We start from the raw sequence: 288,358 nt of genomic DNA on the forward strand, positions 1-288,358 counted from the left end.
ATAAAAAGTAGCAGTGTCCCACCTGGATTCCAAGTGAATGCACTTACTGCCACACAACTGTGTAATGTCCCTTAGGATCTACAAGTCACTAATTGCTCTCTAATTGTCTTAGTTCAGTCTAAGACTCAATAGATAGAATACAAGCACAGCTTAGGAGTCAACAAGTTCAGTCAGAGACTCAGCAGCAAGTATAACATTAGATTGAGATTCAGTGGCAAATACAATAAACAGCCTGATACGTAATAATAATTACAAGAAGCACAGTCTGAAGATCAAAACAAAGTAATACAGACCTAAGTGTTAGATCCGTGGTTCAGTGGATAAATAATTACACGGATGCTGTACATAAACAAATAACAGATCTTTACTGGAGGAGGGCAATCTCTAGACTGGAGTACAGAGGCATGCGCACAGCTTATATACCGGTGTGGTTACTGCCGGTACTACAGTATACAGGAGCTGTAAAAAGTAGTTCTGACTTAAAGCACATACACTACAATTCCTCCCTTTTTAGATTAATAATACCCCCTTAATATTCAAATAACAATTACATTTTTACATGTACATTCAATAACAAAAGTCCATTTATAGATTCAGTCTTTGGGGCGGCTTCCTGACCCTTTCGGGATAGCGCCATTCTGGAGGTTCTTGTTCTTGGTGCAAAGGCGATTCTGACCCCCTTTCATCGGGTAGTTCATCGGGTTCCACTGCTACTGGGTCTGAAGTAGATACTACCGGTATGTCGGGTTCATCCCCAGGTACTCGAGACATGGGGTTGACGCATTCCTGTGATGCTAAGATCTGATCGACGTGGCGTCTCACAATGTTCTCCCCGACATCCACTGTGTACATTAATGGCCCCTGCCTTGTACATATTGTTCCGGGTTGCCACTTCTCTGTTCGATAGTCCCGGGCCAAGACTGGTTGCCCTACATTGAAGCTCCTTGTCGGCTTCTCGTTGATGTGCTGGAATTGTTTGTCCTCAACATTTCTTCGCACATTTGGTCTGAGCAAGTCCAGACGAGATCTCAACCTTCGGTTAAAGAACATCATGGCCGGGGTCTGGTTGGTAACTGCATGTGTCACGTTTCGGTAGGCTAATAAGAAATTGTCCATCTTATGCTGTAGTGGAATTTCCTCATCGCACATGGCCTTTATCGCCTTCTTAAAGGTTTGTACGAACCTCTCAGCCAATCCATTGGTGGCTGGATGATCGGGGGCGGATGTGTAATGCCTTACCCCATTCCTTTTCATGAATTTTTAGAACTCATCGGACACAAACTGTGCTCCATTATCAGAGCAGATCTGCTCTGGCAACCCGTTTCTGGCAAATATGGTCCGTAGGACTGCAATCGGTTTTCTCTGTAGTGGTTGAAGACATCTTTATCACCTCAGGCCACTTTGAATGAGCATCCACTGCTATTAAGAACATTGAGTCCATGAATGGACCAGCGAAATCAATGTGCACCCGTTGCCATGGAGAGGAGGGCCACTCCCATGGGTGTAGAGGGGCATTTGGTGGTGCATTTTGGACCTTCTGGCATCCTAAGCAGCTCTTAGTTAGGTCTTCGATTTGTTGATCGATTCCCAGCCACCACACATAAGCCCTAGCTAGGCTTTTCATTTTCACTCCCCCCAGATGACCTTCATGTAGCTCATTTAGCACTCTCTCCCTTAACTTGGGTGGAATCACCACTCTGGATCCACACATCACTGTTCCCTGGCATACTGACAGCTGTTCTCTTCTGGATGAGAATGCTGGCAACAGTGAGTCGCCATGTGTTGGCCATCCCCTCACCGTCAATTCACATACCCGTGACAGCGTCGGATCATTGCGGGTCTCCTTCTCGATATCCGCGTTTGTTACTGGCAATCGTTCAATTATCGACGAATAAAATATCTCGATAGGGTCCACTGCTGGTGCTTCCTCCACAGTAGGCAGTGGCAGGCGCGATAGCCCATCAGCGTTCCCATGCTGTCTCGTGCCTTTATATTCTATTTCATATTGATTCGCCCCTAGAAACAGGGACCATCTTTGTAACCGCTGTGCAGTCATTACTGGCACGCCCTTCTTAGGATTAAAGATGGAGACAAGTGGTTGGTGGTCAGTCAGCAAGGTGAACTTCTGTCCATGCAGATAGTGGTTGAATTTTTTTACTCCCCATACTAGGCTGAGGGCCTTCCTATCAAACTGGGCGTAGTTGCATTCGGCTGAGGTTAGTGACCGAGACGCAAAGGCTACTGGCCTCTCCAAACCGTCCGGGAATTTGTGCGACAGCACCGCTCCAATGCCGTAGGGTGATGCATCACATGCCAAACGAATTGGTAGTGCTGGGTTGAAATGGGCCAACACCTCTTTTGATGTGATCAATTCTTTACACTTCTGGAAAGCTCGTCTACATTCGTCATCCCACTTCGATGGTACCCCTGTTTGCAGTAGGGTGTTCAGCGGGTGTAATACCGTAGACAAATTTGGTAAGAACTTGTGGTAATGGTTTACCAGCCCGAGGAACGACCTCAGTTGTGACACATTTTCTTGTGCTGGAGCCTTGACTACTGCCTCTATCTTGTCAGGTGACTTATGTAACCCCTCTTCATCGATGACGTGGCCGCAATACGAGATCTGTTTCTGGAAAAACTCGCACTTGTGGTGATTAGCTCGTAGCCCATATTCCTTTAATCTGGCGAGCACCTTCTCCAAGTTAGTGAGGTGCTCACCTTCATTTTCGCCCGTGACCAAGATGTCGTCCAAATAACACTGGGTCCCTGGAATCCCTTGCAGGACCTGATCCATCGCCCTTTGCCAGATAGCCGGAGCCGAGGCTACTCCAAACACCAGCCGGTTGTATTGATAGAGACCTTTATGGGTGTTGATCGTAAGGTAATGTTTCGAAGCTTCTTCTACCTCCATTTGCAAGTACGCCTGGGCTAGATCAATTTTTGTGAAGCGTTTACCACCAGATAGTGAGGCGAAAATATCCTCAATTCGTGGAAGCGGATATTGCACCGTGTGAAGGACTGGGTTCACTGTCACCTTAAAATCCCCACAGATGCGGACCTTCTTTGGTTCCCCAGGCGTATTACTCAATGACCTCTTCATTACAGGAACGATGGGTGTAGCCCACTCGCTCCAGTCCCCTTTGGACAGTACTCCTGAACGTTCCAACCCTTCCAGCTCTGCTTCAACCGCTGGTCTGATCGCATAAGGCACTGGTCTGGCCTTCAGAAACTTTGGGCTTGCATTATCCTCTATTTTAATTGTTGCTGTTATTCCTTTTAGTGTTCCTAGTCCCTCCTGGAACACTTCTTTTGCGTCAGTTAGCATTTTTGATAGTTGACCAGGTGTGACCTCGTCATCCTTTTTGGCCTCCACCTTCAGTGCCTGTATGGAATGCCAATCTAAATGTATCTTCCGGATCCATTCACATCCTAGCAGTGGTGGTCCTCCATTTAGCAATACATATATATCCATTTTAGGTATTTCCTGACCTTTATATGTCACTTTCACCCTTATTTTTCCTTTGGGGTAGACTTTTTGCCCCGTATACGTCTTCAAGACAATCTCTGTAACTTTCAAGGGTATGTGTGAAAATAGCCGCTTGTAGTCTCTTTGATTTATGACTGTTAGAGCTGACCCTGTGTCCAATTCCATTTCCACTTGGACTCCGTCTATCTTGAGTGTAACCCAGATAGTCTGGTGATCCTCCATTTCAGTTACATTATGTAGTTTCAGACAACCCAGCTCCTTGCTTCCGGAGTCTGTGTCACTTTTCTGTTCGTCTGAACCACTGTCCATCACCCGGTGTACCTTTTTGTACTTCTCCTGTGGAGATTTCTTACTGTTGGTTTTCTTCCCAGACCTGCAGACTCTTGCTATGTGTCCTGCTTTCCCACACTGTCTGCACACTTGGTCCTTGAACCAACAATCTTTCTGGTCATGTGTTGTTCTGCCGCAGCGATAGCACTTCCCTGTTCCATAGGTCATTTCGTTGGTGCCATATTCTTGCGGTCTCCATTGTATCTCTGCAGTGCCCCTTGCGGCTGCTTCGTGTGATACTGCCATACTGAAAGCTTTGTCCAGCATAAGGTCCTTTTCTGATAGAAGCCATTTCTGGGTTCCTTCACTTTGTAGCCCACACACAAACTTGTCCCTTAACGTCTCTGCTAGTCCCGCTCCAAACTGGCAGTATTTCGATAGCTTGCGCAGTTCTGTTAGGTACTCAGCATTGCTTTCATCTTTGTGTTGGCTCCTTTTATGGAACTTAAATCGTTCTGCTATCAGCAGCGGTGTGGGGTTTAAGTGGTCCTGTAGGATTTCTACTATGCTTTCAAAATTCTTGTTTACTGGCTTCTCTGGGGTTATTAGATTTCACAGTAACCCATAAGTTTTTGCACCCATGGAATTTAACAGAACCAGTGCTTTATTAGCATCTGGCACTTCATTTGCCCTGCAGTACACCTCAATACGTTCCACATATGCCGCCCAATCTTCGACTTCTTTGTCGAATGTAGAGATACTGCCACTCTTCGGCATCCTTGGTTGTGCGTTAACTATCACCAATGGCGCCTCCCGCGCTTCCCCTTCTTCTCCGCTGGCGCAAAATGGCATCTCCCGCGCCTTCCTTCCTTCCCGCGCTCACCCGTCTTCTCCGCTGCGGCTTCGCAAAATGGCGTCTCCCGCGCTCTTCCTTCTTCTCCGCGGCTCAATGGCACCTCCCGCGCTCTCCCTGCTTCTCCGTGGCTCAATGGCGTCTCCCCTTGCTTCGCCCCGTGGACCCTGATCAACCCGTGATCCCTGGCTGTGCTCTGCACGTTCTTCTCTTGATATTTGTCGACGCCGCTCAGTCTAGAACCCGGCTGTTTCTTACCCTCTCTCTCTCCGGTTTTGCAGTATTTTTCCTCGACGCCGCTCGGTGATCAACCCCCGGCTGCGCCCTGCTCTCTTCACCCTTTTTCTTACCCCGTCGATGCTGCCCAGCTCTCTCTCTCTGCCGTCGGTCGGCTCCAGCCGCCGCTGCTCGGGAAGGGTCTGCTCTGGACCTGTCGTCGGTCTCTTACTGCTCGTTGTGGCTGGGGAACCAAGCCCAGCTCTCCACAGCCTCCCCAGTGAAGTTGGATCTCTGCCTGACTGCTGGGCGGTTGCTCACGGTCGACGCCCGTGTTCCTGGACTCGACTATTTTTTTTTTGTTTAATGTTGCAGGTAGATTCGCATCAACACTCGTCGCCACTGTTAGATCCGTGGTTCAGTGGATAAATAATTACACGGATGCTGTACATAAACAAATAACAGGTCTTTACTGGAGGAGGGCAATCTCTAGACTGGAGTACAGAGGCATGCGCACAGCTTATATACCGGTGTGGTTACTGCTGGTACTACAGTATACAGGAGCTGTAAAAAGTAGTTCTGACTTAAAGCACATACACTACACTAAGAATTCTAGACCATAACTCCTTAGTGACACAAGCAGCTCAATTGGTACTCAGTATAACAAAACATGTGAGTTAAGCTTTGAATAAACCCAAGTCAAGGCTCCAATAAACATAAACCTAGATAACTAATGTAGCAGATGGAAAGTGAGATAAATGTCTAAGTAGACTAATACTACATATATGTTAGAGATACAATAGCCTGAAAATTGCAATTGCTGCACTAATTGGGGGTTTAACAGTGCGTTATTGATGATTTTGGGAAAAATGTTAAGCCCAATGTTTCTATTTGAAGCTAATTCTTCTGAGCTCAGACCTGCACAGATGAGGTGGCCAGTGGAGTGATCACACTTACTAAGCAGCTCAGCAGTGGCTTCAGTGGCCTTTTAAACTATTGCCTTTTCACACAGAAGAGCAGGATGTAGATAGCGCTGTGAAATGCGAGGGATATGGAAACTTTTTCCTGTGATCCGCTTGCTTTGATGATGATGTACAGGAGCTGCTGATTCAAGAAGTGAAGGAAAGGAGGTGCCCCATCCTCAAAAGCAGTTAGTGCAACAAATCTGGCAGGAAATGGTAGAGAGGGCCAATGCTGTCTGCCAGGGGACTTGGATACAGGTCAGAAAGAAGAATTCTACCAAGGTACTGCTACAGAAAGCTTGCTATACCAATTAAGTGCCCCAATATACGTCGCAAAATGTTCCTTGTTAATCTGTAACTCATTTGTTGCTGCCCCATCCAAAGTATTCACATAAGCATATCCTGTACAGTCCTGCTAGGAGAGACACAGCTCATACTGCAGCACATCACAAATAGAAGCAGCAACTTGGAACTCAAACAGTTGGCTGCAAAAACTGACAGGCCTTTGATCCTGGCGTAAAGGTAGGGGCCTATCACTGGGCGTCCGAAGTGCCTGCCTGTTTCAGGTGGTAGGCCCCATTTCATATGAACATCGGGGTCTTATGAGATGCATTAGACCCAAATTGCCATTTTAGGACAGAACAGGTTGGACCATGCTCCACGCACTCTCTGACCAATTTTACCGGTGGTAGCGCCGAAGAAGCCCCAGAAAGGTACGTTTTAAATTAACTTTGTGGAGCCTGGAGGAGTGGGAGTGCTCCTCCGGGCCCCACAATAAGAACCTGGACCGCTGCTGCCGCAGGCTTCTCTATCTGCCCCTTCCATGATTGTGACATTCCCCCCCCACACCCGTACCCCGCCACCCCCGTACCACCCCCCACCCCCAACCCCACACCCCCCACCCATTACTTCATGCCCCATTCATGCTGCTGACCCACCTGGCACCATTTCCATCTGGCCCTGGAAATATGCATCCAGAGTGCCCGATTGTTGCAAGTGGGCATCTCATTAAGGTAGGCAAATTGGGGTTCTATGACATATATAGGACCCGCATACTATCCTTAAAGGGACTGCTGCAGGTGCTCAATAAATGGTAAGATAAAGTTTTTAAAATAATTTTTATGGGATTAGGAGGAGCACTCCCGAATTTCCAGTATTCTCTATTAAATTGTAAGAGCATCATGGGGAAGAAATTTGAATGGTTAACACCTCTGGGGAGGCGATAACGGGGCGCTAACGACTTACCACCCAGGCACGGCGATGATACCGCCGCCTGCGAAATTCACCGGGCAGTTTGCAGCGGTGGTAACCCCAAGTGCCATGATCTCCTGCGCCCGGAGATCATGACATCACCCAGCTGCGCAGCACCTCTGTAGTGCTCCAGACCCAAACTTCGGTTCCGCCCCCCCTGCAGCATCACTGGGCAAAAACACCGGCAGCTGCAGGAGGCTTTCATCGGGAGGCCGGGCGCTTCAGGGGCGATACTTAAAGGCGAGGTGGCCGAGGTAAGTAAAAAAAAATTCTGAAATGCTCTCTCTTTTTTTCCCCCTTTGTCTTTGCCAGTGATCGATCAGCCAAGCACTCTGCTGCAGTGCATTGGGCTGATCGGGCCGGATCGCAGCTGCCGTCGGGGACCAGATAAGTTTTCCCCTTGCAAAGCCTGCAGCGATGGCCCTTCCCTTTAAGGGAGGGAAGGAGCCTTCCAACGCGGCAGCGCTGCACGGCCCAGTGTGCAGCGCTGCTCACCTAACGCCCCGCATGCTGCCTGTTGCGCTCCTAGAAGGAAGTGGAGCACTTGATTTAGCACTCCACTTCCTTTCTGGAGCGCAAAACCCAATTTTTTAAAAGCTGGGAATCATTAGAGTCTGGTGCTAAGTTTCCCAGAATTCAAAAGTTACCGCCACCAAACAGGGCGATACTGAATTTCTACCCCCTAGTTGGAAAGTCCCATTTTGGGGAGTCTGAACCTGTTGGGTAACTTGACATTTTCCTGGAACCTTTATGTAGAAGTTTTGCACACTCCTAGACTGGGTTATTGAACTTTTCATCGCTTATACCTGTTAAGTGGCAATTTCGCTACATAATCAGGTATGAAAGCAGAATTATTAAAGGCAAATCATGATTGTTTGGTTATGTCATTCCCACTATTAAAACTTCATAAAACTGACTACAGTGAAATCTCGCCCAGCTTTTGATAGGTAGCTTAAAATTGACAAAATCTTTTAAGAGGAAGCAACTATCCGCAATTATTTTTTTATTACACTTGTAATCCCCTGTTGAGGGGTTTTGTTTCGTTTGTTTCTAAACATTCTGTTTCTGAGAATCCGGGCAAGCATGAACAAGGAGGAGAATGGTTTTGGTTTTCTGTGTTGGAGATTGAACAGTTCCTGTTTCATGTAATTTGCGTTGCCGGCCAAGATTTGTCCCATAGGGAGAGCATTGCATAACTGAAAATTGAGAAAATTGAGAAAAACAAAGTTGTATGGAACAAAAAGTCAAGCAAGGATATTTTGTGCTTTTAAAAAAAAATCTGGGAACAATTAAAGGGTCAAGAGAATAGATTTGGGGAAGAATGGATATCAAACACCATGGAAAGCAACAGAGCTGGAAAAAAACAAAAAGAGTCAAACTGAAATAGAGTAGGTAACAACACAATGTGATAGTTCAAGGGGAAGATAGTGAGAAGCACTCAAACAATAGAACCCAGTCAGAGAGCAATGGAAGTGGCATTGATTAAGGACTCCTTCAATCCTTTTGTTTGCTTCCATTCCCAAACTAGTAAGCCAGACAAACAGCTCTTTTGAGATGCCTTTTACCGCAATGTGTAAGTTTTCTGACTCCACCTCCTCCACCACCCATTGATACGTTGTTCATCTGCCCCCAGCAGTTTTTGACTTACTGAGAACTGCTATGGGCAGATTTCTATTTAACGAGGATGATATCAAAACTTAGAAATTCTGCTGTGTGAGTAGTGTATTCATGCTAGTACAAACTTAATTTGTCTGCTATGTTAATGGAGGCGCTAACCCATTTAAAATAAATAGGTTAATGCCTGCATTAAGCATCTAAATGTTACTATCATACAGTATCATTTCTAGGCTACAAATTTCTGTAGCAACTATCATGAGAAACATAGAACTCTGGACAACTGGCTGGAGTGAAGGAAAACAAAGGGTCTCAGTAGGATTTCTACCATCGCTGTCCAACTGCTTGGCTTTTAGTACAGACATGATAGAAAACAGTGCACTGGCCAGAAAGAGATAGTAATAGATGCATCACTCTTCATTGGCAAACCCATCCCCACTCCAGCGCATTAGTCACAGTTAGTAAAAATTGCATAAGGATAAATTCCGAACAGGACAACCATGGAGCAACGAGCTTACCTCTCACCGATTGACTGGGCCACCCTCGTGAGATTTTCCCAGGTCGGCCTCATGAATTATTCATAGAGACCTCTTGGCCGAGATTGCGCCTGTATGCCAGAGCTTGGTGGGCAGGAAATAACGTGCAGGTGCAGTTCTTTAGAAGGTGCAAGCAACTACTATTTAAAGAGGCTGCTTCATTGCTACTGGGCAGGGAAGGAATTGTGGCGGAGTACCTCCATTTCCAGATGGAGCTTTGTTCTTGCTGTTGGAAGGGGTTACAGTCTAAGGATAAGGGGTAAGCCACTTAGGACAGAGATGAGGAGGAATTTCTTCACCCAGAGAGTGGTGAACCTGTGGAATTCTCTGCCAAAGAAGGCAGTAGAGGCCAATTCATTAAATATATTCAAGAAGGAGTTGGATATATTTCTTAAGGCTAAAGGGATCAAGGGATATGGAGAGAAGGCAGGGACAGGGTACTGAATTTGGATGATCAGCCATGATCTCACTGAATGGCGGAGCAGGCTCGAGGGGCCGAATGGCCTACTCCCGCTCCTATCTTCTATGTCTATGTTTCTATGTAAGAAGTGCAGCAAAGGAAAGCTGCCCTCTTTGGAATTTCTGGGCATGTACCTCACAGGAGAGATATCCAGGATGCTTAGGGTGAGGTAGGTACCAGAATAAATGCAGTGACAAACACCCAGAACACTTGGGAGGGAAAAGGTCAATAACCTCATGAGGTTTACCAAGCTAAAGCTAGATTACATTGCATTCTACCAAATAAATGGAAAATGTTTCCAGGATACTAAGGGACTGACTTTCACCAGCCTCCATTCTCACTTCCCCGGCCCCCGGCCCTGCCTGGGCACATTATACAGAATGCACCCGTAGTTGAGGGTTCATGTCATTAGCCTAGGCCCAATGCACCTAATGAAAGGTTTTCAAAAGTGACAATTGATGTCGAAAAGCACCAGCCCAAAGACTGATGGTGTATTCTTAAGAAATACACAGATGAGTACATTGACTCCAGGATGGTATGTTGCCTCTCTGCTGCCAGGGTCAAGGATGTCACTGAGCGGCTGCCGGACATTCTGAAGGGGGAGGGTGAACAGCCAGAGGTCGTGGTCCATATCGGTACCAACGACATAGGTAGAAAGAGGGATGAGTTCCTGCAAGCAGAATATAGGGAGCTAGGAAATAAATTAAAAAGCAGGACCTCAAAGGTAGTAATCTTAGGATTGCTCCCAGTGTCAAGTGCTAGCGAGTGCAGAAATAGGAGAATAGACCAGATGAATGCATGGCTGGAGAGATGGTGTAGAAGGGAGGGATTTAAATTCCTGAGGCATTGGGACCGATTCTGGGGAATGTGGGACCTGTACAAGCTGGACGGATTACACCTCGGCAGAACCGGGACGAATGTCCTCACAGGGGGGCTTGCTAGTGCTGTTGGGAAGGATTTAAACTAGTTTGCCAGTGGGCTGGGAACCTAAGTGTGGGCCCAGAATGGAGAGAAACAAAGCTGGAAGTGCAAGTTAGAAAAGTAGTCAGCAAAACTAGATGGGAGCTGTAGTCTATGTACCTTTAAGAGGAACTATGTTTTTGAAGCCCCTGTATACTGTAGTACCAGTAGTGACCACTTGGGTATATAAGCCTGTGTAGCGTCTTGTGTAGTTAGTTCACCTCCAGACTTTGTTCAGTAAACACTTGTTAAATCAACTCCTGCATTCCGTGTCTCCATTAACACACGGATCTAACAGTGGCGATGAGTTAGAAACAAACTTACCTGCAATTCGGCAGCACCTCAAGGGGATCGATTCCTCAGACGAAGGTCGAAGCCAGAAGCAAGAAAAAAAAATAAAATAAAAAATAACTCGAAGAAACTCGAAAACGAGGGCCAGGCTTGGTCTCCAGTCTGTGGTTTCCCCAGCTAAACGGGCTGGTGGCAGGTAGTGCACTGATCCTTCCTAGGCTGCAGCGGGCTAGAGCTCGATCGGGTGGCTCTGCAACGGGGCCGGGCAGCGAGTCGGGAAGCAGAAGCAAAGAGAGAGAGAGAGTGGAGCACTCAGGGCGCGGCCGGTGTTGCGAAGCAGGTCGGCGTTCGGACCGAGCAGAGGGAGGGGAAAGTCCCAGAGGGTCCGCTCCACGACGGAAACGGTTCTTCAATTACGGAGAGAATATTAAAGCGATATACAAAAAAATAGAAATACTGCGAAAAGCTGCAGGTCGCAACGGGAACCGCGGAGAGCAGCGTTGGCAGCAGCGGCAGCGGCGGGAAAGCACGGGAGGCGCCATCTTAACTCGGCGGGGAAGAAAGAAAAGCGCGGGAAGCGCCATTTTAGATTTTCAAGATGCCGAAGACTGTCAATATTACTGCTTTCGATAGTGATATAGAAGATTGGACCACATATGTGGAAAGAGTGGAGGTATATTGCAAGGCGAATGAAGTAGCGGATGATAAAAAGGCATCGGTACTTCTAAATCTGATGGGTGCAAGGACATACGGGCTGTTACGAAACTTGATCACTCCAGCCAAACCAATGGACAAGAATTTTAATGAGCTTGTTAATACCTTACAGGAGCACTTAAACCCAACACCGCTGCTGATAGCGGAACGATTCAAATTCTTCAGGAGGAATCAGCACAAGAATGAAAGTAACACTGATTACCTCACCGAATTAAGAAAGCTGTCAAGGCACTGCCAATTCAGGGCAGGACTGGCAGATTATGAGACAAATTCGTCTGCGGTCTCCTAAGTGAAGGAACACAGAAAAGGCTACTTTCTGAGAAAGATTTGACACTGGACAAGGCTTTCAGTGTGGCTGTATCATACGAAGCAGCAGCAAGAAGAGCTGCAGAGATACAGCAAAAGCCACAGAACTTCGGCACCCATGAAATGACACAGGGTTTCGAGAGATGTTATCGCTGCAGCAGATCCATCCATGACCAGAAGGACTGCTGGTTCAAGGACAAAGCATGCAGGCAATGTGGAAAGATGGGACACATTGCACGTGTATGCAGGTCTGGAAAGAAATCCGCTGACAGTAAAAAGGTCAATAAGGAAAAGTACAGAAAGGTACAAATGATGACGGACATTATCTCCGAAGACCAGAAGAGCGATAGCGACTCCGGAAACAAGAGACTAAGCTGTCTCAAATTACATAATGTAATTGCCAAAGAAGATTACCAGACCATTTGGGTTACCCTCACGATAGCGGGGTCCCCAATCAAATTGGAGCTAGCTACAGGATCAGCTCTGACCGTCATGAGTCGACGGGATTACTAGCGGCTATTTCCGCATATACCTTTGAAAGACACATCCATTGTCTTGAAGACATATACAGGGCAGAAAGTATACCCCAGAGGGAAAATAAGGGTGCCTGTTGTATACAACGGCAAGGAAATACAGAAGTTGTATTTATACGTTCTGCCAGATGGTGGTCCACCGTTGTTGGGACGTGAATGGATCAGAAAGATACGTTTAGACTGGCACTCCATTCAGGCACTGATGGTGACCAGTAAGAAAAAAAACGATGATGACGTCATACCTGGACGATTAAAAGAAATCTTGGCTAATGCCAAAGAAGTGTTTCAATAGGAACTAGGAACCCTGAAAGGCGCCACCGCCTCAATAAAAGTGGAAGATGCGGCAATTCCCAAGTTTTTTAAGGCAAGGCCGGTGCCATACGCAATTCGTCCAGCCGTCGAGGCAGAGCTGGAGAATTTGGAAAAAGCAGGCGTGTTATCCAAGGTAGATTGGAGCGAGTGGGCAACACCCATCGTCCCGGTCATGAAGAAAACGTTGAATAATGATAAATCTGAAGAACAGAGAAAAGTTTGCATCTGTGGGGACTTCAAGGTGGCGGTAAACCCGGTTCTTCACACGGTACAGTATCCTCTTCTGAGGATAGAAGATATTTTCGCCTCATTATCCGGAGGGAAACGTTTCACCAAAATTGACTTAGCACAGGTATATCTACAGATGGAGGTTGAGGAGGCCTCTAAAAAGTATCTCACGATAAACACACACAAAGGCCTGTACCAGTACAATCGACTGGTTTTCAGAGTGGCATCAGCTCTGGCTATCTGGCAATGAGCTATGGAGCAAGTCCTGCAAGGGATTCCGGGGACTCAATGCTACCTAGACGACATCCTTGTAACAGGAGAAAACGACAACGAGCACCTTGCCAACTTGGAGCAGGTGCTCACGAGGCTGAGAGAACGGGGCCTACGAGCAAATCGCCCCAAGTGCGAATTTTTCCAGAAACAAATATCATATTGTGGCCAAGTCATTAACGAAGAAGGGTTGCATAAGTCACCTGAAAAAATTGAAGCGGTCGTAAAGGCCCTAGCGCCTGAAAATGTCTCACAATTAAGGTCGTTCCTGGGATTAGTAAATTACTATCATAAATTTTTACCAAACTTGTCGACGGTTCTGCACCCGCTTAACGCACTGCTACAAACGGGAGTAGTTTGGAAATGGAGCAAAGACTGTAAACGTGCCTTCCATAAATGCAAAGGCTTGATCACGTCCAGGGAAGTGTTGGCTCATTACAACCCATCACTGCCAATCAGACTGGCGTGCGATGCATCCCCTTACGGCGTGGGAGCGGTATTATCGCATAGATTCCCTGATGGTTTGGAGCGGCCGGTAGCTTTTGCGTCACGCTCATTGAACTCAGCTGAGCGCAACTATGCCCAGATCGACAGGGAGGCACTCAGCCTGGTGTGGGGGGTGAAGAAATTCAACCATTACCTACACGGACAAAAATTTACCTTATTGACTGACCATCAACCCCTCGTCTCCATATTCAACCCTAAAAAGGGCGTTCCCATTATGACAGCGCAAAGGATACAGAGGTGGTCCCTTTTCCTAGGGGCACACCAATATGACATAGAGTACAATGGAACAAAAAAGCATGGGAATGCTGACGGGTTATCGCGCCTACCGTTGCCAACAGTGGAAGAAGTGCCTACAGTGGACCCAGTGGAGATATTCCACTCGACCATAGTGGAATGTCTACCGGTGACAAATTCTACCATTGAAAAGGAAACGAGAAATGACCCGAGTCTACGATTTAACGGTGAAGGGATGGCTAGCACATGGCGAACCACTGTTGCCAGCATTCTCGCAAAGAAGAGAACAGCTGTCAGTGTGCCGAGGAACCTTGATGTGTGGATCCAGAGTGGTGATTCCACCCAAACTCAAGGATAGAGTGCTAAAGGAGCTTCACGAGGGGCATCTGGGTGGAGTGAAAATGAAGAACTTAGCCAGAGCGTTTGTGTGGTGGCCAGGTATCGATGGAGACATCGAAGAAATGACCAAGAGCTGTCCAGGATGCCAGAAGGTCCAAAACGCCCCACCACAAGCCCCTCTACATCCATGGGAGTGGCCCTCATCTCCATGGCAAAGGGTACATATCGACTTTGCTGGTCCATTTATGGACTCAGTGGGCTAGATTTTCAGTTGATAGCGCCAGCAGTTAGCGCCTTATGAGAAGTGATTTTCGGGCGCTATGCGTGTAGTGCCCGTGCGCAGCGCAGTTTGCGCCCCGCCCCAAATTAAGTTGCCCGTTAGCGCCGGCGCAAAGTTTAGCGCCCGCCCGGATGCGCGCGCAGAAAATGACGTCACATCCTCGTGCAACGCCGTTTGGCCGCCCCGAATCGAAACTTCAGTCGGACCGCCCCATTGTGCGGCTGGCGTCCAGAGCGTTTGTAAAATGGAACGCAACACACCCTGGGGAGCGCAAATTAAAGGGCACTCCTCCTGCACTATAAAAGGCGCTCTGCATGTGTTGTGTGGAAGGCTCCAGTGTGTTGTTGTGAACGGTGTATTTCTGTGTCCGACCACCACCACCACCTCCGCCTCCTCCTCCTCCTCCTCCTCCTCCTCCTCCTCCTCCCACACATGCACCTTTCCCCTTTAAGAGCTCACTGGCACCAGAGTGTCCGCCGTGCGCTGCGCCCGAGCTCGGGCGCTGCGCTTTGCACCGCCGGCTTAGCGCCTAAAGATAGTAGTGGAACGCCTCTTTTAGCGCTCCACCAACCTCTTAGGGCGAAGCCACTGAATTTCCGGCAACGGGGCGCTACTTTGGGGCGGGCGCTAACTTCGGGCGGGCGCTAAGGTTAGCGCCCCAAAACTGTCTATACTGAAAATCTAGCCCAATGTTCTTAATCGCGGTGCATGCACACTCCAAGTGGCCGGAGGTAATAAAGATGTCCTCCACCACCACGGAAAAAAACATCACAGTATTAAGGACCATATTCGCCAGGAATGGGCTGCCTAAACAGATCTGTTCTGATAATGGACCGCAATTTGTATCCGAAGAATTCAGGAAGTTCTTAAAAAACAATGGGGTTAAGCACTACACGTCCGCCCCATACCATCCCGCCACCAATGGATTGGCTGAAAGGTTGTCCAGACCTTCAAGAAGGCCATAAAGGCCATGGGTAATGAAGACATAAATCTACAACATAAGGTAGATAACTTCTTGTTTGCATACAGGAATGCAACACATGTGGTTACAAACCAAACCCCCGCCATGATGTTTTTCAATAGAAGACTAAGATGCCGGCTGGATTTGGTCAAGCCAAACGTCAGAAGGGACGTAGAGAACCGGCAATTTCAAAGCATGAATGAAAGGCCAACTAGAACCTTCCAGATAGGTCAACCAGTTTTGGCCCGGGACTACCGTACCGAGAAATGGCAGCCTGGAACTATTTGCACATGACTAGGACCGCTGATGTATACCGTGGACATTGGAGAAAGCATAATAAGGCGCCATGCTGACCAGATCATAGAGTCATCCGAAAAAGGACAACCTACACCACAACTCTATATGCCTAGTGATGAAGTAGAGATACCCATAGTATCTACCTCCGATCCGGTGATACTGGAACCAGATGAACCCGACACTGGCCTTGAAGCCGAATCAACCTTGCCAAAAGAACCTACTACACCACCGAGGTGTTATCCGGACCGAGTCAGGAAGCCTCCAGAGAGATTGAATTTGTAATTGATTAACTTCAGTAAATGTGTATATTATTGTTCTTGTAAAAATGTTATTTAATGATTACTTAAAATGTTATGTGCTATTTATCTAAAAGGGGAGGAATTGTAGTGTATGTACCTTTAAGAGGAACTATGTTTTTGAAGCCCCTGTATACTGTAGTACCAGTAGTGGCCATTCGGGTATATAAGCCTGTGTAGCGTCTTGTGTAGTTAGTTCACCTCCAGACTTTGTTCAGTAAACACTTGTTAAATCAACTCCTGCTTTCCGTGTCTCCATTAACACATGGATGTAACAGGAGCAGAAACAAAGGCCAACAGTAAAGAGGGTCAAAGTGCAGAAAAATATTAAACAGGCAAAGTTGATGGCACTTTATCTAAATGCACGTAGCATTCACAAAAAGATGGATGAATTAATGGCACAAATAGAAGTAAATGGGTATGATGTAATTGCCATTACAGAGACATGGTTGCAAGGTAACCAAAGCTGGGAACTGAATGTTCCAGGGTACTCAACATTTAGGAAGGACTGACAAAAAGGAAAAGGAGGTGGCATAGCACTATTAATAAGGGATGAGATCGGTACGGTAGAGACAGAAGATCTTGGCTCGGCAGATCGTGATGTAGAACTGGAATCAGTTTGGGTGGAGCTAAGAAACAGCAAAGGGAGGAAAATATTGGTGGGAGTTGTGTTTTGGCCACCAAACAGTAGTGGTAATGTAGGGCACAGTATCAATCAAGAGATTAGAAGTGCATGTAACAAGGGCAATACGGTAATCATGGGGGACTTTAATCTACATATTGACTGGGCAAATCAAATTACCACTAATGGTGTGGAGGACAAATTCTTGGAATGCATGCGAGATGGTTTCCTAGATCAGTATGTGGAGGAACCAATCAGGGAACAACCAACCAACCGTTTGGCTCTTCAACATTGTTCATCTTCATTACTTCCAGTTTCCCAGCCCGGCCTCTTAATCTATTTCATTCCCTGTGCCTCTTTAGTCTTGATAAAGGGTTTTGACCCAAAACGTTGACTCTAATTTCTCTCCACGGATGTTGCCTGGCCTGCTGAGTTTTTCCAGCATTTTCTGTTGTTATTTCGGATTTCCAGCATCTGCAGTATTTTGCTATCGTACTAGTGTTTGGTTCACTGCCACTCCTCTTCTAGGAATGCCTACCTTGAAGAAGTTCTGCTCTTCTCTTCGACGGGATCTCCGTTTGGTTCTTCAACCTTGTTGACTCTAATTTCTCTCCACGGATGTTGCCTGGCCTGCTGAGATTTATAGCATTTTCTGTTGTTATTTCAGGGAACAGGCTATTCTGGATCTGATTCTGTGTAATGAGAAAGGGCTAATCAATATTCTTGTGGTAAAGGGGCCTTTAGGGACAAGTGACCATAATATGATTGAATTTTACATTAAGCTTGAGAGTGATGTAGTCCAATCTGAAACTAAGGTCTTCAATCTAAACAGAGGAAACTACAAGGGTATGAGGGACAAGTTGGCCATGGTAGATTGGGAGACTACACTAAAAGGTATGAAGGTGGACATGCAATGGCTAGCATTCAAGGAAATAATGCATAATTTGCAACAAACATATTCCTCTAGGGCATAAAAACCCAAAAGGAAAAGTGATCCAACCATGGCTAACAAAAGAAATTAAAGCTAGTATTAAGTCAAAGAAGGAAGCTTATAAAGTTGCCAGAAAAAGCGGTCAGCCTGAGGATTGGGATCTTTATAGAAATCAGCAAAGGTGGACCAAGAAATTGATAAAGAAAGGGAAAATGGAATATGAGCACAAACTAGCGAAAAATATAAAAACGGATTGTAAAAGCTTCTATAGGTATGTGAAAAGGAAAAGACTGGTGAAGGTAAATCTAGGTCCTTTACAGTCAGAGACAGGAGAATTTATAATTTAACTGGCAGAGAAATTAAATAAATACTTTGTTTCTGTCTTCACGGAGGAAGACACAAAAAGCCTCCCAGAAATACGAGAAAACCAAGGGTGTGGCGAGAATGAGGAATTTAAAGAAATTATTATTAGTAAAAAAAAGTACTAGCAAAATTAATGGGACTAAAAGTCAATAAATCCCAAGGAGTGGATGACCTACAACCTAAAGCTTTGAAAGAAATGGCCATTGGAATAGTGGACGCATTGGTTGTCATCTTCCAAAATTCGATGGATTCTGGAATGGTTCCTGCTGATTGGATGACAGCAAATGTACATTTAAGAAAGGAGGGAGAGAGAAAACAGGGAACTACAGACCTTTTAGCCTCACATCAGCAGTTGGGAAAATGCAGGAATCTATTATAAAGGAAGCAATAACTGGGCACTTAGACACTATTAGTAAGATTGGGCAGGGTCAACATGGATTTATGAAAGGAAAATCCTGTTTGACAAACCTATTGGAGTTCTTTGAGGATGTAACTAGTGGAATAGACAAAGGGGAACTGGTAGATGTGGTGTATTTGGATTCCGATAAGGTCCCACACAAGAGGTTGGTGAACAAAATTAGGACACATGGAATTGGGGGTAATATACTAGCATGGATTGAGAATTAATTAACAGACAGAAAACAAAGAGTAGGGATAAACGGGTCCTTTTCAGGATGGCAGGCTGTGACTAGTGGGGTACCGCAAGGATCAGTGCTTGGGCCCCAGCCATTCACAATCTATATCAATAATTTGGATGAGGGGACTAAATTTAACATTTCTAAATTTGCTGATCATACAAAGCTAGGTGGCAGTGTCAGTTGTGAAGAGGATGTGAAGAGGCTTCAGGGGGACCTCGACAGGCTCAGTGAGTGGGCGAGAACATGGCAGATGGAATATAATGTGGATAAATGTGAGGTTATCCACTTTGGTAGAAAAAACAGAAAGGCAGAATATTTCCTAAATGGTGAAAGATTGGGTAATGCAGACGCTCAAAGGGACCTGGGTGTCCTTGTACATGAGTCAATGAAAGTGAATGTGCAGGTGCAGCAAGCCATTATGAAGGCAAATGGTATGCTGGCCTTCATTACAAGAGGATTTGAGTACAGGAGTAAAGAAGTCTTATGCCAATTATATAGGGCCTTGGTGAGATCGCACCTGGAGTACTGTGTACAATTTTGGTCTCCTTACCTAAGGAAGGATATACTTGCCATAGAGGGAGTGCAACGAAGGTTCATGAGATTGATTCCTGGGATGGCGGGACTGTCGTATGAGAAGAGATTGAGTAAACTAGGCCTGTATTCTCTTGAATTCAGAAGAATGAGAGGGGATCTCATTGAAGCATACAAAATTATTACAGGATTTGCGAGGGTGGATGCTGGGAGAATGTTTCCCTTGGCTGGGGTATCGAGAACCAGGGGCCACAGCCTCAGGATAAAGGGTAGGCCATTCAGGACTGAGATGAGAAGAAATTTCTTCACACAGAGGGTGGTGAATCTTTGGAATTCTTTACCCCAGAGGGCTGTGGAGGCTCAGTCATTGGGTATATTCAAAACAGAAGTCGATAGATTTCTGACTAGTAAGGGCATCAAGGGATACGGTGATAGGGCCGATGAATGGAGTTGAGGCAAAAGATCAGCCATAATCTCATTGAATGGCGGAGCAGGCTCGAAGGGCCAAATGGCCTAGCCTGCTCCTATTTCTTATGTTCTTATGTTCCTATGATACAAGTGCAAAACCCAAAACATTGGGAAGTCACCAATGGCAAATTGCTTTGCTTTTGACCAAAACATTTCCTTTGCTTTGCAGTTACCTTACTGCTAGTGACTTGAAAGCTCGCACTTCAGTTCTTCTATGATTTCAGCAAATCATTCACCACATTATCTGCCATCAAATCTGTCCTATCTGCAGTCATTCAGATGTGGTTTCAGACTTTGTGATCAGCAAGATCCTTCTCTTGGGAAAATCACTTGCAACACAAAGACCCTTTGACCCCCTGCAAGATACCAATGTGCTGATTGGAAAAATCCGACTAATACTGCAAAAAGCAAAAAGACATGGCCTTCACGATAAAGGAGAGCGACAATCTTTGACATGGAAGCGGACTTTCCGAATCCAGCTGCTATCTGCCAGCACCCCCCCGCTCCCCCCTTGGAGCAAATAAAGTGTTTGAGTGCTATCTTGAACATTAGAAGGTCTTGACAAGGAAACTAAATGAAAGTTTAATGATGTTAGAAAGATAAGAAAATATAGCATTCAACTGCAGGGCAAAAAGATCCCCTAGGGGAGTATCATATAGCAAATAAAAATGCTCAGATCACTGAATCAGTATGTAGGACCTGGTGTCAGATGTACTAGTATTTAATGTTTTTCAACTTCATGGAGGAGATTCCCTTAATTGAAATGGGTAGTAACCAGATCCTCCTAAACTCTTGCTTGTTCTGGCCTTCCCCTGTACAGATGCTGGCCACCATGCTAGGAGCAAACACCATTATCCTATCTTATTCCTGGGTTTGCTGCCCCATACATCTAGTTCAGTCTTGCTTTGAAAGTGACTTACACCTTAGCACAGGGCAAATGCAATGTGGCTGAAATATATTGCTCACCTTAATTCTCATTTCCAGCCCACTGGCAAAAAACACACTCGTATTGGAAACTAACATCAACTATGACTTTATGCCTAGTACTGCAATTTTTTTCAAAATGGCACACCAGTGTCGCACTTACCCACAGACGGAAAATCACCTACTAATTGATATCAGTGTAAAATATGTATTCTCACAAAAAATAACTGCAATATATGTTCTCAGATTGCTTTAAAGAGAAATTAATTAAATAAACACCTATATAGGCTCATCATGCCGACTCATGAGCTGTGAGTGTTTTAATGAATGGTCAGAGCCCTTTTTATTGATTGCGTGACTCGGTGGTGAAATCGGAGGGTGTTAATTGCATTGTTGATGCATTCACCCATTGCTATCGCAGGCTTAATTTAACAAGCTGGATTAAGACGTCTTTTACAAAAATGCTAATATACAGCATATAATTAGCTGATACTGAGGCACTTGATCAGTCACTTTTAAATCGAGCCATTAACCAATTCTTGTTCTTTGCTGCCTCCTGCTACCTATTCATCATACATAATGTTGGAAACCAGAAGATGATCTGTGCCAAATCCATGTCTCATTTACACAGTTAACACCACAAATGGACTGTTTGTTCGAGAACCATTCCTTTTAATTAGTGTACTTAGGCCCCTATTCAAAAACTTTTTTTTTGTTTAATGATTAGCTGACAGGTACTTCCACTTTTAATTTTTGCAAAATAGGTTCCATTTTTCAAGCTACTTTGACCTTTAAGTAATCGGTTTATATACCTCTTGACAATTTTTCTGGGAACTAATACCAAATACAAAGGGCAGTAATTCCAATTAAAACATATGTATGAGTCAAATTGTTAATATATCTATCCACATACTCTGCACGTAAGAAAATCCAAGCACGAACAGACTAAAAATTGCTGTTGCTGATATTAACAGATGAACATCCATATGACATCCCTCTGCCGTCTATTTTAACAGAGATATTAACCCACTTAAAGTAATAGAGAAAGGAGCACCATATAAATGCATTGGGGGCTAAATTCGATAGCCCCTGGAAACAGGTGCAGGTATCGCGATGCACGATTAACCCACGCCTGTTGAGTCCGATGCAGGCATCGTGCTGCCTGCTAATTTAAATGATAGCAGCATGCAGCCCAGTGCTGAACGCGCTGTTGAGTGACTTTATGTCTTGGCAGGAGCCAAAGTTTCGTGCGAGGCTAGCACCACTTAAAAGCTAGCCTGCACTACTTTAGGCCAGCCTACACTTCTTAAAGGGAGGTGCATTCTGGCTAAAGCAGCATCTGTGAGTGGCTGGGGAAGACATTCTGTGCAGGAAGACGACATACTAATGGCACAACAGGGGAGAGTGGACTCCAAGACTTTCCGACACAGCACTGGAGGCCTTGGTGCAGGAGATGGACAGGAGGAGAGAGGTCCTCTTTCCACAGGGGGCCAGGAGGCCCTCCAGGCAAACTGTGAGAAGGCAATGAGAGCAGATAGCCATTGCGGTCAATGCCAGCAGTGTAGCACCGAGGACCTGGATGCACTGTTGCAAGAAATTCAATGACTTCACACAAATGGTCAAGGTCAGTGATTTCATCTTCAAATGCCACATCCATAAAAATGAACTACTAGAACTGAACTGAACTCAGACACTGCTCAATTCCTCACACCCTCTTCACTCGCCTACCAACAATCTCTTATCAATCAAAACTCATACCTTATATTCATAACTTCACCTCAACATCACACACTTACCACTGCTGCAAGCCTCACACCCGCACCTCACAGCTTGCATACACTGCCAGCTATTCAACCATGACAGGCACATCACCCAAACACATTGCATCACACTCGCTGACACACTTCCCTCTCTCTTGTAGTATAAAGTATCTCATAATTGGAGGCAGCAGGGGCTACCCACAAGAAGACAGGCGCGCCTGCATGGCCTAACCCCCATGGAGGAGACGGTGCTGCAGATTATTAGAGCAGCCATGGCTGAGCCCGTAGCCAGTGGTGGGGTGAAATAGTCGAAGATTACAGTATTGTCATACCTAATCCTCCTTCTCAGATCTCACTTTCCTCTCATCCCACAATCACTTCTGATTTACAAGCGGAGATCGCGGAACCATTCACCTCTTGCTTTCCCTCCTCCCCTCAATGAAACCCTACCCTTGTGCCTTTCTCCTTTCAGATAGCCACGTACTGCAACCTGGCCAGGCAGTGGTGGAGGAGCAAGAACAGGAAGAGGAAGAAGGCAGTGATGCAGAAGATACAGCACCTTCACTCAATTTCACACTCGCAACCACCAGCTCAGATACTGACACTCCACGTGCTTTAGAGGATAGGTTAGACACAAGATCTACACAAAGTGAGACACCGGGTACGAGTGGCCTGCAGCCTGGGCAGGGGGCAGGGCTAGTGCAGGTGCCAGCTCCCCGGAAGGCAAGGTTACACACAAGTTCTGCTGCCGAGGACTCAGATGAGGACTTCAATGTGGCGGCCTACAGAAGGCTGATGGGTACGCACAATGAAATGCTTGGTGCATTGGCAGGCCTGCCGGAAAGTCTGTGTTCAAAGTCAAAGAGCATGGAGGAGTCCAGCACCCAGCTTGCACAGAGCTTTGCGAGGAGCTTGGACCCTCATCCTTTTCAGCATGGAAGTGATGGCCAACTCCATTAGCACACTTCATAGAATCATATGGCACAGAAGGAGGCCATTCGGCCCATCGTGTCTGTGCCAGATGAAAAAGAGCTATCCAGCCTAATCTCACTTTCCAGCTCTTGATCTGTAGCCATGTAGGTTACGGCACCTCAAGTGCATATCCAAGTACTTTTTAAATGCGATGAGGGTTTCTGCCTCTACCACCCTTTCAAGCAGTGAGTTCCAGACCCCCACCACCCTCTGGGTGAAAAAAGTTCTCCTCAACTCCCCTCTAATCCTTCTACCAATTACTTTAAATCTATGCCCTGTGGCAGAACCACCAAGAGACACTGAACAACCTGTAATAATTCCTTTAAACACTCTGTAGTGCAGTTGTGGACTGCACCTTTAAGCTGTATGCAGCTTCTTGTATTTTCACGTGATGACGTCATGACGCCGATCACGTGACCCCCAGTTGGCGCGGAAAACGTGATGACGTCATGACGTCAGGTTCCAGTATTTAAAGGCAGTCTGAGAAAGGCTGGAGACCTTAACAGACCTGCTGACCTTTGCTCCTGTAGTTTAAAAGTTAAAGTATTGAGTTTATTAAAAGTTGATTACTTCGTTTATCTGCATTGGAATTCGTTATTTGGATAGGAACTTCCGTTCCTACAGCCCCCTGGTTATTGACCTCTCTGCTATGGGAAATAGGTCCGTCCTATCCACTCTATCTAGGCCCCTCATAATTTTATACACCTCAATTAAGTCTCCACTCAGCCACCTCTGTTCCAATGAAAACAACCCCAGCCTATCCAATCTATCTTCATAGCTAAAATTCTCCAGTCCTGGCAACATCCTCGTTAATCTCCTCTGTACCCTCTCGAGTGCAATCACACCTTTCCTGTAATGTTGTGACCAGAACTGTATGCAGTACTCTAGCAGTGGCCTAACTAGCGTTTTATATAGTTCAAGCATAACCTCCCTGCTCTTCTATTCTATGCCTTAGCTAATAAAGGAAAGTATCCGGTATGCTTTCTTAACCACCTTATCTACTTGTCCTGCTACCTCAATGGACATGCACTCCAAGATCCCTCTGTACCTCTACGCTTCTCAGTATCCTATCATTTATTGTGTATTCCCTTGCCTTGTTAGCCCTCCTCAAATGCATTACCTCACACTTCTCCGGATTGAATTCCATTTGCCACTTTTCTGCTCATCTAACCAGTCCATTGATATCTTCCGGCAGTCTACAGCTTTCTTCCTCACTATAAACCTCACAGCCATTTTTTGTATCATCTGCAAATTTCTTAATCATGCCCCCTTCATTGAAGTCTAAATCATTGATATATACCACAAAAAGCAAGGGACCTAGTACTGAGCCCTGTGGAATCCCACTGGAAACAGCCTTCCATTCACAAAAAATCCCTTTGCTTCCTGCCACTGAGCCAATTTTGCATCCAACTTTCCACTTTCCCTTGGATCCCATGGGCTTTTACTTTTCTGACACGTCTGCCATGTGGTATCTTGTCATAAGCCTTGCTAAAATCCATGTAGACTACATCAAACGCGCTACCTTCATCAACCCTCCTTGTTACCTCCTCAATCATGATGCAGTGGACCCAACCACGATGCAGCGTTTGATGGCCAATGTCTCAGCTTCCATTGAAGCACTAGCAGAAGCCATCCAATGTCTGAGTGCTGCAGTGGAAGCTGAACTTTTGTCAGTGCTGGACTTTTGTCTCAGCTTACTGCCATGCATGCTCAGACTGCTACCATCATGGCTCTAGGTACCTGTGTTGAAGGGGGCTTGCAGGGTGTCACAGCAGTCTAGCAACCGGTCCTCCAACAGATTATTAGGATTGCTGAGGCGCCACCCCAGGTGTGTGGCAGTGGCTCCGTGGAGCACGGACCTGTTGTTCTCTCTCAGCATGACTACATTCGTCTTCTCACCACAGCCACTCTGCCAGTGCCAATGCTTTTGCCAGCTAGCCTGGACTGCTGCTGCCTATGCCGAGATGGTGCAGTCCGAAGCCAGGCCTTCTAAGCCCAGAACTGCTCGAGCAATGTCCCCTCTAAGCTGCGCAGCTGCGCAGCAGCGCAGCAATGGGAAAGATCCCGTGCAGGCCGCTCACTGTCTTCTCTATTGTAAATACTGCGCATGCACGGAAATTTAAAGGTACCACGCACTATAAAAGAAACAGGCCACGCAGAACAAAGTGCAGCTTACAGGAAACATTGTGCTTGAGATCGAACAACAACAACTTGTATTTATATAGTGCCTTTATTATAGTAAAACATCACAAGCAGCAGAATAGCTGAGGCAGAGTCGGAGATGGACAATGTTACGGAGGTGGAGATAGGCGGCCTTAGATATGGCGCAGATATGTGGTCTGAAGCTCATTTCAGGGTCAAATATGACACCAAGGTTGGGAACAGTCTGGTTCAGCCTCAGACAGATGCAGTCGGTGGCTAGGGAACTAAGTTTCTGGCGGGGACTGAAGACAATGGTTTCAGTCTTTCCAATATTTAAATGGAGGAAATTTCTGCTCATCCAAAGCCATCTGCAGTCTCCCCAACTGAAAGTCAGCAGCCTGCCACCAGCCATGCTGCAGCCACTGGGGAACACTGCATAGGAGCACTAGGACAGGCAAAGGCACACTGACGACAGGCACTAAGGGAATGCCCAAGGGTGATTAGTTATTATTAGTATGTAGTATTGGATGGTTTGATTTATAGATTTGGTTTAGAATATTTGTTTAGTAGTGGCTTTTATTGTAGCATTGCAGCCAAGAGGATGCTGTGATGGTCAGTAACAGAGGAAAGGTAAGGTGTGGGACTGTTGGTGAATGGGGAATTGGGGTTACATTCACTGGTACCTCAGTCGAATGGACAGCCCGGCCAGAACGTTGCTGTGTTGGTTGCCTCCTCCTTCCTCTTCGAGCAGCTTGTCCTCCTCTGTGTCGCCTTTGCTCATTCTCCCTGCAGGCCAAGGGCGATACAAACTACTGCACCTATGTTTGGAAACAAAAAGTCTGAGCAGAAGCCTTGACGTAACCTGCCACGTCACTCCCTGGAGACTTGAAATAAGATAACAAACCACCAAACACTTCTACAAACTCACTAAGCCAGTAGAAATCAATCAGCAACTAACCTGAAAGCAGTTGATGATCCCATTAAATAGAGCTGGAGGGGAGGTCCTTCCTGGTGCTGAATGCATGTCTTTAAGAAAGAGCTTTAGCTGGAGTGTTTAAGTCGAAAATGGCAGCGCAGGTGTCAAATCAGTGTTACACCCTGACTGATATCACGATCTGTCTAATCTGCCTACTTCTGGGACACGCTCCCAGCCCCCCCCCCACACGCTCCCAGCCCCCCCCACACACGCTCCCAGCCCCCCCCCCCCACACGCTCCCAGCCCCCCCCGCACACGCTCCCAGCCCCCCCCCCCACACACGCTCCCAGCCCCCCCCACACACGCTCCCAGCCCCACCCCCACACACGCTCCCAGCCCCCCCCCCCCACACGCTCCCAGCCCCCCCCACACACGCTCCCAGCCCCCCCCCCCCACACGCTCCCAGCCCCCCCCGCACACGCTCCCAGCCCCCCCCCCACACACGCTCCCAGCCCCCCCCACACACGCTCCCAGCCCCCCCCCCACACACGCTCCCAGCCCCCCCCCCACACACGCTCCCAGCCCCCCCCACACACGCTCCCAGCCCCCCCCACACACGCTCCCAGCCCCCCCCCACACACGCTCCCAGCCCCCCCCCACACACGCTCCCAGCCCCCCCCACACACGCTCCCAGCCCCCCCCCCCCCCCCACACGCTCCCAGCCCCCCCCCCCACCACACGCTCCCAGCCCCCCCCCCACACGCTCCCAGCCCCCCCCCCACACGCTCCCAGCCCCCCCCCACACGCTCCCAGCCCCCCCCCCCCCACACGCTCCCAGCCCCCCCCCCCACCACACGCTCCCAGCCCCCCCCCCACACGCTCCCAGCCCCCCCCCCCCACACGCTCCCAGCCCCCCCCCCACACGCTCCCAGCCCCCCCCCCACACGCTCCCAGCCCCCCCCCCACACGCTCCCAGCCCCCCCCCCCACACGCTCCCAGCCCCCCCCCACACGCTCCCAGCCCCCCCCCCACACGCTCCCAGCCCCCCCCCCCACACGCTCCCAGCCCCCCCCCCACACGCTCCCAGCCCCCCCCCCCCACACGCTCCCAGCCCCCCCCCACACGCTCCCAGCCCCCCCCCCACACGCTCCCAGCCCCCCCCCCACACGCTCCCAGCCCCCCCCCCACACGCTCCCAGCCCCCCCCCCCCACACGCTCCCAGCCCCCCCCACACGCTCCCAGCCCCCCCCCCACACGCTCCCAGCCCCCCCCCCCACACGCTCCCAGCCCCCCCCCCACACGCTCCCAGCCCCCCCCCCACACGCTCCCAGCCCCCCCCCACACGCTCCCAGCCCCCCCCCCACACGCTCCCAGCCCCCCCCCCACACGCTCCCAGCCCCCCCCCCACACGCTCCCAGCCCCCCCCCCACACGCTCCCAGCCCCCCCCACCACATGCTCCCAGCCCCCCCCCCCACACACGCTCCCAGCCCCCCCCCCACACGCTCCCAGCCCCCCCCCCCACACGCTCCCAGCCCCCCCCCACATGCTCCCAGCCCCCCCCCACACGCTCCCAGCCCCCCCCCACATGCTCCCAGCCCCCCCCACCACATGCTCCCAGCCCCCCCCACCACATGCTCCCAGCCCCCCCCACCACATGCTCCCAGCCCCCCCCACCACACGCTCCCAGCCCCCCCCCCCCACACACGCTCCCAGCCCCCCCCCACACGCTCCCAGCCCCCCCCCCACACGCTCCCAGCCCCCCCCCACATGCTCCCAGCCCCCCCCCCACACGCTCCCAGCCCCCCCCCCACACGCTCCCAGCCCCCCCCACCACATGCTCCCAGCCCCCCCCACCACATGCTCCCAGCCCCCCCCCCCCACATGCTCCCAGCCCCCCCCACCACATGCTCCCAGCCCCCCCCCCCACCACATGCTCCCAGCCCCCCCCACCACATGCTCCCAGCCCCCCCCCCCCCACATGCTCCCAGCCCCCCCACATGCTCCCAGCCCCCCCCCCACACGCTCCCAGCCCCCCCCCCCCACATGCTCCCAGCCCCCCCACATGCTCCCAGCCCCCCGCACACGCTCCCAGCCCCCCCCCCACACGCTCCCAGCCCCCCCCACATGCTCAACCCCACCCACACGCTCCCAGCCCCCCGCACACGCTCCCAGCCCCCCCCCCCACACGCTCCCAGCCCCCCCCCCCCCACATGCTCCCAGCCCCCCCACATGCTCCCAGCCCCCCCCCACACGCTCCCAGCCCCCCCCCCCCCCACATGCTCCCAGCCCCCCCACATGCTCCCAGCCCCCCGCACACGCTCCCAGCCCCCCCCACATGCTCAACCCCACCCACACGCTCCCAGCCCCCCGCACACGCTCCCAGCCCCCCCCCACACGCTCCCAGCCCCCCCCCCCCCACATGCTCCCAGCCCCCCCACATGCTCCCAGCCCCCCCCCCACACGCTCCCAGCCCCCCCCCCCACATGCTCCCAGCCCCCCCACATGCTCCCAGCCCCCCGCACACGCTCCCAGCCCCCCCCACATGCTCAACCCCACCCACACGCTCCCAGCCCCCAGCACACGCTCCCAGCCCCCCCACACGCTCAACCCCACTCACACGCTCCCAGCCCCCCCCACACGCTCCCAGCCCCCCCACATGCTCCCAGCCCCCCCGCATGCTCCTCGCCCTCCCCCCACACGCACATGCCCCCCACACGCTACCAGCCCCCCCCCCCACACGCTCCCAGCCCCCCGCAGGCTCCCAGCCACCCCACACACTCCCAGCCCCCCGCACACGCTCCCAGCCCCCAGCTCCCCGCACACGCTCCCAGTCCCCGCACGCTCCCAGCCCCCCCACACGCTCACAGCACCCCCACATGCTCCCAGCCCCCCACAGGCTCCCAGCCCCCCCACACACTCCCAGCCCCCCGCACACGCTCCCAGCCCCCAGCTCCCCGCACACGCTCCCAGTTCCCGCACGCTCCCAGCACCCCCACACGATCCCAGCACCCCCACATGCTCCCAACCCCCCCACACGCTCCTGCCCTCCGCACACGTACACGCTCCCAGCCCCCAGCACACGCTCCCAGACCCCCGCACACGCTCCCTGCCCCCCCGCACATGTTCCCAGCTCCTGCACTAACGTCCTCACCACACCGCCATCCAGTGCAGCCCATGCCAGAAACGCGCACGCGGTGCGGATGCCGGTTTGGGCACAAAACGGCACCCGTAGCACAGAAAATAAATGGCGCTACAGAGCCAGATTTAGCAGCCATAGGGTTTTTGTCTGTTAGCAACAGTAATTTCTAGCCTGTTTTTGTATTTGGTAAATCTTTTCTGTTTATTTGCCAAACACTGTGACATGAAGATGATGCAATTCGTATTAAAGTGCGTCACTGTACCATGAAAATGTCATCATACTACTTGCCCATGAAGTCACTGTGACATTAATGCAGATTTTTCAGCTGCTCTCCCTCCTACTCACAAAGTAGTGCTCTCTCAGTACTAAAAGTGCTGCAAGATCAGACAAGTGACTAACGTATTTTCTTATTTTTAAGAGCTAAAAACAGCTCCTTTAAATGTCAGCATTCCATGAAAGAAATGTCTGCTTTCATCCTACTCTTCAAAAGCCTGTAGCTTACAGACCATGTAAAGTTTTAGAAAGCAAAATGATAGCGAATTTGAATAATAATTTAATAATAATATACCATGAACAGCTGAGCCCTCACTTTTCACCGACCTTTTAATTGGACATTGAACAAATGTCAAAGCCACTAAAAGTCACCCTCTTTGTCAATCTAGTACAGCACATTCCACGATGTGTGCATGAAGTCAGCTGCTTCCTCAAGATAAAATTCTAAATGACATTTTACAGCTCTCAGTCTTAATAAAAATCTATATAGCTGCTATACCGGAAAGCAGTAAATACTGTATTTCCTGCATTAATCTCATGGATTCCTATTTTCTCTCCAGGCAGAGCATAATGATAAAATAAAAAAGTTCCTTTACTGACCAGCAACAGTCAATATTTTTGCATGTAGTTCACTGACATTAAGACTTGAAGTAAAGAACAAACTAAATGTTAGACTTGGGCTTTAAATAATGATTGAATGTTATTTGGCTGCACTCTTGTTTTATCCAGTGTTTGGATTGGACTTCTTTTGTACTTGTATTGGAATTCTTAGTTTGAGATGAATGGCTCTGTGTCCCACGCATTCTATCAGATGTTTCATTTCAACACCAAAAATGGAGGTGTTATCATACACACTTTAAAATAAACAGTTTATTGAAAGGCTCAGTTTCAAAATATGCTTCGTTTTTCTTTCAGAAAAGAATTGCTAGAGATGAATGTTACAGTTCATTCACCTGTTCTAAGTGAATTCACTTTGCTACCCTTGAGCAGAAAATAGCTTCCCTTCTGAAGCAAGTGGGAGACTGGAAGTACCTTCTGTAGAAATTAATGGCGATGTGGTTATAACTGGGGTTATTGTCTCTGGCCAGTCAGAAGTATCTGAGCTGCTCCAAAGCCCCGTGTGGGTTCAATCGCTCCCCTTTTCTTGGTTCTGACCGCCGGACTTATTCAGTAGCAATGTAGACAAAACGAGACTCATGGTTGGGTGCAAAGAAGACCAGAATTTATTGAAATAAAAAGAAATAAATTGAAAATAATACAGCACACCTATGCTTAATACAGCACTTTTACTTAATACAGTTAACTTTTGCTTATTACAGCGCTCTTTTGTTTAATACAACATTCTTTTACTTAATACAGCAAACTTTTACTCAATACAGCACTCTTTTGCTTACTACAGCACACCTTTGCTTAGTACAGCACTCTTTTGCTTAATACAGCAGACTTTTCCTTAATGCAGACCACATTTACTTAATGCAGCACACCTATGCTTACTGCAGCACACCTTTGCTTAGTAGGGGAGGAGAAAACGGACACATTGAGCGAAAATCTGACTAAAATTACAATTTAACAAAAATTCCCCTTAATTCCCACCCCTAATACCTATCTAGGTTGTCTTGTAATGGGCCAGAAAAATCTATGCTCACCAGTCAATGCCTGCTCCGTGCCCTTGCGGTCTTAGATTCTTCACCGCCCCGAAGTAGAGATACCCCAGTATTTAAAAGTAACTGCTGGTATTCCACTTCTATTGGGCGGGCTGTTGAGTTGTTTTTCTTGCAGGCAGAGCACAGAGGCGAGGCGGCAGAGAGAGAGAGAGATGGCTTCCTGAGAGGCTATTTTATACCCATTGGGAGCCATAATCTTCACGCCCAAATCCGGATGTATCTGGGCTATACAAAAGGGAATCGATCTGTCCCCATTGACTGTGATGGGTTGAATGTATTCCCCATTCGTTTAAACCGGTATTCGCTCAGTTTAAATGTCTTACTGATATCTCAAGTGCTGGACAAACGAAGTCAATAGCACTAAGTGGTTTGTAAACAAACCCATTGTCCTGTGGTCAGTCCAACCGCAATTGATTGACAGCTTTAAGTACTTAAGCTTTTGTGTCAGCATTGTAGAGAGTTCTGTAAACAAACATCCATTGTCCTGCGGTGAAACTTCCTAAACTGCAGTTGATTGACAGTTTCAAGTACTTCATGCATTCACACAGGCTGGAGTTTTTTCCAAATCCTTTGTAGATACACAAGCAGGCGGTCTTTTGTCTCCTGCCACGAGGTCTGACAGCCATTTTTTTATGCCCTGGATTTTTAAGGTATTCCCCCCAGGTTTTCTTTAATCAAAACAAAATCTTCGGAGCTGTAGAGATTTTCAAAATTCTTGCAACACCTTACAGTCCCCCATTGGATACTAAAACTTGCTTGTAGTATCCTGTCCAAAGGTGAGCAATAATTTCTGACCACCCACAAACAACCTTCCCTTATACTTATCTATATCTATCTTTGATCCCCCAACACCTCCATCTCCCCTACCCAGAGAGAATGGCAGTACACGGTAGGCATCTATCGACAGAAAAACAAGGTTAGTTACAATAATTTAAACACACAGGGGGTCCAATGCCCCTGCACCACTGAGTATTCACAATAATTCAAGAATGGAGGGGCCCAATGCCCCTGCACTACTGAGTATTCACAACAATTCAAGCATGGAGTGATCCAATGCCCCTGCACCACTTGTGACATAGTTTTAACATGATACAACATCTTCAATGGGATTACCACCAGGCCAAAACATATCTGTTAAAAAATACAAATGGAGGAACCGAGCTTCCTTTTTTGTTTTAAATGCAATGCCTGACACACCCACTCTTAAGTGTAGGTCTTTTAGAACAAAAAGCCAGAGTAAACCTGTTGTTAATGATAAGATCTCAGTTGCATCAAACCACTGGAATCAGGGTTATAAAGGAGAGAAGGTTTACAAGCAGCAAGTAAACAAACCCTTAAAATGTTTTTATATTAATATTAGGAGTATTAGAAATAAAAATTAGAGTTATAGTCATATGCAACTATGGAATAATTAGACATTATTGTGTCTCTGAAACATAGGTAGATGTATATGATGGACCTGAATTTCAGTTAAAATGTTATAAGGAATATCAAAGTATAGGCTACTAAAAAGGGGAGGGGTGTAGCTCTATTTGTTAAGGAGGATTTGATTGTTATGGAGATTGGTCTGCAGGAAGGAACTGAAGCAATTTATAATAATAAAAACAGAAAATGCTGGAGATACTCAGCAGGTCAGCCAGCATTTTCTGTTTTTATTTCAGATTTCCAGCATCGGCAGTATTTTTTTTTGTTGAAGCAATTAACAGCTGGTCCTAAATTGATCACTGGTCCTTGCTATAGGCCATCACGTTAGAGGCTGACCAGAGCAAAGCATTTTGTGCAAACAATTAAAAAGGTTACAGGATTAGGTAGTGTCTATGTAATGTGGGATTTTAATTACCCAATTAATCAGCAGTCTGATAAAGAGCAGACAAGTATTGAGGGAGCAGGGCTGAAATTGTGGATGTGATTAATGTCTGTTTTCTCACTTTGCATGTTAGACAAAGTACTAGAGAAAATGATTTACTCGACCTAATCTTTAGTGGGTTCTGGAGATGGCATTGACCTTCTATGTGGGAAAACACCTGGGCAACAGTGATTGTAATATTATCAGATTTAATTTGATTAGGTAAGTTATTACTTTAGATAATGTAATATCAGTGCCAAATTTCAGAAGGGCTAAATTTGTAAGAATGAGAGGGGATTTGAGTAAAGTGGATTTGGGGAGACTATTCGGGGTAGCAGTAACTACAGTGCAGAAGACAAATGAATTATTTTTGATTTGGGTTGATGACACTAGGGCAATCCAGTGTCATTCTAACTGGCAATTATGAAGAATAGAAGACAATGGAGGGCTTTTTAAACCATATTCATGGGCAAGGAAGCTATATCTGTCCCTCAGATTAAAAGGAGGGTGCATGGTAAACTGAAACCAAAATGGTTTAACGGTGACATCTGGAGACAAATTAAGTTAAACTAAAAGTATTTTCAGTTTCAAGGAAAATACTCAAGAGAATAAGGGTCAGTTGAGGGTAACAAAATCTGTTCTCAGAATGACCTTAAAAGCAATGAAAAATGGAATTGAGGGAAGGTATACCAGTGATAGCAAGCCTTTTTTTAGTTATGGTAGGAGTCATCGAGTGAGTAAAAGATGAAATCAGAGCAATAGTGAGAAAGGATATTGGCTCAGATTTTCAAGATGTAGAATCAGTCTGGGTGGAGCTAAGAAGCACCAAGGGGCAGAAAACATTGGTGGGAATTGTCTATAGGCTTCCAAACAGTAGTGGCAATGAAGGGGATGGCATCAAACAGGAAATTAGAGATGCATGTAACAAGGGTAATACAGTAATCATGGGAGACTTTAATCTACATATAGACTGGCCAAACCAAATTAGCAATAATACTGTGGAGGATGAATTCCTGGAGTGTGTACAAGATGGTTTTTTAGACCAGTACGTTGAGGAGCCAACTAGGGAAGAGACTATCCTAGATTGGGTATTGTGCAATGAGAAGGGGTTAATTAATAATCTTGTTGTGCGGGGTCCTTTAGGGAAGAGTGACCATAACATGAGAGAATTCTTCATTAAGATGGAAAGTGAAGAAGTCCAATCTGAAACCAGGGTCCTAAATCTAAACAAAGGAAACTATGATGGTATGAGGAGTGAGTTGGCTATGATAGATTGGGAAGCTTAATTTAAAAGGCATGAAGGTGGATTGGCAACGGCTAACATTTAAGGAACGAATGCATGAATTGCAACAGTTATACATTCCTTTCTGGCGCAGAAGGAAAAGAGGCCCAACCATGGCTAACAAAAGAAATTAAGGATAGTATTAGATCCAAAGAGGAGTCATATAAAGTTGCCAGAAAAAGTAGCAAGCCTGATGATTGGGAGCAGTTTAGAGTTCAGCAAAAAAGGACCAAGAGATTGATCAAGAGGGGAAAAATAGAGTAAGAGAGAAAACCTGCAAGGAACATAAAAGTGGACTGTAAAAGCTTCTACAAGCATGTAAAAAGAAAAAAGATTAGTAAAGACAAATGTAGGTCCCTTACAGTCAGAAACGGGAGAATTTATAATGGGGAACAAGGAAATGGCAGTGCAATTAAACAAATACTTTGGATCTGTCTTCATGGAAGAGGACACAAATAACTTCCCAGAAATGCGAGGGAGCCAAGGGTCTAGTGAGAAGGAGGAATTAAAGGAAATTAGTATTAGTAAAACAATAGTGCTGGAGTAATTAATGGGACTGAAAGCTGATAAATCCCCAGGGCCTGATAATCTGCATCCCAGAGTACTAAAAGAGGTAGCCATCTTCCAAAATTGTATAGATTATGGGGTCGATTTTCGTGGAGCCGACAGGCAGGGTTTCCGATTCAGATTCAGATTCAGATTAGATTTATTTGCCATATGTAACAAGTACAATGGAATGCTTGTTCCCCATAGGGACGCGTCAGCTATACATACAGCGCCACGTTCAGAGTCAATACAATGGCTTCCCATGGCAGTGGGAGCACGATGTCCCTCAGCCGCTCCGTCCTCCTCTTCACCGCGGCCTCCTCCTCACTGTTGCCGGCTCCACGTGTGGTGGCCTGCTTCTCCCGCTCTGGCCACCATGCCTGGCTCCCCTCCTCCCATCCGGACTGCGAGTTACCCGAAATGGAGCTGCCGGCCGACGTGCTGCAGTGTGTCGTGAGTCTGCTGCTGCTGCTCGTTGCGCTGTGCTCCTCTGCCCGACTCGCCGAACACATCGTCGGGATGTAAATGCTCCAAGGCGGCCTCTTCACCGTCGCCGGCTCCATGCTCCACGGCCCGGGGCCTACTTCTCTCTTTTCACGGGTCGGCCTCTGGCCGCCATGCTCGGCTCCCCTCCTCCCAGTCGGAATTCCTTCCCGCCAAGGAGCTGCCGGCCAATGTGCTCCAGCGGGTCGGCTTGGCTGCTGCTGCTGCTCACCACGCTGCGCTGCCTCTGCCCGACTCGCCGAGCACCTCGCTCCGGTTGCAGGAGCGAGTGGCGAGAGCTGGCCACCTGAAACAGGGAGAGCGATCTCAGCACCGGACCGTCACGGCCGCCATCTTACATGTGGGGGGTGGGGTGGGAAACCCGATTTTGGGGGTCCTGACACCATCCCGCCCAAAACCCCACTCCACGCAACTTTCAGAGGCAGCGGGTTCCCACCCCGCACTGGGACCCGCCGACCCCAGGCGGGAAGGGATTAGTGCCAATTAACTGCCTGTTAACAGGTAGTTAACAGGCAGTTTTTAGCCTAATCCCTATTTTGAGGGGCTTCATGAGGGTTTCCCAATGGCTCCAAACCACGCCAAGTTAGAGCAGGCGGGCCGTCGAGTTGAAGGACTTGGAGGGGTCGCGATGTCAGTGTTCAGGTGAGTGATGGGTGCATGAGTGCAAAGGTAAGTGTGTTTGGTGTGTCTAAAGTGTGTAAAGAACTTTTACTTACCTGTACTTACATTCACAGCCTTTCCTCCTGTAGCCGTCGGGAGCCCATCACTCAGTCGGCACTTAAAGCTGAACGGCTGCGACCTGTGAAAAGTGACAGCCTTCAGCTTTGAGTGCCGATGTGAGTTCTAACTGAGTCTGTGCAGAAGGACTCATGTCAGAACTCAGACTGTCAGTGGTTCACAGCTTCAAACAGCTGTGAAACACTAATACTTCATCTGTCAAGAACTCTTGACAGATGAAATTGCAGTCTGCGACGTCACCTGTTGCCGGGTGGCCCTTAATTGGCCTGCTGAGCCCGCTGGGTGGGCTCAACAAGGTCAATCAAGGGAAATTCGCATGGATTGGCCGGACGTCGATGTAGGCGGGACTAAAACCCGAAAGTTGTAGTCCCGCCTTCTTCCCGACAGCTTCGGGAAAATCGACACCTATGTATCAGTTCTGGCAGATTGGAGGGTGGCAAATGTAACCCCACTATTTAAAAAAGGAGGGAGAGAGAAAACCGGGCACTATAGACCGATTAACCTAACATCAGTAGTAGGGAAAATGCTAGAGTCTATTATGAGTACGAGAGTGATAACAGGACACTTAGAAAATATCAACGGGACTAGATAAAGTCAACATGGATTTATGAAAGGGAAATCATGTTTGACAAACCTACTGGAGTTTTTTGAGGATTTAACTGGTAGAATAGATAAGGGATAACCATTGGATATGGTGTATTTGGATTTTCAGAAGGCCTTTGATAAAGTCCCACATAAGAGGTTAGTGTGCAAAATTAAAGCACATGGGATTGGAGGTAATATACAGGCATGGATTGAAAATTGGTTAACAGACAGGAAACCGAGAGTAGGAATAAATGGGTCTTTTTCAGAGTGGCAAACAGTGACTAGTGGGGTACCGCAGGGATCAGTGCTTGGGCTGCAGCTATTCACAATATATATCAATAATTTGGATGAGGGAACCAAATGTAATATTTCCAAGTTTGCTGACGACATGAAACTAGGTGGGATTGTGAGTTGTGAGGAGGATACAAAGAGGCTTCAAGGCGATTTAGACAAGTTGAATAAGTGGGCAAATACATGGCAGATGCAGTATAATGTGGATAAATGTGAAGTTATCCACTTCGGTAGGAAAAACAGAAAAGTAGAGTATTATTTAAATGGTGATAGATTGGGAAATGCTGATGTACAAAGGGACCTGGGTGTCCTTGTACACCAGTCACTGAAAGCAAACATGTAGGCGCAGCAAGCAGTTAGGAAGGCAAATGATATGTTGGCCTTCATTGCAAGAGGATTTGAGTACAGGAGCAAGGATGTCTTAGAGGGCCTCGGTGAGACCACACCTGGAGTACTGTGTGCAGTTTTGGTCTCCTTACCTAAGAAAGGATATACTTGCCATAGAGGGAGTGCAGCGAAGGTTCACCAGACTGATTTCTGGGATGGTGGGATTGTTGTATGAGGAGAGATTGGGTCGACTAGGCATGTATTCACTAGAGTTTAGAAAAATGAGAGGGGATCTCATTGAAACGTATAAAATTCTGACAGGGCTAGACAGACTGGATGCAGGGAGGATGTTTCCCCTGGCTGGGAGGTCTAGAACGAGGGGTCACAGTCTCAGGATAAGGGGTAGGACATTTAGGACTGAGATGAGGAGAAATTTCTTCACTCAGAGGGTGGTGGACCTGTGGAATTCTGTACCACAGAAAGCCGTGGAGGCCAAGTCACTGAATATATTTAAGAAGAAGATAGATGGATTTCTCGAAACAAAAGGCATCAAGGGGTATGGGGAGAGAGCGGGAATATGGTATTGAGATAGAGGATCAGCCATGATCATATTGAATGGCGGAGCAGGCTTGAATGGCCTACACCTGCTCCTATTTTTCTATGTTTCTATGTGATCAAAGACCAAATAGAGCCTTTGTGTGTTTCTGAGTGCATATTGGGCAGAGTTCCACGATATGACAGAGGTGCTGAATGCTTATTTTGCATCTATTTCCACTACTAAAGATGATGCTGTGTTGCCAGAGCTGATAGATAGATGCAATGTCAAAATTGAATCTAATGAAGTTTATGGAAAGTTAGCCCTTACTAGGATGAGGGCTCTTAGAACGGACTAGACTGTTGGCCCTGACATATTTTGAAAAAAGGCTGACTGGATAGATGGTCAGCATAGAGAAATAATTTGACTCTGTTCCTCAGGTAATAGGAAGGATGGATGAATGGTTGTCTATATGGAGCCTGCTATTGGTAAGACACCAGAACCATTTGTGACAGCAGTAGCCTGAGGCATGAAGTCTACCAATGAAAGGCTACAGGCATCCATAAGGGAGCCTCTGAGATGCATGTTCTTCAGTTCTCCAATTGATGTATCCAGAGGAGATGGTCTCCAGCAGTGGCCTGTGAGCACAGGCATAGGACTAATCACATGTCCAAGATGTTGGCATGAGCTCTGTACCAGCAGAAGTCCTTGGGATACCTCTAAACCAGGATAACACCAGAAACTCAACAGGTTGCACCATTTTCTTGAAGAGACACCTTCATTTAAAAAAAGTGATCAACCTTTTCTCATTTCTTTACAAACACACAACACATTGGTATAAATCAATTAAAATAGCCTGATCATGCAACTCACATGTGATGCTATCTTTGATGACAATGGTGCACAGGTCTTTTGCAGCAGTGCCCAATAATTACTGTGGCATGAGTTAGGCCAGCTAAATCAAGAAGATCTTAGCCCTGCCATCACTTGCACTGAGAAAGAAGAAGGAAAATCAGATGGGTTGGTATTTCCATAGATTTACTACCTCCCTCAATTCCCAATAGTGCTCGCTATCATTGGTGTTGGAAACCTATAGTAAATTTGAAGCATTATAGTTGGCCTTTCCTTTCATTAGCAGCAGGATGAAAATAATTCCACTGACACCAATAGTAAACTCTAGCTGAACGTTGGCGTGGTCTTGAGAATGGCCTCACACTTACAATTATTTCATGCCCTGAAAAAGTGATATGCAGAAAGAGAAACTCTTGGGTCTAATATTCAAGTATTTTCAGCTGTTTGTAGAATTTTCTGGTTTGCGAGGAGTCTTTGTGAAGTTCTTTTGGTTGTGGGTTATTTTCAGCTGTTGTTTTCTGCAGAATGGATTACTGTATATGGAGGAGCAGGGCTATTTTTAAAACATTTATACTCTGCAGTTCTTTGTTATACGGCATTTGTTGCCATACTAGATGTCACCAGACAATTTATATTGCATGTTACTATTTCCCAGTGGCCCTGCAGCCTATCCTGGGTGACTAATAAACATTTTTCTAAAGATTGGCCATGGTTTTCTGTTGTTGAGCTTGCCAGTACATGGTTTTCCTTCCATTCATTTTAATGGGCAAAAAAAAACAAGGGCTGGCAGAACTGTATTTTCAAAGTGCCTCAAAGTTGCCACAGTAAGCAGGTCTTGTGTTGGGAATAATATTTATTTTTTTACATGTGCATATGACCTACATATTTCTGAATTACTAAAGTAAATATACAAAGGCTGTATCACAAAAATTAGTGCTGCACAACTAGCGGGTAACATGGTGGAATGCAAATTGGGTTTTCAGAGTGGGTTCCTGTGCGGTTTCAGCAACAGCCTACTCTGATAACTGGCCCTGTTGCCCACCAATTGTGTAGTACTAACTTTTGGAATGCAGCCTTTAGAAAAGGTGCTGCACAATTAACTGCAGCACGAGTTAGTTGTACTACCTGACTGTGAAATAAGTGAGGTGTGTTGCATAAAGTGATGTTGCTGCTACATTATGGAAGTTTTCAGATCGAAATAGATGATGTACAGGAAATGGAAGATGTAGCAATTACAGAATGATTTAGCTTAACATGATCTGAGAGTCTGGTATACCCAAGACCAAAAGCTAAGTTATAAAGGGGCTAAAGTCAATAAAAAGAGGGAACAACTGGCCTAGAAATTCGTCCCGGGCGGTGGCACAGAACGGGCGGTATCGGATCGGCTGCCGTTATCCGCAGCGCCTGATATTCAGTTCTATTGCAGTCAATCCAATTCCTCCTGTTCTGCGCCACCGCCCAAGATGAATTTCTAAAGGTTGTTTAAGACCACTTCAGTAGTGGACAAGTGAAAGATATAAGGCTCAGCAGGCAGGATAAATACATACCAAAAACAAGCAAGGTCAGACAAAACAAATGTGACCAAAAATGGATTAATAAACTAAGTAGAATTGACATAAAGAGAAAAAATGGCCTCTACAAATCCCTGCAGGGAGAAAAGAGAAGGGGTTCACTGGGGAGAGTATAGAAACCAGTTGAGAATTGGGTTAAGAGGGCCAGCAAAAAAATTCTCTCATAATGATAACAGTAAGCAGGCAGTCAGAAAACGGGTGAAAATCATAAAATATGCAAATAGAATTGAAACTGAGGATGAGCATAAGATAATTAATATTCTAAATGTTTGCTTCCTCCAGATAGTCATAAGGAAGACATGAGCAGCATGCCCTCCCCAGAGTTTACCAGAGTAAAATCAATGAGGTCGATTTTCACTGCCTTCGCCTAGCGCAGTGGTGGGCAATTATTTGTGCTGGAGGGCCACTTAACAAGTTTTGGTGAGCTGTTGAGGGCCGCACACAAATATACCCACTAAGGTGCACACAAAACAAAGTTAGTGGGCACATTGCATAAATAATCATAATTTCAGATAGTAGTCAGACACTATCTTAAGTTGTAAAATCTTCCATTAATAAATGAATGAAATGATTGATCAATCGATTACATGTTGTACTGAAAGTCTACGTGGCTTGAGTCTACGAGGCCTCTGACGTGAGAGGTGTGTTTTTTTTTAATGTGCTGAGTACGGGAGCCTGAGGCTTCACAAGGCCTGAACTACAATTGCGTTACCTGGAGTCCTTCTCCAGCACCGATCCCTTTCTTCAGTAAAACTAAGAGTCATCAGGGCTGGGAGTGTGGGGCGAGTTCTGGGAGAGGAAACTCACAGCGCCGGTCTCTTCGGTAAATCTAAGAGTCGTTAAGATGAGCAGCCATGACTCGACAGAGAAGGAGCGTCCAATCTGCATACACAGCTGCGCCTACACCAGCCAGCAATGAGTGGCGGGTTTTAGGAAAGTGGTTCATGTAACCAGAGTGGACGAAAGCCGCAGTCAGATGTTGGGCCGGCTCTGAGACACAAAAGGGAAGCAGATCTGCATCAGACATATAGCAGCAGTCCCAGCAACTTTATTGTTTTTTAATTGCCCCAGTTCAGGGTCGCAGGCTACTCCTAGGCTGCAGTAACCCTGAACGAGCTCTCCTCTGACCCCCCTCACAAGACACAGATGAATGTGCAGCTCGAGGTCTAGTGGGCAGGATTGGGCCATATTTTGCCCACCACTGGCCTAGTGTCAATGGGGCAGCAACGGCCTCAAAATGGGGTTGTTAGCCAGACTGTCCCATAAACTCCGGCAATGCAGCCGGCTCCATTTTGAAACGGGCCTAATGCCAGGTGTTCAAAGTGCCTGCCTGTTTCAGGTGATAGGCCCCTTTTAATATCAATCGGGGTCCCCATGACATAAGTAGGATGCTGATTGCCATTTTTGGGCGGAAGTGGTGGAAGCCTATAGCGTACACACTGTGACCAGTTCCACGAGCGATGGAACTGAAGAGACCAGCCAAAGGTATGTGGATAATTATTTTTATGGGCCCTGGAGCAGCACTCCTGCTCCTCTGAGAGAAATGAGCCTGAGCCTGAGAATTTCTAAGATCATTCCATAAACGCATCTGGGACCAAGATGTACCAGTCCACCGCAGTTTTTTCTTTTACAAAAATAACTGGAGTCAGAAACTTAATGCAAAGACTTGCTGATGATACCAAAGCAAGAAAGGGTAGTGGAATCGGAGGAAGTGGCTCATCAATTACTAATTACGTGTGTGGGCAGAGAAATGGCAGATGAGGTTTAATACAGACATGTGTAAAGTATTGCATAAAGGAGGGTCAATGGGCAACACATGCAGACCATGAATGGTGTTGGAATAGCTATGGATGAAGTGGAAAAAGTACAAAGGGGGAGAAATTGAGCACCTTAGCGCCCCGTTAGCACCTCCAGGGGGTGGGAACGGGGCGCTACCGGCTTTGCGACCGGGCGTGGTGATAATACCGGCCTTTCCCTAATCTACTACTTTGACGCAGGGCTCGATTTTACCAGCTCTGAGGAGGCGGGTTTGGAGGCGGGACTGCTGGGAAAATGGGAAAAATTGCGAGCGGGTCCCAACACCGCTCCCAACCCGCCTCCGAATCATCTTCCTGGGAGGTGGGTCCCAGACTCATGCAGGGACCTGTCTCCTAGCGGCATGAAGGGGATTATAGCCAACAGGTAGGTAACAGGCAGCTAAGAGGCTTTTCCCCATTTTCTGCCTGCTGATGCAGCCTTCCTGACGCCGAGAGCTGTGGGTCTGCTGCACTGTAAGTGTGCAAATGACAGCTGCAGAGGTAGTGTGATGGGTGCAATGGTGCACAGGTAAGTATGACAGGTGAGAGATTGTAGTGAGAAATATTTTTATTCTGTTTATATGTATCTGCAGGTGACAAGATTTGGTGTTTCTGGGAAGCCTCATCTGATCGGGAGAATTGACAGATGGCTTCTGCAATCTCACATGCAGCTGCCATTTGTTTTCTCCTAAGGAGAGAGTCATTGGTGAGCCTGGGTGCAAGGGCTCACCTTTGGACAGTGATTTTCAGTGTTTGACAGCACTTCAATGCTGTCAACACTGTCAAAAAATTATGGGGCCTGTCACTTTAACAAAACTGGCAGATGAAGCATCATGCACTGACGTCATCTGACACCGGCTTTCCCTTAATTGGCCAGCAAGCCCACAGGGCGGACTTAACAAGGCCAATCAGGGGAAAATAGTGTCAGGTCATCAGACGTCGCTGGGGGCGAGACTAGATCCCGGAAACCAGCAGTCACGCCCCAACGCACCTCCTCAGGTAAGATCCCGGCCAAAGTGTCTCCCAGTGGCTGTAGCAGGGCTGGTGGAAGGCTACTGAGTGTCGGTGCCAGAGTCTACAGATGGCCTTGCAGGACTCCCTCGACCAGCTGTGGACCTGGAAGGCCCAACTGTACACTGCAACACCTCAGGATGGGCGGCGGAAGTCTGGGCTGGCTGGATGACAGGCAATGGCAGAGTGGCAATGGTGGGAACAGGAATGCTGTCATCCTGAGAGAGGACAACAGGTTCCTGATCCACTGACCCACTGCCACTCCCCTGGGGAAGCACCTCAGCATCTCTACCAATCTGTTGGAGCACAGATTGCTGGCCGGCTGCGACACCGTGAGCTCCTCGGTGGACTGTGGTGGACCCAATGATGATGGCAGCAGTCAGAGCTTGCGTGGCATCAAGCTGAGACTGCATGAGAGCAGTCTGAGACTTAATGCCACCAACCATTGCCTGCATTACAGCACTAAGACGTTGCGCCGCTTCTGCCTGTGCTGCAATGGAAGCTGCCACATCGCCCATGACAAGCGTCATGAGGTCCGGATTCTCATGGTCTCTCTGGGAGTCCACCATACTCTGCAGAGTGGAAATGATAGGTTCCATGGTGTGTGCAATGTTGGAGGCGGTCTACTCCATGCTTTTTACCATTGCCGACAGTCTCTCGGGCACCCTTGCCATTGCACCTATCATCTCCGTGTGCATGCCCTTCACCGTTCTTGTGAATGCCTCCCTGTCGAGGACCTCATCTGAGTCCTGTGCAGCAGAACATGCCCTCCATGGAGCTGGCTCCTGACCTACACTTTCCCCCTGGCCTTGCTGCAGCCCACTCGTCCCCGGTGCATCACTCAGTGCAGATCCCACGACTAAACTTGCCTCGAAAGATCACGTAGTGCCAATATCTGAGGTGGTGCCTGTGGGTGAGAGATGCAGTGACGCGGTGCTTTCTTCCTCCTCCTCTTCTCCTTCCTCACTCTCACTGGGAGACTCAGGGACAGGCTGGTCATCTGGTTGCTGATTATTTGAAAGCCTAAAGTCACAATACTCATTTAAAGGTGAGGGCAGGGTGGCAGGAAGGGAGCAAGGAATGCAGACAGTATAATGAGCTGGAAAGTGGGAAAGGCTTGTGCTGTGAGGGGGAAGTGGGATGAGAGAAAGTGAGGGGATGAACATACTGTTTGTAATGATATCAGCAAATAGTGATGATATTTGTCTGTGTTTGATTACTTATGCCTTACAGCATATTTGTCTGTGTTTTTGATTACTTGTGCCTGACCAGCAGAGGTCATGTGAGCGACAAGCAGTCCAGAGGAGTTTTACTTTCAGTTTCATTCTAGATGCATCACAGCATAGTGTGTTCTGTAAAAAGCTGTAGAAAGTCTTGAACAAGACTTTAGATTAAACAACATTCTCTTTCAGAAATGAGTCTTTATTGAACCCAAAAAGAAATCAAAACATGATGTCAGAAGTGGCTGAAAGAGAAAAAATCTGAAGTTAGCAACTTGATGGGACAGTGAAAGCAGTTGTGGCAAGTAAGCGAAATCAGCTCTCCACATATTAGCAAGACAAAAGAGAACATCGTTGCTTACCATTAGAGAATAGCTAACGAAGTGAAAAATGGAAGGTTTACACCCACCGGCGACGCTTCAATTAACAGGTAATGTGGCTGAAAATTGGAGGACATTCAAACAACGTGTAGGGTTGTATTTATCAGCAATCGGAGCTGACGAGAAAAGTAATAAACAGAAATCGTCACTGTTCTTACATGTCGTGGGTGATGCAGCGCTGGAGGTATATAATAATTTCATATTTGCCGTTGATGGAGACAAAATGAAGCTAGATAAAATAATGGAACAGTTTGAGGCCTACTGCATACCTAAACGCAACGTGACCTTTGAGAGGCACAAATTTTTCACATGTGTACAGAAAATCGGCGAGACTATTGATCAGTATGTGACTGAACTGAGAAACCAGAGCAAATCATGTGAATTTGGGGGACTCACAGGCCCGCTGATAAAAGACAGACTGGTGTGTGGTATTCGAGATAATGGTCTAAGGGAAAGACTGCTAAGAGAGCAAGATCTAGACCTGGGACAAGCCATAGCACTGTGTAGGGTTACAGAGACTGTGAAGTTGCAGGCAAAGGAGCTGTTCAGTGACAGTAGCTGCAACGTGGATGCAGTGAGAAAGAACGGATACAAACCGTTTAACAAAGAGAGCGCCAATGTGAAAAAAGAGGCGTGGCCAGCAAACGAAAATGAAAGGGACAATCGGAAGTCATGTAGTTGATGCGGTACACAGCATCCACCAAGAAAGTGTCCAGCATATGGTAAAACTTGCTATACAGGCAACAAAAACAACCATTATGCCCGTTGCTGTAAGAACCAAGCGCAACAAAGCAAGGTCCATACAGTAGATGAAAGCGAGATAGAGGAATTCAATGTAGATGTTGTGTCTGAAAACAAAAAAGAAAGAGACTGGATGTTGACACTAAAAGTGAATGACATACACATTCCATTTAAATTGGATACTGGAGCACAAGTTAACGTGATATCAGAGACCGATTTTAAGAGAATTAGACACAGACCACAGTTACATGGAATACAAGTGAAAGTGACCGGATACTCAGGTACTGATATACCAGTGAAAGGAAAATGCATTGTCAAAGTAACACACAAGGACAGAGAGCACACGCTAGCATTAATCGTGGTGCCAAAGGATGTGCAAGCCATACTAGGGTTAAAAGCCTGTGAGAGACTGAACCTGGTAAAGAGAGTCCTCGTTGTGGAAAGCGAAGGAGAGACAGTCTATGATGAACTGAATGTTGCGTACACACCGGGTAAGCTGATGTATACAGCAGACACGTTGTCCAGAGCTGTTGACCCAAGTGAGCCCGCAAACACCACAATGGATGAAAAAGTGAACGCCTACGTGGACATGATCACAAGTGCACTGCCCATAGCAGATGCAAAAATGGAGCTCATAAAGGCTGAGACAAACAAAGATGAAACAATGAGACGACTGAGAAAAAGCATCTTGGATGGATGGCCCAACATGAAGCAAGACTGCTCACCTGATATAGCAGAGTATTGGAACTGCAGGGCGGAACTATCAGTGGTCGAAGACATCACCTACAAAGGAAGTAAAATAGTTATCCCAAAGAGTCTGAGAAGAGAGATGCTAAAAAAGATCCATGGAGGACATCTGGGAATCGAAAAGTGTAAGAAAAGAGCACGAGAGCTGATGTACTGGCCACGAATCAACCAAGATGTGACAAATGAGGTGTCAAACTGCACAATATGCCTGAAATATCGAGCAAGCAATCCGGTAGAACCACTAAAGCCACACCCAGCACCAGACAGACCTTACCAGAAGGTAGGCGCTGACCTATTCGTATGTCAAGGGAAGGACTATCTTGTCATCACAGACTATTACTCCCTGTATCCAGATGTTTGTAGACTATACACCACCACTGCAGAAGCTGTGATAAGAAGTATGAAAGCCATATTCTCCAGACATGGCGTGGCAAGCGAGGTCTTCACAGACAGCGGACCCCAGTTTAACAATGCAAATTTCCGACACTTTGCCAAAGAGTGGGACTTTGTCCACACAACGTCAAGTCCTCACTATCCACAGTCCAATGGACTAGTGGAAAAATCGGTCCAGACAGTGAAAAGACTGATGTACAAGGCAAAAGACAGTGGAACTGACTTCTACCAAAGCATGCTTGTATACCGCACAACGCCGCTCGAGTGTGGTATGTCACCAGCCCAACTCCTGATGGGACGTCGGCTAAGGTCAAACCTACCCATCCTGGAGAACCTCCTGAAAACAAAAGAGGGGGAGAAAGTGAGGAAGTTCAAAGAGCAACAGAAAGAAAAGCAAAAGTACTACTATGACAGAGGAACACAAAACCTACCTGAACTCCACACTGGTGACCAAGTAAGGTTGAAAGACAAAACAAACACATGGACTCAGAAGGGAACTGTCCTGAGTGAAGTTCAACCAAGATCATACACCATTCAGACAGATGAGGGTGCTGTTCTGAGAAGAAATCGTCGAGATCTTCTCATGGGACCAGCCACAGCAGGTCAAGAGACTGATACTGGTGAACAACCTGATCACACAGCTGAGAACCAATCATCTGAGGCAACAACTCAGATTCAAGGACAATCAATCAGAAAATCCTCAAGACACGTGAAGCCTCCTGAGAGACTCATTGAGCAAATTTAAGGACTATTGTTAAAGAAGGAAGTAATGTTATCTTATTCTTTCTTCAAGTTCTAGTGTATTGACATATTTCATGTGAACACACAAAGCAAGGGTAAAAAACTTTGATCATGATAATGATAATGTAAGTTCATTAAATGTTGTTAGTTAAAAGTAAAATACTTTTGTTTTAAGAAAGGGAGATGTAATGATATCAGCAAATAGTGATGATATTTGTCTGTGTTTGATTACTTATGCCTTACAGCATATTTGTCTGTGTTTTTGATTACTTGTGCCTGACCAGCAGAGGTCATGTGAGCGACAAGCAGTCCAGAGGAGTTTTACTTTCAGTTTCATTCTAGATGCATCACAGCATAGTGTGTTCTGTAAAAAGCTGTAGAAAGTCTTGAACAAGACTTTAGATTAAACAACATTCTCTTTCAGAAATGAGTCTTTATTGAACCCAAAAAGAAATCAAAACACTGTTGTTGCCCCCAAGGGGGTCGACATCGCCGATGGCCACGCCGCCCACCACCTGCTGCCTAATGACTCTCAGCACTTGCTCCTTCAGATCTATAAGCTGCTGGAGCTGCGCATCACCCCCATCTGTTCTCTGCTGCTCCCTCCTATCGTGGGCGATCTTGGCCTGCAAGAGAAATAAATTTGTGTGAGTCAGAGTCCAGCTATGAGTTTGGGAGATATGCCTGCCATAGTTGAATAGCTGTGATTGTAGGCAAGGCGTGAGATGTGGATGTGAGTTTGAGTAGGTGCAGATGCTTGGTGGGTGAGTGGTAGGGGTGTGGTAGTTTGTGCAGTGTGTATAGACTGAGATTCAGATGCTGGTATGTGGGACCTGTTGAAGCATGTACTCACCTTGACCACCCGAGTGAGGTCATTGAGTTTCTTCCAGCGCACTGTGAGGCTGCTTACAGCCACACTACTGGCCGAGACCTCCTGGGCCACTTCCCTCCACATTGCCCTGAATACTTGGGGCAATGGCCTCCTTCCATTGTCCGGGATCAGCACTGCCCTCCATCGCTCCACTCCCATGACCAATGCCTTCAAGGCCTCGTCTGTGAAATGATGAGCTCTCTCCCTGGGAGTGGGATCAGCCATCACGATCAGTGGATTGAGTTTCTTGCAGGTCGCCTTCACAGCCAGCAATGATGATAATGAGCATCAATGATGTAACCTTTTAAGAGCTGGAAGTGGCCAGTGTGAAGGATCATTCCCAATTGCATAGCACCTGAAATATATTATCGCTCTGCTAGTAGCGCCCCTGTAGCGCCCTGCTGAGGTCACTAGTGCTTGATTTAGCGCTTGAGCTCATTCCAGGAGCGCTAAAAGCCAACTTAGGGAAACCTCAGACTCATTAGCGCCTGGTGCTAATATTTCATGATTTGAAAATTTAGCGCTCCAAACGGGGCGATACCGAATTTCTCCTCCCTAAAAGTCTTAGCAGACTCGATGCTAAACATTTTCAACTAGTACAGAGTAGCAAACAACAAAGCCAATAGAATGTTGAATGGCACAGCCAAATCAGTAGATTATAAGTCAGAGGAAGTCGTAATCAACTTGTACAGTGCTGTCATCAGACCACACTGAATACTGCAGCCATTTTTGATTGCCAAGACACAAGGAAGGCATTCAAGCGTTGGAGGCAACAAAGAGAAGAGCCACAAGGCTGATCCTTAAGCCCCAATTTTAATCTAAAACGCCTGATGAGAGCAGGATGTGTTCAGGTTGGACACCTAAATTACACCCAGATTTTAGGATTGACTTCTATGAGCTGAAAATCAGGTGGGGTGCATACATTGACCCAGCTGCACCCTGTTCTTACCAGGCATGTTAAGTTAAAATCAGGTCTGAAGTATTACAAACCTGAGTTATGAAGAAAAAGTGAAATTGGACCTTGCTGCACCCGTTTTTCGGGCAGAGGTCCAATATAGGGGGCCAACCATCTGCGATTGAATAGCATCAGAAGCAAGTTTGCGCCATATAGGTTTAGACTCTGTTGGGGTGTCCTTGGCAGCCGCCTAATACAGGCGTTCGTGCCCTTAAATATGTTAGTTAATTATGGGGCCTAACGTCAGTTTTAGGACCCAAACCAGAAATTGTTTTCATTGAATCAAGGGAGATAAGTGTCTTCCCCTCATATGCTCATACTCCATTTTAATTGTCAGCTTTTTAGTGACTCAATATTGGCTGAATATGCAGCAGTGCTCAGCTACAAAATGAGTGAGCTTTTATTAAACCATCCACAATTAAAAGATTTGGCCATCTTTTAATTCAATGGAGCAGTTCAAGAACCAACAGTATAGATAGAACTAGGAATGAGGTTCTGCTGAGGGAGTTTAAGGAGCTAGGGTACAAATTATAAAGCAGAAATTCACAGGTAATAATTTCTGGATTACTGCTTGAGCCATGCACAAATTGGCATAGGGACAAACAGATCAAAGGTTTAAATGCATGGCTGAGAGTGGTGTGGGAGGCAAGAGTTTCAATTCATGGGGCATTAGCACCAATACTGGGGAAAGAGGGAGTTGTTCCGTTGGGACAATTCCACTTAAACCGGGCTGGGACCAGTATCCTGTTGAATCGAATAAGTAGGCCGGTAGATAAAGCTTTAAACTAATGAGGAAGAGGGAGGGGTCAGACAACAGTAAATTTATAAGTCTGAAGAGAAAATTCAAGGCTGTAGAGCAGAGTAGCAATTTAGGTAAAATTAAGCAGATTGTGTCAGGAAAGGACAGAGAGTTTAATAATGGTATTAGTGCATTAGCAACTAAAGCCACATCAAGGAAAAATAGTAAAAAGTTAAAATTAAAGATGCTATATCTGAATGCATGAATATTCGTAACAAGACAGGTGAATTAACGACACAAATAGGTTTAATCTAGTAGCCATTACTGAGACATGGTTGCAGGGTGACCAAAGTTGGAACTAAATATTCCAGGGTACTTGACTTTTAGAAGATAGACAAAATGGAAAAGGAGGTGGGGTAGCTCTGTTAATAAAGGATGAAATAAAGGCAGTAGGGAGAAAGGATCTTAGCCCAGAAAATCAGCATGTAGAATCAGTATGGGTGGAGCTACGAAATAACAAAAGGCAGAAAACACTGGTGGGAATAGTTTATAAGCCCCCTAACAGTAATCATAGTATTGGGCAAGGTATAAATCAGCATATAAAGGAACATGCAACAAGGGTAATGCAATAATCATGGGGGTCATTAATCTTCATATAGACTAGGCAAACCAAATAGGCAAAAGTAGCTTGGAGGACAAGTTCAAGGAATGCATTTGAGACAGTTTTCTAGAACAATATGTCAAGCAACCAACTAGGGAAAAGATTATTTTAGATCTAGTATTGCGTAATGAGACAGGGTTAATTAGTAATCTTATAATAAAGGATCCACTGGGGAAGAGTGATCATAATATGATTCTCAATGAATATACATCCCCTTGAGGAATAAAAACTCCACTGGAAAAGTGGTACAGCCATGGCTGACTAGAGAAGTTAAGGATAGTATTAGATTAAAAGAAGAAGCTTACAATGTTACCAAGAAGAGTAATATAAGATTTTAAAAATCTGCAAAGAATGGACAAGATATTGATAAAGAGGGATAAATTAGAATATGAGTAATCCAGTAAGAAATATAAAAACAGATTGTAAGAGCTTTTACATGTTCCTATGTTCCTACAAGTATGTAAAAAGGAAGAGATTAGTGAAAGTAAACATAGGTCCCTCAGAGGCAGAGACAGGAGAAATTATAATGGGGAATAGGAAATGGAAGAGAGGTTAAATAAATATTTTGTGTCTGTCTTCACAGTAGAAGACACAAAGAAAATATCAGAAATTGTGGGGAACCAAGGGGCTAATGAGAGTGAGGAAGTTAAAGTAACTAATATTAGCAAAGAAAAAGTACTAGAGAAATTAATGGGACTAAAAGCCAACAAATCCCCTGGACCTGATGGCTTACACCCTAGCATTCTAAAAGAGGTGGCTGCAGAGATAGTGGATGTATTGGTTTTGATCTTACAGAATTCCCTAGATTCTGGAATGGTCCCAGTGGATTGGAAGGTAGCAAATGTAATCCCGCTGCTCAAGAAAGGAGGGGGAAAGGAAACAGGGAACTATAGGCCAGTTAGCCTAGCATCAGTAGTAGGGAAAATGCCTAAATCTATTATTAAGGATGTGGTATAATTAGGCAGAGTCAACATGGTCTTATGAAAGGAAAATCGTGTTTGACAAATCTATTAGTGTTTTTTGAGGGTATACCTAGCAGGGTAGATAAGGGGGGACCGGTGAATGTAATATATTTGGATTTTCAGAAGGCATTCAATAAGGTGCCACACACAAGATCGGGGCTCATGGGATTGGGGGTAATATATTAACATAGAATGAGGATTGGTTGATGGACAGAAAACAGAGAGTATGAATAAATGGGGCATTTTTTGGGTTAGCAGGGTGTAACTAGTGGAGTGCTGGAAGGATCAGTACTTGGACTTCAGCTATTTACAGTCTATATCAATGGCTCAAATGAGGGGACTGAGTGTAATATATCCAAGTTTGCTGACTATGCAAAGCTAGGTGGAAACATAAGCTGTGAGGAGGATGCAAAGAGATTGCGAAGGGATATAGACAGGCTAAGTAATTGGGCAAGAAGGTAGCAGATGGAGTATAATGTGGGAATGTGTGAAATTATCCTCTTTATTAGCAAGAATGGAAAAGCAGAATATTTTTAAAAGATGAGGGATTAGTTAATATTGGTATTCAAAGGGATTTATGTTCTTTTGTTCTTATGGATTTGCGGGTCCTTGTACACAAATCACAGAAAGTTAACATGCAAGTATAGCAACAATTAGGAAGGCAAATGGTATGTTAGCCTTTATTGCAAGGAGGTTGGAGTATAAGAGTAAAGACGTCTTGCTGCAATTATATTGGTGAGACCACACCTGGAGTACTGTGTACAGTTGTGGTCTCCTAAGAGAGGGTGCAACGAAGATTCACTAGATTGATTTCTGGGATGAGAGAGCTGCCCTATGAGGAGAGATTGTGTAGAATGGGTCTATATTCTCTGGAGTTTAGAAGAATGAGAGGTGATCCCATTGAAATCTATGACATTCCAGGAGGTCTTGACAGGGTAGATGCTGTTGGGCTGTTTCTTCTGGCTGGAGAGTCTAGAACTAGGGAGCATAGTCTCAGGATAAGGGGTCAGCCATTTAGGACTGAGATGAGGAGAAATTTGTTCACTCAGAGGGTTGTGAATCTTTGGAATTCTTTACCCCAGAGGGCTGTGGATGTTCAGTTGTTGAGTATATTCAAGACTGAAATTGATAGATTTTTGGGCACTAAGGGAATCAAGGGATATGGGGATAGGGCGGGAAAGTGGAGTCGATGTAAAGGTTCAGCCAGGATCTTATTGAATGGCGGAGCAGGCTCGAAGGTCCGTATGGCCTCCTCCTGCTATTATTTCTTATGTCTTATCTTATATTAACGCTGGAGTTCTTGGCTGATGTCAGCTGGGTGACTCTCCAGCAAGTTTCTGATCTAAATTAGGTCTCAGCAAAAGGGTTGCACCTACTTAAAATGAATTCTAACAAGTAAGAAGTGTTCAAAAAAACACTTTAATGTAGGAGAACTAAAAGGGGAAACGTTTTTGAAAATATTATTCTCCTTTAATAAAATCAGGCACACTTCAAGACAAGCTGGTTTCTGTTCTCTACATGCATCAGCCAAAAATATCTCAAGATCTTCTTATTCCTTTTTTAATGATGCTTTCAGTCTTCTCATCATAGAGAACCTCCATTGCAAAATATAAGCCAGGAACAGAAAACCCTTTATAGTGCAACATATAGGTCATGAGAAATATTTTCATCACAATCAGCAGGCCAGTTTGATTAAGCATTACAAAATATCTCATTGTTCCATTAATGCTACCCTTTTGATGTTGGTGCTGCACAAGACAAATCTACCGCAGTCTCAGAATTCACACCAGTTACAAAGCCTCTTGGGACGGCTGGCCTTGAATGGTAACGTTTCTGTTGATTATATTGTGAAAAGGAAGATTGAATAAACGGCCATGTGTTCAAGGGATAATACATTCTGAAAATATTAAGATATGGATCAGTGGAAGAATGTCTCAGCACTATTAAACAAACACAGTTTGTGGTTAAAGGAAGAGCAATGCATCATTAAGAGCAAAATGAAATGCACGCACGCACGGTAAGATAAACAATGTTAACTCTTAGTCCTGGGAATACCAGTCTGCCTGGGCTAGCCATTTAAAAAAAATGTTTTTGCGCACACTCTGACAATAACTAATTCTAATATTACAGTAATACTGTTAATCAGATGTCAGAATTAGTGTTATTGTAATATTTTCATCAAAAATGTAAAAAAACACTCATCCACAAAACCTTAAAAAAAACATTTTGAGGGAGAGTTTGTGCTTTGGGCGCAATTGCCGAACCCAGCGCAAATTGTGCTCATTTTGAAAAGTGTTTTTTTGCCCTGAGATTACACTCAAACTCATTTGCATATCGGCGCACGTAAGATCTACCATGAACCAGCACAATCAAACAGCGTAATTTAAAAAAAATTTGCTTTATAAAACATTCCTTGATATATTTAAGAGTGGTAACTTGGTAAAGTTTGATTAATACAGCTGAAAATGGATTTATCACAAAAAATAAGATTATTAAATCACAGTGTCAATCCATCACCTGTAAGTAAACTGATTTTAAATGAATGAAAATTACTTGGAAAAAAATACAAAACAATTTTCTAGTTCTATTGGATTACAGTAGTCAGTTCCTTGGTAAATTTAAAAAAAACATTCAAAACATACCCAGTAGTCATGATGTGGAGATGCCGGTGTTGGACTGGGGTGGACAAATGTAGGAAATCACACAGCACCAGGTTATAGTCCAACAGCTTTATTTGAAATCACAAGCTTTCGGCGCGCTGCTCCTTCGTCAGCTGAAGTGAAGAGATGCATATAGGCACAGTGTGGTGTATGTACCTTTAAGAGGAACTACGTTTTTTTGAAGCCCCTGGGTACTGTAGTACCGGTAGTGACCACTCGGGTATATGGGCCTGTATAGCGTCTTGTATAGTTTAGTTCACCTCCAGACTTTGTTCAGTAAACACTTGTTGAATCAACTCCTGCTTCCGGGTCTTCATTAACATATGGATACAACAGTGGCGACGAGTTAGAAACGAACTTACCTGCAATTCGGCAGCACCTCAAGGAGATCGATTCCTAAACTGTGGTTTCACCAGCTAAACGGGCTGGTGGCAGGTAGTGCACTGATCCTTCCTGGGCGACGGGCTGGGGCTCGATCGGGTAGCTCTGCAGCGGGGCCGGGCAGCGAGTCGTAAGGCAGAAGCAAACAGAGACAGAGGGTGGAGCACTCAGGACACGGACGGCGCTGCAAAGCAGGTCGGCGTTCGGACCAAGCAAAGGGAGGGGAAAGTCCCAGAGAGACCGACAGGAACGATTCTCCAAGTGACGGAGAAACTGTTTAAAAATATTTATGTGAATAAAAACCGCGGAGAACAGCGTAGGCAGCAGCGGCAGCGGCGGGAAAGCGTGGGAGGCACCATCTTGACTCGGCAGGGAAGAAGGGAAAGCATGGGAGGCGCCATTTTTGATTTTCAGGATGCCTAAGACTGGCAATATTACTGCTTTCGATAGTGATATAGAGGATTGGACCACATATGTGGAAAGAGTGGAGGTATATTGCAAGGCGAATGAAGTAGCGGATGATAAAAAGGCATCGGTACTTCTAAATCTGATGGGCGCAAGGACATACGGGCTGTTACGAAACTTGATAACTCCAGCCAAACCAATGGACAAGAATTTTAAGGAGATTGTTGATACCCTACAGGAGCACTTAAACCCAACACCGCTGCTGATAGCGGAACGATTCAAATTCTTCAGGAGGAATCAGCACAAGAATGAAAGTAACGCTGATTACCTCACCGAATTACGAAAGCTGTCTAAGCACTGCCAATTCGGGGCAGGACTGGCAGATTCTCTACGAGACAAATTCGTCTGTGGTCTCCTAAGCGAAGGAACACAGAAAAGACTACTTTCTGAGAAAGATTTGACACTGGACAAGGCTTTCAGTGTGGCTGTATCATATGAAGCAGCAGCAAGAGGAGCAGCAGAGATACAGCAAAAGCCACAGGACTTCGGCACCCATGAAATGACACGGGGTTTCGAGAGATGTTATCGCTGCGGCAGATCCACCCATGACCAGAGGGACTGCTGGTTCAAGGACAAAGCATGCAGGCAATGCGGAAAGATGGGACACATTGCACGTGTATGCCGATCTGGAAAAAAATCCGCTGACAGTAAAAAGGTCAATAAGGAAAATTACAGGAAGGTACAAATGATGACGGACAGTAGCTCCGAAGACCAGAAGAGTGATAGCGACTCCGAAAACAAGAGACTAAGCTGTCTCAAATTACATAATGTAATTGCCAAAGAAGATTATCAGACCATTTGGGTTACCCTCACAATAGTGGGGTCCCCAGTTAAAATGGAGCTAGATGCAGGATCAGCTCTGACCGTCATAAGTCGATGGGATTACGAGCGGCTATTTCCGCATATACCTTTGAAAGACACATCCATTATCTTGAAGACATATACGGGGCAGAAAGTATACCCCAGAGGGAAAATAAGGGTGCCTGTTGTATACAACGGCAAGGAAATACAGAAGTTGTATTTATACGTTCTGCAAGATGGTGGTCCACCGTTGTTGGGATGTGAATGGATCAGAAAGATACGTTTGGACTGGCACTCCATTCAGGCACTGACGGTGCCCAGTAAGAAAAAAAATGATGATGACGTCATCCCTGGACGATTAAAAGAAATCTTGGCTAACGCCAAAGAAGTGTTTCAACAGGAACTAGGAACCCTGAAAGGCGCCACCGCCTCAATAAAAGTGGAAGATGCGGCAATTCCCAAGTTTTTTAAGGCAAGGCCGGTGCCATATGCAATTCGTCCAGCAGTCGAGGCAGAGCTGGAGAATTTGGAAAAAGCAGGCGTGTTATCCAAGGTAGATTGGAGCGAGTGGGCAACACCCATCGTCCCGGTCATGAAAAAAACATTGAATAATGATAAACCTGAAGAACGGAGAAAAATTCGCATCTGTGGGGACTTCAAGGTGACTGTAAACCCAGTTCTTCATACGGTACAGTATCCTCTTCCGCGGATAGAAGATATTTTCACCTCAGTATCCGGAGGGAAACGTTTCACCAAAATTGACTTGGCACAGGCATATCTACAGATGGAGGTTGAGGAGACCCCTAAAAAATATCTCACGATAAACACACACAAAGGCCTGTACCAGTACAATCGGCTAGTGTTCGGAGTAGCATCAGCTCCAGCTATCTGGCAAAGAGCTATGGAGCAAGTACTGCAAGGGATTCCGGGGACTCAATGCTACCTAGACGACATCCTTGTAACAGGAGAAAATGACAATGAGCACCTTGCCAATTTGGAGCAGATGCTCACGAGGCTGAGAGAACGGGGCCTACGAGCAAATCACCCCAAGTGCGAATTTTTCCAGAAACAAATATCATATTGTGGCCATGTCATTAACGAAGAAGGGTTGCATAAATCACCTGAAAAAATTGAAGCAGTCGTAAAAGCCCCAGCGCCTGAAAATGTCTCACAATTAAGGTCGTTCCTGGGATTAATAAATTACTATCATAAATTTTTACTGAACTTGTCAACGGTTCTGCACGCTCTTAACGCACTGTTACAAATGGGAGTAATTTGGAAATGGAGCGAAGACTGTAAACGTGCCTTCCATAAATGCAAAGGCTTGATCACGTCCAAGGAAGTGTTGGCTCATTACAACCCATCACTGCCAATCAGGCTGGTGTGCGATGCATCCCCTTACATCATGGGAGTGGTATTATCGCATAAATTCCCTGATGGCTCAGAGCGGCCGATAGCTTTTGCGTCACGCTCATTGAACTCAGCTGAGCGTAACTATGCCCAGTTCAACAGGGAGGCACTCAGCCTGGTGTGGGGGGTGAAGAAATTCAACCATTACCTACACGGACAAAAATTTACCTTGTTGACTGACCATCAACCCCTCGTCTCCATATTCAACCCTAAAAAGGGTGTTCCCATTATGACAGCACAACGGCTACAGAGGTGGTCCCTTTTCCTAGGGGCACACCAATATGACATAGAATACAAAGGAACAAAACAGCATGGGAATGCTGACGGTTTATCACGCCTACCGTTGCCAACGGTAGAAGAGGCACCTCCAGTGGACCCAGTGGAAATGTTCCACTCGACCATAGTTGAATGTCTACCTGTGACAAATTCTACCATTGAAAAGGAAACGAGAAATGACCCGACTCTCTCACGAGTCTACGATTTAATGGTGAAGGGATGGCCAGCACATGGCGAACCACTATTGCCAGCATTCTCGCAAAGAAGAGAACAGCTGTCAGTGTGCCGAGGAACCTTGATGTGTGGATCCAGAGTGGTGATTCCACCCAAACTCCAGGATAAAGTGCTAAAGGAGCTTCACGGGGGGCATCTGGGTGGAGTGAAAATGAAGAACTTAGCCAGAGCGTTTGTGTGGTGGCCAGGTATTGATGGAGACATCGAAGAAATGACCAAGAGCTGTCTAGGATGCCAGAAGGTCCAAAACGCCCCACCACAAGCCCCTCTACATCCATGGGAGTGGCCCTCATCTCCCTGGCAAAGGGTACATATCGACTTTGCTGGTCCATTTATGGACTCAATGTTCTTAATCGCGGTTGATGCACACTCCAAGTGGCCGGAGGTAATAAAGATGTCCTCCACCACAGCGGAAAAAAATATCACAGTATTAAGGACCATATTCGCCAGGAATGGGCTGCCTGAACAGATCTGTTCTGATAATGGACCGCAAATTGTATCCGAAGAATTCAGGAAGTTCTTAAAAAACAATGGGGTTAAGCACTACACGTCCGCCCCATACCATCCCGCCACCAATGGATTGGCTGAAAGGTTTGTCCAGACCTTCAAGAAGGCCATAAAGGCCATGGGTAATGAAGACATAAATCTACAACATAAGGTAGGTAACTTCTTGTTTGCATACAGGAATGCAAAACATGTGGTTACAAACCAAACCCCCGCCATGATGTTTTTCAATAGAAGGCTAAGATGCCGGATGGATTTGATCAAGCCAAACATCAGAAGGGATGTAGAGAACCGGCAATTTCAAGGCATGAATGAAAGGCCAACTAAAACCTTCCAGATAAGCCAACAAGTTTTGGCCCGGGACTACCGTACTGAGAAATGGCAGCCTGGAACTATTTGCACACGACTAGGACCACTGATATATACCGTGGACATTGGAGAAAGCATAATAAGGCGCCATGCTGACCAGCTCATAGAGTCATCCGAAAAGGGACAACCTACACCACAACTCTATACGCCTAATGATGAAGCAGAGATACCCATAGTATCTACCCCCGATCCGGTGATACTGGAACCAGATGAACCCGACACTGGCATTCAAGCCGAATCGACCTTGCCAAAAGAACCTACTACACCACCGAAACCTACTACACCACCGAGGCATTATCCGGACCGAGTCAGGAAGCCTCCAGAGAGACTGAATTTGTAATTAATTAACTTCAGCAAATGTGTAGATTATTGTTCTTGTAAAAATGTTAATTAATGATTACTTAAAATATTATGTACTATTTATCCAAAAGGGGAGGAATTGTGGTGTATGTACCTTTAAGAGGAACTATTTTTTGAAGCCCCTGGGTACTGTAGTACCGGTAGTGACCACTCGGGTATATAGGCCTGTATAGCGTCTTGTATAGTTTAGTTCACCTCCAGACTTTGTTCAGTAAACACTTGTTGAATCAACTCCTGCTTCCGGGTCTTCATTAACATACGGATACAACACACAGCATATATAGTCAGAGAACACTGCCAGATGATTGCAGGTAATCTTTCTAACTGCCATTTATCACACCTCGGCAGAGAGATAATCACAGCAATCAAAGGTGTGAATGGTGTCCAAACAGGTCAGTCAGGAAAACATTACATCAAAGAACAATGAGGTGGGGTCACAAGGGGTGAAATGTTGCAGATGCTGGGGTCTGTATGAAAAACAGAAAAAAAAACTTTGCTAGAAATCACAGCAGGTCCAGCCGCATCTGTGCAGAGAGAACAAGCCAACGATGACTCAAGTCTGGATGACTCTACATCAGGTGGGGTTACATGTAGCGTGACATGAACCCAAGATCCCGGTTGAGGCCGTCCTCATGAGTGCAGAACTTGGCTATCAGTTTCTGATCGAGCATAAATTGATAGCCAAGTTCCGCACTCATGAGGACTGCCTCAACCGGGATCTTGGGCTCATGTCACGCTACATGTAACCCCACCTGATGTAGAGTCATCCAGACTCGAGTCGTCATTGGCTTGTTCTCTCTGCACAGATGTGGCCCGACCTGCTGTGATTTCCAGCAAAGTTTTTTGTTTTCTCCTGTTTTTCATACAGACCCCAGCATCTGCAACATTTGACCTCTTGTGACCCCACCTCATTGTTCTTTGATGTAATGTTTTCCTGACTGACCTGTTTGGACACCATTCACACCTTTGATCGCTGTGATTATCTCTCTGCCGAGGTGTGATAAAGGGCAGTTAGAAAGATTACCTGTAATCATCTGGCAGTGTTCTCTGACGATATATGCTGTGCCTATATGCATCTCTTCACTTCACCTGATGAAGGAGCAGCGCTCCGAAAGCTTGTGATTTCAAATAAAGCTGTTGGACTATACCCAGTCGTGTCCTTGTGCACAAAAGGTCCAGCTTAATTTTTGGAGCCTCCAAGAAGGCCTGCAAATGAGCGCAATTAGTGGAAATACCTAATGGTGATTAATTCACTCTGGGGGCATGGCAAGATTTATGGGCAGCGCCTGCTTCTAGCACAATGTTTTTCAAACTAGTGCAAAATATTGTGGAAACTCGAGACGCGTTGAATGCAATTTCTGCTTAAAATTCAGCCATCTTTTGCGGCAGTTGCACGATATCAGGCCAATTGCGCCGAAAAACCAGCGCAATTGAGCGGAAACTCCAGGCCTTTGCTTTTACTTAACCAGTTTTCCCATTGTCCCTGTTCGCTCTCACTCCCCATGCTAAAAATTTGGGGATTTGACACCACCCATTACTGGCAAAAATTGGCGCAAAGAGGGCGGCCGCCACTCTTTCACCAGCTGGTGGCAGGTACAGCAGCTTCCTCCATTTTCCCAGGCCCAATAGCGCTGCCGGTAAGAAGTATCGCCCTGCAGATTTAAGTGAGGTAGTGTGACGTGCACGCTGACTTAACGTCACCACAGCGAACTATGAGCCTAGCGCTGAGTTCAGCATTGGGTCCTAAGCATAGCAGCTAAACCCAGCATGCAAGCAGACTGACAGAGGTGCTATCAGCACCTCTTAAAGAGACATGCACATCTTTCAGGTAAGTTGGCATTTAAGCTTTTGGACTTGGATTTTTTATTTTACTGAAGTAGTGGCTGCAATAGATGTACAAAGTTTTTAAGTGTGTAAGGGCTGCTGCTGGAGGCTTGCAAGACTTCGGATGGTAAAGGAAGGCCTCTGCGAAGACAGAAAATCCTGCAAATACTCAGCAGGTCAGGCAACATTCGTGGAGAGAGGTCTCAGGTCAAGGTGCTGCCTGACCTGCTGAGTATTTCTAGCATTTTATGCTGTAATTTCCGATTTACAGCATTCGCTCGCAGCGGGAAGAAGGGGAAGCAGAAGAAGGGGAAGCAGAAGAAGAGGAAGCAGAAGGAAGGATGCAACCCAGACGGCCCCTTTCTGGCCAGGATATCCAGTATGGAATCATCCACCTGCAGTCTCAGTGACAACAACCCCAATTCCCCTTTCAACATTAGTCCCACACCTTCGCTCTGTTACTAACCATCACAGCGTCCTCTTGGCCACGATGCTGAAATAAAAAGCCACCACAAAGCAAACTTTCTAATCCAACTTTATACATCTAACCATCCAACATGACATCAAGAAATCAACTCATCACCCTTATGCATTCTCTTAGTGAATGTCTTGTGTGTGCCTTTGCCTATCCTACTGATGTCATGCAGTGCTACCCCAGTGGCTGCAGCATGGCTGGTGGAAGGCTGCTGACTTTCAGTGGGGGACTCTGCAGATGAATTTGCTGGTCGACCTTGAGAAGCTGGTGGCTGGGAGTGTCAAATGAAGTGATGGTGTTTCTTCTTCTTCCTCTTCACTCTCCTCTGCCTCTTTTTGGTCAACCAATGGCTGGGCAGGCTGCATTTCTTGGGTGTGTGAAATGAGGAAGGCACAAGGGTGGCATTGTGGTAAGGGGAGGGCAGGTAAACAAGAGGTGTATGCGAGAAGGAGGATAATATATGAGGATACCAGCATCTTGTATCCTTTCAGCCCCGCCACTGACCAAGGGCTCAGCCATGCCCCTGCCAAAAATGGCTTTAACTGCCACCTCCAAGGGGGTGAGGTGAGACTAGGAATGGGAGACGTGCTTCGTGATTGGTACAGATTGTTGGTAGGGGAGTGATTGGGGGGTGGAGGTGAGTAGTGCAGTGAGCAGTGTGTGAAGCTAGTGATTCAGTTGGTAGGAGATGACTTTTTAAGATCATTCATTGACCTTGACCAGTGATCTGAGGTCATGAAGCTTCTTTGGGCAGTGGAGCCAGGTGGTGGGGCAACACTGCTGGCAGTTACGGCCTCGGTGATCTGGTCCCACATTGTTCTTTCTGGAAACCGCATGCTATAGACAGAGCTAAGCAATCTCACAACCATTAGATCAGATCAAATTAATGCAGTCCTGCCACATCCAGTGCTGAATGGTGGTGGACAATGAAACAACTAACGGAAGGAGGAGATTCCATGAACATCCCCATTCTTAATGATAGCGGATCCCAGCACGTGAGTGAAAAGACAAGGCTGAAGTGTTCACAACCACCTTCTGCCAGAAGTGCCAAGTGGATGATTCATGTTGGCTTCCTCCTGAGGGCCCCACCAATGTTCCCCATAATTTCTTTTTTTAGTGTTTTAAATGGCTGCACGGCCCATTCAATTTTTCGTGCTTGCGTGGTTATTTCCATTGAAAGGTCAGTGAACGGCCAGTGCGGGATGTCCAGACCATGGTACGGCCATGCAGCTTAACGGGACTGTTGGTCGCCATCATTCTAGCAGCCAGTCTTCAGCCAATTCGATTCACTCCACGTGATATCAAGAAATGGCTCAGCGCACTGGATACAGCAAAGACTATGGGCCCAGATAACATCCCAGCTGTTGTGTTGAAGACTTGTGCTCCAGAACTAGCTGCACCTCTAGCCAAGCTGTTCCAGTACAGCTACAACACTGACATCTACCCGACAATGTGGAAAACTGCCCAGGTATGATCTGTCCAGAGAAAGCAGGGCAAATCCAATCCTGCCAATTACCGTCCCATCAGTCTACTCTCAATCATCAGCAAAGTGATGGAAGGCGTCATCGACAGTGCTATCAAGCAGCACTTACTCACCAATAACCTGCTCACTCATGCCCAGTTTGGGTTCTGTCAGGACCACACGGCTCCAGACCTCATTACAGCCTTGGTCCAAACATGGGCAAAAATGCTGAATTCCAGAGGTGAGGTGAGAGTGACTGCCCTTGACAGCAAGGCAGCATTTGACCGAGTGTGGCATCATAGAGCCCTAGTAAAATTGAAGTCAATGGGAATCAGGGAAAAAACTCTCCACTGGCTGGAGTCATATCTAGCACAAAGGGAGATGGTTGTAGTTGTTGGGGTTCAATCATCTCAGCCCCAGGACATCGCTGCAAGAGTTCCTCAGGGCAGTGTCCTAGGCCCAACCATCTTCAGCTGCTTCATCAATGACCTTCCCTCCATCATAAGGTCAGAAGTGGGGATGTCCTTTTTGCGACTCCTCTGATAATGAAGCAATCCGCGCCCGCATGCAGCAAGACCTGAATGACATTCAGGCTTGGGCTGATACGTGGCAAGTAACATTTAATGCCACACATGTTCCAAGCAATGACTATCTCCAACAAGAGAGAGTCTAACCACCGCCCCTTGACATTCAACGGCATTACCATCGCCAAATCCCCCACCATCAACATCCTGTGGGTCACTATTGACCAGAAACTTAACTGGACCAGCCAAATAAATACTGTGGCTACAAGAACAAGTCAGAGGTTGGGTATTCTGCAGCAAGTGTCTCATCTCCTGATTCCCCAAAGCCTTTCCACCATCTACAAGGCATAAGTCAGGAGTGTAATGGAATACTCTCCAGTTGCCTGGATGAGTGCAGCTCCAACAGTACTCAAGAAGCTCAACACCATCCAGGACAAAGCAGCCCGCTTGATTGGTACCCCTCCACTACCATAAACATTCACTCCCTGCACCACCGGCACACCGTGGCTGCAGTGTGTACCTACAAGATGCACTGCAGCAACTCGTCAAGGCTTCTTCGATAGCACCTCCCAAACCCATGACCTCTACCACCTAGAAGGACAAGGGCAGCATGCGAATGGGAACACCACCACCTCCAAGTTCCCCTTCAAGTCACACCATCCTCCAAAACTCTGCTGCCCATGTCCTAACTTGCACCTAGTCCCATTCCCCCATCATCTCTGTGCTCGCTGACCTACTTTGGCTTCTGGTTAAGCAATGCCTCGATTTTAAAGTTCTCATCGTTGTTTTCAAATCCCTCCATGGCCTCGATCCTCCCTTTCACTGTAATCTCTTTCAGCCCCACAACCCTCTGAGATATCTGCAACCCTGTAATTCTGGCCTCTTGAGCATCCCCGATTTTAATTGCTCAACTATTGTTGGCCGTGCCTTCAGTTGCCAAGGCCCTAAGCTCTGGAATTCCCTCCCTAAACCTCTCTGCACCTCTTCCTCTCTTTCCTCCTTTACGATGCTCCTTAAAACCTACCTCTTTGATGAAGCTTTTGGATATCTGCCCTAATATCTCCTTATGTGGCTCGGTGTCAAATTTTATCTTATAACGCTCCTGTGAAGCGCCATGGGACGTTTTACTATATTAGAGGGGCTATATAAATATAAATTGTTGTTGTTGAAATATATATCTGTTCCTTCATCGTCACTGAGTTAAAATCCTGGAACTCCCTACCTAACAGCACTGTGGGAGTACCTTCATCACACGGTCTGCAGTGGTTCAAGAAGGCGGCTCACCACCACATTCTCAAGGGCAATTAGGGATGGGCAATAAATGCTGGCCTTGCCAGCGCGCCCACATTCCATGTACAAATAAAAAAATGTATTTAATTACCTGGGAATAATTTTGTAAACTTTCTCCATGCCTGTCAAAGGAAATCAAACAAAACTTTAAGACCTACAGTGATTCACGTCTGACCAGCTGCTTTCTACAAGTTATGTTACCATGGAACCATTGTGCTCCATGGGGTATTTGACCATCTTTGTCTATGTTTATCCCTAAAATCATCAATTTTATTTCTAATCAGATGGTTACTTACCCCATTGTGTTTAAAGGAACACTTGATATGAGTGTCTTTCACTCGCCATTGCTGTATGGTGGAAAATGTTTTATTTTCCAGTCCTGCTTGAAGGTTATTATTTTTGCACTATTTGCTAACTCTGGTCTCATAGTCCAGATTAAATAATGTACTTTCATTCACATTATCCATTCTTAGCCTGGATGATGTCTTCTTTTTGTTTTCTTTACTCCAATAAAAAGTGGTCTGCACAGAGTGACCCTAAATGGAGTGCTTCTAAACAGAGTGCTAAGGTTGGGAATTTGGAGAGAGTGGGAATTCGAAGCAGAGGGGGAAGGAGGAGAGAGTGAAAGGAACAGCCGGAGATAAAGGTAGGCCAGAGAGCCCAGAACCCGGAAGGAGTGTGAGCATTAGTGATCGAGGTAAGTGATGTCAACACAAAGGAAGGAGGTGAAAAGAAAAAAAAAGTTGGTGAGTAGCTGGTGATTTTTTTTTTTAATCTTGAGTTTATTTCTGTTAAGTTAGTTAATAGCCTATTAAATAGAGGCATGGCAGGGCACTTCAGTCCCAGGGAATGCACATCTTGTGTCATGTGGGAACTCCAGGATGCTTCCCGTGTCCTGGACAGCCACATGTGCAGGAAGTGTCATCAGCTGGAGGAGCTCGAGCTCCAGGTTTTGGAGCTTGAGCAGCAGCTGGTGTCACTGCGGTGCATCCGCAAGGATGAGAGCTACATGGATTGCACATTTCAGGAGGTGGTCACCTCGCAGTGTAAAAGAGTGTGCAGGCAGAGAGGGAATGAGTGACCACCAGACAGACAAAAAGGACCAGGCAGCTGGTGCAGGAGTCCCCTGAGTGCATCTCACTCACTAACCGGTATCGGGTGAGGGTGGTGGTTCCTCTGGAAGTACAGCCAGAGCCAAGTCCATGGCACCAGGGGTAGCTCAGCTGTACGAGGGGGGAGGAGGAAGATCCGGAAAGCAACAGTGATAGGAGATTCAATAGTTAAGTGAACAGACAGGCGTTTCTGCGGCTGCAGATGTGATTCCAGGATGGTATGCTGCCGTCCTGGTGCCAGGGTCAAGGATGTCACTGAGTGGCTGCAGGACATTCTGAGGGGGAATAGTGAACAGCCAGAGGTCATGGTCCATATCAGTATCAACAACATAGGTAGAAAGAGGGATGTGGTCCTGCAGGCAGATTTTAGGGAAATGGGAAAGCGATTAAAAAGCAGGACCTCAAAGGTAGTAATCTCCAGATTGCTCCCGGGGTTATGAGCTAGTGAGTATAGAAAGTGGAGGATAGAGCAGATGAGTGTGAGGCTGGAGAGATGGTGCAGGAGGGAGGGCTTTAGATTCTGGGGACATTGGGACCATTTCTGGGGTAGGTGGGACCTGTACAGGCCGGACAGGTTGCACCTCAACAGAGCCGGGACCAATATCCTTGCAGGGGGGTGTTTGCTAGTGCTGTTGGGGAGGGTTTAAACTAATTTGGCAAGGTGATGGGCACCAGGATGTAGCATTAGAAAAGAGAAACAAGGTGCACAAAGGATTGGGAGAGACAGATAGCACTAGAGTAAGAAATAGTACAGTATTAGGTGAGGTCAGGCTAAGAGAAAATACAAGAAGGTCTAAGACAGTTTTACAGTGCATGTGTGTAAACACACAAAGCATGGTAAATAAAGTTGGTGAGCTGCAGGCGCAAATAGCCACATGGGAATACGATCTTGTGCCAATAACGGAGACCTGGTTCAAAAATGGGCAGGTTTGGGTATTAAATATTTTTGGATATAAGGTGTTCAGGAAAGATAGGGATGGAAAGAAAGGAGGTGGGTGGCAGTATTGATATAAGGAGTATATTACACTGCTGGAGAGAGCGGATGTCCTGGAGGGTCAAGGACAGAATCTATTTGGTTAGAGTTAAGAAACAATAGAGGTGCCATTACACTACTAGGTGTATTCTATAGGCCACCAACTAGTGGGAAGGATATAGAGGAGCAAATTTGCAGGGAAATTACAGAAAGGTGCAAGAACTAGAGTAATGATAACAGGGGACTTCAATTATCCTAATATAGACTGGGATAGTAAAAAGTATAAGAGGTGGAAGAAGGAGGAAGAATTTCTGAAGTGTGTTGGGGAGAACTTTTTTGATCAGTATGTTTCTGGCCCAACGAGGAAGGAGGCATTGCTGGATCTGGTTTTGGGGAATGAGGCGGGTCAAGTGGAGCAAGTGTCAGTAGGGGAACGTTTAGGGAACATTTAGGGAACAGTGATCATATTATCATAAGGTTCAGATTAGCTATGTAAAAGGACAAGGAGCAATCTAGAGTAAAAATACTTAATTGGAGGAGGACCAATTTCAATGGGTTGAGAACAGACCTGGCTCAGGTAAATTGGAATCAAAGATTGGCAGGCAAAACTGTAATTGAACAATGGGCTGCCTTTAAAAAGGAGATGATTTGGATACAGTCGAGGTACATTCCCACGAGGGGGAAAGGTAGGGCAACCAAAGCCAGAACTCCCTGGATGAGGAAAGAGATAGACAGTAAGATGAAGCAGAAAAGGGGGGCGTATGACAGATGTCAGGTTGAGAATACAAGTGAGAGCCAGGCTAAATATTATGGGCCGGATATTCCGACCCCCACTGGTGCGTACAAGGTGTGTACGCACCCGTAGAGGCCTCGCAATTGCCGGTTTTAGGCATGCGAAGCGCATGCACTAAAACCCGGTATTTGTGACCTGTCAAGAATCCTCTTGACAGATCATCCACCTGCCCAGGAGAAGGGCCTCCGTGGGCAGAGAGTTTCGCTTTCTGCACAACTTCCGCCCGCTGAAAACCTTTAAATATCTTACGCCTGGTAAAAGCGTAAGGCTTGCTTTTACCAGCATAAGAGTTTAAAAAAATTAAAAAATAATTTTTTTCACTCATTTATAATTTAAAAATACTTTTAAAAGTATGTTTATTTTTAGCCCCGTAAAAAACTTTAATTATGTCTTTCAAAAAAAAATTTTTTTAAACATATTTAATTGAATGTAATTTTAACTCATTTTAAATATGTGATTTAAAAAAATTATTTAATCTTTAACTGTTTTTTAGGTGATCCCCATTCATACTTTTGAAAGATCTGTGCGGAGAGACCTTTCAAAAGTGTGAAGGGGGATTTCCTTCTCTGATTGGCTCCCCATGGCCCATGTGATCCCAAGGATGCTTGCGAACAGCCTGTGCCCCTGGGATACCTGAGCCTCTGCCCGCACGGACCAGGAGAGGCCCAGGATCACAAGTCTAGGAACCTACGGAGCCAGCAGGTAAGTGCATAGACTTTTTCCGATCGGAGGCATCCGCATGCAGGAGGCCCCCGATCGGAAAATCCAGCCCAGAAAGTTCGGAGGGGAAGTGAAAAAGAAAATAAGAGGGGCAAAGAGAAAGTATGAGAATAGATTGGCAACCAACATAAAAGGGAATTCAAAAATTTTCTATAGGTATATAAATAATAAACAGGTAGTAAGAGGAGTGTTGGGGCTGATTAGGGACCAAAAAGGAGACCTAAGCAAGGAGGCAGAGGACATGGCTGACATACTAAATGAATACTTTGCATCTGTCTTCACCAAGGATGAAGCTGCTGCCAAAGTCATAGTGAAAGAGAAGGTAGTCGAGATACTGGATGAAATAAAAATTGATAAACATAGAAACATAGAAACATAGAGATAGGAACAGGAGTAGGCCATTCGGCCCTTCGAGCCTGCTCCGCCATTCAATGAGATCATGGCTGATCTTCGTCTGAGATCATAGCTGATCTTACCAGTTCAGTACCCCGTCCCCGCCTTTTCTCCGTAACCCTTAATCCCCTTAGCCTTCAGAAATATATCCAATTCTCTCTTGAAAATATTTATTGAATTAGCCTTCACAGCCCTCTGTGGCAGGGAATTCCACAGGCTCACCACTCTTTGAGTGAAGAAATTCTTCCTCATCTCTGTTTTAAATGATTTGCCCGCTATTTTTAGACTGTGGCCCCTGGTTCTGTGCTCCCCTGCCATTGGAAACATTCTCTCTGAATTCAGCCTGTCCAGGCCTGCCATAATTTTATATGTTTCGATGAGATCCCCTCTCAATCTTCTAAACTCCAGTGAGTACAAGCCCAAACTATTCAATCTCTCCTCGTAGGTCATTCCCGCCATTCCAGGTATCAGCCTGGTGAATCGCCGCTGCACTCTTTCCATGGCAAGAACATCCTTCCGCAGATGGGGCGACCAAAACTGTACACAATACTCCAGATGCGGTCTCACCAGCACCTTGTACAGCTGTAGTAAGGTATCCCTATTCCTATACTCGAACCCCCTTGATATGAAGGCCAACATACCATTTGCCTTCTTAATCGCCTGTTGCACCTGCATGCTCTCCTTCAGTGACTGGTGTACAAGAACACCCAGGTCCCTCTGCACTTCCCCATCTCCCAATCTATTGCCATTTAGATAATAATCCACCCTCCTGGAGGTACTCGAAAGGCTGGCTGTACTTAAAGTTGATAAGTCACCAGGACCAGATGGGATGCATCCTAGGATGCTGAGGGAAGTTAAGGAGGAAATCGCGGAGGTACTGGCCATAATCTTCCAATCCTCCTTAGATACGGGAGTGGTGCCAGCGGACTGGAGAATTGCAAATGTTACACCCTTGTTCAAAAACGGGTGTAAGGATAAACCCAGCAACTACAGGCCAGTCAGTTTAACCTCAGTAGTGGGGAAGCTTTTAGAAATGATAATCAGGGAAAACTAACAGTCACTTGGACAAGTATAGATTAATTAAGGAAAGCCAGCATGGATTTGTCAAAGGCAAATCATGTTTAACTAACTTGATTGAGTTTTTTGATGAGGTAACAGAGAGAGTTGATGAGGGCAATGTGATTGACGTGGTGTACGTGGACTTCCAAAAGGCATTTGATAAAGTGCCACATAATAGGCTTGACAGCAAAGTTGAAGTCCATGGAATAAAAGGGGGAGTGTCAGCATTGATACAAAATTGGCTGAGTGACAAGAAACAGAGAGTAGTGGTGAACGGCTGTTTTTTGGACTGGAGGAAGGTATAAAGTGGTGTTCGCCAGCGGTCGGTACTAGGACCATTGCTTTTCTTGATGTATATTAATGATTCTGACTTGGGTGTACAGGGCATAATTAAAAATTTTGCAGATGACACTAAACTTGGAAGTATAGTGAACAGTGAGGAGGATAGTGATAGACTTCAAGGGGACATAAATAGGCTGGTGGCAGACACGTGACAGATGAAATTTAACACAGAAAAGTGCGAAGTGATATATTTTGGTAGGAATAATGAGGAGAGGCAATATAAACTAAATGCTACAATTCTGAAGTGGGTGCATGAACAGAGAGACCTGGGGATATATGTGCACAAATCCTTAAAAGTTGGAGCGCAGGTTGAGAAAGCAGTTAAAAAAGCATACGGGATCCTGGGCTTCATAAATTGAGGCATGGGGGAGAAATTCTTTAAAGCCCAGTAATAGGCGGTAACTTCAGAAAAGTTGGAGAATTAGCGCCAGGCACTAATGAATCATGCTGCATGCAAAATTGAGTCTCATCACTCAAAGAAAGGATTGGAGTGCTAAATGAAGCACAAATGGCCTAGCTCAGTGGCGCTAGACTCAAAGCGTTAACCAATATCAGGTGCAGCTTAATCGCAAGTCATCATTGCCACAGGCTCTTTCCAGTTCTTAAAGGGGAGGTTCATTGATGCTACAGGATGGTTTCCTGGACCAATATGTCGAGGAACCAACTAGAGATCAGGCCATCTTAGACTGGGTATTATGTAATGAGAAAGGATTAATTAGCAATCTTGTTGTGCGAGGCCCCTTGGGGAGGAGTGATCATAATATGATAGAATTTTTCATTAAGATGGAGAGTGAAGTAGTGGATTCAGAGACTTGGGTACTGAATTTAAATAAAGGAAACTACGATGGTATGAGGCGCGAGTTGGCTAAGATGGATTGGGGAATGTTAATTAAAGGGTTGATGGTGAATAGGCAATGGCTACCATTTAAAGATCGCATGGATGAACTACAGAATTTGTTCATCCCTGTTTGGCATAAAAATAAAACAAAAAAGGTGACTCAACCATGGTTAACAAGGGAAATTAGGGATAGCATAAGATCCAAGGAGAGGACATATAAATTGGCCAGAAAAAGCAGCAAACCTGAGGATTGGGAGCAGTTTAGGATTCAGCAAAGGAAGACAAAGGGATTAATTAAGAGGGGGGAAATAGAGTATGAGAGTAAGCTTTCAGGGAACATAAAAACTGACTGTAAACGCTTTTATAGATATGTGAAGAGAAAAAGATTGGTGAAGTCAAACGTAGGTCCCTTGCAGTCAGAATCAGGGGAATTTATAATGGGGAGCAAAGACATGGCAGACCAATTAAATACATACTTTGGTTCTGTCTTCACAAAGGAGGACACAAATAAACTCCCAGAGACGTCGGGAATATAGGGTCTAATGAGAGGGAGGAACTGAATGAAATCAGTATTTGTAGGTAAATGGCGTTAGGGAAATTGATGGGATTGAAGGCCGATAAATCCCCAGGGCTGGATAATCTACATCCTAGGGTACATAAGGAAGTGGCCCTAGAAATAATAGATGCATTACTGGTCATCTTCCAAAATTCTATAGACTCTGGAAAAGCTCCCATGGATTGGAGGGCAGCTAATGTAACCCCACTATTTAAAAAAGGTGGTAGAGGGAAAACAGGGAATTATAGACCGGTAAGCCTAACATCGGTAGTGGGGGAAATGCTGGAGTCCATTATAAAAGATGTAATAGCAGAGCACTTGGCAAACAGTGACAGGATCAGACAAAGTCAACATGGATTTACAAAAGGTAAGTCATGCTTGACTAATCTGCTGGAATTTTTTGAGGATGTAACTGGTAGAATAGATAAGGGAGAACCAGTGGATGTGGTGTATTTGGACTTTCAGAAGGCTTTCGATAAGGTCCCGCATAAGAGACTAGCGTGCAAAGTTAAAGCACATGGGATTGGGGGTAAGGTACTGACTTGGATAGAAAACTGGTTGGCAGACAGAAAGCAAAGAGTTGGAATAAATGGGTCTTTTTCTGAGTGGGAGCCAGTGCCTAGTGGGGTACCACAGGGATCGGTGCTAGGACCCCAGTTATTCATAATATATATAAATGATTTAGATGAGGGAACTAGATGTAATATCTCCAAGTTTGCAGACAACACAAAGCTGGGTGGGCCAGGACTTCGTAGGAGCACTAGAGTAGGCAAAGGCACAGTAACGAGAGGCACTGAGGGATTGCACAAGGGTGAATAGTTAATATTGTTGTAAATATGTGGTAGTTGATTATTGATAAATTTATTAATTCAGTTTGGATTATTTTGTGGTGTTTCTCATTTCAGCTTTGCGCTGTGAAAAGACCTGTGACAGGGATGGAATGATGGATTTGTGGTGAGCAACGGGGATCTGAGGTTTAATTTATTAGAACCGCAGTCTGATGAGGCTGTCACAGATCGCCCTTCCAGAAAGCCAATTGAGTGGCTGCCTTCTCCCTTGCTCCTGTTCCTCCTCCTCCTCCTCATCATCCTCCTCATCTTCCTCTTCCTCCTCATCCTCCTCCTCTCCCTCTTCCTCCTCCTGAGGTCGTCCTGCAATCCCTAGTGGCAAGGGCTGGGCCCTCATGATGGCCAAATTGTGGAGCATGCAGCAGACGATGACGAAATGGGACACCCGCTCAGCCGAGTACTGGCGGGCTCCTCCCGAATGGTCAAGGCAGCAGAGACATTGCTTCAACAGGCCGATGGTCTGTTCCTGGTGGCAGCACGGCTCTCATTATATGAATGCTGGGCAGGAGTGTTGGGGTTGCAGAGGGGAGTCATGGGCCAGGTGGAGAGCAGATAGCCCTTGTCTCCGACCAGCCAGCTGCTAGCTTGATGTTGTGGCTGGTAGAGTGCTGGCACACCGGTCTGGCGCAGGATGAAGGTACCATGGCTGCTGCCAGGATAATGGGCATTCACATTGAGAATTCGGTGTGTGTGGTCACACACCAACTGCACATTAAGTGCAGTTACGGAATATGTCAGGATTGTTATGTGGTGTCCGCAAAGTGATGTGGGTGCAATCAATGGTGCCCTGTGCCATGGGGATTCCCACTATCCTGGCAAAGCCACATGCATGCTCGTCCTGCTTCTCTCTGGTGATGGGGAAGTCCCTTCTCCTACTGTAGAGAGCCTCTGTGACCTCCCAGATGCAGCGATGGAGAGCGAACTGCAAGATGTTAGCTTTATCTCCTGCTGCAGACTGGAATGATCTGCTAGCAAAGAAATTGAAGGCGACGGTAATCTTGACTGCTACTGAGAGTCATCCTAATCTGAGGCTGGAGGTCTGGTTGCAGGAGGAGACAGAGTTCTGTGACCACCTGCTTGGTGAAGCGGAGCCTTCTAATACACTGCTCCTTGCTTAATTGAAGGTGGAAGAAGTGCTGCCTGAAAGGGTGGTGGAGGCAAATTCAAAAATGCCTTTCAAAAGGGAATTGGATAAGTACCTGAAGGAAAAAAAATTGCAGGGCTACGGGGAAAGAGCGGGGTAGTGGGTCTAGCTGAAGTGCTCTTGCAGAGAGCTGGCACGGCCTCGATTGGCCAAATGGCCTCCTTCAATGCTGTAACTATTTTATGATTCTAAGTTTAATTCTTTGATTGTCTCCACAATTAAGGGACTTTAATCCTACAATAATTTCTTGTTGCTCTCTCTGAGCTTTCTCCAATACGGTTACAGATCTTTTGAAAACCGTGTACCCGAAACAAAGTATAATATTAAGAGATAGATCTTTTCTGAGCACAAGTCACAGTAGAGAGACTGGATCTAATGTTGTGTGTCTCTGTGTACATTCATGTATCACTGCAGGCAGGTGCAGTGAGGGCAGTCAAATGCACATGCACAGGACACGGATCTGCATTCTCTCTCTCTCCCAGCAGTGTAAATAATCTTTATAAAGATGGGCAGTTGCCTCATATGCTGCCCTCGTACAATATAGATCTAACAATTCTGAACTTTTACTCTATCATATGGGACAAAAAATTAACTAGACTGCATAAGGATTTTGAGGATGTAACTGGTAGAATAGATAAGGGAGAACCAGTGGATGTGGTGTATTTGGACTTTCAGAAGGCTTTTGATAAGGTCCCGCATAAGAGATTAGCGTGCCAAGTTAAAGCACATGGGATTGGGGGTAAGGTACTGACTTGCATAGAGAACTGGTTGGCAGATAGGAAACAAAGAGTTGGAATAAACGGGTCTTTTTCCGAGTGGCAGGCAGTGACTAGTGGGGTATCGCAGGGATTGGTGCTAGGAGCCCAGTTATTCACAATGGCCCAGAAATTCGGGTCTCCACGGGTGAGTACGCACGGGGTACTCACCCGTAGGCCCAATGGAAGTGCCGGTTGTCTGCATGCACTGCGCATGCGTGGGAAACCGGCACTTCCATTCCCCTGAATGAAGGGGTTCAGAGTATGAACGCGTGCGCAGCAGAGGCTGCGCGTGCGCATTGAACGTACTTTTTTTTACAGCTTTCTCCGGGACAGTAAGTCTCCAGAAGTTACACATTTAAAAAGCAGGCGTAAGGCCTGCTTTTTACAAGGTAAGTGGTGAATTAATTAAAATTAAAACATTTTTTCCACAGGTTTATTATTTTTAAATACTTTAAAGCAAGGTAAGTTTATTTTTAGCCCCGTTAGAAAATAAAATTATTTTTTTCAAAACTTTAAATTATTGTTTAAAATAGTTATTTCATGTAATTTATAGCTTATTTAAAAAATGTGATACTTTTTTTAAATTTATTTGAAGATTTAGTGATGTTTTGGGGCCTGTAGTATTTATAAGTTTTGACAGCTCTTCCTGTCAAACTTATGAATGGAGCATTCCCTGCTCTGATTGGCTCCCCATGGCCCACGTGATCCCAGGGGACGCATCGAACTAACTGCGCCCCTGGGATATGCAAGCACTGCACGCCGGCAGCTGGAGCAGGCTCAGGATCGGAATTCCAAGGAGGCCTACAGCTCAACGGCCGGCGCGCAAGGTAAGTGCAGGTTGGGGGCTTGCACCCACGGGAAGCCCCTGACCTGAATTTCTGGGCCAATATATATTAATGAACTAGACAAGGGAACCAGATGTAATATCTCCAAGTTTGCAGACGACACAAAGCTGGGTGGGCATGTGTGCTGTGAGGAGGATGCAGAGAAACTCCAGTATGATTTGCACAGTTGGGCGATTGGGCAGATGCATGGCAGATGCAGTATAATGTGGATAAATGCGAGGTTATCCACTTTGGTGGCAAAAGCAGGAAGGCAGATTATTATTTGAACGGCAATAGATTGGGAAAAGGGGAAGTGCAACGAGACCTAGGTGTCCTTGTGCACCAGTCACTGAAGGTAAGCATGCAGGTGCAGCAGGCGGTTAAGAAAGGTTTGAAGGTCGAGAGCTGGAGAGACAGTTTGAAGGTCGCGAGCTGGAGAGACAGTTTGAAGGTCGAGAGCTGGAGTGACAGTTTAAAGGTCGAGAGCTGGAGAGACAGTTTGAAGGATTAGAGCTGGAGCGGAACCCGGTGACCAGGACGCCAAGTTGGACAGCCAGGGGTAATGTGCAGGGCAGGTGTGTGGAGGAAACCGAGGGGAAACATCGAGAAAAACTGAGAGGAAACATCGAGAAAGACAGAGGAAACATCGAGAGAGAGAGAGGGGAAACATCGAGAGAGACCAAAATGGAAACATCGAGAAAGACTGAGGGGGCACTTTATTTATTTAATTTTATTAATTTATTAATTAATTAATTAAATTTATTTAATTATAAGTTGTGAGTTCCTCATGATGCTCTCCCAGTGCGGCCACCCTGTAACCAGAGATTATTCTAGAAGCCTGGGTAGAAATATCAATGTAATTACTGTAGAAATTACTTTTTTTACATTATTGCTTGTTCATTTTATGTGCTGTCTTTTTATGTCTTTTACCTATTTTATGTCTGCTTTATTTATATTTTAAAGTAGGTATGCGTGTATATGTCGGTATGTGTTTTTTGTGATGGCGCCGATGAAGATGGCTGCCGTCCTTGCGAGCTCCGTGCGTACCAGGCAGCTAAGTGTTCTTGCTGCTTGGTGCTCTCGGCTCGTCAAGAAAAAAGCATTTCACTGACTAGATTACACTTCTTGTATTTAGTTATGTGGCCAATAAAATTGAAATTGAAATTGAAAAAAAGTTGAAATTGAAATAGAAAGCAAATGGTATGTTGGCCTTCATAGCAAGAGGATTTGAGTACAGGAGCAAGGATGTCTTGCTGCAGTTGTACAGGACCTTGGTGAGACCACACCTTGAGTATTGTGTGCAGTTTTGGACACCTTATCAGAGGAAGGATGTTCTTGCCATGGAGGGAGTGCAGCGAAGATTCACCAGGCTGATACGTGGGATGGCAGGAATGACGTCTGAAGAGAGATTGGGTCGATTGGGCTTGTATTTGCTAGAGTTTAGAAGAATGAGAGGGGATCTCATTGAAACTTATAAAATTCTAACAGGACTAGACAGACTAGATGCGGGAAGGATGTTCCCGATGGTGGGGGAGTCCAGAACCAAGGGTCACAGTCTAAGGATAAGGGGTAAGCCATTTAGGACTGAGATGAGGAGGGATTTCTTCACCCAGAGAGTGGTGAACCTGTGGAATTCTCTACCACAGAAGGCAGTTGAGGCCAATTCATTAAATATATTCAAGAAGGAGTTAGATATATTTCTTAAGGCTAAAGGGATCAAGGGATATGGGGAGAAAGCACGGACAGAGTACTGAATTTGGATGATCAGCCATGATCTCATTAAATGGCGGAACAGGCTCGAGGGGCCGAATGCCCTACTCCTGCTCCTATCTCCTATGTTTCTATGTTTCTATAATTCTGGAAATCCTCATTTTATTTATAAATGAACATAGTCATTTATGGTCTAAATGCCATCTTCCCTCTAGTGCGGTTTGTGATTTTTAGCGTTACTGCACTGTTTTCTGGACAGTCATTAATTATGTCTTTCCTAAGCTTCACTATGGGATCTTATTAAGAATTTAATTTTTTCAGAAAATTAAGCTATCGTGTACAAAAATGTTCAAGTAAGTTAACTGTAGCGTGGAGGGTAATTTAATCATTAACATTTTTTCGCTATTGAGATTGGTATCACCTCTGAACTTTAATACAATGGAATAATCTAAGTTCTTTACAATTCTACATTATACAGGTCAGGAAGTCCATTAATCTTCAGACTGTTGACTGGTTCAGGGAAAAACCAGGCTCTCACGGGCTCTATTTTTTAAAGTTTTCAACTCACACCTTGACACTGTAACAAACTACAAGAGTAATGTTACAGTACAGCTCCTAAAGTGTCAGGATCAGCTTTGCTGTTGTAATACTAACCCAATAAAACTAAAGTAAACACTTATAAACAACTTTAAATAAAATAACTACATTCAAGCCCTTTAGTTCGGCTCACTGTTTTCCCTTAATTTTCTTCCCCATTTTTTCCTTTATTGCTCTTTTATTCAATATTGTCCTTTCCCCATCTCCCTGAAGATGCTGACTGTTGCTGGACGTGCTCCAGTACCTCACCCAAGAGCCCATTATTCATTTGTGAGCCTTAAGGATCAAGCCCCAAAATTCCTGGGTTTGAGGAGGTCGATTATGCAGAATCCCACCAGGATGGTGCCAGGCTCTGCCAGGATTCCACCTCATGAACAGTGACCCTTCAAATTCTGGTGCGAAGGGTATGGCCGAATCTTCCACTCACCCCTTCATATCAAGGTGCTGTGTCTGGAGAATTCCCAGATTACTCCAGCAATTTTTGCTTTTGTAAGGCCTGGTGGGAGCTGACATTTGCTGAGAAGCCTGCAGAAAATATGAAATGGAAACTTTTCTGTGTACCCATCTAGAGTTTCCTTTCCACCAGTCTCACTCCCAGAATAGTCTGCTTTATGCCAACTGTGTGGATTATCTCTCTTGGCACTGTCCAGGGGCAATTTGTGTGCAGCGCATTGTGCCCTTTGCTGGGATAGCATCCTCAGTGACTGATTTTCTTTTCGGGTTTAATTTGCTTTGCTCAGATGCCCATATTGTGCCCATGGGGGCACCAAAGCAAACTCCGGGTGGTGGCTGTGCCTTAGAAGCAGCAGTATACATAAAGGGGCAGGTTAAATGGAAGCCCCATGAGAGAGCCAGAGGTCTTTGCATTATAACAGGATGATGTTGCTCCCCAGAATTCCCATCTCCTTTGATTCAGTGCAAAATATACCTGCGCTATGCAGATGTGCTTGCCTGTCAGAATAGCATCCTGCTGGAATTAGGGCCCACAATACCCTACATACAACAGTGACTACACTTCAAAGGTACTTCATCGGTTGTAAAGCGCTTTGGGACGTCCTGAGGTCGTGAAAGGCGCTGTATCAATGCAATGTTAGTCTGTCTGTCCTTTCTTTCTTTCAATGCAGAGTGATGGATTGTTATTAGGAATGTAGCTGTTGTGAAATAAATCTGAGCCATCTAGGGAGCTCTGCAATCTCTCTTTTTTTCCAAAATTCTCTTGTAACTAAGATTCATGAGTAATTTTCTGAGTTTGTGTTCCCAGCACGGAGCCTCACTTGCCAACAGCGCATGTAAGAAATCTGGGCTTTTCCGTTTATTACGGAAAATCACGTGGAGCACACATTTGAGCTTCTGGTGAGGCTGTCACACCAGGAATGCCAATTTGGAAAATTACCCCTTTTATGTCGTGTTTTATTATGCTCCTGCAGAAGTGTTTTATTATCCCAGCTATCTGTAATTTGCCTTATGATTCAGGTTCTTGGTCATCCTTATTTAAATGATATTGCTGTCGACCAAGCTTGTTTTTTTTCTTACCACAGGAACTTTTTCTCAGAGCTGCAGGTAATCAACAACAGCCTGAAACAGCCCACACAGCACAAATAACAATTTGATGCAGAGACTACACATAACTCTCAATAATGCAGAACAAAAGCCTATTGAAACACATAAGAACATAGAGGGATAGTAATCGGTATGCATTGCTCCCCTTTTTTGGGTGCAAAGCGTACCACTTTAGCAGTGGGGCAGCCTGCGCACAATCTACAGTATATTTTTGTCTAGACCCACTTAGTTGGCAGTCACAAAGGCCACTGAAGAATCCTGGGTGGGCTGGCCCAACACTTGCCCCCCGTCATCAGTAGAAAATTTTGTAGAGAGGTCCTTCAACATTCGGCCCTAATTGTCATATTTAAATGGCATAACACCAATGGGCCCGACAAATTTAGCAGTGAGTCCAATGTCTGAACAGATTGGGCGCTGGCTACCCCCTTGCTAAATTGGTTTGCCTTCAGCCTATTTATACCCAAAAACAGGAACAATGCATACAGATTTCTACCCCAGGATCTGTGCAGTAAAATAATGTGTATATTCTAATAATCAAACATCAATAGCGTAAGATGTTATATGCAGAGTATATTTATTTGAAAGCACTATCTGACTTAATGGAAATGACCATACAATGGTAAGAATTTGTATAGTTTCACATTATCCTAAGAGATTACATTCAGCAGTTAAGAGCCAGATGAAAATCAAACGCTTTGTGATCAACATAACATCCATAAAAGCACTCAAGTTCTTCTCCTGTTGTAAATAAAACTAGATTTGAGGTAATGGGCAGGATTTTCATTCAGGAGTCAGGTGGGAGGCGGAACTATAACTTTCGGGGTTGTAGTCCCGCCTCCATCGAGATGCGGCCAATCCACACAATTTTAATTTGATTGACCTTGTTGAGCCCACCCAGCGGGCTCAGCAGGCCAATTAAGGGCATCACAGACTGAAATTTCATCTGTCAAGAGGTTTTGACAGATGAAATGTCAGTGTTTCACAGCTGTTTGAAGCTGTCAAACACTGACAGTCTTACTTCTAACATGAGTCCTTCTCCACAGACTCAGTTAGGAATTTCTCCAGTACTGAAAGTTGCGGGCTGTCACTTTTGACAGTTCGCAGCCATTCTGCTTTCTGTGCCGGTGAGATGAGGGACTCCCGAGACCTAAAGGAAGGAAGGCTGAAAAGGTAAGAAAAGGTATGTAAAACTTATTTAATCACTTTAGACACACCAAACACACTTAGCTTTGCACTCATGCACACATCACTCACCTGAACACCGACATCTCGACCCCTCCAAGTCCTTCAACCCAATGGCCCGCCTCCTCTAACTTGGCGTGGTTTGGAGCCATCGGGAATCGCACACGTCAACCTTCAAAATAGGGATTAGGCTAAAAACTGCCTGTTAACTACTTGTTAATTGGCACTAATCCCTTCCCGCCTCGGGTAGGCGGGTCCCAGTGCGGGGCAGGTACTCGCCTCCTTTGAAACTGGCATGGAGGTGGGTTTGGGTGCGGGATGGGGTCGGGACCCCTGATTTGGGGATTTTAACCCCCCCCCCACGCCTCCAATCCCGACTCCATGGCCCAATGAAAATCCTGCCCAATGTCTTAGAAAATTGGGACACTTAACTAAGTCTCAATTACAGTGCATAGTCCAAAATGAGAATTCCTTTTTGTTTTATTAATCAAATGGACCTCATCTCTTATTTACGTATGCCTACATTAAGTTATATAAAGCCATTGTTATGAATTCTAATCTGCCTTGGATACCTTCTCGGGTTCAGTGGTATCAGACACTGCCTTGAGCATTCTGAGCGTCTTACTTTTATGGGAATTGACTCGCACTGCTTTACACTTACTTGTACAATAGTGTAACTCAAGGGAGCAATAAGAGCATCCTCTTTGAACGGAATTAAATATTTCTGTCTTTTGAACATGTATTTCTTCAATCTCCCCGATGGCAGACCGAGATAAAGCTGGGTGAGGCAGGCTTGATTTTTATGACAAAGGTCATAGAATATAAAAGTCAAGATGTAATGGTGAATGCAGTTTTGGGCTCCAGACTATAGGATGGATATTGATACAATAGAGATGATTCACTTGGATGCTATGCTGCCTGGTGTGAGGAAATACAAATACGAAGAACGATTGATAAAATGGGTCCATTTTTATTAAAACAGAGGATATTAAATAGAGGTGTTTAAAATGGTAAAGAGATGGGACGAAGTAGATGAAAAAGGACTGTTTCTATTGAAGGGTCTAGAATAAGGGGTCATAGAGGTAAGATTAAAGGCAAGAAATTTAAGACAAGGAGCAGGAGAAGCATTTCTATACAGAGAGTTGTGAAGCCTAGGAATGCACAACTAGAATTAGAGTTTGAAGCAGAGGTCATGTCAACATTTAAGTATATGTTAGATAGGTGGTTGAAGGAAAGCAGAATAAAAGATATGGGAACAGGGCGAGCACATGGGATTAGGACAACTGCTCATGTGGAGACTAAACACCAATATGGAATAGTTACGCTGAAGGGTCTGTTTCTGTGTTGTAATTTATATGTAATTCTATGAATCATTAAGCTTATTTGTTCAGACAGGAGAACAGTTAAGATTAATTGCACTTATTTCCATCAATAGAACTTGATTTTATGTAATAATATGCTGGGCCCGGAATTTACGATGGGTAATAATGGTGAACTAACAGCGTTGTTACCTCTCTGATACTGACCACAACTTCAGGGTCTAGCGTATGCGCATCTAAATGCAGAAATCCTGAAGTTGCAGTCAGTTATTCACTGCTCCGACACTGGCTGTGCTGTGACGCCATCTTCCCATAGCCAGCAATCAGTGTAATCAGAGAAACTGATGAAAATTTGGGCTTTTCTCTGGTAATATCGCTATTAAATACCCAATTAAATGTTAAGCCTTGTTTGAATAGATGTAACTGGGGTTTTAACATCGTATTGACTGGTAAACAAACATAATTGCCCTGAAAATTATATTTTAACTTTTTTTAAAGTTTGTTCATGATGTTTCAGGTTCTACCATGTGAGAGTCCCAATCTTTCTTTTGCTCTCTTAACATTTTTTAAAAGTCCGGATAAAAACATCTCCTCATTTCCTGGTTTCCTGTCTGTGAGAATTCTGCAATGTGATTGGTTGCTTAGACATCTTGTTGATGTCACAGCAGCATCGCACTAGGGATTCCTATCAAAGAGTGCTGCAATCAATTGAACGTCGAAAAAGGCAAACTTCTTGCTACAGGGATCGGGATATCAAGATCTCTGTGGGCAGCTTTCTTCGGGACTTTGCCACTGACTGCAAATTATGGGCCAAAAACATAAAGGGGGAAAAATTTGGTTGGTTAGCACCTCCAGAGGGACGCTAATGGGACGCTAGCAAATTAGCAGCCGAGCGCGGTGATTTTAGCGCCACTTGCAAAATTAACCTGCCGTTTTGTGGTGGCGCTAAACACTAGCGCCACGATCTCCTGTGCCCGCAGATCGTGATGTCATGTAAACATGCAACACCCCAGTAAACATGGAAACATAGGAGATAGGAGCAGGAGTAGGCCATTCGGCCCCTCGAGCCATCTCCGCCATTTAATGAGATCATGGCTGATCATCCAAATTCAGTACCCTGTCCGTGCTTTCTCCCCATATCCCTTGGTCCCTTTAGCCTTAAGAAATATATCTAACTCTTTCTTGAATATATTTAATGAATTGGCCTCAACTGCCTTCTGTGGTAGAGAATTCCACAGGTTCACCACTCTCAGGGTGAAGAAATTCCTCCTCAACTCAGTCCTAAATGGCTTACCCCTTATCCTTAGACAGTGACCCTTGGTTCTGGACTCCCCCGCCATCGGGAACATGCTTCCTGCATCTAGTCTGTCTAGTCCTGTTAGAATTTTATAAGTTTCAATGAGATCCCCTCTCATTCTTCTAAACTCCAGTGAGTATAAGCCCAATCGACCCAATCTCTCCTCATACGTCACTCCTGCCATCCCAGGTATCAGTCTGGTGAATCTTCGCTGCACTCTCTCCATGGCAAGCACATCTTTCCTCAGATAAGGTGACCAAAACTGCACACAATACTCAAGGTGTGGTCTCACCAAGGCCCTGCACAACTGCAGCAAGACATCCTTGCTCCTGTACTCGAATCCTCTTGCTATGAAGGCCAACATACCATTTGCTTTCTTAACTGCCTGCTGCACCTGCATGCTTTCATTCAGCGACTCGTGCACAAGGACACCCAGGTCTCGTTGCACTTCCCCTTTTCCCAATCTATTGCCGTTCAGATAATAATCTGTCTTCATGTATTTGCCACCGAAGTAAATAACCTCGCATTTATCCACATAATACTGCATTTGCCATGCATCTGCCCAATCATCCAACCTGTCCAAATCATCTTCCAACATTCGATGGAATCCGGAATAGTACCCATGGATTGGAGGGTAGCTAATGTTACCCCACTATTCAAAAAAGGTAGTAGAGAGAAAACGGGGAATTATAGACTGGTAAGCCTGACATCAGTAGTGGGGAAAATGCTACAGTCCATTATAAAAGATGTAATAGCAGAGCGCTTGGAAAACAGTGACAGGATTGGACAAAGTCAACATGGATTTACAAAAGGTAAATCGTGCTTGACTAATCTACCGGAATTTTTTGAGGATGTAACTGGTAAAATAGATAAGGGAGAACCAGTGGATGTGGTGTATTTGGACTTTCAAAAGGCTTTCGATAAGGTCCCGCATAAGAGATTAGCGTGTAAATTTAAGGCACATGGGATTGGGGGCAAGGTATTGACTTGGATAGAGAACTGGTTGGCAGACAGAGAGCAAAGAGTTGGAATAAACGGGTCTTTTTCCGAGTGGGAGGCAGTGACTAGTGGGGTACTGCAGGGATTGGTCCTTGGACCCCAGCTATTCACAATATATATTAATGATCTAGACAAGGGAACTAGATGTAATATCTCCAAGGTTGCAGACGACACAAAGCTGGGTGGGCGTGTGTGCTGTGAGGAGGATGCTGAGAAACTCCAGGATGATTTGGACAGGTTGGGTGATTGGGCAGAAGCATGGCAGATGCAATATAATGTTGATAAATGTGAGGTTATCCACTTTGGTTTCAAAAACAGGAAGGCAGATTATTATCTGAATGGCAATAGATTGGGAGAAGGGGAAGTGCAACGAGACCTGGGTGTCCTTGTGCACCAGTCGCTGAAGGTAAGCATGCAGGTGCAGCAGGCGGTTACGAAGGCAAATGGTATGTTGGCCTTCGTAGCGAGAGGGTTTGAGTACAGGAACAAGGATGTCTTGCTGCAGTTGTACAGGGCCTTGGTGAGACCACATCTTGAGTATTGTGTGCAGTTTTGGTCGCCTTATCTGAGGAAGGATGTTCTTGCCATGGAAGGAGTTCAGCGAAGATTTACCAGGCTGATAGCTGGGATGGCAGGAATGACATATGAGGAGAGATTGGGTCGATTAGGCTTATACTCACTCGAGTTTAGAAGAATGAGAGGGGATCTCATTGAAACTTATAAAATTCTGACAGGACTGGACAGACTAGATGCAGGAAGGATGTTCCCGATGGTCGGGGAGTCCAGAACCAGGGGTCACAGTCTAAGGATAAGGGGTAAGCCATTTAGGACAGAAATGGGGAGGAATTTCTTCACCCAGAGAGTGGTGAACCTGTGGAATTCTCTACCACAGAAGGCAGTAGAGGCCAATTCATTAAATATATTCAAGAAGGAGTTGGATATATTTCTTAAGGCTAAAGCGATCAAGGGATATGGGGAGAAAGCAGGGACAGTGTACTGAATTTGGATGATCAGCCATGATCGCATTGAATGGCGGAGCAGGCTCGAGGGGCCGAATGGCCTACTCCTGCTCCTATCTTCTATGTTTCTATCTTTCTACACTGGAATTTCTCTGCATCCTCCTCACAGCACACATGCCCACCCAACTTTGTGTCATCTGCAAACTTGGAGATATTACATCTAGTTCCCTCATCTAAATTATTTATATACTAGCAGGGGGTGCCCGGCATTGCCAGGGCAATTTTGGGCTGCGCGGTCTCCCTGCCCCTGTATGTCCCCTCTCTCTGTCCCTCCCTCTCCCCCTTTCCTCTCCTCTCGCTCCCTCCCGTCCCTCCCCCTCTCTCTGTCCCTCCCTCCCCTCTCCCTGCCTAGCGCCTGAGGCCCGGTGCCGTTGTGAGAGCGGCTGTGCGGGGCCTAGCGGTTGAGGGCAGGCTGGGATCTCGGGCCAAGACGGACCGGAGCTGAGCTCCCCAGGGGATCGCGCGGTTGACGGCCGGCAGCTGCCGCTGAGCTCCCCCGCGGGTGGCGCGGTTGACGGCCAGCAGCTGCAGCTCGCCCGCCCATTGCCTGTCTCGGGCCTAGTGCTTGAGGCCCGGCCGGGCTCTGGGGGCGAGACAGACCCGAGCTGAGCTCCCCCGCGGGTGGCGCGGTTGACGGTCGGCCGCTGCCGATGACTCGCCCGCTGCGTGGAAACTCACCTGCCGCTCACGGTGTCGCAATGTGGGGGTCTGTTTGGCTGGTGCTGTCCCTGTGGGGATGAAAAAAATGGCGGCGAAGTTTAGGGAGACTGGAGGATTAGGTCCCGCCCGTGACGCACCGATTGGTCAACCATCAGGTGACTGAACTGTAGGATTGGTCAAGCAGCACGTCAGTCAACGCTAATGAGAGGTAGGATTGGTCAACTGCTAATGAGTGGATTTTTGAGGATTTTTGAACGATTTTTGTATAGTGTCGGAAGAATTTTTGTCTGACCAAAAAGTAAATTCGCCTACGAGAGTCCCCTAATGATAAGCTTTCTTTTGATATAATCCTAGCACCGATCCCTGCGGTACCCCACTAGTCACTGCCTGCCACTTGGAAAAAGATCCTTTTATTCCAACTCTTTGCTTCCTGTCTGCCAACCAGTTCTCTATCCAAGACAGTACCTTACCCTCAATCCCGTGTGCTTTAACTTTGCATGCTAATCTCTTATGCGGGACCTTATCGAAAGCCTTCTGAAAGCCCAAATGCACCACATCCACTGGTTCTCCCTTATCTATTCTATCAGTTACATCCTCAATAAATTCCAGTAGATTAGTCAAGCATGATTTACCTTTTGTAAATCCATGTTGACTTTGTCCGATACTGTCACTGTTTGCCAAGTGCTCTGCTATTACATCTTTAATAATGGACTCTTGCATTTTCCCCACTACCGATGTCAGACTTACCGTTCGGTAATTCCCCGCTTTCTCTCTACCACCTTTTTTAAGTAGTGGGGTTACATTAGCTATCCTCCAATCCATGGGAACTGTTCCAGAGTCTATAGAATTTTGGAAGATGACCAGCAATTCATCTACTCTTTCTAGGGCCACTTCCTTAAGTACCCTAGGATGTAGATTATCAGGCCCTGGGGATTTATCGGCCTTCAATCCCGTCAATTTTCCTAACACCATTTACCTACAAATACTGATTTCATTCAGTTCCTCCTCTCATTAGACCCTATGTTCCCCGACATCTCTGGGAGGTTATTTGTGTCCTCCTTTGTGAAGGCTGAGCCAAAGTATGTATTTAATTGGCCTGCGACTTCTTTGTTCCCCATTATAAATTCCCCTGATTCTGACTGCAAGGGACCTACGCTTGACTTCACAAATCTTTTTCTCTTCACATATCTCTGGAAGCTTTTACAGTCAGTTTTTATGTTCTCTGCAAGCTTACTCTCATAATCTATTTTCCCCCTCTTAATTAATACCTTTGTCTTCCTTTGCTGAATCCTAAACTGCTCCAAATTCTCAGGTTTGCTGCGGCGTTGAGTTTAAGAGGTGGTGAGGCTTGTGAGGCCCCACAGCGGCGGCAGCGGACCTGACTGGAGCGAGGCAGCGGCGGTGAGTTTAAGAGGCGGCGAGGCTCGAGAGGCCCCACAGCGGTGGCGTAACTGAGTGGAGCGAGGCAGCGGCGGTGAGTTTAAGAGGCGGCGAGGCTCGAGAGGCCCCACAGTGGTGGCGGCAGCGGACCTGACTGGAGCGAGGCAGCGGCGGTGAGTTTAAGAGGCGGCGAGGCTCGAGAGGCCCCACAGCGGCGGTGGCGGCGGACCTAACTGGAGCGAGGCAGTGGCAGTGAGTTTAAGAGGTGGCGAGGCTCGAGAGGCTTACCAATCTCCGAGCTCAGAGGGAGGGAGAGAGAGAAGTAAAAAGTAATCGAATTGTGACAACATCAGAAAGCAGGTAAGTGATTGGTTGGTGAGTATTTCTCTCTTTTTCCAAACATAAACTCTGTGGTTTATAGTTTCTACGCTCTCCGTGGTGTAGCGGGGACTGTTGGTAAACCAGGGCCCTTAAGTATATCATTTAACTGTAGTGTAATTGGTGGGATTGATTTGATTTAATTTAATTTGCATTAATTGAAGGGTAAGTCATGGCAGGAGAGCTCGGCCCCATGGTATGCTCCTCCTGCACTAAGTGGGAACTCAGGGACACTTCCTGTGTCCCTGACGACCATGTGTGCAGGAAGTGTATCCAGCTGCAGCTACTGGCAGACCACATTGCAGCGCTGGAGCTGCGATTGGATACATACTGGACCATTCGCGATGCTGAGGACATCGTGGATATCACGTTTAATCAGTTGGTCACACTGCAGGTAAAGGTTGCACGGGCAGAAAGGGAATGGGTGACCACCAGGCAGAGTAGTAGGCGCAGGCAGGTAGTGCAGGGGTCTCTTGTGGTCATCCCCCTCTCAAACAGATATACCACTTTGCATATTGTTGAGGGGGATGGCTTATCAGGGGAAAGCAGCAACAGCCAACTTCCTGGCACCAGGGATGGTTCTGCTGCACAGGACGGGAGGAAAAAGAGGGGTAGAGCTATAGTAATAGGGGATTCTATTGTAAGGGGAATAGATAGGTATTTCTGCGGCCGCAAACGAGACTCCAGGATGGTGTGTTGCCTCCCTGGTGCAAGGGTCAAGGATGTCTCAGAGCGGCTGCAGAACATTTTCGAAGGGGAGGGTGAACAGCCAGTTATCATGGTGCATATAGGTACCAACGATATAGGTAAAAAACAGGATGAGGTCTTAAAAGCTGAATATAGGGAGTTAGGAGGTAAATTAAAAAATAAGACCTCAAAGGTAGTACTCTCAGGATTGCTACCAGTGCCACGTGCTAGTCACAGTAGAAATAGAAGGATATTTCAGATGAATACGTGGCTAGAGGAATGGTGCAAGGGGGAGGGATTCAAATTCCTGGGACATTGGAACCGGTTCTGGGGGAGGTGGGACCAGTACAAACCGGACGGTTTACACCTGGGCAGGGCCGGGACCGATGTCCTAGGGGGAGTGTTTGCTAGTGCTCTGGGGGAGGGTTTAAACTAAAATGGCAGGGGGTTGGGAACCTGAGCAGGGAGACAGAGGAAAGGGAAACAAGGATAAAAGCAAAAGACAGGAAGGAGAAGAACAAAAGTGGCAGTCAGAGAAATCAAGGGTTTAAATCATACATGGCCACAGTAAATAATAATTCTAAAAGGCCTAAGAGTGTTAAAAAAACAAGCCTGAAGGCTTTGTGTCTTAATGCGAGGAGCATTCGTAATAAGGTGGATGAATTAGCTGCGCAAATAGAGGTAAACGAATATGATATGATTGGGATTACAGAAACATGGCTCCAGGGTGACCAAGGCTGGGAACTCAACATCCAGGGGTATTCAATATTCAGGAAAGATAGGCAAAAAGGAAAAGAAGGTGGGGTAGCATTGCTGGTTAAAGAGGGGATTAACACAACTGTAAGGAATGATATTAGCTCTGATGATGTGGAATCTGCATGGGTAGAACTGAGAAATAACAAGGGGGAGTGGTATATAGACCTCCAAACAGTAATGCGGAGGTTGGGGATGGCATTAAAAGGGAAATTAGAGAAGCGTGCAATAAAGGCACAGCAGTTATCATGAGTGACTTTAATCTACATATAGATTGGGCTAACCAAATTAGTAACAATGCTGTGGAGGAGGAATTCCTGGAGTGTATACGGGATGGTTTCCTGGACCACTATGTCGAGGAACCAACTAGAGCTCAGGCCATCTTAGACTGGGTAATATGTAATGAGAAAGGATTCATTAGCAATCTTGTTGTGCGAGGCCCCTTGGGTCGGAGCGAACATAATATGATAGAATTCTTCATTAAGATGGAGAGTGAAGTAGTTGACTCAGAGACTCGGGTGCTGAATTTAAATAAAGGAAGCTACGATGGTATGAGGCGTGAGTTGGGTAGGATTGATTGGGGAATGGCACTTAAAGGGTTGACAGTGGATACGCAATGGCAAACATTCAAAGATCACATGGATGAACTATAGAATTTGTTCATCCCAGTTTGGCATAACAATAAAACAAAAAAGGTGATTCAACCATGGCTAACAAGGGAAATTAGGGATAGCATAAGATCCAAGGAGAGAACATATAATTTGGCCGAAAAAACCAGTAAACCTAAGGATTGGGAGCAGTTTAGGATTCAACAAAGGAGGGGAAAAATAGAGTATGAGAGTAAGCTTGCAGAGAACATACAAATTGACTGTAAAAGCTGTTATAGATATGTGAAGAGAAAAAGATTTGTGAAGTCAAGCGTAGGTCCCTTGCAGTCAGAATCAGGGGAATTTATAATGGGGAACAAAGAAATGGCTGACCAATTAAATACTTATTTTGGTTTTGTCTTCACAAAGGAGGACACAAATAACCTCCCAGAGATGTCGGGGAACATAGGGTCTAATGAAAGGGAGGAATTGAAAGAAATCAGTATTTGTAAGGAAATGGTGTTCAGGAAATTGACAGGATTGAAGGCCGATAAATCCCCAGGGCCTGATAATCTACATCCTAGGGTACTTAAGGATGTGGCCCTAGAAATAGTTGATGCATTGCTGATCATCTTCCAAAATTTGATAGACTCTGGAACAGTTCCCATGGATTGGTGGATAGCTAATGATAGCCCACTATTCATAAAAGGTGGTAGAGAGAAAACGAGGAATTACAGAACGGTAAGCCTGACATCGGTAGTGGGGAAAATGCTAGAGTTCATTATAAAAGATGTAATAGCAGAGCACTTGGAAAACAGTGACAGGATCGGACAAAGTCAACATGGATTTACAAAAGGTAAATCATGCTTGACTAATCTACTGGAATTATTTGAGGATGTAACTGGTAAAATATATAAGGGAGAACCAGTGGATGTGGTGTATTTGGACTTTCAAAAGGCTTTCAATAAGGTCCCGCATAAGAGATTAGCGTGTAAAGTTAAGGCACATGGGATTGGAGGCAATGTATTGACTTGGATAGGGAACTGGTTGGCATACAGAAAGCAAAGAGTTGGAATAAATGGGTCTTTTTCCGAGTGGCAGGCAGTGACTAGTGGGGTACCACAGGGATCGGTCCTTGCCCCAGCTATTCACAATATATTTTAATGATCTAGACGAGGGAACTAGATGTAATATCTCCAAGTTTGCAGACGACACAAAGCTGGGTGGGCGTGTGTGCTGTGAGGAGGATGCCAAAAAACTCCAGTATGATTTGGACAGGTTGGGTGATTGGGCAGAAGCATGGCAGATGCAATATAACGTGGATAAATGCGAGGTTATCCACTTTGCTGTCAAAAACAGGAAAGCAGATTATTATCTGAATGGCAATAGATTGGGAGAAGGGGAAGTGCAACGAGACCTGGGTGTCCTTGTGCACCAGTCGCTGAAGGTAAGCATACAGGTGCAGCAGGCGGTTAAGAAGGCAAATGGTATGTTGGCCTTCGTAGTGAGAGGGTTCAAGTACAGGAACAAGGATGTCTTGCTGCAGTTGTACAGGGCCTTGGTGAGACCACATCTTGAGTATTGTGTGCAGTTTTGTTCGCCTTATCTGAGGAAGGATGTTCTTGCCATGGAGGGTGTGCAGCAAAGATTCACCAGGCTGATACCTGGGATGGCAGGAATGATGTATGAGGAGAGATTGGGTCGATTGGGCTTATACTCACTGGAGTTTAGAAGAATGAGAGGGGATCTCATTGAAACTTATAAAATTCTAACAGGACTAGACAGACTAGATGCGGGAAGGATGTTCCCGATGGTCGGGGAGTCCAGAACCAGAGGTCACAGTCTAAGGATAAGGGGTAAGCCATTTAGGGCAGAGATGAGGGGGAATTTCTTCACCCAGAGAGTGGTGAACCTGTGGAATTCTCTACCACAGAAGGCAATAGAGGCCCGTTCATTAAATATATTCAAGAAGGAGTTAGATATATTTCTTAAGGCTAAAGGGATCAAGGGATATGGGGAGAAGGCAGGAATAGGGTACTGAATTTGGATGATCAGCCATGATCTCATTGAATGGCGGAGCAAGCTCGAGGGGCCGAATGGCCTACTCCTGCTCTTATCTTCTATGTTTCTATGTTTCTATATTTTCCTGGCCAAATTATATGTCCTCTCCTTGGATCTTATGCTGTCCCTAATTTCCCTTGTTAGCCACAGTTGAGTCACCTTTTTTGATTTATTTTTATGCCAAACAGGGATGAACAAATTCTGTAGTTCATCCATGCGATCTTTAAATGTTTGCCATTGCCTATCCACTGTCAACCCTTTAAGTAACATTCCCCAATCCATCCTAGCCAACTTGTGCCTCATACCATCGTAGTTTCATTTATTTAAATTCAGGACCCTAGTGTCTGAGTCAATTACTTCACTCTCCATTTTAATGAAGAATTCTGTCATATTATTTTCGCTCCTCTCCAAGAGGCCTCGCACAACCAATTGCTAGTTAATCCTTTCTCATTGCATAATACCCAGTCTAAGATGGCCTGATCTCTAGTTGGTTCCTCGACATATTGGTCCAGGAAACCATCCCGTATATACTCTAGGAATTCCTCCTCCACAGTATTGTTACTAATTTGGTTAGCCCAATCTATATGTAGATTAAAGTCAACCATGATAACTGCTGTGCCCTTATTGCACGCTTCTCTAATTTCTCATTTAATGCCATCCCCAAACTCAGCATTACTGTTTGGGGGTCTGTATACAACTCCCACTAAAGTTTTCTGCCCCATGGTATTTCTCAGCTCTGCCCATACAGATTCCACATCATCAGAGCCTTCCTTACTATTGTGTTAATATCCTCTTTAACCAGCAATGCTACCCCACCTCCTTTTCCTTTTTTCCTTTCCTTCCTGAATATTGAATACTCCTGGATGTTGAATTCCCAGACGTGGTCATCCTGGAGCCATGTCTCCGTAATCCCAATTATATCATATCCCTTTACATCTATTTGCACAGCTAATTCATCCACCTTATTACGACTGCTCCTCGCATTAAGACACAAAGGGGGAAAAATTCGGTATCGCCCAATATAGGGCGCCATTACTGGCAGTGCGCAAAGTTTAGAGCCTGGTGCTAATTATCGCCTCCAACAGCAAACTTGGCTTTTATCACCCCTGGAGGTGGTTGGAGCGCTAAATCAGGCGCTACACAACTCTCTTAAGGCGATAAGGCCGAGTAGCGGGGCGCTACCTCAGAGGGCGGGCGCAGCGCAGGTGCTGTCAGTTAGCCGGTCAGTTGTTAAAGGGGAGGGTCCATCTTGCTCTGCAGCCACACCCTGCTCACTGGAGCATTGAATCTCGGCCTGGGCAGAACTGTGGCTAAATCTGGCAGCCAGACACTATGGAAAGTGCCAGGGAGCGAGCACAGCGCTTCTGCGAGCGGGCTTTGGAGGCTCTGGTTCGCGGGGTGGAGCGCAGAAGATCCATTCTGTACCCAGAGAGTGGCAGGAGGCCTTTGCCACGCGAGTACAGAAGAGTGTGGAGGGAGGTGGCTCAGAGAGTCTGCTCAAGCAGCATGGTGCCTAGGACCCATGTGCAATGTAGGAAAAAGTTCAACAACCTCACTCGGGTCGTCAGGGTGAGTGCCTTTTTTTCAAAACCTCTTCATCCCTCCATCTCAACCTCACTTTATAGCCAGAGGGTCTTGAACATCCCAATGCCCAACACTCATCCAACACCTATGGCTCTTTCATCAAACACACACGCAGATTCCACACTTTGCATACAGGAAGAGCTATTCAACTATGGGAGGCACATCAGGCAAGACCATGGCTGCATACAGTAAGGGCTATTCAACTATGGGAGGCATGTCAGGCAAGACCATGGCTGCATACAGTAAGGGCTATTCAACTATGGGAGGCACATCAGGCAAGGCCATGGCTGTATATTTACTCAGATGCCTTCCTTTTTCTTGCAGGCCAAGCTATCTCATAATAGGAGAGAGCAGCAATGGGCCGGTGGAGGGTGGCCTCAGCTTCAACCCCTCAGCGCTCTTGAGGAGCGTGTCCACAGGATTGTGGCAAGCTGGGTGATTGGTCCCGTCGCCACTGGAGACGCTGACCCTGTTCTGGGCAGCAATGGTAAGGTCATCACCTTTTTGTCCTCTCTCCTTCCACTTGTTCCTCACAACAGCAGCCTTTGACACTTTCAATCCAAATCACTAAATCGCTGCACTCATGCCTCCCTTGCTGCCACCCTGTCCTCACGCTAAAGCCACTCTTGTACCTCCCTGCTTTCAGATGGTGATTCACCAGGTGAGGAGACAGGCCCTCAAGCTGCCAGTCAGAGTGAAGCTGAAGGCGAGGAGGAAGAGGAAGCCGGACCATCAGCGCCACCCTCTACCGAGGCAGCCCATGCCCATACTGGGGACACGCCTTCCCTGGAGGGAAGCAGGGGGGAATGGTCTGATGAGGGTGAAGCTCCAGGACCCAGCGGGCTGCAGCAATGCGATGGGGGTAGGGATGTTCAGGGGCAAGCTTCTCCCCGGAGGTAGAGTATGGCCTCGAGTCCTGCTGCACTGGACGCAGATGAGGAGCCGGTCCTCGCTGAAATGAGCGCCCAGGCGTAGCAAAGGCACACTGAGCTCATGGCTGTAGTGGCAAGGTTCCCCGAATCCATTGAATCACTGGCAAGTTGTGTGGCGCACTTCGCTGTAGCACAGGCGGCTGTCACGCAAATGCTAAGTGCTGCAATGCAGTCAGTGGCTGGTCTCATGCAGACGCAGATTGAGGCCACGCGAGCACTGACTGCTGCCACCCTCGCTGGATCGGGCAGATTTCCCCGGGGCTCTCACCGCGCCGCAGCAGGCCAGCAATCTGTGCTCCATTAGATTGGTCCGGATGCTGAAGTGATGCCCCGTGGGAGTGCTAGTGTGTTGGGCGAGCAGGGAGTTGCTGTCCTCTCTCAAGATGACAGCATTCCTGCAGCCACCACTGGCACTTCTCCACTGCAGTTGCCACCACCTGTAGGACAAACTGCTGCCGCCCATGCAGAGTTGGAGCAGTCAGCAGCCGGGCCCTCCAGGCCCAGAGCTGGTCCAGGCCGTCCCTCAAGGGCATCTGCAGTCTCAGTTTCTGACACTCAGCAGCCTTCCCCCAGCCTTGCTCCAGCCACTGGGGTCCCATTATGGAGGAGCTGCAGGGTGGGAAGGGAGGAATTTCGCAAGGGAAGCAGATCACACTCGAAGGGCAAAAAGTAGGAGGTGTGGCAAAATGTTTTTCATTGTTTTATTGAAGGCCGAGTTTCGTGATCAAATTTTTGTTACTATTTTGGACATTGGCTCCAGGTTGTGAGAGCCAGTTATGTGATTGACTGCTTTTTTTCGTGTTTCTTTCTATTACTTTGTCATGCGGAAATGAGACACACAGAGTTTGTGAAATAAAGAAGTGTCCGTATTCAAAATGTACATGTTTGGTCTTTGCACTCATTGTTGCCTTGACCGGCTTAGGGGTTGCGGGCTGCTTTCATTCAGGTTGTTTGAATGGCAGAAGCCATCCCTTCAGAGGGGGCCTAGAAGCGACTTGCTATGAGCCTTTGATGGACGGCCCTTCCACTTTGTGCCTCCCTCCCGCCTTGGTGCTGCTGATGATCATCCTCCTCATCTTCCTCCTCCTCCTCCTCCTCCTCCTCTGGTGGTGCTCTGTAGCGGGTGGCGTGTGCCCAGTCAGTTATGCCCCTGACTGCCTGTGAGCACTTCAAATCGCTCCCACACCCCTGGGTTCTCGACACCAGACTTAGGTACAGGCGGCGATACAGAAAAACGAGTAGACAAGTGGTTTGGATGTGAGAAAACCAAGATTTTATTAAAACAGAAGTAAAAATTACAAATACTGAGAAAAGTCACTATGTAGTTACAGGCTTATCAAAAGAATATATATACTCAAATGGGAATGGGGAACACACGGCACATCGAGGGAACAAAACACATTAATAAAATCCCTTAACCCTTATCCCACCTATAATACCTAACTAGATTAAGCTATGAGGGGCCAGGAATTCATGCTCACCAAGTCAAAATCTGCTGAGTTATAATGGTTGTGGGGTTTTGGGGTTCGCTCTTTGTGCTCTCTGGAGCTTGCCGTCATCACGTGGTCTCAGGGCGTGGCAAGGGCGTCGTCCCGGTAAAGTACCCCGAGATTAAAGTCTTTGCTTGGGTACTTTACCTCACAGGGATGATGGTTCTTCTTCTTCGGGTGCGGCTGAATGTTCCATGAAGATAGTTGTCGGTCGGCTGGATTGAAGGCCCGATTATTCGAAGCGTTCTTCAATCTTCTTCGAAATCATCTCGTCTTACCCAAATCATCTCGTCTCATTTCGTCTCGTCTCATCTCGTCTCGTCTCGTCTCGTCTCGTCAGGCCTGGCCTGGCTTGGCCTGGTCTGCCCGCGTTCGCCTGGTGCTGTGCCGGCGTCCCTCATGGATTTGGGGAAGCCACAGGCAGTGGCTAGGTGGCAAGCGCAGGAGGAAGAGAGAGCGAGCCAGCAAGCAAGCAAGCAACGTGGCTACCAATGGGCCTATAATTATACTCCCGTTGGAAACCCTTATCTGCGCGGCAAATCAGGTCAGTCTATTGTCCAACTTTTGGCGGGCTGTTTTAAATGATTATACCAATCTAAGTTAACTGGTTTTAGATGGCCGTTTATCGCACCTAATGGCCCTGATGTCCGGGTTGTATTGTCATTAATGCATTTTAATCGGCCTGTCCAGCCTTGGTGGCTCCCTTGAGCTGTTTCCAATTATTTATGTGGACAAACTAATGGCCTTACGCTTAGGCCTAACTGGGCTGATCTGTTTCGATCTGACGCAATGCATATTCAATGTTTGCCTAGCTGTCTGGCTTTTCAAACACAAAGTCCTTTTCACAGAAATGCATTTTAAGTTTCGATTTCCCAAAACTGCCTGTTTGTGCTACAGAGTCCAAGCTTTTAAAATCTTACAGGCTTTTGGTCACGAGGTGCGGATGCCATCTTTTGGGTACCCTTTTTAAATTGTCCATACAGGGTCTCTTTTATTAATAACCTTGGGGGAATGTGGGAATTTTGAGAACCTTACAGCTCCAATGTCTGGTGGCATTGGCTGGGTCCTGAGGATTGCACGATTATGCAGCATGCAGCACACAACAACGAAGTGGGAGACTCACTCAGGCGAGTACTGCAGGGCTCCTCCAGAATGGTCCAGACAGTGGAACTGTTGCTTGAGCATGCCGATTGTGTGCTCAATGATGTTCCTGGTAGCTTGATGGCTCTCGTTGTATCGTAGCTCAGCAGGGGTGCCGGGCGAACGGAGTGGTGTCATCGGCCAGGTGCACATAGGATATCCCTTGTCCCCGAGAAGCCAACCTCCTGGGTGATGCGGTGCCTGGAAAAGGTCTGCCACAGAAATCTGGTGCAGGATGAAGGCATCGTGGCTGCTGCCTGGAAAGTGGGCATTGACAGTGAGTATCAACTGTCTGTGGTCACAGTCCAACTGGACGTTTAAGGAATGGAAGCCCTTTCGGTTACGGAAATCCTCGGCATTCTCTTGCGGCACCCGCAAAGCCACATGCATGCAGTCAATGGCACCCTGCCCCATGGGGAAGCCCGCTATCATCGCAAAGCCCGTTGCACATTCTTGCTGCTTGGCCGGGGTCATGTGGAAAGAGATGTACTCTTGTCTCCTTTTAAAGAGGGCATTTGTTGCCTGATGGATGCAGCAATGCACCGCGAACTGGGAGATATTGGCGATGTCCCCAGTAGCTGATTGAAATGAGCCGGTGGCATAAAACTTGAGAGCCACTGTTATCTTCACTGCCATTGACAGAGACGTCCTGCTCCTCAGTTGAGGCTGCAGATCTGGTTGAAGCAGATGGCAGAGCTCAGTGACCACCTCCTTGCTGAATCGCAGCCTTCGCAAACACTGCTTCTCAGACATATTAATGTAGGAGAACTGTTGCCGAAAAACCCTGGGAGGGTAAGGTCTCCTGTACCGAGGCCTGTTGGCCCTCCTCCGTCGAGCCATGATTGCCACTCTCTCTCTGCGTCTCTGTGCCCTCCGAATGTGATGGAGAAGGACGACGTTCCCATCCAATGCAGCCCCCATAGTATCTGGGCAATCAAAGTTATGAAGGTCAAAAAGCAAAGTACCTCTAAAGTTATGGTCAGAAGCCAAAACTACCTCAGACAGCATTGCCTCAATGCAGAAGTCTCTCTTTCTCTCTATGTCTCTCTCCAAATCTCTCTCTCTCTCTCAGAATGAGTGGTGCAAAAATGGCTACCACACAACAGCCAGGAAGAGGCCCCCTTTAAATAGTGCCCCCCCGCAGCCCCACAGCGACTGGGATGCGTTCCAGTCAACCTGTCGTTGGTAGCGCCAGGCGGAAAGGAGGGGGGCACCACTGAATTTCCACTCTGGGGCGCCCCAAGGGCGTTGCACTCTCGAATGACGTCAAGATCTGCGTGTGCAGGAGATCAGGCGGTATTGTTTAGCGCCGCCGCAAAATGTCCGGTTAATTTCGCGAGAGGCGCAGATATCACCGCCACCAGGCGCTAGTTGGTTTGCGCCCCACTTAGCGCCCTCTTAAGGCGCTAACGGGTGGCGCTACCAACTGAATTTTTCCCCGAAAGCCTTCAGGCTTGATTTTTTTAAACTCTTAGGGGGAGAAATTCAGTTGGTTGCGCCACCCATTAGAGCCTTAAGAGGGCGATAAGTGGGGTGCGAGGTGGCTAGCGCCCGGGCGCGGCGAGACCTGTGCCTCTTGCGAAATTGAGCGGACATTTAGTGGCGGCGCTAAACCGCAACGCCCGCTCAGCTGCGCGCGCAGATCCTGACGTCATTTCATGGTGCAACGCCCTTGGGGCGCCCCGAACCGGAAATTCAGTGGCGCCCCCCTCCTTTCCGCCTGTCGCTCCCAGCGACTGGTTGACTGGAACGGTTCCCAGTCGCTGTGGGGCTGGGGGGGCGCTATTTAAAGGGGGCTCTTCCTGGCTTCTTTGTGGTAGCCATTTCTTGACCATTCCTTCTGTGAGAGAGAGAGAGATTTGCAGAGAGACAAAGGGAGAGAGCTTTCTGCATTGAGTCAGCGCTCGCAGAGGTACTTTTGGCTTCTGACCAGAACTTTGTAGTTGGTTTGCTTTTTCACTGGCATAACCTTGAGTGGCCACATACTATGGGGGCTGCAATGGGTGGGAACGTTGGGCTTCTCCATTACATTGAGAGGGCACAGAGACGCCGAGAGAGAGTGCCAGCCATGGCCAGACGGAGGAGGGCCAACAGGCGTCGGCACACGAGACCTTACCGTCCCAGGGTTTTCCGCCAACAGTACTCATACCTCAACATGCCTGAGGAGCAGTGTTTTCGGAGGCTGCGATTCAGCAGGGAGTTGGTCACTGAGCTCTGCCACCTGCTTCAGCCAGATCTGCAGCCTCAACTGAGGAGCAGGACATCTCTGTCGGTGGCAGTGAAGGTCACAGTGGCTCTCAACTTCTATGCCACCGGCTCCTTTCAATCCGCTACTGGGGACATTGCCAATATCTCCCAGTTCGCGGTGCATTGCTGCATCCGTCAAGTCATGAATGCCCTCTTTAAAAGGAGACGTCAGTACATTTCCTTCCCCATGACCCTGGGCAAGCAGCAAGAGCGCGCAATGGGATTTGCAAGAATAGCGGGCTTCCCCATGGTCCAGGGCGCCATTGACTGCACGCATGTGGCTTTGCGGGCACCACAAGAGAATGCCGAGGATTACCGCAACCGGAAGGGGTTCCATTCGTAGAACATCCAGTTGGTCTGTGACCACAGGCAGCTGATAGTCGCTGTCAATGCCCGCTTTCCAGGTAGCAGCCACGATGCCTTCATCCTGCGCCAGACTTCTGTGGCAGACCTTTTCGAGGCCCCGGCTCACCCAGGAGGCTGGCTTCTCAATAAGGGCTATCCTCTGTGCACCAGGCTGATGACTCCACTCCATTCGCCCAGCACCCCTGCTGAAGAATGTTACAATGAGAGCCATCAAGCGACCAGGAACATCATTGAGCACACAATCGGAGTGCTCAAGCAACGGTTCCGCAGTCTGAACCATTCCAGAGGAGCCCTTCAGTCTGAGCGAGTCTCCCACTTCGTTGTTGTGTGCTGCATGCTGCATAACCTGGCAATCCTCAGGACTCAGCCACTGCCACCAGACATTGGAGCACCAGCAGAGGAGGAGGAGGAGGAGGAGGAGGAGCAGCAGCACCAAGACGGGAGGGAGGCACAAAGTGCAAGGGCCGTCCATCAGCGGCTTATAGCAAGTCGGTTCTAGGCCCCCTCTGAGGGAATGGCTTCTGCCATTCAAAGAACATGAATGGAACCGTGCCGCAACCCCTAAGCCGGTCAAGGCAACAAATACTTCAAAGGGCAAACATGCACATTCTGAATAAAGTCACTTCTTTATTTAACAAACTGTGTGCCCTTCCCGCACGACAAATTAATACAGAGAAACTCCCAGAAAAGCAGTCAGTCACATAACTGGCTCTTACAACCTGGAGACAATGAACAAAACAGTAACTAAAAAATGACCACGATCCTCAGCCTTCAATAAAACATTTAACAGCATTTTGCCACATCTCCTACTTTTTGCCCTTCGAGGGTGATCTGCTTCGCTTGCGAGATTCACCCCTTCCCACCCTGCAGCTCCTCCGCAATGGGACCCCAGTGGCTGCAGCAAGGCTGGGGGAAGGCTGCTGAGTGTCAGAAACTGAGACTGCCGATGTCCTTGAGGGACGGCCTGGACCAGCTCTGGGCCTGGAAGGCCTGGCTGCTGACTGCTCCAACTCTGCATGGGCGGCAGCAGTCTGTCCTACAGGTGGTGGCAGCTGCACTGGAGAAGTGACAGTGTTGGCAGCAGGAATGCTGTCATCCTGACAGAGGACAGCAACTCCCTGGTCGGACGACACACTGGCACTCCCACGGGGCAGCACTGCAGCATGCAGAGCAACCTGCTGAAGCACAGACTGCTGGCCTGCTGTGGCGCGGCGAGGGCCCCGGTGATTCGTGCCCAATCCAGCGAGGGTTGCAGCAGTCAGTGCTCATGTGGCCTCAATCTGCGTCTGCATGAGACCAGCCACTGACTGCATTGCAGCACTAAGCACTCGCTTGGCAGCCGCCTGTGCTGCGCCGAAGTCCTGGAGACTCCTTGCCTGTGCTGCGCCGACGTCCTGGACACTCCTTGCCTGTGCTGCGCCGAAGTCCTGGACACTCCTTGCCAGTGACTCAATGGATTCGGGCATCCTTGCCACTGCAGCCATGAGCTCAGTGTGCCTGTGCTCAGCCTGGGCGCTCATTTCAGCAAGGAGCCGCACCTCTTCTGCGCTCACTGTAGCAGGACTCGAGGGCAGACTCTCCCTCTGGGGAGAAGGCCACCGAGCTTCCCTACCCCCCCCGCGTTGCTGCAGCCCGCTGGGCCCCGGAGCTTCACCCTCCTCAGACCATTCCCCCTGCTCCCCTCCAGGGAAGGCGTGTCCCCATTATGGCCATGGGCTGCCTCGGCTGAGGGTGGCAGTGATGGTCCGGCTTCCTCCTCATCATCGCGTTCAGATTCACTCACAGTGGCAGCTTGAGGGCCCGCCTCCTCACCTGGCGAATCAGCATCTGAAAGCAGGGAGGTACAAGAGTGGCTTTAGCGTGAGGACAGGGTGGCAGCGAGGGAGGCATGAGTGCTGCAATGTACTGTATTGGTTCGATAGTGGCAAAGGATGCTGGTGTGAGGCACAAGTGGAAGGAGAGAGGTCAAAAAGGTGATGACCTTACCATTGCTGTCCAGAACGGGGTCGGCATCTCCAGTGGCGACGGGGCCAATCATCCGGCCTGCCATAATCCGCTGGACTCGCTGCTCCAGATCGGTGAGCGCTTGAAGGTGAGGCCGGCCTCCCCCGGTCCATTGCTGCTGCCTCCTGTTATGGGCCAGCTTGCCCTGCAAGAGAAAGGACGGGCTCTGAGTACAGTGTGAAGCCCTGAGCTTGCCTGCACTGCCTCCCATGGTGGAATAGCCTTTACAGTGTGAAGCCCTGATCTTGGCTGCACTGCCTCCCATGGTGGAATAGCCCTTACAGTGTGAAGCCCTGATCTTGGCTGCACTCCCATGGTGGAATAGCCCTTACAGTGTGAAGCCCTGATCTTGGCTGCACTGCCTCCCATGGTTGAATAGCCCTTACAGTGTGAAGCCCTGATCTTGGCTGTACTGCCTCCCATGGTCGATTAGCCCTTACAGTGTGTAAAGTGCTGAATGTGCGTGTGAATTTCATGAAAGGCCCATAGGTGTTGGATGAGGGCTGGGCATTGGGGCTTTCAGGACCCTTTGGCCATAAAGTGAGGTCGACATGCAGGGATGAAGAGGATTCTGAAAAGGGTACTCACCCTGACGACCCGAGTGAGGTCATTGAACTTCTTCCTGCATTGCACAGGGGTCCTAGTCACCATGCTGCTGGAGGTCACTCGGTGAGCCACCTCCCTCCAAGCTTTGTGATAGTCATTGGGCAGTGGCCTCCTGCCACTGTCCGGAAACAGGTTAGATCGCCTGTGCTCCACCGCGCCAACCAGAACCTGCAAGGCCCCCTCGCTGAACCGCTGCACTCGCTCCCTGGCCCTCTCCATGGTCCTAGGCATAAGAATGTGGCAGCAGGTCTGTCCAGGCCGAGAATCAGGGCTCCGATGTGCAGGGTGTGGCTGCAATCCAAGATCGAACCTCCCCTTTAAGAGCTGACCGGTGCCAGCGTGTCTGCGTTCAATTGCTAACTGGCCGCACCTGCGTTGTGCCCGCCCTCGGTGGTAGCGCCTCGCCTCTCAGGCTTAGCGCCTTAAGACAGTCGTGCAGCGCCTGTTTTAGCGCTCCAAGCACCTCCTGGGGCGAAGCAGGTCAATTTACCAGTAGGTGGCGATAATTTGCGCCGGGCGCAAAATTTCACGCCCAGTCGATACTTACGCCCCAAACGTGGCGATACTGAATTTCTCCCCATTAGTCCTTTTAGAATTATTATTTACTGTGGCCCTGTTCGATTTACACCCTTGATTTCTCTGCCTTCCACTTCTGCTTTTCTCCTTCCTGTCTTTTGTTTCTATCCTTGCTTCCCTTTCCTCTGTGTCCCTGCACATGTTCCCAACCCCCTGCCATTTTAGTTTAAACCGTCCCCAACAGCACTAGCAAACACTCCCCCGAGGACATCGGTCCCGGTCCTGCCCAGGTTCCAATGTCCCAGGAATTTGAATCCCTCCCCCTTGCACCATTCCTCTAGCCATGTATTCATCTGAAATATCCTTCTATTTCTACTCTGACTAGCACATGGCACTGGTAGCAATTCTGCGATTACTACCTTTGAGGTCCTATTTTTTAATTTACCTCCTAACTCCCTATTTTCAGCTTTTAGGACCTCATCCCATTTTTTACCTCTATTGTTGGTACCTATATGCACCACGACAACTAACTGTTCACCCTCCCCCTCCAGAATGCCCTGCAGCTGCTCCGAGACATCCTTGACCCTTGCACCAGGGAGGCAACATACCATCCTGGAGTCTCGTTTGCGGCCGCAGAAACACCTATCTATTCCCCTTACAATAGAATCCCCTATCACTGTAGCTCTCCCGCTTTTTTTCCTCCCGTCCTGTGCAGCAGGACCACCCATGGTGCCAGGAAGTTGGCTGCTGCTGCCTTCCCCCAATAAGCCATCCCCCTCAACAATATCCAAAGAGGTATATCTGTTTGAAAGGGGGATGGCTACATGGGACCCCTGCACTACCTGCCTGCGCCTATTACTCTGCCTGGTGATCACCCATTCCTTTCCTGCCTGTGCAGCCTTTACCTGCGGTGTGTCCAACTCCCTAAACGTGCTATCCACGATGTGCTCAGCATCACTAATGCTTCTTTGTGTATCCATAGCGCCCTGGACTGGAAATTGATTTGCACCCCCTGCCCTAGCGCCTGCCGCTAGGAATGACAGGTAAAGGGGCATGTTTTGAAGTCGGGAAGGAGGTGGGGGAGCATATTTAAAGGCGTCGCTGCCTGCTTTTTCTTGTCGACAAAATTTTTGGTATACGCAGGTTGAGAGGGAGAGAGACGTCTGGAGAGTTAACACTGTCCTAAGGAGTTTTGGTCCTCAGCACCACTTTTCAGGTTCACATTTAGAAGATTTTATGGGGGCTGTAGTAACTCAGGGCATCGTCCTCCAGCTTCACCTTCAGAGGCAGCAGAGGCACAGAGAGAGAGTGACAAACGTGTCCAGAGGGAGGAGGGCCAACAGGCCTCTGCACAGGTTCTTACGCTCCCAGGGTATTTTGGGAGCAATTCTCCTACATTGATTTGTCTGAGGAGCAGTGTTTCAGAAGGCTGCGCTTCAGCAAGGAGGTGGTCACTGAGCTCTGCCATCTTCTGCAACCAGATCTGCAGCCTCAGCTCAGGACCAGGCCATCTCTGTCAGTGGTGGCTGTGAATTTCTATGCCAGCAGCTCCTTCCAGGCTTCAACTGGGGACATAGTGAATATCTCCCAGTTCGCTGTCCATTGCTGCATCCGAGAGGTGACAAATGCTCTGTACAAAAGGAGAAGGCAGTGTTATGAATCTTATGATCCATGAAGAAAGACTCATGAAATAACACTGGACGGCCAGCTGGTGGCGCCGTCCAAGGAGTATAAATACTTGGGCGCGAGCCCAGCTTGCCCAGGACATTTTGTAAACAGGAACTAGTGAAAGATAACTAGACCTCCATGTTTTGAAACAAGTTGATTAAAGTCTTGCTTTATACTCAAACCAAGTGCGTAATGAGTTTTATTACGTCAATTTAATCAACTTGATATCGACTCCACGCTCTGGGTGATTTCGGGAACAGCCAGCTACGATTCAAACCGTAGAAGGGAACTCAGACAAAGTAATCTATCCATCATGGAGAAACTACACAGACCCGCCCGTCTCGACCTGGACCCGAATTCACTTACAGCCGCTAAGGTATGGAAACACTGGTATCGTACCTTCAGCAACTTCCTTGAGGAGTGTGGTGAGAATCTTCCTAATAAGTTACGAATGCTTGCTAATTATGTATCCCCTCATGTGTTTGACTATATCGAAGACTGTATAGACTATGACGCCGCTATCCAAATACTACAGCAACTATATGTCAAGTCCCCAAACAACATTTTTGCTTGGCATCTACTGGCCACAACTCGACAACAACTCGAGGAATCACTTGACGAATTCCTTCAGAAACTTCGCAGGCTCAGCAAGGATTGTAATCTTAAAGCTGTCACAACTGAGCAGTACCAGGAGGAGTTAATTCGTGATTCCTTTATTAATGGGACTGCGTCTCCCTTCATACGTCAGCGTCTGTTGGAGAATAAAACCCTCAAGTTACAGGCTGCCTATGACCAGGCATGTTCTCTGGACTTAGCAAAGAGGAATGCAGATACCTATCTTTCACCATGTGCACGGGCTGCTGCTATCACTTTTAGTAACTCCTTTGATAGGCCTCGGGCGGAAGCCCTCACGGATGATGACTCCAACCTGGCTGATGACAACCCTAACCTAGAAGCCTTCACTGATGATGACTCTGCCCTAGCGGCATCTTGGCAATCTGGAAGGAAGTGCTTCTTCTGTGGAGGTGCGTTCCATTATAGGAAATTTTGTCCTGCTCGTAACGCAACCTGCAATCATTGCAGCAAGAAAGGTCACTTTTCTAAGGTATGCCAGTCAAGAGCCTCTGTTAGTAAGAAAGGCCACTGTTCTAAGGTATACCAGCCGAGAGCTCCTGTTAGTTTTGCAGCTACTATCTATAAAACTGCTCCTCCCCCAAGAGCCACTACTAAGGTTACAGCTGCTATCTATGAAACTGCTCCTCCCCCAAGAACCACTACTAAGGTTACAGCTGTCAAGGGCAAAACTGCCCCTCCTCCCATCACAGCTGTTTTTCCCCAAAGTCTGTTCCATGCAGCCACGAAGGTTTCGGTAAATGGACATATTTTGAGCACACTAAACGACTCATGCAGCTCTGACAGCTTCATTAGTGAGCGGGCTGTCAGTAAGTTAAAACTGCGTATTTACCCCTCAGACAGAGAAATTGCAATGGCTCTGACAACACTGACCACCAATTCTTCCGCTTTTGTCTTGTCGACCTTATTCTCAATGGCCGCACTTATTTCTCCACCCGGCTCGGGGTGCTCAAGAACCTATGCAGTGATGTGCTCCTGGGACAGGATTTCCAGAAACAACACAAAAGATTCACTTTCGAGTTTGGAGGGTCAAAGCTGGAGCTTACTATTTCCAAAGTACCGGTTTGTGCGCTTTCGGCGGCTTCGCTCGACGAGCCCTCTTTGTTTGCCAAACTTTCCCCCCGATGTAAGGCCATAGTCGCTAAATCACGATGTTTCAGCCAAGATGATCGATCCTTTATCGAGGCAGAAATCTCTCGCATTCTAGCTGATGGTATCATTGAGCCATGTTCATCTTCCTGGCGGGCTCAAGTCGTCGTTATTAAAAATCCTCTGAAGCAACATAAGAAACGTATTTGCTTCGATTACTCGCAAACTATTAACCAGTATACCAACCTGGATGCCTACCCACTACCACAAATGGATGATATTGTCAATAACCTTGCCAGCTACAAGGTAATTTCAACTTTTGATTAAAAGAGCGCATATCATCAAGTACAGTTAAAGGACTCTGACAAAAAGTATACGGCCTTTGAGGCGAATGGTCGGCTTTATCAGTTTTGTTTGTCTTCCATTTGGGGTCACCAATGGGGTGGCCGTCTTTCAACGGGCAATGGATAGCCTAGTCAAACAAGAGAACTTAACGGACACTTTTCCATATCTAGATATCACCATTGCTGGTCATGACCAGAAGGAGCATGATGCCAATCCCCAGAAATTTTTTGACGTTCTCCGTCGTCGCAACTTAACCTTAAATGAGTCCAAATCTGTGAAATCAGTACCGTCAGTCAACATCCTTGGCTATTGGGTGGGCAACGGTGTCATCAAACCGGATCCGGAGCAACTTCGTCCACTTCAGGAGCTCCCTCCCCCTACGAATCTCGGCTCTCTTCGTTGGGCACTCGGCATGTTCGCCTATTATGCGAAGTGGATACCCCACTTCTCCGGCAAGATCCAGCCCCTGCTTCACGCGAAGTCATTTCCATTGGAGGCAATGGCTATTTCAGCATTCAACCTCCTCAAGCAACAACTGGAAAAAGCCACACTTCGTTCCATTGATGAAAATCTTTCTTTCGTGGTCGAGTGCGATGCATCGGATGTGGCGATCTCTGCTACCTTGAATCAAGGTGTCGACCCGTTGCATTTCTGTCCAGAACTTTGCAGGGTAGCGAGCTCCATTACCCTCCTGTCGAGAAGGAGGCTACAGCCATCATCGAAGCTGTACGTAAATGGAGTCATTTTCTCGCTCATCGCCATTTCACACTTATAACCGATCAGCGCTCCGTGGCCTTTATGCTGGATAACCGGAAACGCACTAAGATCAAGAATAACAAAATACAACTCTGGAGGATGGAATTGGCTGCCTTTGGATACACCATACATTATCGACCCGGCAAAGAGAATGTGGCGCCGGATACCCTCACGCAGGCATTCTGCTCTTCTATGTCAACTTCGACTCTTGCGGATCTTCATGCTGACTTATGCCATCTTGGTGTTACCCGTATGTGAGATCTAAAAATCTCCCATTTTCTACGTAAGATGTGAAAAGAACATGCTCCTCCTGTAGAATTTGTGCGGAATTAAAACCGCAATTCTTCCGTCCATCGGATGGCTCGATCATACACGCTATGCAGCCTATGCAGCGACTCAGCATTGACTTTAAAGGGCCATTGCCTTCCTCAACACGAAACACCTACTTACTTACTATCTTGGCCAAATATTCACGCTTTCCCTGTCCCAATATGCTTACTTCCACAGTGATCAAATGCCTCGATCAGGTCTTTTCCCTTTGTGGTACGGCCAATTTCATCCACTCTGATCGGGGTCCCTCCTTCATGTCAAGCGAACTCAAAAGTTATCTTTCCCAACGGGGAATCACCACAAGTAAAACGACACCATACCATCCCATTGCTAACGGACAGGTTGAGAGATACAACGCAATCATTTGGAACGCTGTTCATCTTGCACTGAGGTCACGCAACCTACCAGACCAGCAGTGGGAAACTATGCTCCTTGACGTGTTGCATTCCATCAGGTCTCTTCTTTCTACGTCCACCAATGTCACGCCTCATGAGCGATTCTTCAGGTTCCAGCGTCGCTCCACTCATGGGACGTCCCTACCATCAAGTTTGGCAGCTCCCGGCCCCGTGCAGCTCCGAAGATTCGTCCGATCTTCCAATAACCGATTCCCTCGTCAACGAGGTGGAACTCACGGATGTTAATCCCACTTACGTGGTACGCTGATGGCCGGGAGTCCACCGTTTCACTCAGAGATCTGGCTCCCTGTCCAACCGGTCTCACGGACCCAAATGATAGAGGGTCCCACGGTAATGATGCCAACACTCTGCACCCCTTTGAAGGTGACGCCCTACCTGGGACATCAAGAGATCTGCCGGCTACTCCACCGGATCAACTCAGGGAGCTGAACGCTCCCCATGGGATGGCCACCCGAAGCCAGGATGCCAGTCAATCCCCAGCTACCAAACAAAATGAAGCCAGCTCTGTGCATGTGGGGACCAGCACCCGGAGTCACGATCTCCCCAGTCTTTCTCAGGTCGATCAAGGCAACACTGGCCCTGTCGACCTACCAGTATGGATCAAGTGACCCAGGGATCCAGACACGGTCCGGGGGGACGTGCCTTCCAGCCACAAGTGAAGAGCTAAAAGACTGCGGCTATTCGTGGTCCAGCTAATCCGTTAAAAGGAAATCATCGGACTTCCAAATCTTTAGGGAGGAAGAATGTTACGAATCTTATGATCCATGAAGAAGGACTCATGAAATAACACTGGACGGCCAGCTGGTGGCGCCGTCCAAGGAATATAAATACTCGGGCGTGGGCGCAGCTTTCCCAGGACATTTTGTAAACAGGAACTAGTGAAAGATAACTAGACCTCCATGTTTTGAAACAAGTTGATTAAAGCCTTGCTTTATACTCAAACCAAGTGCGTAGTGAGTTTTATTACATCAGCCAGTACATCTCTTTCCCCATGACCCGGGACAAACAGCGTGAACGCGCATGTGGCTTTGCTAGGATAGCGGGCTTCCCCATGGTTCAGGGCGCCACTGACTGCACACATGTGGCATTGCGGGCACCTCATGAGAATGCAGAGGTGTTCCGAAACCGCAAGGGCTTTCACTCTCTGAATGTCCAGTTGGTGTGTGACCACAGACAGCACATTCTTGCTGTCAATGCCTGCTTTCCTGGCAGCAGCCAGGATGCTTTTATCCTTCGCCAGACTGAGGTCCCAGACCTCTTTCAACCATCACGTCAACCTAGTGGATGGCTCCTCAGGGACAAGGGTTATCCACTCTGCACCTGGCTGATGACACCGCTCCGTAACCCCAACACTCCTGCTGAGCTTGCATACTATGAGATCCATAGCGCCTCCAGGAACCTCATTGAGCAGACGATCGGTGTCTTGAAACAACGGTTCCGGTGTCTTGACCACTCAGGAGGAGCCCTGCAGTACTCTCCCGAGCAAGTCTCGCTTTTCATTGTTGTGTGCTGCATGCTTCACAACCTTTAAATTATGAGGACCCAGCCATTGCCACCAGGGATCGGTGCACCACCTCAGGAGGAGGAAGAGGGGGAGGAGGAGGAGAATGAAGAGGAGGATCAGCAGCACCAACATGGGAGGGAGGCGCACAATGTTGCCTCTGCAAGGGCCGTCTGTGAATGCCTGATAAGACACCGCTTCTAATGAAATACAGAGAAGATGGCTTCTGGGATCTAGAAGCAGATCATTGCAATCATCCCGCAGTCCCTATTGCCGAGCAAAGCTCCAATGAGTCAAATCAGCAAAGTTGTAAAGTAACAATAAAATGTTTTATTTATATTACAAACTCTGTCTTATTTATTCAGGGCAAACAATTAGAAACAAACCCAACAATTCATAAACTATCAAAACTCATTCTCACAACATCGAGATAAGCGTCAAAACAGTAAACAAATATATTAAGATGAACATCAAACTTTCCCACAAACATTCTCCCCATTTATTACATAATTTCTACTTTTCGGCCATCAACGGTGACCTCCATCCCCTGTGCACTTCCCCCCTTCCCACCCTACTGCTCCTCCATAATGTGACCCCAGTGGCTGCAGCAAGGCTGGTGGAAGGCTGCTGAATGTTGGATCCAGAGACTGGAGATGGCTTTGAAGGACTATCTCGATCAGCTCTGGGCCTGGAGGGCACGGATGCAGACTGCACCAACTCTGCATGGGCGGCAGCAGTCTGGGCTGGCTGTGTTGCAGGCCATGGCAAGTGCAATGGGGAAGTGCCCGTGGTATGAGCAGGAATGCTGTCATCTTGAGAGAGGACAGCACCTTCCTGCTCGATCGACACACTGCCACTCTCCCGGGGCAGTACCTCAGCATCCGGAGCAATCTGCTCAAGCACAGATTGCTGGCCTGCTGTGGTACTGTGAGATCCCCAGTGGACTGTGGACGACCCAGTGAGAATGGCAGCAGTCAGCGCTTGCGTGACATCAATCTGAGACTGCATGAGAGCAGTCTGAGATTGGATGGCACCAGCCAATGACGCGATTCCAGTACTAAGCCATTGCGTTGCGTCGGCCTGTGCTGCAATGGATCCTGCCACCTCACCCATTACACGCAGCATGGGCTCTGGTTCACCATGAGCTCCCTGCAATTCAACCATCCTCTGCAACGAGGCAAGGATGGGTTCAAGGGTTTGTGCACAAATGACATCTCCATGCTCCTAGCCAGTGCATCCATACTGTCGGGCACACTTGCCATTGCACCCATGAGCTCAGCGTGCATGCTCAAGGCCTGCATATTCATGGCCGCGATGTCGAGGTCCTCATTCAAGTCCTGTGCAGCAGAACACATGTGCCTACTCACTCTCTGGAGAGATGGCTCGGAGTTTCCCTTCCCCCATGGTGTTGCTGCAGCCCCCTGGGTCCAGGAGCTTCACCCACATCAGTATCACCCTCGGGAGATGCAGGCGGTGAGGCTCCGGCTTCCTCTTCCTCCTCCTCTGGTGTGTCGCTGCCACTGGGAGGCTGAGGGACAGGCTGGTGGTTCACGATCTGAAAGCAGGAAGGCACAAGAGTGACTTCAGCGTGAGGGCAGGGGGGCAGGAAGGGAGCAAGGACTGAGACAGTTAGTTAGATTGAAAGTGTAAAAGGCTGGTGTTGTGAGGGGAAAGTGGAATGAGAGAGGAGTGAAAGCTGATGAACATACCATTGTTGTCCCCAAGGGGGTCGACCTTTCCACCGGCCACGGCACCTATGACCTGGCTCGCAATGAGTCTGTGGACTCTGTCCTCCAATTCAGTGATGGGGTGCAGGTCCACCTGTCCTCCTCCCTTCCACTGGGTCTCTCACTGGTTATGTGAAAGCTTGGCCTGCAAGAAAAAGGACAGCGTGTGAGTGAGTGTGCAGCCAAGTGTTTGGCAGATGTGCCTACCATGGTTGAATAGCCGTTAATGTCTGCAAGGTGTGGGATGTGCATGTGAGTTTTATGAGATAGCCATAGTTGTTGGATGAGTGTTGGGGATTTGGGGATTTACACCGTCTGGGCGCAGAGTGAATTTGAAATGGTTGAATGTAGAGGTATTGAAAAGCAGGTACTCACCCTGACCACCCGAGTGAGGTCGTTGAACTTCTTACGACACTGAGTATGTGTCCTCGGCACCAGGCTCCATGATGACACACGCTGGGCCACCTCCCTCCACACTCTTCGAAACTCCCTGGGCAATGGCCTCCTGCCACTCTCTGGGAAGAGCAGTGCCCATCGGCGTTCAACAGCTCCAACCAGAGCCACCAATGCCTGGTCGCTAAAGTGCCGAGCTCTCTCCCTGGGCCAAGCCATCACTACTTTAATCACAATGGTAGTTAGACGTTTGCAGGCCGAGATTCAACGCTGCAATGAGCAGGGTGTGGCTGAGCAGCAAGATGGCCCCTCCCCTTTAAGAACTGGATGGCGCCAGTCTGTCTGAGTTCCATGGTAATTGACATCACCTGAGGTTCGGTAGCGTTCTGAGGTAGCGCCTCGCTCCCCGACATTAGCGCCTTAAGAGAGGTGTGTAGCGCTTGATTTAGCGCTCAAATCACCTCCAGGGGCGATGGAGGCAAATTTTGCAGTTGCCGGCGATATTTAGCGCCGGGGGCTAAACTTTGCCCATGGCTGATATTAGCACCCCAAAATGAGTGATACCCAATTTTTCCCCCAAAGAAAATCTTCTCCACCGCACTTCATTGAGTTGCCTTTGTAGTGTATGTACCTTTAAGGGGAGAACTACTTTTTACAGCTCCTGTATACTGTAGTACCGGCAGTGACCACACCTGTATATAAGCCTTGTAGGAACATAAGAAATAGGAGCAGGAGTAGGCCAATCGGCCCCTCGAGCTTGCTCCGCCATTCAATAAGATCATAGCTGATCTGATCCTAACCGCCAATCCACTATCACAGAACCATCTCCTGAATCTAACAGAATTAGACACACGAAATAGGAGCAGGATCAGGCTACACGGCCCCTGGGCCCGCTCCGCTACCCACAGGGCCATGACCGATCCGAACGTGGACTCATGTCCAAATTCCTGCCCGCTCCCCGTAACCTTTAATTCCCTTTACTTCTAGGAAACTGTCTATTTCTGTTTTAAATTTATGTAATGATGTAGCTTCTACAGCTTTTTGGGGCAGCATATTCCATGGACCTACCACCCTCTGAGTGAAGTAGTTCCTCCTCATCTCAGTTTTGAAAGAGCAGCCCCTTATTCTAAGACTATGCCCCCTAGTTCTAGTTTCACCCATCATTGGGAACATCTTCCCCGCTTCCACTCAATCCAACCCCTTCACAATCTTATATGTTTCAATAAGATCGCCTCTCATTCTTCTGAACTCCAATGAGTAGAGTCCCAATCTACTCAACCTCTCCTCATATGTCCATCCCCTCATCCCCGGGATTAACCGAGTGAACCTTCTTTGTACTGACTCGAGAGCAAGTATGTCCTTTCTTAAGTATGGACACCAAAACTGTACGCAGTATTCCAGGTGCGGTCTCACCAATACCTTGTACAACTGAAGCAATACCTCCCTATTTTTATATTCCCCTTTAGCCCCCTGTTTGTCCAGTGTTGGGATATTCTTAACGTCTTCTACTGTAAAGACTGATGTAAAATATTCATTCAGTGTTTTTGCCATCTCCATATTTCCCACCATTAATTTCCCGGTCTCATCCTCTAAGGGACCAACGTTTACTTTAGCCACCCTTTTTCTTTTTATATAACTATAAAAACTCTTACTATCTGTTTTTACATTTTTTGCTAATTTAATTTCATAATCTATCTTCCCTTTCTTAATCAATCTTTTTGTTATTTTTTGCTGTCTTTTAAAGTTTTCCCAATCCTCGATCCTGCCACTAGATTTGGCTACCTTATATGCCCTTGTTTTTAGTCGAATACTATCCTTAATTTCTTTACTTAGCCACGGATGGCTGTCTTTTCTTTTACACCCTTTTCTTCTCAGTGGAATATATATTTTTTGGAATTTGTAAAATAACTCCTTAAATGTACACCACTGATCATGTATCATCTTACCCTTTAATCTATTTTCCCAATCCACTCTACTCAATTCCGCTCTCATACCTTCATAGTCTCCTTTATTCAAGCTTAGCACGCTTGTTTGAGATCCAACCTTTTCACCCTCTCATTGAATATGGAATTCAACCATGTTATGGTCACTCATTCCAAGGGGATCCTTTACTAGGACATTTTTAATTAATCCCGTCTCGTTACACAGGACCAGATCTAAGGTTGCTTGCCCCCTGGTTGGTTCAGTTACATACTGCTCAAGAAACCCATCCCTAATACACTCAATGAACTCATCCTCAAGGCAGCCCTGCCCAATTTGATTTGTCCAATTAATATGATAGTTAAAATCCCCCATAATTATAGATGTTCCCTTATTACAAGCCTCAACTATTTCCTGATTGATACTCCGTCCAACAGAGTTGCCACTGTTCGGAGGCCTATAGACTACGCCCACTAGTGTTTTTTTCCCCTTATTATTCCTTACCTCCACCCAAACTGTTTCATTATCCAGATCTTTTGACCCAATATCATTTCTCTGTACTACAGTGATTCCTTCCTTTATTAACATAGCCACCCCACCTCCCCTTCCTTCCTGCCTGTCCTTCCTGATCGTTAAATAACCTGGTATGTTTAATTCCCAGGCATTGTCACCCTGCAGCCATGTTTCTGTAATGGCCACAAGATCATACCCATATGTAGTTATTTGTGCCATTAACTCGTCTATTTTGTTACGAATGCTACGTGCATTCAGATAGAGAACTTCCAAAGATGTTTTGTGACACTTAGTTCCTGCTTTTGCCCTTTTTATTACTTTACCTTTTACTCCATACCTTCTGCCCCTTCCTGACACGCTTTGGTTTTTAATTTCCCCACTGCTACCTAAGTCTATGACCTTCTCTGTTGTCATTTGTATTATTTGCTCTCTAGGAACCTCCCCCGCACTAGTTAGTTTAAAGCCCTCTCTACAGCCCTAGTTATATGATCCGCCAGGACTCTAGTCCCAGCACTGGCCAAGTGAAGCCCGTCCCGACGGAACAGCTCCCTCCTGCCCCAGTACTGGTGCCAGTGTCCCAGGAAGCAAAACCCATTTCTCCCACACCAGTCTTTGAGCCACGCATTTAACTCTCTAATTTTATTTGTGATGCGCCATCAATTACTCAAAAGACTGAGGTTGAGCGAGTAACAATCAGGCTTTTATTAACTAAAGAATGAAGGTCTTGTCTCGAGTGGTCGACCCGTCCAGAATACTAAGGGACTGGGAGGTAGTCACTTATATACCTGGAACAGTGGGAGGCGTCAGCCGAGGCATGTCCAGACCTGTACCTAGTGGAATACACACACAGACACAGACAGGTATAACAGTGGTTTACCACAATTTGTCCGAGCCAAATTCGCTCGTGGCTCAGGTAATAATCCAGAGATTATTACCCTTGTGGTTCTGCTTTTTAATTTGGCCCCTAGCTGCTCAAACTCCCTCAGCAGAACCTCCTTCCTTGTCCTATCTATGTCATTGGTACCAACATGGACCACGACAACTGGATCCTCCCCCTCCCACTCCAAGTTTCTCTCCAGCCTAGAGGAGATGTCCTTAACCCTGGCACCGGGTAGGCAACACAGCCTTCGGGACTCTCGCTCTCGGCTGCAAAGAACTCTATCTATCCCCCTAACGATACTATCCCCTACCACTACAACATTTCTTTTAACTCCCCCCACTTGAATGGCCCCCTGCTCCACGGTGCTGTGGCCAGGTTGCTCATCCTCCCTGCAGTCCCTACTCCTGTCCCCACAGGGAGTAAGAGCCTCAAACCTGTTGGACAAGTGCAAGGGCTGCGGCTCCTCCAACACTACCTCCTGGAACCCCGTACCTGCCTCACTTCTAGTCACACCATCCTGACCCTGGCCACGGACTACATCTGCATTAATTAATCTAATTGGTGTGACTACCTCATGATACACAGAGTCCAGGTAACTCTCCCCCTCCCTGATGTGTCTCAGTATTTGAAGCCCGGACTCCAGCTCTTCAACACGGAGCCGGAGTTCCTCGAGCAGCCAACACTTACTGCAAATGTGATCACCGTGAGCATCAATGGTGTTCACCAGCTCCCACATGTTGCAGCAGCAACACATCGCCTGATCTCCCATTCTATGTAATTAATTAAATTTATTAATATTATTCTTAAATATCCTCTGCCCCGATTCTAGATGGTGAATATCACACCTTAGAAACTATAAACCAAAGAGATTTAAGCTTAAAAGGGAGAAATACTTACCAACCAATCACTTACCCACTTTCTGGTGACGTCACACTTGGATTACTTTTTACCTCTCTCCTTCCAGACTGGAGACTGGTAAACCTTACCTGGTCTCTGGGGACATTTATACCCCACTCTGCCGCTCAGGTTTCCCGCCGACGCTGTGAGGCCTTACCTGGTCTCTGGGGACTTTTATACCCCGCTCTGCCGCTCAGGTTTCCCGCCGACACTGTGAGACCTTACCTGGTCTCTGGGGACTTTTATACCCCGCTCTGCCGCTCAGGTTTCCCGCCGACGCTCTGAGGCCTTACCTGGTCTCTGGGGACTTTTATACCCCGCTCTGCCACTCAGGTTTCCCGCCGACGCTGTGAGGCCTTACCTGGTCTCTGGGGACTTTTATACCCCGCTCTGCCACTCAGGTTTCCCGCCGACGCTGTGAGGCCTTACCTGGTCTCTGGGGACATTTATACCCCGCTCTGCCGCTCAGGTTTCCCGCCGACACTGTGAGACCTTACCTGGTCTCTGGGGGCTTTTATACCCCGCTCTGCCGCTCAGGATTCCCGCCGACGCACTGAGGCCTTACCTGGTCTCTGGGGACTTTTATACCCCGCTCTGCCGCTCAGGATGCCCGCCGACGCTGTGAGGCCTTACCTGGTCTCTGGGGACTTTTATACCCCGCTCTGCCGCTCAGGTTTCCCGCCGACGCTGTGAGGCCTTACCTGGTCTCTGGGGACTTTTATAGCCCCGCTCTGCCGCTCAGGTTTCCCGCCGACGCTGTGAGGCCTTACCTGATCTCTGGGGACTTTTATACCCCGCTCTGCCGCTCAAGTTTCCCGCCGACACTGTGAGACCTTACCTGGTCTCTGGGGGCTTTTATACCCCGCTCTGCCACTCAGGTTTCCCGCCGACGCTGTGAGGCCTTACCTGGTCTCTGGGGACTTTTATACCCCGCTCTGCCGCTCAGGATTCCCGCCGACGCTGTGAGGCCTTACCTGGTCTCTGGGGACTTTTATACCCCGCTCTGCCGCTCAGGTTTCCCGCCGACGCTGTGAGGCCTTACCTGGTCTCTGGGGACATTTATAGCCCCGCTCTGCCGCTCAGGTTTCCCGCCGACGCTGTGAGGCCTTACCTGATCTCTGGGGACTTTTATACCCCGCTCTGCCGCTCAGGTTTCCCGCCGACGCTGTGAGGCCTTACCTGGTCTCTGGGGACTTTTATAGCCCCGCTCTGCCGCTCAGGTTTCCCGCCGACGCTCTGAGGCCTGACCTGATCTCTGGGGACTTTTATACCCCGCTCTGCCGCTCAGGTTTCCCGCCAACGCTGTGAGGCCTTACCTGGTCTCTGGGGACTTTTATACCCCGCTCTGCCACTCAGGTTTCCCGCCGACGCTGTGAGACCTTACCTGGTCTCTGGGGACTTTTATAGCCCCGCTCTGCCGCTCAGGTTTCCCGCCGACGCTGTGAGGCCTTACCTGGTCTCTGGGGACTTTATACCCCGCTCTGCCGCTCAGGTTTCCCGCCGACGCTGTGAGGCCTTACCTGGTCTCTGGGGACTTTTATAGCCCCGCTCTGCCGCTCAGGTTTCCCGCCGACGCTGTGAGGCCTTACCTGGTCTCTGGGGACTTTATACCCCGCTCTGCCGCTCAGGTTTCCCGCCGACGCTGTGAGGCCTTACCTGGTCTCTGGGGACTTTTATACCCCGCTCTGCCGCTCAGGATTCCCGCCGACGCACTGAGACCGTACCTGGTCTCTGGGGACTTTAAACCCCGCTCTGCCGCTCAGGTTTCCCGCCGACGCTGTGAGGCCTTACCTGGTCTCTGGGACTTTTATAGCCCCGCTCTGCCGCTCAGGTTTCCCGCCAACGGGATCTGTACAATTAGTTTTAGAGTAACCCTCATCCAGTAAACACCTGTTGATTATTCCCTGCAGTCTCTTGTCTCATTATTGAAGGAAATACAACATCAAGATACACAGATCTAACATTGGTGACGAGACGATTCAAACCTACCTGCAACTCTGCATCACCTCCCAGGGATTCGCTCCTGGAAAACAGTGAAAGAAAAAGGCCGAGTCCAGAAGCACGGGCGTCGACCATCCAGCGGAGATTTGAGCATCGCAGGGGAGGCTGTTGAGAACTGGGCTTGGTTCTCCAGTCACGGTGGTCCAGCTAAACGGGCTGGCAGCAGGTACGGTGCAGACCCTTCCCGGACAGCGGCGGCTAGAGCCGACCGACGGCACAGAAAAGGCCGAGCAGCATCGACGGGAGAAGAGAGAGGGTAGAGCGCACAGGGCGCAGCTGGTGTTCAGGACCGAGCGGCGTCGACGGGAGAAGAGAGAGGGTAGAGCGCACAGAGCGCAGCCGGTGTTCAAGGGCCGAGCAGTGGCAAAAAGAGAGAGAGGTGCGCAGGAAATCGCGCAGCACGCAGCCGGTGTTCAAGGGCTGAGCCGCAGCGGAGAAGCAGGGAGAGCGCGGGAGACGCCATTAAGAAGGGAGCACGCGGGAGACGCCATTTTGAGCCGCAGCGGAGAAGAAGGGAGAGCGCGGGAGAAGCCATTTTGAGCTGCAGCGGAGAAGAAGGGAGAGCGCGGGAGACGCCATTTTGAGCCAGTCTAACCACACCCAAAAATGCCGAAGGGTGGCAGTATCACAGCGTTCGACAATGAAGTCGAAGATTGGACGACATATGTCGAATGCATTGAAGTATACTGCAAGGCGAATGAAATGCCAGATGACAAGAAAGCGCTGGTATTGTTGAATTCAATGGGTGCAAAAACGTATGGCTTACTGCGAAACCTAGTAACCCCAGAGAAACCAGCGGAAAATAATTTTGAAAACATAGTGTCAATCCTACAGGACCACTTAAACCCCACACCGCTGCTGATAGCAGAAAGATGTAAGTTTCACAAAAGGAACCAGCATAAAGATGAAAGTAATGCTGAGTATTTAACGGAACTGCGCAAGCTATCGAAACACTGCCAGTTTGGAACGGGACTAGCAGATACTTTAAGGGACAAGTTTGTGTGTGGGCTTCAAAGTGAAGGAACACAGAAACGGCTTCTATCAGAAAAGGACCTTACGCTGGACAAGGCTTTCAGCATGGCAGTATCACACGAAGCAGCAGCACGGGGCGCAGCTGCGATACAATGGAGACCGCAAGAATATGGCACAAATGAAATGGCATACGGAACAGTGAAGTGCTATCGCTGCGGCAGAACAACACACGACCATAAGGATTGCTGGTTCAAGGACTAAGTGTGCAGACAGTGTGGAAAAGTAGGACACATAGCAAGAGTCTGCAGGTCGGAAAAGAAAACCAGCAGCAAGAAATCTCCACAGGAGAAGTACAAGAAGGTACATAAGGTGACGGAGAGTAGTTCAGATGAACAGAAAAGGGATACAGACTCCGGAAGCAAGGAGCTGGGTTGTCTGAAACTACATAATGTGATCAAAATGGAGGATCACCAAACTATCTGGGTCACGCTCAAGATAGCCGGAGTCCAAGTGAAAATGGAATTGGACACAGGATCAGCCCTAACAGTCATAAACCGAATGGACTACAAGCGGCTATTCTCACATATACCCTTGAGAGATACAGAGGTCGTCTTGAAGACATACACGGGGCAAAAAGTCTACCCCAAAGGAAAAATAAGGGTGAACGTTATATATAGCAGCAAGGAAACACCAAAAATGGACCTATATGTATTGCCAGATGGAGAACCACCACTACTAGGACGTGAATGGATCCGGAAGATACAGCTAGATTAGGCTTTCCATACAAGCACTGACTGTAAATGCCAAAAAGGATGACGACATCACACCTGGACGACTGTCAAAAATGCTAACTGACGCACAAGAAGTGTTCCAGGAGGAACTCGGAACACTAAAAGGCATAACAGCGACAATCAAAATCGAGGAAAATGCAAGCCCAAAGTTTTTTAAGGCCAGACCGGTGCCTTATGTGATCCGCCCAGCCGTCGAGGCAGAGCTGGAAGGTTTGGAACGTTCAGGAGTACTGTCCAAAGTGGACTGGAGCGAGTGGGCTATACCCATTGTTCCTGTAATGAAGAGGTCATTGAGTAATATGCCTGGTGAACCAAAGAAGGTTCGCATCTGTGGGGACTTTAAGGTGACAGTGAACCCAGTCCTTCACACGGTACAATATCCACTTCCGTGGATTGAAGATATTTTTGCCTCGCTATCTGGAGGGAAACGCTTCACTAAGATTGATCTGGCCCAGGCGTACCTGCAAATGGAGGTAGAAGAAGCCTCGAAACAATACCTCACGATCAACACTCATAAAGGTCTCTACCAATACAACCGGCTGGTGTTCAGGGTAGCATCAGCTCCGGCTATTTGGCAAAGGGCAATGGATCAAGTCCTGTAAGGGATTCCAGGGACCCAGTGTTATTTGGATGACATCATGGTCACGGGCGAAAATGACAGTGATCACCTCGCCAACCTGGACCAGGTGCTCACTAGATTGAAGGAATATGGGCTGCGAGCTAATCGCCACAAATGCGAGTTTTTCCAGAAGCAGATCTCGTATTGTGGCCACGTTATTGATGAAGAGGGGTTACATAAGTCCCCTAAAAAGATTGGAGGCAGTAGTCAAGGCTCCAGCACCGGAAAATGTGTCACAACTGAGGTCGTTCCTCGGGCTGGTGAACTACTAACATAAGTTCTTGCCAAATTTGTCTACCGTACTACACCCACTGAACACCCTACTGCAAACGGGGGTACCATGGAAGTGGAATGATGAATGTAAACGAGCTTTCTAGAAGAGCAAAGAATTGATCACATCAAAAGAGGTGTTAGCTCATTTCAACTCAGCACTACCAATTCGGTTGGCGTGTGATGCATCACCCTATGGCATTGGAGCGGTGCTGTCGCACAAATTCTCGGACGGCTCAGAGAGACCAATAGCCTTTGCGTCACGATCACTAACTTCAGCCGAGCGTAACTATGCCCAGATTGACAGGGAGGCCCTCAGCCTAGTGTGGGGAGTGAAAAAGTTCAATCACTATCTGCACGGGCAGAAGTTCACCTTGCTGACTGACCACCAACCACTTGTCTCCATCTTTAATCCAAAGAAGGGCGTTCCGGTGATGACTGCGCACCGGCTACAAAGATGGTCCCTTTTTCTAGGGGCGAACTAATATGAAATCGTGTATAAGGGCACGAAATAGCATGGAAACGCTGATGGGCTATCACGCCTGCCACTGCCTACTGCGGAGGAAGCACCAGCAGTGGACCCTGTCGAAATATTTCATTGGACTATAATTGAACGCTTGCCTGGAACTAACGCTGAGATAGAGAAGGGGACCCGAAATGACCCGACACTGTCTCGGGTATATGACTTGATGGTGAAGGGATGGCCAACACATGGCGACTCACTGTTGCCAGCATTCTCAGCCAGACGAGAACAGCTGTCAATATGCCAGGGGACCTTGATGTGTGGATCCCGAGTGGTAATTCCACCCAAGTTAAGGGAGAGAGTGCTCAATGAGCTTCACGAAGGCCATCTGGGAGGGGTGAAAATGAAAAGCCTTGCTAGGGCTTATGTGTGGTGGCCGGGGATCGATCAGCAGATCGAGGACCTGACAAAGAGCTGCTCAGGATGCCAGAAGGTCCAAAATGCACCACCTCATGCCCCTCTACAACCATGGGAGTGGCCTTCATCTCCATGGCAACGGGTGCATATTGATTTTGCTGGTCCATTCATGGACTCAATGTTTTTAATAGCCGTGGATGCGCACTCGAAATGGCCTGAGGTGATCAAAATGTCCTCCACCACCGCGGAGAAAACTATTGCAGTCCTACGGACCATATTTGCCAGGAACGGCTTGCCAGAGCAGATTTGCTCTGATAATGGATCACAGTTTGTGTCCGAGGAGTTTCGAAGATTTATGAAGAGGAATGGGGTAAAGCATTACACATCCGCCCCGTATCATCCAGCCACAAATGGATTGGCTGAGAGGTTCGTACAAACCGTTAAGAAAGCAGTAAGGGCCATGTGCGACGACGACATTCCACTGCAGCACAAGGTGGACAATATCCTGTTAGCCTACAGAAATGCGACACATGCAGTCACCAACCAGACCCCGGCCATGATGTTCTTTAACCGAAGGTTGAGATCTCGTATGGATTTGCTCAGACCAAATGTACGAAGAGATGTTGAGAATAAGCAATTCCAGCACATCAATGAGAAGCCGACAAGGAGCTTCAATGTCGGGCAACCAGTCTTGGCCCGCGACTACCGAACAGAGAAATGGCAACCAGGAACGATATGCACACGGCAGGGGCCACTAATGTACACAGTGGATGTTGGGGAGAACATTGTGAGACGCCATGTTGACCAGATCCTAGAGTCACAGGAACGAGTCAACCCCATGTCTCGCCCATACGTACCTGGTGATGAACCCGACATACCGGTAGCATCTACCCCAGAAACAGTAGCATCGGAAGTTGATGAACCAACCGGCGACAGGGGGCCAGAATCGCCTCCGCACCAAGAGCAAGACACTCAGGAAAGTCGCTATCCAGAAAGGATCAGGAAGCCTCCCCAAAGACTGAATTTATAAATGGACTATTTTCAGTTAATGTTGCATGTTATAAGTGTTAATTGTAATTAGTTGATATTTAATTGTTAAATGAATGTTATGGTACTGTTAATCTAAAAGGGGAGGAATTGTAGTGTATGTACCTTTAAGGGGAGAACTACTTTTTACAGCTCCTGTATACTGTAGTACCGGCAGTGACCACACCTGTATATAAACCCTGAGTAGGAATCTGTACAGATAGTTTTAGAGTAACCCTCATCCAGTAAACACCTGTTGATTATTCCCTGCAGTCTCTTGTCTCATTATTGAAGGAAATACAACATCAAGATAGACGGATCTAACAGCCATGCATGACTTAAAGCTCATTTCCTAACTCCCCTCTCCTGCTTGTCATCTGCCTCACAGACTGTCATTGTCTGACTTTCCCCTCACTCTCTCTCTGTTTTTTTCTCCAGTCAGCCTGATTCTGGTGTCAGCTTTTAGTCAAATAAACTACCTGAAGCCCGTCGCCCCTGCAGAATGGAGTCCACCAGCCTAACTTGGTAATGACCCCTGGTTATTTCAAATGAATAGAGTTGTCACAGGAGCAACGAATGTGAACGGCCATTGGAATTTTAAACTATCTTTCAATGTTTCCAGAACATTGATCTAGATGCTGGGACTGAAATTTAATCTACAATTACCATCCCTGCTGCCCTGTGAATTTAACATGGTGGCACAGCCCTGAAAGGTGACAATCTTACTAGATGATTCTTACTCCAAAATACACCATAGCAGCATGTCCCAGGACATAGTCTATTAAGGGCAACAGATCTTGCTGACCACAAAAGAAAGCAGATACTCTTTTGTCAAGATACCAATCCACAATACTGCTTTGCCAATATATGAGGGAACTATTGGTTTCAACTCCTTCCCTGAGACCTTGAGAGGAGAGATAAGCACTTGTTCAGCTGTAGTTTCAAGATAGGAATCCAGCCTGCCTTCAGCTTCTATATTTGCCATTGCTCTAACATTTAAAATGCCACTGGCCAAACAGCAGAAATCTGCATATGTGCAGAGCCCAAGAGACAAGAGAGCAAAGTGAGTGCAGCAGTTTACCTCAGAGATCCCTTGCACCACTCTAAAAGCAGGATGAACACCTTTTGACTGTGGACTGCCTCTGATAGCTTTTTACAGTCTAGGTTAATTTTGCTTGAGTACTGCAAGATCTGTAAATGAGATACTCGGGGATAGCCTTTTAATATTGCTGATAAGTGGACACAGTGCTACTGCCTATATTACCATTATTTTAACACCTAACACTAGCAGGAAATCAAGATTCAAGATTCAAGATTCAAGATAATTTTATTGCCATATGTAACTAGTACAATGGAATGCTTACTCCCCACTCACTCCCACAATACAAGCATATAATATAAAAGCAAAAAAATAAAAACAAGTATAAATAAAAACAATAAGCAAATAAGCAAAAAGTATAGCAATAACAGTCCAAGTTGCAGGATATGATGAATAGTGCAAAAAAGCCTCAATTACCACTGGAAATAATAGTAATGTAATATGATAAATATATGGTAATATGAATATAATATATATATTTACATAAACATATAACTATAATATATGGGGCAGTGCGATTAGCAGTTCAGTAGGCGCACTGCCTGTGGATAGAAACTGTTCTTAAACCTGTTGGTCCTGGTTCGGATGCTGCGGTACCGACGTCCGGACCGCAGGAGGGAGAACAGTTTGTGCCCAGGGTGATTGGGGTCCTGGATGATGGAGCGGGCCTTGTTCCGGCACCTGGTCTGGAAGATCTCCTCGATGGACGGAAGTGCGTACCCGATGATCTTTTCTGCTGTATTCACAACTCTCTGGATGGCTTTCTTGTTCTGTGCAGTGGTGTTACCATACCACACATTGACACCACTCGTCAAGACACTCTCTATGGTGCCGCGGTAAAAGTTCACAAGCCACTGTGTGCTTATGCCGCATTTGCTCAGGCACCGTAGAGGGTAAAGGCGCTGGTGTGCCTTCTTCAGCATAGCCTCAGTATTATGGTTCCAGGCCAGGTCATCAGAGATCTGCAGACCCAGGAATCGGAAGCAACTGACGACTTCCACTGGTGTCCCGTCTATGCTGATGGGGCGATGGTTCCCTCGGTGGCTTCTGAAGTCCACAATGAGCTCCTTAGTTTTGCCAACGTTCAGGGCAAGGTTGTTGTCATTGCACCATCTCATCAGCTGGACTATCTCATCTCTGTACTCCGTCTCGTCATCGTTGCTTATCAGGCCAATTACTGTGGTGTTGTCGGCAAACTTGATAATCCGGTTATTGCTGTGTATGGCTGTACAGTCATGTGTAAACAGAGAGTACAGCCAAGGACTGAGGCAGCAGCCTTGTGGCGCTCCGGTGTTGAGAACCAGAGTGGATGAGGTGTTGTTCCCTATTTTCACCACTTGAGGCCTACCAGTCAGGAAATCCAGAATCCAATTGCAGATGGGGGTGCCCAGGCCTAGGTCCCTCAGTTTCAGGACCAGCTTGGAGGGAATAATAGTATTAAATGCAGAACTGTAGTCAATGAACAACAGTCTGACGTAAGTGTCCCTCCTGTCTAGGTGTTCCAGGGCGGTGTGTAGTGTTAGGGAGATGGCATCGTCTACAGACCTGTTCGCCCTATATGCGAACTGGAACGGGTCCAAGGAATCGGATATGATGCTGCTTATGTGTGTCATGACCAGCTTTTCCAGGCACTTCATGGCTATGGATGTTAGAGCCACGGGACGATAGTCATTGAGGCCTGTTACCTTGGTCTTCTTAGGTAACGGCACAATTGTTGTCTCCTTGAAGCACACTGGTACAACAGACTGCTGCAATGAGATGTTAAAAATGTCCGTGAACACAGGAGCCAGCTGGCCTGCGCAGGTCTTGAAGACACGGGGTGAAACCCCGTCTGGGCCGGCTGCCTTCCGTGCTTTCACCCTCCTGAAGGTTCTCCGGACCTCGGATTCAGTCAGCTGTAATGTGTAATCCTCTGGGTGGCTGGGGGTTTTAATGGCCGGCTCAGTGTTCTCCCTCTCAAAGCGAGCATAAAAAGTATTCAGTTCGTCTGGTAGGGAGGGATCGGTGTTGGTGACTCCCGCTGAGCTCCCCTTGTAGTTGGTGATGGCCCTTAGTCCCTGCCACATGCGCCTGGCGTCAGAGCCCCTGCCATACTGAGACTCTAGTTTGTTCTTATAGTCTCTTTTTGCTGCTTTGATAGCCTTTCTGAGGTCATACTTGGCCTTCTTGTAGAGTTCGGTGTCCCCTGATTTGAAAGCGGTACGCCGTTCTCTTAGTTTGTTGCGGATGTCTGAGTTCATCCATGGTTTGCAGTTAGGAAATAAACGGACAGTCTTGGTAGGAATGCATTCATCCACCAGTCTGTTAATGTATCCAGTAACGTGACCTGCGTACACATCCAGGTCTGGGTTCTTGAAAACACTCCAGTCCGTTATTTCCAACCCGCCCTGCAATTGTAATTCTGTGCCCGCTGTCCAGCTTCGCACCGTTTTTACTGTTGTGGGTGTGCTCTTTAACTTCTGTTTGTAAACAGGAAGTAGGAGTACGGAAATGTGGTCTGATTTGCCGAAGCCTGGCCGAGCAATGGCACGGTAGGCGTGCTTTATTGTTGTATAGCAGTGATCTAGAGTTGTTCCATTTCTTGTCGGACAGGAGATGTGTTGAAAGTATTTCGGCAATACTTTCTTTAAACTACAATGGTTGAAGTCTCCCGCAATGATAGGAACTGCCTCGGGATACCGGTTCTGAAGTTTACTGACCTCACTGTAAAGTTCACTCAGTGCAGCATTTGCATCAGCTTGTGGCTGAATGTAGACTGCTGCCATGAGAATAGCAGAGATTTCCCTCGGTAAATAAAAAGGGCGACACTTAATTGTTAGTCGTTCTAAATTAGGTGAACAGTGTTGTGAAAGTACCTGGACATCTGTACACCAGTTGTTGTTGATCAGGCAGCAGACACCCCAACCTCTGTTCTTCCCCGTTGAATCAGCTGCTCTGTCGGCCCGAAACAGAAGGAATCCCTGGGGCTGCACCGCCTCATCAGGTATCATGGAGGTTAGCCACGACTCTGTTAGGAACATGGCACAGCACTCCCTAATGTCCCGCTGTGAGGCGATACGGCAATTCAACTCGTCAATCTTATTTGCCAGAGATTGAACATTGGCAAGGAGAATGCTGGGCAAAGCTGGTTTCCACCCCCGTCTGCATGATCTAACTAGCAGGCCTGCCCGCGACTCCCGCCTGTGGGCTCGTCTGCACCTACTCCCCGGGGCCTGATGGTGCTGGTCGAGGGGTGGACTCCCCTGCCCCCGCTGCTCTCCATTGTCCCTCAGTACCTCCACAGGTAAGTCTTTTGTTAAGTTTCTTGTTGTGATATCTGTATTTCCGTGAAAAACCACTGGAATATTCCGTAATTCCAAGAGTGTTTGGCGACTATATATAATAACCACTTTCGCACTCAGGATACACATAATAATAAATAAAAAGTAACAGCGAACCTGCAGGAGATGAGGCGGTCGAGCAGCGGCGATGATAAAAGCGGCGGCGAGGCAGATAGGCCCAGAGCGGCGACGGCAGCAGCAGCGGTCCTGTGGTAGACGAGGCGGCAGCTGTGAGGCAGGTATGCCTATATTCGAGGCAGGTAAGCCCAAAGGCGAGGCAGGTAGGCCCAGAGGCGAGGCAGGTAGGCCCAGAGGCGAGGCAGGTAGGCCCAGAGGCGAGGCAGGTAGGCCCAGAGGCGAGGCAGGTAGGTCCAGAGGCGAGGCAGGTAGGCCCAGAGGTGAGGCAGGTAGGCCCAGAGGCAAGGCAGGTAGGTCTAGAGGCAAGGCAGGTAGGTCTAGAGGCAAGACAGGTAGGCCCAGAGGCGAGGCAGGTAGGTCTAAAGGCGAGGCAGGTAGGCCCAGAGGTGAGGCAGGTAGGCCCAGAGTCGAGGCAGGTAGGCCCAGAGGCAAGACAGGTAGGCCCAGAGGCGAGACAGGTAGGCCCAGAGGCAAGACAGGTAGGCCCAGAGGCAAGACAGGTAGGCCCAGAGGCAAGACAGGTAGGCCCAGAGGCAAGACAGGTAGGCCCAGAGGCGAGACAGGTAGGCCCAGAGGCGAGACAGGTAGGCCCAGAGGCGAGGCAGGTAGGCCCAGAGGCAGGTATGCCTATATTCGAGGCAGGTAAGCCCAGAGGCTGTGAGGCAGGTATGCCTATATTCGAGGCAGGTCAGCCCAAAGGCGAGGCAGGTAGGCCCAGAGGCGAGACAGGTAGGCCCAGAGGCGAGACAGGTAGGCCCAGAGGCAAGACAGGTAGGCCCAGAGGCGAGACAGGTAGGCCCAGAGGCGAGGCAGGTAGGCCCAGAGGCAGGTATGCCTATATTCGAGGCAGGTAAGCCCAGAGGCTGTGAGGCAGGTATGCCTATATTCAAGGCAGGTCAGCCCAAAGGCGAGGCAGGTAGGCCCAGAAGGCAGGTATGCCTATATTCGAGGCAGGTAAGCCCAGAGGCGAGGCAGGTAGACCCAGAAGCAAATCCACAATACTACCAGATTTATGATTTTGCTCTTCCTCCTGGGCGGTAGAAAGCTATCAGAAGATCAACAAAAAGATGGGCAGCAACAACACTGACCTACTATTTGATTTTCTTATCTATTTGGCAATACAATAGGCAGCAAAGATAAGGATAGTGGGAAATTGGTCTTACTCTATCACTGCTGAGAAGGTCTGCCCTACAGCTGCTGCAATTATGATTAGGGCAGAGGAGCAGGGTGAGCAGTACAACAAAAAAATATAGTCCCTTTTGAAATATATACAGAGAAACAGTCTTCATGAGACAGTGTTTAGTAAACCACTGAATGATTATTTTTGTAAATACATGGCATGATGATGTAAATCTGAAAGTCTGATTGAAACATATCCTTGAGTTACCTGTGAAAAAAGAACTGTTCTCACTCTTCCAAGAAACGGCTTGTCAATTACATTCTTTAAAGACAATGGCCTGGATTTAAGCCTGGAGGTGAGTTTTCTACGGGGGTGGGGGCTGTGGGGAGGTTGGGAAACCCGGAAGAGTGGGTTTCCCGAATGTCCTGCAAAATTTAATGGATTTTTTTTGGGGTGGGGCGGGGTGCGGGTGGGGGGCTGGGAGGGTAGCCTGCCTCACAAAGCCGAAGCCTACAAGAGCAGGTAGGTGTATTGTATTGGGGGAGTGAGAGAGATTGTGGGGGGGGGGGTGGGCTACAGATCGCATCGGGGGGGTGGGGGGTGTCCCGATTGCAGGGGTGAGGTTCTGGATATTGAGGGCGGGGGGGGGTTCCCGATCATGAGAGCTGTCTCAAAGGTGGGCAGGGGGTCCCAATGATGGTCAGAGGGTCACGATGGTGGGCTAGGGGTCCGATGATGGTCGGGGGGTCTGATGGTTGTCAGGGTGTTCAAGATAGTGGTTGGGAATCACGATTCGGGGTGGGGGTTCCGATGGTGGTCAGAAGGGTTCGATGGAGGTCGGGCCAGTCCGATGGTATCTGGGGGGGGTCCAATGGTTGTCGGAAGGGTGCAGTGCTGGTCAGGGGGGACTGATGGTGGTCGGTGTTGTATCCGTGTGTTAATAGAGACACTGAAGGCAGGAGTTGGTTTCACAGGTGTTACTGAACAAAGTCTGGAGGTGAACTAACTGATGCAACACAATATACAGGCTTATATAGCCCGAGTGGCCATTACCGGCATTACAGTACACAGGGGGCTCTTAAAGGCACATACACTACAATTCCTCCCCTTTTAGCCAACCAGTACATAATATTTTAAGTAACCATTAATTACATGTTACAAGAACAATAATCTACACATTGCTGCAGTTAATCAATTATAAGTCAGTCTCTCTGGAGGCTTCCTGACTCGGTCCGGATAACGCCTCGGTGGTGTAGTAGTTTCTGGTGGTGTAGTAGGTTCTTTTGGCAAGGCTGATTCGGCTTGAATGCCAGAGTCGGGTTCATCTGGTTCCAGTATCACCGGATCGGAGGTAGATACTATGGGTATCTCTACTTCATCATTAGGCGTATAGAGTTGTGGTGTAGGTTGTCCCTTTTCGGATGACTCTATGATCTGGTCAGCATGGCGCCTTATTATGCTTTCTCCAATGTCCACGGTATACATCAGCGGTCCTAGTCATGTGCAAATAGTTCCAGGCTGCCATTCCTCGGTACGGTAGTCCCGGGCCAAAACTTGTTGACCTATCTGGAAGGTTCTAGTTGGCCTTTCATTCATGCCTTGAAATTGCCGGTTCTCCACGTCCCTTCTGATGTTTGGCTTGATCAAATCCAGCCGGCATCTTAGGCTTCTATTGAAGAACATCATGGCGGGAGTTTGGTTTGTAACTATATGTGTTGCATTCCTGTATGCAAACAAGAAGTTATCTACCTTATGCTGAAGTTTTATGTCTTCCTTACCCATGGCCTTTATGGCCTTCTTGAAGGTCTGGACAAACCTTTCAGCCAATCTATTGGTGGTGGGATGGTATGGGGCGGACGTGTAGTGCTTAACCCCATTGTTTTTTAAGAACTTCCTGAATTCTTCGGACACAAATTGCGGTCCATTATCAGAGCAGATCTGTTCAGGCAGCCCATTCCTGGCAAATATGGTCCTTAATACTGTGATGGTTTTTTCCGTGGTGGTGGAGGACATCTTTATTACCTCCGGCCACTTGGAGTGTGCATCAACCATGATTAAGAACATTGAGTCCATAAATGGACCAGCAAAGTCGATGTGTACCCTTTGCCATGGAGATGAGGGCCATTCCCATGGATGTAGAGGGGCTTGTGGTGGAGCGTTTTGGACCTACTGGCATCCTAGGCAGCTCTTGGTCATTTCTTCGATGTCTCCATCGATACCTGGCCACCATACAAACGCCCTGGCTAGGTTCTGCATTTTCATTCCACCCAGATGCCCCTTGTGAAGCTCCTTTAGCACTTTATCCTGGAGTTTGGGTGGAATCACCACTCTGGATCCACACATCAAGGTTCCTTGGCACACTGACAGCTGTTCTCTTCTTTGCGAGAATGCTGGCAACAGTGGTTCGCCATGTGCTGGCCATCCCTTCACTGTTAAATCGTAGACTCATGAGAGAGTCGGGTCATTTCTCGTTTCCCTTTCAATGGCAGAATTTGTTACTGGTAGACATTCCACTATGGTTGAGTGGAACATCTCCACTGGGTCTACTGCAGGTGCCTCTTCTACCGTTGGCAATGGTAGGCGTGATAAACCGTCAGCATTCCCATGCTGTTTTGATCCTTTGTATTCTATGTCATATTGGTGTGCCCCTAGAAAAAGGGACCACCTCTGTAGCCTTTGCGCTGTCATAATGGGAACACGCTTTTTAGGGTTGAATAGGGAGATGAGGGGTTGATGGTCAGTGAACAAGGTAAATTTTTGTCCGTGTAGGTAATGGTTGAATTTCTTCACTCCCCATACCAGGCTGAGTGCTTCCCTGTCGATTTGGGCATAGTTACGCTCAGCTGAGTTTAATGAGCGTGACGCGAAAGCTATCGGCCTTTCCGAGCCATCAGGGAATCTATGCGATAATAGCGCTCCTACGCCGTAAGGGGATGCATCGCACGCCAGTCTGATTGGCAGTGATGGGTTGTAATGAGCTAGAACTTCCTTGGACGTGATTAAGTCTTTGCATTTATGGAAGGCATGTTTACAGTCTTCGCTCCATTTCCAAATTACTCCTGTTTGTAGCAGTTCATTAAAAGGGTGCAGAAGAGTTGATAAGTTCGGTAAAAATTTATGATAGTAATTTATCAATCCCAGGAACGACCTTAATTGTGAAACATTTTCAGGTGCTGGGGCTTTTATGACCGCTTCAATTTTTTCAGGTGACTTATGCAACCCTTCCTCATTAATTATGTGGCCACAATATGATATTTGTTTCTGGAAAAATTCGCACTTGGGGCGATTTGCTCGTAGGCCCCGTTCTCTCAGCCTAGTGAGCACCTGCTCCAAATTGGCAAGGTGCTCGTTGTCGTTTTCTCCTGTTACAAGGATGTCGTCTAGGTAGCATTGAGTCCCCGGAATCCCTTGGAGGACTTGCTCCATAGCTCTTTGCCAGATAGCTGGAGCTGATGCTACTCCGAAAACCAGTCGATTGTACTGGTACAGGCCTTTGTGTGTATTTATCGTGAGATACTTTCGAGAGGCCTCTTCAACCTCCATCTGTAGATATGCCTGTGCCAAGTCAATTTTGGTGAAATGTTTCCCTCCGGATAGTGAGGCGAAAATATCTTCTATCCTAGGAAGAGGATACTGTACCGTGTGAAGGACCGGGTTTACAGTCACCTTGAAGTCTCCACAGATGCAAATTTTTCTCTGTTCTTCAGATTTATCATTATTCAACGTTTTCTTCATGACCGGGACGATGGGTGTTGCCCACTCGCTCCAATCTATCTTGGATAATACGCCTGCCTTTTGCAAATTCTCCAGCTCTGCCTCGACTGCTGGACGAATTGCGTATGGCACTGGCCTTGCCTTAAAAAACTTGGGAATTGCTGCACCTTCCACTTTTATTGAGGCAGTGAGGCCTTTCAAGGTTCCTAGTTTCTCTTGAAACACTTCCTTGGCGTTGGCCAAGATGTCTTTTAATCGTTCAGGTATGACATCATCGTCATTTTTTTTCTTACTAGTCACCGTCAGTGCCTGAATGGAGTGCCAGTCTAAACGTATCTTCCTGATCCATTCATGTCCCAACAGCGGTGGACCACCATCTTGTAGAATGTATAAATACAACTTCTGTATTTCCTTGCCGTTGTATACCATAGGCACCCTTATTTTTCCTTTGGGGTATACTTTCTGCCCCGTATATGTTTTCAAGATAATGGATGTGTCTTTTAAAGGTATATGCGGAAATAGCCGCTCGTAATCCCGTCGATTTATGACGGTCTGAGCTGATCCTGCATCTAGCTCCATTTTAACTGGGGACCCTGCTATCGTGAGGGTAACCCAAATGGTCTGGTAATCTTCTTTGGCAATTACATTATGTAATTTGAGACAGCTTAGTCTCTTGTTTCCGGAGTCGCTATCGCTCCTCTGGTCTTCGGAGCTACTGTCCGTCATCATTTGTACCTTTCTGTACTTTTCTTTATTGATTTTTTTTTTCCTGTCCGTGGATTTTTTTTGTCCAGATCGGCATACCCGTGCAATGTGTCCAATTTTTCCGCATTGCCTGCATGCTTTGTCCTTGAACCAGCAGTCCCTCTGGTCATGGGTGGATCTGCCGCAGTGATAACATCTCTCGAAACCCTGTGTCATTTCATGGGTGCCGAAGTCCTGTGTCTTTTGCTGTATCTCTGCAGCTCCTCTTGCGGCTGCTTCGTATGATACAGCCATACTGAAAGCCTTGTCCAGTGTCAAATCTTTCTCAGAAAGCAGCCTTTTCTGTGTTCCTTCACTTAGGAGGCCGCAGACGAATTTGTCTCGAAGAGAATCTGCCAGTCCTGCCCCGAATTGGCAGTGCTTTGATAGCTTTCTTAATTCGGTGAGGTAATCAGCGTTACTTTCATTCTTGTGCTGATTCCTCTTGAAGAATTTGAATCGTTCCGCTATCAGCAGCAGTGTTGGGTTTAAGTGCTCCTGTAGGGTATCAACAATTTCCTTAAAATTCTTGTCCTTTGGTTTGGCTGGAGTGATTAAGTTTCGTAACAGCCCGTATGTATCTGCGCCCATTAGATTTAGAAGTACTGATGCCTTTTTATCATTTTCTATTCCATTTGCTGTGCAATATACCTCCACTCTTTCCACATATGTGGTCCAATCCGCTATATCATTATCAAAAGCATCAATATTGCCAGCCTTAGGCATCCTGGAATAAAATGGCGCTTCCCGCGCTTTTCTGCCGCTGCTGCTGCTGACAACGCTGTTTTCCGCGGGGTTTTTTTTGTTTGTTTTTTTTAAATTTACAGTTGGAGACTCGTTCCCGCTGGACTCTCTGGGACTTTTCCCCCCTCTGCTAGGTCCGAACGCCGACCTGCTGTGCAGCGCCGGCCATCTCCCGAGTGCTCCCCCCAATCTGTTTTTGCTTGCCTCCGCCTTCGCTGCTTGGCCTCGCCGCAGAGCCAGCCGATGGAGCCCCAGCCCGCCCAGGAAGGATTATTGCAGTAACTGCCACCAGCTAGGCTAGCTGGTGAAGCCACAGTTTATTTTTTTTCTTGCTTTTCTTCGACTTTGGACGTCTGAGGAATCGATGTCCTTGAGGTGCTGCCGAATTGCAGGTAAATCCGTTTCCAATTCGTCGCCACTGTTGTATCCGTGTGTTAATAGAGACACTGAATGCAGGAGTTGGTTTCACAGGTGTTACTGAACAAAGTCTGGAGGTGAACTAACTGATGCAACACAATATACAGGCTTATATAGCCCGAGTGGCCATTACCGGCATTACAGTACACAGGGGGCTCTAAAAGGCACATACACTACAGTCGGGAGGTCCAATGGTTGTCTGGGGGGCGTACAATGGTGGTTGTGGGGGCTAATGGGGGTCTATGATGTTGTCGGGGGCTACAATTGTGGTGGGGGGTGTCTCTGATGGTAGTCGAGGGGGAGCAGACAGATTGCAGTGGGGTGGAGGTTACTGGATAGCTGCTGGAACTGGAGGGTGCGCTCCTGCTCCTCCGGGCCCACAAGCAGTGCTATAGAGGCACTTACCTCATGGATTCAGCCCTTCTCACCTGCTTTCAGCTGTCAGGTTTCCCAAGGCCTGGGAAACCCGGCCTGTGGTTAAAAATAAAATGACTTTTTTTAATACGTTTAAAGGACGTGGGCGTCACTGGCAAGGCCAGCATTTATTGCCCATCCCTAATTGCCCTTGAAAAGGTGGTGGTGAGCTGCCTACTTGAACTTCTGTAGTCCGTGTGGTGAAGGTACTCCCACAGTGCTGTTAGGGAGGGAGCTCCAGGATTTTGACCCAGCGATGATGAAGGAATGGCGATATATTTCTAAGTCAGGATGGTGTGTGACTTGGAGGGGAACTTGGAAGTGGTGGTGTTTCCATGCGCCTGCTGCCCTTGTAGTTCTAGTTGGAAGAGGTTGCGGGTTTGGGAGGTGCTGCAGTGCATCTTGTAGATGGTACACACTGCAGCCACAGTACACCGGTGGTGGAGGGAGTGCATGTTTAAGGTGATGAATGGGGTGCCAATCAAGAAGGCTGTTTTGTCCTGGATGGTATCGAGCTTCTTGAGTGTTGTTGGAGCTGCACTCATCCAGGCAAGTGGAGAGTATTCCATCACACTCCGTACTTGTGCCTTATAGATGGTGGAAAGGCTTTGGGGAGTCAGGAGGTGAGACACTCGCCACAGAATACCCAGCCTCTGACCTGCTCTTGTTGCTATAGTATTTATGTGGCTGGTCCAGTTAAGTTTCTGGTCAATGGTGACTCCCAGGTTGTTGATGGTGGGGAATTTGGCGATGGTAATACCCTTGAATGTCAAGGGGGGGGTCTCGCTTGTTGGAGATAGTCATTGCCTGGCACTTCTGTGGCGCGAATGTTACCTGCCACTTATCAGCCCAAGTGTTGATGAAGGCAGGTAGCCTCATTATAATATTTAAATGACCAAGCCACATCTGGTGAGCAGATTAGTCACCCACCCCTCATCCCGTCTCCGTTAAAACCAGAAGTGGGAGGGTTTGAGATGGGTTTGGTCCCTGTTCCAGATTTTTTGCATTTTAACCTCGGACACAACCCACCCATATTTGGGATTTAAGATTCAGCCCAATGCCCCTCTAAAAGATTAACTGATTGTATGGCGGTGGAGTGTTACCACCCTTTGTTCCTCCCTGACTTTTTTTTTTACAATAGCACATAAATTAAAAACGGCAATAACACCTCTTCAAGTTCATTATTTCCACCATTGCAATCAATGGTAAATTTATGACTGGCCACCATGGCAAAACCCTTTCTCAGGATCCTTCCTTGTAACCGGAGACTGATTTCAGAGGCTGAAATACCTAGTACTATGTCCGTGTATAATTGAGACACGGACTGCAGGAGTTGATTATAACAAGTCTTTACTGAATGGAGACAACCTGGTAAACTGAAACTACAGAAGCCTGCTAGGGCCTTTTATACAGGGGTGGTCACTGCCGGTACTGCAGTCTGAGACCAGTTATTCCCTTAAAGGTACATACACAACAATTCCTCCCCTTTTAGATAAACAGTACATAACATTCATTTAACAACTAAATAATAACTAATTACAATTACGGTTGCTAGATACATTGGTTGAAGTTAAGTAATTATAAGTTCAGTCTTTGAGGAGGCTTCCTGATTCTGTCTGGATAACGCCTCTTTGGGATATCAGGCTGTTCTGGCAAGGTTGAGTCAGGATCAATGTCGTTGTTTGGTTCGTCTGCTTCCAATATCACCGATTCTGCGGTAGATGCAATTGATACTTCAGTTTCATCGCCAGGTGTATCAGATCGTGGTGTGGAGTTGATGTTTTCCAGTGACTCTAGAATCTGGTCAGCATGGTGTCTTACAATGCTCTCTCCAACGTCCACGGTATACATTAGAGGTCCTTGCCGTGTACAGATCGTTCCTGGCTGCCATTTCTCTGTGCGGTCATCCCGGGCCAAAACGGGTTGACCTATCTTAAAACTCCTGGTCGGCCTTTCATTCATATTCTGAAACTGCCTGTTCTCCACATCTCTTCTGACGTTTGGCTTAACCAAATCCAAGCGGCATCGTAGTCTTCGATTGAAGAACATCATGGCTGGAGTTTGGTTGGTAACCGCATGTGTCGCATTCCAGTAGGCAAACAAGAAGTTATCCACCTTGTATTGTAGGGGTATATCTTCATTACACATTGCCTTGATAGCCTTCTTGAATGTTTGAACAAACCTCTCGGCCAATCCATTAGTGGCTGGATGATATGGGGCGGATGTGTAATGCTTAAGACCATTGTTCTTTAAGAAACTCCGGAACACTTCAGACACAAACTGTGGTCCATTGTCAGAGCAAATCTGTTCAGGCAGCCCATTCCTGGCGAATATAGTTCGTAAGACTGTGATAGTTTTTTCTGTGGTGGTTGAGGACATTTTTATTACCTCTGGCCACTTTGAATGTGCATCCACCGCAATTAAAAACATCGAGTCCATAAAGGGACCAGCAAAATCAATGTGCACCCTTTGCCATGGAGATGAGGGCCACTCCCATGGATGTAGAGGGGCTTGTGGTGGGGCGTTTTGGACCTTCTGGCATCCTGTACAGCTCTTGGTCATCTCTTCGATTTCTCTATCGATTCCCGGCCACCACACAAATCACAGAATCACAGAATCCCCCACAGTGCAGATAGAGGCCATTTCGGCCCATCGAGCCTGCACCGACACATATCCCACCCTATCCCCGTAACCCCACGTATTTAATCCCCTAACACTAAGGGTCAATTTATCATAGCCAAATCAACCTAACCCGCACATTTTTGGACTGTGGGAGGAAACCGGAGCACCCGGAGGAAACCCACGCAAACACAGGGAGAATATGCAAACTCCACACAGACAGTCGCCCGAAGCCGGATTTGAACCCGGGTCCCTGGCGCTGTGAGACAACAGTGCTAACCACTATGCCACCGTGCCTTCCGGCTAAGTTCTTCATTTTTACCCCTCCCAGATGACCCTCATGAAGCTCATTGAGCACTCTATCCTTCAATTTAGGTGGAATTACTACACTGGATCCACACATCAAGGTTCCTCTGCACACTGACAGCTGTTCTCTTCTCGGCGAGAATGCTGGCAGCAGTGGTTCGCCATGTGCTGGCCATCCCTTCACCGTTAAATCATAGGCCCAGGAGAGTGTCGGGTCATTTCGTGTTTCCTATAGTCGAGTGGAATAACTCCACTGGATCCACTGCCAGTTCTTCTTCCACCGTCGGCAACGGTAGGCGCGACAATCCATCAGCATTCCCATGCTGTTTAGTTCCTTTGTACTCGATGTCATATTGGTGTGCCTCTAGGAAAAGGGACCACCTCTGTAGCCGTTGTGCCATCATTATCGGTACGCCCTTCTGAGGGTTGAAAATGGAGACGAGAGGTTGATGATCAGTTAGTAGAGTAAATTTCTGACCGTGCAGGTAGTGATTGAACTTCTTCACCCCCCACACCAGGCTGAGGGCCTCTCTGTCAATCTGGGCGTAGTTACGCTTGGCTGAAGTTAACGAGCGTGACGCAAAAGCTATCGGCCTCTCTGAACCATCAAGGAATTTATGTGACAGTACCGCCCCAACACCGTAGGGAGACGCATCACACGCCAGTCATTTTGGTAGTGATGCGTTGTAGTGAGCCAATACTTCTCTTGAAGTGATTAGGTCCTTACTCTTCTGAAAGGCCCACTTACATTCATCGCTCCATTTCCATGCTACTCCCGTTCGTAGTAGGGCGTTCAGTGGATGCAAAATTGTGGACAAATTCGGCAAAAACCTATGGTAGTAATTCACCAATCCGAGGAATGACCTCAGTTGCGACACATTTTCAGGCGCTGGAGCCTTAACTACCGCTTCAATTTTGTCAGGGGACTTATGCAACCCCTCTTCATCAATCACGTGGCCACAATACGATATCTGTTTCTTAAAAAACTCGCACTTGGGGCGATTGGCTCATAGCCCATGTTCACGTAGTCTAGTGAGCACCTGCTCTAGGTTGGCAAGGTGTTCACTGTCATCTTCACCTGTCACTAGGATGTCGTCCAAGTAACACTGAGTTCCCGGAATCCCTTGCAGGACTTGTTCCATCGCTCTTTGCCATATCGCCGGAGCTGATGCTACTCCGAATACCAGTCAATTATACTGGTAAAAACCTTTGTGAGTGTTTATCATGAGATACTTCCTAGAGTATTCATCAACCTCCATCTGCAAATATGCTTGTGCTAGGTCAAGTTTTGTAAAACCCTTCCCTCCAGATAGTGAAGCGAAGATACCTTCTATCCTTGGAAGAGGATATTGTACTGTGTGAAGGACTGGGTTCACCGTCACCTTGAAGTCCCCACAGATGCGAACCTTCCTTGGCTCCTCAGACTTATTGTTTAACGTTTTCTTCATGACAGGAATGATGGGTGTCGCCCACTCGCTCCAGTCTACCTTAGATAACACGCCTGCCTTCTCCAGATTCTCCAGCTCTGCCTCGACGGCTGGGCGAATTGCATATGGTACCGGTCTTGCTTTGAAAAACTTGGGAATTGCATTCTCCTCTATTTTTATCGAGGCGGTTACGCCTTTAAGAGTGCCCAGTTCTCGTTGAAATACCTCTTTGGCGTCAGCTAAGATTGTTGACAATCGTCCAGGAGTGACATCGTCATCCTTTTTACCAGCCACCGTCAGTGCCTGAATGGAGTGCCAGTCTAAACTTATCTTTCTGATCCATTCACGTCCCAATAACAGTGGTCCACCATCTTGCAGAATGTAGAGAGACAATTTCCGTATTTTCTTGCTGTTGTATTCGACAGGCACCCTTATTTTTCCTCTGGGGTATACTTTTTGCCCCGTATACGTCCTCAAGACAATGGATGTCTCTCTCAAGGGTATGTGTGAGAATAGCCGCTTGTAGTCTCATCGATTCATGACGGTTAGAGCTGATCCTGTATCCAATTCCATTTTGACTTGGGACCCTGCTATCGTGAGGGTGTCCCAAATGGTTCGGTGATCCTCTTTTGCGATTACGTTGTGAAGTTTGAGACACCTTTTTGTTGTCGTTGGTCTTCTTCCCAGACCTGCAAACTTGTGCAATGTGTCCCATCTTTCCGCATTGCCTGCATATTTTGTCCTTGGACCAGCAGTCCTTCTGGTCATGGTTTGTTCTGCCGCAGCGATAACATTTTGCAAATCCCCGTGTCATTTCGTGGGTGCCGTACTCCTGTGGCTTTTGTTGTATTTCTGCAGCTCCCCTTGCTGTTGCTTCGTATGATACTGCCACGCTGAAAGCCTTATCTAGCGTCAGCTCTTTCTCTGAGAGTAACCTCTTCTGGGTTCCTTCATTCAGGAGTCCACAGACAAATTTGTCCCGTAAGGTATCTGCTAGTCCTGCTCCGAACTGGCAGTGCTTTGGTAGCTTGCATAGTTCCGTAAGGTAATCAGCATTGCTCTCATTTTTATGCTGACTTCTCCTGTGGAATTTAAATCTTTCTGCTATCAGCAGCGGTGTAGGATTTAAGTGTTCCTGTAGGATAGCAACAATTTCGTTAAAACTCTTTGCCTTCGGTTTGGCTGGAGTAATCAGGTCCCGCAATAGGCCGTACGTTCTTGCGCCCATTAAATTTAGCAATACCGATGCCTTTTTCTCATTGGCTATTTCGTTTGCCTTGCAATATACCTCGACTCTTTCCACATACGTGATCCAGTCTTCTATTGCATTATCGAAGGCAGTGATATCGCCAGTCTTTGGCATCTTGAAAATCTAAAATGGCGCCTCCCGCGCTTTGCCTTCATCCCCGATGGATCAAAATGGCACCTCCCGCGCTTTTCCTTCTTCCCCGCCGGGTTAAGATGGCGCCTCCCGCACTTTCCCGCCGCTGCCGCTGCTGACAACGCCGCTCTCCGCAGTATTTTTATTTTTCTATCGCGCTTCAATATTTGCTCCGTTAATTGAAGAACCATTCCCGTCGTGGAGCGGACCCTCTGGGACACTTCCCTCCCTCTTCTCAGGTCCGAACGCTGCCCGGCTGCGAAGCACCGGCCGCGCCCTGTGTGCTCCACCCTCTCTCTCTCTCTTTGCTTCCCGACTCGCTGCCCGGCCCCGTTGCAGAGCCACCCGATCGAGCTCTAGCCCGCCGCAGCCCAGGAAGGATCAGTGCACTACCTGCCACCAGCCCGATTAGCTGGGAAACCACAGACTGGAGACCAAGCCTGGCTCTCGACAGTCTCTCCTGCACTTTTCAATTCGATGATTTGGAGGGCAGTTGCCCATGGTCGACGCCCGTTCCTCGAGTTTCTTTGGATTATTATTTTTTTTTCTTTCTTCTGACTTCGACCTTCAATAACGTCGCCTGAGGTGCTGCCAAGTTGCAGGTAAGTTCGTTTCTTACTCGTCGCCAGTATTATGTCCGTGTATAATTGAGACACGGAGTGCACGAGTTGATTATAACAAGTCTTTACTGAATGGAGACAACCTGGAAAACTGAAACTACAGAAGCCTGCTAGGGCCTTTTTTTATACAGGGGTGGTCACTGCCGGTACTGCAGTCTGAGACCAGTTATTCCCTTAAAGGTACATACACAACACCTAGTCACTTACCAACCTGTCTTTACCACATGGTTATAATGGCTTGTGCATTTGTTAAAATCATAATCAAGGTCAGGAAGGGTCACCTACTTGCTTCAGATTGAAGGTGACCTTGGGGTCATCCTCGGTTAAGCTGGTTATATCAGACCAGTAGCAATCCAGTGGCACTCTCTGACGCTTGGAATGAAGTCATACAGCATGGTCATGGACGGTCGATGCTATGGATCTCTGCTGTAATTTGTTTTTATGCTTGTCTTCTCGAAAACCAGGCTCAACCAATGTCCTTTCACATAAAACTTTAAACAAGATTTTGAAAAAAAATAAGGCTTTAAGTTCAGTCAACTGCAACTTTTTTATGGTTAATTTTAATTCGCAGCACACAATTTATTTTTGTACTTAACACCAATCCCAAAGGATTCACTGAAATGTGAAAATAAGTGAGATTCCAGAATGGTTTCGCTGCCAGAAAATGAATTTTACTCTCAAATTCAGTTTTTTCCTTTAATTTCAAACAGTTACTTTACTATACTTGGAGGAGAACAATGCCCTATTTTTAAAATGATAAATTACAGCAATTTAGTCATCAACATGATCCTCAGTTAGGTGGTTGAGCAATGTAGTACTGTGAAGTCATGTGAGATCCAGCTGATAACATTCTGTTGCAAACACTGCCGTTGCTTCTCCTTCGTGTAAGACGTTGCAGGGAGGATTACATCACTGTAACCAGCTTGTATTTGTGTCTGTGCTATAAAACGTACCAGAGAATTTTGGCTGATAAACAAAACAGTTATTTATCACATTTTTTCTCAGCCAAAATAAAGCACAGGCTGAGTATTATGATCTCATCCTTCCCAGAATCTGCTGGGTGAAGCAATGGAAGTTAACAGGTGGGGGACCAATGCAATGTTAGAAACTGGATTCCTCCATAACATTAATCATTAGTCAGAACACTTGGCTGCGGATTTTGTAAACTGAGGCAGGTTTTCTTCCGTTTTTTCTGTTTCTGATTTTGCTACACAACTACCAATATAAACTGTTAGGACTGTGAGCTCAGAACTGAAGAATACAAAATGCAAATTAATGAGCTTTATGCAAGGACTTGAGACTAGAAATGATTGTTTTTTCCCTTAAAGCACTGAATATTTCAGCTGAATATTTATTCCACATAGTTAATGATGTGTCAATTAACAACATTAAAGAAGAGTTGGACAAATACCTGGTTAGGAGCAGGGTTAGGAATTTTGAATGGAAATGGAGAGGATTGAATGTATTGCAGAAAATGATGTTTACTAAGCTACTGGGACCATGAAAATGTCATGCCAGGGAGAGCAATTGGTCAAGGAAGTATGATATAGGATGCAAGATGGACAGGTATTCTAGAGTTATCTTTAATTCATCTTTGGAGTGCCAGGAGAATTTTTGTCAAACTTTTACTCAGGAGATTTAAGTGGATGGGTAGAGTTCATGCTGTGACTGACTAGCACTCTGTATTAATAGAATATCTGGGCCACGTGGGATCTGTCACTCACAGCTTCATTACTCATTTCAGGTTTTATAGCTTTCTTTACTCAATCATAGATTTTTTTTGTATTGTACTTGGGCTGTAGAAAGAATGGGTTGATGGACTAAATGCCTTTCCCTGTTTCACCACTCCTTGTGTTCTCAGTTAAAAAATATATAAATTTAAAGCTGCAGTTATGCTGACACTTTTCGGTTGGTGCAAGGCAGTTTCAAGTGCACATTGACACAGGAGGTAATATAGAGGTATTTTACAAAATTGTACTCCCAGTGCAGAGCTTGACCACTGGAAGCACATATCAGGAATTTGGGTATGCAGCTTATGTGATTTTCTGTCAATTACTTTTAACTTCAGAGTCAGGTCGTGGCCTAACTACCACGAGCACTAAAGGCATGGTTGATGACTCCATCCTCCGCCATTGTCTTTCCTGTGTGGTACCACCTCCATAGCAGCCCTTTCATTTGGTTCCACTCCCACTTGTGCCAACTCCAGTGCAGAAGATTTGCAGCCAAGATAATTTCTGTAATTAATTCTCCTCTCACCTTTGCACCGTCACCTCCAGAATACCCATTGGCCTCCTCCTGTTCTTCATCTACATGTTTCCCCTTGACACTATTCTCTGTAAATCCTGGGCCAGGTTCCACCCAGCTGTACATCTATGCCACCATTCTCAATCCAAAGGAACAGAATGTATTGTCAGCTTATTTGTCTAATATAAAGCTGTGGATGAGAATCATTTTCTCTAACTTGAGATAGATAATATGGAAGCCATTCTGTTCCACTCCCACCAAAAAAACTGTACTCATGCCTCTGACTCCATTCTCCTCCCTGGCTGCTCACTTAAGCTGAACACGATGGTACATCATCTCTGCATCCTGTTTGATGCCAAGCTGACCTTCAGACTCCATAACCTACCCACCACAAGATTCCTTATTTCCCCCCTCTACAATAATCAGACTTCTATCCTTATCTCATCCCCATTGCAACTGAAACCTTTGTCCATGCTTCTATTACTTTCAGGCTCAACCTCTAATGGCCTTCTTGCCAGCCTCTCCAGATCTACTCATCATAAATTCCAACTCATCAAAAACTCAAGTATGTAAATATTGTCTCCCACTAAAGGGTAAATTTTCTAATCAGGTGTACTCAGTGGTGCGTGACGCACAAAGTGAGTGCAGGTCAAAAATAGGGCTACAACACCATAGTAGCAATTCTCAAACCCTCCCTCATTTCAATTGTGGGATTGGTGAATTTTTCCTTAAATTCTATTCACCCATGTCCTTATAGAAACATAGAAACATAGAAGATAGGAGCAGGAGTAGGCCATTCGGCCCCTCGAGCCTGCTCTGCCATTCAATGAGATCATGGTTGATCATCCAAATTCAGTACCCCGTTCCTGCCTTCTCCCCATATCCCTTGATCCCTTTAGCCTTAAGAAATATATCCAACTCCTTCTTGAATATATTTAATGAATTGGCCTCCACTGCCTTCTGTGGTTATCTTCTTCCATAGACTCTCCATCCCCTAATGCACTGAATTCTAAATCCTCATTGGTGTTTACAAATTCCTCCATGTGCTCATCCCATGCTACAGGCTGGATTTTCTCAATGGAGACAAGTTGGAGGCGGGACTGCTGCTTGTCATGTCAATGTCCCATCTCCATCCTCGTCTGACCAACCAGAGGGATTTTCCCCTGATTGACTTTGTTAAGCCCGCCCTGCGGGCTCAGTAGGCCAATTAGGGAGGAAGTCACTGACAGAGCATGTCAACATCAGACGTGCTATCTGTCAAGACTTCTTGGAAGAAGAAATGTCAGCATTTGACAGCTCTGTGAAGCTATCAAACACTGACATTCTCTGTAGTTTGATGAGTCCTTATGTTCAGGATTCATCAAACCTTTCAACTTTGTCGATTTCAGATGGCTGTTGGTTCAGAGGATCCAACAGCCAGTCTGTGAAATTGACAACGAGGATGTCGGGTCTCCCGATCCAGAGAGGATGAAGGCTGTAGGAAGAAAACAAGGTAAGTGAACATTTTTTACACTTATCACTCACCTTACATACTTACCACTCCACTCTTGCACCCATCACTCACCTCTACATCTTATTTCCAGGTGCCTCCAACCGCCGCAGACCTCCTTCACATCTCCTCCAACCCGACGGGGTTCTCCGAGGTTGGGACACCTTCACCTGTGAAGGTAAAATGGCATTAATCATTTTTTCTGCCTGTTAACTACCTGTTAACAGGCAGTTAAAAGTATTTAATGCCTTTCCCGCCTCCAGGAGATGGGACCTGAAGCAGCACATCTTTCCGCCTCTTGGCAAAAGGGCACAGAGGCGGGATGGGGGCGGGTTTGCCATCCACCCCCACTTTCTCCGAATTTACCAGCTGTCCCACCTCCATGTCCACCTCCTTGGGGCTTGGAAAATTCAGCGCTACCTCTGCAACCTCCTACAGCCTATATCCCAGTCTGCTCCCTTCAATCTTACTTTGCTGGTCTCCTATGCATCCCCTGTCCCACTGCAGAGCTTTGGGCCATCTTGGTCCTACTCTCTGATACTCTCTCTAAACCCTTCCACCTTGTTATCTCTCTCCCAACTTTCAAAAGCCCCATTAAAATTCTCTTCAACCAATCTTTTAGTCACATCTCTTAATTCTGCTCCTTCTACAGTTTGAAGTTTCTCTTCCGTGGTGGATTTTTAAAAAATTTGCTGATGGGATCTGGGCGTCGCTGGCATTTATTGCCCATCCCTAGTTGCCCTTGAGAAGGTGGTGCAATATAAGTAAAAGTTGCTGCTGTTGCTGTAAAACTAAGCAGTACAAGACTCCAGCCAAAAGTAGCTGCCATGGTAGCAGAACTCTGTACGTGTGTGTAAGCAAATACAGACAGAGCCGTTTACTGGCAAACAGAATGCAAGTTGAAGCCATCCTCAGACTGCAGCGCAAGAAACATCACGCGTCATGTTACTGTACTGCATATTCTTACAAAGCATTTGTTCTTGTAAGTAAAAGAGATGCTTAAGATTTGAATGCAATCTATTACATACCCATTCTCTCTAACACACCATTTTCCACTATGATCACATCAACCGCAAAGGTTTATTTATCACATCTCCAAATGGAATCTCTATTAGTTTGTTCCAAGTTCAATTGTTTTAATTTGTTGGCACTCAACCTAATTACTGCCAAAATACAACATTTGATTAGCAGTAAACTAGTTTAAAGAAAAGCTATTTCAAAAAATAGTTTTTATCTCCAGAAGGAGTTTTGTTTGTTCAATCATGCAAGTACTAAGATAAATATGTGGAGTTACATAACAAACACATTTCTTTTCAAATATTGCTTTTTCCACACACATGGCTGACTTATATGTGTTTCTTTGGTTACATTTGTAAACGCTTGTATAATTTTCACTATTTTTTCTTATTTTATCAGCAAACAAGTCTGTATTCATTTATTGACAACTAGCAGGGGAGCCCCGCATTGCAGGGCAATTTTGGGGCTGGTGGATGTGTGGGCCGGGAGCCTGGGACTGGATTTGGGTTGTCGGCAGTTTCCAGGGCTTTTTTGGGCCTGGTGGATGTGTGGGCCGGGAGCCTGGGACTGGATTTGGGCTGTCGGCAGTTGGAGAGGCCTAGGCCCGTTTTGCACTGTTTTTTAACCTAAACATTTCTAGCTTTTAATACCTTCAAAGATGAAAGTTAAAGTAATTATAAAACATTTTTGGTAAATCTTATTTTTTTTTAAAAAGAAACTGACCTGGATTACCAAAGTTTTTAGCTGCCCTGGCTGCTGTATAATGGCTGACAGATCCCTGAGATGAAAACGATTAGTCCTGCCCACACACACACCGATTGATCAACCATCAGGTGACTGAACTGTAGGATTGGTCAATCATGACGGCACAGGATTGGTCGACCTTGACGTCAGTCAATGCTAATGAGTGGATAATAAGTGGAATTTTGAAGGTTTTTTGTATAATGTGCGAACAATTTTTGTCCGACCAGTAAGTAAATATGCCTACAAGAGTCCCCTAATGATGAGCTTTCTTTTGATATAACACATGTGTAGATACGCTCTATAACCTTTGATTGTATAGCCGGACAGACAGACAGACAGAGAGACAGAGAGACAGAGAGACATACAGTTTTATATATATAGATTTCCTCCCCAACCCAAAGCATTATCTGTTGCTGGGATATGGTTCCACTTACATCAATTACCCTCTGTACCTCATTCAAATGGCCATGGCAGGGGGGAAACACACTGATGCCCAAACTTGACTCTGTCCTCTCCCTAGATGTGAATCTAGCAGTGGCTGTTGGATAGCAATTAGGAATGGGACTACTAACCAATTTTTCCTTCCCCAACACATTGAGGCCAGTTGTAGAGCTCCCAGCATAACCCCTGCTGGGCCCAGCACAGACTGGGAATTGAACTGAGGGCCCTTCATCTATATGGCTCAGCTACTCACTGGATGAACCATCAAGGGAGCTTTTTGTGCTAATGTTACAGTATTTTTCCTATCTATACCTTAGCCTGTTTTGTCATAATTGTTTAGAGCTTATGGTCATGTCAGCTGAACACTTTTGCTTTTGGTTATATAACCTTCAGCATTATTTATACAGCTATTGTGTCTAGACTATTCATTAGTTCTGCCCAGGATGACAACTAAGCTAGATAACAATGTGAACATAGACTCTGGTGAGGACTTAAACATCTAATTAAAGGCTGTAGCAAAATTTCACCCCACAAAAGAGATTGGGCTAGATTTTCAGTTGCTTGCGCCAGCAGTTAGCGCCTTAAGAGAAGTGATTTCCGGGCGCTATGCGTGTAGCGCCCGGGCGCAGCGCAGTTTGCGCCCCGCCCCAAATTAAGTTGCCCGTTAGCGCCGGCGCAAAGTTTAGCGCCCGCCCGGATGCGCGCGCAGAAAATGACGTCACATCCTCGTGCAACGCCCTTTGGCCGCCCCGATTGCAAACTTCAGTCGGACCGCCCCATTGTGCGGCGGGCGGCCGGAGCGTTTGGAAAAAGGAACGCAACACAACCAGCGCGGGCCCCGGGGGGCGCTAATTAAAGGGAACGTCCTCTCCAGTATAAAGGCCATCCATTATTTCAGAAAACAGTCTTGTGCAACGCATTTCTGGAGACACAACAAGGAGGATAGCTAACTGGTTTCAAGCAGCAAGAGCCAGGTATTTTTGGACTCAGGCAACAGCGCTGCAAGTGGCCATTTGGAAATTAGAGTGTTTGCCAGGATTTGATGGGGGTTGCATGGGGTGCCAACGCGGAGCTGCAGCTCCATGTCCGTAGGGCTCGCAGACGTATTGTGAGAGGGGCAGCCCTGGCTAGAGGCAGAGGGGGCTACAGGCGTCGGCCACGTAGGCCTTACCCAGTCAGGCTATACCGCCAGCAGCGCTCCTACCTAAACATGAGTGCCGCGCGATGTGTTAAAAGGCTCCGATTCCGGAAGGGGGTGATTGCAGAGATCTGCCACCTGCTTCGCCGAGATCTGCGGCCAAAGCTCAGGTGCAGGACGTCTCTGTCGGTGGAAGTGAAGGTGACAGTGGCATTGAACTTCTATGCCACCGGCTCCTTCCAATACGCTGCTGGGGACATAGCAAACATCTCCCAGTACGGCGTGCATCGCTGCATCCGCCAGGTGACCGAAGCACTGTTCAGAAGGAGAAGCCAATTCATCTCCTTCCCCATGGCCCTGGAGAGCCAGCATCAGCGCGCATTGGGATTTTCCAGACTCGGGGAATTCCCCTTGGTGCAGGGCGCCATTGACTGTACGCATGTGGCTTTGCGGGCCCCTCTGGAGCATGGCGAGCAGTATCGCAACAGGAAGGGCTACCATTCTCTGAATGTGCAGCTGGTCTGTGACCACAAGCAGCGCATCATGGCAGTCAATGCCAGCTTCCCAGGCAGCAGCCACGATGCCTTTATCCTGCGGCAGAGTACTGTGCATGACATGTTCCAGGCACAGCCTCCCCCAAGAGGATGGCTACTCGGGGACAAAGGCTATCCTTTGTGCACCTGGCTCATGACCCCGCTCCGCGCGCCCAGGACCGCTGCTGAAGAGGCCTACAACGAGAGCCATCAAACCACCCGCAACATCATCGAGCTAACTATTGGGGTCCTCAAGCAGCGGTTCCGCTGCCTTGATCGCTCCGGAGGAGCTCTCCAGTATTCGCCGGACCGGGTCTCCCAATTTGTGGTGGTTTGCTGCATGCTACACAACCTGGCTATCCGCAGGACTCAGGCACTGCCACCTGACGTTGGACCAGCACCTCAGGAGGAGGAGCAGGAGGAGCATGAGGAGGAGGAGGAGGAGGAGGAGGAGGAGCAGGAGTACGTTCCCAGGAGGGAGCGACCAGGGCCAAGGGCCGCACGACGCCACCTTATTACACGGTACTTCTAAGCCCCCTGTCAGGGAATGGCCAGGGGCCATGAGGGAAGATGAATGCAGCCGCTCCGCAAGCCCTCAGCCGGCGAAGCCAACAAACACTAAGAAGAACAACCATGGAGACTGCATGAATAAAGATAATTTTTTATTAAACAAAAATGAAAAGCCCTTCCCACATGAATCCCCAAAAACAATAAACGGGCCCCACAAAAAGCCCAACAAACGACTCACTCCCACAAACTGGGGAGGAGCCACTCCACCTTTATTGAAACCGGGCCTCAACGTCGGCCTAACGCAAAAAAAAAGCCCTCCAAAAGCACAACCATGGGCAAAATAAAGATGGCCACCGCCATATTAAAGGAAAGCTGGCCACACCCTCTACTGAGTGGCCCGCGAGGGCGAGACCTTGCCCAGCATTTTGCCTCCCCTGCCCTGCCTGCTGCTCCTTCGCAAGCTCTGCCCAGTGGCTGCTGCGAGGCTGGGGGAAGGCGCCTGAGGCTCAGATGCCCTTCCGCCAGATGCCACTGGGGGGCGGCCTACACGGCGTTTGGGCCTCGAGGGGCCGTCTCCTGAGTGGCGCGCCTGAGCCTGGCCACCATCAGCTGCAGCCGCTTGCCCTTGACGCCCCAGAGGGGGAATGGCGGCGACGGATGGTGCAATGTGGGCCAGCTGGCGTCTGGGATGCGCTGGCTGGTGCTGTGGCGCGGTGGCACTCGGCCGGGCCCGCACTGCAGGATCCGCAGCAATCAGCCGACGGCCGGCTTGCTGGGATGGTCCAGCGCGGCGCCTGCCCTGGCGATGCCTGCCTGAGACAGCGCGTGTGGCAGCAGTGAGTGGCCCTCTGGTCCTGGTGTGCGCGCGCATCACATCCGCCAGGGTCTTGACGGCATCAGTTAGCATGCGGCCAGTCGCGGCAGTTGCTGCCCCGAACTCGCGCACACTGGTCGCCAGCGACTCGATGGCCTCAGGCATGCGCCCCACCACGCTCATGAGCTCCGTGTGGCGCCGGTCCGAGTCGTCGGCCATCTGATCGAGCTTCCGCACCTCCTCCGAAGTGAAGGTGTCCGGACTGGAGTCGCGACTCTCCCGCTGGGGAGGAGGGGGCCGAACTAGGGGACCCTTGCCGCGTTGGTGACGGCGAGTTTGCCGAGCAGCAGCACTCCCCTCTGATCCTTCCCCCCTTTGGGGGGAAGGCCGCGGGCCACGCGCACGGCTGCTGGGTGGCTGGACGCCACTGGTCCCAGAAGCTGCATTGCCCTGCGACAGTTCCTCCAGGCACTCGTCCAGTGAGGAGGTGTCGAGCATTTCCTCCTCTCCTGCGGGACGTGACTGTTCCCCCGAAGGTCCGGCTTGCTCCTCCTCCTCCTCCTGGTTGGAGGTGCTGTCACTGGCAGCCTCAGGGTCCTGGTCGTCACCAGCTGAAAGCAGGAATGCACAAGAGTAGCTTCAGAGTGAGGAGACGGCGTCAGCGAGGGAGTTAGGACTGGTGGGATTCAGCGCATTGGTGGGACAGTGGCAAAGGAGATAGCTCGGATGGGCCAGTGCGACGCGAGAGGGCCAAAAGGCGAGGTCCTTACCATTGCCGGGCAGTGGAGGGTCGGATACACCGCACGCTGTGGGGACAATCACACGTGCTCCCATGAGCACACACACGCGCTCCTCCAGCCGAGTGAGCTCCTGCAGCTTGGCGCGGCCACCCCTGGCACGGGCCTGGCGATTAAACGCTACTTTAGCCTGCAAGAGAAAGGACGGGCTGTAAGGGCGCAGTGAAGCCCTGATGTAGTGTGCACTGCCTCCCATGGTGGAATAGCTTGGACAGAGTGAAGCCCTGATGTAGTGTGCACTGCCTCCCATGGTGGAATAGCTTGGCCAAAGTGTAGAGTGCCGAATGGCCATTTGATGCTCATGACTGTCCCAATGCTGCTGGCTGAGGGCTGGCCAAAAGGACTTTCAGGTCCCTTTGCCCATCATGTCAGGTGTACATGCAAGAATGAGGAGGAGACTGGAAAGGCTACTCACCCTCACAATCCTGGTCAGATCGTTGTACTTCTTACGGCATTGTGTGTGGGTCCTGGGGGCCTCGCCGGTGAATGTCACCCTCTGGGCGATCTGCTTCCAGGCTTTGGTGTAGTCGTGGTGGGTTGGATTCCTCCCACTGTCTGGAAACAAGATCTTGCGCCTCACCTCCAGAGCTGTGAGCATGATGTCCAGATCACCCTCTGAGAAGCGCAGGGCACGCTGACGGGCCTTCTCTGGCGTTGCCATGACTCCCTGGGGCTGAGCAGTAGTGTTGAGGCCTCTTTGCAAGGCTGCAGTGTGCAGGGCGTGGCAGCAGACTAATTCGTCCCTTCCCCCTTTAAGAGCTGGTCGGCACCACGGGGTCTGCTGTCAGTGCAAAAATGACCGCACCCGTGCTGCGCCCCGCCTGGGCGCTATCCCTCTGGACCGCCGGCTTAGCGCCTAAAGAGAGTAGTGGAACGCCTCTTTTAGCGCTCCACCAACCTCTTAGGGCGAAGCCACTGAATTCCCGGCAACGGGGCGCTACTTTGGGGCGGGCGCTAACTTCGGGCGGGCGCTAAAGCTAGCGCCCCAAAACTGCCTAAACTGAAAATCTAGCCCACTGATTCTTCCTGGCCTTGTGGCATCATGTTATGTAGATAAAAGTTAACTTTACAGAAAAAATTTCTAGTGCTTGTCTGTTCAATCAAGAAGAAAACAATGGCGAACTGTAGGCACTAGTTGTGGCCGCAAAGGCAGCTTACCGTTGGTAGGTGGGGGTGGGGGGCGGGCGGTCAGTGAAAGAGAGATACATTTTATAATTGAAAATCATGGTCACACATTTAACTTGCAGGTTAACCAGGTCCTACTTTGAACTCTGCCAAGTACAGATGCATTCCTGGGCATTGAATTGTACCATTATAATTTTGCATAAAACCAACTAATATTGCAATGTTATAATAATTAAAATTAAATTCATTACTGTAATAAAATGATTTAGATTTTATCAATTTACACTGAGTATTGGCTATTTTTTTAAATTATTGAGGTAATGTTCTAACTGTCCACTTCCAGAGGGGGGTGATTGTGGGTCCACAGTAGCCCTCAGGAGGGCCGTGGAGCTGGGGCGAGCACTCCTGCACCTCTTGGTTCCACAACTACGTTTTCAATTGCTGATGCTGAAGAATCCTGAGGGGGGCCTAAAACAGGCAATAAGCCCTCCATTTACATATGAAAGGGACCTAATGTCTGTTTTAGTTGGGCACCCCAAGGATGCCTGAAAAATGGCCCGACTCAATTTCGGGACAGAGGTTTTTTCAGACGTCCTTGGGGTGCAGGATGGTGGTTCCCAAAATTGAGCTTTGTTGCACTCACACTAAAAGGGTACAACAAGATCCAGTTTCTACTCCGTTATCTTTCAGATTAAAAGCTAAACCAAGGAACTATCTGCCTGTTCAGATGGATGTAAAAATGTCCTGGCAATTATTCAAAGAAGAACAAGGAGTTCTCCTGTTGTCCTGGCCAACCTTCATTCCTCAATCAACACCGAAACTGGTCATTCAACTCAGTTCTGCTGGTGGTTACTTGCTGTGTGCTCATTGTTGTTTTATAGGCAAACACTGCAGGCAAAAGTAATTCAATGGGCTGGATTTAGCCGGATCCCACCCGTACGGTGCGGGGGGACCCGGGAGACTGCAGGAAACCCAGAAGGTCGGGTTTCTGCATTTAACGGCACAGTGTGTGTACAACGTCAGAGGAGGGTTCCCTGCCCGGCAGTCAGCCTGATTGACAGCCTGGCTTCCAGTCGTGCAGGGAACTCGGAGGAGGAGGCTGCAGAAACAGGTAAGTGCTGGGCCAAGGATGGTTGGGGGGGTGGGTCCGATCTCCTGGGATGAGGGGGGGTGGTTTGATCAGAGTCATGACCCCGGGGGGGGTCTGATCCCTGATCCCTGACCCTGGGGCCGAATCGCGATCCCCAGGGGGGGGTGTTCCAGGCCAGCGGGGAGGGGGGGGTCCAATCCTGGGGGCTCTGAACCCTGACCCCGGGGGGGGTACAGGCTGCTGGTAGTGGAGCTTGGGGGGCCGGGAGGAAGCACTCCTGCTCCTCCCGTCCCACAAGCATTGCTCCCCGAGGCTGAGGCTGTGGCGTTGCAGCCACTGGGAATCCGGAGCCCCGGGATCCCCGGCCGCCTGCAGTAAAACCTACAGAGCAGGGTATAGTAGAGGCTTCAGGCCTCATTATCATACTTAAATTGCCAAACTGCCTCTTGGCAGGTTGGCAGCCCACCGCCCCCCCCCCCTTCCCTCCTGAGTTATAGGTGAAAGTGGGCAGGTTGGGGTTGGGTTTTTCAACTTTTACTTCCCCCCATGCCTCCAACCCACCCATTCTTACCTCAGAAAATTACGGCCTGGGGCTGCGATGATTGACCTCCAACCACCACAACCATCTTCCTTTGTGCTAGGTGTGACTCCAGCCAGTGGAGAGTTTTCCCCCTGATTCCCATTGAGTTCAGTTTTACTAGGGCTCCTTGATGCCACACTCAGTCAAATGCTGTCTCGATGTCAAGGGCAGTCACTCTCACCTCACCTATGGAATTCAGCTCTTTTGTCCATGTTTGGACCAAGGCTGTAATGACGTCTGGAGCCGAGTGGTCCTAGCAGAACCCAAACTGAGCATCTGTGAGCAGGTTATTGGTGAGTAAGTGCTGTTTGATGGCACTGTCAATGACACCTTCTATCACTTTGCTGATGATTGAGAGTAGACTGATGAGATGGTAATTGGCCAGATTGGATTTGTCCTGGTTTTTGTGGACAGGACATACCTGGGCCGTCTTCCACATTGTAGGATAGATGCCAGTGTTATAGCTGTACTGGAACAACTTGGCTGGAGGCATGACTAGTTCTGGAGCAGAAGTCTTCAACACGACAGCCGAGATGTTGTAACCAGTGCGCTCAGCCGTTTCTTGATATCACGTGGAGTGAATCGAATTGGCTGAAGACTGGCTTCTGTGGTGATGGGGACCTCGGGTGGAGGACGATATGGTCATCCACTCGGCACTTCTGGCGAAGATGGTTGCAAAAGCTTCAGCCTTGTCTTTTGCACTCACATAGAAACATAGAAACATAGAAACACAGAAGATAGGAGCAGGAGTAGGCCATTCGGCCCCTCGAGCCTGCTCCGCCATTCAATGCGATCATGGCTGATCATCCAATTTCAGTACCCGGTCCCTGCTTTCTCCCCATACCCCTGGATCCCTTTAGCCTTAAGAAATATATCCAACTCCTTCTTGAATATATTTAATGAATTGGCTACTACTGCCTTCTGTGGTAGGGAATTCCACAGATTCACCACTCTCTGGGTGAAGGAATTCTTCCTCATTTCTGTCCTAAATGGCCTACCCCTTATCCTTAGACTGTGACCCCTGGTTCTGGACTCCCTGACCATCGGGATCATCCTTCCTGCATCTAGTCTGTCCAATCCTGTCAGAATTTTATACGTTTCAATGAGGTCCCCTCTCATTCCTCTAAACTCCAGCGAGTACAAGCCCAATCGTCCCAATCTCTCCTCATACATCATTCCTGCCATCCCAGGTATCAGCCCGGTGAATCTTCGCTGAACTCCTTCCATGGCAAGAACATCCTTCCTCAGATAAGGCGACCAAAACTGCACACAATACTCAAGATGTGGTCTCACCAAGGCCCTGTACAACTGCAGCAAGACATCCTTGTTCCTGTACTCAAACCCTCTCGCTACGAAGGCCAACATACCATTTGCCTTCTTAACCGCCTGCTGCACCTGCATGTTTACCTTCAGCGACTGGTGCAAAAGGACACCCAGGTCTCATTGCACTTCCCCTTCTCCCAATCTATTGCCATTCAGATAATAATCTGCCTTCCTGTTTTTGCCACCAAAGTGGTAACCTCACATTTATCCACATTATATTGCTTTTGCCCAATCACCCAACCTGTCCAAATCATCCTGGAATTTCTCGGCATGCTCCTCACAGCACACACGCCCACCCAGCTTTGTGTCATTTGCAAATTTGGAGATATAGGGCCAGAAATTAGGATCGGGTGCTTGCTGCGCGTGCAAGCCCCCGATGTGCACTCACCCGGCGCGCCGACATCTGAAGCCTGGGCCTGCTTGGAATTCCTGTCACTGGCCCAGTTCAGATGTCGGCGCGATGTGCTTACCTGATCCAGCAGCGTAGTTAGTGCGATGTGCCGGCTGGGATCAGGTGAGCACTCTGCAGCCAATCAGGGGAGGGGAAACTTCATTCATGAGTTTGATAGTAAGAACTGTCAAACTCATGAAAAGTACAGGCGCCCAAAAGAGTAGTTTAACTTTAAATTAAATTTTAAAAAACATCCCAATAATTAAATAAACTATAAATAACTTTAAAAAACTATTTTAAACAATTAATAAAATTTTTGAAAAAAATAATTTTTTAAGAAATCGGGTCTAAAAATAAACTTACCTTACTGTAAAGTCCTTAAAAACAATGACGCTGTGGAAAAAATGTAATAATTTTAAATAATAGACCACTTACCTTCAAGAATCCATTATTTACGCCTCCTTTTTATATGTGTAAAAAGTTCAGGCCCTTGCACACGGGCAAACCTGTCAAAAAGAAGGAAGTTCAACGCGTGCGCGCAGAGTCCTGTGCGCACGCGTTGGACCTCTGAAACCCTTGGAGGAAATGCCAGTTTCCCGCGCATGCGCTGTGCATGCTGAAATCCGGCACTTCCAACGGGTCCACGCGTGAGTACCCCGTCCGTACTCACGCGTTGGGACCGGAATTACTGGCCCATTACATCTAGTTCCCTTGTCTAGATCATTAATATATATTGTGAATAGCTGGGGTCCAAGGATCGATCCCTGCGGTATCCCACTAGTCACTGCCTGCCACTCGGAAAAAGGCCCATTTATTCCAACTCTTTGCTTTCTGTCTGCCAACCAGTTCTCTATCCAAGTCAGTACCTTGCCCCCAATCCCATGTGCCTTAACTTTACACGCTAATCTCTTATGCGGGACCTTATCGAAAGCCTTCTGAAAGTCCAAATACAACACATCCACTGGTTCTCCCTTATCTATTTTACCAGTTACATCCTCAAAAAATTCCAGTAGATTAGTCAAGCACGATTTACCCTTTGTAAATCCATGTTGACTTTGTCTGATCCTGTCACTCTTTTCCAAGTGCTCTGCTATTACATCTTTTATAATGGACTCTAGCATTTTCCCCACTACCGATGTCAGGCTTACCGGCCTGTAATTCCCCGTTTTCTCTCTACCACCTTTTTTGCATAGTTGGGTAACATTAGCTACCCTCCAATCAATGGGTACTGTTCCAGATTCCATCGAATTCTGGAAGATGATCAGCAAAGCATCAACTATTTCTAGGGCCACTTCCTTAAGTACCCTAGAATGTAGATTGTCAGGCCCTGGGGATTTATCGGCCTTCAATCCCATCAATTTCCTTAACACCATTTCCCTACAAATACTGATTTCATTCAGTTCCTCCCTTTCATCAGATCGTATGTTCCCCGACATCTCTGGGAGGTTATTTGTGTCCTCCTTTGTGAAGACAGAACCAAAATATGTATTTAATTGGTCTGCCATTTGTTTGCTCCCCATTATAAATTCCCCTGATTCTGACTGCAAGGGACCCATGCTTGACTTCACCAATCTTTTTCTCTTCACATATCTATAAAAGCTTTTAAATGCTGGGCTTCACCATCATTGAGGATGGGAATGTTCATAGAGCCTCCTCCTCCTGTTAGTTGTTTAATTGACCACCACCATTCACGACTGGATGTGGCAGGACTGCAGAGCTTTGATCTGATCCGTTCATTGTGAGATCACTTAGCTCTGTCTATAGCATGCTGCTTCCACTTTTTAGCATGCATGTAGTCCTGTGTTGCAGCCTCCCCAGGTTGGCACTGCATTTTTAGGTATGCCTGGTGCTGCTCCTGGCATGCTCTTCTACACTCCTTGCTGATCCAGGGTTGGTCCCCTGGCTTGATGGTATTAGTAGAGTGAGGAATATGCTGGGCCCTGAGATTACAGATTGTGGTGTAATACAATTCTGCTGCTGCTGCTGATGGCCCACGACGCCTCATGGATGCCCAGTTTTGAGCTGCTAGATCTGTTCTGAATCTATCCCATTTAGCACGGTGGAGGGTGTCCTCAGTGTGACGATGGGATTTTGTCTCCACACTGGCTGTGCTGTGGTCACTGCTACCAATACTGTCCTGGACAGATGCATCTGCGGCAGGTAGATTGGTGAAGACAAGGTCAAGTAGGTTTTTCCCTCATGTTGGTTCGTCGCAGGCCCAGACTGGCAACTATATACTTCAAGACTCAGCCAGCTGGGTCAGTACTGGTGCTATCAAGCCAATCTTGGTGATGGACATTGAAGTCCATTCTATGGTCTTTCTACCTCTCAGTGCTTCTTCCAAGTGGTTTTCAACATGGAGGAGCACTGATTCATCTGCTGAGGGAGGGTGGTAAGTGGTAATCAGCAGAAGGTTTCCTTGCCTATGCTTGACCTGAAGCCATGAGCCGGTGCCGAGGGCGATGCCAGGTGGTCTGTCCGGTTTTATTCTCATTGTTTTTTGTAGCGGTTTTTTACAACTGAGTGGCATGCTAGTAACAGGCCATTAAGAGTCAACCACATTGCTGTGGGTCTGGGGTCACATATAGGCCAGACCATGTAAGGATGGCAGATTTCCTTCCCTAATTACATTTGTGAACCAGATGGGTTTTAACGACAATCCGATAGTTCCATGGCCACCATCACTGATACAAGTGTTTTATTCCAGATTTATTTAATTTACTGTATTTACATTCCCCAGCTGCCGTGGTGGGATTTGAACTCATGTTTCTGGATCATTAGTCCAGGCCTCTGGGTTACTAGTCCAGTAACATAGCCACTATGCTACTGTTCCCGTTCTTGTGCACAGTTTTAGTGATTTTACATGCCTCAAGGTGATGAAGGGGAGGGGAATAAATGTTGTAATGTGTCTGCCGAGGACTCCAGCCACTGATTACATAGAATTACATAGAATATACAGCACAGAAATAGGCTATTCGGCCCAACTAGTCTATGCTGGAATTTATAATCCACATGTGTCTCCTCTCAAGTCATCCTCGGTTCCGAGGGACTGCCTAAGAAGAAGAAGAGTCTCCTCCCATTCCATTCTGAGCAGATCTATTCCCGAGTATTCAAAGGAACGAGCAATGACATTTGATAACAATAACAAAAGAACCCAGAAATGTTGGGGCGGTGAATTGAGATTGGAATCATTTAATGCAGTGCCGTTATTCAAGGAAGGGACTAATTTAATCCGAGAAGCTTCAGTCCCATTAGTCTGACATCAATTTCCGCAAAAATAATTAAACCAAGTTTTAGGAATATCAATATGAGAATAATCTAAGCAATGTTTGTCTGATTACACTTCTGTGATGCGTTTTGGGAAGTTTTTCTACATAAAATCACTATGTAAATGCAAGTTGGTGATGTTATATCTGCAAATTTTACTACTAAAGCTGCTGTGTTTTTTAAATTTGTCTCCATCTTTTCTACAGCATCCAGCGACTCTGGATGCTGGCGTTACACAGGTGAGAACAGGAGCGAACACAAATGAGCTAGCAATAACCTAAAATGGGGCTTGAGGTGACCATGTCATTACCCCCTCATTTGCATGTGTCCTCTGACTGCTGGAACTGGGGCAGGTGCTAAAGAGTGCAGAATCTTGGCGTAGTGGAATTATGTCTGATTTTCTCATCACATCGGCCTGATTTACATCCAGGTGGGAATGGTGAAAAAATTCACCAAGAATTTAACATTCCCTTGTTGCCCACCAACCATTTCCTCTTCCAACAGGCAGAAAAATATAGCAGAAACATCTCATCTTATGCACTAAAATGTCAAAGAAGAAAGAAAATGTTAATAATAGTGACTGCATATGTGAATGATCAAAACTATATGTCTGGATTGACTCTACATCCTTCAGGTATATCCACACTTGGAGATAGTTACCATAGTCTGCAGTGACATTGGCACATTTTACCAGTTGGACTTTTTAATTTCCTCCCCAAATTCCACACTCTTAATCCAAACTGAATAAAGTCATACACAGATGACAGGGATCCTTTTTTTCATGATGTTTCAGACAAATTGCTTTAAAAACCACTTTCAGTAAGAGAGCACTCCTTACAGAGAAAGGGATCTTTATATACCATGGAAATTCGACCACAGCCCAGTTCTCCCAAAGCTTCATCCAACAGCAACAAATAGTCAATAGCAGAAATGTAATGTGAAAGTACGCAGCTGATTTTCAGTCTAAATATTTAGCAAAGTTCTTTGAAAAACCAACTGAGACTCTCCTTATGTGTAAAATTAAAACATTCATACACTCAAGGTTTGGAGAAAACCAAATGCTGACCTCAAGTAAATGATTTACGCACATGTCTAATCATTTGCAAATCTAATTTCAAGACTCAGCAGGCCCCAGGTCACAGAACTCTGCTTCTCATTAATTTTAGTGTAAGGCATAATATCTGTATTGTAAGTGCCGCTGGAGCTGACTGTTCTGGTCACTAGGTTAGTGCTGTGTCGACTCTGAAAATTCTCACACCGGTTACATAAAAAAGTAACCAGCATCTCTTCATCCTGCATTTTGGTACTTAAAATTATTCTCCATGTTCTAATAGCTTCTTGCGCTTTACAGTACTTTGTTAGTCAATCTGTTCTCAGTCCCTCTCAATTATGGTCTTCATCCAGCTGTGGAACCCCTTGCAGCTAGCAACTAGTGCTGCAGTTTGCATCCTCCTTTAGTAGGCAGATAGCGTGCCACCAAACATTGGACTGGAAATGGGGGACCTTCCCCACCACCCCCCCTCGACTATGGAAGCTCTGCCAGGTTCAATGGTGGCAGTGCTTATTGGTCACATCCTGCCACTTATGCTAGGATTTGGATGGTACAGATTCTTGGCCCCTCATTTATTATTGTGATTCCAGCCACTTACCTGCTACTATGATAGTGGGGTAATAAAAATAGTTGAAACTATGCACAGGGGAACAGTTGTGATTTTGGGCTGAATTTTTCCTTTGCCGTCAGGATGGGTATGGTGGGGGGGTGGGGGTGGTGCCATGGATCACATCGGGAATGCAGACGTTGAAGCGGCGCATAATTAAAAAGCCACTGCAATTGAATCAGACTTCCGGGTTTCCCGACCAATTAACTGGAGCGGGTCCGATAACGTCACTGATGACTCAACTTTAGCTCAGCTATTTAAAGGAGCAATGCACAGATGGCAGTTGAAGGTTGGTGGAGGTGCAAGAGAGGTTGTTGGGGAAGAGAATGGATTGTGTAATGAGTAAGTTGTTGGAATATAAATTTATACTAATTGATAATCAAAAATGCAGGCTCAGCACCAGAAAGCTGCCCCGAGATGCCTCCCTGGGAATGCTGCTCCAAGGAGTCAGGGTCTGCAGGGAGGTCCTCTTCCCTGGTGACGGGAGGAAGATGCCAGCAGCCGAGGCAAAGAGAGAATGGCTGGAGATCTCGGAAGAAGTGAGCAGCAGGAGTCTGGTACCCAGGTCATGGATACAGTACAGGAAGCAATTTAATGACCTCATGAGGGCAGGAAAGGCGAGTGCAATGCCACACTGCCCTACATCCTGATGTGCGTGTCACCCCGACCACCTCACTCTACCTTCCCAAGCCTACTCCTTCACATCACTCCCCACACCAACCTACCTGGCAAGTGCACCCATCCCTCACTGTCTGTGCACCTGCTCACAACCCATCTGACTATCCACCACTGACACTCATCCTCATCCTAATACAATCATAGAATCATAGAAATTAACACCACAGAAGGAAACCATTCACCAATGTCACACCACTCCCTCATAGTCACCCGCTACAGGTGTGGCCCATCCATCCCTTCCACTCACTCCATGACTCTAACTCAAAGGCCTCTTTATTCCCTCCAAGCAGAAGAGAGCACAGAACACGCGGGTGAGGCAGAGAACCGGAGGTGGCCCTCCAGTGACCACACCATTGACTGCAGCAGAGGAGGAGGTGATGGGGATCAGCGGAGTTGAAGAGCTGCTGGCGGTGGGAGATGGAGAGAGGGGGACCTCCCAGCTACCTGGTGACAGAATTAAATATCATACAGCCACATGGCATACAACAGTCACTCATGGTGACTTGATGTCAGCAGCCAGTGAAATATGATCATGTACATAATGGTCATTTAAAGCATTCTTATCATAACAGTTCTAATTCATGTCCTTACTCTCCCACATGTCCATTATGTGCCCCCCCCACTGCCCAGCCAGAAGAAGAAGGCAACTCCTCAGAGGAGGCCGTGGCCTCTGAGGGTGCACCGTCGCACAACACTATTACACCCAGCACCAGCACAGATACGTGCACCTCGGTGGGTCCAGTAAGAGATAGAGTAGTGTTGTCACCTGTTGCCTCACAGGTCACAAGTGAGCAAGAGCAGATGATGGAGACAGGGACAGCAGTGGAGAGTCCTCATCGAAGGGTGCAGGCTGCTCCAAGCAGTGCTCAGCTGGACACAGATGCTGAACCTCGGGGGCCATCGACAAAGAGGTTGATTCTTGAGGAGCACCTCCAACCTACCCACTTCCGGTTTTAATGGAGGCGGGTCGGGTGGGTGAATGACCAATCCACTCTCAGGAGGTGGATTATTACTAAAAATAATTTAAGGATGTTGTGTGCCTCCATTTTAACTTTACTTTTATTTTTAACCCATGGAGGCTGGGTTTCCTGGGCCTCGGTAAACCCGACAGATCAAAGGATGTGAGAAGGTGCGGATCCATGATTTAAGTGCCTTTATTGAACTGCTTGTGGGCCAGGAGGAGCAGAAGTGTTTCCCCCGGCCCACCAAGCAAGCCGGTTTACCCCCGCGATTGGCCGCCCACCCATGATCGGACCCCCGCGATCGAAACAACAAAAACCCCAATAACTCCCCGACCATCCCCTCCCCCAATCTAAACCCCGAAGATCCCAATCTCTTGCCGTCTATTTCCCCACCTGACAGGAAGCTGAAGGCTGGCTGGCTGTAAGGCGGGAAACCAGTTGAAAAAAGTTCAAACCGGTCCTGCCGTTAAATTCAGTAGGATCTGCGCCAATCCCCCCCTGCCCTCGCTCACTTTCCATCTCAGAGTTAATGGCCCTGAATTTGCGGTTGGCAGCAGAGTTAAGGTGTACACCGCCAACATCTGAATGAAATCTGCACTTACCTCATGCAAACGCCGCTTCGAGAATTTGGTTTCAAATGCTGCAGAGTTATGCACAGCGTAGTGGCCTGCTGATCCCAGGAGCACACCGTTGTGCATTTGCAAACCTGTGATCATGTGGGGCGGTGCTTCTTTCACTTTCTGACTCTTAGGCCGCGATTTTCCCTTTGGAGGCGGGTTGGAAGCGGGATTCGGTTTGGGCGCGTTCCAAACTTGTCTCCACTGTCAGGTGAGAAAAATGTGAGATTTCCCCCTAATTGGCCAGTTAATTTCAGAGGTGTGGATTCCCCTGGGCCAATTAGTCTTTTGGGACTGAAACTCACCTCTGCTGACATCACTTATCCAGCTTCATTTAAGGGCTGCTTGCTGCCTTGGCTCATTCCATTGGTTTTTGGTCGAAGCTGCACCATGTCCAAACTTTCATTACAGGGAAGAATCACCAGCTCCAAGGCAAGGGCCTCCCCGAGGTACTTGGATGAGGCGCTGGGTATCCTGGTTGAGGGGGCGAGAGCTAGCAGGGAGGTGCTCTTCCCCTCATCTGGGAGGAAGAGGCCTCCGAAAGAAACCAAGGCTGTGTGGGTCCAGCTGGCAAGAGATATAGGGCTCGATTTTCCAAGCCCCGAGGAGGCGGGTTTGGAGGTGGGAGTGGTGGGAAAATTGCAGAATCAGGGGGCAGGAACGCATCCCTCCCCCAACCTGCCTCCGTGCCAATGTCCCAGGAGGCAGGTACCCGACCTGTGCTGGGAGCCGTCTCCCCGAGGCGGGAAGGGGATTAGTGCCAATTAACTGCCTGTTAACAGGTAGTTAACAGGGAGTTTTTTGCCTAATCCCTATTTTTAGCCGTGAAGTGTGGGCTGTCCGACGGCTCTGAACCACGCCAAGTTAGCGAGGCGGACCATCGGTTTGCAGGGTTGGAGGGGTGGTAAAATAGAAACATAGAAGATAGGAGCAGGAGTAGGCCATTCGGCCCCTCGAGCCTGCTCCGCCATTCAATAAGATCATGGCTGATCATCTAAACTCAGTACCCTGTCCCTGCCTTCTCCCCGTATCCCTTGATCCCTTTAGCCTTAAGAAATATATCTAACTCCTTCTTGAATATATTTAATGAATTGGCCTCAACTGCCTTCTGTGGTAGAGAATTCCACAGGTTCACCACTCACTGGGTGAAGAAATTCCTCCTCACCTCTGTCCTAAATGGCTTACCCCTTATCCTTAGACTGTGACCCCTGGTTCTGGCCTCCCCGAGATGTTCGTTGTGCAGGTGAGTGATGGGTGCATATGTGCAGAGGTAAGTGTGTGAGGTAAGTGTAAAGTGTTTTAATAAGTTTTACTTACCTTTACTTTCTCCTGCAGGCTTCCTTCCTTCAGTTCTTGGGAGTCCATGAGCTCACCGGCACAGAAATCAGAATGGCCGCTGAACTGTCAAAAGCTGCAGCCTCTGCTTTCTGGTCTGGAGAGCACTCTAACTGAGTCTGAGTAGAAGGACCCAAGTTAGAAGACAGATTGTCAGTGTTTGACAGCTTCACAGAGCCGTCAAACGCTGATTTTTCATCTGTCAAAAGCTCTTGACAGATGAAATGTCAATCGCTGACGTCACCAGTAACCAGGTGTCCTTAATTGGCCTGCTGAGCCCGCTGGGCGTGCTTAACAAGGTCAATCAAGGGAAAGTAGCGTGGGTTGGCCGCAAGTCGATGGAGGCGGGACTACAACTCAAAAAGTGGGAGTCCCGCCTCCAAAAGCTCCCCATTGACAAAATCGAGCCCATAACCTCCAGATCAGTGTGCAGCAGGACATGGCTGCAGTGCCATAAAAGGTTCAATGACCTTGTATGATCAGGCAAAGTGAGTATACCATCAGCTTGACCCGCCTTCTGCTCCCCTTCTCCTCTCATCACCACCACTCTGCATTGTCAACCTCCTCCTACACATCCCACTTTACCCTTACAACCTTTGCACTCTTAAGCATCCCTCTCACTCTATGAACCCAATTCGACTATGCTGCCCTCACACTCCCTTTCAATGTTATGCAATGACAATGACTAACAACACACAGGGAGGGCCCTTGGGCATGGAACCTCACTCCATCTTTGTCTCCTTCTAAGCATCTATGCTCTGGACTCTCTACACTCACTCCATCATTCACATTGCAACTCCACTTGCCTTCCATACAGCAGGAAAAGAAAGTCCACAATAGAAGGGAAAGGGCGAAGGCAGGAGGAGGGCCACCTTCCCTAACCCATCTCACCCAGGCTGAAGGGGCGGCCTTGGACATCGCCGGCGCAGAGGTGGAGGTTGAAGTGGGGGACGGACAGACGGGCGATGCAGACCAAGCTGGTGACAGAATAGTTTTGCGTCTCATCATTTACACTGCTTGAGTGACTGAAATGGCTGCTAGTGTACATTATTAGAATGCCACTTGAGCATCTGCACTATTGCATGTGCATGCCACACTTCCGGGAAATGTCTAACCCATGCCTTTACTCCCCCACGGGACCACCCACAGAGCCCCTCCCCACTATCAATGAGGAAGAGGCTGAGCAGCAAGACTCCTCAGGGGAACCTGCAACCTCTGAGGACGCAGTGTCAGCAGATGTAAGCGCACCCAGCACCAGCGCAGATAAGCACACCTCGGTGGGACCTTCGGGACATAGAGTAGTGTTGTCACCTGGTGTATCACAGCTCACAGATGAGCATCAGCAGGTGGTGGAGACAGGGACAGCAGTGGAGAGTCCTCGTTGGAGGGCGCAGGACTCTCCTAGCTATGCTCCGCTGCATGTGGACCCTGTGCCTCTGGGTCCATCCAGAAGGAAAGCGGTGCTGGAACTCCAGGAGCAGGTGCAGGAGTCTCTGGCAGGTTTGTCTCCAGGGTCACTGTGAATGTGAAGAGAATGGAGGAGTCAACTCTAACATGAGCAGTGCCTTTGTGGAAGCAATGGCGCATGAACGCATCACCAAGGAAAGGATGGCAACCTCCATGGTGACAATGGCTACCTCTCTGAAAAGGGTGGCTACCGCTCTGGATAGGGTGTCTACGGTAGAGGAGAGGATGGCTACGGCCATGGAGGACCTAAGTCATCAGAGTCTGGAAAACATGGTGAATGTTCAGAATAGACTGACATCTCTGGAGGAGCGATGGGCAGCTATTGAGCAGAGAAACCAGAGCTTCATGGAAGTCCTTTTGAATACATCTGCCAGTGCAGATACAGGTCCCCATGGCCCCCCTGGAGTGCAGCAAGGTGCTCACAAGCCACTTGCAAGCGCTGAGGTGGACCTGACCCATGAGAGGGAAGTTGGTGGCAGAGAACAAGGAAGTGGGAGTTCCTCTCCAAGTGCTCACACTTCTATTCCACTGCATAGCTCTCGGTCAGAGCCCCACCAGAGTCCGCACCCAACTGAGATGGGCATCTCATCCCCTGCACTGCCGCAGGATGAGCAGATGTTTGGCGAGCTCTCACAGGCTCAGAAACCCAGAGGACGCCCGCCAAAGATGTCAAAGCAGGAACAGCATGAAAACAAGCAAGGGGCCTCCACTTCTGCTGAAGCCACAGGGGGAGCACCACATAGGAGCACGTATAAGAGAAAAATAAAACACATTTAGTCATAGGGGTAGGCACTTGGGTGATTGTTTCTGTTTATTGATGAAAAGCACTCCCTGTGTGAATGTATTAAAATGAGGTGATGGTAAACTGTTGGAGTGATGGCATCTGTTATTTCGGCTTAGGCAGCTCCACATTGCAGGCTCCGCAACACTTGCGTGGTCAGGTTGATGGTCAGAGTGAAAGGAGGCCAGAGAGTCATGTCCATTGTCTAACAGGTGTTAAGAAGGCGCCAAGCACATGTGCCGCAGTGGGCAACCTATGCAAATCTGGCCAGGATGAGTGCATCCCTTGCATCACGAGCAGCCGTGAGCTCGTGTGCTGCCGCTGCTGCTGGTAGATACACCACCGATCGGTCCTCCTCCTTCTCCTCCTCCTCATCCTCATCCTCATCTGAGGAGGCAATGTACTGAGTCCCTTGCTCATCAGGAAGCTGCAAGCCACGATGCTGTGCCATGTTGTGCAGTGCACAGCAGACCACTACCATTCTGGAGACCCTGGCTGCTGAATACTGCAGGGCTCCACCTGATCTGTCAAGGCATCAGAATCGCATCTTCAGCAACCCAATGAGTTGCTCGATGATGGACCTGGTCAAAATGTGGCTGGAGTTGTAGCACTCCTCAGCCTCATTAGCTGGCCTCCGATTGGCATCATTAGCCACTTCTTCAGGGGGTGGCCCTTGTCACCAAGGAGCCATCCATTAAGTTGGTTTGGCAGATTGAAGAGCAGAGGAACACTAGAGTGCCGCAGGATGACCGAGTCATGGCAACTACCACAGAACTTGGCGCAAACATGCAAAATCTCCTTCTTGTGGTTACACACCAGCTGTACGTTGAGGGAGTGGAAGCCCTTGAGGTTGACAAAGATAGCTGGGTTTTGATGGGGTGCCCTGAGGGCCACATGTGTGCAGTCTATGATGCCCTGCACCATTGGCAAGCCTGCCATATTTGCAAAGCCAACTGAACGCATGGTTACACTTGCTTGATCCCTTGAGAAATGGACGTAATTGTGGGCCTTTGCAAAAAGGGCTTCGTTAACCTGCGTGATGCAACTGTGGGCGGCCAACTGGGAGATGCCACTGATGTCTGCTGATGATCTCTGGAAGGAGCCTGAGGCAAAAAAGTTGAGTGCGGTGGTGACTTTGACAGCTACTGGTAAGGGGGTCCACCCGCTCCTCTGGGCTCCAGGTGTTGGTGCAGCAGTGCGCAGATATCTCCGACAACCTCTCACAACATTCTCAGCCTCCTTTGGCACTGCTGCTCAGTCATATTGAGGTAGCTCATCCTCTGTCTATAAACCCTGAGAGGGGGAGTATCTCCTGCGGTGACGTGCCTCCATGCGCTGGCGCCTTCTGCCCTGTGCACCATCTGTAAGGGGGTTGGCGGGTGTGGCGCGTGCGCCCAGTCAGCTATGCCCCTGACTGCTTTGTGAGCGGTTCGAATCGCTCCCACGCCCCCTGTGTTCTAGACACCGGACTTAGGTACAGGCGGCGATACAGAAAGACTCGAGTAGACAGGTGGTTTGGATGTAAGAAAACCAAGATTTTATTGACACAGAAATTAACACAGTCTTATGAGAAATTACTAGCATAAAATACAGGCAAATACAAAATAACTATACTTATACAGGGAATGGGGAACACACGGCACATCGAGGGAAAACAAACTATATGAACAATCCCCTTATCCTTATCCCACCCGCTATACCTAACTAGATTAAGCTATGAAGGGCCAGAATTCATGCTCACCAATCCAAACCAAGGCCAACTGTTAACGAAATGCAGATTTTGATGTTTGGTTCTCTGTCCTCTGAGGTACCCCGTTATCATGTGGTCTTCAGGGGCGCAGTGCTGGAGCTGCTACTGCGACGCACCTTCTTCTCCTCCGCTACCATCGTCGTCTTGTCCCGATGGGTTCTCCTCTTCTTCTCCCTCGGGCGGTCGTCGGTGGTAACATTACGTTTATCGGACAGTTAACAGTCTTTGCCATTTAGATTTTGTTACCCATGCATCAAACGCCAGTATATTCGTTGTGGCGTAGACACCTGCATTATCGCAATGTTCAACAAGATGTTCGTCTTCCCAAGCGCCAGCTTATAAATCGGCGCTTGGTCTTTATCGATACGTTTTTCGCTGCCCTGCTCTGCCCTTATCGAGTTTTATCATCTTCTTCGTCTCTACTCGTCTCGTCTCGGGCTACCTGCTCAAATTCGTCTCGCCCCTTTTTTTTTGCGGCCTGGGCGTCCCAGATGACGAGGGACTCGGGTCTCATTCCCCTCCCCGGCTGTTGGTATGGTGTCTTTTACTGCTGAAATCTCACCGCGGGGAGCGAGGAGAGACCCGCCACGAGGCCAGGGCACGAGTGAGCCAGGAACCAAGAGCGAGGGCCAAGCGCAAGAGAGAGCAGAGAGAGCGAGATTGCTATCCGGGGCCTGCAGTTATACCCATTGTTTCATCCCCTATCTGCACGTCAAATCAGGTTAGTTCATTGTTCCAATTTTGGCGGGCTGTTTTAAATAATTACAGCAATCTAAACTAACTGTTTTTAGATGGCCGTTTATCGCACCTAATGGCCTGATGTCCGAGCTGTATTGTTAGTAATGCATTCTAATCGGCCTGTCCAGCCTCGATGGCTTCCTTAAGCTGTTTCCGATTATTTATGCAGACAGCTAGATGGCCTCAAGTATAGGCCTAACTTGTTCTGATCTGTCTACGATCTGGCTTAATGCATATTCAATGTCTGCTGTCTGCTTTTCCAAAACACAAAGTCCTTTTCACAGAAACTGCATTTTAGGTTTCGATTTCCCCAAAGGCTGCTTGTGCTGCTACAGAGTCCAAGCTTTTAAAATCTTGCAGGCTTTTGGTCACGAGGTGTGGACACCATCTTTTGGGTACCCTTTTTAAAATGTCCATGCAGGGTCCCTTTTATTAATAACTTTGGGGGAATGTGGAAATATTGCGAATCCTATACATCAGGTGGGTGAGCAAGAGGTTGGCGCTCCTGCTGTTGTTGCTGCTGAGCTGCCTGGCTCTGCTGCTGCCGTGGTTGCTCCTCATCCGAATTTGAGGTCCATGAGGAAAGGAAATAAATGGTTTCCATGCTGCTGGCAGATACCTCCGTTGGGGAAGCACTCAGTTCAAGCGGGGAGAGGGTTTTCCAAGGAGGTCCTACAGTAGAGAGATAGAAGCTGCAGCACCTCCGACTTCAGTAGGCCTGTTAAAAGTACTGAATGACCTGTGGAACAAAAGTTCTGCCACCTGCAACTGCTCCCTGTTGAAAGCTTCGTTTTAATGGTGGAGCTGCAGCTGTGAGGCCACCCACTTGTCAACCCGCCAGGATTAGCTGGCATGGTTTAGGAGGGTCGTGCAACATGCGGAAAATGTGGCAAAATAACAAAGGCCTGTCAAAATAGGATTATAGAGGCCCTTAACCACTATTTAAGGGTCTTAACTACCTCTCCCGACTGATGAAGGTGGGACCGAATCGCACCCATGAAACCTGCCTCTGGCCAAATTGTGTGGAGGCGGGCTGGAGGCGGATTCCGAACCCGTGCTCACTTTTTGCGATTTTTCCCAACTGTCTCGCCTCCAAATCTGCCTCCTCAGGGCTAGGAAAATTGTGGCCTTAGCCAATCAGGAAACAGAGGAAATTGTTGATTTGCCCACAACTCATTTTAAAAGGTTACAGAAATGAATAGTACACAGTGCTCAATTCTTTATTTTTACTCTTCCAGTTTCTGTTGTTTTAAAGGCTGTGATTTTCTTCCTGGAGGTGGGTTTGCATCAGGAATGGTAATGGGCGGGTTCCTGTCCTGCTGCCAGCTCCTGCTGGCCTGCGGACACAATTTTTGGTTAATTGGGCTAGTTAAGCTCGCCGCGTGGGTTACCCGCCCTGATCACAAGGTGCAGGTCTGTTCAGCTGCTCTGCTGACGCATTTGCAGCCGGTGCATTTAAGGGGGCCATTTCACCATTCGATCTCAGGTGGTTTCTGGTGCTTCTGACTGCTGCTTCTCACCACCATATCTGCAGAGAAACAAAAGACAGCTCCCTGCTTCAACGAGGACTCCCTCCATGTTCTTGTGGAGGGAGCCAGAGGACGTCCGGAGGTCCTATACCCATCTGATGGAAGAAGGGAACCTCCTCAGCAGACAAAGGCAGCCTGGCTGCGAATTGCTGAGGAGGTCAATGCCAGATCTGTGTATAGACGCACCTAGATCCAATGCAGGAAAAGATTTTATGATCTCCTGCGTTCTGGAAAAATTAGTATAAAAGCACACTTACCTTAATTCTGCTGTGCCTGTCATCACATTCCCATCACTCTGCATTGCCAACCCTACTCCTGCACATCCTGACTCAACCCAACATCCCTTGCACCATCCTCTATCCTTCTCTCCCTATGCACAGATTCACTTTCCCATCTTACTATGCATCCCTAACACCCACCCTCAAGGTTATGCACTGACAACAACTAACAACTCAAAAGGCGGGAACTTCGTAATGGGAACCCACTCCTTCGCATTCTCCCTCTAAACATCTATCCTATCCATTCTTTACACTCATTCCATCACTCTCACTGAAACTCCACTTCATTCCCTCATTGCAGGAAAAGAGAGGTCAGAATAAGAGGGAGAGGGAGAGAACAGGAGGAGGATCTCCATCCTTATCACAGCTGACCAACACTGAGGAGGCCACGCTGGAAATTGTGGGATCAGTGGAACAGCTCAAAGTGGGGGACGGAGAAACGGGCTCAGTTGAACAACCTGGTGACAGAATGCTTCTCCATCCATCTTATTTGGCTTTCATGAGTGACACTTATGGCATCTGATGTCATTAGAACTGGAATGCTCATCTTGTACACAATGGGATGTGTCTGCAATCGACATATCACATGTCTAAATCAAATCAAAATCAAATCAAATCAACTTTTATTGTCATTGTTAGTGCACAAGTGCAGTACAACGAAATGTAGGCTTGCGGCTCCCGAGAGTGTACATTTGGATTAAGACATTTAAACATTCAACATACATTTGGCTTGTAGTATATTAACATAAACATAACCATAATAAAGTGCATTGGCAGATGTGCAGGCTTTAGAGTTTATTTGTGGAGTTCAGTAGGATGACAGCCCTGGGAAAGAAGCTGTTCCTAAATCTGTTCGTACGGGTGCGAATGCATCTGTAGCGTCTCCCAGATGGCAGGAGGGTGAACAGACTGTGGCTGGGGTGGGTAGGGTCTTTGATGATGGACCGTGACCTCCGTAAACAGCGTTTCTGGTATATGTGCTCTATGGTCGGTAGCCGGGTGCCGGTAATGCGTTGGGCAGTTTTGACTACCCGCTGCAGGGCTTTCCGGTCATAGTAGCTACAGCTGCCATACCATACTGTGATACAGTTTGTCAGGATGCTCTCTATTGTGCAGCGGTAAAAGTTAGAGAGGATCAGGGGTGACAGATTACATTCCTTCAGCCTCCTTAGGAAATATAGGTGCTGCTGGGCCTTCTTCACCAGAGAGGAGGTGTTGAGGGACCAGGAGAGGTCTTCCGTGATGTGGACTCTGAGGAACTTAAAGCTGTCCACCCTTTCCACCACAGCCCCATTGATGTGGATGGGGGTGTGACTTCCACCTTTGGACTTCCTGAAGTCCACAATGATTTCTTTTGTTTTCTTGGTGTTAAGGGCCAGGTTGTTATCGGCACACCACTTCACGAGATGCTGGACCTCCTCCCTGTAGGCTGACTCATCGTTGTTGGTGATCTGGCCTACTACCGTGGTGTCATCCGCAAACTTGATGATGGTGTTGGAACCCTTAACAGCCACACAGTCGTGGGTGAAGAGGGAGTAGAGGAGGGGGCTCAGCAGACATCCTTGTGGGGCCCCCGTGTTCAGGGTCAGGGGAGGGAGGTGTGGTTACCTAATTTGACAGACTGGGGTCTGTTTGTTAGGAAGTCCAGGGTCCAGTTGCAGAGGGAAGTGTTCAGGCCAAGAGTTTGGAGTTTGGTGGCCAGCTTGTTGGGGACGAGAGTGTTGAATGCTGAGCTGTAGTCTATGAACAGCATTCTGATGTAGGTCTCCTTACCATCTAGGTGATTCAGTGCCGAGTGTAGAGCAGTTGTGATTGCATCCTCCGTTGATCTGTTTGCACGATAGGCAAACTGGTGTTGGTCAAGGGAGGCAGGAACACTGGCTTTGATGTGGGCTAAGACCAGTCTCTCGAAACACTTCATTATGATGGGTGTGAGTGCGACAGGTCGATAGTCGTTCAGGCACGTCACAGCCATTTGTTTTGGCACAGGAATAATGGTAGCGGTCTTGAAGCATGTAGGGACTACTGCCTGGGCCAATGACAGATTGAAGATGGCGGTGAAGACATCAGCCAGCTGATCAGCACATTCCTTGAGTACCCGTCCAGGGATGCTATCCGGTCCAGCAGCCTTTCGTGTGTTCACTCCGCGTAGAACACCCCTTACGTCGGAGGTCGACAGAGTGAGCACCTGGTCTTCCGGGGGTGGCAAGGCTTTGATAGCCAGCTCCCTGTTGTCCCTGTCGAAGCGAGCGTAGAAGTTGTTAAGCTCCTCCGGAAGGGAGGCATCGCTAACCGGGGGACTGGTGTTTTTGCCCTTGCAGTCAGTGATGGACTGGATGTCTTGCCACATGCGCCGGGGGTCCGAGTTGTTGCGGAAGTGATCCTCTATCCGCAGTGTCTGTTTCCTTTTGGCAGTCCTGATACCCTTTTTTAGGTTGGTCCTAGCTGCACTGTAAGCCGCCGCGTCACCAGATTTAAATGCTGCGTCGCGTGCTTTCAACAGTGAGCGGACCTCTCCGTTCATCCAGGGTTTCTGGTTGGGGTATGTCCTGATATTTTTATGGGTCGTGATGACCTCGACACAGCTGTTGATGTAGAATAGCACTGTGGATGCGTATTCCTCGATGTCATTATGGGCAAACATGCCCCAATCAGTGCGTTCGAAGCAGTCCTGAAGCTCCGATACTGCCCCCTCGGGCCATACTTTCACAACTCATGTCTTTACTCTCCCACAGGACCATCAAGAGCCCCCCTCCCTACTGTCCAGGAGAAAGAGCAGGAGGACTCCTCAGAGGATGCTGCATCCTCTGAGGGAGCAGCGTCAGCAGAAATGATAGCACCCAGCAGCAGCGCAGTGACACACACCAGAGTGGGTCGTTTGCGAGATAGAGTAGTGTTGTCACCTGGTGTATCACAATGCACGAGTGAGCAAGAGCAGGTGGTGGAGACAGGGACAGCAGTGGAGAGTCCTCATTGGAGGCCACAGGATGCTCCTAGCTCTGCTCAACTGCATGTAGACACTGAGCCTTGGGGGACCATCCAGAAAGAGAGCGGTGCTGGGGTTTCAGGACCAAGTGCAGGAGGCTCTAACTGGGTTTGCAACCACGGTGACTGCGAGTGTGCAGAGAATGGAGGAGTCCATCTCAAACATGAGCAATGCCATGGTGCACGCAATGGCGAATGTAGGTCCCGCCATGGAAAGGATGGCAAGCTCCATGGAGGACATAAATCACCAGACTCAAATGAACATGGTGGCTCTTCTAAAGAGATGGTCAGCTATGGAGGATAGATGGGCATCTATTCTGGAGAGGAACCAAAGGTACATGGACATCCCCATTATGAGGACTGTCAGCACTGATGTGCAGCAAGGTGCTCTCCAGCTACTTGCTAGCAGAGAAATGCGGGTGGCCCATGAGAGGGATGATGTTGGGAGGTGACATGCTAGTGGGGGCTCCTCTCCAAGCGCTCCAACTTCCATCCCCTTGCCAACTCCTCAGTCAGAGTCTCAGATGACTGCCGGAGCAATAATGGCCGAGTCTGCCCCTGTGCAGCCGCAGGAGAAGCAGACTTTGGCAGGGCCTTCAAAGGCTCCAAAATCCAGAGGACTACCGCCAAAGGCGTCTAAGCAGGTGCAGCAAGGAAGTGAGCAGGCTGTCTCTACATCTGCTGAAGATACAGGGGTAGCACAACGTAAGAGCAGGCTTAAGATAAAACTGACACATAATTGATCACAAGGGTACTCACTTGGGAGTTCTGATAGAATTCAATGTTAAGTTTCTGTTCTTTTATTCTGTTGGAATAAATTAATCTTGTATGAACGTTTGACATCATTGCCATTTGTGTGATCCCAATTTGAGGTGGCACAGTGAAGGGTGAGGGCTCCTTTTATGTCCAGCAATGCAGGTGACAGTGGATATAGAGTTAACAACAGACACTTACAGGCTCAAGACAGTCTCCCAAATCATGAAATCAGCAACCTCTGACATTTGAAATTGAGCAGATTTGAGAGTGCAGCTTTTAGATTGAGCAGATTTGAGAGTGCAGCTTTTAGTCTACATCCTTCCTCAGATAAGGCGACCAAAACTACACACAATACCCAAGGTGTGGTCTCACCAAGGCCCTGTACAACTGCAGCAAGACATCCTTATTCCTGTACTTGAACCCACTCGCTACGATCTAGACGAGGGAACTAGATGTAATATCTCCAAGTTTGCAGACGACACAGAGCTGGGTGGGCGTGTGTGCTGTGAGGAGGATGCCGAGAAACTCCAGTATGATTTGGACAGGTTGGGTGATTGGGCAGATGCATGGCAGATGCAGTATAATGTGGATAAATGCGAAGTTATCCACTTTGGTGGCAAAAACAGGAAGGCAGATTATTATCTGAATGGCAATATATTGGGAGAAGGGGAAGTGCAACGAGACCTGGGTGTCCTTGTGCACCAGTCGTTGAAGGCAAGCATGCAGGTGCAGCAGGTGGTTAAGAAGGCAAATTGTATGTTGGCCTTCGTAGCGAGAGGGTTTGAGTACAGGAACAAAGATGTCTTGCTGCAGTTGTACAGGGCATTGTTGAGACCACATCTTGAGTAGTGTGTGCAGTTTTGGTCGCCTTATCTGAGGAAGGATGTTCTTGCCATGGAAGGAGTTCAGCGAAGATTCACCAGGCTGATACCTGGGATGGCAGGAATGAAGTATGAGGAGAGATTGGGCCGATTGGGCTTATACTCGCTGGAGTTTAGAAGAATGAGAGGGGATCTCATTGAAACTTATAAAATTCTAACAGGACTAGACAGGCTAGATGCAGGAAGGCTGTTCCCGATGGCGGGGGAGTCCAGAACCAGGGGTCACAGTCTAAGGATAAGGGGTAAGCCATTTAGGACAGAGATGAGGAGGAATTTCTTCACCCAGAGAGTGGTGAACCTATGGAATTCTCTACCACAGAAGGCAGTTGAGGCCAATTCATTAAATATATTCAAGAAGGAGTTAGATATATTTCTTGAGGCTAAATGGATCAAGGGATATGGGGAGAAGGCAGGGACAGGGTACTGAGTTTGGATGATCAGCCATGATCTCATTAAATGGCGGAGCAGGCTCGAGGGGCCGAATGGCCTACTCCTGCTCCTATCTTCTATGTTTCTATGTTTCTATGTTGCAGCTGTGAAGTTTCCAGCTCATTGGTCCTCCCAACACACTTACCTGGCGTGATCTCCGAACGTCGTGTAACCCGAATAAAATGTTGGAAAATTGCAAAAGGTTCTCAAAATAGCAGTTAACAAGCACTTAACAAGGTGTTAATTCTCTTAAATCCTTTATCCGCTGCTTGGTGTCTTTGCTTCTTTTCAATGTTCACTGTAAGCTTTCTTCTTAATTTTATTTTGTTTCACAAAATGCATGTTTAGAACACGCAGGGGGCGATTTTGCCAGCCCTGGGGAGGTGGGTATGGAGGTGGGACTGCCAGGAAAATGGCAGAATTGGGGGGCGGGTGCCCAACCCGCCCCCAACCCGCCTTCATGCCATCTTGCCAGGAGGCGGGTAGCCATCCCGCGCCAGGTCCCATCTGCTTGGAGGCGGGAAGGGATTAAAGTCTATTAAATAGGATTATCCCCTTTTTGCCCTCACAAGTGTGGGCTTCCCGAAGGCTTGGAAACCCGCCAGCTCACCGAGGTGAGTATTGGGTCTGCGGGGGTTGGGGGGAGTGCAAAAGTGTGCTGTGAAGGTGAGTGATGGGTGCAAGAGTGGAGAAGTGAGTATCTGAGATAAGTGCAACATGTTATTAAAAGTGTGCATACCATTGTTTCTTCCTGCAGGCTTCAGTCGGTGTGTATGTCTCGCACCTCCGCTTTGGGGATGACAGATGGCTGTTGCATTCTCAGATGCAACAACCATGTCATTACGGTAAAAGAAAGAAGTTTGCTGAGGTCTTGAATTCAAAACCTCATCAAACTATAGAGAATGTCAGTGTTTGACAGCTTCACAGATGAAATGTCATACGTTGCCGTTCTCTACAACCAGCTTTCCCTTAATTGGCCTGCTATGTCCGCTGGGCGGACTTAACAAGGTCAATCAAGGGAAAATAGTGTGGGTTGGCCATGTAGGGGGGCATCCTTTACCTGGCTTATGGTAATTTACCTGGTCAGGCAGCCTTTTGCCACTGCACTGTGACCAATTCCAATCAGCGGTTTCGAATCGCTAAACCCTCCTTCCAGTTCTGACTGGAGCAACTTATAATTAATGATATATTAAAAACGGACAAATGGTCTGGATGCAAGAAAGTCAAATTTTATTAAAACTAAAGAAACTACACCACACGATCAAAGTAATCATGGTAAAAATTGCTTAACAGGGGAAGGCAGATGGCAAAAATGAGGGATAAATGGCTACAACGTTAACCTTACAATCTTAGCAACAGCTCCCTTAAATTACCACCCCTTTACTTCTCACTAGATTGTCTTGCTAGTGGATCAGAAGCCTTGCTCACCTGCAGTCCAAAGAGTAAAAGAGAAGAGAGAGATGCTTCTGGGAAGCTATCTTTTATACCCCTTTTTTGGGGCCTGCCCAGATCTGATGTTTCTGGGCTAAAACAAAAGAGATCCATACTGTCCACTTGATATACAAACAAATGCTAATAGCATTCAATTGCTTTGTAAACAAAGCACTGTCCTGTGGTCATCTGGAACCGCAATTGATTGACAGTCTTGAGTGCTTAGCAAACAAAGTCCCTTTGTTCATGCTGGCAGTTTCAAGCACTTGATCTTAGAGTCAATTTCAGTGAATGGGTGTGGGTAAACAACCCAGTGTGCTTGCTGTCTGATGATTGGCTGATTCAAACGGGCTACTCCCCAGTGTAAACAAACAGCTTGTACGTTACCGGACCCACCCAATACCACAGGGTTACTGACAGCTCAGGCTCCATTCAAACCCACTACAGGGCAGCGCTGAGCTTTTTCATATGCTAACAGCCTGTCTGTTTCATATGCTAACAGTCTGTCTGTCCTTTTAAATTCTGTTTTCATGAGGTCTGTTCAGCCATTTTTACCAGTCCAAAACTCAAGAGTACATCTTTTAATAAAATGTACAATCTTAAAGTGTGCGATTTTCACAAAGTTCTTTGATTCCAGTGTTCAAGTGCTGCCCAGCTTACGAGCTTTTTAATGCAGCCTTTTGCGGTTCTGGGTATGTTTTAAAACATTGTCCAACCCAGAGACAATTTAAATCACACAGGTCTTCGTCCACGATGTGGATTAATATTTCCCGATCTTCGGGGGCTGAGGGGATTTTGCGACCCCTACAGCCAGAAGTTGTTGGAGGCGGGACTGAAACCCGAAAAGTGGGAGTCCCGCCTCCAAAAGCTTCCCTTTGGCAAAATCACCCCCACAGTTACAGTATGTGTGGAACATGTTTTACTTCCTCCCTCTATTGAGCCAATCCCCTTATGTTGTTTCTATCATTCTCAGTGATTCTAAAGATCACGTGTCCTTGCCTGTAATTTTCTTTCACAGAATCACAGAAACCCCACAGTGCAGATAGAGGCCATTTCAGCCCATCGAGCCTGCACCGACACATATCCCACCTGATCCCCGTAACCCCTACACCAACACATATCCCACCCTATCCCCGCGTATTTAATCCCCCTAACACTAAGGGTCAATTTATCATAGCCAATCAACCTAACACACACATCTTTGGACTGTGGGAGGAAACCGGAGCACCCGGAGTAAACCCACGCAAACACGGGGAGAATGTGCAAACTCCACGCAGACAGTCGCCCGAGGCCGGATTCGAACCCGGGTCCTTGGCGCTGTGAGGCAACAGTGCTAACCACTATGCCACTGTGCTGCCACAACTTCTGTTGCTGAATAGAAATAAGCATTTACTTGGACTATTTCTGCCATAAATGCACAGAGAGCTTTTGCCAGGAGCAACTCGTTTCCCCAAGGGGACACCCGTCAACCGCTGGTCGGGTAAGGCAGCTCAGTCTGAGCCCATCAGACTTCCAAAGGGGGGAAATTTTGACTCTCTCTCCCGGCTATGGCTCATCTCATAAAACAATTATCCATTAACAAAACGTAGCAGTGATATTAGTCCAGTTCAATTTTCTCAAGCTATTTTCTACTCAATAATCAAGATTACCACTATTTCTAAAAGCAAAACACAGCTGGGATAATGGACACAATCCCTTTCTTTCAGTATGAATAACCTAATCTACTGAAAAAAAAATTGCTTTTTGTGTGACAGCAGCAATGTAATACAATTTTCTCATCCCCCCTCCCCTTATGCTGTGCAACAGGCTTCCTGCGCCTGTTTACACCAGACGTAAAAATTTTCAGGGTATCTAATTTGCTAACTAATTTGCTAGCAGGCGATTTTGGGCAATTCACCCAACTTTCCACCAGCATGTTGATTCAAATGAGGAGGTGAAACGTGCAGTGAAGCCTATGTGCAGTCGGAACTTGACAGATTGCAAGTTCATAATTTAGCACATGCAGAAATCCCGAACTTACAGTTAATTGCAAAGGCGGCATGATGGCGTATTCTGAGAGTACGTCATCATACTGACGGCCAATTCAGGGCCAATATCTTGCATAAACTATTTTTAAATCATGCAAATATTTGAACTCGTTGATGTTGCTGCAGAAATGCCATAATTCTTCCCTAATTGCCTTAAAAAAAACTTGCCATCTCACCTAAGCCTGCTAAAAATGGAATAATATGTATAGTCAGAATAACTCTTGCACAATAATAACTTTGCAAGCATATTTCATGCATGAATGCCCCAATTACAAAAAAGGCAGCTGCTGGGGTATTTTCAATTTTCAAACAATAGAATACTGCTTGAACGATGCCTGGGAATAATACAAATGCTTTTTAAAATCCCAAAAAGCAGCATCAAATGTGATTTAAAATGTTCACCCCTCTCCCATGTGAGCAGGACTTTGAAGTGATAAAAATACATTTCAGAGTTCACAGCTTTTCCCCTTGGATTTTTTTTATCCATTGCTTAATTTAGTTTTAGCTGTGAATAACAGAAAAATGCTAGTAAGTTCCATGTTGAGGAAACTTGTCATGCAAGTTTTTTTTTAGAAGATTTGAACCCTTTTAGGAAGGCACATTGTCTTCTCCCTCTCCCATTTGTTCCACTTTATTCATTCTTCATGGACTATGCAACTGTGAGAGTGGGCAAGTGGTCTGCTTGAAGGCCTCCACTAATGCCAATTTTGGCTGGCCCCCAATTGTTATCTCCCTGCTGCAAAGAAACCTTTTACCTCGGCTTTCCACTTTCATGACTGCACACGAGAACTCAGTGCACTGAGAAACTGAATCAGCATCCCATCACTCCATGAGGTTGTGAGCTGGTGCTCGATATACTTCATTGCTTTGCTACCCTGTTTTGCCAATTTGACAGAAACTGGGAACATTTAGATGTTGAAGATATGGAGCTGATTTATTGGGCAGATTTTAGGAAATTGCCCACCTGCAAGGTCGCTGCTGAGTGAGCGCATTGGTAAAATTGGTAAAAAGTGGCCCTTACATATTTTTCTAGTGCTATTAAGTATTGCTGGTATGCTTTCTTTTATGACAGCCATCATGCAAATTTTATAGTCTTTCTTTATTTTAAATACTGTGCAGATCAACGATCTTTCAAACTTTCATCTCTTGTTCCTGTAGTGTCTGTGTGTAGATAAAGACACTGAAGACAGGAGTTGGTTCATAGGTATTTACTAAGCAAGTCTGGGGGGGGGTTTCTAAAGGATATACACAATACACAGGCTTATATAGCCCAAGTGGCAATTACCGGCATTACGCACACCTGGGGCTCTTAAAGGCACATACACCATAATTGCTCTTAAAGGCACATACACCACAATTCCTCCCCTTCTAGCTAACTAGTACATCATATTTTAAGTAATTATTAATTGTATGTTATATGCAAAATAATATACATTGCTGTATTAATTAATTATAAGTTAGTCTCTCAGGAGGCTTCCTGACTCGGTCCGGATAACGCCTCGGGGGTGCAGTAGTTTCTGGTGGTGTAGTAGGTTCTTCTGGCAAGGCTGATTCGGCTTGAAGGCCAGTGTCGGGTTCATCGGGCTCCAGTATCACCGGGTCGGAGGTAGATATGGTTATCTCTACTTCATCGTTAGATGTATAGAGTGGTGGTGTAGGTTGTCCCTTTTCGGATGACTTGATGATTTGGTCAGCATGGCGCCTTATTATGCTGTCTCCGATGTCCACGGTATACATCAGTGGTCCTAATCGTGTGCAGATAGTTCCAGGCTGCCATTTCTCGGTACGGTAGTCCCAGGCCAAAACCGGTTGGCCTATCTGGAAGGCCCTAGCTGGCCTTTCATTCATGCCCTGAAACTGCCGGTTCTCCACGTCCCTTCGGATGTTGGGCTTGGCCAAATCCAGCCGGCATCTTAGGCTTCTATTGAAGTACATCATGGCGGGAGTTTGGTTTGTAACCATATGTGTTGCATTCCTATATGCAAATAAGAAGTTATCCACCTTGTGCTGAAGTTTTATGTCTTCATTACCCATGGCCTTGATGGCCTTCTTGAAGGTCTGCACAAAACTTTCAGCCAATCCATTGGTGGCGGGATGGTATGGGGCGGACGTGTAGTGCTTTACCCCATTGTTCTTTAAGAACATTCTGAATTCTTCGGACACAAATTGCGGTCCATTATCAGAACAGATCTGCTCTGGCAGCCCATTCCTGGCAAATATGGTCCTTAATACTGTGATGGTTTTTTCCGTGGTGGTGGAGGACATCTTTATTACCTCCGGCCACTTGGAGTGTGCATCAACCGCGATTAAGAACATTGAGTCCATAAATGGACCAGCAAAGTCGATGTGCACCCTTTGCCAGGGAGATGAGGGCCACTCCCATGGATGTAGAGGGGCCTGTGGCGGAGCATTTTGGACCTTCTGGCATCCTAGGCAGCTCTTGGTCATGTCTTCGATGTCTCCATCGATACCTGGCCACCATACAAACGCCCTAGCTAGGTTCTTCATTTTCACTCCACCCAGATGCCCCTCGTGAAGCTCCTTTAGCACTTTATCCTGGAGTTTGGGTGGAATCACCACTCTGGATCCACACATCAAGGTTCCTCGGCACACTGACAGCTGTTCTCTTCTTTGCGAGAATGCTGGCAACAGTGGTTCGCCATGTGCTGGCCATCCCTTCACTGTTAAATCGTAGACCCGTGAGAGAGTCGGGTCATTTCTTGTCTCCCTCTCAATGGCAGAATTTGTCACCGGTAGACATTCCACTATGGTAGAGTGGAATATCTCTACTGGGTCTACTGTAGGTGCCTCTTCTATCGTTGCTGTTTTGACCCTTTGTATTCAATGTTGTATTGGTGTGCCCCTAGAAAAAGGGACCACCTCTGTAGTCTTTGTGCCGTCATAATGGGGACACCTTTTTTAGGGTTGAATATGGAGATGAGGGGTTGATGGTCAGTCAGCAAGGTAAATTTTTGTCCGTGTAGGTAATGGTTGAATTTCTTCACTCCCCATACCAGGCTGAGTGCTTCCCTGTCTATCTGGGCATAGTTACGCTCAGCTGAGTTCAATGAGCGTGACGCAAAAGCTATCGGCCATTCCGAGCCATCAGGGAATCTGTGGGACAATATCGCTCCTATGCCGTAAGGGGATGCATCGCACGCCAGTCTGATTGGTAGTGATGGGTTGTAATGAGCCAAAATTTTCTCGGATGTGATTAAGTCTTTAAATTTATGGAAGGCACGTTTACAGTCTTCGTTCCATTCCCAAATCACTCCTGTCTGTAGAAGATCATTAAGAGGGTGTAGAATAGTTGATAAGTTCGGTAAAAATTTATGATAGTAATTTATTAATCCCAGGAATGACCTTAATTGTGAAACATTTTCAGGTGCTGGGGCTTTTATAACTGCTTCAATTTTTTCAGGTGACTTATGCAACCCTTCCTTATTAATTATGTGGCCACAATATGATATCTGATTTTGGAAAAATTCGCAATTGGGGCGATTTGCTCGTAGGCCCCGTTCTTTCAGCCTATTGAGCACCTGCTCCAAATTGGCAAGGTGCTCATTGTCGTTTTCTCCTGTTATAAGGATGTCGTCTAGGTAGCATTGAGTCCCCGGAATCCCTTGCAGGACTTGCTCCATAGCTCTTTGCCAGATAGCTGGAGCTGATGCTATTCCAAAAACCAGTCGATTGTACTGGTACAGGCCTTTGTGTGTGTTTATTGTGAGATACTTTTTAGAGGTCTCCTCAACCTCCACCTGTAGATATGCCTGTGCCAAGTCAATTTTTGTGAAACGTTTCCCTCCGGATAGTGAGGTGAAAATATCTTCTATCCTCGGAAGAGGATACTGTACCGTGTGAAGGACTGGGTTTACAGTCACCTTAAAGTCCCCACAGATGCGAATTTTTTTCTGTTCCTCAGAGTTATTTTTCAATGTTTTTTTCATGACTGGAACGATGGGTGTTGCCCATTCGCTCCAATCTATTTTGGATAATACGCCTGCCTTTTCCAAATTCTTCAGCTCTGCCTCGACTGCCGGACGTACTGCGTATGGCACCAGTCTTGCCTTAATAAATTTTGGAATTGCTGTATCTTCCACTTTTATTGAGGCGGTGATGCCTTTCAAGGTTCCTAGTTTCTCTTGAAACACTTCTTTGGCGTTGGTCTTTTAATCGTTCAGGTATGATGTCATCATTGTTTTTTTCCTTACTGGTCACCGTCAGTGCCTGAATGGAGTGCCAGTCTAAACGTATCTTCCTTATCCATTCACGTCCCAACAACGGTGGACCACCATCTTGTAGAGTGTATAAATACAACTTTTGTATTTCTTTGCCGTTATATACCACAGGCACCCTTATTTTTCCTTTGGGGTAGACTTTCTGCCCCGTATATGTTTTTAAGATAATGGATGTGTCTTTTAGAGGTATATGCGAAAATAGCCTCTTGTAATCTCGTCGATTTATTATGGTTAGAGCTGATCCTGTATCTAGCTCCATTTTAACTGGGGACCCTGCTATTGTGAGGTTAACCCAAATGGTTTGGTAATCCTCTTTGGCAAGTACATTATGTAATTTGAGACAGCTTAGTTTCTTGTTTCCGGAGTCGCTATCGCTATTCTGGTCTTCGGAGCTATTGTCCGTCATCATTTGTACCTTCCTGTACTTTTCTTTATTGATTTTTTGCTTTCTGTCAGTGGATTTATTTTGTCCAGATTGGCATACCCGTGCAATGTGTCCAATCTTACCACATTGCCTGCATGCTTTGCCCTTGAACCAGCAGTCCCTCTGGTTATGGGTGGATCTGCCGCAGCGATAACATCTTCCGAACTCCTGTGTCATTTTATGGGTGCTGAAGTCCTGTGTCTCTTGTTGTATCTCTGCAGCTCCTTTTGCTGCTGCTTCGTATGATACAGCCATACTGAAAGCTTTGTCCAATGTTAAATCTTTTTCAGAAAGCAGTCTTTTTTGTGTTCCTTCACTTAAGAGACCGCAAACAAATTTGTCTCGAAGATAATCCGATAGTCCTGCTCCGAATTGGCAGTACTTTGATAGCTTTCTTAATTCGTTTAGGTAATCAGCGTTACTTTCATTCTTGTGTTGATTTCTCTTGAAGAACTTGAATCGTTCCGCTATCAGCAGCGGTGTTGGGTTTAAACGCTCCTGCAGGGTATCAACAATTTCTTTAAAAGTCTTGTCCTTTGGTTTGGCTGGAGTGATTAAATTTCGTAACAGCCCGTATGTCTTCGCGCCCATTAAGTTCAGAAGTACTGAAGCGTTTTTTTCATCTGTTATTCCATTTGCAGTGCAATAAACCTCTACTTTTTCCACGTATGTGGTCCAATCTTCTATTTCGCCATCAAAAGCCTCAATATTACCAGATTTAGGCATTTCAGAAAAGATATGGCGCTTCCCGCGCTTTTTTTTTTCTCTGTAGCAACGATATGGCGCTTCCCGCGCTTTCCCGCCGCTGCTACCGATAACAACGCTGATTTACTGTGGCTTCCGTTTATTCACTGTTGGAGACTCGTTCCCGACGGAGGTCTAAACGCTGACCTGCTTGCCGCGCCGGCCGTCTCTCGAGTGCACCCTCCCAGTCCGTTATTGCTTGCCTCCGATTTTGCTGCCTGTCTCAGCTGTAGAGCCCGCCGCTGGAGCTCCAGCCTGACGCCCAGGAAGGATTAGCGCAGTACCTGGTGAAACCACAGTTTCTCTTACTTCCTTGAGTCTTCTGGACGCTGGAGGAATCGATGTCCTTGAGGTGCTGCCGAATTGCAGGTAAGTCCGTTTCCACTTCATCGCCACTGTAGTGTCCGTGTGTAGATAAAGACACTGAAGACAGGAGTTGGTTCATAGGTATTTACTAAGCAAGTCTGGGGGGGGGTTTCTAAAGGATATACACAATACACAGGCTTATATAGCCCAAGTGGCAATTACCGGCATTACGCACACCTGGGGCTCTTAAAGGCACATACACCATAATTGCTCTTAAAGGCACATACACCACAGTTCCGTCTTAGCTTCAAATAAGCCAGCCTGCTTGCTCTTCCTCTTCCCCTTATTGAAATCCACACTGTGTTGAAGTGCAGTGGTCATTTTCCAGTCCCATCACTGATCAGTGGGACTACAGTGCTGAAAACTTTTCACTTGCATAAATTAGAAAGGGCCAACCCTGCAGGATGTTTCATGATTTTCCTCATCTCATATGGAAGATGGCCTTGCAGCCTGGACTGGCCCTGCAAGTAAGAGTTTGCCAAACGGAAGAGAGAGGAAACAGTGCACATCATCAGCCCTTAAAGGGATGCAGGCCAGAATTAATGGGTTGCAGCTATTAAAAAGATAATTAGCAGCATCTGGAGACAGAATTATTTTTCAGCCTTTCCAAAGGCTGTCAGGATTTAAAAGATGTAGCCTTGACATGTAAGTTGAAGGAACATATACAAGGTATCAGAACTGTGCCAAACCTGCAGTCCATCCTGGTGTCAGTAAGTGACCATGTAGCTTGGTTGTGTTACAATGATTTTATTTTGTAGACCAATGAAAATGAGACTTTAACTTGAATGACTGCCTTGCTAAAGTATGGGTTAGCAATGAAAGAGCTGTAAGATAGTGTTAGACCTTGGCATGGGTGGCAGTAAATGTGCAACAGGTTACCAGGCGACATTCGTGCCACATGTATTTAGACAATCAACTTGGTAAGTGGTACTGTTTGGTAGCCTTACCTCCCCAGATTCATAAAGGTCTGCCATCTTTTTCTCCTTCTGTTCCCAGGTTGTGTGGATAGTGTGCCTGAACTGGCATTTTCTGCCAGGCCTGCTGCACTGCTGTCCTCTGAGTTAAATACCCTGGAATTACAAACACCTAGGCCACGAATTTAATGGAGGAGTCGGGACAGCTGGTTTCCGGATTCCGGTCCCGCTCCCAGCTGCATCTACTCTGCAGACATGATTTTACCTTGATTGGCCTTGTTAAAACTGCCCTGCGGGCTTACCGGCCAATTAACAGAAAACGCGTCATCAGCCAGTTTCCTTAAAGGAACCATGCCCACATAGAGTTTGACAGTTGTTCTGTCAGTGTTTGACAGCATTGAGGCACTGCAAACACTAACAATCACTGCACAAAGGTGAACGCTTTCACCCAGGCTCTCCAATGACTCCCTCCATATGCTTATGGAGGGAGTCACATCACGCAGGGAGGTTCTCTTCCCTTCCAAGGGCGGAAGAGACCTCCCCAGTGTAGTGATCAATAGCATGTCATTCTATAGTGGACACTAGGTGGAGCGGTGTAGAGCTGTATATAGCTGTATGTTTAAGACTACATTACCCATGAGGCACTAGGCTACCCAGAAGGCAAGAGTCAAGATGGCAGCCTGCACACAGGAGCACACATGGAAGCCTCTACAGATACTGTACCTGGAGAACGTATACTGAATAAATAACTAGCTTGAAGCTAGCTGTGTTCATAATAAGAATGTCTAGTTATTAATGACCATAACACCCAGTACACCAACTTACCTTGCACCTCCACCCAACCCTCTTTAACTACTTATTCACTTCCCCATCTCCCAAGCCACCCCTCACACTCACCCTCATCCTACCGCAAGCATACCAACTAAAACACACTAGGGTAGACACTTGAGAGGGTTAGCCAATGTCCATATGAAATTTCTGGTAATGTGTTGTCATACAGTGAAATCTCTTTTTCAAAAAGTGCCCCTTATTGGACAGATCTGAGCGCACCTTGGGAAGTGTCTTGCTGAGTTCCAGTGAATGTTGAGACATAACTTCCCCCCCCCCCACTATAGTGATGAGTGTGCATGGAATGGCTTGGTGTTGGTGTGGGATGGTGTCAACCTGGCGCATCATGTGGCAGCCAGGGTTTACAGCATCAAGTGAAGAAAGTCTGGCCATGGTGATGCCATCGCTGGCCTCCCGGCCAGCAATTTTATCAAGGGCTGATGCCCTGTGTCCAGTGCAGCATCAGGTGATTGCGGAGAAGGTTGGTGATATTGTTGGTGATTTTGATGCGCCTGGTGATGTTGGTGTTGGAGCTGATCATGGAAGGATTTGGAGGACCAAGGTCTGATTGTTTCATTGGCTCCGATGTTGCTGCAATAGATGGTAGCTGCAGGTGAGATGACAGAAGTGATCTGTCACTGGTGAGAGAGGTTCACCCAATGAGGTGGCACTGGACATACAGTTGGATCTAAAAACTTGTAAGCTAAAGAAATCTCTATGTGTATTCAAAATGCAGTAACCAACATTTTCTGCACTCTGAAACTTACCATCTGCAACATGGCAACCTTGACACCACTTCTGCAGCTGTCAGTTTATCAGAAACATCAGAGCAGACTTAAAACACGCCAGGTTGAGCTGGCGTGTTCACTGAACAGCGGGTAACCCATGGTAAAATTAGAAGTAAGTCTCAAAATACTCTTAAATTGGCTCTTAACAAACCATTTAAGTAGCTGAATTGTATCCCCCGCCGCTTGGTGTCGGGTCAGTTCTCCGCTGACAGACGCGACACCTGGGAGACTCGTGAGGAGGCGGGTTGACAGCGGGTTTCCTACCTGCTGTCAATCTTTGCGATTTTGACAGCGGACCCACCGCCAAACCCGCCCCCTCAGCACGATTAAATTCATGGCCCAACTTTGTGCAGCAGCACCCACACTTCACTAGCCATCAAACAGTGGGGTCAGCTGTTCCACTGCTTCATCACTTGCCCACAGACTCTACTTCCTGTCTGCAGAATGTTTTTGTCTTTCCTTCTTTTTCTTCCAACCACTTTTTTTCTGCGTGTAACCTTTGGAAAACCTGAAAAATAAATTTGAAGCCCTTGCCCTGAAAAATTGAATAATCAAAGCCCTTTGGTATGTTACTTTTCTAAAGCTCTTCCTTCCCTATTGAACTTTTGTAACTGCTTCAATTATAGTTGGCTTTCCAATAATCTTTCAGGCCTTCATCTGTTTTTGCTTCAACAGATATGTTCCTTTAGTTCTGCTTAGCAAAAATACTTTTAAAAAGAATTTAAAAATGAGAAAAAAAAGCAAAACACACAAACCCACCGAGGTAAAGATAGTAAAAAAATGAAAATCGAAAACAAAATACAAAAAAGTCCCCTTTAAGAACCCCACTGAACTTTGAGTTTTCCTTTGCGCCCATTCCAAGTGGGTGAGGAGAGCACACGGCTCTCGTTCTAAATAGATGGAAATCACACTTTCCTTTATTAACTTACACTTACTATAGTATTGAAATTAAGTTCCTACATATCTCATGTGAGTGCACTTCAAGTCGACAAGTTGCACACTGAATAAATTGGGTGGGATCTCAAAATAAAAGGACTCGCTGTCTGATTTCCAGGCTCCTGGTTGCAAGTTCCACAATGATGGAGCTGAGACAGAAGATTTGCTCCAGAACTTCATGGCACAATCTCAGACTGTAACTCATTCTCATTCTTTCTCAGGACCCTCATAAAATTCCTTAGACCTGTTAGTCTTTTCTGCTACTGATATCCAACAGTGCCTCATGGAATCCCAGTTTTGCACTACTAGATCAGTTCTTAATCTATCCCACTTAGCACGGTAGTAATGTCACACAATATGATGGAGGGTGTCCTCAGTGTGAAGACGGGACTTGGTCTCCACAAGGACTGTACAGTGGTCACTCCGATCAATGCTGTCATGGGTAGACACATCTGCAACAGGTAGATTGATGAAGACATAGTCAAGCAGGTTATTCCCTCGTATTGGTTTTCTCACCATCTGCCCCAAGCTCAGTGTGGCAGCTGTGTCCTTCAGGACTTGGCCAGCTCAGTCGGTGGTGGTGCTATCGAGCCACTCTTAATGATGGACATTGAAATCCTCCACCCAAAGCATAATCTATGCCCTTGCTGCCCAAAGTGCTTCTTTCAAATGCTGTTCAACATAGAGGAGTACTAATTCATCAGCTGAGGGAGGACAGTAGGTGGTAATCAGCAGGAGGTTTTCTTCCCCATGTTTGACCTGAAGCCATGAGGTTTCATAGTGTTCAGAGTCAATGTTCAGGATTTCCAGGGCCACACCCCCCCCCACCCCCACCCCCACCCCCGGACTGTATACCACTGTTTCCCCACCTTTAGTGGGTGTGTCCGCCAATGGAAAAGGACATACCTAATGTTGTGTATGTACTTTTAAGAGAATAACTGGTCTCAGACTGCAGTACCGGCAGTGACCACCCCTGTATAAAAGGCGCTAGTAAGCCTCTGTAGTTTCAGTTTCCCGATTGACTTCATTCAGTAAAGACTTGTTTTGTTCAACTCCTGCTGTCCGTGTCTCAATCATACACGGACATAATACTGGCGACGAGCAGATACGAACTTACCTACAGTCTGCACCACCTCCTGGGATCCATTCCTGAAGCGAAGTGAGCAGAGGTTGAGGCCAGAAGGAAGAAAGAAGCAGTAGAAACGGGCGTCGACCGTGGGCATCCACCACTGAGTCAGCAGAGTTGAAGATTGCTGGAGAAGCTGTCGAAAGCGTGGCCTGGTTCCTGTCGATGGTGCTTCAGCTAATCGGGCTGGTGGCAGGTAGTACACTGATCCTTCCTGGGCTGCTGCGGTCTAGAACTCGAGCGGGTGGCTTGCAACGGGGCTGAGCAGCGTTGTCGGGAAGAGCAGAGAGAGGGTGGAGCACACAGGGCGCGGCCGGTGCTACGAAGCCGGGCTGCGTACAGACCCGAGAAGAGGGAGGCAAGAGTCCCACAGGGTTGTTCCACGATGGGAAAATAATAAAAAAAGAAATATTAAACGTGCAGGAAACCGCGAGGAGCTGCAGGTTACAATGGAAACCGCGGAAAGCAGCGCTCGCAACAGCGGGGAAGAAGGCAAAGCGCGGGAGGCGCCATCTTAATCAGCAGGAAAGAAGGCAAAGCGCGGGAGGCGCCATTTTGTTAAATCGGGGAAGAAGGCAAAGCACGGGAGGTGCCATTTTAGATTTTCAAGATGCCGAAGACTGGCTGTATCACTGCCTTTGATAATACAATAGAGGACTGGACCACGTATGTGGAAAGAGTCGAGGTATATTGCGAGGCAAACGAAATAGCCGATGAGAAAAAGGCATTGGTATTGCTAAACTTAATGGGCGCTAGAACGTACGGCCTATTGCGGGACCTGATTACTCCAGCCAAACCGAAGGCGAAGAGTTTTAACGAAATTGTTGCTGTCCTACAGGAACACCTAAACACTGCACCGCTGCTGATAGCAGAAAGATTTAAATTCCACAGGAGAACTCAGCATAAAGATGAGAGCAATGCTGAGTACCTTACGGAACTATGCAAACTATCAAAGCACTGCCAGTTCAGAGCAGGACTGGCAGATACCCTACTGGACAAATTTGTTTGTGGACTCCTGAGTGAAGGAACACAGAAGAAGTTACTCTCAGAGAAAGAGCTGATGCTAGATAAGGCTTTCAGCATGGCAGTAGCGTACGAAGCAGGAGCCAGGGGAGCTGCGGAAATACAACAAAAGCCACAGGAATACGGCACCCACGCAATGACATGGGGGTTTGCAAAATGTTATCGCTGCGGCAGAACTAACGATGACCAGAAGGACTGCTGGTCCAAGGACAAAATATGCAGGCAATGCGGAAAGATGGGACACATTGCACGAGTTTGCAGGTCTGGGAAGACCAACAAAAAGGCTACTAAGGAACTGTACAAGAAAGTACAAAAGATGACGGACAGTAGTTCCGAAGACCAGATGAGCGATAGTGAATCCGGGAACAAGAGACTAAGCTGTCTCAAACTTCACAATGTAATCGCAAAAGAGGATCACCGAACCATTTGGGTCACCCTCACGATAGCAGGGTCCCAAGTTAAAATGGAATTGGTGGCACGGTGGCACAGTGGTTAGCACTGTTGCCTCACAGCGCCAGGGACCCGGGTTCAAATCCGGCCTCGGGTGACTGTCTGTGTGGAGTTTGCACATTCTCCCCGTGTTTGCGTGGGTTTTCTCCGGGTGCTCCGGTTTCCTCCCACAGTCTAAAGATGTGCGGGTTAGGTTGATTGGCTATGATAAAAATTGACCCTTAGTGTTAGGGGGATTAAATACGTGGGGTTACGGGGATCGGGTGGGATATGTGTCGGTGCAGGCTCGATGGGCCGAAATGGCCTCTATCTGCACTGTGGGGTTTCTGTGATTTCTGTGATTCTGTGGATACAGGATCAGCGCTAACCGTCATGAATCGACGAGACTACGAACGGCTATTCTCACACATACCCTTGAGGGACACATCCATCATCTTGACGACGTATACGGGGCAAAAAGTATACCCCAGAGGAAAAATAAGGCTGCCTGTCGAATACAACGGCAAGAAAATACGGAAATTGTATCTCTACATGCTGCCAAATGGTGGACCACCATTATTGGGACGTGAACGGATCAGGAAGATAAACTTAGTTTGGCACTCCATTCATGCAATGACAGTGGACGGTAAAAATGATGAAGACGTCACTCCTGGAAGATCGTCAACAATCTTAGCTAACGCCAAAGAGGTATTTCAACAAGAACTGGGCACGCTTAAAGGCGTAACCGCCTCGATAAAAATAGAAGAGAATGCAATTCCCAAGTTTTTCAAAGCAAGACCGGTACCATATGCAATTCGCCCAGCCGTCGAGGCAGAGCTGGAGAATCTGGAGAAGGCAGGCGTGTTGTCTAAGGTCGACTGGAGCGAGTGGGCGACACCCATCATTCCTGTCATGAAGAAAACGTTAAGCAATAAGTCTGAGGAGCCAAGGAAGGTTCGCATCTGTGGCGATTTCAAGGTGATGGTGAACCCAGTCCTTCACACAGTACAATATCCTCTTCCAAGGATAGAAGACATCTTCGGCTCATTCTCTGGAGGGAAGCATTTTACAAAAATTGACCTAGCACAAGCATATTTGCAGATGGAGGTTAAAGAATCCTCTAGGAAGTATCTCACGATAAACACTCACAAAGGTCTTTACCAGTATCATCGATTGGTATTCGGAGTAGCATCAGCTCCGGCGATATGGCAAAGAGCGATGGAACAAGTCCTGCAAGGGATTCCGTGGACTCAGTGTTACTTGGACGACATCCTTGTGACAGGTGAAGATGACAGTGAACACCTTAACAACCTAGAACAGGTGCTCACTAGACTACGGGAACATGGGCTACGAGCCAACCGCCCCAAGTGCGAGTTTTTTAAGAAACAGATATCGTATTGTGGCCACGTGATTGATGAAAAGGGGTTACATAAGTCCCCTGACAAAATTGAAGCGGTTGTTAAGGCCCCAGCGCCTGAAAATGTGTCGCAACTGAGGTCATTCCTCGGATTGGTGAATTACTACCATAAGTTTTGGCCGAATTTGTCGACAATTCTGCACCCACTGAACGCCCTGCTGCGAATGGGAGTAGCATGGAAATGGAGCAATGACTGTAAGCGGGCCTTTCAGAAGAGTAACGACTTAATCACTTCAAGAGAAGTATTGGCTCACTACAACCCAGCACTGCCGATCAGTCTGGCGTGTGATGCGTCTCCCTACGGCATTGGGGCGGTACTGTCACTTAAATTCCTTGATGGTTTAGAGAGGCCGATAGCTTTTGCGTCACTCTCGTTAACTTCTGCCGAGCGTAACTACACCCAGATTGACAGAGAGGCCCTCAGCCTAGTGTGGGGGGTGAAGAAGTTCAATCACTACCTGCACGGTCAAAAATTTACTCTACTAACCGATCATCAACCTCTTGTCTCCATTTTCAACCCTCAGAAGGGCGTACCGATAATGACAGTGCAACGGCTGCAGAGGTGGTCCCTTTTCCTAGGGGCACACCAATATGACATCGAGTACAAAGGAACTAAACAGCATCGGAATGCTGATGGATTGTCACGCCTACCGTTGCCGACGGTGGAAGAAGAAGAACTTGCAGTGGATCCAATGGAGTTATTCCACTCGACCATAGTCGAATGTCTCCCTGTGACGAATGCAAACATAGAAAAGGAAACACGGAATGACCCGACACTATCACGGGTCTATGACTTAACGGTGAAGGGATGGCCAGCACATGGCGAACCACTGCTGCCAGCATTCTCGCCGAGAAGAGAACAGCTGTCAGTGTGCAGAGGAACCTTGATGTGTGGATCCAGAGTAGTAATTCCACCTAAGTTGATGGATAGAGTGCTCAATGAGCTTCATGAGGGTCATCTGGGTGGGGTAAAAATGAAGAACTTAGCCAGAGCGTTGTGTGGTGGCCGGGAATCGATAGAGAAATCGAAGAGATCACCAAGAGCTGTGCAGGATGCCAGAAGGTCCAAAACGCCCCACCACAAGCTCCTCTACATCCATGGGAGTGGCCCTCATCTCCATGGCAAAGGGTGCACATTGATTTTGCTGGTCCCTTCATGGACTCGATGTTTTTAATTGCGGTGGATGCACATTCAAAATGGCCAGAGGTAATAAAAATGTCCTCAACCACCACAGAAAAAACTATCACTGTTTTACGAACCATATTCGCCAGGAATGGGCTGCCTGAACAGATTTGCTCTGACAATGGACCACAGTTTGTGTCTGAAGAGTTCCGGAGGTTCTTAAAGAACAATGGTGTTAAGCATTACACATCTGCCCCATATCATCCAGCCACTAATGGATTGGCCGAGAGGTTTGTTCAAACATTCAAGAAGGCTATCAAGGCAATGTGTAATGAAGATTTACCCCTACAACACAAGGTGGACAACTTCTTGTTTGCCTACCGGAATGCGACACATGCGGTTACCAACCAAACTCCAGCCATGATGTTCTTCAATCGAAGACTACAATGCCGCTTGGATTTGGTTAAGCCAAACGTCCGAAGAGATGTGGAGAACGGGCAGTTTCAGAATATGAATGAAAGGCCGACCAGGAGTTTTAAGATAGGTCAACCCGTTTTGGCCTGGGACTACCGCACTGAGAAATGGCAGCCAGGAACAATTTGTACACGGCAAGGACCTCTCATGTATACCGTGGACGTTGGAGAGAGCATTGTAAGACGCCATGCTGACCAGATTCTAGAGTCACTGGAAAACGTCAACTCCACACCACGATCTGATACACCTGACAATGAAATCGATGTACCAATTGCAGCTACCGCAGAATCGTTGATATTGGAAGCAGATGAACCAAACAACGACATTGATCCCGACTCAACCTTGCCAGAAGAACCTGATACCCCAAAGAGGCGTTATCCAGACAGAATCAGGAAGCCTCCTCAAAGACTGAACTTATAATTGCTTAAACTCAACCAATGTATCTTGCAACCGTAATTGTGATTGTAATTAGTTATCATTTAGTTGTTAAATGAATGTTATGTACTGTTTATCTAAAAGGGGAGGAATTGTTGTGTATGTACCTTTAAGAGAATAACTGGTCTCAGACTGCAGTACCGGCAGTGACCACCCCTGTATAAAAGGCGCTAGTAAGCCTCTGTAGTTTCAGTTTCCCGATTGACTTCATTCAGTAAAGACTTGTTTTGTTCAACTCCTGCTGTCCGTGTCTCAATCATACACGGACATAATACCTAATGAAGGAGGAATCTGGGATGTTGGCTGAAAGGTATGATATTGTGAGTATGACTGTTAGGCTGTTGCTTGACTAGTCTTGTGAGACTGCTCTCCCAACTTTGGTACCATTCCCCAGAAGTTAGTGAGGAGGACTTTGCAGGGTCAACTGGGCTGGACATTAATGAATCAGTTGGGCTTCTTATTTCCAGAACTACCTGAAATTCCCTATCTAACAGCATTGTGGAATAATTTTCATTACACGAACTGCAGCAGTTCAAGAAGGCAGCATAACACCACATTTTCAGGACAACTAGGGACGGGCAATAAATGCTGGCCTTGCCACCAATGCCCACATCCTGAGAATGAAAATAAAGGATGGTGCTATAGGGTGTGTCATAATAGGAGAACAATAATTCTGAAAGTCTTTGGAGAGCCTCAAAATGTATCTAACCCATTAGCAGCCTTTGTCAAGTCTCAAAGGACAGGGGTTGTAAGAAAATAGAGGCAAATATGAACAGAGAGAAAGGTGCAGGCATGAGTCTGCAGGGAAGAGAGCCACAAACCCAGCATCCAAGCGAATGTTTGATGGCTGATGAAATGGAATTGGTGATGCATGAGATGGTTGTAAGGAGATTTGCCCTCTTTCCCACTGCATGTCATTATCTCCATAGGTCAACATTGCCGCGTTTCAGCTCACAGCTGACCATTAAAGTCATTGGATGTCCCATCTCTATGCATCATGGTAAATAATGCGTCCTTACAGCAGATGGCAAAGCTCTGCTGACCCAAACCTTGAGCAAACAGTTCCTCATGATCATTGCCAGGTAGGTACGCTAGAGCCTACAGAAATGATAGGTGGCATCCTGGCAGATACAACCAGCCAGGGTGTGCTGTCTGTTGATCACCCTCGCATACCATCCTTCAAGCTGTGCCACTGAAAACATGACATACTCTGATTGGTGTACTTCCATGGAAGCACCAAACCTCAATGCTGTCAAATACTGACAGAACAACTGTCAAACTCAATGTGGCCGTGGTCCCTTAAGGAAACTGGCTGATGATGCATCATCAAATGACGTCATCAGACCCGCTGTTAATTGGCCGGGAAGCCCGCAGGGCGGGCTTAACAAGGCCAATCAAGGGAAAATCCTGTTGACAGAGCGATGCAGCCGGGAGCGGGACCAAAACCTGGCAAACAGCTATTCCACCACCATCCCGCCTCCACAGGGAAAATCCAGCCCTACATCTTTGACCAAGCTTTTGGTCACCTGTCCTAATATCTTGGTTAATTCCAAAGATACATCAGACATATTGACATCAGTATTATGCTGGATGAATTTGATCTTATTCTATTTATTGTCATCGCTGAATATGTTTTTATTAATGTGTGGCTCCATTGATTGAACTTTAATTTATTTTTGTTATGATCTGGAATGCACTGCCTGAAAGGGTGGAAGCAGGTTCAGTAATAATTTTCAAAAGGGAATAGGATAAATACTTGAGGGGGAAAATTCACAAGGCTATGGGTAAAGAGCAGGGGAGTGGGACTAATTGGATAGATCTTTCAAAGAGCCAACAAAGGGCCGAATGGCCTGCTTCTGTTCTGTGTCATTCTATGATTCTATGATTGGTGGTGCTGTGCTATATTATTGTTTTAGCACTTATGCAAATGAAGATTTTTGTGTATTATACACAGGAATCATTTCTTCATGACCTAATTGGAAGTTACTTACTGGCCAGTTATTTTTTGGCCTGTGATTAACTCCACATTTCAGTAGTTAATCAGTGTGCAACATATACATTCAGGTAGCATTGCAGCCATTTCAGATTCAAAATGGCTGATGATAGATGTAAAGAGATCAAAGAAATAAGAACAGAACACCGTATGAAGTTATACACAGATGGATAGTTATTTTATTGATTGCTTTGACATGTCCTGTATCATTAAGTTTCGATTTGGTAAGCAGATGGTCTCTGACCTATGTAAGAAGTTAAAAGAAGATTTGGAGTAACATGTACCTATGAGTTATGCTGTACCAATATTTGTGAAGGTGAGTGTAGCAGTTCCTTTCTACGCCACTGGCAATTTTCAGATCCCAGATGGTGCAACTGTGGGCATCAATCAAGCAGCAATGTCACACAGTGTTTCTCAGGTTACTGCTGCTCTACTCAGGAGGCTATCTGAGTACATCTGTTTTCCATCATCCCCCCCAGCAGTAGATGAGAACCATACAAGACTTCTTTGCCATTGCTCATTTTCCCAACATACAGGGAGGTATTGAGCATACCCACATGCCCATCTGTGCACTTCACTTCAGTGGACCTATTTTCACTCAGTGAATGCAATGTCAGGAATATCATTGCAGATCTATGTGCCAATTTTCCCAGATCCAAGCACAATTAATTAATTTTTACCCAATCAATTTGAAGAATGGAAACGTGTCCAATGACTGGCTGCTTGATGTGTTAAATTTTTCCTTTTCAATATTCCTCCCTCCTTTCCTGAAGCTGGGGTATGCATCCAAGAGCTCTGGCAAGCTCAAGCTCTTCATTCACACGTCCGCCTGGGCAGTGAGTGTTGGCAGACCTTTCCATTACGGGATGCGGGGGGCATTACAGTCAATCTAATCCTGTCCTCACCTGATGTCACTTTACATGAAAGTTGTTAGCATTTGTTCAGAGGAACCATGATTCTTGAGCAAAGGCTTTTCACTGCAGTCATAAATCCCCAAGCTTGAGTTACAAGGGAAATGTAATTAGGCACATCAAAACATATCATTAACTAATGAGTACACGTTTGGGAATGTTACTGCTATGTTTCCAGTGCTTCGATTTCACAGAAGATCATTCATTCAATCCTCCTAGAAATGTCAGCCTGTTTACTTGTTACATCCTCAACAATATGATTGTACTCTTCACGGAATTATGGCTGATTTGTCAAAATAAAACTATGGCTATTGCGAAATGGAACTAGATAACCTGGGAAATGGGCAGCAGTAAATCAAAATGGCATTTACTGCATAATGGGTCATGGGTAACAATAGGCATATAGTCATCCTTTGTTGTGTTTTCACTATCCCCTCTGATCTTCCCTTGTCTGAATCTGAACAATCAGTCCTCAGTAAAGGCCTCAGCTCCACCCCCTTACGCCCCCACCTCAATGAATTTTGAGCTTAACATGATGCTGAGCTCTTCTTCTTTCATCTTCACCTCTGTGCCCACTTCTTTGGCCAGGAATCTTCCCCCCACACAGCAGACCCTTTCTCCCATCTTCAGAATTCTCATTCTACCTGGACCTCTCCCTCTAGCCTCTTACCTATCTTGATCTTTTCATTGGGAACTGCCAGTGTGACATTGGCAATTTCAATTTCTATGCTCTCCTCACTCACTCTAACCTACCTCCCTCCGAATTTGCAGCCCTCTGTTCTCTCAGTTCCAACCCTGACATTGTCATTAATCCTGTTGAGAAGGGCGTCCTTCCTTTGTTTGGTGAACCACCCTCTACTTTGCAGAGGCTGAACTCCAAATCCCTGACACCTCCTCCTACCTCCCCCGGCCCATAACCTCACCGCCAAACATCAAACCATCATTTCCCAGATAGTGACTGGCCTCATCTTCTCTGGAGATCTTTCCACTATGGCCTCCAACCGCATAGTCCTCCAACCCTGCACAGCCCGCTCCTACCTTCTTCCCAAGATCCACAAGCAGGACTGCCCTGGTAGACCCATTATTTCAACCTGTTCCTGTCCCACAGAACTTATTTCTTCCTATCGCGACTCTATTTTTTCTCCCCTTGTCCCATCTCTTCTAGCCTACATCTGCAACTCTTCCGATGCTCTCCGGCACTTTAACCATTTCTAATTCACTGGCCCTAACCATCTCCTTCTTACCGTAGATGGCCAGTCCCGCTACATCTCCACCCCTCACCAAGACGGCCTATGGGCCTTCCGCTTTTTCCAAATAAAAGGTGTCGCTATGGGAACCCATATGGTTCCTTATGCCTGCCTTTTTGTGGGTTACGTGGAACATTCTTTGTTCCAATCCTACTTGGGTCCCCTCTCTCACCTCTTTATCCGATACATTGATGACTATGTTGGTGCAACTCCTTCTCTCACCTGAACTGGAAAATTTCATCAACTTTGCTTCCAATTTCTACCCCTCCCTTGCCTTCACATGGCCCATCTCCAACTCTTCCCTTCCTTTCCTTAACTTCTCTATCTCCATTTCGGGGGATAGGCTGACCAACAATATCTACTATAAGTCCACTGACTCCCACAGCTACCTTGATTACAGCTCCTTCCTGCTTATTGTAAAGACTCTATTCCATTCTCCCAGTTTTTCCACCTCTGTCGCATCTGATGATGCCACCATCCACAGCTGTGCTTCTGAAACATCTTCCTTTTTCCTCAACCAAGGATTCCCCTCCACCGTGGTTGACAGGGCCCTCGACTCTGTTCATTCCATTTCCCACACTTCTGCTCTCACCCCTTCTCCTCCCTCCCAGAACTATGATAGGGTCCCCCTTCTCCTCACGTTCCACCCCACCAGCCTCCACATTCAACGAATCATCCTCCACCATTTCTGCCACTTCCAGTGAGATGCCACCACCGAACACATCTTAACCCTCCTCCCCTTTGAGCATTCTGAAGGGACCATTCCCTCTGTGACACCCTGGTCCAATCTTCCATCTTCCCCAATCCCCACTCGCCTTCCCCTGGGATCTTTCCATGCAAGTGCAGGAAATGCAACACATGTCCTTTCATTTCCTCCCATCCCACCATCCAGGGCCCCAAACTCTTGCTCCAGCTGAAACAACAATTTACTTGTACTTCTTTCAACTTAGTATACTGTATTCACTGCCCACGATGTGTTCTCCTCTACACTGGGGAGACCAAATGCAGATTGGGTGATCTCTTTGCTGAACACCTTCATTCAGTCCACATGCATGACCCTGAGCTGCCGGTCGCTTGTCATTTTAATTCTCCATCCTACTCCCACTCTGACCTCTCTATCCTTGGCCTCCTACACTGTTCCAATGCAAGCTCAAGAAACAGCACCTCATCTTTTGATTAGGCACTTTACGACCTTTTGGCTTCAGCATTGAGTTCAACAACTTCACATCATGACCATCACTCCCATTTTCTCGACAGCAGGTGCTTGTAATGGTTCTGATGTTGGCATTTACAGCTCCTCTTGACGCATTTTTTGTTTCTTTATTGGTCGATTACCACGGCCCATTTTGCCTTGCACCATCATCCCTGTTGTGTATGTAACCTGTTCCACCTTAAGAGAGCTTAAGCCTGTTCCACCTTAAGAGATGTACTACTTTCTCAGGCTGCTGTAGACGTAATACCGGGGGTGAACACACCGGTATATAAGCACTGTGCAGTAATCTTGTATTCAGTGTAGTCCCTACCTCCAACCAGTAAAGACCTGTTTTATTGTTACTGATTAAGTCTGAGTATTAATTACTTGAACAACTCACAGACTTAACACTGGCGACGAGTCAGATTCTTACCCTGCGGCAGTTATTCCACGGCGGCTTCGTCCACAGACAGGACGTTGAAGAGAGGTTTCAAATCTCACCACCCCACTGGAAGCGACAGGCATTAGGACCCTGAAGCCTCCATCAGCGACTGAAAACTGGAGGACAGAAGACATCCTGCAGCTTCTTTTTCAACCTCGGTGGTGGGTAAGCCGAGCAGCGTTGGCTGCAAAGACAGGGCTGGGGAAGTTGGAGGAGATAAGGGCCGCACTCGGACTGAAAGGCGCGGCGGCTGCAGAAGCTCAAGGTGCGAGAGCCGCGGTGCACAGCGCGGGCTATCGAACGCACAGAAGATAAGGGCCGAGAGCCGCTTCGGTCGGGAGCCACTTCGCGATCCAGCGATCGCATCCGCTGATAAGGGCTGCACTCGGGCGATCGCAGCGAAGATAAGGGCCGCACTCGGGGGCTGAAGGGAGACGGCGTCGGGGGACGGGTGAAGACCGCCAAGCGCGGGAAAACTGCCATTTTGTGGGTATGGAGGAAATAGACGACCCTCTCACTGGTCTAGCTCAGGACGACACCGAATATTACCATGACCTGGTGGACGACACCGAATATTACGATGTCCTGTCCTGCCCAGCTTGTAACTTCGACTCCCAAAGTGCAGAAATCATGGAGGAGCACCAAAAGTCTACGGAACATCGGGAGAAGCTGGCTATACGACGGAAACAGGAGGAAGAGAAGGAGGAACTGCGCATGCAGCTGGCAGCTGTGGCAGCTGACAATGGAGCCCAGAGAGTCTCCAAGAAGCAGAAAAGGAAAAGTAAAAACAGAAGATGACCCATCTGAACCATTATCACCTCTACCAGATCACACACGTGGTCCCTCCGAACGGAGCCAAATCAGTTCGGAAGTTCAAGCTGTTAAATCCATGAAAGGACTATTGAATGAGTAACGTGAACCGACTACACCACAGAGATTGAATCTGTGAACTGTTTTCCGCAGAGACTGAATCTGTGATATGTTACGTTAAACATGAAGTTATATATGTATATATGTTATTACGTTATGTTAAATGGGGGGATGACTATAAAGCTAAGAAGGGAGGAGTGTTGTGTATGTAACCTGTTCCACCTTAAGAGAGCTTAAGCCTGTTCCACCTTAAGAGATGTACTACTTTCTCAGGCTGCTGTAGACGTAATACCGGGGGTGAACACACCGGTATATAAGCACTGTGCAGTAATCTTGTATTCAGTGTAGTCCCTACCTCCAACCAGTAAAGACCTGTTTTATTGTTACTGATTAAGTCTGAGTATTAATTACTTGAACAAAACATAGAAACATAGAAACATAGAGATAGGAACAGGAGTAGGCCATTCGGCCCTTCGAGCCTGCTCCGCCATTCAATGAGATCATGGCTGATCTTCGTCTGAGATCATAGCTGATCTTACCAGTTCAGTACCCCGTCCCCGCCTTTTCTCCGTAACCCTTAATCCCCTTAGCCTTCAGAAATATATCCAATTCTCTCTTGAAAATATTTATTGAATTAGCCTTCACAGCCCTCTGTGGCAGGGAATTCCACAGGCTCACCACTCTTTGAGTGAAGAAATTCTTCCTCATCTCTGTTTTAAATGATTTGCCCGCTATTTTTAGACTGTGGCCCCTGGTTCTGTGCTCCCCGGCCATTGGAAACATTCTCTCTGAATTCAGCCTGTCCAGGCCTGCCATAATTTTATATGTTTCGATGAGATCCCCTCTCAATCTTCTAAACTCCAGTGAGTACAAGCCCAAACTATTTAATCTCTCTTCGTAGGTCATTCCCGCCATTCCAGGTATCAGCCTGGTGAATCGCCGTTGCACTCTTTCCATGGCAAGAACATCCTTCCGCAGATGGGGCGACCAAAACTGTACACAATACTCCAGATGCGGTCTCACCAGCACCTTGTACAGCTGTAGTAAGGTATCCCTATTCCTATACTCGAACCCCCTTGATATGAAGGCCAACATACCATTTGCCTTCTTAATCGCCTGTTGCACCTGCATGCTCTCCTTCAGTGACTGGTGCACAAGAACACCCAGGTCCCTCTGCACTTCCCCATCTCCCAATCTATTGCCATTTAGATAATAATCTACCCTCCTGTTTTTACCCCCAAAGTGGATAACCTCGCATTTATCCACATTATAGTGCATCTGCCACGTATCCGCCCATTCCCCCAACCTGTCCAAATCGCACTGTAGCCTCCTGACATCCTCATCAGAGCCCACCCCTCCTCCTAGTTTAGTGTCGTCAGCGAATTTGGAAATATTGCATCCAATTCCCTGATCCAGATCATTTATATATATTGTGAACAGCTGGGGTCCCAGGACAGATCCTTGCGGCACCCCGCTGGTCACTGCCTGCCACTCCGAAAACGAGCCGTTTATTCCAACTCTCTGTTTTCTATCCGCCAGCCAGTTCTCTATCCACATTAATACTTTGCCCCCAATTCCATGAGCCTTAATTTTGCATGATAATCTTTTGTGTGGAACCTTATCGAAGGCTTTCTGGAAGTCAAGGTACACCACATCCACTGGCTCTCCCCCATCTATTTTACCAGTTACTTCCTCAAAAAATTCCAGCAGATTAGTCAAACACGATTTACCCTTTGTAAATCCATGTTGACTCTGTCCGATCCTTTCCCCATTTGTCAAGTGCTCCGCTATTTTATCCTTAATAATGGACTCTAGCATTTTGCCCACAACCGATGTAAGGCTTACTGGTCTATAATTCCCTGCTTTCTCTCTACCCCCCTTTTTAAATATTGGGGTAACATTAGCTACCCTCCAATCCACGGGTACTGTTCCCGAGTCAATGGAGTTCCGGAAGATGATCCTTAGAGCATCTGCTATCTCCAGGGCCACCTCCTTAAGTACCCTAGGATGTAGTTTATCAGGCCCCGGGGATTTGTCAGCCTTCAGTCCCCTCAACTTACCCAACACCATATCCCTAGAGATACTAATTTCTGTCAGCTCCTCCCTCTCATTAGTCCCTATGTTTGCCGATATTCCTGGGAGGTTATTTGTGTCCTCCTTTGTGAATACAGAACCAAAGTATGAGTTTAATTGGTCTGCCATTTCCTTATTCTCCATTATATATTCTCCCGAATCGGACTGCAAGGGACCGACTTGGGATTTTACCAGTCTTTTCCTCCTGATATACCGATAAAAGCTTTTGCAGTCTGTCTTTATGTTTGCTGCAAGTTTACTTTCGTATTCTATTTTCCCCTTCCTGATTAATCCCTTTGTCCTCTTTTGCTGTATCCTGTACTGCCCCCAATCTTCCGGTCTGGTGCTTTTTTTTGCCAGTTGATATGCCCTTTTTTTTGATTTTATGCTGTCCCTAATTTCCCTCGTTATCCACGGTTGAGTCACCTTTTTAGGTTTATTTTTATGCCAAACCGGTATAAACATGTTCTGGAATTCTTCCATTCTATCTTTGAATGCTTGCCATTGTCTATCCACTGTCAATCCCCCCAGAAACACCACCCAATCAATCTTACCCAATTCCCGTCTCATACCCTCGTAATTCCCTTTATTTAAGTTCTGGACCTTAGTCTCTGATTCAATTTCCTCACTCTCCATCTCGACTGAGAGCTCGATCATATTATGATCGCTCTGACCCAAGGGGCCTCGTACAAGAAGATTGCTGATAAGTCCCTTCTCATTGCACAATACCCAGTCTAAAATGGCCTGATCTCGAGTCGGCTCCTCGACATATTGGTCCAGATAACCGTCCCGAAAACATTCCAGGAATTCCTCCTCCTCAGAATTTTTACTAATTTGGGTAGTCCAATCAATATGTAAATTAAAGTCACCCATGATGACAGCTGTGCTCTTATCGCACGCTTCTCTAATTTCCCTTTTTATGCCTTCCCTCACCTCCATATTACTATTTGGAGGCCTATATATCACACCCACTAACGTTTTCCTCCCCTTGCTATTTCTCATTTCTACCCATACAGATTCCGTTTCATCCGAGTTAATATCCTTCCTTTCCATTGCATTAATCCCCTCCTTTACCAGCAATGCTACCCCACCTCCCCTACCTTTTTGCCGATCCTTCCTAAATATTGTATATCCCTGGATGTTAAGTTCCCAGCCTTGCCCACCCTGCAGCCACGTTTCTGTAATCCCAATCAAATCATACTTGTTTACCTCTATTTCCACAACTAATTCATCCACCTTGTTCCTAATGCTTCTAGCATTAAGATACAAAGCCTTCAGGCTTGCTTTTTTCACACTCTCATTATGAATTAGTTTGGCCCTTTGTGTTTCTCTCCTTTGCTTATTGCTTCTCACCTTTCTACCATCTATTTCTGACTTCATATGACTTCCCTCTTTTCCACTACCTAGGTTCCCATCCCCCTGCCAAATTAGTTTAAATCCTCCCGAACCGCCCTAGAAAATATTACCCCGAGGACATCGGCTCCCTCACAGTTCAGGTGTAGACCGTCCCCTTGGTACAGGTCACTCCTCCCCAAGAACTGGTTCCAATGCCTCAAGAATTTAAATCCCTCTCCCTTGCACCACTGCTCAAGCCACGTATTTAGCTTATCTATCTTACTCTCTCTAAACTTATTAGCTCGTGGCACTGGTAGCAATCCAGAGATTACTACCTTTGAGGTCCTACTTTTCAATTTAGCTCCTAACTCCCTAAATTCAGCTTGTAGGACCTCCTCCCTCTTTTTACCTACATCGTTGGTACCTACATGTACCACGACAACTGGCTGATCCCCCTCCCCCTTCAGAATGCTCTGCACCCGCTCCGAGACATCCTTGACCCTTGCACCAGGGAGGCAACATACCATCTTGGAGTCTCGGTCTCGGCCACAGAAACTCCTATCTATCCCCCTTACAATTGAATCCCCTATCACTATCGCCCTATCCCTCTTTTTCCCGCCCTTCTGTGCAGCAGAGCCAGTCATGGTGCCCTGAACCTGGCTGCTGGTGCCTTCCCCTGATAAGTCATCTCCCCCAACAGTACCCAAAACGGTAAACCTGTTTTGGAGGGAGATGACCGCAGGTGACTCCTGCACTACCTTCCTGCCTTTACCCTGCCTTTTGGTCACCCATTTACTGTCTGAGCTAGCCTTTACCTGCGGTGTGACCAACTCACTGAATGTGCTATCCACAACATCCTCAGCATCGCGTATGCTCCAGAGTGAGTCCATTCGCAGCTCCAGCGCCGCCATGCGGTCCGCTAGGAGCTGCAGCTGGACACACTTCCTGCACACATAGTTGTCAGGGACAGACTTAACAATCCCTATTGTCATTTAATCACTTCTGCCTTCCACCCTATCACCCTTTGTTCTTTCCTGCCCCCTCCTTTTTCTCTGGCTCTGTACTTGTTTATAAACGATTAATTCTCTAACTTCTTTCAGTTCTGTTAAAAGGTCATCGAGCTGAAATTAACTCTGTTTCTGTCTCCACAGATGTTGCCTGACTTGCTGAGTGTTTCCAGCATTTTCTGTTTCTCTTTCAGATTTCCAGCATCGCAGTATTTTGCTTTTGTAGTGTAAATAATATTGATAAGTTCATCAGCAATCTTGGGGTCACTAGTGTGTGCTTAGCATGACTGAAAATGTGAATACTTTTAAACCAGAAAGAGAGAAGTACTGTTTTACAGTACCATTTGTTCCTGTGAGAAAATCAGTCATCATTTTTAGGGTTGTCATTTGATTAAAAGCAATTGTCATTTTTTGCACTTGCCTCGTAAACTGATTTTATAGTTGCACTATCTATTCTTTTAGGTAATGCCTAGTCATGTTGCTTCAGGCATCGTGAGTGTGGGGCAGGCTTGATGGACCAGCTGGTCATCTCCTGTCTGTCATTTTGGTATGTCCATATATGGACAGACTGTGTGCTGTCTATATTAACATGGCAAACATAATTAGCAAATAATTCTTCTGCATTTTTTGTAGTGAATTATTCTAGTCTTTACAGTGTCCATTAGACAAAGCAAATCCTGAAATTACAATGCAGATAATGTTGGGGTGGCACCCACCTGTGCCAGCCATGGGAAATGCTGACCTCACTGGAAGATGCCATGCTATCCCCTTCCACAAATTGGAATACCCTCCCACCATTTGGAAAACAAACACCGGGAACTAAGCCAGAAGCACGGTTGGCTGGGGGACAGGATTTCAGATGAGGCAGCTACTCTTAAATGTTTGCTGCTTAGCCTTAAAGGGGAGAGACAGATTCTGCCATTTTTTTTCCAAATCTGCCGAGTTGGAATGCTGTACTCAGAGACCAGCTTCGCGTCCAGCATCCAGCGTTCAAAATTTGGTGGAAGGGAACATGGGACTTCAAGAAAAGAGGAGCCTGTACAAGTGTTCTCCTAGTGTAGTGATGCACAGGCCCCATCAACAAATTTTTACATTTAAAGGGGAAAAAAATGATTTCTTCACGATCCTTAATGCCAACTGCAGCAGAGGCCAGAGAGTCCATCTCCTGAATGTAAGGAACGCTGCAGGTGTTGTTGATGAATGTGCATGAGTGCAGTTACAACCAATGTGCAAAACATTTTCACTAATGCAGTGCACCATGGAGTGAGTGCCGATTTCAAAGGAATCTACAATGGAGCCACCAAGGACAGGGGGACCAAATGCTGATGGGGGCTTCAACTTATATCTAACTTTCACAGCCAGACTGTCTTCACAGTAGAAGACACAAAAACATACCAGAAATAGTGGGGAGGGAAGGGTCTTTTGGATGAGACGTTAAACCGAGGCCCCGTCTGCTCTCTCAAGTGGACGTAAAAGATCCCATGGCACTATTTCGAAGAAGAGCAGGAGAGCTATCCCTGGTGTCCTGGCCAATATTTATCCCTCAATCAATATAACAAAAACAGATTATTTGGTGATTATCACATTGCTGTTTGTGGGAGCTTGCTATGCGCAAATTGGCTGCCGCGTTTCCTACATTACAACAGTGACTACACTTCAAACGTACTTCATTGGCTGTAAAGTGCTTTGACATGTCCAGTGGTCGTGAAAGGTGCTATATAAATGCAAGTCTTTCTTTTTATTTTATAGCCTATGCTTGCTTGCTCTAGCGGGGGAGGAGCTAAATACGATTAAAATCACTAAGGAAGTGGTACTTGGTAAAATAATGGGACTCAAGATGGATAAATCCCCTGGACCTGATGGCTTACATCCTAGGGTCTTGAGGGAAGTGGCGGTAGGGATTGTGGATGCATTGGTAATAATTTTCCAAAACTCCCTGGACTCAGCAAAGGTCCCGGCAGATTGGAAAACTGCTAAGGTAACACCCTTATTTAAAAAGGGTAGTAGGCAGAAGGCTGGAAACTATAGACCTGTTAGCCTAACATCTGTGGTTGGTAAAATTTTGGAGTCCATTATTAAGGAGACAGTAATGAGACATTTGGATAAACATAATTTAATAGGACAAACTCAGCATCGTTTTATGAAGGGGAAGTCATGTTTGACAAATTTGCTTGAGTTCTTTGAGGAAGTAACATACAGGGTGGATAAAGGGGAACCAGTGGACGTAGTGTATTTAGGCTTCCAAAAGGCATTTGACAAGGTGCCACACAAAAGATTATTGCTCAAGATAAAAAATCATGGGATTGGGGGTAATATTCTGGCATGGGTGGAGGATTGGCTATCTAACAGAAAGCAGAGAGTTGGGATAAATGGTTCATTCTCAGACTGGCAATCAGTAACTAGTGGTGTTCCGCAGGGGTCAGTGCTGGGTCCCCAACTCTTTACAATCTATATTAATGATTTGGAGGAGGGGACCGTGTGTAACATATCAAAGTTTGCAGATGATACAAAGATGGGAAGGAAAGTAGTGAGTGAGGAGGACATAAAAAACCTGCAAAGGGACATAGACAGGCTAAGTAAGTGGGCAGAGATTTGGCAGATGGAATACACTGCTGGAAAGTGTGAGGTTATGCACTTTGGCAGGAAAAATCATGGAGCAAGTTATTATCTTAATGACAAGAAACTGGAAAGTACTGTAGTACAAAGGGATCTGGGGGTCCTGGTGCACGAAACTCAAAAAGTTAGTATTCAGGTGCAGCAAGTGATCAAGAAGGCCAATGGAATGTTGGCTTTTATTGCTAGGGGGATAGAATATAAAAACAGGGAGGTATTGTTGCAGTTGTACAAGGTATTGGTGAGACCGCACCTGGAATACTGCATACAGTTTTGGTGTCTATACTTAAGAAAAGAAATACTTGCTCTCGAGTCAGTACAAAGGAGGTTCACTCGGTTAATCCTGGGGATGAGGGGGTGGACATATGAGGAGAGGTTGAGTAGACTGGGACTCTACTCATTGGAGTTCAGAAGAATGAGAGGTGATCTTATTGAAATGTATAAGATTGTGAAGGGGCTTGATCGGGTGGATGCGGTGAGGATGTTCCCAATGATGGGTGAAACTAGAACTAGGGGGCATAATCTTAGAATAAGGGGCTGCTCTTTCAAAACTGAGATGAGGAGAAACTTCTTCACTCAGTGGGTAGTAGGTCTGTGGAATTTGCTGCCCCAGAAAGCTGTGGAAGCTACATCATTAAATAAATTTAAAACAGAAATAGACAGTTTCTTAGAAGTAAAGGGAATTAGGAGTTATGGGGAGCGGGCAGGAAATTGGACATGAGTCTAGGTTTGGAATGGTCATGGCCCTGTGGGTAGCGGAGCGGGCCCAGGGGCCGTGTAGCCTGGTTTTGCTCCTACTTCTTGTGTTCTAATTATGTGTTAGATTTCAGGAGATGGTTCTATTCCTGTTCCTGGCTGGGGTGGAGATCACCTTTTACAGAAGGTAAGTACTGTAGAAAATATAGGGGCAGAGTGATCTCCTGGATGAGTTTCGATCGCCTAGATGGGTCGGAGAGGAATTTCCCAGATTTTTCCTCCCAAATTGGCCATTGGGTTTTTTATCTGGTTTTTCGCCTCTCCCAGGAGATCACATGGGTTCGGGTGGGATGTAGAGTGATAGTAGATTTGAGGTTAGGATCAGATCAGCCATGATCTTATTGAATGGTGGAGCAGGCTCGAGGGGCCGATTGGCCTACTCCTGCTCCTATTTCTTATGTTCTTATGTTCTTATGTTCTCATACAGATCACATGTCATTCTCATTCTGCAGAGGTGCCCAAAACCTGGGGCACAGCAGGGAAAGGATGAGATGCAACGGTTTCCTTTCAAGGTGGCCACTCATCAACCCAAACCAGTCAACCTCCCATCAAAGGAGTAACAAAGTGCTAATTAATAAGTGATGTCAAGTGTATCAAGGGGCAAGATGCGGTAGAGATTGATCTAAAATATACTGGTGGGGTGATGTAAAATATGATGGAGAGAGCGATGTTGGAGAGGGTGATGTAAGATGTACAATCAGGGAGGTGATATATGTAATCCAACTATCTGAATTTTCCTGTTGCTCTATGGAAGGGGGCAGAGGGGATGGTACTTGTGATGAATAACATCGGCAAGAAGCAATGACTCACCTGGCAGCTGTTCTGCTGCTGGTGAATAAGATTCAACAGCACATGCACTGTCAGAGTAGCATTATAGTTTTTATCCAGTAGATGAGGGATCCTGCACTTGAATAGGTGGATCTCACTGGATATGCTGAGGTTTGTATAACTTACTGGTGCTGCAGGCATATCTTTCGTGATGCACAGGGAGCACCAGGTTGGTGTCCGCAGCCAGTGAAGGCACCGTCGCATTATTTGTCCCACTATGGATTACCTTCTTAAGGTCCTACAATCAAGAGTCAATAGTTAGTTGCAATAATCGCCTGATCATAATATCAAACAAACCTGTAATGCTTCCAGGACACCTACATTTTGGATTCAAAGATAGAATTACTGTAGACTTCAAAATGCTGGAAAATGCTTCAAAAAGTGTTAAAAATCAAAATATGCTTGGGAAAGTGAGCCAGGCCGTCAGGCGCCCTCCGATTCCCCCTCCCAGAAATAATCTAGTCACTTTCAGCTGACACCCACCCTTTTGAAATTTTAAACCTGCCACTCATAAAAAACAACTTTTGTGTATTTCATGTTTTTCTTTCAAAGGATAATTTTTTAATTTGCATTTTCATCAGGGAGTCTTGCTCACCAAAAGCACAAAGTCAGAAAAGTATCCCTATTGAAGTCTGAAAAATCATGTTTCACAACACTCTTGGTATAACTATTTGTTTTCACACATTATAGACAAAGTAGAAAAAATAAATAAATTGTGGAATATGATATGATGTCCAAAATGCTGGAATTGCACATAATAAAAACAGAGCTCAACTTATTCTGTCACACTGAAACCGTGGCCCTGTTCACAGGCTAATATTCAGTGCTGTTTTTGAGGAGTTGTTTGTTTTTTGAGTTGCCAGGTTTTTTTGAAGGTGTGCCAACGTTTTGGAAGCTGTTTGGCAGCTTATGTGAGCCGTCTGGGTTGGTATGTATGGATCCAGAAGCTGAACACTGAGAACACCTACACAAGCCAAGTCATGCCCACACAAATAAAAAGCAAAACGACTGCAAATGCTGGAGTTGTAGGGAAAAAAATGCTGGAAGCACACAGCATCTGTGGAGAAGGCAAACAGGTCAACATTTAAGACAGAGGGAGCCTTTCTTCATAACTGAAAAATCGAAGACAAGCAAGCATTTTTAGAATAAAAGGAGCGAAGGAAGAGAAATAAGAAACAAAAACATATTCCAAATAAGCAGAGAAAAGATTCTGCTAACTACAATAAAATCCCACCTTCAAGACATTTTCCTTTCTCATAGGGATTATTCCCTCCACAACATTCTGGTTCAGCCCAACTTCCAACTGCCCTTCTCCTGGCGCCTTCTTTTGTAACTGTAGATGATACACCTGTCCAGTGGTTATTGACAGGGTAATGTTAGCCAAGGTATCATTACTCTGCTCTTCTTTAAGTCGTGCTTTGGGATTTTTAACATCCTCCTGAAGCGGCAAATAGGATCTTACACAGAATTACATAGAATACACAGCACAGAATGGGCAGCACAGAAGCAGACCATTTCGCCCAATCAGTCCATGCCGGTGTTTATGCTCCACTCAAGCCTCCTCCAATCCTTCTTCATCTAACTCTTTTGGCATAACCCTCTATTCCCTTCTCCCTCATATGCTTATCTAGCTTCCCCTTGAATGCATCTATACTATTTGCCTCAACCACTCCCTGTGGTAGTGAGTTCACTTAACAGTTCATCTGAAAGGTAGAACCTCCAACAGTACAGCACTCCCTCAATACTGGAGGGTCAGTGTAGCTTTTGCACTCAAGTCCTTGCATGGGGCTTGAATAAATAACCTGCAGATCCAGAAGCAAGGGTGATATCAACTGAGCCAGCTGAAAACAAATGATAGAGAAAGTGTTGCAAATCTACCTGGGAGAACAAAAGAGAAAGTGCAGCATTGATCATTTTTATAACTTTGAGAGCAAAGTGTGACCAGCAGGTTGTGATGCCAGATATCCTATTACAACTGTCCCCATGGAACATTACCACAGCAGGCAATGCCCTCTCAATTCACAGACCTAGGTTAATGCAGACAGTGGGATTAAGCTATGAAAAACAGTCAAGTTAGTTGGGCCTAAAGGCCATTTCCTGTACCTTATGATCATGGACTGGATTTTTTTAAGTAAACCTGCAGTTAGTCTAATAGGTTTATCAGGCCACTGGGGTCAGAGGCAACCTTCAGACAACTTATTGCTATTGTCCTGAGCCATCCAGTGTGGTGGTAAGAATTAAACCATGCATCTCTCCTACTTGATGCCCTGAGGATTACTATACATTCCTGACAAATAGCCATTCACACTCCAGACCTGTGCTATTTTCTTCTAATTGCAACATCCAGTATTTGACAGTGTGTAAGCTATGACAGAGGGCCCACAAATAAGGCATACATGTTTTGTACTATACACAGATAACATTTGTCTTTATTTAGCAGATAGAAAAAAAAGGAGTGGCTGAGAATATGTTATAATCCAAAACATTCTGTCTGTTTTGTTTTGTGAAATGGGAGGCTGAGGGGTTGTTTCATAAACCAAGATATTACTTAATGTTTTAGTAGTCTGGAAAACAGCCAACCAACTCCGCAGGGGAGTCTATCTGCTTAACAGAACAAACCTTCAATTTAATTTTGTAATGTTTTGTGACAAGTTGGTACTGGGAAAGAAACCGTTACAATTTTTTGCTGAATGTTGGAAAGCATACCCAACAATGCCTCAACACGCAGTACCATTGCTGCACACAGCCCTCACTGGTAGCAGTTTGTGACTGAGCATTTTAATGTGGATTTGTTTTAAAGTACTTAAAAGTGACACAGACAAACTAATTTCATGGAAACTGGGTCAGATTATGCTGCTGCCAAAATGTAACACATTCCGAGCGAACTACAGAGACACTACACATTTCTGAACATTATTCAGGCAATACCGTGCATTTATTTTTTTTAATCTATATTCGTGGCATCAACTTGTCCATCAGATACCTCCTGTATTCTTCCATTCGGATTTTTTCTACTCTTAACCCCTTATGCTACTCTCAGTATGCAAGCAACACTACGGCCTACCAATTCCACTGTAGGTTACTAGCTTAAACACTTAACAGGTTTGCCTGAAATTTTTCTACCATTATTTTAGTGGAGAAATTAATCTATTTATTTTAAGCAGGTTAACACCTTCACTAGAATAGAAGACAGAAGAAATTTCAGTTGGACATGTTCAGCATTGGTGCGCTATTACCTCATAGTGTAATTTCAAAGGCTGAAATGTTCTTCAGGCTTGATTAGGTTTTCTGATGCATACATCATCAATACATTATCAATACTGACTAATATTCCATTCGCCCACTCACTCACTCACTCCATCCATCTGGCCTGTGCAACCTAATACTCTCCTAATACTCTACACACACTGTAGCTGAGCTAATCAAGTAGCAATAACATTAATGTCCATACTTTCTTCCATCCAGAGCACATACTACCATCAGGCAACATTACATAATATTCGTGCCTTCATAATCAACCTGCTGTCCAGCCTGGCCAGTACTGCACTTGTTTTCCCCTTTCTCCCTGTGGTGCAGTGCTGGTCTCTGTTTGGTGCCTAGCCATGGCAGTGCACCTGAGATCAGAAAAGCGGTGTGCAGAAAATCACTGGCATAAACCTCTCTTGTCTTACTGCTCTGCCTAACATTCTATGCCGCTCCAAATATTTGTATTTTACTCTGTGCTTATCATTAACACAGAGTAATGACAAGATAGAAAATAAAAATCTGGCCATCTATCTTGACTGAAATCCTACCCAAGTGCTAAGCTGACGTCTCTCAACGACTGCTGCTGTCTTTGTCACTGAAACTGTGGCAGCATATTAAAGTACAGCTGCTGTCCTGTCTGATTCAGGCTCATCATTATTCAGCATCCCTAGAAAGTAGTAAAAGACTCTGTAACAGCACAGCTCACTTCGACAGACACCACAATGGAGCTTTGCACAGCAGGAGATTTCTTATTTCTGCAACTTAGCCTGCCTAAGAAATCCCAATACAGTGACACTTTTACCTTTTCCCACTGCACCATTCAATTATCTGCATTTTTATATATATATATAAAGAATTAGGAGCAGGAGTCAGCCCTACAGCCCCTCGTGCCTGCTCTGCCATTCAATATGATCATGGCTGATCTTCGACCTCAACTCCATGTTCCCGCCCGATCTCCATATCCCTTGATTTCCCTAGAGGCCAAAAAGGGGTACGCTAGCATAGTGGTTATGTTACTGGACTAGTAATCAAGAGGTCTGGTCTAATGATTCAGAGACATGAGTTCAAATACCCACCACGACAGCTGGGGAATTTAAATTCAGTTAATAAATAAATCTGTAATAAAAAGCTAGTATCAGTAATGGTGACCATGTAACTACTGGATTGTTGTAAAAACACATCTGGTTCACTAATGTTCTTTAGGGAAGGGAATCTGCTGTCCTTACATGGTCTGGCCTACATGTGACTCTAGACCCACAGCAATGTGGTTGACTCTTAACTGCCCTCTGAAATGGCCTAGCAGGGCAATTAGGATGGGCAATAAATGCTGGCCTTGCCAGCAACACCCACATCCCGTGAATGAATAAAAAAATCTATCTATCTCAGCCTTGAATATACTCAACAATTCAGCATTCACAGCCCTCTCGAGTAGAGAATTCCAAAGATTCACAACCCTCTGAGTAAAGAAATTCCTCCTCATCTCAGTCTTAAATGGCCAACCCCTTATCCTGAGACTATGCCCCCTAGTTCTAAACTCTCTAGCCAGGGGAAACAACCTCTCAGCATTTACCTTGTCAATCCCCCTCAGAATCTTATATGAAGCAGGAGTAGGCCACTCGGCCCTTCGAGCCTGCTCCGCCATTCAATAAGATCATGGCTGATCTGATTACTCCACATTCCCGCCTACCCCCGATAACTTTTCACCCCCTTGCTTACCAAGAATCTATCTACCTCTGCCTTAAAAATATTCAAAGACTCTGCTTCCACTGCCCTCTGAGGAAGAGAGTTCCAAAGACTCACGATCCTCTGTGAGGAAACATTTCTCCTCCTCTCTGTCTTAAATGGGCGACCCCTTATTTTTAAACAGTGACCCCTAATTCTAGATTCACCCACAAGAGGAAACATCCTCTCCACATCCACCCTGTCCAGACCCCTCAGGATCTTATATGTTTTAATCAAGTTGTGAATGAATGAGCCATAAAATCTATTCAGAAAAATCCACCATTCTATGAAAGAATTCTGGCCTTATTAAAACATGACAAACTGGGTCTGGAAATCTAGAAACCGAACTATGAAAAAGCTGTGAGAGCATTCTGGCTATTGAGATAAGATAGTTGTTGATACTGAATCAATAACCTTATTGAAACAGAAGGTTAAAGGCTCCCGACAGTCTGAACCTTTGGGAACAAAACAATGGTTCACCCTGGACAAGGTGTTCTAATTTACACTTCATAAAGAAGCACATAAAAGTAAGAAACATCTGCCTTCATAAAAAGACATCAAGTAAAAAACACACCTGCCCTAACACCATTTTTTATGGTAAACTTAGAACAACTAGAGAAGAGACATAATTCTGTAATGCTACCAGCTGAGGTGACTGTAAGAATTGCAGGGGTCAGCAGAAAAATGACTAGAGATAATTAGCTTACATCAGCAGAAAACCTTAAAGGAAATATCACTGGAAAAGGGTATAAATATTGAGCTCTCAAATGCGATAACAGATTCGCTTTAAAGGGGCAAAGCGATTCTTAGCTTCAGAGGCAGCTCTGTAAGTCTCCAACTCTTTGTACCTCGGGGATCAAAGGTATTTGATTTTGGTGGATATCCTGAATAGAACTTTAAGAACTGTAGAACTGTAGCGAAGTTAAGATTTGAGAGTAAGGTTCTCTGATAATAAGATTGTAAGCTTTCTCTTTTGGAACTGTTAATTTTGCGATTGACTCACCAACTGTAAATTACATGTCAGTTCTTTAATAAACCTATATATTTTTAGAATTGTCTCACATAAGACTTCTGTATCAAACTCGCAAACTCAATTTCTGTACACTATTTGGTGAGGAGTTGCAGAATTCTGGGGGAGTTTTCCAGACCCTCATAATATCTGGAACATTACAGTCTAGCTAAATTTATTTAAAGTGCTATCTGGAGGACAGTAACATTTTCAGGTTGTTCCTTTCCTTTAGGGAGAGATAGTCCAGACCTTTAGACCCAATTAAGCATCTTTAGGATACGGCTACCTCAAACTTTAGTTGAAAGTGAATGTCTGAGGAATACACCTGATCCGGGGTAGCCCTAAAGGGGCTAGGACTAATAATTATCCATTCAAAGTCACCTCTTATTCTTCTAACCTCCAGCGGATACAAGCCTAGCCTGTCCAACCTTTCCTCATAAGACAACCCACCCATTCCAGGTATTAGTCTATTAAACCTTCTCTGAACTGCTTCCAACGCATTTACATCCTTCCTTAAATAAGGAGACCAATACTGTACACAGTAATCCAGATGTGGTCTCACCAATGCCCTGTATAACTGAAGCATAAGCTCCTTACTTCTGTATTCAATTCCCCTCGCAATAAACGATAACATTCTATTAGCTTTCCTAATTACTTGCTGTACCTGCATAATAACTTTTGCGATTCATGCACTAGGACACCCAGATCCCTCTGCATCTCAGAGCTCTGCAATCTCTCCCCATTTAGATAATATGCTTCTCTTTTATTCTTCCTGCCAACATGGACAACTTCACATTTTCCCACATTATACTCCATTTGCCAGATCTTTGCCCACTCACTTAACCTATCTATACCCCTTTGTAGCCTCCTTATGTCCTCTTCACAATTTACTTTCCTAGTGTAGGATTCGCAAAATTGGACTTTGTATTAATAAGGGTCAAATGGCAGAAGAGGCCATGATTTTAAAGACTGTTTTAAAAAGAAGCCCAGAAAAAGGGGCATACAAAATGGTCACCATACCATGTGACCGGCTTATTGGGACATTTTAAAATGGTTCCTGTGAATCCTCAGACAGCTTTGTGGATTCAACCCACAGTAAGTTCTGGAAGCCGTTTCTGAGAGAACGAAACCAGACCCACACATATACATATGGATTAGATGCAGATCCAGTCAAGATCGGCCTGGAGACAGAGGCCATCTAAATGTTGACCCAGACAAAAGGGGACAATTTCATATTCATGAGAACAGCACCAAGGACTAGATAACAAGATCAGCAGGACATTAAAAACAATGAAGGTCATTCCAGACCAGAGATGGGCCTTTACCGGCCATCTAAAACATTAAAAAATATAATAACTACCCCGCTGTGCTTCCAGCCTGCCAAAAGTTAAACAAAGACTAACCTGATTTTGGGCGGGAAGTGGGGACTCTTGAAGAAAGGTATAACTGGAGGAGTTGGAGTTGTACGGAAGACACACTGAAGGACACACCGGAGTTGCAGTTGCGGAAACAGTTGGAGACAGCTACACTCAGAAACACACAACCGAATGGCAGTGGGTGAAGAGGAGTCGCTTCGGGAGAAGATCAGCAAACTCCTCTCCACCACCGGAGGAGGAAGAAGAATTAAGCCAACATCAGGAAGGCCATTTGAAGCTGGCGTCCCGCCCCGGGGGAAAACAGCGGGAGATCATCAACCATCCCCGGGCCGTTGCCGAAACGAGAGGCCATTGACCCAACTCGGGAGAAGAGACAAAAACGAACTGAAGAAACGATGGGAGCCAGCCCAAGGCTCCTCTGACCGGGGTCGAGCCGACGATCCCCGACCCCGCCAACAGCAAGAACCAGCCGGTGTCCAGCCGCCCCCGACCCCCACCTCAGGAGAGAGGTGTGGCGCAGCTTGCTGGGGCTCCACGATCCACGTGGAGACGGAACGCCTGAAAGGATCAAACGCAGACTGGTTCAAAACCTTGCACTTCCTAGTTGGATTGGTGAGCATGTTTCTGGCCATTCACAATCAGATCTAGTTAGGTTTAATAAGGGGGTGGATTTAAGGGTACAATTAACATGAGTTGTTGTCCCTCGATATTCCGTGTGTTTCCTTATTTCATGATGATTTTTGTAGAGTATAAGATGCCTGTAGTTGCCTTAGTTAGTATTGTGTCGTTATGATTTGTTTGTGGTTTTCCCTCCCTTGTACACTCTTATCTGCTTGCATTTGATTTATTTTTCCTTATGCAATAAAATTTCATTTTGTTTCATCAAACTTGGTCTACAAGAGTTTTCCCTACATTGTACTTCCTGCCCCAAAGTCCAGAGTACAGAATCAAAGGGGCGAGTGGGTCGAACCACTCAAGGTTTTACTGTGCAAGAGAGAGAGGCCTCGAGAGAGAGAAACCTTTGCAATCTAAAACCCCTTACACTACCTATCTTTGTGTCATCAGGAAATTTAGCAACTATACCTTTGGTCCCTTCATCCAAGTCATTTATATAAATTGTAAAAAGTTGAAGCCCCAGCACTGATCCCTGTGGCACACCACTCATTACATCTTGCCAATCAGAAAATGACCCATTTATGCCTACTCTCTGTTTCCTGTTAGCTAGCCAATCTTCTATCCATGCTAATATGTTACCCCCTACAACATGAGCTTTTATTTTCCGCAATAACCTTTGATGTGACAACTTACCAAATGCCTTCTGGAAATCTAAGTACAGTACATCCACCAGTTCCCCTTTATCCACAGCACATGTTACTTCCTCAAAGATATCCAATAAATTGGTTAAACATGATTTCCCTTGCACAAACCATGTTGACTCTGCCTGATTATTTGAACTTTTCTAAGTGCCCTGCTATAACGTCTTTAATAATAGCTTCTAACATCTTCCCTATGACAGATGTTAAGCTAACTGGCCTGTAGTTTCCTGCTTTTTGTCTCCCTCCCTTTTTGAATAAAGGAGTTACATTCGCTATTTTTCAATCTAATGGAACCTTCCCCGAATCTAGGGAATTTTGGAAAATTTAAACCAACGCATCAACTATCTCACTAGCCACTTCTTTTAAGACCCTAGGATGAAGTCCACCAGGATCCGGGGACTTGTCTGCCCGCAGCTCCAACAATTTGCTCAGTACCACTTCCCTGGTGATTATAATTTTCTTGAGTTCCTCCCTCCCTTCCATTTCCTGGTTTACAGCTATTTCTGGGATGTTACTTATATCCTCTATAGTGAAGACCGATGCAAAATACATGTTCAATTCAACTGCCATCTCCTTGTTTTCCATTATTAATTCTCCAGACTCACTTTTTATAGGACCAATGCTCACTTTGTTAACTCTTTTCTTTTTTAAATATCTATAGAAACTCTTACTATCTGTTTTTATATTTCTAGCTAGCTTTCTCTTGTACTCTAATTTTTCTCTCCTTATTAATCTTTTAGTCATTCTTTGTTGTTTTTTATATTCTGTCCAATCTTCTGACCTGCCACCCATCTTTGCGCAATTATATGTTTTTTCTTTAAGTTGTATGCTATCTTTAACTTTTTTAGCTAACCACGGATGGTGGGTCCTCCCCTTGGAATTTTTCTTTCTTGTTGGAATGTATATATTCTGTGTAATTTGAAATATCCCCATAAATGCCTGCCACTGCAATTCTATTGACCTATCCCTTAACCGAATGTTTTGGACCCACTCTTCTCTCTCTCAAACTGAATGTAAAATTCAATCATATTATGATCGCTGCTACCTAGGGGCGCCTTCACTGTGAGGTCATTAATTAATCCTATCTCATTGCACAATACCAGTTCTAGAATAGCCTGCTCTCTGGTTGGCTCCAGAACGTGCTATTGTAAGAAACTATCCCGAAAGCATTCCATGAACTCTTCATCTATGCTACCTTTGCCCACCTGATTTTTCCAGTTGTAGGGGGTTTCTCTTGCTCTTTCTGGTCTCCTGCCAGGCTTCGTGCAATAATTACCCTTGAGTGGTTCGACCCACTCCCCCCTACGGTTCTAGACCTTGGACTTAGGTGCAGAGAACAGTAGTGCAGAGAAAGAACTCAATAGACCAGGTTGAATAGCACGAAATGGATGCTTTTATTTTTAAACAGTTTGAAGCATTACAAAATACATATCATAGGCACAGATTAAAGTTACTACAATCATGCACAAATTTATGAACTTGACTCTATGGAAATGGGGAACACACGGCACATCGAAAAAGGGGAAACACATTACGATTTCCCTTAACTCCCTCCCCTATACCTAAACTAAGTTTCGACCTGGGGAACTTGGGATCATGCTCACCACTCTCGAAATCGCGAGAAAGGGGGGTTCGCAGCCTTTTTGGCACCGCTTTCCGTCGTCACGTGGATTTGGAAACTTCTGGCGCAGTCGATATTCTCTCCTCCCTCGAGGCGGTGGGGTAGACCCAGCCTCGATGAGCGCTCGTTAAGGTTGAGATCCACCAAGTCAATTTGGGTTCATGGAGCAGACCCAGATGCAGGCTATGCACTTGGGAGAATCTTGTGGCATCGATCGCCGGTTCTCCAGAGGGTTTCTTCTCCGTCGGCCTGGGTCGTCGATGATCTCCCGACCCCAGTACCCGGGCCACCCTCGTCGTCTTCTCGTCGTGGCCGAGCCTTGTTTGGCTGAACACCGACCACGTTGTCCTTTTACCGAAACCGTCCGTCTTTAAAAAGACGAAAACGTTTTCATCGATCTGCCGAAGTGGAAGAGGCGCCGATCCGGGCACCGTCCGCCCTTCGTTCGTTCCTCGTAGAAGAAAGTTCTTGAAGAAAATGGAAGCCTGAAGTCGCCCAACAAGAAAGCCGTGGCAGTGAAGAAGAAGTTGTTCAAGTAACCCGGAGTCCGAAGTTATTTAGCTGGACTTTCAATCCATAGTTATACTCTTTTGGGACAGTCTTATCTCCCGCCAAATCATAGTCCTGTCTTTGTATTAATTTTGGCGGGCAGAAATCTCTGCAGGGGCGCTTTGTCTTGTAACGGAGCCGGTGATAACTTAAACTGGCCTTCCTGGCCGATAATGTCTTTCAATGTCTTTTGCATTGTCACCGTGGCTCGGTTCGCATATTGATCGGTCCGGACATTTTCCTTGATGGCTGCTAAACGGTTTTTCCTTTGTACGATAAATGGGTATAAGTGTTTTTACATTGTCCGCCCATATCTTGATGGGCCCCATCCTGTACTTATAATCCATTGAATATGTATGCTGTTGCTCTGAGTTTCGGTTCCCAGAGATTGGCTTTCGTGGGCTCACTGTCTTCAATCCACAAGCCTGTCTGGCTTGCAGTAACAGAAATAAAATGGTTCATAAACTGATCACAGGGCCTGGCGGCCATTTTGTATGCCCTTTTATCAAAGGTTTTTCTGTGCAAGCTTACTTTGGTCAATAAACAGTCTTAATTTTATCCAGTTTTCTTGCGTGATTTTTGCTGAAAATTGCGAATCTTACACAGTCTATATGCAGATTAAAATCCCCCATGCCGTACCCTTCTGACAAGCTCCCATTATTTCTTCCTTTATACTCCATCCTACCATGTGGTTACTGTTAGGGGGCCTGTACACCACTCCCACAAGTGACTTCTTGCCTTTATTATTTCTCATCTCTACACAAGCTGCTTCTACATCCTGGTTTCCTGAACTTAGGTCATCCCTCTCTATTGTGCTAATGCCATCATTAATTAACAGAGCCACCCCTCCACCTTTTCCCACCTTCCTGTCCTTCCTAAATGTCATGTAACCTTCAATATTCAGGTCCCAAACTATGTCATTCTGCAGCCATGCTTCTGTAATGGCTATTGTTATAAATCTCATCATTCATCAAGAAACAACTCATGAAATAATGCTGGACGGCCAGCTGGTGGCACCATCCAAGGAGTATAAATACTCGGGCGTTGGCCCCAGCTTGCCAGGGACATTTTGTAAGATAAGGAACTAGTGAAGTACAACTAGACTTCCATGTTCTGAAACAAGTTGATTAAAAGCTTGCTTTATGCTCAAACCAAGTGCATAGTGAATTTTATTACGTCAATTTAATCAACTTGCGAGGCCAGGACGCCAGTCAATCCCTGGCTATCCAACAGGATGAAGCCAGTTCTGTGCCTGTGGGGACCCACACCCAGAGTCACGATCTCCCCAGCCTCCCTCGGGTCGATCAGAGCAACACGGGCCCTGTCGGTCCATCGGTATGGATCAAGCAGCCCAGGGACCAAGACATGGTATGGGGAGACGTGCCTTCTAGCCATAAAAAAAAATCTAAAAGACTGCGGCTAGTCGTGGTCCGCCTGATCCGCTAAGAGGAAGTAGCCGGACTTCCAAATCTTTTAGGCAGGAAGAACGTTATAAATCTCATCATTCATCAAGAAACTACTCGTGAAATAACGCTGGACGGCCAGCTGGTGGCGCCGTCCAAGGAGTATAAATACTCGGGCATCGGCCCCTGCTCACCAGGGACATTTTGTAAGACAAGGAACTAGTGAAATACAACTAGACCTCCGTGTTCTGAAACAAGTTGATTGAAGCCTTGCTTTATGCTCAAACCAAGTGCGTAGTGAGTTTTATTACATCAGCTATCAGATCATATTTATTTATTTCTATTTGCGCTATCAGTTCATCTGCTTTGTTTTGAATGCTACGTGCATTCACATGCAGAGCCTTTAGTATTGTCCGTTTATTATTTTTGTAACCTCTAGCCTTATCTGTTGATTTACTCTTAGATTTGTACTCTCTATCCCTTCCTGTCACGGTCTGTTTATAATTTCCCATATTAATACCTTTCTCTATTGCCTTGTCTCTAATCTTTGAATTACCACATCTTCCCAAATTTGATCCCATGCCCCCAATATTTAGTTTAAAGGCCTCTCTACCACCCTAGTTATACAACTCGCCAGAACACTGGTCCCAGCACAGTTCAGGTGAAGACCGTCCCAATGATACAGATCCCACTTTCCCCAGTGCTGGTGCCAGTGCCCCAGCAGCAGCAACAAAAGCAGCAGCCCCAACAGCAGCAGCAACAACAGGAGCGCTAGGCTGCTGCTCACCCACCTGAAGATGCACAGACCAGAAGGAGCCAGCGTTTGAAAGCCCGTCAGTGCAGGAGATACCCCCCAATCAGGGTCTACAGACACAGGGTCAGCTATCTCAACATGCCTGAGCAGCAGTGCCAAAGGCGGCTCTGACTTTCGCGAGAGGTAGTGGATGACATCTGCGCAATGCTGCAACAAGATCTGCAGGCCAGAGGACCAAGTGGACAACCCTTACCAGTGGCTGTCAAAGTCACCACCGCACTCAACATTTTTGCCTCAGGCTCATTCCAGGGATCAGCAGCAGACACCAGCGGCATCTCCCAGGCGGCTGCACACACTTGCATCATGCAGGTAACCGATGCCCACTTTGCCCTCGCGCACAATCACATCCATTTCACCAAGGATCGAGCAAGTGTCACGGCGGGTGCTGTTGGATTAGCTCATCTGGCAGGCTTTCCAAGGGTGCAGGGCATCATTGACTGCACACATGTGGCCCTTAAGGCACCTCATCACAATCCAGGTATTTTTGTCAACCGCAATGGCTTCCACTCCCTTAACGTTCAGCTGGTGTGTGACCACAAGAAGGAAAATTTGCATGTTTGTGCCAAATGCCCTGACAGTTGCCATGACTCCTTCATACTGTGCCAGTCTAGTGTGCCTCTGCTATTCAGTCTGCCAGACCAACTTAACGGATGGCTACTTGGAGACAAGGGCTATCCCCTGAGGACGTGGCTAATGACGTCATTGAGGAGACCATCCAACGAAGCTGAGGAGAGCTACAGCTCCAGCCACATGTCCACCAGAGCCATAATCGAGCAAACCATCGGTTTGCTGAAGATGCGCTTCAGATGCCTGGATAGATCAGGTGGAGCCCTGCAGTACTCAGCAGCCAGGGTCTCCAGAATTGTTGTGGTTTGCTGTGCACTTCACAACATGGCACAGTGTCGTGGCTTGCAGATTCCTGAGGACCAAGTAGCTCCTCACATATCCTCCTCAGATGAGGAGGAGGAGGAGGAGGAGAGTGAAAACGAACAACCTGCAGAGGCCCTTCAACCAGCGGCAGCAGTACGGGAGAACATAGCTGACCAGGATGCAAGGAACACACTCATATTGGCCAGATTTGCTTAGCCTAGCCACTCAAGCACTTTTGCCTTGCATCTTCTTACCTGAGCATCGACAATGGCCATGAACCAGCTGATTCCTAGCAATTTGACCAGCATACTGACAATTGCAAGTAATCCTAAGCCCTCAATGTGGAAGTACCATTTGCGAAATGACACACGCCACAACTACAGCAGTAGCCATCAGATTTTTTATGTACATGATTCATATGATGGTTTTACACATAAAACATCAAATTTCACCCAAGTGACTACCCTTGTGACTGTTTGTGCAGTATCTTTCCCTTACGCGTGCTCCTACGTGGTGCTTCCCCTGTGGCTTCAGCAGATGTGGAGGCCTCTTGGTCACTTTCTTGCTGCTCCTGTCTTGACACCTTTGGCGGATGTCCTCTGGGGTTGCAAACCTGTGAGGGCTCATCAGCAGTCTGCTGCTCCTGTGGCTGTGCAGGGGTTGAGACACCTATCTCACTTGGGTGTGTAATCCGGTGGGGCTCTGACCGAGGGCTCTGTAGTGGCATGGAAGTGTGAGCGCTTGGAGAGGAGCCCCCACTTCCTTGATGTCTGCCACCAACTTCCCTCTCATGGGTTAGGTCCCCCTTAGCGCTTGCAAGTGGCTTGAGAGCACCTTGCTGCACATCAGGGGGCCCACGGGGTCCCGTATCTGCACTGGCAGTCCTACTCAGAGGGACTGCCATGAAGGGTTGGTTTCTCTGTTCAATAGCTGACATCACTCCTCCAGAGATGTCAGTCTATTCTGAACACTCACCATGTTTTCAACACTCTGGTGACTTAGCTCCTCCATAGCCATCCTCTCCTCTACTGTAGCCATCCTTTCCACGGAGGTTGCCATCTTTCCATGGTGATGCGTTCGTGCGCCAATGACTCCACAAAGGCTCTGCTCATGTTCGCTATGGACTCCTCCATTCGCTCCACACTCGCAGTGACCCTGGAGACAAAACCTGCCAGAGACTCCTGCAACTTTTCCTGGAGTGCCATCACTGCTGATACTGTGGATGGACCCAGAGGCAGAGGGTCGACATGCAGCTGAGCCGAGCTGGCAGAGTCCTGCGCCCTCCGACTAGGACTCTCCATTGCTGTCCCTGTCTCCACAATCTGCTGATGCTCACTTGTGAGCTGTGATACACCAGGTGACAACACTTCTCTATGTCCTGAAGGTCCCACCGAGGTGTGTGTCTGCGCTGGCTCTGGGTGCACTGAATTCTGCTGACGCTGCGCCCTCAGAGATTGCAGCTTCCTCTGAGGAGTCTGGAGGCTCAGCCTGTTCCTCCTCGCTAGTGGGGATGGATGCTTGCAATGGTCCTGTGGGGGAGTAAAGGAAAGAGTCAGTGATGCCAAGGTTACATGCACATTGCATATTGCAGATGATCATTAGTCCATCTGTTAGAGCTTCCGAATCATTATCAGCTACTCATGCATTGTCAATGAGAGAGATGGAAAACTATTCTGTTACCAGCTTGGTGTGATGCACCCGTCTGTCCGTCCCCCACATGTGCATCGTCCTCCAATCTTACGATCTCCAGGACCGCCTCCTCCCGGGGGGTGAGGTGGGCTACTGATGGTGGCCCTCCTCCTGTCCTCGCTTGTTCTCTTTTATTGTGAGTTCTCTTTTCCTGTAATGAGGGAGACAGGTGGAGGTTGAGTGAGAATGAAGGATTGAGTGTAGAGAATCCATAGCATAGATGCTTAGAAGGAGACAAAGATGGAGTGAGGTGGCATGGCCAAGGGCCCTCCCTGTGTGTTGTCAGTTGTTTTCATAGCATCACAGTGATAGGGAGTGTGAGGGCTGCATAGTCGAATAGTTAGGTGAATGTGACCATAGAGAGAGAGGGAATGGGTAAGGGTGCATGGATGTCAGTGTCAAGTGGGATGTGGAGGAAGAGATTACTAAAGCTGAGTGCTGCTGAGGAAAGGCAATGGGGATCAGGTTGAGAGTGATGGGAAATTCATACTCACTTTTCCAGTGCGCTGAAGGTCATGAAATCTCTTCCTGCACTGTATCCAGGTTCTGCGAGTAGACGATAAGGAGTTGAGCTCCTCTGCCACTTGCTGCCACACAGCCTTTGTCTGCTGGGGAGGCTTCTTCCTCCCTGAAGAAGGGAAGAGCACCTCCTTGTGAGCTCTTGCTCCCTCCACTAAGGCAATGTCGTCGAACCTGGGAGCAGCCCTAGGTCTGTCACTGGCCATTTTGACTCCAGGTTCCTCTAACAGTAAATGCCAAAATGTTGGCAGCCTGCAGAAGAAGCAAAGCTTGTTGCAGACCTTAAATGCAGCAGCAATAATGACATCATATTATGCGACTTTCTGACTGGAAATATTCATTTGCCATGGGTTCCCACACGCTGGAACTCAATTGGGCAATTAAGTTAAAATTGCATCAATCTCCCACATCAAATTAGATTCGTGTGGATAACACGACACCAACCCGCACCTGAATGAAAATCCAGCCCTTAGCTTCTCTTGCGTAACCAGGCCAAGTCCACTACCACCCTCCTGCTTACATTCCCATTGTGTCCCCAGTTAATTAATTCTGAGCTTGAGATGAAGCTGGACTCTTCTGCTGCTTCCTATGTCTCTGTGATTTCTTTGTTAAACAAGAGGCTCCCACCATTGAATTGGACCCATTTTTCTGTCTCCAGTCTATTCAATTCTTCTAGGACCCTCCATCCAGCCTCTTCCTTCTCTTGATCTTTTCATTGAGAACTGCCACTGTGATGTTGTTGATCTCACTTTCTCCACTCCTCTTACCAACAGCAGTCTCTCAACTCTGAACTTGTAGCTCTGTTCTCAGCTCCAACTCTGACACCACCATCAAACCTGCTGACAAAGGGGACACTGTATTATAAGATGAAGCTGAACGCCAACTATCTGATCACTCCTCCTATCACACACAGCCTCACTGCAGAACACCAAACTATCACTTCCCAGACCATTACTGTAGTGTATGTGCCTTTAAGTCAGAACTACTTTTTACAGCTCCTGTATACTGTAGTACCGGCAGTGACCACACCGGTATATAAGCTTTGCGCATGCCTCTGTACCCCAGTCTAGAGATTACCCTCCTCCAGTAAAGACCTGTTATTTGTTAATGTACAGCATCCGTGTAATTATTTATCCACTGAACCATGGATCTAACAGTGGCGACGAGTGTCGATTCGAATCAACCTGCAACATAAAAAAAAAAATAGTCGAGGCCAGGAACACGGGCGTCGACCATGAGCAACCGCCCAGCAGTCAGGCAGAGATCCAACTTCGCTGGGGAGGCTGTGGAGAGCCGAGCTTGGTTCCCCAGCCACAACGAGCAGTAAGAGACCGACGACAGGTCCAGAGCAGACCCTTCCCGAGCAGCGGCGGCTGGAGCAGACCGACGGCAGAGAGAGAGCCGAGCAGCGTCGACGGGGTAAGACAGAGGATGAAGAGCGCAGCGCGCAGCCGGGGGTTGAACACCGAGCGGCGTCGAGGAAAAATAAAGCAAACCGGAGAGAGAGAGGGTAAGAAACAGCCGGGTTCTAGACTGAGCGGCGTCGAAAAATATCAAGAGAAGAACACGCAGAGCACAGCCAGGGATCACGGGCTGATCAGGGTCCGCGGGGCGAAGCAAGGGGAGACGCCATTGAGCCGCGGACAAGAAGGAAGAGCGCGGGAGGCGCCATTGAGCCGCGGAGAAGCAGGGAGAGCGTGGGAGACGCCATTGAGCCGCGGAGAAGAAGGAAGAGGAGACACCATTTTGAGAGGCCGCAGCGGAGAAGAAGGGCGAGCGCGGGAAGGAAGGAAAGCACGGGAGATGCCATTTTGTGCCAGCGGAGAAGAAGGGGAAGCACGGGAGGCGCCACTGGTGATAGTTAATGCACAACCAAGGATGCCGAAGAGTGGCAGTATCTCTACGTTCGACAATGAAGTCGAAAATTGGGCGACATATGTGGAACGTATTGAGGTGTACTGCAGGGCGAATGAAGTGCCAGATGCTAATAAAGCACTGGTTCTGTTAAATTCCATGGGTGCAAAAACTTATGGGTTACTGCGAAATCTAATAACCCCAGAGAAGCCGGTAAACAAGAATTTTGAAAGCATAGTAGAAATCCTACAGGACCACTTAAACCCCACACCGCTGCTGATAGCAGAACGATTTAAGTTCCATAAAAGGAACCAACACAAAGATGAAAGCAATGCTGAGTATCTAACGGAACTGCGCAAGCTATCGAAATACTGCCAGTTTGGAGCGGGACTAGCAGACACGTTAAGGGACAAGTTTGTGTGAGGGCTACAAAGTGAAGGAACCCAGAAACAGCTTCTATCAGAAAAGGACCTTATGCTGGACAAAGCTTTCAGTATGGCAGTATCACACAAAACAGCCGCAAGGGGCGCTGCAGAGATACAACGGAGACCGCAAGAAATGGCACCAACGAAATGACCTATGGAACAGGGAAGTGCTATCGCTGCGGCAGAACAACACATGACCAGAAAGATTGTTGGTTCAAGGACCAAGTGTGCAGACAGTGTCGGAAAGCAGGACACATAGCAAGAGTCTGCAGGTCTGGGAAGAAAACCAACAGTAAGAAATCTCCACAAGAGAAGTACAAAAAGGTACACCAGGTGATGGACAGTGGTTCAGACGAACAGAAAAGTGACACAGACTCCGGAAGCAAGGAGCTGGGTTGTCTGAAACTACATAAAATGTATCCAAAATGGAGGATCACCAGACTATCTGGGTTACACTCAAGATAGACAGAGTCCAAGTGGAAATGGAATTGGACACAGGGTCAGCTCTAACAGTCATAAATCAAAGAGTCTACAAGCGGCTATTTTCACAGATACCCTTGAAAGCTACAGAGATTGTCTTGAAGACGTATATGGGGCAAAAAGTCTACCCCAAAGGAAAAATAAGGGTGAAAGTGACATATAAAGGCCAGGTAATACCTAAAATAGATATATATGTATTGCCAAATGGAGGACCACCACTGCTTGGACGTGAATGGATCCGGAAGATACAATTAGATTGGCATTCCATACAGGCACTGAAGGTTGAGGCCTAAAATGGATGACGACGTCACACCTGGACGACTGTCAAAAATGCTAACTGACGCAAAAGAAGTGTTCCAGGAGGGACTAGGAACACTAAAAGGAATAAAAGCAACGATTAAAATACAGGAAAAGGCAAGCCCAAAGTTTCTGAAGGCCAGACCAGTGCTTTATGCGATCAGACCAGCTGTTGAAGCAGAGCTGGAAGGGTTGGAACGTTCAGGAGTACTGTCCAAAGTGGACTGGAGCGAGTGGGCTACACCCATCGTTCCTGTGATGAAGAGGTTGTTGAGTAATACGCCTGGGGAACCAAAGAAGGTCCACATCTGTGGGGATTTTAAGGTGACACTGAACCCAATCCTTCACACGGTGCAATATCCGCTTCCACGAATTGAGGATATTTTTGCCTCGCTATCTGGTGGTAAATGCTTCACAAAAATTGATCTAGCCCAGGCGTACTTGCAAATGGAGGTAGAAGAAGCTTCGAAACATTACCTTACGATCAACATTCATAAAGGTCTCTATCAATACAACCGGCTGATGTTTGGAGTAGCCTCAGCTCCGGCTCCGGCTATCTGGCAAAGGGCGATGGATCAGGTCCTGCAAGGGATTCCAGGGACCCAGTTTTATTTGGACGACGGGCGAAAATGACGGTGATCACCTCGCTAACTTGGAGAAGGTGCTCACCAGATTAAAGGAGTATGGTCTACGAACTAATCGTCACAAGTGCGAGTTTTTCCAGAAACAGATCTCGTATTGCGGCCACGTCATCGATGAAGAGGGGTTACATAAGTCCCCTGACAAGATTGAGGCAGTAGTCAAGGCTCCAGCACCGGAAAATGTGTCACAACTGAGGTCGTTCCTCGGGCTGGTAAACTATTACCACAAGTTCTTACCAAATTTGTCTACGGTATTACACCCGCTGAACACCCTACTGCAAACAGGGGTACCATGGAAGTGGGATGACGAACGTAGACGAGCTTTCCAGAAGTGTAAAGAATTGATCACATCAAAAGAGGTGTTGGCCCATTTCAACCCAGCACTACCAATTCGTTTGGCATGTGATGCATCACCCTACGGCATTGGAGCGGTGCTGTAGCACAAATTCCCAGACGGGTTGTGTTGAGTCTGTGCTTTCAAATGTAGTTATGCTGAATAACTGGACACAGACTACAGGAATACTTAAACAGGTCTTTAGTAACTGAGGGTCAGGGCTGAACTGGAATACACTTTGCTCCACAGGGTTTATATACCGGTGTGGTCACCACCGGTACTACAATGTACAGGAGCCATCAAAAAGTAGTCCATCACCTTAAGGTATCCTCTTAATGTGGTACAGGTTACATACACTACAATTCCTCCCCTTTTAGCTTAACAGTGTACACCCCAATTTAAACATTACATGGATAACATATATACAACTTTCACACAAAACTGTTCAAAGATTCAGTCTCTGAGGAGGCCTCCTGATCTGGGCCGGATAACGCCTTTCAGGGGTCTCTGGTTCTCGTTGCTGGGGTGACTCATCCATTTGATCTCCTATGGATTGAACATCATCATGTACGTTCGAGTCTGAGGTAGATGCTACAGGCTCAATAACTTCTTCAACTGGTGTCTCTGCCGTAGACATGGGGTCGACCCTTGTTCTCGATTCCACAAGTTGGTCAGCATGACGTCGTATTACATTCTCTCCAACGTCTACCGTGTACATCAAGGGTCCTTGTCGGGCACGAATTGTTCCAGATTGCCATTTATCATTCCTATAGTCCCTGGCCAACACTGGTTGTCCTATTTCGAAACTCCGAGTGGCCTTGTTATTTACGTGCTGGAATTGCTTGTTTTCGACTTCCCTAGGCACATTGGGTTTTAACAAATCCAACCGGGACTGCAACCTCCTGTTATAGAACATTATGGCAGGGCTTTGATTTGTCACTGCATGCGTGGCGTTTCGATATGCCATCAGGAAATTGTCCACCTTGTGTTGTAGTGGAATATGGTCGTCGCTCATGGCCTTGATCGCCTTTTTGAACGTTTGTACAAATCTCTCGGCCAACCCATTGGTAGCCGGATGATATGGGGCAGATGTATAGTGTTTCACCCCATTCTTTTTCATGAATTTCTGGAATTCTTCTGACACGAACTGTGGTCCGTTGTCTGAACATATTTGTTCCGGCAGCCCATTCCTTGCAAATATGGTTCTTAGAACTGCGATCGTCTTTTCAGAGGTAGTGGTCGACATCTTAATCACTTCTGGCCATTTAGAATGTGCATCTACCGCTATCAAAAACATGGAATCCATGAATGGACCTGCAAAGTCGATATGCACACGTTGCCATGGGGTTGAAGGCCATTCCCACGGATGCAGCGGTGCAATTGGAGGTGCGTTTTGAACTTTTTGGCACCCTGAGCAGCTTTTAGTAAGATCCTCTATTTGTTTGTCGATACCTGGCCACCACACATAAGCCCTAGCAAGGCTTTTCATCTTGACTCTCCCCAGATGACCTTCATGCAGTTCCTTCAGAACTCTCTCCCTTAATTTAGGAGGAATAATCACCCTTGTTCCATACATCAATGTTCCTTGACAGACGGACAGTTGTTCTCGTCTGGCTGAGAATGCTGGTAACAGTGGTTCGCCATGTGCTGGCCATCCCTTCACTGTCAAATCGTAGACCCGAGACAGTGTCGGGTCGTTTCGGGTCTCTCTCTCAATACTCGCATTGGTGACTGGTAAGCATTCGATGATGGTCGAGTGAAGTATCTCGACAGGGTCAACTGCCGGTGCCTCGTCCGCTGTAGGTAGTGGCAGGCGCGACAGCCCATCAGCATTACCATGTTGCTTTGTACCCTTGAATTCGATATCATATTGATGTGCCCCTAGGGAAAGGGACCATCTCTGAAGCCTTTGCCCCGTCATAACCGGAACACCCATCTTAGGGTTAAAAATGGAAACCAACGGCTGGTGATCTGTCAGCAGCGTAAACTTTTGGCCTTGCAGGTAATGGTTAAATTTCTTAACTCCCCACACGAGGCTGAGAGCCTCCCTATCTATCTGAGCATAGTTGCGCTCTGCGGAGGTCAATGATCTGGATGCGAATGCGACTGGCCTTTCCAAGCCATTTGGCAACTTATGTGAGAGCACTGCCCCGATACCATATGGAGAAGCATCACAAGCTAAGCGAATAGGCAGCGTTGGGTTAAAGTGAGCCAATACTTCCTTAGAGGTGATCAGTGCCTTGCTTTTTTGAAAAGCCCGCTTACAATCCTCGCTCCACTTCCATGGTACTCCCATTTGCAAAAGAGTGTTCAGCGGGTGTAACACCGTGGATAAATTTGGAAGAAACTTGTGGTAATAGTTAACCAACCCAAGGAACGACCTCAACTGGGATACATTTTCCGGAGCGGGAGCTTTCACAACAGCTTCGATCTTGTCAGGTGACTTATAGAGCCCCTCCTGGTCAATGACGTGGCCGCAGTACGAGATTCGCTTTTGAAAGAACTCACATTTCTGGCGATTAACTCTGAGTCCATATTCTTTCAATCTGGTGAGCACCTGCTCCAAATTCGCGAGGTGCTCCTTATCATCATCTCCTGTAATCAGAATGTCGTCCAGGTAGCATTGTGTGCCTGGAATTCCCTGCAATACCTGCTCCATGGCCCTTTGCCAAATCGCTGGAGCCGATGCCACTCCAAAAACCAGTCTATTATACCGATATAAGCCCTTATGTGTGTTGATCGTGAGATACTAGCGTGACGCTTCATCAACTTCCATCTGTAGGTACGCCTGCGCCAGGTCTCTCTTTGTGATGTTTTTCCCGCCAGACAGCGAAGCGAAGATATCTTCAATCCGCGGAAGCGGATATTGCACCGTGTGAAGAACCGGATTAACAGTGATCTTGAAATCGCCACAGATGCGAACCTTCCCAGGTTCCCCCGGCTTGTTGCTCAACGAACGCTTCATGACGGGAACAATGGTTGTGGCCCATTCGCTCCAGTCCACCTTTGACAGTACTCCTGAACGTTCTAGCACTTCCAGCTCTGCTTCCACAGCAGGTCGTATCGCATAAGGTACCGGTCTGGCTTTGAAAAATGTTGGATTTGCATGTTCTTCAACCTTGATGTTTGCCGTAATTCCTTTCAGTGTTCCCAGTCCCTGTTGGAATAGCTCCTTAGCATCGTCCAATATTTTGGACAGTCGTTTAGGTTTGACGTCGTCCTCTTTACAGGAATCTACAGTTAGTGCTTGTATGGAATGCCAGTCCACATTTATTCTCCGGGTCCATTCCCGTCCCAGTAGTGGCAGACCTCCATCAGGTAACACATACAAGTCCATTTCCTGACTTTCTTTACCATTGTAGACCAAATTTACCTTTATCTTTCCGATGGGGTATACTCTTTGCCCCGTGTATGTTTTCAATACAATCTCCGTATCCCTCAGGGGAATGTGTGAGAATAACCTTTTGTAATCTTGCTTATTCATGACCGTCAATGCCGATCCAGTGTCCAATTCCATCTTCACTTGGACTCCTGCTATCCGAAGCATGACCCAGATAGTTTGGTGGTCTGCTGTGTTACCCACATTATGTATTTTTAGACAACCCAGTTCCTTACTGCTGGAGTCTGAATCCGTCTTCTGTTCATCTGAACTGTTCTCTGTCACCTTGTGTACTTTTTTGTACTTCTCCTGCGGCGACTTTTTGCTGCTGGTCTTCTTTCCTGACCGGCATACTCTCGCTATGTGACCAAGTTTGCCACATTGCCTGCATTTTTTATCTTTGAACCAGCACTGGTTCTGGTCATGCGTTGTCCTTCCACAACGATAGCACTTTACTGCGCCCAATGCCATTTCATTGGTGCTGAATTCCAATGGCCTTTACTGCATTTCTGCAGTGCCTCGTGCTGCTGCCTCGTGCGATGCTGCAATGCTGAAAGCTTTGTCCAGCCTAAGATCCTTTTCCTCTAGCAGTCGCTTCTGGGTTTCTTCCCTTAGGAGCCTACACACAAACTTATCTCTCAGTGTGTCTGCTAGTCCTGTACCGAACTGACAGTACTTTTATAACTTGCGCAGTTCGATTAAGAATTCAGCGTTGCTTTCCTCTTTAAGTTGAATTCTTTTGTAGAATTTAAATCGTTCCGCTATCAGCAGCGGCGTGGGGTTTAAATGCTCTTGCAGGATAGTAACAATATCCGCGAAACTCTTTCCTACCGGTTTATCTGGTGTTACAAGGTTCCTTAATAACCCGTACGTCTTCGCACCCATCGAGTTTAATAGGGTTAGTGCTTTCGTATCCTCCGGTACCTCATTCGTTGTACAGTAAACTTCAACGCGTTCCACATAAGTGGCCGAATCTTCCACATCGCTATCAAAAGCAGTGATGTTACCCATTTTTGGCATCCTTGTTGAGTTTCCTTTCCTTCGGATTATGATTATTATTTTATTTTATTTTTCAAAATGGCGGCTTCCTGCGCTTGGCGGCTTTTCCCGCGCTTGTCTTCTTCCCCCGCCGACTAAAAATGGTGATTACTGCGCTGTTGCCGTTCTCGCCTCCCAGCGGTCCTTTATTTTCCCCGACGCTGCTGCTCTTGTTCCCCGCCGCTCCCGCGGTCCTTGTGGACATAAACGCTTTTCTGGCTGCTGCGCGTCTCTGCCCTGATTGCAGTCCGGCCCCTGACACCGGCTGCGGTCGTGTTCTCCGCCCTTTTCATCGTTTCCCTCCCCTTCTCTTACTGACAACTCGGCCGACTTCCCCCCCGTGCCGCTCGATCAGGCTTACCTGCCGCTGTCGTCGAAGGGATGTTCACTGATGTTAGACTTCGTGGCCAGAACCCAACCCGGGTTCCCGATTGCCTCCCGTGCTATGCAGTGCCCAGCAGGATGTTGAGGGTGGATGTCCTTGTTCGATGCCCGTTTCAGAGGCGAAGCTTCCTTTGATGCAACTGCCGCTAGGTAAGATCAGACTCGTCACCACTGTTGAGTCTGTGCTTTCAAATGTAGTTATGCTGAATAACTGGACACAGACTACAGAAATACTTAAACAGGTCTTTAGTAACTGAGGGTCAGGGCTGAACTGGAATACACTTTGCTCCACAGGGTTTATATACCGGTGTGGTCGCCACTGGTACTACAATGTACAGGAGCCATCAAAAAGTAGCCCATCACCTTAAGGTATCCTCTTAAGGTGGTACAGGTTACATACACTACAGGTTGGAGAGGCCAGTAGCCTTTGCGTCTCGGTCACTATCTGCATGGGCAGAAGTTCACCTTGCTGACTGACCACCAACCATTTGTCTCCATCTTTAATCCTAAGAAGGGCGTGCCAGTAATGACTGCACAGCGGTTACAAAAATGGTCCCTGTTTCTAGGGGCGAATCAATATGAAATAGAATATAAAGGCACGAAACAGCATGGGAACGCTGATGGGCTATCGCGCCTGCCACTGCCTACTGTGGAGGAAGCACCAGCAGTGGACCCTATCGAGATATTTTATTCGTCGATAATTGAACGATTGCCAGTAACAAACGCGGATATGGAGAAGGAGACCCGCAATGATCCGACGCTGTCACGGGTATATGAATTGACGGTGAGGGGATGGCCAACACATGGTGACTCACTGTTGCCAGCATTCTCATCCAGAAGAGGATACCTGTCAGTATGCCAGGGGACAGTGATGTGTGGATTCAGAGTGGTGATTCCACCCAAGTTAAGGGAGAGAGTGAGCTACATGAAGGTCATCTGGGGGGAGTGAAAATGAAAAGCCCTGCTAGGGCTTATGTGTGGTGGCCGGGAATCGATCAACAAATCGATGACCTAATTAAGAGCTGCTTAGAATGCCAGAAGGTCCAAAATGCACCACCACATGCCCCTCTACACCCATGGGAGTGGCCCTCCTCTCCATGGCAATGGGTGAACATTGATTTCACTGGTCCATTCATGGACTCAATGTTCTTAATAGCAGTGGATGCTCATTCAAAGTGGCCTGAGGTGATAAAGATGTCTTCAACCACTACAGAGAAAACGATTGCAGTCCTACGGACCATATTTGCCAGAAACGGTTTGCCAGAACAGATCTGCTCTGATAATGGACCACAGTTTTTGTCCGACGAGTTCCAAAAATTCATGAAAAGGAATGGGGTAAGGCATTACACATCCGCCCCGTATCATCCAGCCACCAATGGATTGGCTGAGAGTTTCGTACAAACCTTTAAGAAGGCAATAAAGGCCATGTGTGATGAGGAAATTCCACAACAGCATAAGATGGACAATTTCTTATTAGCCTACCGAAACGCGACACATGCAGTTACCAACCAGACCCCGGCCATGATGTTCTTTAACCGAAGGTCGAGATCTCGTCTGGACTTGCTCAGACCAAATGTGCGAAGAAATGTTGAGGATAAACAATTCCAGCACATCAATGAGAAGCCGACAAGGAGCTTCAATGTAGGGCAACCAGTCTTGGCCCGTGACTATCGAACAGAGAAGTGGCAACCCGGAATGATATGTACAAGGCAGGGGCCATTAATGTACACAGTGGATGTCGGGGAGAACATTGTGAGATGCCACGTTGATCAGATCTTAGCGTCATAGGAACGCGTCAACCCCATGTCTCGAGTACCTGGGGATGAACCCGACATACCGGTAGCATTTACTTCAGACCCAGTAGCAGTGGAACCCGATGAACTACCCGATGAAAAGGGGTCAGAATCGCCTCTGCACCAAGAACAAGAACCTCTGGAAAGGCGCTATCCCGAAAGGGTCAGGAAGCCGCCCCAAAGACTGAATCTATAATTGGACTTTTGTTATTTAATGTACATGTAAAAATGTAATTGTTATTTGAATATTAAGGGGGTATTATTAATCTAAAAGGGGAGGAATTCTAGTGTATGTGCCTTTAATTCAGAACTACCTTTTACAGCTCCTGTATACTGTAGTACTGGCAGTGACCACACCGGTATATAAGCTTTGCGCATGCCTCTGTACCCCAGTCTAGAGATTACCCTCCTCCAGTAAAGACCTGTTATTTGTTAATGTACAGCATCCGTGTGATTATTTATCCACTGAACCACGGATCTAACAATTACTATTCTCATCTCTTTCAGAGATCTTCTACCCACTGTCTATAAATTTGTTGTTCCACAATCCTGCACAGTCTATTTCTACCTCCTCGCCAGGATACACAAACAGCACTGCCCCAGCATGACAGACTATTTCAGCCTGCTCCTGTTGCACTGAAGTAATGTTATCTCAGCCCTATCATCTTCCCACTTGTCTAGTCCCTACCCACCTATATCCATAATTCCTCTGATGCCCTCAACTACTTTAACAATTTCAGATTCTCTGGCACCTTCATCTCCTTTTCAGGATGGATGCACTGTCCCTCTCCACCTCCATCCCTCACCAGGACCCTTAACTTCTTCTTTGAATACTGGTTCAATCAGACCAAGTCCACTACCACCCTCCTCCACCTGGTTAAAGTTTTCTCACATTGAAAAACTGCTTTTTTTTAACCCCACTCACTTCCTGCAGATAAACAGTTTTGCTAAGAGAACCCACGTGGATCCCAGCTTTGCCTACCTTTTCTGGATAGGTGGAACACTCTTTTCCTCAATCCTACTTAAGCCACACCCTGACCCCTACCTCAATTACATTGATGACTGTGTTAGTGCTGTTTCCTACTTTCGCTCTGATCAGGGTAATTTCATTGACAACACTTCCAATTTCCATCCATCCCTTGTCGTTCTGTGATCAATTCCTGGCTCTTCCTTTTCCTTCCTGGACTTCTCTCTCATCACCCCTATGATCGGCCTTTCCACAGACCTTATTACAAACTATCATTCCTGGATTTCCCTTTACTATATAGAGTCTATAGGGCAGATTTTCCTCTTAGTGCTTGGGCATATAGCACCGCGTGTGTAGATTGCATAGAGGAAAATCAGCAGGTAACCTTGCAGACCTGAAACAAACCGACACAATCTTCCAACCTTTCAAATTATGGACAGAAAATCTGTGCTGGGACTTCTTGGACCAACATGCTGTGTTTCACCAGCATTTTGTGTTTTTATTTCAGAGTTCCAGAATTTACTGTTTTTTTCTTTTGGTTTTACCTGCTAAAGCTGTGCTGTTTCAATCCTAAAATCTAGTTATTGCGCTACTAGCAATGAATGCCTTGACAATCCATATTATCTTTGCATAACAGCAATAGATAGAAACAAGAGAGAGAGAGTGAGAGACTGTGAGAGAAAGAGAGAGAATGTGAGAGAACATAAACATCACTTTTGTCTAATGATACCTTGCTTTATATGACCCATTGGTGGCAGAGCTTTCAGCCCCCTAGGCCCTACTCGCTGAATCTGCCTCCCCAAACTCCCTTGAGTTTCATAAGAACATAAGAATTAGGAGCAGGAGTAGGCCATATGGCCCCTTGCATCTGCTCCGCCATTCAATAAGATCATGGCTGATCTTCAACCTCAGCTCCACTTTCCTGCATTATCCCTTGATTCCCCTAGAGTCCAAAAATCTATCTATCTTAGCCGTGAATATACTTAACGACTCAGCATCCACAGCTCTCTGGGGTAGAGAATTCCAAAGATTCACAACCCTCTGATTGAAGAAATTCCTCCTCTTCTCAGTCTTAATTGGCCGACCCCTTATCCTGAGACTATGGCCTAGAAATTCATTGACGCCACTTTTGGGGCGCTAAAGTGGGGCGTCCGCTAAAGTTTGCGGCCGCCGCCAAATCTATGCCACTTCTCCGATATTCATTAGCTTCGCCCTACTAGTTCGGGCGAGCGCTAAAACTGCTGCTGGACGCCTCTCTTTGGGCGCTAAGCCGGAGGTGGTGATCGATAGCGCCGAGGCCGGGCGCAGCGCAGGTGCGGCCATCTCGTGATTGACAGCAGACACCCTGGCGCCGGCCAGCTCTTAAGGGGGAAGGGTCGACTGTGTCTGCTGCCACGCCCTGGATAGTGGAGCCCTCCAGCTAGGCCTGAACACTGCTGCTGGACCCAAATAGCGCCTGAAGACATGGAGAAGGCCCGTGAACATGCGCAGCGCTTCTCAGAGCATGATCTGAGTGTGCTGCTTGCTGCTGTGGAGAAGAGGCGCCATGTTTTGTACCCGGACAATGGCAAGAAGGCGACGGTCCACGTCTACAGGAGAGCCTGGAGGCATGTCGCCAGCAAGCTGTCAGCCAACAGCGACGTCCCCAGGACCAGTGCCCAATGCCGCAAAAAGTTAAATGACCTCACACGCATTGTCAGGGTGAGTACCCTTTCCAATGACCTCCTCATCCTTGCATGTGCACCTCACATTATGGGCAAAGGGACCTGAAAGCTCTAATGGCCAGCCTTCATCCAGCAGCTATGGGACAGGCATGAGCATCAATTGCACATTCTGCACTTAATACACTGGCCAAGCTATTCCACCATGGGAGGCATTGCACACCAGATCATGGCGACACACTGGCCAGGCTATTCCACCATGGGAGGCAGTGCACACAAGATCACAGCGACACACTGTACTTAGAGGCCGTCCTTTCTCTTGCAGGCCAAGCTGGCGAATAATCGCAAGAGCCGGACTGCGACCGGGAGAGGCCGACCCCATATCCAGCCACTCACCGACCTGCAACATCGCGTGGAGCGCCTCATGGGTGGCCGGGTGATTGGGCTCGTTGCATGTGGAGATACCGACCCTGTTCTGGGCAGCAATGGTAAGGACATCACCTTTTGCACCTCTCTCGTCCCACTTGCGCATCAGATCTACATCCTTTGCCACTGTCCGACCAATGCGCTGAATGCCACCACTCATGCATCCCGCACTGACGCCCTCTCCTCACTCTAAAGCTACTCTTGTGCCTTCCTGCTTTCAGATGGTCAAGAGGAGGTCCCTCAACTTGCCAGTGACAGACCCTCCGAGGAGGAGCAGGAGGAGGAGCAAGAGGAAGGCGGCCCATCAGGGGAACCCTCAGCCGCGGCCACCCAGGCCAATGTAGGGGACACGTCTTCCCTGGAGGGCAGCGTGGCGGAAGTGTCGAAGGGGAGGGGAGCTCCTGGGAACTGCGTGCTGAAGAAAGGCGGGAGGGGGGTGGAAGCTCGGCGGCCTTCTCCCCAGAGGGGGGATGCGTCGGAGGGGAGTCCAGTTGCTGGGCCCAGCGGCCTCCAGCAACGCAGGAAGGGTCGGCCAGCTCGGCGGCCTTCTCCCCAGAGGGAGAGTCCGGCCTCCAGTCAGGAGATGCTCTTCGCCGAGGAGATGGAACGCCTTGAAGACTTGTCCGCGGACTCGGAGCGCCGGCACACGGAGCTCATGGCGGCAGTGGCACGGTTGCCTGAGTCCATCGATTCCCTCTCTCGGAGTTTGGCCGAGTTCGGGCCCTTAGAGGCCACCAGTCGGGCGGAATACCGGGCAGATCTGTCAGCGACTGGCCAGGTGATCAGTGGTGCTGTCCAGTCACTGGCTGCTCTGCTGTGGTCAGTGAACAGGTCAACACGGGCACTCACTGCTGCCACACTCGCTGTGTCAGCCAGGCATCGCCAGGGCACCCGGCGCGCTGCAGCAGCACAGCGGTCTGTCCCTCGGCAGATTGGTGCGCATGGTGCAGTGCTGGCCCGGGCGAGTGCCAGTGTCTCAGGCGACCAGCGAGCGCTTGCCATCCGCCAGCTTGCCGCCATTCCTCCAGCCGCCACTGCCACTCCCCCAGTGGAGCTGCCAGGAGCTGCTGCAGCGACTGATGCTGGCCAGCCACAGCTGCAGCAATCAACAGCCGACCGCTCGACGGCCAGACCACGACTAGGCCGACCCCCAAGGGCATCTGCCGTCACGACATGTGCCCCTCAGGAGCCTGCCCCCAGCCTTGCAGCAGCCAATGGCCTTACTTTGAGGCGGAGCAGCAGGGCGGGCAGGGGCCAGCCAAAGATGGCCAAGGCATCGCCCTAGCGGGCCAAATAGTTGAATGTGTGGCCATTTGTGTTTGTTTCTTGAGGCCGAGAATTGGATGTTTGTTTTTTGAAGGCCGATGATGTGATGTTTGTTTTTGACGAAGGCTGAGAATGACGGCCATTTTAGTTGCCCTCTTTTGTTAATCCTCTCCAGCTTGTGGGAGCGAGTAATGTGTTTGAGTGTTTTTTGGGGGTTTCGTCTGTTTTTGGTTTTCATGTGGGAAGGGCCCAGAGTTTGTACAATAAAGCATTTTATTTATTCACATTGTCCATGTTTGATCTTTGAAGTGTTTGTTGCCTTAACCGGCTGAGGGCTTGCGGAGCGGCTGCAATCATGTTCTATCATTGGCACAAGCCATTCCCTGACAGGGGGCCTAGAAGTGACGTTCAATAAGCCGCCGACGGGCGGCCCTTGGACCTTGTGCGTCCCTCCTGGGCTGGTACTCCTCGTCCTCGTCGTCCTCATGCTCCTCCTGCTCCTCCTCCTGAGGTAGTGGTCCAACGTGAGGTGGCAGTGCCTGAGTCCTGCGGATAGCCAGGTTGTGCAGCATGCAGCAAACGACGATGAATTGGGAGACTCGATCCTGCGAATACTGGAGGGCTCCCCCGGAGCGATCGAGACAGCGGAACCGTTGCTTGAGCACGCCGATTGTTTGTTCTATGAGGTTCCTCGTCGCTTGATGGCTCTCGTTGTATGCCTCTTCAGCAGGGGTCGTGGGCGCACGGAGCGGGGTCATGAGCCAGATACACAAAGGATAGCCATTGTCCCCGATAAGCCATCCTCTTGGGGGAGGCTGTGCCTGGAACATGTCAGCCACAGTTGTCTGTCGCAGGATAAAGGCATCGTGGCTGCTGCCTGGAAAGCGGGCATTGACAGCTAGGATGCGCTGCCTGTGGTCACACACCAGCTGTACATTGAGGGAATGGTAGCCCTTCCGGTTGCGGTACTCCTCGGCATGCTCAAGAGGTGCCCGCAAAGCCACATGCGTGCAGTCAATGGCGCCCTGCACCATGGGGAAGCCCGCTATTCTTGCAAACCCCACTGCATGCTGCTGCTGCTTGTCCAGGGTCATGGGGAAGGAGATGAATTGATGTCTCCTTCTGAAAAGGGCTTCGGTCACCTGGCGGATGCAGCAATGCACGGCGAACTGGGAGATGTTAGCGATGTCCCCAGTAGCGGATTGGAAGGAGCCGGAGGCATAGAAGTTGAGAGCCACCGTCACCTTCACTGCCACCGACAGAGACGTCCTGCGCATCAGCTGTGGCTGCAGATCTCTCTGAAGCAGCCGGCAGATGTCTGCAACCACCTCCCTTCGGATTCGCAGCCTCTTAACACACATCGCGGCAGACATGGTCAGATAGGAGGTCTGCTGGCGGTATACCCTGCGTGGGTAAGGCCTCAGTTGGCGACGCCTGTTGCCCCCTCTGCGTCTAGCCAGGGCTGCCACTCTCTCACGGCGTCTGTAAGCCCTTCTGGCATAAGGCTGAAATTCAGCGTTGCCACCCAATGCAGCCCCCATTATATGCTGGCAAACACTGAGCTCTGAATGAAGGCAAAGATAATTGGTAAGCTCTGGCCTGAGCCAAAAATACCTGTCCAAGTGTTGGTCCAAACCAGTAAACTCTCCTCCTTGGTCTCTGTCCAAAAAACCGTTGCACAAGAGTGAATGCTGCAAAATGGCTGGCCTTTATACTGCTGGGTAAGTGCCCTTTAATTAGCGCTCCCCGTGGCCCGGCTGGCCTGTGTACCGTTCCACTTCACAGTCGCTCGGGCCGCCTGGCGCACAATGGGCCGGCGCGAGTGAAGTTCCGGTTTGGGGCGCACAAAGGGCGTTGCACTATTAAATGACGTCATGACCTGCGCGCGCAGCAGGGCGTGCGCTAAGACTTTGCGCCGGCGCTAAATGTGTCCTGAAGTTGGGGAGAGGCGCAGATCGCGCTGCGCCCGGGCGATAAGCGCCTAACGCTCGAGATCTACTCCTCCTAAGGCGCTAACGGCTGGCGCGCCCAACTGAATTTCTAGGCCTATGTCCCCTAGCGATACCTGAGAGCTCAGGTCTAGAGACATTAATTAAAATTAATAATTTAAACAGGATGCTATTTAGCTTCTGAAAGAGAGAATTGCCTTTTTTTAAGATCATGAATGGGCAGCTGATACCTGTTGTTTGCAATTCCTGTGCCATGTGGGAACTTCAGGACAGAGTTTCCTGGCCCGTACATTACAGGAGGCGGCCACCCCACAGGCAGGGAGAGTTCAGGATAGTAAATGGGTGGCCGTCCAGAAGAGTAGGAAGAGGCAGGAAGTGCTGGGATCTTCGGGCTGTATGTCACTCTCAAACTGGTACGCAGCATTGGAGACTGCTGGTAGTGACGACACCTTGAAGGAGTGAAGTCCAGACCATGGTACCAATGGGCAAGGGACTGCACAGAGGGAACTGCAAAGCATAGAAATACAGTCATTATAGGAGGCTCCATAGTTAGGGGGACAGACAGATGTTTCTGTAACCGTCACCGTGAGTCCCGCATGGTGTGTTGCCTCCCTGGTGCCAGGGTAAAGGACATCATGGAGAGGGTGCAGAATATTCTGCAGGAGGAAGGGAGTGAACCAGAAGTATGGTACACATCGGTACCAACGACATAGGGGGCGATTTCGCCAATGGGGGTGCATTGGAGGCGGGACTGCTGCTTGTCGGGTTGATGCCCCTCCTCCATCGATTTGTGACCAAGCCATGCTATTTTCCCCTGATTGACCTTGTTAAGCTCACCCAGTGGGCTTAGCAGGCCAATTAAGGGAAAGCCGGTTACAGAGAACGTCAGCGTATGACGTTTCATCTGTCAAAAATGTTTTGTGTGAAGCTGTCAAACACTGACATTCTCTGTAGTTTGATGAGTTCTTGAATTCAAGACTCATCAAACCTCTTTCTTTTGCAGAAATTAGATGTTTGTTGCATTGGAGAATGCAACAGCCATCTGTCATCTCTCCCACTGAGGTGCGAGACTCTCCGCATAACCAACTCTTGAAGCCTGCAGGAAGAAGCAAAGGTAAGTAAACTTTTTCTAACATTTGCCACTTACCTCACATATTCACCTCTCCACACTTGCACCCATCACTTACCTTCACAGCGTACTTTTGCAAACCTCTGACCCCAGCAGACCCACTACTCACCTCAGTGACCCTGGTGGGGTTCGCAGCCTTCAGGAAGCCCGCACTTGCGTTGGTAAAATGGGGATAATCCTCTTATCTGCCTGTTAATTAGCTGTTAACAGTCATTTAAGTGGCTGTAATCCCCTTCCCGCCTCCCAGGAGATGGGACCCGACGCGGGTCGGCTACCTGCCTCCTGGCAAGATGGCACAGAGGCGGGTTGGGCACTGTTGTGTCCCCTTGTGTTCTTATTACTATGTAATATAGACACTTCTAACTCATTTTAGTTTAAAGCTTTTACTCAGTGCTTTCATGATGTTGCTGCCACATGGTGCGGAGTGATACAAGATGTCCGACCTTGCACTGTGCACTGCCTGGCACAGTGTGCCACATAGCAGTATAAATGCACTAACCAAAGTAGTTCCATATAACAATGTAACAAGTAGTTCCATTTAACGATGTGATAATATAACAATGTAACATCCCTCTTTCTCAAAACACTAAAACATGAAATTTAATTTTATTTAAAAAAATATTATATCTAAACTATTATTATCAAATACAAAGAATCGTGAGTTTTCTTATCTTATTCGCGATATCGCTCAGGTGGTTGGATGTTGTCCCTCCATCTTGTGGATTTGGTGGTGACCACTCCTCTCTGCGGTGTTTTGGTGTGTTCCGCTCTTGTTGTTGTTGTTGCTGTCGCACTTGGAGTTGGAATGTGCATGCTCGTGGTTGTTTGATTTGTGGCGCTTGTTTCTGGCATTGTACTGCTTGTAGTAGCTGGTGTTGTCAATGTTGCTGATGTTGTCTGCTGCCTAACCAGTTCAGGTGAAGGTCTGATGTGGAGTCTGTTCCGTCTGTATTGGTTACCAGGTTTGGTCTCTACGAAGTAGGGTCTTGGAGTATCAGCTTTTCCAATGACCTTGGCTGGATTTCAGGTTTTCAACACCGGGTCTTGCACATGCACTGATTGCCCATTCAGCAATTCTGGTAGCATCTTTGCATGTTTGTCGTAATATTTGCTCCCTACGACTTGTGCTTCTGCCAGCTTCTGTCTGAAATCCTCCTGGTCCTGGGGAGGATGTATTTTTGCTGGTAGGGTAGTCTTAAACTTCCTCCCATTCAGCAATTCCGCAGGTGATTTCATGTCTGCTTTCAGTGGTGTTGATCTGAGTGATAGGAGGGCAAGGTCTTGGTCTTCCCCCGTCTCACTACTTTTGATGAGAGTTCTTTTGACAGTCTGGATCTGTCTTTCGATGAACCCGTGTCCCCTTGGGAAATGTGGGGATGAGGTTACTATTTTGAACCCATACTTTTCCACCAGAGCTCTGAATTCTCTCGATGTGAACTGGGTTCCATTGTCACAGATTACCTTTTCTGGGATTCCTTGTTCAGCAAACAAGCTCTTTGCAATTCTGGTGGTAGTTGTGGCTCTCAGATCTTCCATCCTTCTCACAAAAGGAAACTTGGAACAGTAATCTGCCACTATGAGATACCATTCTTGATTGCACATGAAGAGATCTGCCCCAACAGTGTGCCATGGTCTTGACAGTATTTCACTAGGTATCATCTCCTCTTTCTGTTGTGCATTTCTGTATTTCTGGCATATACCACATGCAGAAACTATCTGTTTGATATTTTTGTACATGCCTATCCAGTATACAGCTGATCTGGCTCTCAGCTTGCATTTCTCTATTCCCATGTGGCCTTCATGTATTAGATGGAGAAGTTCTGTCTGCATCATCTTTGGCACGATGATCCTTGATCCAGCAAGGAAAATACCGTCTTCTGCTGCAATGTCGTCTCTAATCGTCCAGTATTGACGAATTGTCGCCTGTACCTGCTGCATTCTCTCCGGCCACCCCTGTATCACTTTTTTTTAAATTCATTGATGGGATGTGGGCATTGCTGGCTGGCTAGGCCTGCATTTAGTGCCCATCCCTAATTGCCCTTGAGAAGAATGAGGACCTCGTGGCGCAACAGTAGCACGTTTGAAATTTTTCGAGAGCACTTTTAAATGATTCAACTTGTTGTGTGAGTAGTTGCAATTCCTCATCTTTGCTAGTCTCATCTCTGATTTGACTGAGCTTTGTAGGGGTAACACTCACTAGGTGGTGGATTTTTACTGTTAGACCCTCCACCTCATGTTTCTCATATGGTGACAATCGAGTCAACGCATCTGCTAGCACCATTTCCTTTCCTGGCTTATATTTAAGCGTGAAGTCATAGCTTTGGAGCCTTAGAAGTAGTCTTTGCAGTCTTGCAGGTGCTTTGCACAGATCCTTTTTATAGATCTGTTCTAGTGGACGATGGTCACTCTCTATTGTAAACTGCCTTCCATACAGGTATGTATGGAATTTCTCGCATCCATACACGACTGCTAATAGTTCTCTTTCTATGTTGGCGTATCTCGTCTCGGCTGACATCAAGGCCTTTGATGCAAAAGCTATTGGCTTTCCTTTCTGCACAAGAGCTGCCCCTAGTCCTCTGGTAGAAGCGTCTACTTGCAGAGTGACTGGTTTACTTCTCTCATAATATGACAGACTTGTTTCTTTGCACAACAGTTCTTTAACCTGTTTGAAATTCCTTTCGTGTGATTCAGACCACTGGTACTCAGCATCTTCTTTCATTAGCTCTCTGAGATTTGTTGTATGTTCCGACATGTTTGGGATGAAAGAACTCATGTATTGGATCAAACTCATGTATATAGGCCTCCGAACAGTCGCAACTCGGTTGGACGGAGTAACAATCAGGAAATAGTTGAGGCTTGTAATAAGGGAACATCTATAATTATGGGGGATTTTAACTATCATATAAATTGGACGAATCAAATTGGGCAGGGCTGCCTTGAGGATGAGTTCATTGAGTGTATTAGGGATGGGTTTCTTGAGCAGTATGTAACTGAACCAACCAGGGGGCAAGCAACCTTAGATCTGGTCCTGTGTAACGAGACAGGATTAATTAAAAATGTCCTAGTAAAGGATCCCCTTGGAATGAGTGACCATAACATGGTTGAATTCCATATTCAGTTAGAGGGTGAGGAGGCTGTATCTCAAACAAGCGTGCTAAGCTTGAATAAAGGAGACTATGAAGGTATGAGAGCGGAATTGAGTAAAGTGGATTGGGAAAATAGGTTAAAGGATAAGACGATACATGATCAGTGGTGTACATTTAAGGAGTTATTTTACAAATTCCAAAAAAAGTATATTCCACTGAGAAAAAAAGGGTGTAAAAGAAAAGACAGCCATCCGTGGCTAAGTAAAGAAATTAAGGATAGAATTCGACTAAAAACAAGGGCATATAAGGTAGCCAAATCTAGTGGGAGGATAGAGGATTGGGAAAACTTTAAAAGACAGCAAAAAATAACAAAAAGATTGATTAAGAAAGGGAAGATACATTATGAAAGTAAATTAGCAAAAATATAAAGACAGATAGTAAGAGTTTTTATAGTTATATAAAAAGAAAAAGGCTGGCTAAAGTAAATGTTGGTCCCTTAGAGGATGAGACCGGGAAATTAATGGTGGGAAATATGGAGATGGCAAAAACACTGAATGAATATTTTGTATCAGTCTTTACAGTAGAGGACACCAAGAATATCCCAACACTTGACAAGCAGGGGGCTATAGGGGGGGAGGAGCTAAATACGATTAAAATCACTAAGGAAGTAGCACTTGGTAAAATAATGGGACTCAAGGCGGATAAATCACCTGGACCTGATGGCTTACATCCCAGGGTTTTGAGGGAAGTGGCGGTAGGGATTGTGGATGCATTGGTAATAATCTTCCAAAACTCCCTGGACTCAGCAAAGGTCCCGGCAGACTGGAAAACTGCTAATGTAACACCCTTATTTAAAAAGGGCAGTAGACAGAAGGCTGGAAACTATAGACCGGTTAGCGTAACATCTGTGGTAGGTAAAATTTTGGAGTCCATTATTAAGGAGACAGTAACAGGACATTTGGATAATCATAATTTAATAAGACAAAGTCAGCATGGTTTTGTGAAGGGGAAGTCATGTTTGACAAATTTGCTGGAGTTCTTTGAGGAAGTAACATATAGGGTGGATAAAGGTGAACCAGTGGACGTAGTGTATTTAGACTTCCAAAAGGCATTTGACAAGGTGCCACACAAAAGATTATTGCTTAAGATAAAAAATCACGGGATTGGGGGTAATATTCTGGCATGGATAGAGGATTGGCTATCTAACAGAAGGCAGAGAGTTGGGATAAATGGTTCATATTCAGACTGGCAATCAGTAACCAGTGGTGTTCCGCAGGGGTCAGTGCTGGGTCCCCAACTCTTTACAATCTATATTAACGATTTGGAGGAGGGGACCGAGTGTAACACGTCAAAGTTTGCAGATGATACTAAGATGGGAGGGAAAGTAGTGAGTGAGGAGGACATAAAAAACCTGCAAGGGGACATAGACAGGCTAAGTAAGTGGGCAGAGATTTGGCAGATGGAATACAACACTGGAAAGTGTGAGGTTATGCACTTTGGCAGGAAAAATCGTAGAGCAAGTTAATATCTTAATGGCAAGAAACTTGAAAGTACTGAAGTACAAAGGGATCTGGGGGTCCTGGTGCATGAAACTCAAAAGGTTAGTATGCAGGTGCAGCAAGTGATTAAGAAGGCCAATGGAATGTTGGCTTTCATTGCTAGGGGGATAGAATATAAAAATAGGGAGGTATTGCTTCAGTTGTACAAGGTATTGGTGAGACCGCACCTGGAATACTGCATACAGTTTTGGTGTCCATACTTAAGAAAGGACATACTTGCTCTCGAGTCAGTACAAAGAAGGTTCACTCGATTAATCCCGGGGATGAGGGGATGGACATATGAGGAGAGGTTGAGTAGATTGGGACTCTACTCATTGGAGTTCAGAAGAATGAGAGGCGATCTTATTGAAACATATAAGATTATGAAGGGGTTGGATCGGGTGGATGCAGGGAGGATGTTCCAGATGATGGGTGAAACTAGAACTAGGGGGCATAGTCTTAGAATAAGGGGCTGCTCTTTCAAAACTGAGATGAGGAGGAACTACTTCACTCAGAGGGTGGTAGGTCCATGGAATATGCTGCCCCAAAAAGCTGTCGAAGCTACATCATTACATAAATTTAAAACAGAAATAGACAGTTTCCTAGTAGAAAAGGGAATTAAGGGTTACGGGGAGCGGGCAGGAATTTGGACATGAGTCTAGGTTCGGATAGGTCATGGCCCTGTGGGTAGCGGAGCGGGCCCAGGGGCCGTGTAGCCTGATCCTGCTCCTGTTTTCGTGTGTCTAATGCTGTTAGATTCAGGAGATAGTCCTGTCATAGTGGATTGGCGGTTAGGATCAGATCAGCCATGATCTTATTGAATGGCGGAGCAGGCTCGAGGGGCCAATTGGCCTACTCCTGCTCCTATTTCTTATGTTCTTATGTTCTTATGTAAGCCGAGGTAACTCCTCAGCTCTTTCTTATCTTTGGGTGGTTTCATTCGAGCAATCGCCGCAATCTTCTCAGGATTTGGCTTGACTCCCTCTGGTGTGTAAATCATACCGAAGAATTGGCATTCCTTGACATTAACTATGCACTTATCAGCATTTAACTTGATGCCAGCCTTCCTGGTACGCTTCATGGCCTCATGTAGGTCCATAGATCTGAATATCATCAGCTATTCCTATAGCTTCTCCACAGCCTCTATATGTCTCGTCTACTTTCTGTTGAAAGATATCTTGACTGACCTTTAACCCGAATGGTAGCCACAGGAATTTGTAACGCCCAAATGGTGTGTTGAATGTTGTCAGTGTTGTTGATTCCTCATCCAACTTCACGCTCCAATATCCATTTCTGGCATCTAGTTTTGAGAAAACCTTGGCTCCTGCCAGTGATGCCGTAATCTCCTCTAGCGTTGGGGTGGGATAGTGGTCCCTCTTTATCGCCTGATTTAGATCTTTGGGGTCCAAACATATTCTGAGATGCCCGTTTGGCTTTTTTCGTACCACAATTGAGTTTACCCAGCCTGTGGGTTCAGTGACCTTTATGATCACCCCCTTTTCTTCCATCTCCTTTAGCTCTCTTTCAAGCTTTGTCTTCAGCTCGATGGGTACTTTTCGTGGAGCATGGATAACGGGCTTTACCTCTGGATCGATGGTGATGCGGTATTGGAAATCTCCGAAACATCCCACTGTATCATCAAAACATTCCGGATACGTGTCTATCAAGTCTTTTTTACTCTTGATTTGTGGGTGATTTTCCAGCGGGGTGTTGCTGTCTATCCTCAGTGATGTTTTCATCAGCTCGTGATTCACTGAGATCAATCTCAACTTCTCACAGCTGTTTAATCCCAGGATCGCTGGCCCCTCAGTGTCGGTGACATAGAACATGCAGTTGATGTTCTTTCTTTTATGTGTCTCTTTGACAAAGGTTATTCCGAGTTGTTTAATCTCACTCCCCCCGTATGCTGTCTGCGTGACATTACTTGCCTTTAAACAACCGTTTTTCGGGTAGCCATCTTCTCTCAAGTTTTCGGGAAAGATCTGCTGGTACAGTCTCAATGGGAGAATGTTGCTCTGAGCCCCTGTGTACAGCTTCAACTTTAAGTTGATGGTTGTGGGTTGACCTTTGATCCTCTTTTCGATTTGGATGATGGTGTGCAATTCTCTCCTCGGAGTATTTTCCGCTCTGGACATCTCGTGAAGCTGTACCTTTATGGTTTCGATGTTTATTGTATTGTCATGACCATAATCATCATCATCCTGGTCATCCATGGCATGGATATTGTGTTTCTTTCTCTGGTTCTGCTGTCTGCCTTTGTTTTTGATGCATGTTCCTTCTTTCTTCGTTCTACACCTCTTTTCCCAGTGGTTTAGCTTGCCACATGCATTGCAGCTTGTTCCATATGCTGGACATTTCCTCCTGTCTGTATAATCGTGTGGTCTTCCACAGTTTCTGCACATGTTTCTCCCGTTGTCATGTGCATATCTTTGTGTGTTGTACTTTTCTCTCACTGTATCCACTCTGCTGTCTGTCTCAGAAGCCGTCTGCATGTCAGCCGTTTGAGAAATCAGCATTCTCATTTGCTGCTTCATGGCTTCATGAGCTCTCGCAGTATCTATAGCCTCTGTTATTTTGAGCTTTTCTTTCCCTATCAGGGCTTTTTGTACCTCTGCATGCGCTGACCCACATATCAGCTGGTCCACAAGCCTTTCCTCCATTTCCTTAAATGCACACTTGCTGGCTTCATTTCTCAGCCTTGTTAAGAAATTGTCAACTGTTTCACCGAGTTCCTGTCTTAGACTCTGGAATTTGTATCTGTGTATACGGTGATTGGATTTAGGCTCTAGATGGTTGCTGAATTTGTCAAAGATTGTCGTAGGGTTTTCCTTTTCCTCTTCAGTCAAACTCCAGCTATTATACAAATCTAGACCTTTTTCTCCTGCCCACAACAGAATGTAACTAACCTTTTCCTCATCGGCAGTACCCTTCAGGAAGCTTTTGAATGTAAGGTCACATTTCTGTTTGAACTTGCGGAATGCCTCTACTATACCGTCGGCTTCCCAGTTCATGAGGGGTTGCATTTGCGCAGTCAGTGCCGCGGCAGCCGCCATCTTAGTTGCCCGTACAATTCACGCTCAATCACGCAGACACCGGCACTCACGATCAGCTCATGTATTCACTTTTCATCTTATTCATAGTTCGTATGGCACAAGTTGTACTCACTTATACCGCTGCCACCATGTTGTGTCCCCTTGTGTTCTTATTACTATGTAATACAGACACTTTTAACTCATTTTGGTTTACAGCTTTTACTCAGTGCTTTCATGATGTTGCTGCCACATGGTGCGGAGTGATACAAGATGTCCGACCTTGCACTGTGCACTGCCTGACACAGTGTGCCACATAGCAGTATAAATGCACTTGTAGGAATCTACGTACTCCTAGCAAAAAATACTGAACTCGGAGAGGTTCAACAGAAAAGGTTTAATTGTTGAGGCTACATGTTGAACACAAAATGGCGTCAGAGATTACACCAAGTCCGACTGCTTTTCATCAGTCCACAGCTTCGACTGCTCCTCCCCCGCTCTGGGCTTAACTATGTTGCAGATCGAGTTTCTTAAAGGTGTGATCCTTCTTAAAGGCATGACGCCTGATTTATAGTCTACGGACCGAAAAGCGGATTGTGTCCTTTCTGTGATCAGTACGCCACACAGCTCCCCCCAGAATCCACTAGTAGGGAGTGTACGAACCGGCGTGGCGGCTTGATGGCACAGCCGGAACGGCTCTTGGCGTTTGTTGTCGGGAGCGGGGCGGTTGGACGCGTCGGGCTCTTAGGCGGTCTGCCCCGCAGTGGGGGTTGGCCCACTTGAACGGGTTCGTCGGGCTCAAGGTGCGCCAGCTTGAGACAGTCGACCGACACCTTGTCAGTTCTGCCGCCCACTTCGAGGAGGAAGAACTTGTTCCCCGTCTGGAGTACCTTGTAGGGTCCATCGTATGGGGGCCGTAGAGGTCCTCGGTGGGCGTCATGGTGCACAAAAACAAATTTGGCCATGTGCAGGCTAGGTGGTACGCGGGTTGCTGGTTCGCCGTGCCGGCAGGTGGGTACCGGAGCGAACTGTTGTGCTCGGTTGGTGAAAGCGCGGCGTTGCTGGTCAGCCGACCAGGGGGTTGTGGCGGTGGGCAGGAACTCTCCGGGTACGCGCAGTGGCTGGCTGTACATGAGTTCCGCTGCCGAGGCTTGCAGGTCTTCCTTGACCGCAGAGCGTAGGCCAAGTAGCACCCACGGGAGGCGGTCGATCCAAGCCTCGTCCTCGAGGCTGGCGCGGAGGGACACCTTCATGGACCTGTGGAATCGCTCGCACAGTCCATTGGCTTGGGGGTGGTAAGCCATGGTGCGGTGAACGGCCACCCCAAGGTTTCGGGCGATGGCGGCCCACAGATCAGAGGTGAACTGCGGGCCTCTATCCGACGTCATATCGGAGGGGATGCCGAACCGAGCGACCCAGGTACCGATGAACGCCCTCGCGATGTCGGCGGTGGTGGTGGACGTCAGTGGAATGGCCTCGGACCAGCAGGTGGTACGGTCCACGATTGTCAGCAGGTGCGTGTGACCTTGTGATGGCGGCAGGGGGCCGACGAGGTCGATGTGGACGTGGTCAAACCTTCTTTCTGGCATGGTGAACTCCTCGAGTGGGGCTTTGACGTGCTGGTGGATTTTGGCACGCTGGCAAGCTATGTAGGATCTGGACCAGATGCGCACATCTTTGCGCAGGCCGCGCCAGACAAATCGGTTGGCCACCAGTCTAATGGACGCGCGGGTGCTGGGGTGTGAGAGGCCGTGGACGATGTCGAACACCCGTTTTCGCCAGGACGCCGGGACTATGGGGCGGGGTTGCGCCATGGAGGTGTCGCATTTGACTGTGACGGCGGACGGGCCGCAGGCGACGTCGGTCAGTCGCAGCCCTGGGAGGGTTGTGGGCGCGGAGAGCAGATCGGGGTCGGTGCGTTGCTCTGCTGCCAGTTGAGCATAGTCCACTGCCAGGTGGATGCCGTGGACGGCGGGGCGGGATAGGCAGTCGGCCACCATGTTGTCTCAACCGGAGACGTGCCGGATGTCCGTGGTGAATTCGGACACCGTGGCGAGCTGGCGTTGTTGCCTGGCTGACCACGGGTCCGCAGATTTTGCCATCGCGAATGTCAGGGGTTTGTGGGCGACAAACGCGGTGAAGGGGCGGCCCTCCAGAAGAAATCTAAAATGGCAGACTGCCAGGTACAGTGCGAGGAGCTCGCGGTCAAAGGCGCTGTATTTGGCCTCCGCAGGGCGCAGTTGGTGGCTGAAAAAGGCCAGCGGTTGCCAGGCCCCGTCGACCCACTGTTCGTACACGGCGCCGACCGCATGGTCGGAGGCGTCCGTGGTGAGGGCCACCCTGGCGTTGAGCTGTGGGTGAGCGAGCATGGTGCCGTCGGCGCGCGCCTTTTTGGTCGAGTCGAAAGCGGTCAACATGTCCGCCGACCACTCGATCGCCATTCTGTCTTTCTTACCCCGGAGGGCTTTGTATAGGGGCCGCATGAGGGAGGCCGCTCCGGGAATGAAGCGGTTGTAAAAGTTGATCATCCCCAAGAACTCCTGGAGGCCTTTGATGGTGGTAGGCCGGGGGAACTGCTGGACGGCTTGCACCTTGGCGGGCAGGGGAATGGCTCTGTCCTGCGTGATGTGGTGGCCGAGGAATTCGATCCTGCTGAGGCCGAATTGGCACTTGGCTGGGCTGATAATGAGCCCGTGCTCACTGAGCCGCTGGAACAGGGTGCGGAGGTGCTCGATGTGTTCCTGCTTGGAGGAACTAGCTACCAGGATGTCATCCAGGTAGACAAAGAGGAACTTCAGGTCTCGGAGGCCCGAGTCCATGAGCCGCTGGAAGGCCTGGGCCGCGTTTTTGAGGCCGAAGGGCATTCGGAGGAACTCGAATAGTCCAAAAGGGGTGATTATGGCCGTCTTGGGAACGTCCGTGGGGTGGACTGGCACTTGATGGTAACCGCGCACCAGGTCGACTTTGGAGAAGACTGAGCGGCCGGCCAGTCTAGCCGAGAAGTCTTGAATGTGCGGTATGGGGTACCGATCCGGCGTGGTGGCGTCGTTTAGGCGCCGGTAGTCCCCGCAGGGGTGCCATCCCCCGTCGGGTTTGGTGACGATGTGGAGTGAGGAGGCCCGGGGCTGTTGGAGCGGCGGATGATGCCGAGCTGCTCCATTGTGGCGAACTCGGCCCGCGCGATCTCCAGCTTGGCCGGGTCCAGCCTGCGGGCGTGGGCATACACCGGTGGGCCTGTGGTGGGGATGAAGTGTTCTACCCCGTGCTTAGCAACTTTTGCGGAGAAGGTCAGGTTGGTGAGGGCTGGGAACTCAGCCAGGAGTGCTGAGTAGTCATCCGTTGAGCGGGTGCGGCACTGCCACGCCATTTCGGCGGGTTGGGGGGGGGCTATGGCGCCCGGGATAGGTGACATGGTGTTCATGTCCACGAGGCAGCGCCGAGGCATGTCGACCAACAGGCCGTGGGCGCACCGGAAATCCGCACCGAGGAGCGGGGAGAGCACCTTGGCGGTGATAAACTCCCAGTGGTAGCGGCGGCCTGCGAGGTCGATGGTGACGGTGCGGGTGCCGTACGTCCGGATGTCGGTGCCTTTGGCGGCAGCCAGCGCAGGGCTGCGGCCGCCTCGCTGGATCTCGAGGGCGGACGCGGGGATGATGCTGCGCTGCGCGCCCGTGTCGCATAGGAAACGCCGTCCGGAGGCGCTGTCCGTAACGTACAGCAGCGCGCCTGCTTGCCCCACAGCCATCGTGTAGGCCAGTGTGGGGGCGGTTGGAAACATGCAGGGATGGCTGCAGCAGCGTGCCCGTGCGCCGAACCGGGTATGGAAGTAGCAGTAGCCCTGGGTCAGAGGGCTTGAGGGACGTGGGGGCCTGGGGGGCCTCGTGGCCGAGCTGTGTGGCCGCGCGATAGAGGGCGGAGCGCGCGCCGACGCTGCGGAGGCCAGGTCGGGGGTGACGGCGTGGTTGGAGCCGGCGGACAGGAGCTTATCGGCTTCGTCGGCCAGGGCCTCGAGGTCCGTGAGGCTGGACGCCACGATCGCCGGGCGGATGCTGGGAGGTAGTTGGCGGATAAAGAGTGTGCGGAAGAGGGAGCCGGGCAGTTTCTCGTCGGCCAGAGCAAGCATGTGTGAGAGCAAGTCTGATGGCATGGAGTCACCGAGGCCCGGGAGGTCGAGGAGGTGGCAGTTGCGCAAAAATTGGGAGGCTGTGAATTTTTTAAGGAGCGCGGCCTTGAGATGTGTGTACTTGCCTTCCTCCGCAGTGTCTTGTAGTGTTGTCCAGACTTGCGTGATTGTGGAGATGCCCAGAGAGGTGAGGAGGTAGTCGTACATCGTTGCGTCGGCGGTGATGCCGCGGAGTCGGAATTGCGATTCAGCTTGAAGGAACCAGGCGGTGGCTAGGTTCTCCCAGAACTCCGGCAGCTTCACAGAAACTGCATTTGTGTCAGCCATGGTTACGCTTAGGAGTCGCCCTGAGCGTCGGGGTCTCCAATGTAGGAGTCTACGTACTCCTAGCAAAAAATACTGAACTCGGAGAGGTTCAACAGAAAAGGTTTAATTGTTGAGGCTACATGTTGAACACAAAATGGCGTCAGAGACTACACCAAGTCCGACTGCTTTTCATCAGTCCACAGCTTCGACTGCTCCTCCCCCACTCTGGGCTTAACTATGTAGCAGATCGAGTTTCTTAAAGGTGTGATCCTTCTTAAAGGCATGACGTCTGATGTATAGTCTATGGACCGAAATGCGGATTGTGTCCTTTCTGTGATCGGTACGCCACACACTAACCAAAGTAGTTCCATATAACAATGTAACAAGTAGTTTCATTTAACGATGTGCTAATATAATGATGTAACAGGCACCCGCCCCCAAATTCTGCCATTTTCCCGGCAGTCCCGCCTCCATACCCGCCTCCCCAGGGCTTGCAAAATCTCACGCATAGAGAGGGAAGTTATCGAAGTCGTAAATCAGACTTTCAGGAGCTAGGGAGGAAGTTAAAAAGTAGGACCTCAAAGGTAGTAATCTCTGGATTACTCCCAGTGCCACGCACCAGCAAGAGTAGAAATAGGAAGATAGGGAGGATCAATGTGTGGCTTAAGGCATGGCGCAGGAGGGAGGGCTTCAGGTTCTTGGGGCATTGAGACCAGTTCTGGGGCAGGAGGCCTATTCAAAAGGACTGGGACCAAAGTCCTCGTGGGGAGGTTCACTAGTGTGGTTGGGGAGGGTTTAAACTAAATTGGCAGGGGGGAGGACACCAGCATATAGAAGTAGAAAAAAAGGAATAAGGTGCATAAAGGAGGGAGAGTGTTGGATAGTACAAGAGAAGGAAGTAGTACCATATTAGTGAGGAGCCAACTAAGAAGGACTACGAAAAATACAAAGACAGGTTTGGAATGCGTGTATGTAAACGCACAAAGTGTGGTGAATAAGGTTGGTGAGCTACAAGCACAATTAGCCATGTGTGAATAAGATGTAGTGGCAATAACGGAAACTTGGCTTAAAAATGGTGAGGACTGGGTGCTTAATATTCACGGATACAAGATGTTCAGAAAAGATAGGGAAGGAAAAAAGGGAGGTGGGGTGGCAGTACTGATTAGTGAAGACATTGTAGTGTTGGAAAGAGAGGATGTCCTTGAGGGGGCATGGACAGAATCCATTTGGTTAGAGTTGAGAAGCAAAAAGGGAATGATCACGCTATTGGGGGTATTCTATAGGCCTCCAAATAGTGAGAGAGAGGTAGAGGAGCAAATCTGCAGGGAAATCACAGAGATGTGCAAGAACTATATTGGGGGACTTTAATTACCCAAATATCGATTGGGATAATGTTACAGTAAAGAGAAAGGAGGGGGAGGAATTTCTGAAATGTGTTCAGGAGAACTTCCTTGCCCAGTATGTTCTCAGCCCAACTAGGAAGGAGGCGCTGCAGGATCTGGTGCAGGGGAATGAGGTGGGCCAAGTGGACCAAGTGTCTGTGGGAGGACACTTGGGTAAGAGTGATCATCGTATCATAAGGTTTAGATTAGTAATGGAGAAGAGCAAGGAACAATCTAAAGTAGGACTTCTAAATTGGAAGAGGGCTATCTTTAATAGGATGAGAGGGGATCTAACCAGGGTAAAATGGAACCAAAGATTGACAGGAAAAACTGTAACTGAACAATGGGTGATCTTTAAGGAGGAGATGTTTCAGGTACAGGCTAGGTACATTCCAACAAGAGGGAAAGGTAGGGGAACCAAAGCCAGGGCTCCTTGGATGGTGAGGGAGATAGAGAATATGATGAAACAAAAAAAGGAGGGTGCATGATGCATGTCAGGTGAATTCTTCAAGTGAGAACCAAACCAAATACAATAAGTTGAGAGGGGAAGTTAAGAGGAAAGTAAGTCTGACAAAGAGAGAATATGAGAATAGAATGGCGGTTAACATAAAAGGGAACCCAAAAATCTTCTACCGGCATGTAAGTAGTAAGCGGGTAGTAAGAGGTGGGGTGGGGCCTATTAGGGACAAAGAAGGTGATATATGCTTAGAGGCGCAGGGCAAGACTAGAATACTTAATGAGTACTTTGTATCGGTGTTTATAAGGAAGTGGATGCTGACAAAATATCGGTAGAAGCGGAGATGGTAGAGGTAATGGATGGGGTGAAAATTGATATGCAGGATGTACTGGAAAGGCTGGATATACTTAGAGTGGATAAGTCGCCTGGTCCAGATGGCATGCATCCCAGGTTGCTAAGGGAAGTGGGGGTGGAGATAGTGGAAGGGCTTGCCATAATCTTCCAATCCTCCCTAGATACAGGGGAGGTGCAGAGGATTGGAAAGCGGCAAATGTGACACCCTTGTTCAAGAAAAGGTGTAAGGACAATCCTAGTAATTACAGATTGGTCAGTTTAACATCAGTGGTGGGTAAGGTTTTAAAAACAATAATCAGGGAAAAAATTAACAGGCACTTGGAGAGGTTTAAGCTAATTAAGTAGAGCCAGCACAGATTTGTAAAAGGCAGATCATGTTTGACTAATCTAATTGAAATTTTTGATGAAGTAACAGAGAGGATTGATGAAGGGAATGCAATGGATGTTGTCTACATGGATTTTCGGAAGGCGTTTGACAAAGTATCACATAAAAGGTTTGTTAATAAAATTGAGGCTCATGGATAGGAGGGTCAGTGTCAGCTTGGATAAGAAATTGGTTTAAGGACAGAAAACAGCAAGTCGTGGTAAATGGCTGTTTTTCAGACTGGAGGATGGGAGACAGTGGTGTTCCCCAAAGGTCAGTGCTAGGACCACTGCTTTTTTTGATATATATAAATGAATTGGATATTGGAATACAGAGTAAAATTTCAAAGTTTGCCGATGACACCAAACTTGGAGGTGTGGCAAACAGTGAGGAGGATACCAATTGACTGCAACAGGATATAGATAGGCTAGCAGAATGGGCAGACAAGTGGCAGATGGAATTTAATACAGGGAAGTGTGAGGTGATGCATTCTGGGAGAAGGGATAGGGAAAGGCAATATAGACTTAATGGCACAGTTCTAAAGAGTGTATGGGGACAGAGGGACCTGGGAGTTAATGTGCATAGGTCCCTGAAGGTGGCAGGACATATTGAGAGAGTGGTTAGCAAACCATATGCGATCTTGGGCTTCATAAATAGAGCTACTGAGTACAAAAGCAGGGAAGTTACGCTGAACCTTTATAAAGCTCTGGTTAGGCCACAACTAGAGTATTGCGTCCAGTTCTAGTCACCACATTTTAGGAAGGATGTGAAGGTCCTTCAGAAGGTGCAAAGGAGATTTACCAGAATGGTTCCATGGATGAGGGATTTTAGCTACAAGGACAGGTTGGAGAAGCTGGGGTTGTTCTCCTTGGAGCAAAGGAGGTTGAAGGGAGATTTGATAGAGGTGTACAAGATTGTGACGGGTTTAGATACGTAGTCAGAGAAAGGCTGTTCCAATTAGCTGATGGTACAAGGACTAGGGGACATAGATTTAAGGTTTTGGGCTAGAGATACAGGGGGGATGTGAGGAAGAACTTTTTTACGCAGCGAGTGGTGAGGACCTGGAACTTGCTGCCGACGAGGGTGGTGGAAGCGGAGCCGATCAATGATTTCAAAAGGAATTTGGATAGCCACTTGAGGGAAATAAACTTGCAGGGCTACGGGGATAGAGCAGGGGAATGGGACTGACTGGATTGCTCTACAGAGAGCTGGCATGGACTTGATGGGCCAAATGGCCTCCTTCTGTGCCGTAATTACTCTGAGTTCTAGACTTTCCAGCCAGGGAAACAATCTCTCAGCATCTACCCTGTCAATCCCCCTCAGAATCTTATGGGGGAAAAATTCAGTATCGCCCCGTTTGGGGCGCCATTATCGTCCGTGTACAAAGTTTAGCGCCTGGCGCTAATTATTGCCTCCAACGGCAAACTTGGCTTTTATTGCCCCTGGAGGGGATTGGAGTGCTAAATCAAGCGCTTCACACCTGTCTTAAGTCACAAAGGCCGAAGAGCGAGGCACTAGCTCACAGCGCTGGCGAAGCTGAAGTGATGTCAGTCAGCAATGGAACACAGACACACTGGCGCCGGCCAGTATTTAAAGGGGAGTTCTGACGAACGGTCATCGACCTGAAATGTTAACACTGTTTCTCTCTTCACAGATGCTGCTTGACCTGCTGAGTTTCTCCAGCATTTTCTGTTCTTATCTTAAAGGGGAGGGTTGATTTTGCTCTCCATCCACATCCTGCTCATTGCAGCCTTGAATCTCGGCCTGGAGAGACCTGTACATCAAATCTGCTGGAAAGAACAATGGAGAGACCCAGGGAAAGAGCTCAGAGTGCAGCCCCCACAGTCTCTTCTAAATCGATACAAGGAAAGGGATATCAAAATCAACCTGCAAAGTGCTGCTCAGTACCCAAAACTCCTTCACACAGCATTGAATCTCTCCAGAAGTCTCTCTCTCTCTTTCTCTCAGAATGCGTGGTGCAAAAATGTCACCAACAAAAAAAGGCAGGAAGCGGTGGCCTTTAAATAGTGCTCCCCCAGTCCCTTTCTGACTGCAAAACGCTCCCCTCAAACTATTGTTGCTCGCGGCAGGCGGTAAGGCAGGGGGCACCACTCATTATCCGATCCAGGGCGCTACCGGGGCATTGCATACTCGACTGACGTCACGATCTGCCAGCGCAGGAGATCGTGGCGGTAGTGTTTAGCGCCACCGCAAAATGTCTCGTTAATTTTGTGAGCGGCGCAAACATCGCCGTGCCCAGGCACTAGTTGCTTTGCGCCCCATTAGCGCCCTCTTAAGGTGCTAACGGGAGGTGCAAACCAAGTGAATTTTTGCCCCAAAGAGTCATAGGGCTCGATTTTGTTACTGGGGCGGGCTGGGGTCGTGTAATCCACTTTTCGTGTTAGCCACCTGATTCTAAATCAATGTGGGAGAATGATGTGATTTTAACTTAAGTGGGTAATTGAGTTCCAGCGTGTTGGAACTCATGGCCCAATTAGTTTTTTCAGTCTGAAACTCGCCTCTGATGCCGTCATCGTTGCTGCTGCATTTAAGGTCTGCAAGAAGCCTTGCTTCTTCTGCAGACTGCCAATCTCTTGGCCTTTCATGTTAGAGGGACCGAGAGGCAGAGTGACCAGCGGGAGACCTAGGTCTGCTCCCAGGTTTGATGACGTTGCCCTGCAAGCTTTAGTGGAGGGAGCAAGAGCCAATAAAGAGGTGCTCTTCCCTTCTTCAGGGAGGAAGAATGCTCCCCAGCAGACGAAGGCTGTGTGGGTCCAGGTGGCCCAGGAGGTCAACTCTTTGCCAATAACCTGCAGAACCTGGCTTCAGTGCAGGGAGAGGTTTCATGACCTTCTGCGCACTTGAAAAGTGAGTATGACTTTCCCATCACCCTCAATCTGATCCCCATTGCCTCTCCTCACCAGCACTCAGCTTTAGCAATCTCTTCCTCCACATCCCACTTGACACTGACATCCATGCACCCTTACCCATTCCCTCTCTCTCTATGGTCACATTCACCTAACTATTCAACTATGCAGCCCTCACACTCCCTATCACTGTGATGCTATGAAAACAACTTACAAAACACAGTGTTGAATCCGTGAATCTTTAGGTAGTGTGTCCTTCAAATAATCGACAGAGACTGCAGAGGAACAATCAACAGGTGTTTACTGGATGAGGGTTGCTCTAAAACTAAACAGTACAGATCCCTACTCAGGGTTATATACAGGCGTGGTCACTGCTGGTACTACAGTAAACAGGAGCTGTAAAAAGTAGTTCTCCCCTTAAAGGCACATACACTACAATTCCTCCCCTTTTAGATTAACAGTACCATAACATTCATTTAACAATTAACACTTTTAACATGCAACATTAACTGAAAATAGTCCATTTATAAATTCAGTCTTGGGGCGGCTTCCTGATCCTTTCTGGATAGCGCCTTTCCTGAGTGTCTTGCTCTTGGTGCGGAGGCGATTCTGGCCCCCTGTCGTTGGTTGGTTCATCAGCTTCCGATACTACTGTTTCTGGGGTAGATGCTACCTGTATGTCGGGTTCATTACCAGGTACGTGAGACATGGGGTTGACTCGTTCCTGTGACTCTAGGATCTGGTCAACATGGCGTCTCACAATGTTCTCCCCAACATTCACTGTGTACATTAATGACCCCTGCCGTGTGCATATTGTTCCTGGTTGCCATTTCTCTGTTCGGTAGTCGCGGGCCAAGACTGGTTGCCCTACATTGAAGCTCCTTGTCGGCTTCTCATTGATGTGCTGGAATTGCTTATTCTCAACATTTCTTCGTACATTTGGTCTGAGCAAATCCAGACGAGATCTCAACCTTCGGTTAAAGAACATCATGGCCGGGGTCTGGTTGGTAACTGCATGTGTCGCATTTCTGTAGGCTAACAGGAAATTGTCCACCTTATGCTGCAGTGGAATGTCATCATCGCACATGGCGTTTACGACCTTTTTAAAGGTTTGTACGAACCTCTCAGCCAATCTATTTGTGGCTGGATGATACGGGGCGGATGTGTAATGGCTTACCCCATTCCTTTTCATAAATTTCCGAAAAACTTCAGACACAAACTGTGGTCCGTTATCAGAGCAAATCTGCTCTGGCAAGCCGTTCCTGGCTAAATATGGTCCGTAGGGCTGCAATCGTTTTCTCCGTGGTGGTGGAGGACATTTTGATCACCTCAGGCCATTTCAAGTGCGCACCCACGGCTATTAAGAACATTAAGTCCATGAATGGACCAGCAAAATCAATATGCACCCATTGCCATGGAGAGGAGGGCCACTCCCATGGGTGTAGAGGGGCATGTGGTGGTGCATTTTGGACCTTCTGGCATCCTGAGCAGCTCTTTGTCAGGTCCTCGATTTGCTGATCGATCCTCGGCCACCACACATAAGCCCTAGCAAGGCTTTTCATTTTCACCCCTCCCAGATGGCCTTCGTGAAGCTCATTGAGCACTCTCTCCCTGAACTTGAGTGGAATTACCACTCGGGATCCACACATCAAGGTCCCCTGGCATACTGACAGCTGTTCTCTTCTGGATGAGAATGCTGGTAACAGTGAGTCGCCATGTGTTGGCCATCCCTTCACCGTCAAATCATATACCCGAGACAGTGTCGGGTCATTTCGGGTCTCCTGCTCTATATACGTGTTAGTTACTGGCAAGCGTTCAATTATAGTCGAATAAAATATTTCGACAGGGTCCACTGCTGGTTCTTCCTCCGCAGTAGGCAGTGGCAGGCGTGATAGCCCATCAGCGTTTCCATGCTGTTTCGTGCCCTTATACTCTATTTCATATTGGTTCGCCCCTAGAAAAAGGGACCATCTTTGTAGCCGTTGCGCAGTCATCACCGGAACGCCCTTCTTTGGATTAAAGATGGAGACAAGTGGTTGGTGGTCAGTCAGCAAGGTGAACTTCTGCCCGTGCAGGTAGTGGTTGAACTTTTTCACTCCCCACACTAGGCTGAGGGCCTCCCTGTCAATCTGGGCGTAGTTACGCTCGGCTGAGGTTAGTGACCGAGACGCAAAGGCTACTGGCCTCTCCAAGCTGTCTGGGAATTTGTGCGACAGCACCGCTCCAATACCATAGGGTGATGCATCACACGCCAACCGAATTGGTAGTGCTGGGTTGAAATGAGCCAACACCTCTTTTGATGTGATCAATTCTTTGCACTTCTGGAAAGCTCATTTACCTTCATCATTCCACTTCCAAGGTACCCCCGTTTGCAATAGGGCGTTCAGTGGGTGTAGTAACGTAGACAAATTCGGCAAGAACTTATGGTAGTAGTTCACCAGCCCGATCAACGACCTCAGTTGTGACACATTTTCCGGTGCTGGAGCCTTGACTGCTGCCTCAATCTTTTCAGGGGACTTATGTAACCCCTCTTCATCAATAACGTGGCCACAATACGAGATCTGCTTCTGGAAAAACTCGCATTTGTGGCGATTAGCTCAGAGCCCATATTCCTGCAATCTAGTGAGCACCTGCTCCAGGTTGGCGAGTTGATCACTGTCATTTTCGCCCGTGACCAGGATGTCGTCCAAATAATACTGGGTCCCTGGAATCCCTTGCAGGACTTGATCCATTGCCCTTTGCCAAATAGCCGGAGCTGATGCTACCCCGAACACCAGCCGATTGTATTGGTAGAGACCTTTGTGAGTGTTGATCGTGAGGTACTGTTTCGAGGCTTCTTCTACCTCCATTTGCAGGTACGCCTGGGCCAGATCAATATTAGTGAAGCATTTTCCTCCAGATAGCGAGCCGAAAATATCTTCAATACTCGGAAGCGGATATTGTACCGTGTGAAAGACTGGGTTCACTGTCACCTTAAAGTCCCCACAGATGCGAATCTTCTTTGGTTCCCCAGGCGTATTACTCAATGACCTCTTCATTACAGGAACGATGGGTGTAGCCCACTCGCTCCAGTCCACTTTGGACAGTACACCAGAACGTTCCAAACCTTCGAGCTCTGCTTCGACGACTGGGCGGATCGCATAAGGCACCGGTCTGTCCTTAAAAAACTTTGGGCTTGCATTTTCCTCTATTTTGATCATCACTGTTATGCCTTTTAGTGTTCCGAGTCCCTCCTGGAACACTTCTTGTGCGTCAGTTAGCATTTTTGACAGTCGTCCAGGTGTGACGTCGTCATCCTTTTTGGCATCTACCGTCAGTGCTTGTATGGCATGCCAATCTAACTGCATCTTCCGGATCCATTCACGTCCTAGTAGTGGTGGTCCTCCACCTGGAAATACATATAAGTCCATTTTTGGTGTTTCCTTGTCGTTGTATATCACGTTCACCCTTATTTTTCCTTTGGGGTAGACTTTTTGCCCCGTGTACGTCTTCAAGATAATCTCTGTATCTCTCAAGGGTATATGTGAGAATAGCCGCTTGTAGTCCCTTTGGTTTATGACTGTTAGGGCTGATCCTGTGTCCAATTCCATTTTCACTTGGACTCCGTCTATCTTGAGCGTGACCCAGATAGTTTGGTGATCCTCCATTTTGGTTACATTATGTAGTTTCAGACAACCCAGCTCCTTGCTTCCGGAATCTGTATCACTTTTCTGTTCGTCTGAACTACTCTCCGTCACCTTATGTACCTATTTGTACTTCTCCAGTGGAGGTTTCTTGCTGCTGGTTTTCTTTCCCGACCTGCAGACTCTTATTATGTGTCCTACTTTTCCACACTGTCTGCACACTTGGTCCTTGAACCAACAATCCTTATGGCCATGTGTTGTTCTGCCGCAGCGATAACACTTCACTGCTCCATATGACATTTCATTTGTGCCATATTCTTGCGGTCTCCGTTGTATCTCTGCAGCTCCCCGTGCTGCTGCTTCGTGTGATACTGCCATGTTGAAAGCCTTGTCCAGCGTAAGATCCTTTTCTGATAGAAGCCGTTTCTGGGTTCCTTCACTTTGAAGCCCACACACAAACTTGTCCCTTAAAGTATCTGCTAGTCCCATTCCAAACTGGCAGTGTTTCGATAGCTTGCGCAGTTCCGTTAAATACTCAGCATTACTTTCGTCTTTATGCTGGTTCCTTTTGTGAAACTTAAATCTTTCTGCTATCAGCAGCGGTGTGGGGTTTAAGTGGTCCTGTAGGATTGCCACTATGCTTTCAAAATCCTTTTCCACTGGCTTCTCTGGGGTGACTAGGTTTCGCAGTAAGCCGTACGTTTTTGCACCCATGGAATTCAACAATACCAGTGCTTTCCTGGCATCTGGCGCTTCATTCACTTTGCAGTACACCTCTATGCGTTCTACATATGTCGCCCAATCTTCGACTTCATTGTCGAACGCTGTGACCCTGCCACTCCTCTGCATCCCTGGGTGTGGTTAGACTGGCTAAAAATGGCGTCTCCCGCGCTCTCCCTTCTTCTCCGCTGGCTCAAACTGCTGTCTCCCGCGCTCTCCCTTCTTCTCCGCTGGCTCAAAATGGCGTCTGCCGTGCTTTCTTTTCTTCCCCCGCGGACGCTGCTCAGCCCTTGAACACCGGCCGCGCTCTGCGCATTTTCCTGCGTGCTTCTCTCGTTGACGCCACTCGGTCTTCAACCCCGGCTGCGCCCTGTGCGCTTTACCCTCTCTCTTACCCCGTCGACGCTGCTCGGCCTTTTTCTGTGCCGTCGGTCGGATCCCGCCGCCGCTGTCCGGGAAGGGTCTGCGCCGTACCTGCTGCCAGCCCGCTGCGCTGGATCGTCGCGGCTGGAGAACCAAGCCCAGCTCCCCACAGCCTCCTCTGCCTGCTCAAGTCCTCTCAGGATGGTCGACGCCCGCACTGATGGAATCGGCCTTCTTCTGCAGAGTTGCAGGTAGGATCGAATCACCTCGTCGCCAATGTTTGAATCCGTGAATCTTTAGGTAGTGTGTCCTTCAAATAATCGACAGAGACTGCAGAGGAACAATCAACAGGTGTTTACTGGATGAGGGTTGCTCTAAAACTAAACAGTACAAATCCCTACTCAGGGTTATATACAGGTGTGGTCACTGCTGGTACTACAGTATACAGGAGCTGTAAAAAGTAGTTCTCCCCTTAAAGGCACATACACTACACACAGGGAGGACCCTTGGTCTTGCCACCTCACTCCATCTTTGTCTCCTTCTAAGCATCTATGCTATGGATTCTCTACACTCACTCCTTCTTTCTCACTCAAACTCCACTTGTCTCCCTCATTGCAGGAAAAGAGAGCTCACAATAAGAGGGGAAGAGCGAGGACAGGAGGAGGGCTACCCTCAGTAGCCCAGTTCACCCCCTGGGAGGAGGCAGTCCTGGAAATCGTAGGAGTGGAGGAGGATGCGCAAGTGGGGGACGGACAGACGGGTGCATCACAGCAAGCTGGTGACAGAATAGTTTTCCATCTCTCTCATTGACATTGCATGAGTCGCTGATAATGATTCTGAAGCTCTAACAGATGGACTTATGATCATCTGCAATATGCAATGCGCATGTAACCTTGGCATCACATCTCTGACTCTTTCCTTTACTCCCCACAAGACCATCGACAGCACTCATCCCCACTAGCCAGGAGGAAGAGCCTGAGCATCCAGACTCCTCAGAGGAAGCTGCAACCTCTGAGGGCGCAGCGTCAGCAGAATTCAGCGCACCCAGCACCAGTGCAGACACTCACACCTCGGTGGGACCATCGCGAGATAGGGTAGTCTTGTCACTTGGTGTATCACAGCTCACAAGTGGTCATCAGCAGATGGTGGAGACAGTGACAGCAGTGGAGAGTCCTAGTCGGAGGGCGCAGGACTCTGCCAGCTCGGCTCAGCTGCATGTTGACCCTTTGCCTCAGGGTCCATCCACAAGATCAGTGGTGCTGGAACTCTAGGAACAGATGCAGGAGTCTCTGACAGGTTTTGTCTCCAGGGTCGCTGCAAGTGTGGAGTGAATGGAGGAGTCCATTGCAAACATGAGCAGAGCCTTTGTGGAGTCATTGGCACATTAACGCATCACCATGGAAGGGATGGCAACCTCCATGGAGGTGATAAGTCGCCAGAGTGCAGAAAACATGGTGAGTGTTTTGAATAGAATGACATCTCTGGAGGAGCGATGCTCATCTATTGAACAGCGAACCCAGACCTTCATGGAAGCACTTCTGAGTAGGACTGCCAGTGCAGATACGTGTCCCCATGGCCCCTCTGATGTGCAGCAAGGAACTTGATCAAGCCACTTTCAAGTGCTGAGGGGGACCTGACACATGAGAGGGAAGTTGGTGGCAGACATCAAGGAAGTGGGGGCTCCTCTCCAAGCGCTCACACTTCCATGCCACTGTAGAGCCCTCGGACAGAGCCCCACCAGTGTCCACACCCAACTGAGATCGGCGTCTCAACCCCTGCACAGCCGTAGGAGCAGCAGACTGTTCGCGAGCACTCACAGGTTCGCAACCCCAGAGGACGCCCGCCAAAGGTGTCGAGACAGGAGCAGCAAGAAAGTGAGCAAGGGGCCTCACATCTGCTGAAGCCACAGGGGAAGCACCACGTAGGAGCACGTGTAAGAGAAAGATACTGCACAAATAGTCACAAGGGTAGTCACTTGGGTGAAATTTGATGTTTAATATTAAAAAGCCATCAGATGGTTACTGTAAAGAAAAAATCTGATGGTTACTGCTGCAGTTGTGGCATGTGTCATTTCGCTAATGGGACTTCCATATTGAGGGCTTAGGATTACTTGGTATATGCCTCAGTTGAGGAAGCGCTCAGTGAAGGTGGCGAGAGGGGTTTCCCAGGCAGTCACACTGGAGATGGGTGTCAGGCTCCAAACTTCCAATGCTGTGGTTATGCCTTCTAGAAGTTCCCCCAGACCTGAGACAACAAAGTTCTGCCACCTGCAAATGATGGCTGATCAAATGGTGGAGCTGCAGCTAATCGTCAGCAAGCCAATTGTGCTCCCATCAGGTTTCACCGTTGTCTCTCAGAGCAAGTGTGCTTCACGTCAGAAAAGGGTTAAAATCACCAAGGCCTTTCAAAATGAGATAATAGAGGCAATTTATGCTTGTTAAGGGCCTATCCCGCCTCTTGGAGGTGGGACGGAGACGGGAGCAGTAAACACGATTTCTTGAAAATTGCTTGGAGGCGGGATGGAGGCGGGGTTGGGCCCGCCCGCCACTTTTTGCAATTTTAACACCCCACACGCCTCCATTCCCACCTCCACGGCCCTGTGAAATTCGAGCCTGAAGAGTCATAGCGTTATACAGCACAGAAAGAGGCCCTTTGGCCCATCGTGTCCGCACCAGCCATCAAGCCCTATCTATTTTAATCCCATTTTCCAGCACTTGGTCCATAGCCTTGTATGCTATGGCATTTCAAGTGCTCATCTAAATGCTTCTTGAATGTTGTGAGGGTTCCTGCCTCTACCACCCTTTCAGGCAGTGAGTTCCAGATTCCAACCACCCTCTGGGTGAAAAAGTTTTTCCTCAAATCCCCTCTAAACCTCCTGCCCCTTACCTTGAAACTATGCCCCCTGGTTATTGACCCCTCTACTAAGGGGAAAAGTTCCTTTCTATCTACCCTATCTGTGCCCCTCATAATTTTGTACACCTCAATCAGGTCCCCCCTCAGCCTCCACTGCTCCAAGGAAAACAACCCCAGCCTGTCCAGTCTCTCTTCATAGCTGAAGCGCTCCAGCCCAGGTAATATCCTGGTGAATCTCCTCTGCACCCTCTCCAATGCAATCACATCCTTCCTATAGTGTGGCGACCAGAACTGCACACAGTATTGCAGCTGTGTCCTAACTAGCATTTTGTACAGCTCCATCATAACTTCCCTGCTCTTATATTCTATGCCTCGGCTAATGAAGGTAAGTATCCCAAACGCCTTTTTAACCACCTTATCTACCTGTCCTGCTGCCTTCAGGGATCTATGTACATGCACATCAAGGTCCTTCTGATCCTTTGTCCTTCCTAGGGTCCTACCATTCATTGTGTATTTCCTTGCCTTGTTAGTCCTCCTAAAATGCAGCACCTCACACTTTTCAGGGTTAAATTCCATTTGCCACTGTTCTGCCCATCTAACCAACCCATCTATATTGTCCTGTAGCCTAAGGCTTCCCTCCTCACTATTTACCACTCCACCAATTTTCGTGTCATCTGCGAACTTACTGATCATACCTCCTACATTCATATCTAAATTATTAATGTACACTACAAACAGCAAAGGACCCAGCACCGATCCCAGTGGTACAGCACTGGACACAGGCTTCCGTCACAAAAACAACCTTCGACCATCACCCTCTGCCTCCTGCCACTAAGCCAATTTTGGATCCAATGTGCCAAATTGCCCTGGATCCCATGGGCTCTTACATTCTTGACCAGTCTCCCATGCGGGACTTTGTCAAAAGCCTTACTGAAGTTCATGTAGACTACATCAACAGCACTACCCTCATCTACACACCTAGTCACCCCCTTGAAAAATTCAATCACATTGGTTAGACATGATCTCCCCCAACAAAGCCATGCTGACCATCCTTGAGTAATCCTTGCCTCTCCAATTGGAGACTAATTCTGTCCCTCAGAATTTTTCCAATAATTTCCCCACCACTGATGTTAGGCTCACTGGCCTGTAATTCCCTGGTTTATCCCTACTACCCTTCTTGAGTAATGGTACTACCTCAGCTGTTCTCCAGTCCTCTGGCACCTCCCCTGTGGCCAGAAAGGTTCTGAAAATTTAGTCAGAGCCCCTGCAATCTCCTCCCTTGCTTCACACAGCAGCCTGGGGTACATCTTGTCTGGGCCTGGGGATTTATCCATTTTTAAGCCTGCTAAAACCGCTAGTACCTCCTCCCTCTCAATACTAATTTCTTCAAGTATATCACAATCCCCCTGCCTGATTTCTATGCCTACATCATCCTTCTCCATAGTGAACACAGATGCAAAATATACATTTAAAACCTCACCCACATCTTTCGGCTCTACACACAGATTGCCACGTTAGTCCCTAATGGGCCCTACTATTTCCCTGGTTATCCTCTTGCCCTTAATCTACTTATAAAACACCTTGGGATTTTCCTTTATTTTGCCCGCCAGTGTTTTTTCATGCTCCCTCTTTGCTCTCCTAATTTCTTTTTTAAGCACACCCCTGCACTTTCTATACTCCTCTAGGGCTTCCACTGTTTTTAGTCCTTTGTATCTGCCAAAAGCCTCCCTTTTTTTCCTAATCCATTCTTCTATATCCCTTGACATCCAGCGTTCCCTGGGCTTGTTGGTCCCACCCTTGACCTTTACGGGAACATGTTGGCGTTGTACTCTCTCTATTTCCTTTCTGAAAGACTCCCACTGCTCTGATGTGGATTTTCCTAGAAGTAGCTGATCCCAGTCCACTTTGGCCAGATCCTGCCTTATCATAGTAAAATCGGCCTTCCCCCAATTTAGAACCTTTATTTCCGGTCCATCTTTGTCCTTTTCCATGACGACCTTAAATCTCACCGAATTATAGTCACTGTCACCAAAATGCTCTCCTACTGACACTTCTACCACTTGCCTGGCTACATTCCCTAGAATTAGGTCCAGTACCACCCCCTCCCCCCTCTTGTAGGACTTTCTACATGCTGGCTCAAAAAGCTCTCCTGGATGCACTTTAAGAATTCCGCACCCTCTAAGCCTTTCACACTCTGACTATTCCAGTTAATATTGGGCAAGTTGAAATCCCCTACTATTTTACCCTATTATTTCTACACTTTTCTGAGATTATTACCTTTGAGGTTCTGTGTTTTAATTTGGACCCTAGCTCCTCAAACTCTCTCAGCAGAACCTCATTCCAAGTTCTACCTATGTCATTGGTTCATACATGGACCACAACAACTGGATCCTCCACCTCCCACTCCAAATTCTTCTCTAGCTGCGAGGAGATATCCTTAACTCTGGCACTGGGCAGGCAACACAGCCTTCGGAACTCTCGGCCATGGCTGCAGAGGACAGTATCTATCCCCTGACTATACTGCCCCTACCACTATTACATTCCTTTTCCCTCCCACCCCCCCCACTTGAATGGCCTCCTGTACCACGGTGTCATGGCTAGTTTGCTCATCCACCCTGCAAAATTTATCCTCATCCACACAGGCAGCAAGATCCTCGTACCTGTTGGAAAAGGGCAAAATCCAAGGCTCCTCCAGCACTGCACCTGGGGTCCCCTTAACTGCCTGAGTCACAGTCACACCCTCCTGTCCCTGAACACCAACCATACCTGTACCACAACCTAACCTAAGGGGTGTGACTGCCTCCTGGATCAAAGTGCCCAGGTAACTCTCACCCTCCTTGATGCCCTGCAATGTCTGCACCTCGGACTCCAGCTCAACAACTCTGAGCTGAAGTTCCTCGAGTCACAGACACTTAGGCCACAATTTTCCCAGTGGAGTCAGGTCAGAGTCGGGTCGGAGTCGGGTCGGAGTCAGGTTGGAGTCGGGTTGGAGGCGGGTCGGAGTCCGGTCGGAGTCGGGTCAGAGTCGGAGTCGGGTTGGAGTCAGGTTCGAGTCGGGTTGGAGGCGGGTCGGAGTCCGGTTGGAGTCGGGTCGGAACGAGTTGGAGTCCGGTCAGAGTCGGGTCAGAGTCGGAGTCAGGCTGGAGTCAAGTCAGAGTCCGGTCGGAGTCGGGTCGGAGTCGGAGTCGGGTTGGAGTCGGGTTGGAGCCCGGTTGGAGTCAGGTTTGAGTCGGGTCGGAGTTGGAGTTGGGTCGGAGTCGGGTCGGAGTCGGGTCAGAGTCAGGTCGGAGTCCGGTCGGAGTCCAGTCGGAGTCGGGTCGGAGTCCAGTCGGAGTCCGTTCGGAGTCCGGTCGGAGTCGGAGTCGGGTCGGAGTCCGGTTGGAGTCCGGTCGGAGTCGGGTCGGAGTCGGAGTCGGGTCGGAGTCGGGTCGGAGTCGGGTCGGAGTCCGTTCGGAGTCCGGTCGGAGTCAGGTCGGAGTTGGAGTCGGGTCAGAGTCGGGTCGGAGTCCGGTCGGAGTCGGGTCGGAGTCCGTTCGGAGTCCGGTCGGAGTCGGGTCGGAGTCGGAGTCGGGTCGGAGTCGGGTCGGAGTCGGAGTCAGGTCGGAGTCGGGTCAGAGTCAGGTCGGAGTCCGGTCGGGGTCCGGTCGGAGTCGGGTCGGAGTCGGAGTCGGGTCGGAGTCGGGTCGGAGTCGGGTCAGAGTCAGGTCGCAGTCCGGTCGGGGTCCGGTCGGAGTCGGGTCGGAGTCGGGTCGGAGTCGGGTCGGAGTCAGGTCGGAGTCCGGTCGGAGTCCGGTCGGAGTCGGGTCGGAGTCGGGTCGGAGTCGGGTCGGAGTCCGTTCGGAGTCCGGTCGGAGTCGGAGTCGGGTCGGAGTCGAGTCGGAGTCTGGTCGGAGTCCGGTCGGAGTCGGGTCGGAGTCGGAGTTGGGTCGGAGTCGGGTTGGAGTCAGGTCGGAGTCCGGTCGGAGTCCGTTCGGAGTCCGGTCGGAGTCAGGTCGGAGTCGGAGTTGGGTCGGAGTCGGGTCAGAGTCGGGTCGGAGTCGGCTCAGAGTCCGGTCGGAGTCGGGTCGGAGTCGGAGTCGGGTCGGAGTCGGGTCGGAGTCGGGTCGGAGTCGGGTCGGTGTCCGGTCGGAGTCGGTTCGGAGTCCGGTCGGAGTCAGGTCGGAGTCGGAGTTGGGTCGGAGTCGGGTCGGAGTCGGGTCGGACTCGGGTCGGAGTCCGGTCGGAGTCGGGTCGGAGTCCGTTCGGAGTCCGGTCGGAGTCGGGTCGGAGTCGGAGTCGGGTCGGATTTGGGTCGGAGTCGGAGTCGGGTCAGAGTCCGGTCGGAGTCCGGTCGGAGTCCGGCCGGAGTCAGGTCGGAGTCGGAGTTGGGTCGGAGTCGGGTCGGAGTCGGCTCAGAGTCCGGTCGGAGTCGGGTCGGAGTCGGGTCGGAGTCGGGTCGGAGTCAGATCAGAGTCCGGTCGGAGTCCGTTCGGAGTCCGGTCGGAGTCAGGTCGGAGTCGGAGTTGGGTCGGAGTCGGGTCGGAGTCGGGTCGGAGTCGGCTCAGATTCCGGTCGGAGTCGGGTCGGAGTCGGGTCGGAGTCGGGTCGGTGTCCGGTCGGAGTCCGTTCAGAGTCCGGTCGGAGTCAGGTCGGAGTCGGAGTCGGGTCGGAGTCGGGTCGGAGTCGGGTCGGACTCGGGTCGGAGTCCGGTCGGAGTCGGGTCGGAGTCCGTTCGGAGTCCGGTCGGAGTCGGGTCGGAGTCGGGTCGGATTTGGGTCGGAGTCGGAGTCGGGTCGGAGTCGTGTCAGAGTCCGGTCGGAGTCCGGTCGGAGTCGGGTCGGAGTCGGGTCGGAGTCGGGTCGAAGTCCGGTCGGAGTCGGGTCGGAGTCGGGTCGGAGTCCGGTCGGAGTCGGGTCGGAGCTGGAGTCGGGTCGGAGTCGGGTCGGAGTCCGGTCGGAGTCCGGTCGGAGTCGGGTCAGAGTCCGGTCGGAGCCCGGTCGGAGTCGGGTCGGAGTCGGGTCAGAGTCGGGTCGAAGTCCGGTTGGAGTCGGGTCGGAGTCGGGTCGGAGTCCGGTCGGAGTCCGGTCGGAGTCGGGTCGGAGTCGGGTCGGAGTCGGGTCGGAGTCAGAGTCGGGTCGGAGTCTGGTCGGAGTCGGGTCGGAGTCTGGTCGGAGTCGGGTCAGAGTCGGGTCGGAGTCTGTTCGGAGTCCAGTCGGAGTCCGGTCGGAGTCGGGTCGGAGTCAGGTCGGAGTCGGAGTTGAGTCGGAGTCGGGTCGGAGTCGGGTTGGAGTCGGGTTGGAGTCGGAGTCGAGTCGGAGTCGAGTCGGAGTCGGGTTAGAGTCGGGTCAGAGTCCGGTCGGAGTCGGGTCGGAGTTGGAGATGGGTCGGAGTCGGGTCAGAGTCGGGTCGGAGTCGGGTCGGAGTCGGAGTCGGGTCGGAGTCGGGTCGGGGTCGGGTCGGAGTCCGGTCGGAGCCTGTCGGAGTCCGTTCGGAGTCCGGTCGGAGTCGGGTCAGAGTCGGAGTCGGGTCGGAGTCCGGTCGGAGTCGGGTCGGAGTCCGGTCAGAGTCGGGTCGGAGTCCGGTCGGAGTCCAGTCGGAGTCCGGTCGGTGTCGGGTCGGAGTCGGGTCGGAGTCGAGTCGGAGTCGGGTCGGAGTCGGGCCGGAGTCGGGTCGGAGTCGGAGTCGGAGTCGGGTCGGAGTCTGTTCGGAGTCCGGTCGGAGTCGGTTCGGAGTCGGAGTCGGGTTGGAGTCGGGATGGAGTCGGGTTGGAGTCGGGATGGAGTCGGGTTGGAGTCGGGTTGGAATCGGGTTGGAGTCGGGATGGAGTCGGGTTGGAATCGGGTTGGAGTCGGGATGGAGTCGGGTTGGAGTCGGGTTGGAGTCAGGCTGGAGTCGGGTTGGAGTCGGGTTGCAGTCGGGTTGGAGTCGGGATGGAGTCGGGATGGAGTCGGGTTGGAGTCGGGTTGGAGTCGGGATGGAGTCGGGATGGAGTCGGGTTGGAGTCGTGTTGGAGTCGGGTTGGAGTCGGGTTGGAGTCAGGCTGGAGTCGGGTTGGAGTCGGGTTGCAGTCGGGTTGGAGTCGGGATGGAGTCGGGATGGAGTCGTGTTGGAGTCGGGATGGAGTCGGGATGGAGTCAGGTTGGAGTCGTGTTGGAGTCGTGTTGGAGTCGGGTTGGAGTCGGGATGGAGTCGGGATGGAGTTGGAGTCCGGTCGGAGTCGGGTCAGAGTCAGGTCGGAGTCCGGTCGGAGTCCGGTCGGAGTCGGGTCGGAGTCGGGTCGGAGTCGGAGTCCGGTCGGAGTCGGGTCAGAGTCAGGTCGGAGTCCGGTCGGAGTCCGGTCGGAGTCGGGTCGGAGTCGGGTCGGAGTTGGGTCGGAGTCCAGTCCGAGTCCGGTCAGAGTCCGGTCGGAGTCCGTTCGGAGTCCGGTCGGAGTCGGAGTCGGGTCGGAGTCGGGTCGGAGTCGGGTCGGAGTCTGGTCGGAGTCCGGTCGGAGTCGGGTCGGAGTCGGAGTCGGGTCGGAGTCGGGTCGGAGTCAGGTCGGAGTCCGGTCGGAGTCCGTTCATAGTCCGGTCGGAGTCAGGTCGGAGTCGGAGACGGGTCGGAGTCGGGTCGGAGTCGGGTCGGAGTCGGGTTGGAGTCAGGTCGGAGTCGGGATGGAGTCGGGTCGAAGTCGGGTCGCAGTCGGGGGTCGGGTCGGAGTCGGGTCGGACTCGGAAGTGAGTCAGGATGGAGTCGGGTTGGAATCGGGTTGGAGTCGGGATGGAGTCGGGTTGGAGTCGGGTTGGAATCGGGTTGGAGTCGGGATGGAGTCGGGTTGGAATCGGGTTGGAGTCGGGATGGAGTCGGGTTGGAGTCGAGTTGGAGTCAGGCTGGAGTCGGGTTGGAGTCGGGTTGCAGTCGGGTTGGAGTCGGGATGGAGTCGGGATGGAGTCGGGTTGGAGTCGGGTTGGAGTCGGGATGGAGTCGGGATGGAGTCGGGTTGGAGTCGTGTTGGAGTCGGGTTGGAGTCGGGTTGGAGTCAGGCTGGAGTCGGGTTGGAGTCGTGTTGGAGTCGGGTTGGAGTCGGGATGGAGTCGGGATGGAGTCGTGTTGGAGTCGGGTTGGAGTCGGGTTGGAGTCAGGCTGGAGTTGGGTTGGAGTCGGGTTGCAGTCGGGTTGGAGTCGGGATGGAGTCGGGATGGAGTCGTGTTGGAGTCGGGATGGAGTCGGGATGGAGTCAGGTTGGAGTCGTGTTGGAGTCGTGTTGGAGTCGGCTTGGAGTCGGATGGAGTCGGGATGGAGTCGGGATGGAGTCGGGTTGGAGTCGGGTTGGAGACGGGCTGGAGTCGGGTTGGAGTCGGGTTGGAGTCGGGATGGAGTCGGGTTGGAGTCTGGTTGGAGTCGGGTTGGAGTCGGGATGGAGTCGGGTTGGAGTCGGGCTGGAGTCGAGTTGGAGTCGGGATGGAGTCGGGTTGGAGTCGGATTGGAGTCGGGATGGAGTCGGGTTGGAGTCGGCATGGAGTCGGGTTGGAGTCGGGTTGGAGTCGGGTTGGAGTCGGGATGGAGTCAGCTTGGAGTCGGGTCGGAGTCGGGTTGGAGTCGGGATGGAGTCAGCTTGGAGTCGGGTCGGAGTCAGGTCAGAGTCGGGTTGGAGTCGGTTCGGAGTCGAGTTTGAATCTGGTTGGAGTCGGGTTGGGGTCGGGTTGGAGTCGGGTTGGAGTCGGGTCGGAATCTGGCTGGAGTCGGATCAGAGTCGGTTCGGAGTCGGGTTGGAGTTGGGTCGGAGTTGGGAGTCGGGTTGGAGTCGGGTCGGAGCCGGAGTCGAGTCGAAGTCGGGTCGGAGTCCGGCCAGAGTCCGGGCAGAGTCCAGTCGGAGTCCGGTCGGAGTCCGGTCAGAGTCCGGTCGGAGTCGGGTCGGAGTCGGAGTCGGGTCGGAGTCAGGTCGGAGTCGGGTCGGAGCCGGGTCGGAGTCGGAGTCGGGTCGGCTCGGGTCGGAGTCAGGTCGGAGTCGGGTCGCAGTCGGGTCGCAGTCGGGTCGCAGTCGGGTCGCAGTCGGGGGTCGGGTCGGAGTCAGGTCGGACTCGGAATTGAGTCGGGTTGGAGTCGGGTTGGAGTCGGGTTGGAGTCGGTTTGGAGTCGGGATGGAGTCGGGTTGGAGTCAGGTTGGAGTCGGGCTGGAGTCGGGTTGGAGTCGGGTTGGAGTCGGGTTGGAGTCGGGATGGAGTCGGGTTGGAGTCGGGATGGAGTCGGGATGGAGTCGGGATGGAGTCGGGTTGGAGTCGGGTTGGAGTCGGGTTGGAGTCGGGTTGGAGTCGGGATGGAGTCGGGTTGGAGTCGGGTTGGAGTCGGGTTGGAGTCGGGATGGAGTCGGGTTGGAGTCGGGTTGGAGTCGGGATGGAGTCGGGTTGGAGTCGGGTTGGAGTCGGGTTGGAGTCGGGATGGAGTCGGGTTGGAGTCGGGCTGGAGTCGGGTTGGAGTCGGGTTGGAGTCGGGTTGGAGTCGGGTTGGAGTCGGGTTGGAGTCGGGATGGAGTCGGGTTGGAGTCGGGTTGGAGTCGGGTTGGAGTCGGGATGGAGTCGGGTTGGAGTCGGGTTGGAGTCGGGATGGAGTCGGGTTGGAGTCGGGTTGGAGTCGGGTTGGAGTCGGGATGGAGTCGGGTTGGAGTCGGGCTGGAGTCGGGTTGGAGTCGGGTTGGAGTCGGGATGGAGTCGGGTTGGAGTCGGGTTGGAGTCGGGATGGAGTTGGGTTGGAGTCGGGCTGGAGTCGGGTTGGAGTCGGGTTGGAGTCGGGATGGAGTCGGGATGGAGTCGGGTTGGAGTCGGATTGGAGTCGGGATGGAGTCGGGTTGGAGTCCGGATGGAGTCGGGTTGGAGGCGGGTTGGAGTCGGGTTGGAGTCGGGATGGAGTCGGTTTGGAGTCGGATTGGAGTCGGGATGGAGTCGGGTTGGAGTCCGGATGGAGTCGGGTTGGAGTCGGGTTGGAGTCGGGTTGGAGTCGGGATGGAGTCGGGTTGGAGTCGGATTGGAGTCGGGATGGAGTCGGGTTGGAGTCCGGATGGAGTCGGGTTGGAGGCGGGTTGGAGTCGGGTTGGAGTCGGGTTGGAGTCGGGTTGGAGTCGGGTTGGAGTCGGGATGGAGTCAGCTTGGAGTCGGGTCGGAGTCAGGTCGGAGTCGGGTTGGAGTCGGTTCGGAGTCGGGTTGGAATCTGGTTGGAGTCGGGTTGGAGTCGGGTTGGAGTCGGGTTGGAGTCGGGTTGGAGTCGGGTCGGAATCTGGCTGGAGTCGGATCAGAGTCGGTTCGGAGTCGGGTCGGAGTCGGGTCGGAGTTGGGAGTCGGGCTGGAGTCGGGAGTCGGGTTGGAGTCGGGAGTTGGGTTGGAGTCGGGTCGGAGTCAGGTCGGAGTCGGGAGTCGGGTTGGAGTCTGGTTGAGTGTTCGACGGGTTCCAGTCCCACTGCTCGCTTCAGCCGCTCCAAAACCAGGATTTTAATTTAAATGGGCTTATTAAGCCCGTGATGCGTGCTACCCGGCCCAATCAGTGGGTTCGGGTGAGCTGCTCGCCTCTGCTGACGTCTTCCATTCAGGAGCTTTTAAGGGGCCCGTGTAGCCTTTGCATTTCATTTGGTTTATGCTGCTCCTGTAAATGGGTCCTGTAAAAATGACTGATTTGATGATGACTCCCTCCATTCTCTTGTGGAGGGAGTAAGAGGGCACAAGGATGTTCTGTTCCCTCTCGATGGCCAGAGGAAGCCTGGCTGCAAATTGCTGAGGAGGTAAGCACAAGGTCGTTGTGCTCACGCACCTGGGTGCAGTGCCAGAAAAAGTACAACGATCTGCTACGCTCAGCAAAAGTGAGTATAACACCACACTTACCTTCAATATGCTTCCCATCTGTTCTCATCGCCAGCACTCTGCATTGTCAACCTACTCCTGCACATCCCAACTTACCCTTACATCCATTGCACCCTTACCTATCCCTCTCTCTCTATGTACCGAATAACGTCACCATCCTACTATGCACTCCTCACACGCGCTCTCACTGTTATGCAATGACAACAACTAACAATGCACAGGGAGGGCCCTTGGTATTGGCACCTCAATCCATCTTTGTCTCCCAGCAGGCATCAGCAGCTTCTCCCAGTTGGTCGCGCACACTTGCATTACACAGGAGGCCTCTTTGCAAAGGCGCACAATTACATCCATTTCTCCATGGATGAAGCAAGTGTAACTGCGCGTGCGGTTGGCTTTGCAAATATGACAGGCTTCCCAAGGGTGCAAGGCATCGTAGACTGCACACATAAGGCCATTAGGGTACAACCCAGCTGTATTTGTGAAATGCAAGGGCTTCCACTCCCTTAATGTCCAGCTGGTGTTTAACCACAGGGAGAACATTATGCATGTTTGCGCCAAGTTCCCTGTCAGTTGCCATGACTCGTTCATCCTGTGGCAGTCTGCTATGCCTCTGCTGTTCAATCCGCCAACACAACTTTCCAGATGGCTACTTGGAGACAAGGACTATCCCCTGAAAAACTGCCGCTGATGTCTGCTGATGATCCCTGGAAGGACCCTGAAGCAAAGAAATTGAGTGCAGTGGTGACTTTAACAGCCACTGGTAAGAAGTGTCCACCCACTCCTCTGTGCTCCAGGTGTTGGTGCAGCATTGTGCAGATGTCAGTGACAACCTACAGCGAAAGTCTCAGCCTAGGACCTTTGGCACTGCTTCTCACTCATATTGAGGAAGTTTGTCCTCGGCCTGTAAACCTTGTGTTGGGGATGTCTCCTGTGGCGAGCTGCAGCCCTGCACTGATGGCCTCTGCTCTGTGCAGCATCAGGTGGGTGAGGAGAAGTTTGGCGCTCCTGTTGTTGCTGCTGCTGTTGTTCCTGGTTCTGCTGCTGCCGCGGCTGCTCTTCCTCCATTTCTGAGGACCATGATGAGATGGTATAAATGGTTCCCATTGTGCTGCTATATATCTCAGTTGAGGAACAGATGTTATAAGCGCTCAGTCAATGTGGGGAGAAGGTTTTCCAAGGAGGTCACAGTGCATATGGATCTCAACTTAAACACTCACAAGCTCAATAGACCTGCAAAATGTGTTCCAAAACCTCAAAGCACAAAGTTCTGCCATCTGAAAGTCAGGCATGTTGCACCTCCGCTTTTACGCTGCAGGAGCAGCTGTCAACAATTTACCTACTTGCTGAACCTGACACAATCAGCTGGCGTGTTTGTCGCACGACGGGCAACACGCTGAAAATGTCTTAAAATGCGAAGAGCCTGTTAAAAAGGGATAATGTAGGCCTCTCCCACCATCGTCAATCATTTGGATTTTACTCCCGACCCGCCTCTAAGCCCGCCCTTCGAGCGCCGGCAAAATCACGGCCTAAATGCAGATGTGGTCGTCCGGGATCGCGATGCTCTCCACAAACTCCCACATACTGCAGTTGCGGCACACCACCTGCACTGCCATCTCTATATAACATTTTTATTTGTGTAATTAATTAACATTTATTTTTTAGCTTTCTCCTCTGAGCTTTAAAAGCACTCTTTAAACTCAACTTTTTGACCAAGCTATCAGTTACCTCTCCTGCCATGGCTCAGTGTCCATTCCCATACTCTCTATAAAGCAAGTTAAATTGCTTTCTGTTAAAATAACTCAATAAATGCAAGTTGTTGTTATTTCTGTCTTCAGAGCAACCCTATGTCTTGAGTGTAAGCATTGGTGGGTGGGGGAATTGGAGAGATTCAAAAGGCAGAGGCTCCGAAATTCCTGGAGCTGGTGAGGGCAGAAAGTCTGGAATTTAGGGTGGAACTCAGCTACACAGAGATTCCACCCCATTTAGCATGGCCATTATATTTTGGTGGGGAAGGACATGGGCAAACCTTCTGTCCTTACCCCCCTGTCAAGTGATGTCTTGGGGGAGTTCCCAGACTACCCTGCAAATTCTGACCTTTATGACCTTGAATGGTCTCTGCAGAAATAAAAACACAAGCTGGAAGGCCCCAAACCTGTACTAGTCTAAGGTAATCAATCATGTCTGGGAGCTAAATGACTTATTTTGGAGCCAATGAATGCAAAAAATAAATCACTTTTTTCAGCTCTGTTGGGCCTCATGGGACTGATTTGTCTTACAAGGGCTGATCGGGTTTGAGTGCACCCTTGCAGGCACCCGTGGTCTGTTGCGAGTATGGTAATGACCTCTTCCCTGGAATAGGCTTTAGAGCTACCAACATAGGTGGGTAGAGGTACTGCTGCACTATACTTACAGTCTTCCAGGAATTTTGAAAAAAGAAATCTAAATGTAATGCCACACTAGTTTAATCAAAAATATAGTACAACATTCACTGCAAATTAGTTTTGTGAGAGAACAGACTTTCCTGACATCTGTCTCTGCGTGAATGCACGCACTCCCATATAATGAAGAAGACAATTACACACAGGTGACTGGTTTTATATTCCACCAAATGGTCTCTTGTTTCAGCATCTGTGACTCATGAACAGTCACAGCACTTGAAGAATGAAATATCCTCTACATCAGCTAACAAATTATTTGACATCTGCAGTGCAGTATAGTTTTCCTTGATGAAAAAGTTTGGTCTAGAAATTCAGTCATTTAGCATCCATTTTTCTGGCACTAAATGGCTTCCTAAGCCTTCAATGTACCGGACAGAAAGTGCCATTGTCAGGAGCGGTGAGAGCAGAATTTCAGTGAGTATTTAAACTCACTTTCGAGGGCTTTTTTCACAGCCCATTGGCGGGAGCGGTGAGAGTGGAGTTTCAGTGAGTTTTTAAACTCACTTTCGCGGGCTTTTTTTCACAGGCTTACCAATCTCACAGACCGGCGGCGGCATTCCAGAGCCACGTCACGATTCAAAACATGACGCAGGCAGGAGGAAGCAGCTGACTGGGTGAGTACAGCCAGGTGAGTATTTATACTACTCTATAGTTTGACAGTTAAGGTTCATCTATCTTCTCTCTTATATATATCTATATATATAAAGCGGTCGATCTGTCTGTCATTCCGTCTGTCTGTCTGTCTGTCTGTCTGTCTGTATTGTATAAACTCGAAAGTTATGGAGCGTACCTACACGTGTGTTACATCGAAAGAAAGCTTACGATTCCAGAACCGTCATAAGCGTATTTACGTGTCGGCGAGACAAAAATTGCGCCCGCGGTATCCAAAAAACGTTCAACATTCCGCTCATTATCCGCTCATTAGCATCGAGTGACGTCGAGGTCAACCAATCGTACAGTCAAGCGACCCGACGGTCGACCAATCGCTGCGTGGCGGGGGTGGGTTCCTGGCGCTTGCGGGCGAGCCCTCCTAGAGTCGAGTGACGGGACGATTGACCAATCCTACTGTAAGAGCCATAAAAGCTTAAGAAAATACTTTAAAATAGTGGCTAAATGGCATAATACAGTTAATTTACCTGAACGACTTATTGTATTAAGAAACCCCCTATTTTCTTGCTCCAGTAGTATAGTCCGACACCCCCTTCATTCTTGCCACAATGGAACAGTCCCTAAGCCACACATGGGTGCAGCCATCTTACAGTTTTAAACTGCACGTGGTGAAAGAGGCAGAAGCTGTGAGGTTTGGAGCAGTACAGTTTTTGACCATGTTCGTTTATACGTGTTTGCTTTGTAATTCTGTTTGTTAAGTGTTATAGTAAACAGTTTAAAGGACAAAGCTACGTTTGGGAACGTTTTATTTCGACACGCGTCTACTCGTTGTTAAAGGCCCACAGCCAGTGGCCTGCCTGTTTGGAAACTAAGAAGCGCCACTACATTAGTCAAAAACTAGCTCCCTAAGAAGGAAGGGACGGAATCGTCGGCGAACGTATACATGAATGGTCACGGAGCCAGACGACAATTTAAGAAAGCGAAGGTACAGTGACTGTTACTTGCTTTGTTCATTCTGTTGAGAAGCTAAATAAGAGCTGCGGGTAAAATGGCCGAGGCCTTAAGGAGCCAGGAGCTTCCCCCAGCCAGAAGGATTGCTGGCCAAAAGAGGGAAATAAAGCTCACCCCAAAGGCAAGGGAAGAGAAGTTACATAGAAGCATAGGTGCAAGGAAGGCTAGATTAGTTCAGATAACTGGAAAAATGAAGATAATTGATCGTCTCATGGAAGATAATGCTAATATTAAGAAAGCTGAAGACATGATGTATTACGATTTCTCCAAGCTGCATGAAGAATTTAATATACTCAATGAAGATGTATTAGCACTTCTGTCTGAAGAAGAGGGAAACACTGATCAGCACGACTGGTTTGATCTTAAATCAACCAGCATTAAGGACTATATCAAGGCCATGGAGCAGTGGATGTTAAAAATTCGTCAAGATGCTGATACAGCAGAGAAAGATAAGGTTGACGATGAAGTCGGACCAGACGATAGCATTTCAGAGACTTCCGCCAGACCGAGCAAAAATCGAAAAGAAGGTAGCTCTGTTTCTGGACGCAGGTCAGTCGCTTCTACCACAAGCTCGGCGCGACGCATGAGAGCGGAGGCTGAACGGGCGGCGTTGATGGCGCGCGCAGCATCTTTAGATGAGAAGCAAGCTCTTGAACGGGAAGAGGCCCAACTGCAGGTCCAAGAGGCCCAACTGCAAGCCCAACTGCAGGCCCAACAGGCCCAACTGCAGGCCCAAGTGCAGGCCCAACAGGCCCAAGTGCAGGCCCAGCGGGCCCAGGTGCAGGCAAAGAAAGAACGGCTGGAGATGAAAACAGCTATCGAGGTCTCAGATGCCAGGTTGAGTGCGTACGAAGATTATGAAGGCTCACGGGATGGCGGGAGCCACTGCCAGTCAACATTGCCACATAGAGTTGGATCCAGGGCGCCTTCAAGAGTTACAACAGAGCCCGAAAGCAATTCCCCGGCATTATAGCGTGGAAGAGTGGCCTCTCCACTAACAGGAGCACGTGATGCTACCCCAGACGTCAGACGGTCTAGACTAGACCCTGCTGATGACCACCAGAGGCCCGAAGACACAGGGAGAAGCCTATACCGAGTGATGCAACGTCAGAACGAAATTACAGAGATGCTTGTAAAACAACAGAATCTGTTTCGACTCCCTCAAAGAGACATACCAGTGTTCCAAGGCGACCCACTCAAGTATAAGCCCTTCATCAGATCCTTTGAACAAGCCATTGACTCCAAGACAGAGAGCAGCAGTGATAAGTTGTACTACCTGGGACAGTACACCAGTGGTAAACCACAAGACCTGGTCAGAAGCTGTGAACACATGAGACCGGACCGGGGATACATAGAAGCCAGGAAGTTGCTGCAGGAGCACTATGGTAACAAGCTGAAGATAGCCACTGCATATATCGAAAAGGCTACCAAGTGGCCACAGATCAGATCGGAAGACGGAGAGGCATTGAACGCATATGTTCTCTTCCTCATAGGATGTCGCAACACCATGGAGGATGTTGAATTCATGGAAGAGATGGACAATCCTACGACTATGAGAATCGTCATCTCTAAGCTTCCTTACAGGATGAGAGAACAATGGAGAAGAACAGCCTTTGAGATAATGGAGAGATGGAAAAGTAGAGCCAGGTTTGCAGACTTAGTGAATTTCATAGACAAACAGGCTAAAATTGCTAGGGACCCATTGTTTGGAAACATCCAGGATGTCAGCCCGACCGCCGATGGAAGAGTGAAAGCCAAGCCCGCTGAATCAAAGACTCTCAGGAAAGGTGGTTCCAGGGGAAGCAGCTTTGCAACTATCGTCACTCAGGCCGAGGAAGAAAGGCCCCAGAACTCATCTCCCAAAAAGAGCAGCACAGTGACGCCTGCTAATGCCTTTCAGAAGCCATGCTTATTCTGCCAGAAGAATCATACATTGGATTTCTGCAGCGACATCAAAGCACAGCCACATAAGGACAGAATCGAATTCCTGAAGTACAACGGCCTATGTTTTGGATGTCTCTCTCAGGGGCACCTGAGTAGAAACTGTAAGCAAAGAACAACATGCAGAGAGTGCACTCGGAAACATCCCAGTCTGCTGCATATCCATAAAGAAGAACAAGTCTCTAAGAAGAGTGAAGAAAACAATACCGACGAGAAGGTTGTTTCAAGTGCTCTGGTGTCGCTAGAACCAGAGACTTGTGGACTCACTGGGGCCGGTGACAGTGACTGTATTCTTGCCATCGTACCAGTAAGGATCAAGTCTAAGAGGAGTGAGAAGGTCGTGGAGACTTACGCCTTCATGGATCCAGGTAGTTCAGCAACGTTCTGCACAGAATCACTCATGCGACAGCTGAACGTTAGAGGCAGAAGAACAGAAATCCTATTACGCACCATGGGTCATGAGAAGTCAATGCAAAGTTATATCCTGTCAGACCTAGAAGTGTGTGGACTTGAAGAGAAGGACTTCATAGACCTGCCTAATGTTTTCACCCAGAGGGAGATTCCTGTTAGAATAGGGAACCTAGCCCTGCAGAAGGATGTGGATAGATGGCCCTACCTAGAAAAGGTGCGTCTCCCATACATTGAAGCAGAAATTGGCCTATTAATTGGAACCAATGCCTACAAAACTATGGAGCCATGGCAGGTGATAAACAGCAAGGATGACGGACCCTACGCCGTCAGGACAGCCCTTGGATGGGTAATCAATGGGCCGGTAAGGAGAGATGATGGCCACAAGTCGAACAAGGAGGAACGACAAAACGTCACAGTTAATCGCATCTCTATCGCAAGCATTGAAGAACTGTTGATACAGCAGTTCAACGCAGACTTCTCAGAACGCAGCTGTGAGGAAAAGACAGAGATGTCACAAGAAGACCATCAGTTCATGGGTTTGATGACAAGGTCTACACAGTTCATTGATGGCCACTATCACATTGGTTTGCCACTGAGAAGACAGACCGCGAAGATGCCGAACAATCGCTGCATAGCAGAGCAACGCGCCATCAGTCTAAAGAGAAAGCTGAACAAGAACCCCAACTTTCACGAAGACTACAAAGACTTCATGAGAAACATCATAGCGAAAGGCTATGCTGTAAAAGTGCCCGAAGAACAGTTGAACAGAGACGATGGAAGGGTCTGGTACATTCCTCATCACGGGGTGTATCACCCAAAGAAGAAAAAGATCCGTGTAGTGTTTGACTGCGCCGCCTCATTCAGAGGAACTTCATTGAATGACCAGCTGCTTCAAGGTCCTGATCTTACTAATACCCTCATTGGCGTCTTGACTAGGTTTAGACAAGAGCTCGTTGCCATGATGGCAGACATAGAATCAATGTACTACCAAGTCAGAATCCCTGACGAAGATGCTGATCTTCTGCGTTTCCTTTGGTGGCCAGATGGCGACGTTAGTGAAGCGATGGTGGAATGTAGAATGGCCGTACACCTGTTTGGAGCCACATCATCTCCCAGCTGTGCAAGCTACGCTCTCAGAAAAACTGCAGAAGATGGCAAGGGCAAAGCACCATCCGAGGCTGTGGAGACAATCTTCAGAAACTTTTATGTCGATGACTGTCTGAAGTCCGTGTCAACAGAAGACGATGCCATCGCACTGTCAAGAGACCTTAGAACTCTGTGTTCGAATGGAGGATTCCATCTGACTAAGTGGATAAGCAACAGCAGAGCAGTTCTAGCTTCTATCCCAGAAAAGGAAAGAGCCACTGAAGTCAAAGATCTGGACCTGAGCCACGATGTCCTTCCTATCGAGAGAGCTCTTGGTGTACAATGGTGCATCGAGTCAGACACGTTCAACTTCAGGATAATGGTGAACGAAAGACCATCCACAAGACGAGGGATTCTCTCCGTGGTCAGTTCCATCTACGACCCTCTCGGATTCCTGGCACCACTCATTCTGCCAGTGAAGCTGATGCTACGAGAGCTGTGTAGAGACAAGAGAGGATGGGATGAAGATATCCCAGAAGGTCAAGCTCAGAGATGGCACAGATGGCTGACAGATTTGCAACAACTTTCTAGCTTCAACGTCAGTAGATGCATCAAGCCCGCGAGTTTTGGAGTTACAAAGACGGCTCAACTACATCATTTCTCGGACGCCAGTGAGGACGGCTATGGCACGGCTACCTACCTCTTGCTGACAAATCAACAGGGCCAGAAACATTGTGCCTTCCTCATGGGAAAATCCAGGGTGGCTCCGCTGAAGCAGGTCACCATCCCGAGACTGGAATTGACGGCAGCGGTTGTTGCAGTTAAAGTTGACCAGGTGATGCGTAAAGAGTTACAGCTCCCATTAGAAGAATCTGTCTTCTGGACGGATAGCACGACGGTGCTGAAGTATATAGAGAATGAGAAGATACGCTTCAAGACCTTCGTAGCAAACAGAATCTCATCCATTAGAGAAGCTACACAACCATCTCAATGGAGGTATGTAAACACCTCATTAAACCCAGCAGATCAAGCCTCACGGGGATTGAAGGCTGAAAACTTCATGAGGAGTGAAACTTGGATACAAGGCCCAAGTTATCTGCTGGAAACAGAGAGATCATGGCCAGAAAGATCAGATATGCCAAGTCAGATTACTGAAGACGACGTCGAAGTCAAGAGATCAGTCACAGTAAATTTCATAACTACGAAAGAGAACTTTGACACAGTGAACAAGCTTGTTAACCATTTCTCAGGATGGCACCAGTTGAGGAAAGCAGTTGCATGGTTTCTAAGGTTGAAAGAGTTGCTGCTACACCTGAGCGGTAAGAGAAGAGTGCCGAGCCACTATCAGTCAGTCTGAAAGTAACCCTGATAAGCAGAGAATGCTTCTACAGCAGTATATGCATCAGCACAAGACCACATTGAGCAAGAATTCATTGACCGTGGAGGATTTGGCCAAGGCTGAGAAGGAGATAGTTTGCTTCAGTCAAAGACAAAGATACCCAGAAGAAACCGAAGCTCTACAGCAAAATACTCCAATCAAGAAAGGTAGTCATATCTACAAGCTGGACCCTACACTGCAAGATGGAGTACTGAGGGTGGGAGGGAGACTAAACAAATCTGCTATGCCAGAGGAGGCCAAGCATCCTGCTATCCTTTCTAAGGACCTCCGGGTTGCTACTCTCATTCTTCAGCATATACACCAGAGTATTGGACACAGTGGGAGGAATCACGTGCTTGCGAAGCTAAGACAAAGATACTGGATTCCAGGAGCTAATTCCGTAATAAGAAAAATACTCTCTGAATGTATTGTTTGCAGACGGTTACACGCTAGATCTGGGGAGCAGAAAATGGCAGACCTGCCCGAAAACCATTTGTTACCAGACAAGCCCCCATTTACAAACGTAGGGGTGGACTATTTCGGGCCTTTCGAGGTAAAGCGAGGACGGAGCCTTGTCAAGAGATATGGTGTGCTTTTCACTTGTTTGACCATCAGAGCATTTCATATTGAGGTGGCACACACGCTTGACACTGATTCCTGTATTAACGCCTTGCGGCGCTTTGTCTGTAGAAGAGGACAGGTGTCCATTATGCGTTCTGATAATGGCACTAATTTCGTCGGAGCGGAGAGAGAACTACGGGAAGCTATTGAAGGTTGGAATCAGCTTAAAATACAGGAAGCCATGATGCAAACAGGAATTAAGTGGATCTTCAATCCTCCGGCTGCATCCCACCACGGAGGTGTCTGGGAAAGACAGATACGCACCGTAAGAAAACTACTCAGTTCTGTACTGAAGCAGCAAGCGCTGGACGACGAGGGACTCCAAACCGTTCTGTGCGAGGTCGAAGCCATCATTAATGACCGACCGATAACCAAGACATCAGATGATCCCAATGACCTCGAAGCCCTGACTCCGAACCACCTGTTGTTGTTGAAAACACAGCCAGCCATGCCCCCGGGAGTCTTCAAAAAGGAAGATCTGTATGCCCGTCGGAAGTGGAGGCAAGTTCAGTATATGTCAGACCTCTTCTGGACCAGATGGACAAGAGAATACTTACCTCTGCTACAGGAGCGTCAAAAATGGTCCAAAATAAAGAGGAACTTCATCGTCGGAGACATTATCTTAATTGTGGATGATTCAGCCCCTAGAAATTCTTGGTTGATGGGAAAAATAATTAAGACCATGCCAGACTCCAGAGGTGTCGTTCGTCGCGTCTGTTTGCAAACCAAGACCAGTACCCTGGAGAGACCGATCACAAAGCTCTGCCTGCTACAAGAAGCAGCGTGAAAAGCTCCTGAACGAAAGAAAAAAGTGGACACTTGTATTGTAAATATGTTGAACACATTAGTTTATGACTCTTAATGTTTGAGTAATTGATATGCTTCATGTGCCTAGTCAATTAGGGGCCGGAATGTAAGAGCCATAAAAGCTTAAGAAAATACTTTAAAATAGTGGCTAAATGGCATAATACAGTTAATTTACCTGAACGACTTATTGTATTAAGAAACCCCCTATTTTCTTGCTCCAGTAGTATAGTCCGACACCCCCTTCATTCTTGCCACAATGGAACAGTCCCTAAGCCACACATGGGTGCAGCCATCTTACAGTTTTAAACTGCACGTGGTGAAAGAGGCAGAAGCTGTGAGGTTTGGAGCAGTACAGTTTTTGACCGTGTTCGTTTATACGTGTTTGCTTTGTAATTCTGTTTGTTAAGTGTTATAGTAAACAGTTTAAAGGACAAAGCTACGTTTGGGAACGTTTTATTTCGACACGCGTCTACTCGTTGTTAAAGGCCCACAGCCAGTGGCCTGCCTGTTTGGAAACTAAGAAGCGCCACTACACCTACACTTCGGTGACCTGACGGTCGACCAATCGGTGCGTGTGTGGGCGGGCCTTATCGTTCTGAACCGAGGTGAGTCGCCGCCATCTCGATTACAAACTTTTCATTTCTTTTTCCCGCTTTCTGCGTCTTTAAAAAAAAAGTTGCTTTTAAAACACGTAGGCCTAGAAATTCAGTATAGCCA

This window comes from Somniosus microcephalus, chromosome 2, assembly GCF_052327205.1.
Source record: "Somniosus microcephalus isolate GS21.2 chromosome 2, FLI_Smic_1.0, whole genome shotgun sequence".
NCBI lineage: Eukaryota > Metazoa > Chordata > Chondrichthyes > Squaliformes > Somniosidae > Somniosus > Somniosus microcephalus.